Below are 219,620 nucleotides of genomic sequence, written 5' to 3' on the forward strand. Positions count from 1 at the left end.
ACACCCTGCTCCTTTCTCTGATCATAAATTAATCACGTTAAGCCTTTCACTCTTGACGTCTGGCATTCCTAGAGCTGTCTAGGAATGCTAGACGGCTCTAGTAGTCTGTCTAGCAGATAAGGTCTTCTCTGAAGATTGAACAACGGTCTTCTCTCTTAAGAGGATGTTACTGAAACGAAGAGATCCCTCATTAAGTCCTGTTGGGAGGAAGCCTGTAGACAAAACTCCTTTAGTCCTTTTTGGGAACTGTTAAAATATGACATAGGAAAATTCATGAGATCCTTCAGTAGTAACCTTGCAAAAAAGAAACGGCAAAAGGAAGAAAGTCTTTGTTCTCAGATAGCTTCTTTATCCAGGATTAGCCATGATAACCTTAATGAGGATGACCCATCTCCAATTAGTGAATGTCAAACTAAACTTGATTAAATATATAAACAGAAGGCTAAAGGCACGTTTGTCAGGTCTAGAGCGAGATGGTTGGAGGAAGGGGAGCAGTGTTCTTCCTACTTTTTTGGTTTAGAAAAATCTAAACTTCATAATGCTTTAGACACACTTAAAGTTAATGACAAGATTGTATCAAACCATAAAACCCTCGGATCATTTTGTTCCAATTTTTACAACAACCTCTACTCTGAATACTCAGATGAAAAAGCTTCTTTACTGATTGATTCTATTAAACATTGTAAAGTTATATCTGAGACTGATAACAAAATGTGTGATGCTAACCTCACTCTACAGGAAGCAGAAGAGGCTATTTTAAGTCTTAAAAACAACAAATCACCAGGTACTGATGGGCTGTCAAGTGAGCTTTATAAGAAATTTGTAAAAGAACCCTTTATTCTCAGCATTTTTTCAGAAAGTATTGGTTGTGGAGAATTGCCTCCTACTTTAACACCAGGCCTTATTACTTTGATCCCAAAGTCTGGCAAAGACAAGTTACTCATTGACAACTGGAGACCTATTTGTTTACTGAACAACGACTATAAAGTTTTTGCTGTTATTTTGGCCAAAAGAATTAAACAAACCCTCAGTTCTATTATTGATGAATCTCAATTAGGCTTCATGTCCCACAGACACATCACAAACAACCTAAGGCTTATGCTGGATCTATTAATAAATATCAGCTTTATTTTGTTTTTAGACTTCTATAAGGCTTTTGACTCTCTAGAGCAGTGGTTCTCAAATGGGGGTACGCGTACCCCTGGGGGTACGTGGAGGTACTGCAGGGGGTACGTGAAGCTTTTCAAAATATCTTTAAAAAATCAGTAGGCTCCTCATAATAAGTCTTGGGGAAAATTATTTTGTAAAAAGTTCGATAAAATATAAATGTGTGTTCATGCACTGAATTTTATATTCAGTATTTACAGGGTATTTACAGCACTGTACCTCTTTTTATTCCAAAAATGTTTTGCCCGTGTCAGGGGGTACTTGACTAAAAATATATTTTTAAGGGGGTACATCACTGAAAAAAGTTTGAGAACCACTGCTCTAGAGCATGGTTTTATGTATTGGGCCAAATTAAATTTGGTTTAAGGCAATATTTTATCAAATCTATTCAGACTCTTTACAAGAAAGGTAAGTGCTGTATTAAGCTGAAGCATGGCACCTGTCCCAGATTTCCAGTACCCAGAGGAGTGAGACAGGGCTGCCCTGTTTCCCCTTATTTATTCCTGATCGCAGCCCAACTTCTTGCAACATTTATTCTGGAAAACAATATCCGTGGTATCTCAGTTGCTGATAGAGAAATTTGTATTAGTCAAATTGCTGATGACACGACACTGTTTCTGAGAGATGCTGACCAAATTCCTGTTATTAAGCTCATCCAAACTTTCTCTGATGTTTCAGGCCACATACTTAATTTAAACAAATGTGAATTGCTTCCCATATCATCTTGTAGCAAATCCCATCTTTACAACATTTCTGTTAAAACACAAGTTTCATATATTGGTGTAATTATCACAAAAGATGCCAAAGAAAGATGCAAGGTTAACTTTGACCCTACAATTGATCAAACCAAAAAGAAATTAAACCACTGGCTTCAAAGAGATTTATATTTACAAGGAAGAATACTGTTATCTAAAGCTGGAGGAATATCCAGGTTAACTTATGATGCACTAAATGCATTAAATGTCAATACTGCTACCTGTAAAACTATTGGTAAAAAAATAAAACACATTACATCAAAGACTCTGTGCTCCGAAACCCTGTAGACTCAGGTGGTTTAAACTTTTTAGATTTCTCATCTTTAAATCACATATTTAAAATCAATTGGATCCGAATTTTTTTATTGAACCCTGACTCTTTGTGGAATTTTATCCCTAATTATATTTTCTCCAAACTTGGTGGCCTTTCATTTTTACTTAAGTCTAACTATAACATAGAAAAACTTCCCCTAAAACTAGCCAATTATCACAAACAGATGCTCCTTGCTTGGTCCCTAATTTATAAACATCCTTTCTCCCCTCACACGTCTCATCTGGAATAACCGGAATATTCTTTACAAAAATCAATCTCTGTTTTTCCCTAACTGGTTTAATAATAATATTAGTTTTGTAAAACAATTATTTAACTCTGACGGGTACCTAAAGTCTTACTCTGAATTTTTATCCCAGTTCCCCCCAGAGAATTTGCTATTGTTATGGACGCTGTTCCTAAAGAAGTTCTCATGCTCTTTAAGGGCCATCTTCATTCTGGGGAGGACAGAGCTGCAGACGTACATTGTTCTGTTTTTGAATCTGCTGTGGGTAAAATTTGTTTCTCCTTTAAACCTTCTACTACAAAAAGGAATATAAGATCCTTATTTCAGATGGACATTGCAACTACACCTTATGTGACCCACTACTGGAGACAGTTTGTTTCTGATATTAAATGGACAACGGTTTGGACTCTGCCCTTCAAATACTTCATTATGAACAAACCTCGTGATGTGTGCTTCAAACTTCTCCACCGGTGCTACCCTGCAAAACAAAACCTGCACCAGGATATAGATTGTAGCTGGACAATAAGACAACAGTCCGCTTATTCTGGAAATACCCCTTCACTGTCTCTTTCTGGAAAGACTTTGCTTGTTTATTATACTCAATCTCATAATTTTTCACTTATATACACAGATGTACTTTTTGGTTTCTACAATGTCTGTCTTGCTAATAAGAATCAATTCTATGTAATTCCGCTATTGTTAAGTCTAGTTAAATTTCATATTCATACATGCAAATTTTCTGGCAAAAAGCCTCTATTTTATCTGTTTTTATCTGAATTATAACACTATGTAGTAACTATATAGACCTCTACCGACTCTTGAAGCCCTAAAATTCTTTAACTGTGTTCCCTGTGTCAAGAAAATCCGAGCTCATCCCACTTCCCCATGCTGGAGATTTTAGTTTAACAGTAATAATAAATAAAGTTATCTTTAAAATGAATCACTCAAGTGACATCAAGGCCCAACAGTAGACTTAAGTGTCAATAAAGTTAGTTTAACAGTAATAATAAATAAAGTTATCTTTAAAATGAATCACTCAAGTGATATCTAGGCCCAACAGTAGACTTAAGTGTCAATAAAATAAATCTGGTTGTGTGTGTTGTTTTTGTCTCATGCAAACTTTGCTTTAATTTTACTTTTTTCTATCTAATCATAAGAAATCATAGTCAGACAGAGAGAGTCATGAAACAGGAAAAGCAGGTTTCCTGGAAAAAGAGGAAGTTTCCAGCCTGCAGATTCATAAAAATAGATGAGACTATTTCTTATTTTAAAGCATGAAAGTTTTAAAGAATGAAATCTAAAACATTTTGAGTAATTTGATAAGATTCAAAGTAAAATACTTATATTAATATTGGTTTACTTGTAATAATATTTACACGAACATTTGTGGGAACAGTTACAAGAAAAACAAGTAACTGTAACTTTGGCATCAAATAATTAGAATCATGTATTATTCTTGGTTTCTTTTCAGAAAAACATCTGTAATAACTCACATTAGGATTATAATAAGTATAATTAATAAGTTATGGTTATAAAATCATAAATGAATGATAAATCAGAGAAGCTGAAGAAAATAAATGTGATATAAGTTATGGTTATAAAATTATAAATGAATGCTAGATCAGAGAAGCTAAAGAAAATAAATGTGATATAAATGTGATTTTGACATTGAACTTGAAATGGTGTAAAAGGTGTAACTGCAATTAAACATCACTGATATGTTGGAGGTAGAGAGTAGGTGAAAGGTGAAAGGCAAGGAACTAACAGGAGAGCAGAGATGATCAACGCCTTATTTAGAGAGTAGGTGAAAGGTTGTGCAGGCAATGGACATAGGAGGTTGAGCAACCCTGAGACATTAGCACAGACATCAGGAAATGTCTGTAAGACAGTGATGGATATGAGATCATCTGTCTAAGCAGTCAGAAACCCTATAAAAGGTGAGTGCAAAAGAGGAACCGTTCGTTGGATCCTCCGGGCAGCTTCGAGCCAAGAGATGGACAAAGAACTCTGCAGCTGAAGAAGAGCCGGGGCCACGGAGCCGAAGACTGTCCGGCCATGGGGACCAACCCGTCAGCCCTGCAACCTGTGGCTTCAAATCGCACTTCTCTCATCGGCTGGGTTCAGACCCCAAAGACAAAGATGAAGACAAAGGCAAAGACAAAGAAGAAGAACTGGTGCCTTTTTTCCTGCCAGCACCAAGTCCTGTGTGACCTCACCATCCATGCGGAGAAGAAGCTCATCAGACCTACAGAGATTCCTGCCTTCGCCGATCAACATCTTCCTCCTGCTGCAACACCTTCTTCATCATCAGACCTGCGGAGATCCTGGCCTTCATCGATCGGCGTCTTCCTCCTGCTGCAGCACCTTCTTCATCATCGTGCCAGGTCTGGGGTTCGAAACACCAAACTCCGTCCGTCTCTCTCAAAGGTTTCCTTTTTTAGTTTTCAGTGTCAGCAGTAGGGAAAGATAGACTAGATGATTGATTTTACTTATTTGATTATTTCTGCTACTGAATTAAGCTGTACTGACCCTTGCAAAAATGCCTTACTAATAAAATATTTAGCATAAAGAAAATCTAAAAGATGTTGTGGACATTCAGTTAATGAGTCACCTTAAAGTTCTTTGATGGTTGTAAAATAGCTGTGATGTTTGATTCTGGAGAGGAAGAGGGGGAAAATGTTTTATAGGTTGCTGGTAGCCCAAATTTAAAACAACATCCTTGGGACTCGCCCGAGTCACTAAAACCTACCTGGTTCAATAACAAATGCAAGTTGTAAAATAGAGAACGAGCGACCGTTAACAGGTGTGCTCTGTGAAACTAGTTGGCTGTAGGCTGCTCAGTCTGGCTAATTCACAGAGGGAAGAAGGGTGGGACACCTGGATGTAGGCCGTTAAAAATCAGGTGAATCGTTTCTCGAAACCAGCTTAAACAGAGTTTACTTCAGTTCTGGACAGGGTAAATCCCGGCAGATTTAGGAAACTCAATTAACCCGTTAGATGGAGAGCTGGTAGCACATCTCCCCTCTCAGAAGAGGAAGTACGAGAGTGAGAGAGTAGAGACAGAAAGGAGGGGGGGGGTGTTGCGCAACAACACCTGAAACACTGTCTTGTCTCCGTTTGTGATCCTTTTATTATACTTTCTATTGTTTTTATTCCTTGTAACTTCTGGCATCTTTTTTTCTTTTTTTTAGTTTCCCCCCGTTCTATACATTGCATTTTATTGTATTCTATTCCATTCTATGTATTGTATATGCCAAAGAAATGCATATTGTATATGCAGATCTAACTGCTAGCCGCCGTCGTCAGCTAGCACCTCTGCCTGCTAGCCAGTGGCCCTACATGCTAGCTGTCATCTCCGCTTGGTAACACCATCTCAGTTTGTTACATTGTAAAATTTCCTGAACTCTAAGAAGAAGTGAAGGCAGGACATGACATTTGGTCAGATAAGTATAATAATGAGACTCTTTCTGATATTGTTCTTAGGTGTTTACACCTTTGAAAATGCGCCAAAGTCTTCTGTGGACTTGTATAATAACTCAGCCCACTCCTTCAAGAATTATTCCTGGTCCATGACCCTCGATCAGACAATTTGGACTCCTTCAGATTTTATTACTCACTGGTACTACTTTAATCAAATGCCAATAGATAACCTAGTTCATCTAATGTGCTTGTCTGTCTTAAGAAACTGTTTTATGTTAAATGAATCTTCTCTTATACATCTTACTCAGAACAGGAGTAATGACTTGGTATCAAATGTAAATGGTCAATGGAAAAGACTTATTCTACTTTTACTCTTACTATCGGGTAATGTGCAACCAAATCCAGGTCCAATTTTCAATACCTTTGATACACCAGCAGAATTCAAAACCAGATCAGGGCTTGGTATATTACATATTAACTCTCGCAGTCTATTGCCTAAGATAGACCTGGTTAAAATCTGGATTGAAACAACCAATATGGATATTTTAGTTTTGACGGAAACATGGTTAAATAAATCCATTACAAATAAAGATATTTCCTTAGAAGGTTACAATGTTTTTTGTTGTGATCGCCTCAAGAAAGGTGGCGGTGTTGCCATCTATGTAAAAAACAATTTTCATGTCACTCTGCTATCTTCTCTATCCATTCCAAAACAATTTGAGTTTCTAGCCTTGAAAACTGAATTCACTAAGGCTCAGAATATCACAGTTATAGGGTGTTATCGACCACCTTCTGCAGGCTGTGACGCACTTCCTAATTTGTACAAATATTTAGCTGACCTAAATAACAATGAATTTGTTTTATTAGGAGATCTAAATCTAGATTGGTTGACAGCATCTTCAGATAGCTTAAAAACTATCTGTGATTCTTTAAATATCACCCAGTTAATTAACTACCCCACCTGACCTAATAACAAATGTCCTCTAAAATCATCTCTCCTAGACTTAATTATGACAAACGCTCCGCATAAATATACGGGGATAGGAGTATTTGCAAATGACCTTAGTGATCATTGTGCAGTAGGTACAGTTAGAAATCTTAAGTTACTAAAACCCAAGCCACGTATCTTGTTCAAAAGAGATCTAAAACACTTAAATGAACAAGCTTTTGTTCATGATTTGCTACTTTTCAACTGGAATAGGGTTTCTCTTTTTGATAATGTAAACCTTGCCTGGCAGTATTTCTAAGAGTTTTCAAGACTAATAAATAAACATGCTCCTAAACGTAAAATTAGGGTGAAGGGGAGAAATAATCCTTGGTTTTTACCAGCTATTGGGACTCTGCTTAAACAAAGAGATGCAGCCTGGGCAAGAAAAAACAATGCTGAGGAGAGCTGGCTTTGGTTTAGGAAATTGAGGAATAAATGTACCTCATTAATCAAGAAAGCTAAGTCAGACTATTTCCTTGCCGAAATGACAAAAGATTTAAATGATCCAAAGAAATTTTGGAAATCAGTTAAATCAGCTACTGAGCAAGCACCACTGAGTGACTTTCCAAATTTTGTTTGGAAAAAAAGTAAAATGGTGTCTGATAAATTTGAAATTTTAAATTATTTTAAAATTATTTCTGTAGGATCTCTATTTGATGATTTAAATTCATTTACCCAAAATGTAAATACTGATGAACTGTTTTTGAATAATGAGTGTAACTCCACCATTTTTAACTTTTCCCCTATTTGTACAGCTGAGGTTCTCAGAGAACTGAAAAACATAGACACCAGAAAATCAGCGGGGCCAGATAATCTGGATCCTTTTTTTCTAAAGTTGGCTGCAGAGTTTATAGCAGAGCCATTATCTCATATTTTTAATCTAAGTCTAATCTCTAATAAAATCCCTAGTGTATGGAAATCAGCATTTGTTTTGCCTCTATTCAAAGGTGGGGAATCATCACAGGTAAACAATTACAGACCAATCTCTAAACTATGTATCGTAGCAAAATTTTTTAAATAATTAGTTACAAATCAATTGAAGAATTTTTTAGATTCTAATTGTGTTTTACAAAATGTTCAGTCTGGTTTTAGAAAAAAACATAGCACTGTTACTGCCACGTTAAAGGTTTGTAATGATCTTATCCAGGCTCTTGATAACAAAAAACATTGTGTTGCTTTGTTTATTGATTTATCAAAGGCATTTGACACAGTAAATCACAAGCTTTTAATTGAAATTCTACACAGGATTGGGCTCTCACATCAAGCTACCATGTGGGTAGCTGATTATTTGTCAAACAGAACCCAGAGAGTTCAATTGGCTGGTGTCACTTCTTCTATTCTCACTATTTTAAATGGCGTACCTCAAGGCTCAGTTCTGGGTCCGCTTTTATTCTCTATTTATATAAATAACTTGCGTGACAATCTGTCAAATGCTTTTTACCATTTTTATGCTGACGATTTAATAATATACTGCTATTCTGCATCACTATCGCAGGCAATACAGTATTTGCAGTCTGCTTTTAATGTAGTTCAAACACGTTACAAACTCTGAAGTTGGTTTTGAATGTGGACAAGACAAAAGCAATGATTTTCTCACATGCTAGAAAACTACCAGAAACTTCCCTATTGCTTACCACTGCTGTAGGAGCACAAATCGAGTTTGTCAGTAATTATAAATATCTTGGTTTTATTCTAGATAATGAACTCTCTTTTAAAAATCACATAGCAAATCTACTAGGGACATTGAAAATGAAAATTGGGTTTTATTATTGAAATGGATCTTGTTTTACACTCAAAGCTAGAAGAAAATTGGTAGCAGCGACATTCCTGCCACTTTTGGATTATGGAGATGTTTTATATATGAATGCTTCGACCAAATGTCTTCAATCATTAAATACTGTGTATCATTGCGCTTTAAGATTTATAACCAGTAGTAGATGTTTGACACATCATTGTGATTTGTACGCAAAAGCTGATTGGCTCCTTTAAGTGAACGGAGAAACAATCATTTAATGATCCTGATGTATAAATCTTTACTCAGTCTAACCCCAGCATATTTATCCACTCTCCTACATAGAACTGTCAGTTTTCGTTCTCTTCGCTCCAATAACATTATTCTTCTGCATGTCCCACACTTTCAAACTGAAAAAGGGAAGCAGGCATTCAGTGTTTTGCCCCCACAACGTGGAATCAGTTGCAGTCTGAACTTAAGATGTCGGAAATGATTTCACTGGACTTATTTCGAGCAGTTCTTAAAGATAGGCAATAACATTCTATGAATCAGTGTCATTGTTTTTAAATTGTTTTTATTGTTTTATACTTGTGCATATGTATTAATTGTTTTTAAATGTTAGGTATATATTTTTCTTCCCCCAATAGCCCTATTATGAAAAAAATAAAATAAAATTCACACAAGTATCAGAGAACAATAAGGAAAAAAGAGAACAAGAAAAGAAGCTTTGTTATAACAAGAACTCAAAGAAATAAGGGATTGGAAGAAATGTATTCCCTTGGTATTTTTTTTTTTCATATTTCTTTTGTTTTACTTCTTTTAATATGTTTTTTCAAAATAGCTCTATTTTATTTGGAGAATTGTTTAGTTCATCATTGAAGTAGTTATCTGATATCTGTATGTTTTTGTCTTGTTTTATTGTAATAAACCTGTCAGATTACTGCAAACCATTCAATTTCAATCTATGGTTCTCAGGAGTAACCTGAGAACTTAAGGTCTTACCTGAGGTCTTATTTATCAATCACAATATTTAGAACAAGCTCAACATAAAATTTTTCAAGCTGCTGTTGACCTTCTACCACTCATCCATAGAGCGTGCTGACATACAGCATCACAGTACGGTATAGCAGCTGTTCTGTTACAGACAGAATGAGGCTCCAGAGGACCGTAAAGGCAGCTTAGAGGATCATTGGCTGTCCTCTTCCTTCTTTGGTGGACATTTAAATTGAACTACTTAGAGAATTCTCAAAGTGTTGGAAAATGAACACTCATGATTTATGTAACTGATATAGATATAGTACCAAATTGTCTCTCTCTCTCTGGAAAGAGTGAAGCCCTAGTTAAATTGTTGTAATTATTCTATAAGTACTGCAATAATTATGCTTGCTTTTAGCAGCCAAACAGCACTAATGTCCATAAGATAACATCTGTTTTGTATTATATGAAGTTCCTCATGTTTTGGTCTTTAAGGATGGGGAAACATAGAAGCAAAAAATCAGACAACTTATTTGAGTTCCATGCTATTTTTAAATGAACATCTCTTTGCTACATACAGTTGAAAAATTCTTGAGAGGAATGAAAAAGGAGACAACAGAAGTCACATTATTCTGTTGTCTCTAAATCTAAAGATTTAGATTCAGACAACCTAATTTGCATCTCTAAGATCACTCTGTCAAACGTCATGGAAAAAATGCAAAACCTTATCTTCTGCAGGCACGAAATCTACAGTTTCTACAAATCCAATGTTTTATCTTCACATATAAGCAACAGGTAGAGGTTCATTTGCTTGACAATCACACAAATTCATGTTCCTGTGCACAAAGTTGTAAAGGTTAAGCAGAAGTGCTGATGGTTCACTTCTGGAAAACTTCATCCCACTGGGGTTCTGAAACAAAAAACACAGCTCTGTCATTGAAATTATTTAACACCAACATCTTTTTTTAAACTTAACTTATCTTCAACAATAGATGCAGAAATATAAATTTCAAAATCTTCAAACTACAGCCATCTACAGTAGTTACAGTAGTATAATCTGAAAATCCAACCATAAATGTGTGAAGGCGACAAAAAAACCCATGTTAAGAAATAATTTCAGAAGCGCTATGGGGACATAGGGCAAAGCATGACCCACATATGGAGGCCTTAGTCCTCGTGGCAGAAGTCATAGGTTAGAATCCCGGCCTGGGATATATATATATATATGTATATATATATATAGACGAGATTGACGAGATACAACACAAATGCTACGGCAAAAAGGAGGAACCTGGATGTCAGAACTGTGGGGACTTAACTACAAGTCCCCACCCAGTCAGGGGATACACGGCCCCATTGAGCGAATCAGAGCTGAACGAGACAGCTGCTGACCTGAGAGAGAAAATCATGACCCGAATGACAACCAGACCTCCTTGGCGCCAATTACAACGGCTGAGTGAAGTACCATCAGAAAGCCTCATTGAGAATGTGAATACAGCATTGAGAACAATCCCTACCAACACCATAACAGAAACCAATGAGCTGATCTACAACTCAGCATCAGTGATCCTTGAGATACTTGGCTATAAGAGCAGCCATGAGACCCAATACCCACCGTGGAAAAGATGGTTAGAGGCTAAAATCAAGGTAACAAGGAGGGAAGTGAGCCAACTGTCAGAGCTCCATAAGGGTACAATGAAAAGACCAGTACCCAGAAAGTACAGGCAGATGTCCATACCTGAAGCACTCGAAACTGCCAAACAGAGGCTCCAAGCCTTGGCCAGCCGCCTAAAGAGACACACAAGGGAGAATGAATCCAGAAGGATTAACCGGCTCTTCTCCACTCAACCAGCTAAGGTGTACTCTCAATGGCAGGGTAATAACAACAGAGTAGACCCACCAAGGCTGGAGACTGAACAATACTGGAAAGGCAATGGGAAAGGGAGGCGTCTCACAACAGCAATGCACAGTGGTTGATCTCTCTACGAGAGGACCATAGTAACCTCCCTGAGCAAGCCTTGGTAACCATCACTGTGACAGATGTCCAAGAAAGAGTCTCAGGTATGAAAAACTGGACAGCACCAGGGCCTGACATGATCCATGCCTACTGGCTAAAGAAACTCACTGCCCTCCATGAGCGACTGGCGGGCCAAATGAACCAGCTGCTACAAAGTGGGACGCACCCTGAATGGTTAACTGAAGGGCGGACAATCCTAATCCAGAAGGATCCATCAAAGGGTCCAGTCCCACCCAACTACCGACCAATAACCTGCCTCTCCACAACATGGAAGCTCATGTCAGGCATCATAGCGGCCAAGATAAGCAAACACATGGATAAACACATGAGCACAGCACAGAAAGGTATCGGTGTAAATAACAGAGGAGCCAAACACCAACTCCTCGTAGACCGCACAGTTGCCCGAGACTGCAAAACCCGACACACCAACCTGTGCATGGCTTGGATTGATTACAAGAAAGCCTATGACTCAATGCCGCATACTTGGATCATTGAATGCTTAGAGATGTATAACATCAACAGGACTCTGAGAGCCTTCATTGCAAACTCGATGAGGCTGTGGAAAACCACCCTTGAAGCCAACTGCAAACCACTTGCACAAGTGTCCATCAAATGTGGCATATACCAAGGAGATGCTCTGTCCCCGCTACTGTTCTGCATAGGCCTGAACCCCCTGAGCCAAATTATCAACAAGACTGGCTACGGATACCGACTCAAAAATGGGGCCAACATCAGTCACCTTCTCTACATGGATGACATCAAGCTGTATGTCAAGAGTGAGCGAGACATCAACTCACTGACCCACACCACCAGGATCTACAGCACGGACATTGGGATGTCATTCGGACTAGAGAAGTGTGGTCGGCTGATCACCAAGAGGGGGAAGGTCATCCGCACAGAAGGGGTCTCACTCCCAGAAGGAACAATAGCAGACATAGAGGACAGCTACAAGTACCTAGGTATACCACAAGCAAATGGCAACCTCGATGAGGTCACAAGGAAAGGAGCCACAGCTAAATACCTCCAACGAATAAGGCAAGTCCTGAGAAGCCAGCTCAACGGCAAGAACAAAATCCGTGCGATAAACAGCTAGTAATCAGATACCCTGCTGGAATAATTAGCTGGCCAAAGGAGGAGATAAAAGCCACGGATATTAAGACTAGAAAACTACTAACAATGCATGGAGGGTTCCATCCCAAATCCAGCACCCTGAGACTGTACACGAGCTGCAAGGAAGGAGGCAGAGGACTAGTGAGTGTGAGAACCACAGTCCAGGACGAAACAACTAAGATCCATAAATACATCAGGGACAAAGCCTCAACAGACAATGTGCTCAGTGAATGTCTCAGACAACAGGGAACGGAGGTTTAGGTGCCAGAGATACCATCATGGGAGGAGAAGCCCCTACATGGGATGTACCACCAGCAAATAACCCAAGTGGCTGATATCAGTAAATCCTACCAATGGCTGGAAAAAGCTGGACTCAAGGACAGCACAGAGGCCCTCATCCTGGCCGCCCAGGAACAGGCCCTAAACACCAGAGCAATAGAGGCCCAGATCTACCACACCAGACAAGACCCAAGGTGTAGGTTGTGCAAGGAGGCCCCTGAGACAGTCCAGCACATAACAGCAGGGTGCAAGATACTGGCAGGGAAAGCGTACATGGAACGACATAACCAAGTTGCAGGCATAGTGTACAGAAACATCTGTGCAGAATATGGACTGGAAACCCCGAGATCAAAGTGGGAAACACCCCCAAAGGTGGCGGAGAACGCCAGAGCTAAGATCCTGTGGGACTTTCAGATCCAGACAGACAAAATGGTAATGGCGAACCAACCAGACATTGTCATAGTGGATAAACAACAGAGGAAAGCCGTTGTGGTAGATGTAGCAATACCAAGCGACTGCAATATCAGGAAAAAGGAGCACGAGAAACTAGAGAAATACCAGGGCGTCAGGGAGGAACTGGAGAGGGCCTGGAAGGTGAAGACCACAGTGGTGCCTGTGGTCATCGGGGCCCTCGGGGCAGTCACCCCCAAACTGGACCAATGGCTACAACAGATCCCAGGAACAACATGAGACATCTCAGTACAAAAATGTGCAGTCCTTGGCACAGCCAAGATACTGCGCAGAACCCTCAAACTCCCAGGCCTCTGGTAGAGGACCCGAGCTCAGAGGATAAGAACCACCCGCAGTGGGTGAGAAGGGAATTTTTTAATTTTTTTTTATATATATAGTATATGTGTGTGTGTGTGTACATACAGTGTATCACAAAAGTGACTACACCCATCACATTTCTGCAGATATTCAAGTATATCTTTTCATGGGACAATACTGACAAAATGACACTTTAACACAGTGAAAAGTAATCTGTGTGCAGCTTCTATAACAGTATAAATTAATTCTTCCATCAAAATAACTGGCGACATTTCCCGTATTCTCAAAACCAAAGCTTGACAGGTATGGGGCAAGGTGATAATTCATCAATTAAACTGACTGAAGATGAATACATAAACTAAAAGCTGGATCATAGACAATTTTTATAAGCATATTTGTGAGCCTGCCTCTTTATTATTAATTGGAATAGAATTTCAGATCTTTGTATAACTTTTCTTCAGGTTAACTTAGAAAGTGAGCTATTATTGTTACAGGTTAATTTCCTAAACTACAAAACTAACTGTTAGGGATGCTCAAAAATGAAAAATTGGACTGCTATTGATATCCGATAGTAACACTAGTGTTCTGCCACATTTACCAATATTTTATTTTATTTATCCAATTACTCGATTAATTGTAAGAATAATTGATAGATTATTCGATTACTAAAATATTTGTTTACAACAGCCCTACATCTCACACATGCTCACTCAATCCAAGCACTGGCTCTGTGTTTGTGCTTTCAACTTGACAAAGTTTATGCCCACAAGTCATTTTTATTCAATCTGAAATCTGTTTCTTGAAAATACTGCATTTGCTTGAATAAATAAATAATCACAACCACAAAATCAAGAGACTGCATCTTGTGGTAGGATTTAGGAAAATAAAAGGCTTAATAAAATGCCAGAATTGTGCATTCTAAGAATATTTAAGCATAGATACGCTTATAATTTTCCATTTAAGGTGATAATTCTTTATAATGTTTGTTTTAAGATCCTCTGGCTGGTTACTTCATTAGGATTTGACGGGAGTGCACATAATTGATATTTTAATTGTATTATTTTGTGTTTTCCTTTTTTAAGACTGTTTAATTCATGTCTACGTATTATCAATATTGTCTTGCAATAACATAATTGCCAAGTAATATCTTTCAAATTTTCTGTCAAATTATAACACTTCTTAAAACAAAAACACGGTGGGCTGCTGGTGGACTGCCCTAGCGTCTCTACCACTGGGCTTAGCAAGTTTTCTAGGGGAAACCCTGTGTCAGTAAACTGATAATGGGTCATCACTGGGTTTTGCAGCAGGCAAGTGATCCAAACTGTAAAAGGGACCTCAACCTTCTTTCATGGCTATCTGAGTTTAAGAGTGAAGAGCATACCAAGGACTTACTTCTAAGACCTAGTGAGATTCTACAAAGGGAAAAGTGTCAAAGATTTCTCTGCATGCTCCAAACTGATGAAATGTCATATAAGTTTAAGTGCTCTCTGGCTGGTATAAGAGGGTTGGAAAAATATGAATAACAGCAGTCCTAATAAATGTGCCACATAAGGTTGCTTCCCGTCCTGTAAAATACGGAATCGTCTCGTATTTGGCTGTTAAATGTTGCGTCCCATACTGAACTGATATGGCACGTGATTTGTTCTGTATTTCTATAAATGTCCAATAGACATGCCTATCACATACATATCAACACTAAGTGTAACAATTAATTAAAGTCTCCAACGGCCCTCGTAGCTCAGCGCCTCTCTGACCTTATTGTGACTGCGGGTGGTCCAGAAACGCCACCCGCTCACCACTGTCGACACTCTTGCTCAGTTCCTGCACCAGTCTGCTAGGCAATATGCATTGCTGTGTTCGGCAGTGCTCCCTGATGATGCACAAAAAATCTGGGGCAGATCGGCTGATTTAGAATAGAATAGAATAGAATAGAATAGAATAGAATAGAATAGAATAGAATAGAATAGAATAGAATAGAATAGAATAGAATTACTTTATTCATCCCAGCAGGGAAATTACCTCACAGTCAGTGAGGAGATATAGCTGGATTAACCTAGCTGTTAACCTAGTGGAGTCAAATTACAATTTAATGCTATTAGGCTCTTTAGAGATTTACAAAAGTTAATCATAAGTTTGGTGCAAATCGGATTTGTTTATGATTTAGAGACAACTGTTTGCTTAGGACCAGGGATTGAAATTTGCCATTTGGCCACGCCCACACAGTTCAGTCAGCAGCAGCCAGCCAGTGTTGACAGAATTCATCATCATGTCATTTATGTCACTTGGCACAGGATGAAACCTATACAAGTCAAAGAGTAAAAGTAAGACATCCAGAAAAAAATACAGGTGACTTCCTGTTCAAAGTGAGCAAGCTAAGGTGATGTGTAAATGTAATGAGGGCCGGTCTGTAATGAGACAGAGAAAGTCTGATCCAGCTATGACCTTGTATGTGGAAGTTATTGCACCATGATGTTTCATGGTGAATAGTCAGATTTTGACACTAAGCCACACCCACATGCTTTGATGTACAAAAAATCCTTTGATAAGGTTTGACCTTCAATGTCTCAAGACTGCTGAGTGATTCTGAAGTCTGTATCTCAATAGCTGTAGGACAAGTTCGATCAATAAAAAAGAAAAAGTGGCAGCTTTTGGATCAAAGTGGCAACAGGAAGCACCAAATCTAACTTCCTATTGGATTTGGAGCATAGCTCCAAGAGACTTTTTTGTTGGACCTGACAAGATTCAGAAGTGTATCAAATTTTATAATTATGGGTTAAAGCATGGCTCGGAGCTGATCATTTAAAATATTTGAGGAGGCACTGTAGAGAAATTAGGCCACGCATGCCAAAGATGGTTGTGGATTTCTGTAAAGGGATAGATAAGGATCGAACCCAGTGAGTTTAGTGCAGCTCAGCTCAAATCCCTGGAATTTAGAGCCAAACATATGGCAACGGCGTCACAGATAACTTCGCCACGCCCACCTGCTCCACCAAAACCAGTCAGTGTTGTAAAACATCTTACAACAACATGTCTTCTGTCTCTGGACACAGTTTCATGTTGATTAAGTCAAAGGGGTCAGATAGAGACTGTTCAGAGTAAAGAGTTCAGAGCTGTTGAACCGTTTCTTGTGCAAATTTTGCGACGACCTTAAAAAACGTAATTTTTACGCAGACTTGATGCGTCAGCCAAGTTTTTTGAGTTTTTGAATATATCAAGACTTCCAAAAAGCCAATTCATTTTGGTGGAAGAATCATAATAATAAACAGTACGATTACAATAGGCCTTCGCAATGCTTTCGCTGTTTGGGCCTACTGACCAAAACAAAACACATGATATATTAAGGTCAGCTAAATTCTAGTGGCAGGAGCTACAATGGACCCCCAGAATGCTAAGGACAGATGGTGTTGTCATGGTTGCCTAGAGACAGACACTATGCAGTCGTGGTGAGCTGCTATCAACCCATGTCTTTTTAAAACATCCTCTACCTGATTCCATGTTCTTAGAAGCAAAAATGCTTTCAAAAATACATACGCACATTCCAGATATGGTACAGAACATTTTGCTATGATTGATTAAGTTTCTTATTGTGCTTTTCGTAGACTGTTATGGTTTGATTATTTGGCAAGGATGTTGAGTTTGGATGATAGTTTATTTAATATATAACAGTATCAGACAAAGTAATATGAATGGCAATTTCAAGAACAAATCATTCTAATAGATTAACAGTAAATACATAAATATTTCATACTTTAAAATGGTTTGTTAGGTCTTTCTGTGTGTTTTATTAAGAAATTTATATATTTTATGAATTCAGTTTTCAGTGGTCAGTAAGAACTGACCACTGGCAGTGAGTAACAGGGAAATATTATTTCACTATTATTTTATTAATGTGATTTACTATTATTTTATTAACCTGACAGACAAAATGCACCAAACACAGACCTGCAGCCCATGGGCGGTTCGAGACAGGGGCCAACAGGGGAACCGAAGAAATTATACTACCGTATTTTCTGCACTATAAGGCACACCTAAAAACCTTCAATTTTCTCAAAAGCCGAGAGTGCGCCTTATAATCCGGTGCGCCTTATATATGGACAAATATTGAGCTACAACAGGTCTCGCAACTACGGTAAGCAGCCGCCGACTTCATTTTCCCCCGTAGAAGAAGAAGCGCGCGGTGCACGCTGGGTTTTGTGTAAAGACCCCAAAATGGCTCCTATTAAGAGACACGCTTACGACGCAGAGTTTAAGCTCAAGGCTATCAGTCACGCAATAGAACACGGGAATAGAGCAGCAGCGAGAGAATTTAACATGAACGAATCAATGGTGCAGAAGTGGATATATTGTGATTGCACTAAGGTTTGATTTACCGTAACAGTATCAGACTGTTTTTTACGTGTTTATTGAATTGAGGAAAAGTTCCCCTCCACTATATGTTATACCTTGCTGTTGTTAAAAGATGAACTGTGTCACGAAAATACCACGACACTTACTTTACCTCGGGGAAAATAATAAAACAGTTGTTTATTCATTTTGGGAATGAAAGGAGTTTTCAGAATGCTGGTTTATAATCTATTAATAAAGTTTGACTGACCTATCTGACTGTTTTGTTGACATTCCCTTTAGCGCAGTTCCATCTAATGGATGCATAACGTAACCCCAGCCTCTACTGGAGCGTCTATTCTATGTGCCTATAATGTGGTGCGCCTTATATATGAAAAAAAGTTTTAAAATAGGCCATTCATTGAAGGTGCGCCTTATAATGTGGTGCGCCTTATAGTGTGGAAAATACAGTAAATAAATGTCTCTTTTAATATTCAGTGGTATATTCTTTTAATCTTCACAACTTTACCTGAACAATTATCAGTAATAAAAAATTATAGTGCTGCACTTTTAGCTGGTGTATCGAGATAGCATCACACTTTCCATCTGCTTGATCAGGATCTGCAACCTGGATCTCTGGATACGCAAGTAGCTCTTTGGCTAACAATATTAAATGATGAAATATATTGCTCTGTTTTTGTTTCATTCTTTTATAAGCACCCATGAAAAAACACTGACTACCCTGACCTCCATGGTAAATTTAGTCTAGAAACAGCCTAAAAACCAAATTCCTTTTTTGTACAAATATTTTGTCAATACTCTTTAAAATACCAGAATGTTCACATAACTTTTATATTTCCGACTGTCTGAGGACACATTTTGAATATTAAATCAGGCTTTATGATCAGTTACTTGAGTTAACTTTTACCAAATACTTTTACACCTACTCAATAAAAGTTTAAGTAAATCTACTTAAGTAAAAATGTGTTGCAGGTATGTTACTCTGATTGGAGTACAATTCTGGGGTATTGTAACCAACCTCTATGTACGTATAAACTATTGTTCTGTGAATCACTGTTTTTTTTAACAAACACTGCCATAAAATATTGTCTATCACTTCAGCGGCCTTCCCACCCCATGAGAAGGGGTGGGAAGGCCGCTGTAGTACTCTACTACTACTAGTAGAGTGGCCAACTCTACTACATGAAAGTAGGGTGACACGGGCTATGGTGGGTGTCACATATTTTAATTTCTGAAAGGTGGCAACCCTGGTAGCACAGGCTGATTCTGGAATGTTGTTTTATAAATGGGGCTTCTTTCTCCACTGCACTAATGTACTTGATAATATATTGTGTTTTTCAAAATGAGTCTTTAGTGTGAGGTTATACTACTGCAATAAATGACAAATTCATTTAAAGGATTTTCACATATTTTCACTGGGATTGTCAAAAACTTTCCATCTGTACTAAATACCAAATACCCAATTGTTAACTTACCTGTAAATTTGAAATTAGGAAAACTGGTTAGGTCTCCACCACCATAAAGTCTCTGTAGCTTTGCTATCTCCTCTTCCAAAACTTTTTGATACTGTGAGCCAGCATCAACCAGACCACCAGCTGCTCTGTTTTAGAACAGGTGAAAAACCAATTAGTCAGCACCTCATTAGATCTTTTGCACAAAAGAGTATCATAACACAGAAATGTTGATGCTTACTGGGAATTTGTTGAATATTCTCGTATAGAGTCCAAGAATAGCCTCTGCACTGGGTCCATATGAGCTGAATGTCACAAAAAGACAACAAATTAAATATTACTCACATAATATTTTAGGTACAGCAAAAAAGGCAGTTTTGTAGACTTTTATCCAATACTTGATAATGCATTTTGATTTATTGAATCCATTATGCATTATGCAGCTTATTTGAAGATTAGATGGTAGCTAGCTGAAGAAGAGAGACTTTAGAAAAGTGCATAAAAACAGATGTTTATAGGCCCAATTCATGTCGCAGAGAACTACCTTCTTGCCACTTTTAGATGCATCCCTTCTCCAAAACACTTGAATCAAATGACTAAATGCATTCATCAGCAGTCATTCAGGCCTTCAAACACCTACTGGAGGATTGTAGTAATGGCAACATCTGAAAGATGCACACGTCATATTAAAAAAAAAGAAAGAAAACTGAACAAAAGCTCTGCAGCTTTTGTTAGCACAACTGTACAGACCTTAAATAGGTTTTAAATGCTGCAAAAAGGAGGACTTTGAAAATCACATTAGCAAATATTTAAATTTATATTTAAACATACAGTACAGACCAAAAGTTTGGACACACCTTTTAATTCAATGAGTTTCCTTTAATTTCATGACTATTGACATTGTAGATTCACACTGAAGGCATCAAATCTATGAATAACACATGTGGAAATATGCACTAAGCAAAAAAGTGTAAAACAACTGAAAATACCCCTTATATTCTAGTTTCTTCAAAGTAGCAACCTTTTGCTGTGATTACTGCTTTGCACACACTCTGCATTTTCTTGATGAGTGTGAGGGACCAGACTCAAACGAGGACAAAAAAATTTTCAAAGTAGCAAAAATTCAATTTAATTATTCCAAAATAGCAAACAAAACATAAAGATTTAATGCAAAAATAAGTCAAAGAATAAATAACAATCTTGGGCCCAATTTAACTGAGGTTAACTGAATTCTACGGTGGCCGACAGGTGCAAATGCGCAGCAAAAGAGAAAACATGCAAACAAAAAAGAAGACACCCCCGAATGAAATGCAGCAAATAAAAAGAGAGACGCAAACACCCCCGAATGAAATGCAGCAAATAAAAAGAGAGACGCAAACACCCCCGAATGAAATGCAGCAAACAAAAAGTGTTGAAAACGGAAGTGCTCCAGACCACTAGGGGGAGTCAAAGAAAATAGTATTCATTTCTATGGGACCAGATGCAAGATTCTTCTTCTTCTTCTTCTTGGTATTTATTGGCGGTTGGCAACAAACTTACAGTAGCATTACCGCCACTTACCAGTATGGAGTGTGGTTCGAGATGGTCTATAAACTTTCACTTTCTACCTTTTCCCTCCATTAACTCCTGATTAAACATACCCCCACACATACACACCTGCTTATATTATCCAACTTGCTTATAACTTTATATACCCCTCTTTGATATTCTTTACACATTCACACCCAACTTGCTCTACTCATATCCTATGAAATAGCTTTGTTTTTTTAAGATACCGAATAATTATTTGAATATGTCTACTCCCGAAATCTCTCCTCAAAAATTCTATTAAATTAAACCTTTCTTTAATACCTACACACTCTCTCAGCATGCATCTTCTCTCTTCTTCATACTTACAACACTCTAAAATAACATGCTCTATTGTTTCAGACTTCTCACAATAATCACACTTTCCAGATGCAAGATTCAGAGAGATACCTTTACTTTCTTTCAAATTTCTTTCTCTGAATCTTGCATCTGGTCCCATAGAAATGAATACTATTTTCTTTGACTCCCCCTAGTGGTCTGGAGCACTTCCGTTTTCAACACTTTTTGTTTGCTGCATTTCATTCGGGGGTGTTTGCGTCTCTCTTTTTATTTGCTGCATTTCATTCGGGGGTGTTTGCGTCTCTCTTTTTATTTGCTGCATTTCATTCGGGGGTGTTTGCGTCTCTCTTTTTGTTTGCTGCATTTCATTCGGGGGTGTTTGCGTCTCTCTTTTTATTTGCTGCATTTCATTCGGGGGTGTCTTCTTTTTTGTTTGCATGTTTTCTCTTTTGCTGCGCATTTGCACCTGTCGGCCACCGTAGAATTCTAACTGAACACAAACAAAACTGACCTGCCAACAAAGAACAAAAGGATTAAATAGGGGTGGAGTAACCTAAATCTACCACATGAGGGAGGCACGACATAACAAAAGAACAAATAAATACAAAATTAACTAAAGCATTCTATGAAATAAATAAAGCAAAACTAACTCTTACTTAGCAGAAACAATAAGTGAATATTTAAGTGACAAAATTAACTAAATAAAAACAACTTGAAACAAGTCTTCCCCCTTCAGTCTTTCAAAAACAAATGGTATGCTCCAGGTTTCCTCCTCCAGCTGGTTTATCTCAGCAACACCTCAAACAAAAGAGAAGTGTAAATAAACCATTCAGACAGACATTAAATAAAGTGTGCACCCATTAGAAAATATATGTCTAAATGAAATAACTAACTTAAACGTATAAACTGTAATGTAATATAAAGAAAAAATACTAACACGATGTGGTGGTGGGAGGAGCATCCACCACAATGAACTTCAAGAGGTCGTCACCTGAAATGGTTTTCACTTCATAGGTTAACCTGCCCTGTCAGGTTAATAAGTGGGATTTCTTGTCTTATAAATAGTCATGAAAATAAAGAAAACCCATTGAATTAGAAGGTGTGTCCAAACATTTGGTCTGTACTGTATGTGCTAGCCGTCGCCAAGGTTTCGCTCCAGTTTTCCAGAAATTAAAGCGTTAAGAAATGACGCGGTCATCAGTGGCTGTTATAAATTAAAAAACAAAAAAAAAACAGTTGACTGGAGAAACTGTGCAGTTTTTCTCTTTTGTGGAAACTCGCTGCGCTCACGCGGTGCAAACATGTCAGCATTTCATTTGATTCAGGTGTTGGAGAAGGGGCACATTTAAAAGCTGCAAGATGAAAGCTCTTGAGGATTGGACTTGGGCTCCTCTGATATATAGGTTATGGAAGATTTCAATTTACATTAGCATTGATTTTAACTGTACAGATAGGTGACAAATATTGCAAAATCTGGATAGAATTTCTGAAAAGCAGTTGCCAATGGATCTCTGCATTTTCAGAGCTAGAGAACATGGAGAAAGGTACTTTCTTTTCTTATTTAGGAATTAAAGGAGCAGTTCCGTATACTTGAGCAAAGTTCATGCCACATTAATATGTGGCATGATTGTGTTGTGCGCACAAGTTGGTACGCACAACATACCAACTTGTGCGTAAAATATGGTGCTGCACATTTTTTTGCGACCAAGCCTTGTATAAAGCAGCCCTTTGTACTACACAATGCTTCGTACAGAGGGTCTGGACTTATGTGAAAGGAGTTGAAGAAAAAAATCACATTTAAATTTACATGTAAATAAAGTGCATAAGTCAGACATGTCAGGGCTATTATACCATATTTCCATGCAATTTGCAAATAAGACATAAAAAGCAACAGGTGAGTATATTTAGTAAAGTCTGAAGTACTGAAAGGTGTAAACGGCTGGAAAACAATGACTTTCATATTCTCAATTGTTAGTTTAAATTAACAACATTTTTGACCGGGGATGAAACTATGAATCTTTACATCAAAGTTTTTATATAAATATAAATATTTGCATATCTTTTAGGAACATAAAAATGTTTTAATAATTTTCTAAAGGAAGAATATAAATTTAGAAGCACAAACCAAAGTAACACATTTTCTAAGGGCACAGAAATTAATAACATAAAATTGACACTTTTCATTAGTGCAAACCAATGCATCACAAGAGACTCTCAACTGTGTAAAACATGTGACAACAAAGTGAATTAATGCTGCATTTCATTTGAACTCAGATGGGTCTGACTTCTGATTCATTAAATCAACTTCCAGAGTATCCAAATTTGCAGTGTTGTATAGTAACGAAGTAAAAATACTTCACTACTTTACTTAAGTATATTTTGGAGTACTTCATACTTTCCTCGAGTATAAAATTTTTTGATGACTTTCACTTTTACTTCACTATATTTCCGAACTTAATTGCGTACTTTTACTCCGACACATTTTCAATGTGTGGTTTAGTTACTCGTTACAAAAAAGCGAGAGAGAAACGCAAGTGTTTTGACCCCACCTACTGATTGACTGCAACAAAGTCGGTAGCCTACTTGCCTGGGCTTGTTCATCACCACCAATAGGATACACCTGTTTCGCTTCTCCCATTAAACACAAAGCAAGTCTCGCAATCAGCAGCAGCCACATGGAGGAGGAGACGGAGACCACAACGACTGCAACTACGTCGGACACGGCTCCAGGGGAACCACCAGCTGGTGATGAGAGCCCATGGTCTTATTTAAACACAATATACTCTTTCGTGGGTGTTAAAGATTCGTCGTACTGCATGCAGTTTATGTTATTCCTGCCCGAAGATGTGGAAATTCTATCTTACAAAAACTCCCCATCCAACTTGAAGAAACACATCGAGGTAACTAATTATGAAATGGTTATAATCCTCCTGTTTCAGTAACTATAGCTTGGTCACTAGACACTACTGTATTGTGAAATCTTGACCATAAATGAACTTTGTTTGGCATTGTTTCAGTTCCACACGTGGTGTATTTAGCTGAGGCCTAATGTTGACTGTAGCAGGCTACCTAGACTCCTCTGTTCAAGGGGGGGACAGAAGCCATAGCGATAGCAATTTAGACTAAATTTAACGAATATAAGAAAGGCATGCAAGTTCAAAACCAGGTTTACAGATGCCAATAAGCTGCATTTCCCTCCCAATTCTTTTTTTCTTTTGCATAATGACCAGTTGTGTGCACCACCTACTGACTGTAGCATTGACTGATTCACTGATTTGTGAAGTAGAGTAATCGTAACAGCTCTTTTTCTTCATGTTGGCCGCATTTTCTGTACTATTTATTTTTCTCATTTTCAGCACTGACCTTACTTGAAGGGAAAACTTAAGGCTTACAAAAACTTTGTATTTTCTGTCCTGGAGGGTTTACTAAGAAGCTGGTTCAGTTGTAAAGCAGGTTAAGTTAACCTTGTGCTATAGGTAAAGCACCTAATTTTCTTAACTAAATGATGCCTGTGTAACCCACGTGACCGCCACGCCCCAACCACCTTCCCTTTAAGCCGTCCCTTTAACAGCTGGGACCCTCATGTGTATTTCCGGGTTTTCACTGTGCTGCTGCTCACTGTTGGTTGTGGCGTTGGTTGTTAATAAAACAATCTCAAATCTCCAACTCGACTCATCGCTGAACGAATTCATCTCTAAAACTCGAGGATCTGCGGTGAGTTAAGTACCATCTGAACTTGACGTTGTATCAGCAATACTAGCGCCGCTAATATATCCGCTGCAATACTCACCAGGTTGGGCTTTGTTGATGCCTGGTTTACCACCTGAGTGAAGTTGGCCCCCCCACCTTCTTCAAATTAGACAAAATTGGTGTCAATCAACTCGGCTACGTTTGTGCTGGTTTGTGCAGCAAAAATTTTCGTTTGTGCCGCTATCATTTTAAAGATATAAAGAAATGTTTTAGAGGTCATCAAAAGTCAACCAGCCCTCTTAATATCTTTAAAATGATAGCTGCACAAATGAAAATCTTTGCTGCACAATCCAGCACAAATGTAGCCGAGTTGATTGACACCCATTTCGTCTGATTTGAAGAAGGTGGGGGGGCTGGTTGACCTTTTGACCTTTACCCTTTCCTGAATATCTTCAAAACCAAAGCAGCACAAACAAAAATTTTTGCTGCACAAACCAGCACAAACGTAGCCGAGTTGATTGACACCCATTTCGTCTGATTTGAAGAAGGTGGGGGGCTGGTTGACCTTTGATGACCTCTAAAAACATTTCTTTATATCTTTAAAATGATAGCGGCACAAACGAAAATTTTTGCTGCACAAACCAGCACAAACGTAGCCGAGTTGATTGACACCAATTTTGTCTAATTTGAAGAAGGTGGGGGGGCCAACTTCACTCAGGTTGGTTTACCTTCTGATGAGAACAAGTAACATCCACTTCCTCAGACAATCCGTTACTCGACGGTGAGTAAATATTCATCCATATATGATGGGGCGTTATTTCCGCTGTGCGCCGCCAGTTAGCATTAGCTACCAACTCGACAATCAGTTGCCACATCAGCTCAGTCCACTTACTAATAACTTACTTAATAAAAAGTCACACTGTTAAAGCCGAATTAAAGGCCACACCTTTAATATTTAAAGGCTTCTCTTTCAACTTTAGATTTGATTATTTTTCATGATTTCTTTGTTTATTGTTGTATTCCATGCTGGTGCATCAATGAGGTCTGGTACCTAATATGATTTTGTTTATAGCTACTTTGATCAATCACATTCTTAAAGTTGATTGATTTGATTTATTATTAGCTGTTCGTAGCGACTGCTAATTACCTTGAGAAATTTTGAACTTGAATTATGAAGTGCACTTTTCTTTTTAAAAGGATTTTTTGTTTTTTCTCATTTTTATAATATATGAAGTGGTTGTCAATACATAGCAGTATGTATTTGTTTTTTTCCCCATTTAGCTTATATAAATATAACATTTATATATGAACTTAATGTATGTTTTCTGGCCTTTTAGGTCAGGTTTCCCCCCCCCTTCATCGACTCGCTTGCTGAAGGAGGATGGCGAGCTACCCACACACCACCTGGTGGTAGGAAAAAGAAAGACACTCTCCACACAGGAAAACCAAACAACACTTTCCATACAGGAAACAAAATAAACTCTAAGGGAGTATCTAAAGGAAAAGAACAATTCTCCCGTTGCTCTTGGACTTTTGAACTACATTTGGTTTTGAAGTATTATTGATTATTTCATTTTTGGTTTGTTCTTTTTCCCCGTCCTTGTTTCTTTTGAACAATTTCTCTTTGTTTAGTTTTTGCTGTTAGTATTATTATTATTATTGTCATTATTATCATCATTACTATTTCCACTGCAATAAATGGCAATATAAACAAAGCTCTTTGCATCAGTTGCATCAATTATCCACCCAATCATGACTCCATGCCGTACCTATTTCTGATTTTATAGAGTGGTTAACACTAAGCCCTGCAGTCAGACCTGCGCATTTAAGAAGAGCGTTACACCTGCAGGTATATCTATTAGCAGGTTTCATTTTGCCTGCACTTGGTTGTGTACATTATTTTAAGTGTATTTGACAAGTTTACCAAAATATAAAAAATGTCATTCAAACTGCATTTGCTTTGTTTTACTTTTTACTTGTACTTTTCATTACATTACTTGAGTACATCCATTTTTACAGTAATTTCCATACTTAAGTACAAGAAGTTTCAGATACTTTAAGACTTTAACTCAAGTAACATTTCAGTCAGTGACTTGGACTTTTACCAAAGTCATATTTTGGAGAGGTACTTGTACTTTTACTTGACTCTGAGATTTCAGTACTTTATACAACACTGCAAATTTGGGATTTGACTTGGAAAATACTAAAGCTTCACTTAAATCCTAATCCATCATGACTGCATCACACATAGTTCCAGCAGTAAAGCATTTATTTGCACTTCTGTCAGTCATCTCATTAAATCGCTTTCATAAACTATATAGAAGTGATTTCTATAAACTATATAGAAATCACTTGGCTAAATGTTTGGATGGAATAAGCACACGTCAGTTGTTAATCTGGGTAACAGTAATTACATTTTTTTTCCCCACCCAACTTGCAACATGTTGGGAGTGACATCATTCCCCAGTGAAGATAAATGAAAAGCAGCATGGAAGAAGATTTGGGTAAAATAAGACAGACAACAGGGTAAGATATGAGAAGGAGCAGAACTAAAAGCAATAGTTACTTGTTGCAGGAATTCACCAAGTAACACTTAGAAAGACCATTAGGACACATTCTCTGAGAGGCTAAGAAGAAAAAGGTGCCTGGTCATATAGCATTTTTCTGTAGAAATACAGGTTCCACAGAGGAAAACAGAAGGATTGTAGGGGAGGGGGAAGTTGTAGTGTGTACCCTGTGATGGTCCAACTGCTTCAGCAGGGGAATCCATCTGTAGCTCTTCTTCAGCAGCCTTGGAAAGGACCCAGGCAGGGTTCACAAGATCCTCAGAGCCAGGAACTACATCTGTAGCATCAGTAATTTCTGCCACAGGCTCCAGCACCACCTCTGCTTCAGGCCCTGGCATGGACTCTGCAGGGTCCGGTTCTGAAGGAGTTGCTTCTGCCACAGGCTCAGGGACTGCTTTTGCCACGGGCTCCAGGGATGCTTGAAGGTCTGCAGTTAGAGTTTCAGGGACCCCACCTGACACAGTTGTCAGTGTCACTTCCATTGCAAGTTTTGGAGATGGCTCTGTGGGAGCTGCTTCCACCACAGGCTCCAGGGATGCCTCCTCGGGGGCTGCTTCCACCACATGTTCCAGTGAGACCTCCACAGGAGCCACTTTCACCACAGGCTCCAGTGACACCTCCTCGGGGGGTGCTTCTGTCAAAGGCTCCAGTAATGCCTCCGCATGAGCCCCTTCCACCACAGACTTTAGTGACCCTTCTGCAGGAAGTGTTTCTTCCACAGGCTCCATGGATCCCTTATTTGGCACAGCTTCATGAACTAGGTTCAGGGCCCCATCTACCAGCACAAATGGATCAGGAGCCGATTCTACAGAGGCAGGAGCAGGATGCATAGGGTCTTGTGGCACATCAGCTGCAGGCTCAGCAGCCACTTTGGAGGCCTCTAAAATTAGTGCATCTTCTCCTGGAAAATCTTCAGGAAAAACTTCAACAATAGATTCAGCAGTTGTTATTTTGGAGGGTACTTTTTTAACAAAGGATGTTGTCACTGGTTGAATTGTTATGTCATAAGTGGTTGCAATAGTTTCAGCTGAAGCAGCAGGGGACATGCGCTTTGTTGCTACAGAAGCTATGGCTTCCTGTGCAGCTTCAGTTACTGCAGAGGCAGTTGGAGAAACTTCTTTCTTAGGGAAGTTGCATGGCTTGTGTTGAACAAGTTTTTCTATGTCGAAGTATGTTTTAGGCTTGTTTTTGTCTAGAATGAGGGACGTTGAGCAAACAAAATACATTATTTTTTGCATATGATTGGTCATCAAAACGTCTAATACAAGTATGGAATGTAAAAAATATTATACTAGCATATGGGAAAGAGAGGTTTAAAGAAAACATAGCCCTTTTAGTCTTATAGGATGTATGAATGAATTTGTGCACTGGTCATCATCAAAAAATGTTCAGTGGAAACCACACAAACAGATCAAGGAAAAACAAATAATATGAACTGTGGCACAATGATCACTGACATAATAATAATAACACTTATAATAACAATAAGTGTTATTAATATACTAATTAATAACAATTAATTATTATTATTATTATTATTATCACCTTCACTAAAGAAAAATTTCAAAGTCTTTACCAGAATTGAGACATTTCTTCAAGCTAGTACCACAACCTGCTGAGTTGGAGGTATCACAAACAGTGTGGGGCAAGTTAGTTTTAAAAAGTAATTAATAATAGTTACTTTTTCAAAAAAGTGGCCTCATTTCAGGGTTTCCTCTAGAAAACTTGCTAAACCCAGTGATTGGGGTGCTAAGCCAGTCCACCGTGCTTTTGTATTAAAAGATGTGAAGTTGACAGGAAATGTAAAATATTACTGGAATGTCAATACATTGCCAATGAAATGCTATTTAAGCCCACAACTATAGAGTCCTAAAAACAATAAATAAAAAAAATACAGTTAAAATTAATATCAATTACGTTTAATCCAAATTACTGTATGTCAGCAGCTCCAGAAGGCCCCCAAAGCTTTGAGGGCCCTCCATAAATGCAAATATTTTTACACAGACCACATTTATATAAATGTTGTAGAAGCCTAAATTCAGTTTTAGTTCATTCAGACATTTAGGATAAATTATGTTTATATTTCTTATAAGAATTTGTTTGTTAGGATAAAAATTATTAATCGTTAAATCTCTAATGCATACAAATTTGTTATATTAAAATATACTAAGACCTTCTAGGAAATTTGCATATCTAATTGCAGTTAAGGATTTAAGGGTGTGGCTAAAGAGAGTTAGTTGGGCAAATGGAGTGGAGCCAGTTTTTTGACCTCTCTTTTGTTTATTCTTTATTCTTTTTGTGGAAAAGTAACATTTATAATATACACTTCTTCTACACAGTTTTTTTTTCCAATTCAACTTCAATTCTAATTCAAAACCACTTTATTAATCCCAAAGGGAAACTAAATGTTGGTGTAACTCATTAATTCTTCAAAGAGTTATTGTAGATGGTGATGGCTGTTGGAAGGAAAGATCTTCTGCAGCGGTCTGTTAAGTGAAGTGAAGTTTCACAAATCAAATAAAGGTTTCACAAATCCCAAACATGGATTAAAATATTCTACGATAAGAACAGAATAAACTAGTTTGGGTTTGAAGTGTCTAGGAGTTGTAATTTAGGAACTGGAGCAGTCCTAGTGTGATACTGATGCAAAAAAGTGGTGAAATCAACCTTTATTGAAGTTTCACAAATCAGAAAAAGTTTTCACAAATCACAAACATGGTTCTAAATATTCTGCTATTGGGAATAATCCAGTACATGTTTGAAGTGTCATGGTGTTGTGGTTTTGGAATTAAAGCAGTTCTAATATAATCTAGATGCAAAAAAGAATAAAAACTGCACTTTATTGAAGTTTCACAAATCACAAAATGGTTATAAATATTCTGCTATTAGTTGAGAATAATCCAGTCCAGATTTGAAGAGTCTAGGTGTTGTAGTTTTGGAATTAGAGCAATTCTAGTCTGACCAAGATAGAAAAAAAGGACAAAAATGGTCTTTTATTGAAGTTTCATAAATCGAAAAAAAAATTCACATATCCCAAACATGGTTCTGAATATTCTGCTATTAGAGCAAAATAATCCAATCCAAGTTAGAAGTGTGTAGTTTTTTTTAACTAGAGTTGATTAAAGATGCAGAAGGTAGTGAATAATTAGTTGAAATCGCCCTTTAGCCATTTCCCGAATCGGAAGCTGGAATTGGAAACCAACTTCAGCTTTGTGCTATTGACCGCCTGTCCATCTGATCCTGGGATCTGGAATCGCTTGACCTGGATTTGGATTCCCTGGTTCTGACCCTGGCCTGTCTGACTGTGAAAAAGCCGATCCCTCAATAAACACCAGTTCTGAATTCACTGCTCAGTTCCTCCGCCCATCAGTGCTTGAATCAGGCTTTAGCCTGGGCGCTAGTGTTTGATTCTGCTACACATTTAACTTCCCTTACCTTTAAAGAGTTCTGTTCAGAATTAAGCACAGTGTTTGATCACCCGGATCATGTTGGGGACGCCTCTGAATGTCTGCTTGAACTTCGCCAAGGCTCTTGTAGTGCAGCCAAGTTCTTGGTGGAGTTTCGCACATTGGTTACCGACAATAAATGGAACAACGAGGAGCTCAAAGGAGTGTATTATCAAGCCTTATAGGATGGCCTGTCCGTCAGTGAAGATGCCAAGGACTTGAACTCACTAATCACAATCTCTATCCGGTCTTGATAGCAGACTTCGTGAGCGGCCCAGCCAGTCTGCTACAGCTCTTCCTTGGCTGTTCCTGCCTGTCATGGATCGAGCCCTCTCACTACCCCCGCACCGACTGTACGACTGTGCGATAGAGCTCCTGCCAGATGCACTGCTGCCTAACAGCTGATTGTTCAGCTTGTCTAAGCAGGAACATGAGGCCATGGAGACCTAAATTAATGACTCTGTGGCAGCTGACATTATCCGCCGCTCGTCATCCCCACTAGGTGCCAGTTTCTTTTGTTGGAAAGAAAGAATGGTAAATGGACTGAACTTATATAGCGCTTTTCCAGTCATTTTGACCACTCAAAGCGCTTTACACTAGAGTCACATTCACCCAGTCGCACTCACAAACACACACACATTTATACACCGATACGCAGATCGTTAGGCAATTTGGGGTTAAGTGCCTTGCCCAGAGGCACATCGACATGTGGCAGGAGGAAGCTGGAATCGAACCTACAACCTTCCGATCGCAAGACGACTACTCTACTAAAGAGCCACAGTCGCCCACAAGAAGGCACATTATGCCCATGCGTTGACTATAGGGGGTTAAACAGGATCCCTATAAGGAATAAATACCCACTACCAGATATCAAAAGGCATTTGAACTTCTGCATGGGGCAACCATCTTCTCCAAATTGGATTTACAAAATGCCTATCATCTAGTCAGGATATGTGAGGGAGATGAATGGAAAGTGGCCTTTAAGACACCTGTAGGCCATTTTGCCTTTTATCCTAACTAATGCCCCTGCTGTCTTACAGGCATAGTTAATGACGTTTTGAGAGATTTCCTAAATCATTCTGTGTTCGTTTACCTTGATGACATACTCCTCTTCTCACAGACCAAGGAGGAGCATGTCGGTCATATTCTCCAGAGGCTGCTGGAGAACAAATTGTCTGTTAAGGCTGAGAAATGCAGTTTCCCTCTCTCCACAGTCAACTTCCTGGGGTTTGTCGTTGAGGATGAACAGATCAGAGCTGATCCTGACAAGACCAAAACAGTGGTGGAATGGCCCAGTACATGTAAGCAACTCCAGCGTTTTCTAGGTTTTGCAAACTTTTATCGTAAGTTTATAAAGAGCTACAGCGTTGTTGCCCCGCCACTAACTTGACTCACTTCAATCAAGCAGCTCTTTAAATGGCCACTGAAGGCAGCAGTGGCCTTCAAAGAACTTAAACAACTGTTTTCTTCCCCACCAGTCAAGGCCGTCCCAAGGCAAAGCAAACTAAGCAGCCGGTTAGGACCCCAGGGCGACTAACTGGCCTCCTCACTAGAGATGATTTTGGGTTTTTTTAGTAATAATTTCTATGTCACTATAATATCAAAAATACACAATTTCACTATGAAGTGATTTGTTTTTAAAATAATATATATTTGATAACGTATGAATGGATGTAGAAATTATTAATTTATTGATTAAAAAAATTAAAAATTGCTCCTGGGGGCCTCTGGTGGCCGCGGTAGGTACCGCACTCTTCGCTGGTAACATGAGCTGCCGTGCAACGTGCAGAGCATCCAAACGTCCAAAGCTTCGGTCAGAAGATAAATAAACAAAACAATGTCTCAAAAAAGGACTTGTGCTTCAGGGAGGGAGAAAAGAAAGGGAAAGAATAGAAAAAAGCCAAGATAAAAATTTGTTTTAATATGTCTTGGTAATGTAATGTAAAACATGTGTAAAGCTGCTAATAGAAAATTAGCTTGAACAGTTCAGTTCAACAGCCAAACATTTATGCTAGGGTGTTTGTGTGAAGCTGAGTTTTATCTTTAAATGAGTTGATTCTCATGGTTGGCTCTGCATATTTCTGAGGTATTTTGGCTTCAAAACGCCGTGTTTGATAACATTTGATAACAATAATTAAAACTTCTCAATGAAGTTGAGAAGTACCAGCACAGTACAGGTGAGGATAATGAGGAAGTAGAGGGATGGCGAGTAAACAGAGCTGAAATTATGACATTTGTATTTCGGTATGTGGGGTGAAGCTGTGGAATGAGATAAGAATGGAAATCAAGCTATGTCCAAACATCAGTTTTAAAAACAACATTTAAGAAAATGGTCACCAATATGAGAAATAACTTTTGTTGTTACTATTAATGAAGTTGTCAAATATTACTGTATTATAGTATATTTATTTAGTAATATATTTTTTTAACATTTTAAAAATTATGCTTGTTTATACAGGCATGCAATTATAAATGCACTGTACTAGTTATAGATATGGATATAGAAAATAATAAGGAAAACTATTAAAACCAAGTTAAGAGTAAGAGGGGTGGGTGTACTTTTACCCATTCCTTTGAACGTGTAAATATACTTTACTACTGTTCTTTTGTTTTGTTTGATTTTGTTTTAAATTTATTTGGTTTGTATATAACTTTGTTTATTACAGTACATTCAATAAAGCCAAATCAAACCAATTCCATAAGTTCAATCACTATGTTCCATGCGTCAGTGGCAATGGTGATAGGAATTAATCCTGTAATCATGGGGCTGTTGCTACTATCCAGTAGCTCAGTGGTGCTCAAAGTGGGTCCTGGAAGGCCGGCATCCTGCATGCTTTAGTTCTCTCCCTGGTTTAACACCACTGGATCCAATGATGGCTCATTAGAGGCCTTGACTTGCTGAAAAGGTTATTACCACCAAGGAGAGAACTAAAACGTATAGGATGCTGGCCCTCCAGGACCAACTCTGGTCATCCCTGCAGTAGCTTGTACCATTACCGTGTGTATGTGTGCAAATATTGGGTGAATGTAGTTTGCAAGTTTACTTGTTTTTTTTTTTTTGTTTTTTTTTTACCCAAAATTCAACTGCTTAAAGTTTTTCTTTCAAAAGTTATTGTCTGTGCAATGCACTGGATAATACAGCTTCCCCCTTCTCAACAACGATACCCGAAGTTAACTCCAAGCCTCTCGAAGTAGAACATCCTCCTCGTCTGAATGTATGGGACAAAGGAAAACATCACTCAGTGCTTGAAGCTGTTCTTCACTGAGTTTGTCTTTCCATTAGTCGAATGGACTGGGTCTCTGGTCCTGTTTTCATGATCAATTCCTTGAAGGACTTTCTGAGGCTCGCTACTATTTACATGCTTATCAAAAGCTGATTGACTGAAGTATTTAGTATCCACAAAATGAGGATGTCGTTTCCTGACAAACCCACTGGATTGATTGACAGGTGGTATCATGTCAATTGTTTCAGAAACTCCTGAGAACTCATGTAGGTTATTTGGGAAAATACATCTTTAGAAATGCAAACAGTACACAAAACAGTAAATTTAGCACTATTTCTTCCACTGAAATAGTGGAAGCAACAAAAAAAAAGCAACAAGGGTTGTCTTTACATTTGCAGTAAACAGAAATGAAAATGCCATTTGTAATACAGACAATAGAACTATGCATAAAATATTGCCTTTAAAGTTACATTAGGTAATTTTTATTAATCTGTGTTTTTTACATATTTAAAACTGTCACTATGCCCTGACAGTACAATATGAGACAGAATCTGTAAAGAAAAGTAAATAAATAAATAAATCAAGCTCTTCAGCCACCTCCTAGTGCTATCTCCAGAAATACCCAGAACAGGTCAGAAATAACCCATCAGAGCCAATTACTTTAATAATATTTATCTTTTATGAGAAACAATTTAAACACAGGATGTTTCAGGGCTTCCAATGACCAGGTAACTTTCAATAACATGGAGATAAAGATAATAGAAGGTGAAAAGTTATTTGCATGTACCAGGATAACAAAAGCTGTTCAACAAAAGTATGCAGTCATTTGGTAAACAGCACTAACAGTCTAACTGTGGTTGTTAAACTCAAGGGGTGCCCAAAAACTCCCTGAGCTGTTGGGCCCCATTTTCTGTGGGGTCACCAGGTTCAAGGTTTCCAAAATAACATTGAACCTGATCAAACTGCAGAAAGACCTTGGGTTTCAGTTCACCCCTCTTTATTATTTCTTTTTCTATCTGGTCCAATTGTAGGATTTCTGTACCACTCAATGAAAATTATTAGATCAATGATTTTTGTGCCCCAGTTCAAATTTCATTTAAAAGATTAGAAAAGTAAAACATAACCTAACAGCAGAATTTGTTTTCTAAAACTTACCTTTGCTGGTCTTTTTTGATGAATTTTTGGATCCTGATGATTTTGTGCTAAAAGTCAAAGCTGTAGGTGCTCTGCTCAGTATATTCCAACTCTGAGTCTGCAAGCACTGGCAGCACAACACGAAAACAAGAGAAATGGTACAGAGTTTACTGCAATTGCAAATGGTTACAAAACTACAGGAATGCTTTTCTACACGCTTCCACTTGTTTAAATCAAAGCAACATTAGTTTTGGTTTTGATTATGGAATAATAACATGATATAAAGCTCAAAAAGTAGATTTTACATAATACCATCCTATAACAGAGAAAAGACATGAAAACCTGAGACTGAGTGTAATTAACCTACATTTGAGGTCAAAATTAGTAGACCTATGAAATGTACATTTTTTGTCAAAAAAAAAGCAAAACTCAGTGATTCTTCAATACAGCTTTTCCAAACATCCTAGTTTTTATTTTAGATGGTTGGTTTACTTTGCATACAGAAACTCAATTCTTTCACAAAAACCAAAAACTACCAGGGTCAAAATTATTAGTCCCTTATTAACTGTCAATTGTGTACCGTTTTGGTTGGATAACAACATGCAATAAGGGCAGGACTACTTATATGATTGAAGGAATTCATGTCTGCAGGAATAGTTTTCACTTCACTGGGTTAAGTTCAAGAACTTGTTTTTAGAACACTATTTCAATATATAGCATGCCACTGGCAAACAGATCTAGGTCCGTACTACTGCGGCTGTGCGGAGTACAATATAATGGTGAAAAGGCAGCGAACAGTCCTGCACCCATGCTGACTAACAGCATGTCGTACAGGGGTGGGCAACTAGCAGGACGCTGGAGAACTTAGGAGGTGATTCAGCTATTGGATTGAAGTGTATTGGACCAGGAAGACATCTAAGAGTTGCAGGACACTGGGATTGCCCACCCCTGATCTAGTAGCTTTAACACCAAGATAAAATAATTACATATATTGGGCTTTCTTTTGGCTGAAAGAAAACATTGACTAACATGTTACATTATTAGTTTTCTTTTGCTTATTTTAGGGACTCCCAAGCTGTTACACAGCCAGCTGAAAAACCCTCCAGCATGTTTTAGGCGTGGTTTAATTCCACAAGAGCTCAAGGCTCACAGTTGACTCCACAACACAGCCTTGTCTTCAGAGTTCCAGAGCACCAATGGACCAGCAGTGATTTGAAGTACACTGATAAAAATATTCTGCTCTACTTTAAAAAAATAAGTTAAATTGAGGAAATGCTTAACATTCAGGATATCCCCAGATGTTACTTCATTTCTGCTCAAGCAAACCTGCAAACCGGAGAAAAAGTTTTGAACATTTGTATAGCTGATTTCTGTGTTGGAAAAACAAAATATACACTGATGATACCATGGCTTATTAATGTATGTAAAACAATGCTGATGTAGGCAGAAAAAGTAAATTTGAGAATAACACTTAAGTTTCAGAATATTGTTTACCATGGAAAAGTCTAGAGACCAAATACCTTAAAACTTACCTACTTAAATCACACAACATAACTTCACTTGTTTGCCATATAAAAACATTTATTTCTTTTTTAGGACATTGATTTATATGTGACAGCAGGAATTGGCCAGCAAGACATTGCACGATGCATTGTGCCACCAGCAGCGGTAACTAATTAAACCACTCTTTTATTTGTCACAAACATTTGTTTTAAGATGTTTAAGGTAAAAACGCAGACTCCAGAGCTTTGTCTATGCAGTCAGTTCATCAAGAATGAAGCTACTTTCAGAGCAGTAGAGCGCTTATTAGCTAGTTTTTAGACATTAAACTGCATCATAAGTGAGTTGTGTGCTCATTTTCATGACCGACAGGCTCTGACTGATGATGTGACCTTGCAAATAATTGTGTTTGTTTTACCGAAAAAAGTTAAACTATCACTGCTTTCCATGCCTGGTGAAAACCAGGCCTTGTTCTATGCTATTTGCTTTGTACAGTCTGGATTCTTGATTGTTGAGAAAAGATTGCTTCCTTGAGCCATGGCTTCTATTGAAGTTTTAAATTTTATACAATCACTAACATTTGTCCATGTTGTATGTAATGTGCCAGTTCAATGTTATGAAGCTTGCCAGAACTTTCCTGCACTATTAACAACCATGCTCCAGCAGTGGAGCATGCTGTCTTAGCTTGCTCCACTGCTAAGACAGGAGTACCAATATTTGCTTGCATGGTCAGTATGGACTGAACGGCTTTGTTCAACTCCTCAGCTGAAATTGCTGCAACTAAAGGGAGAGTATGCTAACACAGAAAAGAAAATCAATGTCCTTGTTCACAATTTCTCCTTCTGTTCGCTGATTGGCCTGGTAGAAATGATGGAAGCCAATTCAGTGGGAGAAAGGCAAGCCCAGATGGAGTTGCAAAGAGAGATTTGAATAGAGTGGAATTTTATAGGAAGGCAATGGCCAGGCTATCCCTTTTTCTATGTGATGATTTTCTGCTCTCTGGTGCTGTCATTCATTTTTGTTTGTTCATATCATGCCACAATATTAAAGTTTAAACATAGTGTTTTTTGTTTTTAGAGAAAAACTACCCTGGTGAAAAATGTATATACAAAGTATGTTAAATTTTAACATACATACATAGCATACTTTAAGTCAGATTAATCATGAGTATACTTCAAGTTCACTTAGAATTAGTTAACTTAAAGTGTGACATTTTGGAACAACTAATTTTGGGCTTAGTGTATTTTAGTAGTATTTAAATTGTACTAAAGCACAATTTAAAGTGTACTAAGTGTACTTCAACAAACGTTTTTGGACAACTTAAGCTAAACTTAGTGTACTTTAAGTGTATTGCTTTTTATGTAATATAAACATGCATGTTTAGTATATTTTGAGTGTACTATTTTGTTATTCAATTACATTTAAAATATACTTAGAATGTATTTTAAGTATATCGGCATTACATATTTTATGCATTAGTAATGTGATTACAGTATGCTACAATTACACTTTTGTTTTATTATAATTGCTGATGAAGTACACTTTTTAGTTACTTAATGTATTTTATTATTCTGCTTTGCCACTTTGTACATTACATGCTTCATACACACTGCAGCACTGCAAACACATCAGGATCAATTACAACACACTTTACAGGTGAAACTAATTACATTGTGCTTTCAATATATTACCATTTTGGTCACACTTTGTTTGATGAGGTGTGCATAGGTCTGACATAACACTGTCATCCAACTTTTAAAGCAACTTCTCATTAGAAGTGTCATTATTTACCGAATAACACTTCATAACACCTATTAGTATGTTCCTCACAGGTGTTATGTTTATGACAGTATCATGTCAGTCTTATGCACACCCTGTCAAATAAAGTCTTCCTCACATTTTTCAAGAATACATTGCCAATATGCTATCACAGAATTGTACAAATTGTCAATACATTTAAAGTTTACAGACAACATGCTTATGAAAATCAGCACAATAAAACAATAGATACACTTTAGAGGAAATGTGAAATATATTTCACCAAGGATAGAGTATTATTTTAATACAATGTCACAGTATTCCAGTATTATTCCAGACAAACTGACATTTCTCCGTCCTAAGAACAGTGAGGATCAACAACAGAAGATTCCTATTCACTGGACCACTGCGCTTTACAGAAACCTACGAAAAAGAACAGTAGAGCAGTTAAACAGAGAAAGTTCTTGTATTTTAAACAGTACAGAAAAACGGCAAAGAAAAAAGTAAGACTTACAATTTTAAGCCGTTGTGGATTCGCTTATGTATGTGACATCATCAGAACTGATGATGATTGAGACCTGCTGCCTGGGGTGAAAAAACATTTCTGGGTGTCTTCTTTGCCTGTTTATGTTAGAAGTAGAAAAAAAACAGTCAGCAATCTCATAGAATCAGTTGATGTTGGCTTTAACTATGAAGCCGTTTTAAATGTGGACTTAGGGGAGATAAACTACCTTAAAAGCTTCTCATCCATGATCTGAACACGCTGATCCTTGCAGGATCAGTGTGGCTGGTCCTGCACACTGATCCCTCAGGACCCTCAACCTGAGGACCCTCAGCCACGATGAGGGGGGCTGGTGGTGCCCGTCTCCAGCAGTCATCAGATGAGAGGCGGGGTTCACCTTGGACCGGTCACCAGTCCATCACAGGGCCCTGAAAGTTAACAATGAACAAAATGTATGAAAGAGAAATGGTAGATTAACAAGAGGAATAAATTCTGTCCAATTATTTTAAAATCAAATCATGTTTATTAAGCACTTAGTGTTGGAAACACACCAGTTTTGCTGTTAAAATGTAACCAGCTGCTCAGTAGAAAAAAAACAAAAATCCTTCCACCATGAAGACGATGTGGAGCTTCATCCTCAGAACTGGTTGGTGATCTGGTGGAGCCAGAGCCTCTTCTGAGACAGGAAAGTCTTTAGGCTTTCTAATTCCGACTTACATTAATTCTGACTTTTGACTGTTGTGTGAACTCCCAGCATTGTGATAAGTCTTAACTTAACTGGATGGGAGTCTGCTTGTAATTTGTTAATCAATTCTTCACTAACAAATGTGTTGTCACTTTGTGTGTCCAATAAAGTGTAAACTACCCGTTTTTTAGATGGACTCTCCGCAGTAGAAACCCATACAGGAACAATCATGGAGGTACTACCTGACTGACCCACCTCTGTGACACTCAGAGCTGTGGCTGCTGTAGAATCACTTTCTCTCAGGTATTTCATTTGCCTTGTGATTCTCATTATACAGACAGGTGGGGTGTCGTCCCTAAAGCTTCGGCACTTTGACAACTGATGCCTTTCATCTTTACAGAACATACAAGTGACCTTTAACCTTGTGCCATTTAACATTGTTTCATCTGCATGTACTGTAGCATGTGTTGTTAAGACTTGAGTTGTAGATCGGCTTGATTTAATCTCCTTTGCGTATCTATTTTCTGAAGAAGAGCTGCATGAATGGAGGGCATATGAAGAAGTCACAGGATTGTATGCTACTTCCGCCTCAAGTGCCATAAACTCAGCAAAATCTTTGAAGGAGGGAAAATCTTTACCTTCCAAGAGAGCAACTGTGACTTAACGATTCCACCGTGTTGCAAACCATTCTGGAACCTATTGCAGCAACTTTTGGTTTTCCTCACAGTCATTTAAAATCTCCAAGCTCTTTACCTATGATGTTGCTTAGAGACAGGTTGTGAGAAAATCAGAAAATGCTCATAAACCTTCTGCATCTTTTGAATGAATTATTGGCCATTTTGACAGTTTGTCTCTAAATGCCTTCTGAACAATAAAAGGCTGACTGTAGCGCTAGTCAAGCCTCTTCATTGCATCTCTGTATGCATCTTCATCACTGTGATAAAATATGCCCTCAAGACATTCAAGAGCAGGACCAGTTATGTACCTTTTAAGTAGATGCAGATTATCAGGAGGAGATATACTTTTGCAGTCCACCAGTGAGACAAATGAAGCCTTCCATTCAATATAGGTGATGGGATCTCCGCTCAACACCATGGGCACAGGCACTGGGATTCTGTTTACAGCTATGCTGTATTGGATAGCTTTAGCCAGCTGGGATATGTCTGTGAGAAGCGATGGAGCAACAACTTGAGGGTGTGATTGTTGTAGAGGATTGTTTGCAGGAACTGATGCACATTGTTGCCAGAGTGGTTGATATGGACCTGTAGAATCCACTGGAACTGGTTGTGCAAAGCTCTGGTTTATAACAGAAGTCCTATTGTTCTGTATCAACTGATTTTCCATGTCAACTTTTAATTCCTTGTCATAAATCTCTAATCTTGCACGTGCAGCTTCCCTTTCCTTTTCTGCTCGTAAGCGCTCTAGTTCAGACCTTTGTTCATCCAGTTCCCTCCTGTGTTTCTCCTCCATTTCTCTTATCCTTTTCCTTTGATTGATTTTCTCTTGAGTGATTTTATAATCACGGTAAAACAGGTATTCTGTAGACCAAGATGGCGGAGCGTGAACAACGCGAGGCTCAGCGTCTCTCCAGAATCTGCTGTTTAGTGGTTTTTTATCTATTCATTACTGGACTTTTTTTTTCAGAATTGCACAGTGTTGCTGCGCTACAGCAGACATGAACTTCTGGACATTTGGAGCTACAATTTTGACTCTATGATTGCCGATCTCCGACTCATCCCAGAGATCTCCAGAACACCGGAGGCTGCTCACTTCTCCCGGCTGGGTGGATGAGAACGTAAACAAAGGCGGGGCAAGCGTGGAGAGGTGCGAGCTAGGCTAAAGCTAACACCACACCGGCTCCCTTTACCCAGCATTTTCCTCGCCAATGTCCGTTCTCTGGCTAATAAAATGGACGAGTTACGACTATCCATCACGAGTGACAGACGAATTATGGACTCAAATGTCATGTTTTTCACCGAAACATGGCTAAACAACAGCTGCCCAGACAATGCTATCCAGCTAAGTGGACGCCACACACACCGAGCCGACAGGACAGCAGATGACTCCGGCAAGACCAGAGGCGGAGGTTTCTGCATTTATATTAACAAAGCTTGGTGCACAGACTATGCTACTACCGAGAGTCACTGCTCACAGAATGTGGAGTTTTTAATGGTCAAATGCAGACCTTATTACCTCCCAAGGGAATTCATCTCGATCATCCTCACTGCCGTGTACACCCCCCCGGATGCTAATGCCGTGGTGTGCTGGGGAGGCAGCATATCCAAGAAGGACACGTCCAGACTGGACAAACTGACCAGGCGTGCCGGCTCTGTGGTCGGCATGAAGCTGGACTCTCTGGTGACGGTGGCAGAGGCGAGGACACTGAACAAACTGCTGGACATCATGGCATAGCAGCCACCCTCTACACACCGTCATCAGCAGCCAGAGGAGCCTGTTCAGTGACAGACTGCTGCTTCCCAAGTGCCAGACCAATAGATTTAAGAACTCTTTTGTCCCCCATGCCTTCAGACTGTACAATTCCTCATTGGGGGAGGGGGGGTGACACAGGACAGAGGGTAGAAGGAGTAGTGACCCCTTGTATTTTTCTCCATACTTATCAGGTCAAACCACATAGTGCAATACGATATCACTGGTCAATCTATCCGCCAAATTCTTCTTTTTTTGTGTGTTGTATTTATATTTATTTATATTCTTATATTCTATATTCTTATTCCTTGTTTCTTGCATAATTTAAGGTTTTTCTTGCATAATTTAAGGTTTTGGTTACTCACATTTAGTGTGTACCTTAGTATTTAATTTGTATTTTTGTATTCTTTTGCACTTTTGCTTACTGTGTGTTATCTTTGTTTTTTGCCTGGGAGCTGCTGGTAACTTCAATTTCCTGAAGGAGTCTTCCCAAGGGATCAATAAAGTACAAGTCTAAGTCTAAGTCAAGCTAGCCATGAAAGAACTCTATGCAGCTATTAGCAAACACCAAACCAAATACCCCGAGGCTGCTTTTATTGTTGCGGGTGATTTCAATCACTCCAACTTGAAGACAGTTCTTCCCAGATTCCACCAACATGTCTCCTGCCACACCAGAGGAGACAAGACCCTGGATCATGTCTACTCCAATCTGGCTGGAGCCTACAATGTGACACCCCTCCCCAACATCGGACAATCAGACCATCTCTCCCTGTTCCTCACACCTCGGTACTTATCACTCATCCAACGTGTGAAACCTACCGTGAGGACAGTAAAGGTGTGGCCAGAGGGCTCAGACGCTGTGCTCCAGGACTGGTTCAGGAATACAGATTGGACTACTTTCCACCATACAGACTTGGATCAGTACGACTCATCTGTACTGAACCATATTTCCACCACCATAGAACGTGTCACCACCTGCAAACGCATTACCATGTACCCCAACCAGAAACCCTGGATGAACTGAGACGTACGTCTCCTGCTGAAGGCCTGCAACATCGCCTTCAGGTCAGGGGATGCACAGACTTACAGTGCAGCCAGGGCTGAGTTGAAGAAGGGAATCAAGAAGGCCAAACACCACTACAAAAGGAAGGTGGAGGATCATTTTTCTAACGCCAACCCCCGACGTATGTGGCAAGGCCTTCAGATTCTCACAGACTACAAGAACCCCAATACCACTCCCGCTTCTACTGATGTCTCCTTCCTCAACGAACTTAACAACTTCTATGCTCGTTTTGAGAGAGGGAATACCACAACTGCAACCAAAGCAGCTACCACCCCAGGCCAACAGCCACTGACTTTCCTCCCCACTGACGTAGGAGCGGCTCTGAGCAGGATTAAATCCCACAAGGCTGCAGGTCCTGATGGCATACCTGGACGTGTCCTCAGAACGTGCTCTGGGGAGCTGGCAGGAGTGCTGACGGACATCTTCAACCTGTCCTTGGCCCACGCTGTGGTACCGACCTGCTTCAAGTCTACCTCCATCGTCCCAATCCGCAAAAATCCCAACCCAACCAGACTCAATGACTACCGCCCGGTAGCCCTTACCCCCATCATTACCAAGTGCTTGGAGCGGCTGGTCCTAGCACACCTCAGATCCTGTCTCTCCCCCACACTAGACCCCCACCAATTTGCATACAGGCAGAACAGGAGCACAGAGGATGCAGTCTCTATAGCGCTGCACTCTGTCCTTTCTTACCTGGACAGTAAGAACACTTACGCCAGACTGCTGTTTCTAGATTTTAGTTCAGCATTCAACACTGTCATCCCATCACAACTCATTACCAAACTCACAGACCTCGGCATCAGTCCACTCATGTGTAACTGGTTGCTTGACTTCCTGACCAGTCGACCTCAACATGTCCGGCTGGACAACCACTTCTCATACACCATCATCATAAACACCGGAGTGCCACAAGGCTGTGTGATGAGTCCCTTCCTCTACTCCCTCTTCACCTACGACTGCAGACCTGTCCACGGCTCTAATGCCATCATCAAGTTTGCAGACGACACCACGTTAATCGGCCTCATCAGAGATAATGACGAGGCCGCTTACAAGGAGGAGGTAGACCGTCTGGCTGAGTGGTGCGACAAAAACAACCTGCAGCTGAACACCGAGAAGACCAAGGAGCTTATCGTGGACTTCAGGAGGAACGCTGACCCACATCCACCCATCCACATTAAGGGGACAGTGGTGGAGCGTGTGGACACCTTTAAGTTCCTGGGAGTCCACATCTCCGAGGACCTGACTTGGACGACCAGCTGCTCCAAACTCATTAAGAAGGCGCATCAGCGCCTCTTCTTCATGAGGACCCTGAGGAAGAACCACCTGTCCTCAGAGATCCTCACGAACTTCTTCCACTGCACCATTGAGAGCATCCTCACCAACTGTATCACAGCTTGGTACGGGAACTGCTCTGTGTCCGACCGGCAGGCGCTGCAGAGGGTGGTGAAAACTGCCCAGTATATCGCCAGGGCACCGCTCCCTGCCATCAAGGACATCTACAGGAAGCAGTGTTTGAAAAGGGCCGGGAAAATCACAAAGGACTCCACTCACCCAGCACACACACTCTTTTCCCTCCTGCCCTCTGGGAGGCGTTACAGAAGCCTACGGACCAGAACCACCAGGCACCGGAACAGCTTCTTTCCCACAGCTGTCACCCGTTTGAACGCCCCCTGACATAAAACATAAACTATAAGGACTGTACTCCCCTATCCTCTCATACAACAATAACACATGGACTATCCTCACACACACACACACACACATCACGGACTGTTTTCTTCACACACACACATACAACCTGTAAATTTTATCTGCCATTATTTATCTTGTATTATATTATATACATATATAATCCATTCCCTAACATTCTTGTATATTCTGTATAATCTGTGCATACAGCTCCCATATTTATATTTATACACAATATCTATATCTCTTTGCTATAACCCCTTATAGTCCATACATAGACTTGTACATCTGTAAATAAATATTTATATCTCGTAGAGCACTTCTGGATAGATGCAAACTACATCTCGTTGCTTGTACTTGTGACAGTGCAATGACAATAAAGTTGAATTCAATTCAATTCAATTATACTGAACTTCCATTGCAGCTAATTCTGCAGCTGCATCAATTCTTTTGGCTATGATGCTTGCTTCAGTATGGTAACTTGTCTGTGATGCAGTACCAAATATGGATTTGGCATGTTCATAGGTTAAGAACTGATGGAGGCGCTGCCTTTTTCTATCTGCATCAAATTCATCTATCGTTTTTAAATGCTCAGAAATTATTTTCATAATGTTCTTTGTCACTGATTCGCATGAATCCATTTTGCGCCTTATGACTTGGGGAGGTGCTTTACGCTCTCTCAGCTCGTTGTAGATTTTTGTCATGTCGTTTACAGTCTTTTCAATATTAGCCATTTCTGCTAGCTGTAAATCCGATAAATCACGTTTTAGATCTTCTCTGTACATCTGACCTGGCCTTTCCAATGTTCATAAATGGTTAGCAGCAGCTTCTTTTATTTTGTTCATCCGTTTGAAGTAAGAGCATTTTTTCCGTGGGTACACTAAGCCATTCCGTTCGTCTCAGTAATGTTTTATTAATTATTTCGTCCGTTTCTTGTTCCTTTTCAATTTGTTTTTCCATATATTTTCCATTATGTTAATAAACGTTACCGACCGTTGCTGCAGCTCGTTGCTCCGTGCCGTTTCCTTACCGTTCATTGAGCTCGTTCCTAATGCCGAAGGCGAAACTCTTCTCCCGGAAGTAAAGCTCTTACTCCTGGAGGTCTAAGCTCTTACTAGAGCAGACGCCCCTTCAAATGAAGGATTTGGCTTTACTGATGAACAGGTTTATTGGGAGTAAACCCTTAGTTTCACCGTAAGAGCTGTAGCACAAACACAAACACAAAAAGATAAGACACAAAACACGCTCTTAGAACCATAATGTTTGAAAACTGAAAACAACGTTCACTACTATCAATATCAATAGATTCAAAAACTATATCGTATTTGATTACAATAAACCAAAAATCCCAATCCCAATTGATCAATTAGAAATATCCTATTTACAAAATAAACGTAACTTGTGCCTTCATAAAAGGGTCCGCTAATAAGATACATTTATAACACTATTGCAACTTATCTTCCGTTCTTTCTGTTGCCAAGCAGCCGCTGCACAACATAAACAGCGGTAGTTCTCTCATCAATATAAAAGCATTAATTCAAAAGTCAACTAACAAAAAGGCAATAAGCGCAAAAAGGGGCATATAACAAATAAGTTGGGGCTATTTACAGTAATAATCATAAAAGTCACAATAAAATTTATAAATTATTTCTGAAACCAACGTAAGTCTGTTTATATATGTACTGCACTATTTATAACTAATCGAAGATAATTAGCATTTTGAAGCAAACTTACCACCAACTAGCAACACGTTAGCAGCCTTCGTCCCTTCGGGCTCCTTTGGTGACACATATTTCACTTCCATCCGGTTCTTGTCTAGTTGTGTTGTCGTCTAACTCGGAGTATGATGTCACCAGCTTGAATTTACCAAAACTACTTATCATCAAGGCCCTCTCTACTTTTAAGGCAATATTATGCGAGTAAAAATGGCAAATTTGAACAGCGTCTGTTATCTTCTCTGGCTTCATGGCTTTTCTTCTCCTTATGGCGTTTTTCAAAAAAACTGAAAGTGTGCAATACCTCCACCATCTGGTCTGGAGTGTGAACAGGAGCTAATGCCGTTCAATAACAGATCTTACATCACACATCTGTACATGTGTGATCTGTACATGTGTGATGTACAGATGTGTACATCTGTACATCACAGATTCCGTCAGCTTCCGTGTTTTAGTTAAAAAACTGAAAACAACAGATTATATTTGGAGAGATGTAAAACTGAAGATAACTCCTTACATTTAGTGTTAAGGACTAACACATATATTTTTTTAAAATAGCTAAAAAGCCTTATTTTATTTTTTACTTTTGAGTGTTCTGAGCTTGATTCATATTGAAGTATTATTTTTGTTGTGGCACCTCAAAACTGTCAATGTTTGATATTTTGAGGTATGAACATATTATTTACTTTGTTAAACAACATTACATCAAATTCCCCTATAAGGACTGTTATGTTTTTATATTCTTTTCCATTTTAACAAAATAGTAAAAGATTATTAAGCCACCTAAAAAGGCATACTTTATTAGCCTAAAGTATACACTGAGATGTAATTTTAAACATACTGAAATTAATCATTTAAATTAAGCGTTAAGTGAATTTTAAAAAATTCTATTTTGAGCATATATTTTAAAATATACACAAAATATCTTTAAAAAATATTTGAAAGATATTTAAAATATCTTTTAAATATAGACTTGAGCAAAGGTATATTTACTCTTGGGAAAATACATATTTTGTTCACTTAAAGTATACTTTTATTTATATTTATTTCTTAAGTGTATTTTGGTACAATTATATTTAAGTATGTTTAAAGTTATAATGTCAAAATTGGTACAAGCATACTTTTAGTATACTTCGTATATATTTATAGGTAGTACACTTAATAATTAGTATACTTAAAATATACTTAAACAAATGTAAGTATATTTGAAATACACTAAAGTATATATTTCTTTCACTAGGATACTCCTAAAGGTACATAAAAATGATATTGTATGTGAGAAATTACTACACACCTCTGTTAGTAGTATGTAGAATGGAAATATTTTGTGCAAAACAGTGTTGTCAAACAAAGAACTATCCATTGATCTCTGAATTCATGTCGATGCAGGCCTAATAACCATAAACAAACAACATTATTTTCTGAAATGAATGGAGTATGTGTTTTTGAAGCAAAGCACACTAGATTGGCTTGCATAGGCACACAGAAAGACATTGGTTTGTAGTTTTAGAATGTAGCCACATAAGCAAAAAAAAAAAGCCCTGAGGCTGCAACGTGAGCTTTTAAGTCAGGAGGAAGAATTACCTTATTGACACATCGCAGGTGTCCGATCCTTAACAGGGAGGTCGACATGTTTTAACAACCTGCATTAAAAAACAAACATCAACATTTATTTTAAAAATATAGTGACAATATCAAATTAATCTTCATGCCATTATCAAACCTGCACTTTATCTACTATTAAACTGGTTAGAAGAGGAATACCACAGTGCTTCCACGACGGTAGAGGTAAAATGCAGTCTTTTTATCTTTACCTTGTGAAGAAAGACGAGGAATGTGAACAGTTTGTTCCACTAAATCAACGCAGCTCGCTCAGCGCTCCTTTATGTAACAAAACACACCACGCCCCTTAAAGCCCTCACTCTGCTCCAGAAGAGACTGGTGCAGCCAACTAGAAAACACTCTGTATTATGTCTATAGAAAACACTACAGACTACGCCCCCTACAGTCTACTCCTCCCCGCTCCACTATGTATCTTTTATTTTCCACTCTAAATCTTTTAACCATGCTTTTAACGGCTGTGCATATTTGAGAAACTCTTCCCCTGGCCACCGCAGCACAAGAGGGCGTTTTGCGTAGTGTGATGAGGCGGGGATTGTGTGTTTTTGACAGGCCCAAAGCGGACGTGACATTGCAAGTAGCCGTGACGTACTTCCTGTGGAGATCATCCCCGCATTCTCCACGTGGAAGACAAGAACTAAGAGCATTCAGTTCGGTACCGTGAGCAATGGCTTGTTTGGGTTTCTGTGGGGAATGGTTTCTGTCAACCTGCAGCAGCAAACTCATAGCGATCCATACCAAAGAGCCCAGGTTGGAATTTATTTATTTATTTTTTTACTTTTTGTTCTATTAGCTCTTTCTATTTCCCAGTTCTTTTTGTTGGACAGCCCAAGGAAAGGAGCTGGAATCAGTATCAGTTTCCATAGAAAGAGGTCTAATTTATTCTTGACCAAATATAAAATTGTGCAGCGCTGGACTCCTTCATGCAATGTACCACAGGAAGGGTAAAGTAATCAATGCGCATTACAAATATCTTCTTGGGCACGCACACCTTTGACAATAGGCTGGATTTACGCACGCACCATTTAATTGACCATATGTTAACATCATGGGCAGGCCAGCCTCTATTATGTTATTGTTAATAACATCATATTCAGCAAATATGGCATCGATAATCAAACCTAAGCAGCACAGGCTGCTTCCAAACATTTGGAAGCGACAAAAAAGTAATCTAATAACCAAAATAGGTAAATAAAAGAAAAAGAAATAATAACTAGGCATTTTCTGGTAGTTTCAGATTGTTTGATACACACTGAAAAAAGAAAATAGTTGATCCAACTTAATTGAATTGCTTCAATTGGTAACAAGTAATTCAATTAATTTTATCCAACCTAATTTATTAAGTTTGGTTAACTTGACAAATTTAAGTCAGTCTTACTCAATTCATTTACTTTATTCCAAATAAAATATTTAAATCCATCTTACTTAATTTTATAGAAAGTCAACTCAAAATTTTAAGTTGTTCCAACTTAAAAAACTAAACTACCCCAAATTAAATTATCACTCACATTTTACTTAAAATATAGCTTGCATTTAAATCATTTTAAAAGTGTTTTTTTGCATGTTATTTTAGTTTTTCAAATAGGAGTAAAATACCTTTATGCTACTTCTTTATGTTCTTTCAATCCCTCTCCCTCCTTCCGAATCACAAACACGGCCATGGTGAGTTGTTTGAGTTCCATCTGGGCATCATCTCCGCTGCTGCTCTGTAGTGAGTTAAACAATATGTTAAAACTTGAACACTGTAACTAATCTCTCACTACAGAATTTGGAAGATAAAAGCCTTGTAAATGCAAACACCAAGTATAAGATGTACAGCTTGTGAATTGAAGAGTGGTTTACGGCATTTGAAATATCCTTGATAAATTTTCCAAGTTTGAAGTTGCATTACAAATTGAATAACTCAAAGGGTGATTTTTTAATGTTTTTGAAAAGATAATGCATGTATATAGCTTTATATATGTTCCATCATATTACAGGCTTTAGCTTAAAAACCAATTTCTTAGATTTTATATCAAAGCAGAATACTGATCCAGCCGATGGTCATCTTAGGGTGGAACTCAATACAAAATGCATATTTGTGTTGCTTGTCAGATATTTTGGAGCTGGTATCAAAATACCATGACTCTAAAACATATTCTTATTAACTTGTTTGGCATATTGGTAAACAAGAAATGAAGTTGATGCACTCTGCTGAACAGCAAAGCACACCATTTCTGGATTTAAGCAGGACACAGCCATGTTAAATTTCTGACATCAAATCTGCCCCACTTTTTCAAACAGATGTTCACATTTAGAAAAGCCAGTCCATAAATCATTTAAGAAGGTAAAAACAACTGACATTGAATTTGTCCATTTGCTTGAATGGGATGAGATGCAACTTTAAACCTTTAAAAACTTACACAGTATTCCTTAATAAGGTCTTTTGCATCCTCTCCAAGAAAGGTGATGAGCCCTTTCAGAACACATTCCCTTCGAATCCCAATGTCTTCAACCTGGAGAAAAGTTATCATTTCAATATTTCATATCTGGAGAGATTCATGATATAACTAATATATTTGGACTGTTCACAACAGCAAAGGCCTATCAGATGCCATAATGTACAGCCCACATGTCCAATGGGTTTTAATGCTGCACTTCAAAATTATTCATATTCCACCTCTGCCACATTTTATCCTTCACATCTCAATTTGTGAAACTAGACTGTATTGTTAAGGTTAAGGCTTTTTCTTAGCACAATCTACCAGAGCTAGTGAATATCATTTTCCATTAAAGAAATCTCTTACAGCATAGAATTGATACAATTTTAACATTTAAAAATTTTAAAATTTAGAAGCAACAGAAGCTCAAAAATTTGGCTAAATTGCACCGGTTTCTGGCAAGTTGGATAGAAAGGTGTATTTTATTGAATTCATGAATAAACCACAACACAGACTTACTATAACAACTAAATGCAGCAGAAATACATGACAGGCAAACTTGCTTTTCTTCAAATGATATCAGCTTTGCACAGAAAGTGTATCAAGTATTATAATTAAAGCAAAGTCTGAAAGTAACTAATCACTTTAAGTTCTTTGTTTTAAATGGAAAAAAGTAAATGGCCATGGCTTAGTTCACTCAGTGTCCCTATTGATGATATCCATACCTCATCATAAGTTCTCATGATGCCAGCCATTTTTGCACGTGTTGTTCCTCCTTTGGCCTGGATGACTTTAATCAGCTGACTTGAGTGCCTGTCCAACTGGGCCAAGAAAGTCTGCTCAAGGGGAAGAGCCATGAGCCTCTGGAACTCCGCATTAATCTGTGAAACACAAAATAAAACTTACTATGTTAAAAAAAAAATTACTTAAAGTAAATACTCAATCATTCCCAAAGTCTAAGTTCAAAACCCTTGACATTTAATTACAATCTGCATTACTACCTCTTTCTGTTGGAACAGAGCAGGCCATCTGTCCTTGAAATCCTCTATACCAGGTTCTTCATTCACCACCTCCTGACGCCTGTAGGCAAAGGTACGAGCCATTTTGTCCGCAATGACCCTGTCATTGTTCCTCCTTTTGATTGCTGTCAAGAGTTCAATTCTCTCTTTTTCCATGCTTTCTTGTGTTTCTCCCAATGGAAAGGATGGATAAAAGTTGGCTTCAGCTCGTCTTGGCTTCTTTATTTTTGGAGCGGGAAAAACAGAAATAGTAGCTTTGGATTTAAGTGAGATTACAGAGAACTCTGGACATCCTTGTGATTTGAGTAGAGTCCTGTAGTTTCCCATTTTGTACTTCAGCCTTTGCTTCCAACCGTAGCAACCATTGAATGAACCGGGCTCTTTTAAACACGGATGTTTTTTAACCAAGGCCTCTGCAACTACACAGAACTGTGCATCCTCTGGGTAGGCTCTGTATCTGTAGATCTCTTCTACTAATCTATTTAGGATGTCAGTCTTCATTCGGGAGGCGACTGTCAACATTTTGTTGTTTGCTTGATACTCAGAATTTCCCTTCTCTAGCTGACGTTCAGTGTCATATGAAAACATGGGAATGGGAAAGTTGGCTGGCCATTGTTGTGTTCGTGATGACAAGGATTCAGGGGAGGAGAGGATTATAGTGTCATTTGAGGCTAAAGAACTGCTGTCGTCAGAGTGAACTGTAGAAGAAGATGGAGCTGTTTCAATGACATCAACAAAAGTTTGAATGGCTTTTTCTTGAATCACCTTGACTGTTCCCAAGTCCTCAAGGTCAGAAGTTGAGCTGAGGTTGAAGAAGTCATTACCAAAGTCTTTGTCCATATATTGCAATCTGACATTGGTCTTTAAACCAAAGGTATCCTTCACCTTGCTGAGAAGCTCATCCAGAGAGTCTGGTATGCCATTTGGAAGAGTCAGTTTTTCAGTGTTGCTCTCTCCTAGAATCACCTTCAGTCTTGCAGGTTTTGAACTTGCCATGACAATCTGAGAAAAGGGCACATACAGAGTTAAGCAATGCTGGTCGCTATTTAAAGTCATTACAAAATATTTTATATACATTATTAGTCAAATGTTTGGACATTTGCTTGTAGAGGGCCAAAAAAATATTAAGGTAGTTATTAAAATATTACTGTATTTTAAGTTCAGCCATACAAACACAAAAATCTTTTGTACCATGCATTTAATTTTTTGTACAATCTTGTATTACCTCACCCTTAAACGTAGATATACAGTATATAATGTATGTAGGCCGATGCAGAACAACCGCTAGTGCTAATGACAGCCCCCCCCCCAGCAAACTGTGGTTATAGTGATGGTTCTGGTGGATACAGCTGACGTAAAGAAAAACATAACAGCTGACATTCTCTGCACAGCGAACAAAATGTAGGCGCGCAGCCACACACGCACAGTGGAGGCGTGGAAAAATTTGTCAGTGATGATCCACTCCTGTTAAATTATGCCTGAAATTTTCATTTGATCTTAATTTTTCCTCTTTCTTCTCCTCGCGTTCATGCCGGTTGTCATTTCGATTTCTGCAGCCGGTGAAATCAAGGGCGCGGGCGACCATAGGGAGATCAAACTTGCACATTGTGAACTGTCCGTGCGCTGTGGTAGATTGCAAATTGCAGAGAAATAATACAGGGCAAGAAGCGATCTAGCCGGGGCGGAGTCTGTGGGGCAGGATACTAAATACAGTGACAGCAGAGCTCCGAAAGCGAAGCTGTGAAATCCTCAGCCCAGCCCGAGGGCGTCTCAGCCCGGCCCAGTGCCTGGCGATCAACCGCTAGCTAGAACACCGCGCAATGTTCCTACAGACACAAATTGTTTTTTAAGAGAAATGACACCTGATGGATTCTTAGCGCTGTCAGGATATTATGCATTTTATATTATGTCGCCAGTAAGCAGCATGAGAAAACTGGAAAAAATGGCTTCACCGGCTGCAGCTCACAGTGATTAGCACAGTGGAGTTGCATCACATTAAATTAGTTTTGCATAGAACAAACCCACCTCTGTAATTTCAAGTTACGTTTTTTAGCGTAAAAGTACACACACAAAATAAACATTCAGTCTAACTCAGAGTAGTTATGTTAAAACATGCTGAGATTTGAACCCCGCCGAACAGCGCGGCTAATTACTACTAGCAAATGTGCTAAGAGCAAATAGCTGATGACACTTCGACGTTAAACACAGTTCACTGTTTCAAATTTAAGGTAGAAAGAATTTTAAATATTTTTACACCGTTTATTTAATGTTTGGTAATGGTGGGGCAGCATACTTACTGTTTTATCTGAAGCTTGTCGATACTCAGAAGAAATGGCGGTCGCACATGTAGTCGGTACCAGAGATGCAGGATCTGTCCCGGGCAAAGCTTACGTAATGATGTCAGACGTAAAGCTGCATTAAACTTAATTGTTTCACTTAGACTCAAAGTAAAAAGTTCGTTTGAGATAAAATGCGTGACTGTTAAGTTAATTGAACTCATGAAAGTAAGTTGTCATAACTAAAGGAAAAGAATTAAGTGAGGTTAATGTAAATAAGTCCATAACATGAACTACAGCCCAAATACTCTTTTTAGAGTGCAGATGATACAGATCCACATATCATTGTTTGTCCATGAATTTTATAGATGAGAAGTGGTAGAGTTCCTTGTGAAAAGTGTGGGAACAACACAAATAATATATTATTTGTGAATAATATATTTGCCCATGACAATTATTACATTCAATAACCTTTCAAGTTTCTTTTCTTTTCTCAGGGTCCCAAAAATAATGTAATTCTTACAAAATTCAAGTAGGTTTGGAATTTTAGGTGAAAGCAGCACACATCATGCCACAAAGCTTTATGTTTGCTTCATTCATAGAAGTGGTGTTCTGTTGATTCATTGTCACCCTCACAGAACATGGGATATAATTATGTTTACATATTAATCTCCAGCATAATAACACATGCTGGTGAAAGAAGGAAAGTTTCATAAGCAGTTTTTTAATATTGAAGTCACATCAATAGCCACATTCCTAATTGTTAGAGAATGTCATGAATTTTGTCTTGGTAAAATTTAGTATTCATATCATATTCATATCAACCCAGCTTTTAATTTGAATGAATTCTGAGGTAATAATATCCAAATGTTATTGTAGATTTTCACCAGAAGCTAAAATATTTGTTTCATCAACAAATAAAATAAATCTTAGAATTGATGATGTCATTAATGTAATTTTGGATCTAACACTGACCCTTGAGAAACACCACACACAATATCCACACACAATATCTGAATGTCAAACATTCAGACTGACATTCTCCCATCTTCACAAATTGTTTCCTGTTTTTTTAAGTAACTTTTCACTCAATTTAGTGCAATCCATCTGATCCCAAACTGTTCCAATTTACTGATTAAAATGTCATGATTTATAGTATCTAGTGCTTTTTTGAGATCTCTTTTCATTAATAAAGTTAATGACATTCTCAAGTTCAATTAGTGCATGTGACACTGATTGTTTACTTCGGAAGCCATATCGACTATTCACAAGTAGTTGATATTTTTTTTCAATAAAATTGCCTAGCGATGTTGAATAGCTATTCCAGGATTTTGGAAAATTGTGGAAGAAGATAAACAGAACGGTCATTTGCTAAGTGTTGTTTATCTCCAGATTTATACAGTGGAATAATTTTAGCAATTTTCATACTATTGGGAAACTGACCGGATAATTAAGATAAATTAATCAATAAATTCATCTGTCTATTCTATGAGTTTTACATGTTTAAAGTTTCTCCCAAATATTAAAACTTATCTTTATTTATATGCACACCCAGATATTTGACGTTGGATTTTACAGGAATATTAAAAGCGGTAGATATAGGACAGTCCTTTAGAGGCAAAATTTCTCATTTGTTGAAATTTAATTTAAGCTTTTGAAAATTTTTCAATTAATTAGAAAGTTTGGGAATTTCATTCAGGTTGTTTAGGAAGTTGGTTGTGTCATCAACTGTCTGATTGAAAACCCCTGGCCTGGCACAGATGATTTACCAAACTGAGCATTTTTAATTCTCAATAAATAGAAAGGAGCAAAAACAGAAAGGAGGTTGCACATCCTTGTTTTTGTTACCGGCCCCAGACCTAGGGGGAATCTGGGCCGGCACAAGCGATGCACAGGCAGGATGCGCTGTGGATCTGTGAATGATGAGGAACAGACACGTTAATACGTTGTGCCTTGCTCTGCTGGCAGCGGTTTATTATTAACTCTAACAGTCTTAAACATTCAGTCATTCCATTTAAACACAAATATCAAACTATCCTTGCTTTGACAATATCACAAAACACCATAACATTGGGATAGTATTCATGTCACAATACACTGTCCTAGTCTTTCACTTCGAAACAGCTCAAACCTCTTGGTTTGCAATATTGTTAATAACCTGAGTAAGACAAACAAATACTCTTTTGTAAAAGAAAATAAAGTGCAACATAATAACCCATTACGTGTGTCTGTCTCTGAGTGTATATGTCGTTCATTGCAAAATAAACTTAATGTTCATCAAAATAATAACTTCCCATCACCAAAGACAGTAATAACTCTAATGCCCATTCATACCTTCAGCCATTGGCTCAGATACAAAAAGTAAACGTAAACGAATACGATGTTCTCTTTCACACGCACATCTGTACATCCCATGTGCTCTCTGTAATCAAGTCGTTGAAGAACTACTAACGGTAGCCATTATTCGACTCGACAAAACAAAACAAATACTTATCAGAACCCGGATCAAGTTCTCTCAAAATGTTACTATAATGTCACAGACAGTTCACATTGCTTTCAACATCTTTAAGAATGTTTCGGAATAGTTATAAATAGTACCTGTGAATGATGAGGAACAGACACGTTAATACATTGTGCCTTGCTCTGCTGGCAGCGGTTTATTATTAACTACGCATGCGCGGGCAGAGACTATAGAAGTTTCCTCGTTTGTTCATTCACTCACAGTAGCGCCCTCTACTGACTAGGTAGGCTTTGACATGAGTCAATTAATGTTAGACAGTTGTTCTAATCATCTTAAAATAATCTTTTCAAAAATGGGGGTGTCTGTTTTAGTATAACATAAATTTCTAGATCCACTTCACTCACCCCCACTTCAAGAGATGTCTCCGGACATCTAGAACTACACCAACAAGAAATAACCTAGACAGGTAATAGTCTAGGAGAAGTCATCTGTCTAATGAGTCCACACAGTCGGAGGAGGGTAGTAGTCTGTTCCGGGTAAGACGGGGTATGGAGTCATGGGGTAAGGAACAAAGGAGAACATAGCATTCACTCCGTGTCGCCAGGGCTGGTATGACGGCTGCCCAAATTGGTCATAAGTGAATCTCTCTCTGGGTTGTACCCTGCGGGTGGACCTCCTTAGGAGCTCTCCACCTTGTGACTCTCTATCAGGCTCAACCATCCTCTCTGGCATTCCTTGACCTGGATCATCTGCTCCATCAACTGTTCCAGTTTGTTCATGGACATTCTCAGCTGACGGTGTGTCATCCTGTAGTTGTGCTGGTGCTGATGCTGGTACGACAATGGGAGCAGATTCCATTTGCCGGTACTCAGCTGATGCACGTCTTTGAGGTTGGAATTCTTGTGCCCCTACTCTGAGCTTGCTGAGTGTATCAGATGGAGGCTTCTGATGTCTGATTGTTCTCCTTGTATACACAGGCAGCCGCCGGGGATTGTACACATATCCCTCCTCTTCAACAGGACCATCAGAATCTTGCTCATCTACTTCTCTGCTGCTCATCTGTTTGTGTCTCTGCTTTATTTGTTGCCGTTGTGCATGACAAGATTGCTCATCTTGTTCAAATGGCAAGTCATTAACAGATAAGAGAAGGTTACGATGGAGTACACGGATAGCTTTGTCTCCCTTTTCAGCTTGAACTTTGTACACAGGGCTGTCCCCCATCCTTTCAATAACTCTGTGCACTGTCTTCTCCCAATAAGCACGGAGTTTGCCAGGGCCACCTCTCTCTGAGAGGTTCCTGATAAGCACGCGGTCTCCTGGCTGAAGTGCAATTCCTTTAACACCACGGTCGTAGTATTTTTTTCCTTTAACTGAGCTGTTACGACTATTCTCTGAGGCTATCCTATAAGCCTCTTGCATTCGAGTAGCCCATTTCTGTGCATATTCCTCGCGACTTGGCACTTCTTCCTCTGTCCCCAGGTCAAAGACTAAGTCGATGGGCAGGCGTGGGGCTCTTCCATAGAGGAGAAAGAATGGCGAATAGCCGGTGGCTTCATGTTTCGTACAATTGTACGCATGGACTATATGGGGCAAATAATCTTTCCACTCAGTTTTCCTTTCCTCTTGGAGAGTGCGCAGCATCTGTAACAGCGTTCTATTCAGCCGTTCGACCGGATTCCCCTGCGGGTGGTGTGGGGTAGTACGAGAGTGAGCAATGCCAGACAGCTGTTGGAGCCGCTGGAATAGATTATTCTCAAACTCCCATCCCTGGTCATGGTGCAAAATCTGAGGGTAAGAGAAACGGGGAATAAAATCACTGAAGATTTTCTCAGCTGCCGTCTTGCCTGACTTGTTCTTAGTTGGGTACGCTTGCGCGAAGCGTGTAAAATGATCGACCAAGACTAATACATACTCAAATCCTCCCTTACTTGGCTCCAGATGCAGGTAGTCAATAGAAACGAGCTCAAACGGAGCACTAGTTGTAAGTGACCCCATTGGCGCTTTTTCTGGGACAGTGGGTTTTTTCTGCTTAATACAGGAGCACCGGCGGATGACATGATCTTCTATTTCCCGCTGCATGAATGGCCAATAGAACCTTTGCCTTGCTAGGTGGATGACTTTGTCAGCTCCGACATGTCCCATGTCATCATGCAGATGTTTGAGCACAGTCGCCTTTAGCTTACTTGGAAGAAAGAGCTGTTTCCATTTTCCTGTATGTCTGTAAAGAATTCCTTTGTCCAGTTTGAGTTTGGTCCATTCATGTACAAGTCTCCTTGTCTCTTGTCCCATCCGTCTTTTATCTTTACCATTGGGGTTCCATCCACTCCTCTTCAGTGTCATCACCTCATTGATCGCTTCATCCTCCATTTGAGCAACTCGGATGTCTTCTGGGGTGATGATGGGGACCGTCACAGAGGAGTCGTCTTCATCACCAGAATGGAGATGTAGTGCAGCCATCCATGGCACATCCTTCTCAGCTACAGCCTTGCTCCCCTGCCATATAGTGGAAACAACTTCAGGGGGCAGGGTTTCAGTGTACTCTGATACATGACCCTTCAGCTGTACTGGATAACGTGACAGGGTGTCGGCGTCAGCGTTCGCCTTGCCTGGCCTGTATTTTATGGTGAAGTGAAAATCTGCCAACTCACCCACCCAGCGATGTCCAACCGCATTGAGCTTGGCTGTACTTATGACGTAAGTAAGGGGGTTATTATCTGTATACACGGTGAATGTAGGTATATAATAGAGATAATCCCGAAACCTGTCACAGATTGCCCACTTCAAGGCCAAAAACTCCAGCTTACCAGAATGGAGGTGGTAATTTTTTTCAGCTGGTGTAAGTGTTCTGGATCCGTAAGCAATCACACGAAGTTTGCCTCCCTGTTGTTGATAAAGCACAGCCCCCAGCCCTTCATTGGATGCGTCGGTGTTCAGTACAAAGGGTAAATTATAGTCGGGGTAAGCCAAAACAGGTGGATTGGTTAGCATGTCCACAAGGCGAGTGACAACAGCAGTGTGTCCAGAAGTCCACTGGACAGGTGTATTGGAGAGAAGCGGCCCAGACTTCAACACCTTTTGTTTGGCTGGGGTGCTTTTACCTGTGACAGGTTTCTGGCTTGGCTGCCTGGCACCCTCTATGAGTTGAAACAGAGGTCGTGCAATTCTTGAGAAGTCTTGTATGAACGATCTATAATAGCTAAGGAAGCCTAACAGACCCCTGACTTCCCCCACATTCTTCGGCTCTCTCTCTTTAAGTTGCAACACTGCTTCCAGGTCTTTAGGGTCTATCTGGATACCTTCACTTGTCACTAGGCGCCCAATGTATCGCACTTGTCGTCTGAACAGTTCGCATTTCTTTGGGCGTAGCTTAATGCCGTGTTCCCGTAGCCGACGGAGCACCCGCCTCAAGTCCTCCACGTGGTCATTGAATGATTTGGAAAAACAAAGTACATCATCCAGATACGGGGAGCAGCATTCGTCCCTCATACCATCAAGTACGCCCTCCATACATCTTTGAAAAGCCGCCGGGGCGTTGGTAAGGCCAAAAGGGAGGCGAAGCCACTCATATAATCCCCAAGGGGTACTGAAGGCGGTCAGGTGCCTGGAACTCTCATCGACAAAACCCTGGTGGTAAGCACTGCCCTGGTCGAGTATGGAGAACCAGGAGTAGCCCCCCAGGTTGTCCAGCAGGTCCTGAATGCGCGGCAGCGGATGACGGTCTGGGACAGTTTTATGATTTAACGCCCTATAGTCGACACACAGACGTAGGCTCTTATCTTTTTTTCGTACGCAGACCACGGGAGATGAGTACGGTGAGGTGGACTTTCTTATCCAGCCATGGTCAAGTAATTTCTGCACATATTCTTTTACTTCTCCGTACAGGGGTTTGGGGATCGCATTATAGCGCTTTTGAACAGGGGTCTCATCATTAAGCTGGATTTTGAGTTTCAAATTTGGGATGCAACCGATGTCAGCATCATCCTTGGCAAAGACATCTGATTCCTCATATAACATCTCTCTGGCAATGTTTTGTTCATCCTCTTCGAGGTGTGACAATTCAATAGGTGGATGCCATTTTTCTCTAATCAGAGCAGAGCAGGTTTGAACAGTGAAACTGTTTGTCTGCTTCGGATTGCTGGGAGAATGGGTAATAGGTTTTACCTCACTAATTCCCTCAATTGTGCCCAATATGGTTCTCTGTGGCAGATAGATGTCATGCTTGGTGAAGTTCTGAAGGGGGATTTTTGCAGTTTTTGATGCGCCTGAGGGGACGTTGACTAAAGTAGGAAGGGGGTCTAAACCCTCAGGACAGTTGTTCTCTAGGCTGGGCTCAAATAGCATTGTTCCACCCTGTGGCCATGCTCTGACTCTGCACCTCACCTCACAGATTTGACCAGCAGGGATTGTTAGTCCTTTCTTTCCGACTCGCACAGGGCAAGGGGAAGGTGTTTCATCAGGGGACAATATCTGGAGGATGGAGATCAGAGTTTCCACTGTTTGTTCACTGAGACTCATGGCTTCCTTCAGTATGGCAGCAATATCTACCTGTTCTTTGTTTTCCTCGATCATCTCTGCAATGACATTGCTACCTAAAAGGGGACCATTAACACAACTCTGACTTATTAATATGGGTACTTGAATGTCAACGTGTCCATGGCTCTTACTGCGTATCTGTAAGTCAACATAAGCCCATCCATCGAACGGAACCGTGGTGCCATTAGCTGCAGATACTTCAAGCGGTTGGTCTGGGAATAAGGATGAGAGTGGCTGTATATTAACAGTGGGTAGCGCTTCATCTACCCATGCTCTCCCCACCATGGTCACCTGAGCCCCTGAGTCAAGCAGCATTTGAAGTGGGACTCCATTCACTGCGCATGAGACCATACATCGCTTGCCAATTAATTGTGCTACACGGTTTCTAGATGTTGGCTGGGACAACAGTGTAGTTGGGTCTACTGGGTTTGCGGTTTCAACTGAGTTAACCTGTGCTGGAGGCTTGTTACTGGCGACGGTCACAGGCAGCCTCATTCCTGTGACCTCCTCTCGTTTACCGACACCTTTCTTTGCAGACATCCAACTGCTCTATGACCTTCTTGGCCACAAACAAAACAGTGTGGGCAGCTCCTAATGTTCTTTTGCACACACTCCTGACATCTGCCTCTGTTCTCAGCTGATATCTGGGATCAATTTGAGGGCCGGGTGAAGGGGGAACAAGGACTCCCATTGGTCACAGGCTCTAAAGGTTTGACAACACGGGCAACTTGTTGAGCGATCGAGTTCACCTGTGCAGTCAGTTCTAGAATAGCAACACGGTTAGCCTGTAATTCAGCATCAACGGCGGTCGGTTTAGTCTGGTCAGTTTGAGCCACATTTACAGACACTGGTCGGGTTTTAGTCACTGTACCAAGGCGTTTCAACCTATCCGTCTCCTCACCAGTGGACTTAGTGATCTGTTCTAAGAGAAGGTCATCAGTAACCTGTAAGTTTGTGAGAAAAGGTTTCAGGTCACATCTTACATGGCTATTTTTCTCATTTAACCCTTGGTAAAGAGTGTGAAGAAATGTACCTTGGACGAGTTTTTTATCGCAACAAAAATCTGCACCTGGCTGTTGTGACTCAAAAATAATCCTCTGTTTTAGACCCATGATACGATAAAAGAATTGCTGTGGGGCCTCTTTGTCTTGCTGTCTAGCAGTACTAAGCTCCTGAAAAAGTACGGTCCCATTTTTGTCTCTAATATGAGAGCGGAGAAACCTTTTTAACTCACTCATAGTAAGATCATCTTTGCTAGTCAACATCTCCCTGAACGTACCAGGTTTAGTTATCTTAAATACAGTGCGAATAACTTCTGTCTCACTAAACCCTTCCAGTAAACCTTGATCCATCTGTTTACAGAGGCTGCTGTAGGACACTTCAGACCCGGTGTCAGAAATCTGACCACCATAAATCTTAAACTCTCTACGTGGAAACAGAGCAGCTACATCAGCGAGTTTTACAACCTGCTCACCAACACTGGAAGACAGGCTGGCACGGCCAGGAAGGGCGGCGCCTGCGCTGTTGGCGGTGGACTCAACTGGCGATGTGGTGGAAAGGTTCCTGGGGGGTCCATTATCGTCTCTGGCTGTGGTCGGTTGAGGGCTGGGAAAGTCTCTTTCTCCAGGTGATGGTAGCAGGTGGTAGCCCATTGATACAGTAGTCGGACTGATCCGTCGGCGAATGTCTGTATCCTCCCCCTGGGGGGGTGCAGCCTCACTGACTTCTCTCGCTCCCTCCACCGTATCTTCTTCAGTCGTGTCTTGTAACAGGTGATCGAGCATGTCGTCAAGGTGAAGAATCTGAGACATGCCTTCATCTTCCATGCCGCTTAGCTTCTCGCTTCTTAAGAAATCGTCAATCAGATCAAACAGTTCTGGTTCACTCAGTGCCATAAGGCCCTCAGCGTCCGGCCCCGATCCGTCATCAATTGCACTGGCGATGACCTGTAGTTGACTGATACTCAATGCAAGCAGTCTCTTTCGGATTTTGAAAACCAGCATCCTTCGCGGGGTTGTGGTAGCCATCTTTAACCTCTGTAACCTCTACTCTCTGGATGACGCACAGCACTGCAGCCTTCCTTGAAGCTTTGGACACAGGTTTTCTCTGTAGCAGTTCCCACTCTCCCCACTAGGTGGCACTGGTGATCCCGGACGAGCCCCCAATTGTTACCGGCCCCAGACCTAGGGGGAATCTGGGCCGGCACAAGCGATGCACAGGCAGGATGCGCTGTGGATCTGTGAATGATGAGGAACAGACACGTTAATACGTTGTGCCTTGCTCTGCTGGCAGCGGTTTATTATTAACTCTAACAGTCTTAAACATTCAGTCATTCCATTTAAACACAAATATCAAACTATCCTTGCTTTGACAATATCACAAAACACCATAACATTGGGATAGTATTCATGTCACAATACACTGTCCTAGTCTTTCACTTCGAAACAGCTCAAACCTCTTGGTTTGCAATATTGTTAATAACCTGAGTAAGACAAACAAATACTCTTTTGTAAAAGAAAATAAAGTGCAACATAATAACCCATTACGTGTGTCTGTCTCTGAGTGTATATGTCGTTCATTGCAAAATAAACTTAATGTTCATCAAAATAATAACTTCCCATCACCAAAGACAGTAATAACTCTAATGCCCATTCATACCTTCAGCCATTGGCTCAGATACAAAAAGTAAACGTAAACGAATACGATGTTCTCTTTCACACGCACATCTGTACATCCCATGTGCTCTCTGTAATCAAGTCGTTGAAGAACTACTAACGGTAGCCATTATTCGACTCGACAAAACAAAACAAATACTTATCAGAACCCGGATCAAGTTCTCTCAAAATGTTACTATAATGTCACAGACAGTTCACATTGCTTTCAACATCTTTAAGAATGTTTCGGAATAGTTATAAATAGTACCTGTGAATGATGAGGAACAGACACGTTAATACGTTGTGCCTTGCTCTGCTGGCAGCGGTTTATTATTAACTACGCATGCGCGGGCAGAGACTATAGAAGTTTCCTCGTTTGTTCATTCACTCACAGTAGCGCCCTCTACTGACTAGGTAGGCTTTGACATGAGTCAATTAATGTTAGACAGTTGTTCTAATCATCTTAAAATAATCTTTTCAAAAATGGGGGTGTCTGTTTTAGTAAAACATAAATTTCTAGATCCACTACATTTTGTACCTTTGTTAATTCTAAATTTTGTGAAGTACTATGTGGAAGACACACTGAAATGTTTGTTTTTTTGTAAAATGTTTTAATTGCATTAATAAATTTCTTTCCAAGCCCAAATAAATCTAAAACTTTGAACATAAATTCATGTTCTATTATATCAAAGACTTTATAAAAGTCTAAAAATATAAAACTTTGTTGTTTTTTTAAATAGTGTTATAGGTCTTAAATTATCATGAAGACTTGGATATTTTCCGGGTTTAGAAATGAGTGTGACAATACCTTGTTTCATAGATTGGGCATAATTTGTGTTAGACAGTGATTTCCAATATTTCTGTGAACATTCCAAACACAAGGTTATATAAACCCAAAATTGTTTATAAAAGTCACTTGTCAGGCCATCGCATCCTGCTTTGGATATAGCACCTAATGCTTTATCCAATTCTTCTGGTAATGTCTACCTCACATATCTGCTTATAATTGTCATGTAGTGGTTTGCAGGCAGGGAAGAAACACCAGCATGAGCAGGTAAAGGCGTTTTAATACGCCAAAACAGGTAGTAAGCAGCTGTGCATCAAAACGTGCTTGGCGTCATCGAGGTTCACAAAGCACCAACAAAGAATCCACCCTGATAAGGGACACACAGATAACTTAAATACAGGCGGGAGATAATCAACAAACTGAAAACAGCTGATGGTGATCAAGGAAAATCACACAGAAACAAAGGGTAAAGAAGAAAAAACTAGCTGTCAAGGAGCAGATCACTACAATAATTGTCATCAATTTCAGGAATCAAATGTTGAATAGAATGTTGGTCCACCCTTTGCAGCTAGAACAGCTTTAGCTCTTCTGGGAAGGCTGTCCACAAGGTTTAAGAGTGTGTTTATCGGGATTTTTGACCATTCTTCCAGCAACACATTTGTGAGGTCACATACTGATGTTGGACAAGAAGGTCTGGCTCCTAGTCTCTGCTCTAATTCATCCCGAAAGTGTTCTATCGGGTTGAGGTCAGGACTCTGTCCTGGCCAGTCAAGTTCATCCACACCAGACTCTGCCATCCATGTCTTTATGAACCTTGTTTTGTTTACTGGTGCAAAGTCATGTCAGAAGAGGAAGGGGCCAGCTCCAAACTGTTGCCACAAAGTTGGGAGCATAGAATTGTCCAAAATGTCTTGGCATGCTGAAGCATTCAGAGTTCCTTTCATTGGCACTAAGGGGCCAGGCCCAGCTCCTGACAAACAACCCTCCACCAAACTTTACATTTGGCACAAGTGTAAAGACAATACTTTACTAAATACTTGTAAAGACAAGTATCATTCTCCTGGCAACCACCAAACCCAAACTTGTATGGGGAATGAGCACACATGTTCAGCACACATGTTCAGTCTGACAACAGGATTTCATGTCTTTTGTTCTCAAAACTTTTAATACTTTTGCTTACATTTTCATTTTGAAAGCAGGACTTTATGCCTTTCTTCTCAAAACTTGTAACGCTTTTATTCAAAACTTCTCCTAGCGCACACACTTAGTCTCTGCTCAGACTCTGCTCGTTTACGAAACATGGAACTACCTTTTTGGCACAGTCATCTAGCAACCTCTTAGCTATTATAATGAAAGTGTTGTGCTTGGGTGCGTTTGTGTTGCTACTATCGATTGTAGCAGAAGCCTCAGCACTGCTGGATATTTTTGTTCATATCAACTGACTATTGACGTGAGATCTCGGGGGATAACGCTTCACAAGTAAGATGGATATATTGCCGTTTATATTTTGTGAATAGAATTACAGTATATTATACTGTAATTATGTCCACGGGGAAGATGCCAGTTAATATTAGCTATAGTGGTGGGTGTGATACCAGGGTTCAGCCCTCGCTATGAAGGCTAACTGAGATTTTGTAAATCTTAAAAAGTTTTAATTAATCCTTAACATTGATTTAGAGTATGAGACACAAGGTGGCAAAGACTGTTATTTATATGTAATTCTTTCACTCTGTCAAAGTAAGAACTTGTTTTTGTTTTGAATGTTTCATAAGGACACGATGTGAGGAAGGAAGAAGTGGGAAATGTTTTTAAGGAGAGACAGATTCACTGAACAGGATGAATCTCAGCTGCTGAATCTCTCTTAAGAGACCCATTGGCAAGCCCTGGATTTTCAAATTCCAGCAGTGTTTATAGAGTTCTAGTTCTATCAATTTTTATTAATCTCCGCATTTTCTTTGATGAGTGCAGGAACATCTTTTTCCAGGCCGGAGAGTTTAGTTTCACAGTCTTTTATATCAGCTGCGTTCAATTCGGCTAACTTAGGGATGTTGGCCACCATTATCATGTTGTCACGTTGCTGCACACTGACGTCATCCATCTTGTTTGTCAGCTTGTTAATGGGTTCCACGGTTGAGTTGTTGTTTTCCTAATTGCGGAACACAATTACCCTGCTGGGTGGTGTCGATGTTTTGATGGGCATTGGAGGAGATTTTTCTTTTGGTTAACGACGGCAATGAAGTCTCCATTGCATATCCCTGGTCGACAGTTGCAGAGCACACCTTAGAGCCATTAGCTTGGCTACAGTATCAGTTTGGCCACATTATCAGCTTTTTCCACTTTCATATTTTGCGTCGTTCGAAAGTTGAAAAATAGAGTTAATATAAGGATTTCCGTTTTAATGATTTATAGGAAATATTAGTAATCTTTTTGGTGCTCAAAAACAGAGGTCTAAACTGTTATATCGGAATTAGTGCATAACTTCTTAAAGGAAGCCATCTGCCCAGAACTCCATCTTTACCAGACTCTTATTCACAAGTCAAGTTGGTGGAATGTGATGAGGTGTGTGTGTTATCTCAGGCTTGTAGCTAGTTGCTTCAGACCTACTGATAGTAGAACACCTTGAAGAACTACAGTGATCTGTTCTTAGCTCCAAGAAGATTGTATTAAAAACAAAAATTTGATTTGATTTATATATTTCAGAAAGGGTTTTATAAACAAGAAAAAAAACCAATCAGTAGGACAGAGAAAACGTGCATACATAACCAAGAAGAAAATATTTTGTTTACCACTACTTTTTGTTTGAAAAGGGATAGGAATAAGTGAACACTTATTTAATCCTACTCCTTATCTCAATTTAATGGAATATATTACTTACTTGTTCAATAATTATCAAAGCTTTTTAATTAAAACTATGTTATAATATTCATGTGCCTGTTGAATATACTGGGCTAAAGAGCCAACAAATAAATTATATGACATAGACAAAGTGGTTGCAAACTAACTCATAACAAGACAATAATACTAGTATGATAACAATTGTAAATAACAACCGGACATACAGCATCAGAATAATTACCAACTGCTTGCCAGTGTACACCTATAAATTATTCTTAATCTGTGTTATACAACAATAAGTAAAATGTAAAAAAACAGAGAGAGAAGATAAACAAATGATAATAATAATAGTAAGCTAACAATAATAAGCTACAAATAGTGGTAACGGTAACACAGAAGAAACGAAGGAAAAACTCATATTTGTGTCAATTCCCTTCTTACCTGTACAATGTGATGATCATAGCTTTGCATTTATTTTTAAACTGGTTGATGTATGGACATTGTTTTAGTTCCATATTCAGTTCGCTCCATTGTTTGACCCCAGTTACAATGATACAAAATCTTTTCATAGTTGTTCAGATGCTACATATTTTGAAATTCAGTGTTCCCCTTAAGTTGTACCCACCTTTCCTTTCAAAAAACATTTCCTGAAGATGTTTAGGTAACTGATCATAACAGATTTTATACATATAGTACAAAATCTGAACTATAGACAGTACTAATACTACGGAAGAGGATTAGGGCCACTGAAAAAAAAAAAGAATTCTGATTAAAGTCAGAATTCTGACTTTAATCTCAGGATTCTGACTTTAGTCTCAGAATTCTGACATTAAACTCAGAATTTTTTTTTCTTTTCGGTGGCCCTAATTCTCTTCCATATAATACCAATGTCCTGAACTGCAAGACATTGATGTTTCACAATTTCCTGCAATTTTCATAAAATAGACTTAACAAATAAAGGATTTGTGTGTGTAAGAAAACTAGCATTGTGTATTACTCTGACGGCTCTTTTTTGCAATACTGTACTGTTAGTAGTTGTAATGTTGATTTATATATATTGCCCTACACTTCTGCACAAAAATTTAGATATGGCTGAATCATTGAACAATGCAAGATGTGTAGTGACTTACTATTCAGATAATATCTTGCTTTGGCCGTATTTGAAATACTTCTTGATACTTTATTACAGATGTATTTAATGTTGGGTATCAAGCTAATTTTATCATCTATAATTTTCACTTGAAATTTTGTTTTAAACACTGTTTCTATGTTAAATTATGAAAATAAATTACATATATGTTATAAGATTTTCCTCACATAAACCAACTGGATTATTGATAGCATCAGAATCAATGGGCAGTGAATGACGAATATAAGTTTGAAATAGGTGATCTCAAATAAGCCAATTCTAACAATTCCCAGAGTTGTTAGAATTCCCAGAACAATTCTTGTTCTGGGAATTCTGGTTTTCACCAAACTGTGGAGATACTGATTACGCTTTTTCCCCCCAAGAACTTTATGTTTTGTTAGAATCGCAAATTTAGACACAAACTGACATCAGCATGGACTAAAAAATATTCTTCATAGAAAATGTGGCAAGTGAAACAGTAACTTAAAGCACGTTGTGATTCTTGTCTTTCAGAATGAGTCAAGATTAAACTTTGTTCTGCTTTCTAAAGTACTGAAATATGAATCTACTAAGAAAACAGAAGTTTGGCAGGGATCTGGAGGACCTTGTCTTACATTTCCTTAACAGGAGCGTTAGGTTATATGAACACCAAGTTGGTGGCGTGCAGCTATGAACTTCTTGATCCAGAAGTTTTGAAGCTTGTCTGGCCCTGGTGCTTTCCAGTTCTGGATGCCGCTGATGATAGCTCCAACTTCTTCTGCTGAAATATTAATCACTGTTTTGTAGACTTGCTGCGACCGGGATGGTAGGAAATTTATTTTCTGGTAAGTGTAAGTTACAGCAGCTCACAGTGTTCAGTCTATATCATTCATGAGTCTCTGCTCCACCACACATTTCGCCGCAGTATTGATATACCCAGATTATATCTTTGTATTCTCCAGTTTATGTTTGGGATCTGCCAGGTGAGTTGGAAGGGTTTGACTGTTGTGCTTTTGTTGACCTTCACATCAAACCTCAGCAAGCACATAGTGATAGTGGCGAGAAATAGCTTCCTTTTAACAGGGAGGTTTGATTTAATTTATCACACCAACAATCTACGTAAGTCTAAATTATTTATTTATTTCTGCCTGAAGTTTTCCAATGTGGATAGAAGAAATCATGGAGTTGGTGCTAAACTGTACTGTTTTCTCCTGCCAATTCTTTTAAGTAATCATCATTTCATGTGTCACTATCACAGCAATGATTCAAATGTAATACATTAACATTTCTGTGCTATTTTGCAGAGAACTGTTTGTGTTTGACTGCAGCCATGCTGAAAAGAGGCTAAAAATAGCAAAGGATGTAAATAGCAGGTAAAGAGAGTGCATTGGATAACCATTTGTATTAATATCAAAGGTGGTGCTAATTTTATAGCCTTGTCTTTTCCGTCTTTAGTGATGCATCAGAGGACACCGGAAGTGACACGGTCCTTGCTTTTGCAGTGTCTTCATCTGGCAAATTGATGGCGATAACTGATGACACCAAACGACTGATCCTGTTTCAGTGTGAACCTTCATGGCACTGCATTAGCATCAGGTAAACATTAGATGTTTCTGTGTTAGTTAGGTCTGTGGACAGTCATGATCTACTCCTCTGTAAGCAGCATTCACTGCAGCTGCTTATGTGATTCTTCTGTCCAGCTGTATACCAGCCATAGTGAATGGCTGCATACCAGCTTTTCCATCTTTGAGCATCAGAAGAGTGACTTCTGTAAAAAGGAGATTTCAAAATTTGCTCATTCAACTGCTACTCAACTTTGAATTTAATCATAGCCCTCCCTCCATGTTTTCAGCTGACTTTTCTGAAACTGCTCAGTGAGAATAAGCATAAGTATTCAGTCCATGCACAAAGTATTCACAGCACTTCACTGTTTCCACATTTTGCTATATATAGCCCTCTTCCAAATTGTATTGAATTAATCTCTTTCCTCACAATTCTACATACAAACACCTCAATTTGACAATGTGGCAAACATTTTTATACTTTTGCAAATTTATTAAAAAAACAACAACAAACAAATCACTTTTGCATATGTTTTCACAGCCTTTGCTTGATACTTTGTTGATTCACCTTTGGCAGCAATTACAGCCTCAAGTGTTTTTGAATATGATGCCACAAGCTTAGCATACCTATCTTTAGGCAGTTTGGCCCATTCTTCTTTGCTTTACTTCTCAAGCTCCATCAGGTAGGATGAGAGACGTGTAAACGTCAAGTGAATTATTGATATTGACATGACATTGACAAGTTATCAATATTTTGTCCTTAGCTATAATTTTACTTTGTAAAATTACTAATGACAATGACAAACATTTTGTAAAAAAAAAAATTGTCTGGATCAATACCCTGTTCTATATGTAATGTGTTGCACTCAGTTCCAGTTGTTCATTTTCCTGAATACATTGTGTTATGTATTTGTTGTTGCTTAGCTGAGCCCCATCACTGAACATTATACTGTGATACTACCTCTAACCAGTTCCAAGTCCGGTCCTGCTATTTCACTGTATGAGGATAGTCATTCCAACTTTTCCAATTTTTTGATGCATTTCACCATCAATACTTTGGCCTCTTCTGGTCATCAATTAAGCTTAATAAATATTCTATAGTTTCTAGTCTATGTGCTTTGGATTTTCTTCATTCTTCTCAGATAACGTGCTTTCTTTGCAATGTCAGCATTGGTCTTTGTCAGATGTTCATTCATATAAACATCCGTACTTTGGGGCATCTCATCCTGTTTTAGGAAAGGAATCTTGTGTTGGTGAATGTCAATATGTTAACTGACTTATCCTTTCTGTTACTTCTGGGTATCAGATGGCAGGCTTTCACATGATTATGATCCAGCTCAATGCCTTTTGTCTTAATAAATACTGCCACCTGTTGTTCCCCTTCGTTGCATGCATTCAGTGCTTTTGGATACGACCTGGGATTAATGGAAAGTCCAGTGGTGACAATGTCATTTGTTCTTATATACTGTTCAAGGTCCGCTACCAGACTTTCAAGGTAGTTAAACTGCTTGTCCTTCTCTGCTCTGCATTCTGCAAACGAAGCATCTTCACCTCATCAATCAGTGCCTAGATATGTTTCTGCTGTACTTTCACATCTGAGACTTCTTCCAATAGGAAGTCAAGGGAGTTTTTTTATTTGATTGGCCAAAATCAGTGTCAAGGTTTTTTTTGTTGTTTTTTTTCTTCCGAAAATCATCCTGACGTTGTTATCCACTGCGTATTGACGAGGCTTATTAAGCAGGCTGTTCACCGAGAACATTTAAATTCCAACTCGGTGTTGTGGTGACCTCCTGGTTTGGCAAGTTGGCTCCTTTTTACAGGCCCCAGCATTTGCTTAACAAATAAAAGTACTGTATAAACGTTTTTTTGTTTGTTTTTGTTTTTACAAATAACTGTACTGTAAAATAATAATTTTAAGCATCAATACGAACTGAAGGCTTCAAATTGCAGAGATTTGCACCGACCTGAGTCATTGGATTAGAACGGGAGAAAATGAAAAATGATTATGAAAAAAAATACAAAGTACAGTAGGACAAATAGTGACTCACGTGTATTTCACTGCTCTTCTGACTGAACCGCTGCATCTTGACTGCAGCGTTTTTTGTCTTCTAAAGCCCGCGGTGCAGGTGTGTTTTTTCGAGAGAAGAACATAGTTATAGGTAGTTGTTGTCGCTCTTTTTTCTTCTGGCAAAAAGATTCTTGAAATTGGCAAGCTGTTTTACGTACGTGTACATATTAATCCGCAACGTTATTGACACACAGGTAGAGAAGAAGCGGAGAGACTGTTTAGCCAATCAGAATGCAGAACACAATGCATGATTCAAATCCGTGAAGCAGCAAGACTGTGAAAGGTGTACCACGATATAGCGAGGGTTCACTGTACATGCAAAAGCTTGGTCTCTTTATGAAGATGACGAGATAAACTTTCTATTTTAGCAGTCAAAAATACTTTAATTGTAAGTAGTTTGTAGCTATTACGTTTGTAACGCAAAAGAAATTGAAAATTTTGCTTCAACCAGATTTTTCATTTTTATTTCTTGTAAATGCACATTGAGTGTTGAATGTATGGACCGGAAAATACAATAAATCTGTAGAATAAAGTATTCTGCTCGTGGATTTCAAGATACATCAAAATAGCCCCAAAAAGAAATGTCATTTTGGACATGTTTATTTTAGAGGATGTACATGTGTTGTACATCCTCCAAATTTAGTGTCCAAATGGCACACTTGGACAACACATGATGTTCACACTTCAAATGACTGTAACTCCTCAGTGCTTCAACATACAGTCATCAATGAGGCTCTAATGAAAGAGGCTCTAATGAATCTTTCAACATTACTGATAGTGGAAATTACTTATAATTATATAAATAAAATAGCATATCTGGGGGGGCAGAAGGGGTTAGCATACAGTCAGACCTCCTCCCTCTTCTTGCAATACGCTGTCCATCCCTGCCCCCATCCGTCCGCTAGCCCCGGCCCCCCTTCGACCCACCTCCCCCCTCTAGCGGTACGCTAACCCTCCTAAAGTAGGCTGGTTCTGTTCTGGGGACGACTGTGGAACCTCTGGAGGTGATGTTGCAAAGACAAATTCTTCATAAAATTAAGAAAATTATGGACAACCCTGACCATCCTCTTCATGAGAATGTCTTGGGAAAACAGAGTGTCTTTAGTCAAAGGCTTCCTCAGATTTGCTGTAAAACAGGCCGCTACAGGAGATCTGGAATTAATATGTTAAAACAAGATGTCATTTCCCTTTGGGATCAATAAAGTATTTTAAAATTTGAATGTGTTTGAATCACCCACAGGTGGGTGATTAGGAGGTGCACATCACTAGTGTTCAGCCCGGCTGAAGATGAACTGCTGGTGGCTGACAAGTCTGGAGATGTTTACTCCTTTTCTGTGGTTGAACCAGAGAAGGACGGTGAGCTGAAGATGGGTCACCTTTCGATGTTGCTTGCTGTGGTAAGGATCAAGTATTATGGATGATGAGGGATTAAGATAAGTGTTTAACTTTCAACCAATCTCCAAATATGTCCACCTATCTCCCATCTTGTATGAACAGTTGTGTTAAATTAATTGTTTTTTGGTGGTGACAAAACAATTAGGTAGCTTATCATGAAAAAATTTTAATGCTGACTTATTTCTACGTCTACAATAATTGTACAATATGGGATTGTTATTTGTGTGTTTTTGTACCACAGCTACTGATTTTATATCTTTAAAAGAAACTGTATAAATTAGTATGAAATCATACAATTACAGATTGATAGAGCAGCATATTTTATATTTTTTGTATTATTTAATTTTTTTAACAAAGCACAGATTAACTTTTGATTTACTTTGAGCTAAGTATTACAGAACCAATATTGTGAAACAAAGTAGCAAAACTTGGTTCTCTCTATTATTTGTATGAATATTATAAATAGATTAGAATGAAAGTGAATTGAATTATGTAAATTTTGAGTGAAGTTTCATAAACATTGCCATTAAATAGAATTGTTCTTTTTGTGTGTTTCTAAAGTTTAACTTGCATCTGGTCCTCCCCAGAGACATTAAGATGTCTTTAAAAATGTCTCAAGCAAATTGGTATGCTAAATAAAGACAGAATTAAATTTGATGTCAACGTTCTTAAGGTTGAAACTTGCCTCGGCCAGTTGATTTTTATCTGCTCTTGTCAGTTTTACTTTTAGGGTTAGTGGTTAAGTTTGAATGGGTTAAACATAAGGGGTTGTGACTAACTGCTCTATTCCCTGTCATTTAGACCATATCTGCAGATGACCAATACATCATTACAGCTGACCGTGATGAGAAGATCAGAGTGAGCCATCGCAGGTCCCCTTATAATATCCAGTCTTACTGCTTAGGGCATCACCAGTGAGTATACCTACATTAAAAAAAAGTATAACTAGCTGTACTCACTAGGATAACTAACAAAACTATTTGACTTTGTAATTTCATATAAGATTTACAGTTGTGTAGGTGGATTTTTTTTTTTTAATTTAGAAAGACAGATTTCCATCACATTCATTAATTACAGCTTTACCCATTTCAGGTCGTATATGAGGATAGAAGCAGAGAATCCAAATGATTTTGTCCATACGGCCTTTCTGGTATTTTCTTTTACAGACTATTACTAATTTTAGTTTTGAACGACAACAGAAATAAACAAAATTGAACAGAAATGGGGATTGCACCACCTCGAGCAATAAAAACCACAAGAACATAAAAGGGCAGGACACATAATTCACAAGTACAAGCAAATGAAGACAGATCTAATTGGTTTTACATACTCAGTCCATTTGGTCCAGATCTTATAAAATTTTCCTTTTTCAACTTGGAGGGAAAAAGAAATCTTTTCCATAACATAATCTGGTAAACAATTTCAAGCCATTCATTGATAGTGGGTGGATCTGGTTTTAGCATTCCTTGTGATGGATTTCTTACTGGCTGCCAGTATACTCAGCGGTTTTTAGTCTTTATTGGTCCATGTGTCCAAATGTAAGTTGCCCAAGTACAATGTTTCACATTTGAATGGAATGCTTACATTAATTATGTTTTCAATGTTTTGTGGAACTCTTCCCAATATGGTCTTATTACCTGGCAGTCCCAAAAATCATGGAAGGGAGTGGATGACTCCCTTAGACCCACCAAGTCTCCAGCAGGCGTCCCCGTTTCTTTGATATCGTCTCTGAATGCGTGGAACAAAAGATTGTGCAATGTTTTTCAGCAAAACTCCCGCCATGTGTTTGATCCAGTCAAGGCCCACTGCAGTTGACATATTTCCTCCCAGCCTTCTTGTGAGATTATTACCTTCATTTCCTTTTCCCATTTCCTCTTTATGTATTCTGTATTCTCATGTTTAGATAGCTGTATGGCATTATATAATTTAGAGAAAATTCTGCTGTCTGATCTGGGCTTAAATAGTGATAGAAATACCCCCATGAAACTTGAATCACTTTTTCTCAACACCTCTTTAAAATGTCTATTAAAATAATGTCTCACCTGCAGGTATCTAAAAAAATCATCTTTTTCCAGTCCATGATCCTTCTGTAAGGTTTCAAAACTCTGAAATATCCCTGTGTGGACAAATGAATAATAGGTAGTTAATCCTTTTGAGATCCATATCTTGAATCTATTATCCATCCATCCATCCATCCATCCATCTATCTATCTATCTATCTATCTATCTATCTTCCGCTTATCTGGGGTCGGGTCGCGGGGGTAGCAGCTTCAGAAGGGAGGCCCAGACTTCCCTCTCCCCGGCCACTTCTTCCAGCTCTTCCGGGGGAATCCCGAGGCGTTCCCAGGCCAGCCGAGAGACATAGTCCCTCCAGCGTTTCCTGGGTCTTCCCTGGGGCCTCCTCCCGGTGGGACGTGCCCGGAACACCTCACCAGGGAGGGGTCCAGGAGGCATCCTGACCAGATGCCCGAGCCACCTCAACTGGCTCCTCTCGATGTGAAGGAGCAGCGGCTCTACTCTGAGTCCCTCCCGGATGACTGAGCTTCTCACCCTATCTCTAAGGGCCACCCTACGTAGCCACCCTACGGAGAAAACCCATTTCAGCCGCTTGTATCCGCGATCTTGTTCTTTTGGTCATGACCCAAAGCTCATGACCATAGATGAGGGTGGGAACGTAGATCGACCGGTAAATCGAGAGCCTCGCTTTTTGCCTCAGCTCTCTCTTCACCATGACGGACCGGTACAGCGCCCGCTTGACGGCAGATGCTGCGCCAATCCGCCTGTCGATCTCCCGCTCCCTTCTTCCCCGATTCGTGAACAAGATCCCGAGATACTTGAACTCCTCCACTTGGAGCAGGACACCCCCCCGACCCGGAGAAGGCACTCTACCCTTTTCCGGCTCAAGACCATGTCCTAGGATTTGGAGGCACTGACCCTCATCCCGGCCGCTTCACACTCGGCTGTGAAACCGCTCCAGCGAGAGCTGCAGATCACGACCTGATGAAGCCAAAAGGACCACATCGCCTGCAAAAAGCAGAGATGAGATCCTAAGGCCACCAAATCGGATCCCCTCAACACCTTGGCTGCGCCTAGAAATTCTGTCCATGAAAGTGATGAACAGAATCGGTGACAAAGGGCAGCCCTGGCAGAGTCCAACTCTCACCGGAAACGAGCCCGACTTACTACCGGCAATGCAGACCAGACTCTGACACCTTTCTTACAGGGACCTGACAGCCCGTATCAAAGGGCCCGGTACCCCATACTCCCGGAGGACCCCCCACAGGGCTCCCCGAGGGACACGGTCGAATGCCTTCTCCAAGTCCACAAAACACATGTAGACTGGTTGGGCGAACTCCCATGCACCCTCCAGAACCCTGCCGAGGGTGTAGAGCTGGTCCAGTGTTCCACGACCAGGACGAAAACCACACTGCTCTTTCTGAATCCGAGGTTCGACTATCCGATGGACCCTCCTCTCCAGGACCCCTGAATAGACCTTGCCAGGGAGGCTTAAGAGTGTGACCCCTCTATAATTGGAGCACACCCTCCGGTCCCCCGTTTTGAACAGGGGGACCAGCACCCCAGTCTGCCAGTCCAGGGGAACTGCCCCCGATGTAAATGCGATACTGCAGAGTCGCGTCAGCCAACACAACCCTACAACATCCAGAGCCTTAAAGGAACTCCGGGCGGATCTCATCCACCCCCGGAGCCTTGCCACCGAGGAGCTTCTCAACCACCTCGGCGACCTCGTCCCTAGAGATTGGAGAGCCCAACCCAGAGTCCCCAGGCTCAGCTTCTTCAATAGAAGGCATGTTGGTGGGATTGAGGAGGTCTTCGAAGTACTCTGCCCACCGGCCCACAACGTCCCGAGTAGAGGTCAGCAGCACACCATCCCCACTATAAACAGTGTTGGTGCCGTACTGCTTCCCCCCCATGAGACGCCGGATGGTGGACCAGAATCGCTTCAAAGCCGTACGGAAGTCTTTCTCCATGGCCTCTCCAAACTCCTCCCACGCCAGTGTTTTTGCCTCAGCAACCACCTGAGCCGTATGCCGCTTCGCCTGCCGGTACCCATCAGCTGCTTCCGGAGTCCCACAGGCCAAAAAGGCCCGGTAGGACTCTTTCTTCAGCCTGACGGCATCCCTCACCGAAGGTGTCCACCAACGGGTACGAGGGTTGCCGCCTCGACAGGCACCGACAACCTTGCGGCCACAGCTCCAACCGGCCGCCTCGACAATGGAGGCACGGAACACAGTCCACTCAGACTCCATGTCCCCCACCTCCCCCGGGACGTGTTCAAAGTTTTGCCGGAGATGGGAGTTAAAGCTCCGTCTCACAGGGGATTCCGCCAGACGTTCCCAGCAGACCCTCACAACACGTTTGGGCCTGCCAGGTCTGACCGGCTTCCTCCCCCACCACCGGAGCCAACTCACCACCAGGTAGTGGTCAGTGGACAGCTCCGCACCTCTCTTCACCCGAGTGTCCAAGACATACGGCCGCAGATCCGATGAAACGACGACAAAGTCGATCATCGAACTGCGGCCTAGGGTGTCCTGGTGCCAAGTGCACATATGGACACCCTTATGCCTGAACATGGTGTTCGATATGGACAATCCATGACGAGCACAGAAGTCCAACAACAGAACACCATTCGAGTTCAGATCGGGGGGGCTGTTCCTCCCAACCACGCCCCTCCAGGTCTCACTGTCAATGCCCACGTGAGCGTTGAAGTCCCCCAGTAGAACAAGGGAGTCCCCAGGAGGAGCACTCTCCAGTACCCCCTCTAAGGACTCCAAAAAGAGTGGGTAATCTGAACTGTCGTTCGGCCCGTAAGTACAAACTACAGTCAGGACCCGTCCCCCCACCCGTAGGCGGAGGGAGGCTACCCTCTCGTTCACCGGAGTAAACCTCAACGTACAGGCGCCGAGATGGGGAGCAACAAGTATGCCCACTCCTGCCCGACGCCTCTCACCTTGGGCAACTCCAGAGTGGAAGTATGTCCAGCCCCTCTCAAGGAGGCTGGTTCCAGAACCAGAGCCGTGCGTCGAGGTGAGACCGACTATTTCTAGCCGGAACCTCTCGACCTCACACACTAGCTCCGGCTCCTTCCCCACCAGAGAGGTGACATTCCACGTCCCAAGAGCCAGCTTCTGCAACCGAGGATCGGATCGCCAGGGTCCCCTCCCTCTGCCGCCACCCATCCCACACTGCACCCGACCCCTTTGGCCCCTCTCACAGGTGGTGGGCCCATGGGAGGGGGGACCCATGTTTCCTCTTCGGGCTGAGCCCGGCCGGGCTCCATGGGTTAAAGCCCGGCCACCAGACGCTCGCCATCGTACCCCCCCTCCAGGCCTGGCTCCAGAGTGGGGCCCCGGTGACCCGCGTCCGGGCGAGGGAACGCCAAATCCAATGTTTTTATCCGTCATTGGGGTCTTCGGGCTGCGCTTTGTCTGGTCCCTCACCTAGGATCTGTCTGCTTGGGTGACCCTACCAGGGGCATGAAGCCCCAGACAGCATAGCTCCTAGGATCATTGGAGCACTCAAACCCCTCCACCACGATAAGGTGGCAGCCCATGGAGAGGGCTGCCACCAATATATTGTCATTATCAATATATTTTCGCCTTAACACTGCGGTGGTTGATTAGCTGATTTAAACACCTGCTCTACTGATGACTTGGTGTGCAGGTTGTCCTCTTTTAGTGCTAATGGAACCAAAACACACCGAACTGCGCAGCACATGTTAAAGTTATCAGAGTCAATAGCAGGCTAGCTATAGTTAGGCTAGCATAACTACCTCACTGCTCACTTTTTCAATATTTTCTCTAAATAAAAATTTTTTCCTCACATGTTAAATGTGAAACACTTCAACCTTGTTATCTAAACATTGCGTCCTTTTGTCAGATTCTATGGGTGATTGTGGTATTTTCCTGACCACCGATATTTCTGACTTAATGGACAGCAATGGCACGTGTGTGGCGCACAATAAGCCACGTCATGTCCAGCCAAGTAATATACATCCATCCATATATGTAAATGCTGCTGCCTCGCGCTCTGTTCTTCTTTGCACATTCTGCTACTGTCAGGTTACATTGTGTTGCATTCAATGTTGTCGGAAAAAAGAGATTAATGCGCGTAATGTCAGATTTGCTATAACTATTTATTGAATTCATTGTCGCCAGCTGGGGTGGCAACAGGGGTGGCAAGGCTCTCAGTTGGGGTGGCAATTGCCACCCCATGCCACCCCAGTAGATCCGCCCCTGCCCCCACCAAATGAGACTATTCTTTTTCATGCCGTTCATAGCCGTGCTGCAACAGCAGAACTATAACGTTAAAGTGAAACCTGGAGATGTAGGTATGATTCATTTAGTGCTATGCAATGGTAAAAATAACTCAAAGCTACTCATTCTTTTTTTCTCTCTCTGTCAGCTTTGCGATACACGCAGACTCGTTGCCATAGCAGCTGACAACAACGCAACTTTATGTATCAGGATTCAGCACCAAAAACACTCAAACATTTTATTTCTGTAATGACTGAAGGTAACATATGTACTTTACTGTGATGTAAAATGATATTATATGGATGGAAAATACTGGATACTGCTTGAACGTCATTGTTTTAGCTGTGTTGTTAGCATCTATTTTTATAAAAGCCCACAATAATTGCTACTTTGCATCAGATTTACAACAACTTTTGAAATTTAAATAATTCAATGAATGTTATCATCAAATTTGTTTGAGCTTGGACATGAATGGAAGCATTTACAGAGTTAAGTGAAACTTAACTCTGTAAATCTGATTAAATTTGACATGTTTGCTCTTTGGTGGTGAGTGGAGGTGCTGTGTTAATAAAATAAAGTTGTAACGTTTTTTCTATCAGGTTTGTCAGCACGCTAGAGATCCCAAAAGGACATCCACACTGGCTGCTGTCCGGATCAGGGGTATGCATGTGTGTGTGTGTTTCCCTTTGTTAGGCTATGCACTTAGGTAAATATCTCTTTTTGCAGCACTGATACTAAATTTGGTTTTATAGACATGCACCACCTTTCAAATGAGAGTTGCAGGAGTTATAAAAATTTAGGGTGTAAAATGCATTCGTCACTTGTTTTGGATGCTTTCGTTTGTTTTTTTAAACCTGTAAAAATCTGAGACCATGGGTTTAATGCTGATTTTTATCATAAAGAGCTGTAATGATGAACCTGTCGAATCTTATATTTGTCAGGATGGAACAGTGAAGCTGTGGGAGTTTGAGTCTGGTCGCAAACTGCAAAGCTGGGACCTTGGACAGCTTGAAGACAAGCTATGCTCTGATACTGCCAAAGGAAATGTAAGATGATCAAATATTGTCTGCAAAAAAAAAAAGTAAAATACTTTTGCTCGTTCAATATTTTAAATCAAATACAATAGATTATAGTTTATTAAAAAATTTTAAGATACAAAGAATAGGTACATTTTTATTTGCTAAATAATAGTTAAATAATTGTCTAATATTTTAAATCTCTACATTCTGTCTTTTAGTTTATTTGGAAATTTCTTTTTGAATCATATATAATTTTCTTTCTGCTTCACAATTGTGTACCACTTTTTGTTGGTCTTTCACATTTAAATTCCACTACTTTTATCTAGGGCTGGGCAATATGAGGAAAATCTAACATCCTGATATACTGCATTTTTGCTATATCATGATACATGATATATTTTGTGATATTTTTAAATAAGCTCCAGTGTTATTTTAAACTATAGACCCCTTGCAGCAGGATGTCACCCACGCAATTTCCCTGCTAGACTTAAATGTAAGCTCTGTATATGAAAGAAAAAGGGATGCAGTACTTGAATTGCCTACACTATGACTAGATAACAAAGTCAGAAAAAAGTTTTAATTAAGAAAAACAAATAATGATTGACAGGGAAGTATGTCAGTTGCTTGCTTGGCTTTGACAAACTTAAAATATAGTTGTGCTGTTGAATAAGGTGTGTTTTGGTTCAGCTTAAAAATAAAAAATGCAACCTACAGACAAACTGACGGATCATCTCAGTAAAGCAGGTGTTTAAATTAGCTAATCAACCACCGCTGTATTAGCTTGGCTAATAATAGCAGTGGTAGCTAATCTACCACAGCTACCATTTATTAATAATCGCAAAATACACATCAAGCCTAAAAACATAAAACTGTAACGAACTGAATGTTCTGTTTTACGTTCTGTTCTATCCTGAAACTTAAAGTGGCGTTGTTGTCAATTGCTAGGGCAACAAGTCTGTGTGTAACATAAAGCCGACACAGAGAGCGAGAAAAAAGAATCAGTGGTTTTGAGTTATTTTTCCCGTTGCCAATGGAGGAAATCCCATTTTATTATTGGGGAGGACAATAAACAGGGAAAATTTTAAAGAGCAGTGTTGGGTGGAGGGGGGTGTCAGCAAAGTTACAGTGAAATGTAACATAAAATGTGGTTTAAAAAGTGTTTCATGTGTTCAAGCTGCAAGACCAAAAACGACTAGTAGACATTAAGAGTGTGTTTTTCTCAGTATACAAACTGTTGAGACCCATAGAAGTCAAACTAAAATTTAAATGTTTAGATATGAGATTGGCTCAGTGTCACTGATCTAATAACTGCTATACCTTTACAAAAATAAAGGCTCTATGTTGGAGATGGTAAGAAGTAAAGACATAATTTTCTGTCTTTCTATGTGCTCTGTCTCTCTGCTCTCAGCTCCCACACTCTGAGCTGTTGGCTGGTTGTAGCGATCAGCCCTTCCTGTTTCAAATTTTCTCATTAACATAAGAGTTAGAGAGCTAAATATGACTGAAATATTTGCTGCCTTTGAGAAAAACAAAGCTAAGTCTATCAAAGAAATGCAGCCAGTTTTGATTTCCAAGGCATAACGAGGCAGTTTATCATAATTCAGCCAAAGTAATTAAACAAACAGCAGTCTGGTGTTTATTGTTAATGTGTTTCACCCTATTGAGCAGTGGAAGTAAATAAAAGGTTTACATGTCTCTTGCTTTAAGTATTTACTTACGGGAAGGTTTTTTGTTTGTCCTGCAGAGACACAGCTAGCTCCTCACTTCAACGGCTCTAACAGAGCCTGTGTCATTCTGCAGTGCTGCTGTTGCTCCTCCTAAATATTGGACTGAACCATTGTTCTAACTGGTGGGGGGGAAACTAAGAATTTATTCTTATGTTTTTCTTAGATAAATGGCAGATATATTTCATTCTTTGTTTCTTTTGCCTTTTCACATTGATACTGTTTAAATACAAAGATTTCTTTTATGATTTGTTGGGGGGGGACAATTATAGACTTTTCCAAGATTGGGCCCCCCCCCCCCCTCCCTCCGTCCCTCCAACCCCTGGCACTTCCACCCATGCCCACTCCACACATTAATGTACATACTGTAGTTTGTATGGCATCAAGGTCCTAATACAATCCTCCCAAAAATGTGAGGACCTTTAGACAGAGTGAAATAACATTGTATTGTTTGTACATTACACGTGATATAACAACATTATATGTGTATTTCATTGACACTTGATATGGTAGATTTCCAGTAAAGGCGTCTAAAAGTGAGCACATTATTCAGCAAACCAAACATTTTGACATTACTGTCGGGGTTGCTATTAACAAGAACCAAAAATACAAGTTGTTTGTTAATTTCTACTTTGTACAACATAATTCTATCCACTCACTGTTTAGCTGTCTTCTTGGAAAATATTCAATGTAGGAAAGTCAGAAAATGTTTCCAAAACTTGTAACCTTAATTAAGCTTACAAGTTTTACAAGGTTCACAAGGTTTTACAAGGTTACAAATTATCTGATGTTCAATATAAATTGAGTATCAGATGAATCATAATTAAACATTTGAGAAATTAAAAACAGACAGATTAATGCATTTAAACTCTGTGAGAACACTAGCCATATTTTGTAAATTAGCAAATGTTTTATCAGCACATTGAGCTCATCTGATTCCTGCTCCAGAAAGGTGAAGGTCTCTGGACATCCTGAAGGTAAACACCGACTGACAGTCAGGAAGACAGACACTGATGAAACATCCTGCAACTCAGAGGCTGCAGAAAGAACCACGATGGTCTGTGGCAATAGTTTACAAACATCTGAAAATAGATTGGAATATTATGAATGTGCAGCACCAGCATGCAATTCTGTCACTAAGTTATTTGCAACACCACCCTGGCTAAAATTGCCACATGTATATTCGGCACTACAAGTTTTATGGTAGTTGGAAAACATAAATCTGCGTTATCTTACCCTGCAACGTCTGGGTCACCTGCTTTCCTCCAGCTACAAGGTAGAAATCAGCTGTCCTTCTCACCACATTTACAGCATTCCTCCTGTTGCGCCTTTTCTTGAAATCTAAGAAAAATCACAATCAGGCAACAAAGCGATAGCTCAGCTCTCTCTTCTTCTTTTGACTCGGAAAAACAACAACACGCCTTATGCTGCATAGTAAGGAAACACAGCACATGGTGTTCACCTGGAGGCGGGGCGCTATACCCCCTACCGCCAGCAGGTGTCACCCTGCTACAGATCTAGCTGGGTCAGTGGAATTTCGTAGAGTGGAGTGAGGCCGGGCAGAGTAGAGCGGGACTACCGAAGTAGAACCAGTGGAAAAGGGGCATATGATTGATCCTAGTCCACACCCCAACAAGACTGCAATCCAATATGTGGGCATGGCCCAATTTATCCATAGCCCCCCCTAAAAATCTTTTTTTAAAAATCAGGCCCAAGCTATTCTTTGACCAACAATCATAAAATTCGGTACACATGTATCTTGACAGGACCTAAAAAAAGTTTCTTGGAGACGTGGCCCAAACCCAACAGGAAGTCGGCCATTTTGGGTCAAAGCAGTTATTCTGTATTTTTTGTATACATTGTATCTGAGCGAACTCCTCCTACAAGTTATAAGATGCAGATTTCAGAATTACTCACACATGCACACTCCAGTGTGTCTTTCAGTCTTGAGGCATTGAAGGTCAATAGTTATCAAAATCTTTTTCGTATATGAAAGCATGTGGGCGTGGCCAAGTCCCAAAATCTGCCAATTCACCATGTAAACACCAATAATTTCCACACACAAGGTCACAGGTTTATCACACTTTTATCTCTCATTACTGACCAACACTGATGGCATCACCTTGGCCCTGCCTCTTTTGAACAGGCAGGGCCTGTTTTCTTGCAAGTTCTCTTCCTTTTACTCTATGATTCATATAGATTTGGACATGTATTTAATGACAGAACAACATAAAACTAAATTCTTCTGTCAACACTGGCTGGTAGCTGATTTTTTTGGGCATCATCAGGGAGCACATAAATGGCATCACTAAACACTGCCCACTCTGAGAAAATACTGAAGATTGTTGGGTCATTCATCCTGCTTCTCCCTCTATGTGATGCAATATTAAAACCATATCCACTAAGCATAGATAACCGTGGCACTGAGCTGTGATGGCCGCCAATGCTGCTTGCAGCTTTAATTTCTATTGATATTGATATCATTATTGTTTTGCCTAGCCATATAAGAGTGGCCATAAAATGGAAAATAAATAACAACATGCATACATTGCCCTTTTAAAGTTTCTGAAATATTTGCTTTTAATGAAAGATTGCTGTTTCTTTTCCTGTCAGTATACTATCAGTTAAATCTTTAAATCTGTCTTTATTTTCCAGAACACAGCTGTGTTTCGTATCTGCAGTTCCCCAGGTGGCCGTGATGTAGCTGTGTTGTGCGACGGGTGAGTGCAGAGTGTCTGGAAATTTGTTTTCTACTCAACCATGCACACTCCGGTGTGTCATTCTATCTTCATAGAGACTTTGCATTGACTTTAACTCATATTTCATTCATTTCTACAGGCTGAACCTTACGCTAAACCTAACCGTTAACATGTTTAAAAGCTGTCTGTCATTGTCATATCCTACTCAGCCAAGCTGCAGTAATGCTGGGCAGGTCTGGTGCAGGGTGCAGTGGCGTAGACATAAGCTTAGGATGGACAAGCCTATCCAATCCACCATATTATGCTGGAACACATTTCACAAAGAATTATTTAGTGCTATGAATTCTAATCATGCTCTACAAATAATAAACGTTCATAAACAAACCCTATGAGAAATGTAAATGCGGTTCTGGCGTATATTATTATTCAATCATATTTTTATGGAGAATGTAGTCATCTCCAAAGTAAGGCCTGTATGCATGTGAGGTTAAAGATTTCTTTATTCTTATGTACGGCCCCTCTTTCTTCTCCTAAAGAATTGTCGCATGTTGTATAGAAATTCTGGAGGAAGTTTGCAGCTGACATGTCAGTGTCCAAAATGGAAAATTCTTTTTTCTTGTAGCATTTACAGTCAAAGTTATGGATCTTGTTGTGGTGGTGATAAGTAACCAAGCGTTTCTTTCAAATCTGCAGCTTATTGCCCAAAATCAATAATAAAAGTGTGTGAATAGCAAAACAAAGCCTGGTAAATTAACAAACTCTGGGTTACCTCCGCCCCCTGAAAGGGCTCAGATGTATGCTGTAAACTAGCTGAATTCAAATACAAAATTTACTATTTGCCATATTCGTCACTATTCAATTGTACCCAAAATTACATTATCTTTGTTACATTGTGTGAACTCTACATCAATTTTCTTTACATTCCTTCACAGTCTTGTACACCAGAAGCTGAAAAATGATTTTTTTAACAGCACAAAGCCAATTCTGGAACTTCCAGGATATACAGTCATGGCCAAAAGTATTGAGAATGACACAAATATTATATTTTCACATGATCTGCTGCCCTCTGGTTTTCATGTGTGTATGTCAGATGTTGTCATCACATACAGAAATACAATTGCAATCATATTATGAGTAACAAAAGCTTTTAATGACAGAATGAGTTAATGCAGCAAGTCAATATTTGCAGTGTTGACCCCTCTTCTTCAGGACCTCTGCAATTCTCCCTGGCATGCTCTCAATCACTTTCTGGACCAAATCCTGACTGATAGCAGTCCATTCTTGCACAATCAATGCTTGCATTTTATCAGAATTCGTAGGTTTTCGTTTGTCCACCCGTCTCTTGATGATTGACCACAAGTTTTCAATGGGATTAAGATCAGGGGAGTTTCCAGGCCATGGACCCAAAATCTCTATGTTTTGTTCCCTGAGCCAGTTAGATATCACCTTTGCTTTATGGCAAAGTGCTCCATCATGCTGGAAAAGGCATTGTTCATCACCAAACTGCTCTTGGACAGTTGGGAGAAGTTGCTCTCGGAGGACATTCTGGTGCCATTCTTTATTCATGGCTGTGTTTTTAGGTAAGACTGTGAGAGAGCCGACTCCCTTGGCTGAGAAGCAACCCCACACATGAATGGTTTCAGGATGCTTTACAGTTGGCATGAGACAAGACTGGTGGTAGCGCTCACCTTGTCTTCTCCGAACAAGCTGTTTTACAGATGTCCCAAACAATTGGAAAGGGGATTCATCAGAGAAAATGACTTTACCCCAGTCCTCAGCAGTCCACTCCCTGTACCTTTTGCAGAATATCAGTCTGTCCCTGATGTTTTTCCTGGAGAGAAATGGCTTCTTTGCTGCCCTCCTTGAGACCAGGCCTTGCTCCAAGAGTCTCCGCCTCATAGTGCGTGCAGATGCACTCACACCTGCCTGCTGCCATTCCTGAGCAAACTCTGCACTGCTGGTAGCCCGATCCCACAGCTGAAACACTTTTAAGAGACGGTCCTGGTGCTTGCTGGTCTTTCTTGGGCGCCCTGAAGCCTTTTTGGCAACAATGGAACCTCTCTCTTTGAAGTTCTTGATGATGCGATAGATTGTTGACTGAGGTGCAATCTTTCTAGCTGCGATTCTCTTTCCTGTTAGGCCATTTTTGTGCAGTGCAATGATGACTGCACGTGTTTCTTTCGAGGTAACCATGGTTCACAGAAGGGAAACAATGATGCCAAGCACCAGCCTCTTTTTAAAGTGTCCAGTGGTGTCATTCTTACTTAATCATGACAGATTGATCTCCAGCCCTGTCCTCATCACCACCCACACCTGTGTTAATGGAGCAATCACTGAAACAATGTTAGTTGGTCCTTTTAAGGCAGGGCTGCAATGAAGTTGAAATGTGTTTTGGGGGATAAAGTTCATTTTCTAGGCAAATATTGACTTTGCAATTAATTGCTGTTACGCTGATCACTCTTTATAACATTCTGGAGTATATGCAAACTGCCGTTATAAAAACTGAAGCAGCACACTTTGTAAATATTAACATTTGAATCATTCTCAAAACATTTGGCCATGACTGTAGACTAGAAGTTCTGTATCTTGCAAAAAGTGTCCCACCAGGGACACAAGCAAAGGACCCCTACCACACTGTTCCTGAAGTACCATTAGGATTGTCTGAACACTGCTTGCATCCTTTTATTCAACCCACTGGTGGAAATTTTAAACTTCTAAAGCTGTGGTTAGGGTTGTATGAAAGTGGACAGGGCTTTCAAAGCAGAAGTCACAGGGTTGATTAGTTGCAGCCACTGACCTGCAGCTTCAAATGTCACATTACAAATCAGTTTTTTTAGAACATGTCTGTAGAGACCAAGACAGACAACAATGACAGAGTTTAGGCGATGAACTGTTTCTTGCAAAAGCACATATTGCCCAATTAGTAAGAGTCTTTTATGCTTTTGACTTTTGGTATGTGTTCTCAGACTGATGAACGTTTACATTTTCACCTTGGAGCAAACCAATGATGAGAAGCTGAGGCTTCACAGTAAACTCCACCTTTTCCACCGTCCCATGGACATAGGCTTTGACATGAAAGGACAGCTTTGGGTGCTATTGGACTCCAGCGATGTTCCACTCCAAATCCACACATACAGAAAAAACTCCTGGGAGGTATGGTTGGACTCAAATTTACACACATCTAGATACAAATTAATAATCTTATTTTTAACATCTATTCTTCTTCTGATTATTTATTTTTATTTTATTTTATTGTTATAATAGCAGTTAATTATGGAGTGAGGTTGTAAACCAGTCAAAGGATTGGTATTTATTTCTTGTTTTGTCCAGTCCGAGTTGTTGCATCGTTGGGAAAGGTATGAATTGATGCTTTACCTTGAGTGGTGTTCTGTTAATTTTTTTTTTTAAAGAAAACAAGGCAAGTGGAAATTCTTGCATTTAAGCTTGAGTTACTGATAGCGGTGTTGGGATCCACTCTTTGTGCCACTTTGACTAAGGGGAGCTGAACAGTCAGTCATTTTTCTTGACTCAAATGAGTAAAAGGCTCATACTATTTGAAAACAACAGTTGATCCAGATTTTGCTAGCTCTGGGTGTTGCTACATTACTAATTAGTTCTTTCTCATTATTCTCCTGCTTTAGTTCCACTCTCATTGGGCCACTTTGACTAAATTAATACTATGCAAAAGTATTTGGCCCTTTGAACTTTTCAACCTTTTGCCCCTTTTCAGGCTTCAAAGATAAAGATCTAAAAAAAAGGGACAGGGAAGACGTTAAAATTGATGGGAAGATGGATGGAGCCGAATACAGAACCATTCTGGAAGAAAACCTGTTGGAGTCTGTGAAAGACCTGAGACTGGGATGAAGATTTGTCTTCCAACAAGACAATGATCCCAAACATAAAGCAAAATCTACAATGAAATGGTTTACAAATAAATGTATCCAGGTGTTAGAATTTCCAAGTCAACGTCCAGATCTGAATCCAATGGAGAATCTGTGGAAAGAGCTGAAAACTGCTGTTCACAAGCACTCTCCAACCAACCTCACTGGATGTTCTGCAGGGAAGAATCGGCAAAAATTTTAGTCTCTCCATGAACAAAACTGATAGAGACAATCTTTCTGCATGGAGTTTGCATGTTCTCCCCGTGCATCTCGGTACTCCCACAGTGAAAAACATGACTGTCAGGTAAATTGGTCTCTCTAAATTCTCCCTAGGTGTGAGCCCTGCGACAGACTGGTGACCTGTCCTAGAGTGTACCCCGCCTCTCGCCCGAAACTTTCGCTAAGGATGGGCTCCAGCAGCCTTCCCGACCCTACTAGGGACAAGGTTGTACAGAAAATGGATGGAGTAGTGTTTTGGCCGCTGTAGCTCCCGTGCCGTACAGCTCAGCTCTGCCTCTCCTCAGCTCTCCTTTCCACATGGAAAGAATGAATGAATCAGCCCCACGAAAAATCTTCATGAAACAACGACGTCTTCCCAGAAGATTAATAAATAACTCGAAGGTTCAGGGCCACCGAGATACATGACACAGGAGAAATATTTCCTCACCATTTTACCAGCAACCGGTTGTCTGGAGGCGCAAGGGTATAAGGCTACTCAGAAACATACTCAGAAAGCAGCTAGTGATGTCTGCAAACTCACAAACATGTTTTTGTAGTTCACCCATTTTCCCCTCTGTGCACCACCCAGGTCCTTTTTACCAGTTTCAGGACTCGACCAAAACCCCTCGGGGGCCTTACCTTGAGAAATAATGAGATTTGGTTAAATATAAAACAGGCTTGGGGCATGCCATGGTGGCGTAGGGGTTAGCGCGACCCGCTGTTGCGGATTCGACTCCCGGACCCTGCGACGTTTACTGCATGTCTCCCCCCCTCTCCTTCCCCCTTTCCTGTCAGCCTACTTCACAAAAAGGGACTCTAGAGCCCACAAAAAGACCCCTTGGAGGGGTTATAAAAAAAAAAAACAGGCTTTAATGCTGAAAAGTGATCAAATGTTACAAGCCATGCAAGTCATACAAATGGAACCAAGGGCGTAGAAAAGAGTTTATCATTGGGGGGGACACATATCGGAAACCTAACAGATTCGTAAATAGTTTGAGCAGAAATGTCATAAATGATGATGTCATCAACACGTTACTGAGTGACACGTTACTCTAATTTGACCCTTTGTTTCATTAGTGAAACAAGGGGTACTATTTACAATCCTATAATCAAATTAAAAATACATGTTCAAGTCACTGATTACTATATTTTTCATATTTTAAAGTATGAACATATATTGTTGCTTTCCTCTTTTTTCTTGAATAGCTACGTCACATGCCAGCAACACAAACATAAACAACGGAGGGAATAGAGATGCACATTTTCTAGCTGATGGATGGATTTTTCATTGAGTAATCAACTTACTTTTTCAAAGTAACACTGCCATCCCTGTTAATAAATTCACATATTGTGTGTATATGTTTTGTCATCTCTAGGTGGCACACTGTAAAGTGAGACTTAGCAGTTTTAAGTTCAATACAGCAGTTTGACAACAAATATAGTCTAAAAAACACATTTTGTTCTTGAACAACTCTTAGTGCAACAGTTTGCCCTACAAAAATAAATAAAATGATACTTTTCACATCTAACAGACACACTGATTACTCAGTGTCTTATCACTTTCCAGCGCTTCATTTAAGAACTTTCCAAACCTGAACCATGGCTCTTGAAAGGTTGAAAAACAGTCTGAGGCAAAAGAGCCAAAATGTTTTTTTCTTATGTCATTTTCAGCCACAAACATTTAATTAAAATATCTACTGTTATGTGTTACCTGCTTGGCTGCTCCTGTCTCTTCTCATTCTGACTCTCTGCATCCTCATGTCCCTGCATGGCATTCATGCACTACAGTAACAAGCACTACAGTAATGTACAATATCAGAACGTGAACTAATTAAATATAAAAAAGTATGTTTTATCATACAGAATCAGAATTTTGTAGTGGCCATTGTTTGTCAAGCCAAACATCCAATAAAAGTTCAATCAATGAGCGACTACTGCTGCACTGGGATGAAGTTTATACCCAAGCAAAAGAAGTCCAATGTCCAAGCTTGAAGATTGCTCTGTATGATTTATTTTCACCAGTTTGGCAAGCAAATAACAAAATTCAAACTTTTCATTGTTTTCCTGCTGCCTCTCCTGCTCTGGTAACAAACCATAGGCCCCAAACCCAATGCATGCTGGTCCTATGCCAATCTCTATACTGCTAGAAAAAATGGACCCGCAGCTCTTCCTGTCTTACTTAGAAAAACAAATAACAAAAATAATGAAACAAAAAATAAATAAAATTGTGACGGGGTTCTATTATGATTTAGTCAAACATAATGACTGGTCCAAGTCGGAGATTGTTTTAGAGGAATTTATTAAGCTCGCACAAAGATGGCAGGTGCAGACCACACACGAAGGATATCCAGAACAGGTTAGAAATCAAATAATCATCAGTACCTTCACTGCAACAGTCCATCACCTCCAGCGTGACTTCTTCAGGAGTCTAACCACAGACTGACCTCCTGTGGAGTAGAGCCCTGCTTTTAAAGCCACAGGCTCCGCCCACAGACAATCCAAACAAGCAAAAATACTAAGCAATTACTTTTAACTCAAATCAACTCTTAAAGTATACATAATAATAATAATAATAATAATAATAATAATAATAATAAAAGAAAAACAATAAAATAAACTTGTAAACGAAATACAATACTCAATTTAATAAACAACACCCAGTGCGCTCTGATGACATCACCACCTCATGTGACTCCCTCCCTGCACGCCACAATCCGGAAGCACCCTACTTGAAATCAGAACCGGGAAAAAGTTTAATACTGAAAACAGGTTAGAATGAATGTTTAACTGAAGCAGGAACACCGCGTGTGCACCCACAACGAACCGCATCAGGTTAAACTGCAACAAAAAGTAAGTTAGTGATTGTGTACGTGATTGTGTGCATGTGTGTGCGGGTGTGCGCGCACTCTGACTCTATAATTAGGTCTTAGTTCATGACGGCTCCTCCGTCACAAAAATCAACAATTATTAACCTACAAATAAACTCTGTAAATAATACAAAATATATAAGGTAAACCAAGAACAAACTGGCAAAATTCAAATTGATAAAGAAGTAACGGATAAATAGCTCCAACACTACGGCCCCTAATTGTGAATACTGTCACAATTACTTTAACAAGGAAAAGAGGCTATTTCCTCAAACATGTTCTTAATTCTTCAGGAGGATGCTTCCAGTAGCAAAAGAAGTTTGGTCACAGGTCGTTCCAAAACACTGGTCTTTGTTTGTATCGTACAGAACGCACCAAGCCCTTTGCATCCTGGTTTACACTCAAGACTTTGGCCATCATCCATGATCCTCTTGGAGCTGTGGAGTCTGTAATTAAGACAATATCTCCAGGAATAAGACATTTGTTAGTCCTTTATGCCCATTTTTGTCTTTCCTGCATCAGAGGTAAGTACTCAGAAAGCCATCTTTTCCAGAAAAGCTCTTCCATGTATTGCACTTGTTTCCACCTTTTCCTGACATAAAGATCCTTTTGGTTGAACAATCCTGGTGGCAAAACTGGTTTGTTTTTCAGCAACAACAAATGTTTGGGTGTGAGTACCTCACAATCATTTGAGTCATCTGAAACTTTGGTAATGGGTCTGTCGTTTAATATGGCTTCAACTTCACAAAAGATAGTTTGAAGTCCTTTAGCATCCAAAACTTGCTCTTTAAGAAGTGAGACTAAAATACTTCTTATGGAATGAATCAGACACTACCAAACTCCACCTTGGTGAGAGGCTGCTGGGATGTTAAAGTTCCATTTGAATCTGTCCTGGACAAAAGCATTTTGAATTTTAGCATGGCTCAGTTCAGCCAAATTCTCGTTCAACTCTCGATTTGCAGCAACAAAATTTGTGGTATAATCAGATCTGATAGTGGAAACTGGGCCTCTTCTACAGATGAACCTCAGGACTGCATTTATAAAAGAGTCTATATCGAGGGTTTAGGCAGTTTCCAGATGTACCGCACGGCTAGTGGAACAAGTAAAAAGGAGACTTCGTCCTCTTTTAACACTTACAGGACCAAAGTAACCCACTCCAACATTTGTGAAGGGAGCGGTGGCTGGCAGGACTTTTTCTTTTGGCAGATCTGCCATCTTTTGCTCAACAAACTTTCATCTGTTACGTCTGCAAATACAGCGAGAGATGATTTTTCTTTCAGCTGAATTTGCATTTCTTATCCAGTATTTTTGTCTTAATCTTGACAGCATATGAGCTCTTCCTGCATGTCCCAACTGCTTTGCTTTGGCATGGTTGTTTTATTCAACCCGCCACCCACTTTAAGGACCCCAGCATCCGGAACTGGGTCAAGTTTGTACAAAGGACTTCTCCTGGAGACTGCTTTAAGGCCACTGGTTTCAGTTGTAAATTTCTGTTGTTGTGCAAACTGAATAATAGCTTGTTCTGCCTTGGCCAAGTCTTAAGGAGTCAGATTTTCTTTCTTCAGAGTGCTCTTGAATCCTTCCATCCGCTTTTCCAATTCTTTTTTTTTGATTTTCTGGATCATTTTTATTCAGGTCTGCAGTAGCAAAGTCTTTCCTTGTCTGTTGCAGCAACATCAGGATATTTTTCAGCTTTAAAAACCAGGCAACAGAGGTTTTAAATGAATCAGAAGTAAAGGTAATGAATCGGAGAGCTTGTAGCATTTTGTGATTCCTTCACAATAACACTCACTGTTGGGTCTTTTTTGACCTCATAGTGATCCATATTCAGCTTCCATTCCTCTTCTAACCTGTGGAGAAATTCTGGTCCATTTGCCCATCTCCTGCATTTGAGGAACTCCTCAGCTCTCGTGCCTCTGGATGCGTCATCTGCAGGATTCTCTTTGGAGGAAACATATCTCCACTGATTCACATCTGTTGTTTCTCGGATGACAGAAATTCTGTTTGCAACAAAGAGGTGAAATCTTCTGGATTCATCAGAGATGTATTTTAGCACTGTTGTACTATCAGTCCAGAAAACAGGATTTTTAAACTTTACTTGCAACTCTTTTTGCAGCAGTTCAGCAGCTGTTAGTTCCAGCATGGGAATTGTAGTTTGCTTCAGAGGATTGTAGGAATCTCTCTTTTCCTACAATGAAAGCAACAACAAATGTTTGTTGAGATGTTATTCTTTTAAATGCGACGCTGTTCCATAGCCATCTTGACTTGCATCAGAGAAATGATGAAATTGTGCTTTGTCTGATGCAGCTTGGTTTGATGCAACGGCCCACTTTAAAGCTTGAAATCAGCAGGAGATCCTCCAGCCAATCAAGCCATTTCCTAGAGAGGGAATGGAGAATAATGTCATCACATTTCAAATTTTGTCCATAAAGTTCTTGTAGCAACAGTTTAGCTGGCATGCTGAAGCTAGCCAGGATTCCCAAAGGATCACACAGTAAACTAATGACACTTCTGGTCTGTGGGCAGTCCTGCACAGAGGTTCTGAACTTGAACTCGCCTGTTTCGATGCACCACTGTAAACCCGGTACTCTTCTTAACTGGAAGTTAATCTGTGTCCAAATCCAGATTCTTGATTTTTTTTTTTTTGCCCTCCTTTCCTCAGGGATTGACATGAGCACTGTGTGACTGTTGCTGACCCATTGACCGTTGCTAAAAGCAGGAACCCTCCTTAGAACAGGGTTCTGTCAGCCTCTTCACCATATGCACTGCATCTTCTTCTGTAAGGACGTATTTTAAACAGTCATCCACATTAAAGTTATTTTTGACTGTGTTAACCACTTCAGCTGGAAAGTGTTGTGCATCATCAGCAGTTCTTTGCAGAGCATATTTTGCACAGCTTGGTGAAGACACTGCTACAAGCAAATGACCTTTCATCCTGGACTCTTGTGCAGGTTTTGAAGTGTCACCATGATGCCACCACAGGAAACGGAGAAAGTTGGCATGTTTTTCAGAGACATAAACCTGGTGAAACATGGCATCAATGTCGGCCATTAGTGCAACAGGCTCTTTTCTAAATCTGATGAGGACTCCAACCAGAAAGTTTGTGAGATCATGTCTCTGTCAAAGCTGGCTGTTCAGTGATGTTCCTTTATAGTTGATCAACAATCAAGTACAACTCTCAACTTGCCTTTGTGGGATGATGATTCCTCATCATGCACTCCATGATGAGGAATGTACCACAGTTGTCCATCACCTTTCTGTAGCTCATCTGCTAGTACAGCTTCAGCATATCCTTGTTGCAGCATGCTGTTTACACATGCAGTGTATTCCTCCTTGTAGTGAGCATTAGGGGTTGAACCAATTAGTCGACTAGTCGACTCTAGGACGTCTCGCGAGTTTTTACATTTCATGTCGACTAGTTGCAGTCATGTGATTGCCGGTCGTGACAGCCTGTGCTGATCTGACAGCACAGTATACGTCACAAGACACAAGAAAAATAAGTTAATACATTAGTTTAAATGATATGTAGATGGATGCATATTTGTGGTTTTACAGTGTTTTTAAAAGGAGATGGAGTTGCAGCTGCAGCCCACTACAAAACACCAGCCGTCTAAAACTCGCCCCCTTCCCGCTAAGGATGTCACTTAGCCGGCTCGCGAGTGTCTTTGTCACGACGATCTAACTAATACATTATGATGTTATGTTGCTGATTAAATAAAGATCTGTGGTAATGACAGCTGCTGATTAAATAAAAGCCTGTAGTTGGTAATGACAGTGTATACTTGTCTGACATATATATAGCCGTGAGTTCGTGCTAAGAATGACACTTCGTGCTTAGAAGTGTCATCAGATCAGCTGTCAGAAGTGTATGACACTCTGACAGCAGATCTGACAGAACACTGGCTACAAAATGGCGTCTTCAAAACAGATCGAGGACAAGCCCACATCTTGTCAAACAGGTAGAAATTCGTCAACAATGTGGAAATATTTCACTAAAGATGACTCTTCTGGTTTAACTGTTCTGTGTAAATGCCGTATTTTTCCGTGAAAACGGGTAATAAAGCCTGTACGTTACTCCAAAGCTTTGCGTCTTGCGTTGCTATGACGTCACAACGACTAGTCAACTCGACATCGATTCGACTTTTATCATGTTGACTAGAAAATATCTTAAATCGTTCAATCTGCTGAGTCAGCAGAGCTTCCTGCCGCGCATCAGGCGGAGGAGAAGCAGGTGGTTTCGTTGAATTCAGCTGTAACCAAACGGGATCCGTTCATAACAAGTTTGGCTTGTGATGTTCCAAAAGCACCATGTAGTCAGTGTGATAATTTGACTCCTATAGTAACTATCCAGAGATCATCAGCCAGTGTTTAGAAAAAAAAAGTCACACCCGACTTTGTGCAACAAACTTTTCCCCGCTGCTCACGAAGAATCTCCATAATAGACTTAGTAAAAGCAGGAGAAGGGGAGAGCGTGTGTGTGTGGGGGGGGGTCAATATTTGCCGTGAAAATAGCTAATAAAGCCTCCAAGTAGTTGTGAAGGGTTTTTGCGCTTACGTCACTATGACGTCACCGCGACTAGTCGACATCGACTCGACTATTATCATGATGTAGTCGACCTTAAAAAATATGTAGTCGTTCAACCCCTAGTGAGCATCCTTTTCAAATCTCTTCCTGATGCTCTGGAGGCACTGCTCTGCAACACAGATGCTATTTGGCAAGCTTGGGCTTTCACTCCTGAAAGGTAAGTCATTAATAATAATGACTTCCAACAAGTTTTGTTGAGCTATTAACAATGTGTATGAAATCAGATCCTCTCTGAAAATTTCAGTTTTCTCATCTTATGATCTTTCATTAAAGTCATGATTGTACTGTTTTACCAGCATTTCTTTAAGATGCTCAACAGAGACCCTGTTGGCTGTTACAGCAGTGCACACATCTTTATTTCTGCTGTTGCTTCCAGTGTGCTGAGGACCATTTATGACCCAGCTAACTTTGCTTTTCACAGCATAAGGCCCACCATCCACACTGTTTATTATCTCCCAGGGCTCTAAAACATTTGAAGCATCAGTTCCTATCAGTAGTTCCACATTTGCATTGATGTTATAAAGCTTAACAGGTCTAAGATGAGGCCACTGATCAATGTCTTTTTGCCGGGGAATATTCAGTGTAGAAACCGGCATGGTACTTTGAGTCAAAACATCTGGCAGCTCTATGAAGTCATTTGTTCCCAAACCAGACAAAACTTCTACATTAACAATCTTATTTTGACTCATTGTTCTCAGCAGAAAATTTGTCATTTTGCCCTTTAAGTTCAGGCTTTTTGCCAGGGTTTCTGTACAGAATGTACCTGAACTTCCTGGATCAAGAAATGCACAAGTTTGTACAACTTTATTGCTCTTTTTGATTTTTAACTTTAACTGCAACAATAGAAAAAATAGCATCATCATCATGACCAGCCCCAATGTCCCCACATGTCTGAGTGGTTGCAGTTGAGAAGTTGACATGAGACCTTGTTGTCTGTTGGGTTTGTTCTGAAGAGGCTCTTGGCTCCTTTTCCTCTATCTGAAGAAGCCCTTGGTGCTTTTGGTGACACACATTGTAATCCAAACAACTCCTGCAGTCTTTGCTTGACCAACTTTCAGGCAACCAAAACAAATCCCCTTTTGTTTAATGAACGTCAACTTTTTTTTTTAAAGGAAGATTTTCTTTTAAAAATATAAAAAAAGAATTTTAGTTTTGCACATAATGTTTGCTTCTTTTTTTAAAACATTAGATGAGTGGGTTATTAATTGTTTCACTGACCACCTTCCAGTTTTTATTTTATATGACAATAATTGACTAATGTATATATGGGTATATATACCCAAAACAAAAGCGTATTAGGAGAGGAAGGAATAATTGTTTTTAAAAATGAATTAATGGCATTAAGAATGGTATGAAATTTATAATGAAAAAAATGTAAATAAGGCATAAAATAAATGGACATATTTAATTCATTATACAACAAGCACTGTCCTATTAAAGAATATAAAAAGACACAGGTATATAAAAATACTCCATAGTTAACCAAAGGTCTGAGAAATGCCTTTAAAAATAAAGACCTACTGTACAGGAAATTAAAACTAAAACAGAGAACAGAACATGCACAAGATATTTTATTCTTGTATCTTTTATAATTAACTAATATAAGATTACAATAAAAGGATTACTATAAAAATAAGTTAGAGAATAAAAACAATAACAAGGGAATCTGGAATGTATTAAACATCATTCCAGACATACTTTACCAAAATATTTCCTCATATGATATTGAAAACTATATTGGCAAATAAGTTTAATCAGTTTTTTGTAGAGACTGACTTTAGAGGTCGGTCTTGAGTTAGTGAAAAATATCTCACACCCAGGGTTGAATGAAGAGTATGAAGTAGTAGAATCACCACTCAATGTTGATTAATGCTTTCAATTCAACTTGGTACATTTCCCAATCTGATGAAAATGGCAAAAGTCATCCCAATACACAAAACTGTGAGCAAACACAGCTTTGCAAACTATAGACCTGTCTCACTTTTGCTGCAATTTCCAAAACAGTTTAGAAAAACTCTACAATAACCAAGTACTATCCAAGAGTCAATAAGGCTTTCAGGCAAATAGAACAACGTCACAAGCAACAATAGAATCGGTTGAAGGAATCACTGATGCAGTAGACAATATTGCATATACTATCAGTCATATATTATTCAATAAACTAGAAAAATATGGTATAAGGGGACTGGTATTAGATTGTGTAAAGAGTTATTTAACAGTTTCTATAGCTGGGCAATCACTGTTGAGTGATCCTGGTTGGATGCCTTTTCTTATGTGGTCATAGTTTGATGTCAGCTAAGCACTGCCCCCAGAGAACAGGAAGTGACTGTTTTTACTTGAAAAGTTCCACCTCCCATAACACCCTTAACCTAATCAATATAATCTTGTGTCAGATGGCAGAAAACTAGTTGGTGTCACTTGCTTTAAAGCACAAAAATTTTTTGGTGGAGGGCGTGGCCACAGGTGATGCCGGTGCCATACGTTTGGCTCCAAATTCCAGACATTTCATCTGAGCTGCACCAAACTCGCTGTGATCGATCCTTGCCCACCCCCCAAGGATGGTCCAGTATTGCAGTCCAATATTTGGTGGCCGTGGCTTAATTCCTTTAAAATTCCTTTTAAAGAAATCTTTAAAAAAATTTCCCAAAAGCCATGCCTTTACGGTCAAACATGAAATTTGGTGCACTTGTACATCTTCAAAGGCCATAAAAAACATCTCTGGGAGTCATGGTCTAAACCCAACAGGAAGTTGGCCATTTTGGATCGTCCTATAGCTTTTGAGATTAAAATCAGTCAGCACAGTCTTGAGGCATTGAAGGTTAAAAGTTATCAAATATTTTTTTAACATCAAAGCGTGTGGGTGTGGCCAAACCTCAAATCTGACCATTCCCTATGAAGTATCCAGGTTTACTGATATGAATGAATTAAAGTTCTTGGGCGCTCGGGCCCCCAGCAGAAGACTTGAGCTGTGAATTGCAATAAACTCAGGTGAGCATCCCCGATGCTGATTAGGGATGTCTTCCCCCCAGGGCCTGTACGCAGGTGGTGGAGGTTGGAGAAAGGATGGCAGCCTGGAGAGCCGGGAGAATGCAGGTGGAGAAGGGGTGGAGGTGGGTTGAGCGCAGCTGGAAAGCGAATGATGTCATGGATGGATAAGGATCCTTATAAGCAGGAGCTTGATTGGTGATTGGACGAGGCGGGTCATTTTCAGGTGCTGAGGTTGGTGGCGGTGAGCGTGACGCGGCAATTGAATGATGCAGGTGAGACTGAACAGTCTTTCAGTTTGAATTTGCGCCAAGGCTTCATTTCCACAGGTCACCATCATCCCTGTGCTACCCCAGTGTTTTTCTGACTGCCTGCTAGCCTGGTGTTGGCTTCCCCTACTCGAACTCACACACACCTGAATCGCTAATTCCCCCTCTTTGTCCACTGCTGAATCTGCTCCAGTGGTCAAAATTTGTGTGGTAATTATTATATCGGTTAGTTTGACATGTTTCTGAATGGGTTTATGTGCTTTTTAGCTTTTGTTTTCATAGTTTTTTTGACCCACCCCGTCTCGAATCCGCTCACTTTTCTTGGACTCCGGTTAGCTGAAATGGCGCTATTTATAATCTTGGAGGGGAGGGGAGGGCCAAGGAGGACTGAGGAATTTCATTAGATAAGCCCAATTTCCATCAATAAAATCAACCAATTGGCTGTTGCAGTTGATACAAATTATATTTAATATACTTTTTTTTTAGGGCCGCCAGACATGAACAATATGTGCCTCAGTCTGTACTCCAGACAGTCAGTCCTCCCCTGGACAGAAGTTCAAACTGAATTTAGTTTTTTTTTTCTGTTCAAATTGTCAACCCGCCACGGTGGCAGGTGCATTGCTCCAATTTACACACCACTTCATACTTTTACTCGCATTTGGCCAGTGGTGGGTGCTAATTTCCACCCCTGAGTACAGTTATTGTACTATGTGTATACCTCTGAATTTAACTAAGCTAAAAAAATATTTTCCATTTCACCTGTTTAGAAAAATATAAATGTTGGTAATGCCATCTATTTCAAAACAGGCAGCTTACAAATTTGTTCTTCTTCTAGTGTGACACTGAGAACGACAACCTCAGAAGAGTAACTGATATCCTCAGAACGCAATGGAGCACAACTGACAGTAAGTCCACTGTCCTTAAGTGTAGATGTCATGAAAAAAAACACTTTAACAATAGTGTGGGTAAGAAGAAGAAACAAATTTATTAACACCATGGGAGGCTAAAACAAACATATAGAGTCTGTCAAATCTGCTTTTAGTGATTCTGGCTGTCTGGTTCTGGTCATAGCTCTTGTGACAGCAGGTTGTCACTGTATGTGTGAAATTGTGGCTTGCTATAAACCAATGATGTTGTAGAGATCAACACAGATGGTCTTGTCATTTGCCTTTGCTAAGAAAAGAGAATAGTTTGTTTGATGTTAAAGAGGACAGTTTTGATTCTAATAAGTTCTTGGTTGGGAAAGTTAAACGAAAGCCCCTTTTGCACTGCAGGGCCAGGCCAGGCCAACCTGGGTTCAAACCTGGTTTCTGTGTTTGAAAATTAAAATACATAATTTTACAACTTTCTGGTCTGCATGAACCTGAATATACACCCATTGATGCTTAATCAGATTTCTTGGTTTTAATGTTGATCTGACTGCTACACTGCAGACTGGATTTACAAGCGCCACTTCAGACAAAGTTTTGGTACCAGGGAGCATATAAATTATCAAAAGGGGCCAAGACTCTCTGAACGAGGGGTTTTCCTTATCTTGCTTTGTTCCAAGCGGGGGGATTTATGAAAGATGGTTCAGGTGCACCAAGCGCGAGTCTAGGTCAGAGGTGATACATAGATAATTTAGGCTGCGTTCACACTGCAGCCTGAAGTGACCCAATTCCGATTTTTTGTCAAATCCGATTTTTTTGCCAGGGCCGTTCACACTGCCACACATATGCAACTTGTATGTGTTCTGCAGTCTGAACGGGCAAACAACCTGAAAGTGTCCTGCATGCACAGTAGCGTCAGCGTTTTCAGTGTTCTGCCAACCACCATAAAAGGAAGAAGTGCTCAGTGTTTGCAGAAGTAAACATGGTGCTAATGGTGGAGCATAGCTTACATATTTGAAGTTGTTGTCCAACCGGAGCAGCATATTAACAATTTAATCCTCATTATAGTCCGTCATGGTTGTAGTTTTTCTACCCGCTTGCGCGTATCAGGATGCAGAATAGTGACGTTTGTTGAGTATCAGTGATGTTCAGTTCGGATGAATGTGACCTGAATGTTGGATTGCATTTGAATCGGATACGTATCGGATATGGAAATGGCCTGGGTTGCATTCGAAAAGAATCTGACCTGTTCTGTTCAGACTGTCATGAAAAGATCAGATACAGGTTGCATTACGTCAAAACAATTGGAATTGGGTCACTTCAGCCTCCAGTGTGAACGCAGGCTTTGTTAATTTAGTTAGTCAGTGTAAAGCTGAGATATTTTTTTTTCTTTGCTGATTAGCGGGTGCAGAAGGAGTCTGCCTGCCTGCCTGGGCCGGGGTCTTGCAGTGCTAAAAGGCCTAAAGATTAGACCCGAGCCTCAAGGATCCATCACCAGCTGTTTTATGGCTGTAGAGTAATGTCTGTTTGAGACTAGATGATCAATTTTATGACAAGATTATTCAGGTAATATAAAGGAGGGTGATGACGCTTTATAAAATTTTCCATATCAACCTGCAAATAACTAAATTTGAATCTTTGTTTTTTGTATGATTATAGGTGTTGCTTAAAGAAAAGGTTTAAAATCTTTGTAGCTCCTCATTACCAGCTGTGTCCTATGTGATATCTTGAGATGCTTTTCCACTAGAGCTCCTCTAATCGGTCCGCCTCGCCAAATTCATTTTCCATTAGCAGATCCAGCATGGCTCTGCCTGACTGTTTTCAGATTTTCTTACCTACTTCAGGATTAGAACTTGCAGACCCAAGCCAGATACAGCACCAAAGTGACTTGACAGCTAACCGCATTCACTGATTGACTCGTGATTTACGTCATTGAAAACTCCAAACATATACCGTAATTTAACTGTGGACTGCGGTTTAACATGCTGTCTGCTACCAGAGAGCTGCTCAGTGTAGAGGAGTGTAATTATGAGTTTAATCACACTCAGCACCAGGAACACTTTAAATTTTGGAGCAGAATGACTGATTTAGCTGCACAGCTAGCAGCTCATCTCTCTGAAGAACTGACAGTAATAAAAAGAGAAACGGTTCAGTTGTGGTCAGCTTTCTGTCAGAGCTGCAGTTTAGTGGAGACAGTGGGAAACACCTGAACTAAATAATATTAGCTTGTGATGTGAATTTTATTTTTTCTACTAATTTTTTTTTTTAAAGTTCAGGTGTGGATATTTGTGTATATCTTTTGACTGCATTACCTGAATCTAAAAGGTTGCACATTTGAAAAAAAATAAAGTACCAGAATGTGATTATATTTATGTACGACGAAATAATCAGCAGTCTTTATCATTATGTTTGGGCTAGCAATTAATTTCTATAAGACAAAATGAAATATCTGGGTTTATTTGAGTCCATCAGAACCAGAACCTGGAGGTTTCTCCATTGCTGAGTGTTGCTGCAAACATCAGCAGAGAGTTGAGCACAGCTGCTGCTGCTGCTCACATCCCATCAACAATAGTGAGGAACAGAGAATCATGGAAAAGCTCACTACCTGGGTTAGAACCGAACCGCACATTAACTGGTTAGGGAGCGAATTGCTACTGGAAAAGCAGCTTTAGTTTGTTTTCAAAGCCTGGTCCTTACGGCTCACTGCCTCAATGTTTCCCTGCTCTAACACACCTGTTTCAGATGATTGCAGTTCAGCAAAAGCTCGTTAATCAGCCATCAATTGAAATTATGTGCTTTGAAGCAGGAAAATACATAAAATATGCAGTGCAGGTTGCCTTGAGGAGCAGGGTTGGAAAAACAACTCTTAAAAAGCCAAGCTTGCATGAATCATGATCAGACTTTTCAAGTCATTTGTGGAAATAGCTGTAATGACACTGGGGTTTAGTTTAAAATTGCATTTCACCTACTCATGCTTTATTTTTCATGACAGATTTCACAAGTGTCACAAACCACTTTGAGCACCTGTATAAAGTGAGCTTTGACAACGTGTCAGTGTATCTGCAGAAAAAGCAGCAGCGGATTGAAGAGCATCAGCTGAAGAGGACAAAAGGCCAGAAAACAAAATGCACCAAGAAGTCAAAGAAGAAACCTGATGAAGTTTTGACTCAGCCTTCTACTTAAGTGAAAAGTAAAGAGAATCATTCAGGTTTTGTACTTTGAATGTGTGCGCCTTGCCAGTTTTATTCAGTGGTTTATTTTTCATATTTAAGATGAAACAAAATTAAACCTTTTTTCTGTTTGGCATAGTCATTGAAAGAAACCTGTTTGCCAGTATGAGCCACATACATTCTGTTGAATCATTATTGTATGTTCGGTGCATTTAATTACATTTAATTTTACTCTGGGAATAATAAAGCATATTTTATTTTAAAAATTCCTATGTCAAACCTCAATTCTGTAATGATGCCACATTTTAAAAATTAAAAGTTCACATATTCATTGGAACCTAACCAGAGTTCAGGTCAACAAGGTTTGTAGGTGGACCAGAATAAGCTTCGCATTCACACCTCCCCAAGCGAATCTAGTCAAATGATCTAGAACAAAATACGTTCAGGATGGGACCAAAAAAACTCAGGCCATGCAGGATTTGGATGACATTGAAAAATTACTAGACTTCCTGTCAGAGGAAATTTCTGCTTTCAGGTCCCATCAGAAAATGATCTTGGACTTGGTTGAGGAGGTTAGATCTTTGAAACACCAGAAGGCCAAAAAGGACAAGAGGATAACACCCCTGGATGGGAATGGGAGCAGTTCACGCAGAAGAATAACGTGTTCATCACCGGTCTGTTTGTTAAACCTTGCTCGTACACTTGGACGGTTACAGCGGAGTTATACTGGACCACAGATGATAATTTATGGAATTCCATCGAGCAACAGGTGGCTTCTTTTCTCCTAGCCAGAGGAACAGAGGTTGACAGAAACTGTAGAAGCCTGTCATCCACTGCCCTACGAGGAATAGCAGCAACATACCAGCTATCCCCATCAATCAAATTTTATTTGTATAGCACATTTCAGCAGCAAGGCATTTCAAAGTGCTTTACATCATATCAAACACAGAAACACACTGCAACATAGAATCAACAATCAAAACACGACGTTAAGTCAAGTTCCATCAATAAATTTGTAATTGATTACGTTTCAAATACAATCCTAAACAGGTGGGTTTTTAGTCGACTTTGCATCCATAAAAGATTTACCTGTTACACTCCTACTGTGTTATATGGAACAAAATACCTATTGCTATTTTTATTCCCACTCACGCTCACAATCACACAGTTTAAAACAATGTAGACAGCATTTTAATGGGCTTCTGGCACGAGGCTCCGTACACCTACACTATGAGGTTTATCAGCAGTAAGTATAAAATGGACTTGTTAATGTAAGGGAAGAAGTTGAGAGGTTCAAATGTTTCATGAACTGCTGGTCCTTTTTGTCCGCGTTCCGTTTGGTCGGAACCCAGACAAAAAGGACAAAATGAACATTACTAGGAAAGCTGGATTCCTGAAGAAACAAGGGAAGAGCCAGGCTTCGTGGACCTCCAGTTGCAAGATCTTCCTCAAGCTGAATGGCTCACCAGAGGAGGCAAAGGTACTAGTTGTCAGAGACATCAAGGAGCTGGAGATATTTAATTGATTACTAGCCCTACTGGAGGTGAAATAGACAGTATGAACTCTGTACTGTCTGAATTACATTTAGCACTAATAATTATTCATCATCTGCATTGATAGATAATCTTTTACGATGGTGAATTATGATCAAATAGAATTGAAATCACTTAAGACGGAGTACAAATGTCGGGAAAAGGAGGATGAAATTGATCTGGGCAACAACTTCTACTATGAGATCATCAACAACAGCCGCTATTACTCAGAGGATCAGTACAATATGACATTTTAACCCTAACCCAAACTTCAACAAAATCAAGTATTATCTGAACCAGATCAATCAAACATTTAGTGTTATTGCCATCTCTGAAACGTGGATATGTACCAAAAAGGGAGCTGACTTTGTTCTAGACGGATATGAGTTTAACTATGTAAATAGTTAAACTCATATAACTATGAGTTATATGATAGTTACATGATATAACTATCATATAACTGATGGAGGGGTAGCCATATATGTGAACAAGAATTTAGAGTATAGAATGGTTGAAAAAATGATGAGTGATGAATGATATATTTGATAACAGTATGTATAACAGTGGAACTTTATATGGAAAAGAAAAAGAAAGTAATTATAAGTTGTATTTATAGAACATCAGGGTTCAATTTAATTACCTTTAAGGAGTGATTTGAGGAATGCAGCTTTCACTCAAAGGGTAGTATTTGTTTGTGGGGATTTTAATATCGATTTGTTTAACCCAAATAATCACAAACCAACAAATGAGTTTATTTACGTATGTAATGCACAGCTTGAGTTTGTATCCTAAAATTACTAGACCTAGTAGAATTACTTCTCACAATGCTACATTAATAGGTAACATATTTACAAACCTGATTAAAAACAACATAATAAGTGGACTATTGAGTGATGTCAGCAATCATTTACCAGTTTTTATATGACCGTTGTTGAGCAGGATATTGAAGGTGAAGAGTGAAGACAGAAGACACAATTAATGCATTTAAAGAAGAACATATATTTAAACGAAAAAAAAATCCTTTTTACATGTCCTATTATGTTTTGGGAGACCCCAGTCAATTCTATGAAAAACAATCTTAGTTGAATTAAACTGACTTCAAAACACAATTGATGAGGGGTTTGAATGATTTTGGGCTTAACTAAGTAATAAACACTTGCACAAGCTGTAGCATGCAAAAATTGTGCATTTACTAATTATGCACATTTGTATTCAGCTTCATTAAATGAGATCATTAAATGAAACTGCTTTCATGAATCACCTGCCTGTAGTTCTTTTTTGGTATAAATCCAACCGTTTTGTGTAGGCTCTGAGATTTTAGACCATTAGTTAAAAACAAAAACTGCTTCACGAAGACCAAAAAAAAAAACAACGGACAGGTCAGGTATAAAACTATGGAGAAGTTCAGAACAAGGAAGATTATAAAACAATATTGAAAGTTTTGAGCATCTCACTGAGCATTAATCAGAGGAGCAGCCAAGAGGTAATTTTTGAGAAGCTGCAAAGATTCACAGCTCAGATGGATACATTGACATTCACACTGTAGTGGACTATGCAGCCACCACACACATGGTGGTGGCTGCATAGTGATGAGAACTACTGGGAAGATAGATGATACTAAGAAAGAAAAATACTGGAATAAAGATTGGAACAGTTGTTTATTCTCCAGTAGCACACTGACCTTAAACTTACAACCAATTGCAAAAATGGTTTACATCAAAGAACATGTTATTACAACAAAAGGTGTTTCTGCATTGTATTGACTTAGCAGATAGTGGGTAATATCATTATCCACTACTTGGCAGCATTAAGGACCAGAAGCACTCACAAATCACTGAAATCTTTAAATTCTTGAGATCCCTTTAAAAACTCTAACTTCTAATTTTAATTGCACAGACAGAAAATACACCATAATGTGAAGGACAGTAACAAAACTTAGTTATATTTAGGAGAGTAAAACAACGTTGATTAGGTTATTGTTGTGTTTATAAGTAAGAGCAGAATGGCCTAAGTCAAGGCAAATTCTGCCTAAATCACTTTTATGTTTGCTATACAATCAATGTTGTTTTACTTTATTTGAAAACTTGTTCACACAACTAGTTGAAGTTTCTGTTACAATACAAAATACCAATGTATTTGCTTAAAAAATTGTTTTCTTGATTTCCGAAAACATTCAATATGACCTAGTCTGCCGCAAGGATTTGAAGGTTATGCAGTAGTATTTAAAATGAAGACAAAAATAGTCACCTACCCCAATTGATAAAATAGCACAGTTATGCCCTTTATTTATTTATTTTGTTAACAAAATATTTAATTTGAAACTTATTTCAATTAATTTATTTTATGAGAAAATAATTTTATTCATCTAATTTCCCAATTTTTTACGTTTTGAGCCATTAATTTTAGTCTTGTGGAAGTTAAGTTTGTTCCATGAATTTTTTGCCTATTCAGAATTTTGTATGTGCATGTTTACATATGATAAATAAATGCTTATTAAACATATAAATTGTACATTAATCCATTCAGAAATTGAATATAAATCAAACCAGATAGAGACCAATTAAGTAAACTATTAGACTGTTAACGGAAATTGGAACTTGAAGCTGGGATTGACGTCATGTCCGAGTTCCAGTTAGCATAGTCAGAGAAGTCGTTATAAAATGGGAATTCCCAATTAGCCATTGTTCATAAAGCAATCACTTTTCACATGTACACCAACATCTCTTTTAATTTGTTCATATTAGAGTTGCAGGTGATACATGTAACATTGATTCCAGACACACTCTTGCAAGTGTTTCTCGCTATATTAACATGTTTCCACCACAGCTATTATTCATGGAGCTGCCTTATTGGATCTCAAAGTCGGAGTTTGAAAAATTCCCCGACTTTCAGAGTGAGACTGTCTGAATTCGTTACAATTCGTTACAATGTTACAATTGAATTTTCTGGCTCAGAAAACAGAATTTCCTATTCTCACCACAAATGGAATGCAGCAGTATTGTCAAAACGGGCAACTTTTTGGACTCAAAAAGTTGGGGCCAATAGTCAAAAAGGTTAAGAACCCCTGGCCAATTGTGATAAAAATGAGCAGTTTGGGTTATGGTTTTTTGTTGTTGTTGTTTTTTTAAAGTATAAAATTTAGTCTAAAATGTTATTAATTATATATTAACTATATATATAATATTAGAATTATTAGAACTAATATATAATTATATAATTATTCGCGTAACCGTCTAGAGGGAATTACTTAAAGAAGGGACAGCGTGACATCATGTCTTTATGGAAATTAGTGCCAGTGAAGCCACTCCCTGCTCAGGTGACGTCAGACGAAGCTCGGCAGCTTTCCTCTTGAAGCCTCCGGGGGTGAAGCAGTACACACAGAGACACACGCATCCAACACAACCACCAGGAGGGAGCTCGAGAATTGCGACTGCTCGGCTGTTTTCGCTTTTCGTCTTGGTTTTATTTTATGAGAAATAAAACCAAGAACTCCTCTCAGGCAGGTAAGATTTCAGCTTCTGTAATTTCTCATTTTCCTCCATGTTTGTTGGAGAGGCTTTTTTGTCACGGAGTGCAGAATGTTACTGTCACCTGGGAGCGACTGTAACTTTTCACTGTGGGAAAGGCAGCGCGAGTAGGGAAGAAAGCGGGAGTGAACAGACATCTATTGGATTTCAATCTTTTTAAATCCTCATTGTACTCATACTTTTACACAGAAGCTCTACGTGGCTTCTTTTTCTCGTCTGTCTCTGAGTGGAACCGCTCTAGCCTCTCTAGATCGTAGCGGTGTAAAACTACAGTTTTGCTCGAAAGCAAGGATTCTTATCTTATACTTTTAATCCATCCTTAATTTCAAATGCGCTTCTAAACCATCTTAGGCTCCGGTAAGCTGTAATAAACATACGTAGGGGTGTCACAACCTGATGGTCTCTCTGTATACTAATGGTCTGTCTTTAGCTCAAGTGGGGGTGTGGAGGGGTGCAAGATTGCCATGGCATCCAGAGAAACACAAGACCAATTTTAAGTGATTCAACATCATCATCATCATCATCATCATCATCATCATCATCATCATCTCCGCTATTGTTTGCAACATCTACAACATCCATAACCCACACTCATTTTGGCTCAAAAAGCCCCTCATCATCATCTACGTCCTTGTAGGATTTAGTCCAACATGTGAAATCTCATGAAGTTATTTTGGTTTTACATTCTATAATGTAGTCACCTATGCAAAAATAATGCAATTTTTACTCAGTTTATTCTTTGCTTGGGGAACAAAATGCTTCATTACATTAAAATGCCAGTTGCTCTAAGATTAAAAAAATAATTAAGAATCACAACAATAACTTAAATTCTTGAGCACTTGAGACAACCTCTAAAAACACATGTAACTGCCCATTTTAAACAAGTTAACATCTAATGTCTTCAGCTCTTAGTTGTTACAGGTGGTCACCATAAAGGAAAATAAATGGCAGGTCTGGATTGGCTGTTTTCTAAATGTCAAGTAGCACTGCAATTGTATTTCACATTTCCCAGCTGCATTTTCTTTAAAATATTTTAAAAACACTCTAGTAAAAATCTGAAAATAGTCAATTTTCCCACAAACATTCAACAGTTATTTTTCACAGAAAAATCAACAAATACTGAACCCTGAGTAGACAGGGGTCCACTATAATATTGTTGTAAAAATATTTGCCAAAAAATGCATTTGGTAAAAAAAAAAAAAAAGGAAAGTGATTTGTTTTTTCATTAATACTAGAGGTGCACAAATTAATTACCGAGAGACTGGAATTGACTAATTACTCCTTGATTAGCCTTGATTGGTGATTGACAGATCAAATATTGACCATTCAGAATTATTTTCTTATTTATTAAAACTAGGTACTCCAACCATTTTTGTCTACAACTGACAGCATATAACTTGATTCATTTTTATAGTAATATTTGAATAAATATTTGATACAATGTGCAACCTTACACCAATTTATCAATATATTGTTACTGCAAAATCAGCATTCATAGTATGGCAAGGGACTGTTTAGAATAAAGTAATTGTTGACTGTTGTACTCTTGGTGTCATGTGTTCACATGCTGCAAGCCATTTTAATATTTGACCTTTGAGAGCCAGGTGATGGACATCCACATCTGACTTGGACCACAGTCTACCTAATATGCTAAACTTTTAATTGTCTCTCTGCATCATTACTCAAATATCAGCTCATTAGCAAAGCTCTGTACAGCTGGACTGCATGGTAGAGATGCAGTTTCACAATTTAATGCCAGTATGTAAGACAAGGGACACATCTAAAAGTTGCATAACTTTGGCCTTCAAGGGCAGTTTAAGACCACTGCCAAAGATCGTAGGAAGTAGAAGAGAAAACATTTACAGCATCCTTCTCAGCTCTCTCCTTAACAACTACAACTTTAACAGCAATCTGTCAAGGATGATTATTGCCCTTCATCTTTTATTATAAATAGGACTAAATGAATCAAATGTAAACAATTTACCAGATTTTGTAGCCATTAGCCATGTTTCCATTAATGCGACTCTGCTTATGTTTCCAGATATATCCACAATAGGTGTTTGTGCGTAACATGGATCTGTGAGCTAAACTTGGAATCTAGTCTGAAAGAGAAGATAAGACAGACACTGGTTTGTTTCTTGAATATTCACACTATTATTTAATCTTCCCAAAAATCTGCACCAGCATGATCCTTTGGCTTATTTCCAAAAAACATGCAAATAAGGAAACAAAAAATACTTTTGTGTATGGTTATGAGTCGCCCCAATGAGACCATTGTACCTAAGATCTGCAGTACAGCTTTTTTTCTCTCGTTTTCAACCTCCGGCTCAAAAAACATCTTTGTCCAAGCTTATCATATTTTCACCTTCCTAAAATAATGGCCAAACTGATTTTGGCAAAAAATAATAATGTGGATATAAATACATAATAAGAATCTTGTTTGAATATAAAAGAAAACCTTACTTATAAAAAAATACTCAACACCAAAATATATCTAATAGAAACATAATTTTCCCACATCTGCAACCCCCCACTTCCTGTTTGCATGGCTTTACAAACAATGAATGAAGTATTTAATTTTTTTTCCCTAAAGGAATATCTGGTTCGGGACACATATAACTCTCGCTTACACTGATCTAAATGTTCAAAATTTTGCAGATGTGACTGACTGCAGCTAACTAGTTTCTGTAGCTATAGCTAACTTCTTCTCTGTGTTTCTGAGTAGTCTTCCTTTCCTTGTGTCTAAAATCATCTGGGTTCTGAGTGACAAAACGGACAGAAAATGTTTGTCTTGTTTCATATCCTCCTGAGACCTGGCCCATACACTTACCATACCATTATAGTGGACATTTAGTTGAAGCTTATTTTTTTGTTCCTACTTTGAATTACCCTTTCTAGAGTACTTTTTAGAGCAGTGGTTCTCAAATGGGGGTACGCGTACCCCTGGGGGTACGTGGAGGTACTGCAGGGGGTATGTGAAACTTTCCAAAATATCTTTAAAAAATCAGTAGGCTCCTCGTAATAAAGTCTTGGGAAAAATTATTTTGTAAAAAGTTTGATAAAATATAAATGTGTGTTCATGCACTGAATTTTATATTCAGTATTTAGTTTCAATATCCTTTAAAATAAAACGGACCCCTCCACCAAGTTAGTTTGACCCACGGACCCAGGGCACTCGTCAACGACCTGTCGTTATCATGATTACACTGTAACTATGGAGACATGGCTAAAGCGTAGCAGCAATGCTGCTGAAAGTACAGATAAAGTGAAAAAGAAGGCAAAACCAGAGCCGACGAAGTACAGAACGTACATGGAAAAGTATGTTTTAATGGGATTTACGTCCACGATCTCTGACCCCCCGTCCCCAGGCACTGTGTTTTTTTTGCGGGGAGAAATTAGCCAATGCTAGCATGAAGCCGGCACACCTCCAGCGGCATCTCACCACAAAACATGGATGTCACGTTGGTAAGCCACCAGAGTTCTTCAGGAGAAAACTTTCTGAGTTCAAGTCATCCCAAGCCACACAATGCGAAAACCCTCCACTACATCAGCCAAAGCCCTGGAGGCTTCTTACGCGGTGTCTTTGCTCGTTGCTAAAGCCAAAAAACCGTTCACCATAGCGGAAGACCTACTTCTCCCCGCTGCTGTTGTATTGGCCGAAACTATGCTGGACAAAAAAATCAGCGGATACATTAAAAACTGTGCCTCTGTCTAATGACACCGTTTGCCGCAGAATAGATAACATGGGCACAGACATTGTCGAACAAGTTGTGGGGAAACTTGGCGACTCATTTTCACTGCAGCTGGATGAATCCACAGATGTGAGTGGAAATGCGCAACTTGTTGCATTTGTAAGATACATTGACACGGACAACATCTGTGAACACATCCTATTCTGCAAAGAAATGGAGGGGCGAACAACCGGAGAGGACATTTTTAATGTCGTTAACATGTTTTTCACTGAAAACGCTATCAGCTGGAAATCCTGCAGCAGCGTCTGCACAGATGCCTGTGGTGATGGAGGGCATCACCACAGGTTTATCGTGGTGATGGTTTATCGTCAAACCACTTTGTGACAGTCAGCTAAGATGCTCCCTTCTGTTCACAGTGGCCCATCTTCTGGTAGCTGGCGTGGCTTTGGTATTTTTTGGTTCACCATAATGGTTCCAGATGCTGGAAGACCCTTTGAGAAGTTTGCAGAACTTATTCCTCATCATTTTCTGTCAGGATCTGTGTTTTTCTATGTATTTATTTTGAGTTTCCGTGTCTTCTGAGTTTCCATGTTGTCCTGTCTTCCCCTTGATTGTTCCCAGGTGTGTCTCATTGTGTATTTAATGTCACCTGTGTCTCTGTGTCTTCGTCGGGTCCTTGTCGTTACTTGCCGCCCTTGGCGTTTGTCGTTCCGTTCCTGTGTGCCCAGTCTGTTTTTCGTCCCTCGTTTACCGGTTGCTACTGGCGTCGAGCCCTGGCTTCAGCTCAGCCGTGCTGCCCGGCTTTGGGACTCTGGGAAAGCCAAGATAAGCCATGTGTGCTGATATTCTGAAGAAAGTTCTTGTTCATGTGTGATTTTATACTTTTATCATGTTTGAAATAAATAAAAAAATATAAACAATTAAATAAGTAAAAATAAATAAAGTCTTCATTTCTTTGGCAATAGAGTCTAGGGACACCCCTGCAGTTTACAGCCATTTTTGGTTTTCATTCCATGTAGCAAGCAATAGACTTCAATCAGAAATGGATAACTTCTGGTTATTAAATTTATTTTTCAAATTTGACCTCTTCTTGGGCTAATGTGATTCATTAATCACTAATCTGTACATTTTTCTATTTTTTGAATGCGTCATAATTTAAACTGAAATCGTCCTGATGTCCACTACAATGGACATGCGGTGAAATTTAAATGTAAATTTTTTTTTTTTAATAAAATGGTAAGGTGTTCATTTTGGCCTAAATAGGTAGAAAATCACATAAATACAAAAATTGGAAGACACCTTTTTTCTTCGGTTCTCCGGAGGATATAAATCACTGGCCATGAACTTTGAGCTAAGCTTCCAGTTATTTATTGATTTTTTGGGAAGACATCATTCTTTGCCAACTACCATTAAAACAAGAAGAAGCTCGTCAGCTGATCCACAGTAGTACCTAAGCGAAACTCTTCCATACTCAGCTCTGCGTCAGCACGGCTCTCCTTTATGCATACAAAATACTCCCGCCTGGTAAAAAGTGTGGACTAGATAGTGCCTCGCGATGCACATTACGTCATCATTTCATAATATAAAATCCACTGCTTTACCATAAACGAGACAGTATGGCACACCCATTATTGAGCATTCTCTTGTGTTTGTGCAGAGAGTTGGGACGTTTTTGCTGGCGGTTACTATTTGAGCATATTGATTACAGCGCAATAAGTATTTTTTCATTTATTTTCAAATAAAAACAACTTCGCAAAACCAGCAAGTTACTGTTCTTAACTTCTGTTTGTGTCATAACTCTAAACACTGACTTTAATCACTTTAAAGTTTGTATAAACTTTAACATATTTTATCAGGATATTATGAAAGAGCAGCACAAAGAGTAATGATGAAAACTAAATACAGTTTTCAACATTTCTCATATAGAAAAGAAAATCCAATAAGTGTGTCACTCATATGTACTTACCCCACATGCCCAGTCAAAAATAGAGACAAAAACCATTGCAGTTGCAGATGTTTAGGAGTATGTTTCAACCAGCTTTATACAATAATAGACTGAAAATGTGTCTAGTTTTTTCTGAAACAGCCACAGCTCAATCAGATTGGATGGATACCTTTAGAACCCCAGACTGTGAATAGGCTATAGATCAGGTCTTTAACTGGACTCAGAAAACAATGTAAACCGTTCCAATGTGTCTCTGGGTGTATGCTAAGTATCACTGTCTGCTAGAAGCTGTTCAACCTTATGACTTGAATACCAGTTCAAGTCATAAGCAGCTTCTAACGTATATTTTCTTCTGGACTGCCCTAAGTTTAGCTGAACCCATCATCCTGTCAGCTTTAACAAACTTCCCTGCCCCAGCTGAAGAAAAACATCCCCACATCATGATGGTGCCACCACCACTATGTTTCACAGTATAGCTTTTCTCATTGGATGACTTCTGAAGGCTGCACTGAATTTTAATTAGGGGTGTCAGAGTAAAATGCAAACCACACTTTGCAGATTTGTATTAGTGAGACTGTGTGGTTTTACTCAAATAGGAGGAAATGCTTTGTTTGTTGGGAATTGTTTTCTGTGTAATTATAATATTTCTTTTGTCCTCGAATAAGAAGATTTGCGCAGTAAATGTGTTTCAGTTCAGTTAGTTGACAAAGCTACAATAGTTAAAATATGCATGACCTCATCAGATTATAGCAAAATATCCTAATGCACAAACTTCTCAAGGAATAAATTAAAGAAATTACCTTCTTTTACTATCAACTATAGTGATTAAGCTCAGTTATTGTGAAGATTATATTTAATGTGTTTATGATCTGCATATTTGTTGCTTGCTTTGGTAGTTCTGTCTGAGTCCAGTAACCACTCACTAAGGTTTTCAATAACATTCCCACCCTTGATTGTAATGTCAATTTGATCAGTGTATGTCTCTGCCAGGACCGAGTTGCACCTGCATTCTATACTGGGAATATTCCTCAGAGAGTCGGGTTCATATTGACATGATGGCATCACATCCATGAAGTGAATCTCGCAATTGAGATCTGGTGAGTGTGGAGGCCATTTGAGTACATTGAACTCATTGTTGTGTTCAAGAAACCAGTCTGAGATGATTCGCGCATTATGACATGGTGCGTTATCCTGCTGGAAGTAACCATCAGAAGATCTTACACTGTGGTCATAAAGGGGTGGACATGGTCAGCAACAATACTCAAGTAGGATGTGGCGTTGACAAGATGCTCAGTTGGTACTAATGGACCCAAAGTATGCCAGGAAAATATCCCCCACATCATTGCACCACCAAAATCAGCCAGAACCATTGATACAACGCAGGATGGATCCGTGCTCTCATGTTGTTGACACCAAATTCTGACCCTACCATCTGAATGTCGCAGCAGAAATCGAGAGTCATCAGACCAGGCAATGTTTTTCCAATCTTCTGTTGTCTCAATTTTGGTAAGCCTGTGCAAACTGTAGCCTCAGTTTCCTGTTCTTAGCTGACAGGAGTGGCACCCGGTGTGGTCTTCTGCTGCTGTAGCCCATCCGCCTCGAGGTTCGACGTGTTGTGCATTCAAGTTGCTCTTCTGCATATCTCGGTTGTAACAAGTGGTTATTTGAGTTACTGTTCCCGTTCTATCAGCTCCAACCAATCTGGCCATTCTCCTCTGAGCTCTGACATCAACAAGGCAACAAGGCCCCACAGAACTGCCGCTTACTGGATATTTTCTCTTTTTCGGCCCCTTCTTGTAATCCCTAGAGATGGTTGTGTGTGACAATCCCAGTAGATCAGCAGTTTCTGAAACACTCAGATCTGCCCATCTGCCACCAACATCCATGCCATGTTCAAAGTCTCTTAAATCACCTTTGTTCCTCATTCTGATGCTCAGTTTGAACTACAGCAGATCATCTTGGCCATGTCTACGTGCCTAAATGCATTGAGTTGCTGCCATGTGATTATCTGATTCAACATCTGCATTAATGAGCAGTTGGACAGGTGTACCTAATAAAGTGGCCTCTGAGTGTATTTTTAGCATGTAATGCTCTGGCTCCAGGATTGGTTACATGGAATGTGCAGAGTTTTTGATATACCCTTACCGAAAGATAAACCAAAGGAGTACTAAAGAGATTTCTTGGTTGTTTTGGTCTAAGCTGGTGAAACAGGCAAAAGAATAAAATGCTTTTTGGATTATTGGCTCTCCCCGATTTAAACCACATATCGGAACATTGTACTGACACAGTAACACAATAGAAGATTAATGCATGACACTTCATGACTATGTGGAGTCTCACCTAGAACACAGACCACAAAACAGGAAAGGTGAAACAAGTTTTAACAATAGAAACCCTAGGCAGGATCCTAGGATCCTAAAACAGCGCATGCATGTTTTAGGTGTTTCACTTGTGCCACACCTAACTTGAATAAGTGGGTAATTAACAGGCTTTCTGCAGTACTTGATGGCACGCAGAGAAGGTCATGTAATCATTTGAATCAGGTGTTTTGGAACAGAGACAGTTCTGTTGATCAGAAACATTCAGTCACCATTTACTGTGTATTTCTGTGTTGTATTGGAATGATTGTATGTTTATCAGCACCCCAAATCACGCTAGAATGTAAAGCAGTAAAACAACACATAACACCATACCAGAATATTTCTAGTGCTACACATTTCTCCCTGCTCAAGCGTTCTGTTTTACAATAGAATTTAAATGCCTTGCATAGTATTAATACACAAATTACTGCTTAATGTGTAAGTGAGGCTTGTCTAGACGGTCTTGTCAGAAACTTAGTGTCAGGACTCTGCGTTTTTGTGTTTATTTTTCATCTTATTTTGCGTTATGTTTTAGTTTAGCCCTCCATTTTAACATGGTCATTTTAGTTGTATTATTTTGATATAATTTGTTTTGTTAGATTGGTTTTGTTCTTCCTTTAATCTTTTCAGCCCCCTTGTAATATTTCTTGCTATGTTTATTTCTTAGTTATTTTATCTTCCTAGTTTAGGTTATTCTTAGAAGTCTGAGTTTATGTATATCTTTAACAGGGTTTCCCCCAGTGTATTACAAGCCTGGCGGCCTGCCATGTTTTTCTAGCTTCCCACAGGCTAAGCGTTGATTGTTTTTGTTTTTAGGAAAATTATAATTTTAAAAAAAGTCTTATTGATGGGTTGTGAATAAGACTGTCATGACACCATCAGAAACATGACATAACACCTGTCATGAGCATGAGTAAGTCTTCATAAATATTTATGACCGTTGTCAGAAAGTGTCATTCGGTAAATCATAACACTTTTAACACAAAGTTGACATTATTCAAAATGTCTTCGTTATGACAGCTTGACATTAACTAAGAAATCATGATCTGACATAAATTTGTTATAAAAGTATTACTGATTTAACTTTAAAAATGATGTATCTTGATGTTATTAAAGCTAAAGTTTAATCAGTAATACTTTTATAACAAATTTATGTCAGATTATGATTTCTTAGTTAATGTCAAGTTGTCATAACAAAGACATTTTGAATAATGTCAACTTTGTATTAAAAATGTCATGATTTACCGAATGACACTTTATGACAACAGTCATAAATATTCATGAAGACTTACTCATGTTTATAACAGGTGTTATGTCAAGTTTATGACAGTGTCAGGACTCTGTGTTTTATTCACAGCCCATCAAATAAAGTGTTACCAAGAAAAATCACTTAATTTTTAATTGGTTTTTTTAAGTCGGGATGCAAGCTTCTCTGTTACTCTGAACATTTCACTGGCGGAGCAGATTTATTCCTAAAATATAGGTTTATAGAAGATAAGTTTATAGTTTATGCATTTAAAGCCAGAAGCGCGCAGACCAATCACACAGCTGGCGTCTCTCTGCGTTGCCTCCCGCGTTGCTGCTGCTTATTTCTGACGTTTGCCTCAGTGCAGATAGAGCACGCCTCCATTCACTCAAACTGGACACATTCTGACCTGTATGGATATTTACATCAACCCCCTGTGAGGAATTATTTCTCTTTGGAAAACTCCGCATGAAGAAACAATTGTGCAGCGTTTACATCTCAACACGCTTCTCAGCAGCGTGTGGCTCTGTCTTCTGTGTAAAGTTTATTTATGTGGTCCCGGTTGGCCGGAGCATTATTGTTTAACGAACCAGCGCTAACCACTCATCATGCATGTTCAGCCCGGTGAGGAGCTTTCGCGCTCTCCTCGTAGTCACGCATCTCGCTGGTTTTATATCATTTTATTATTATTTCTATTATTATTTTCCGGTTACGCATAGCATCAAACCATACCAAATGCTTTGTCTGCTTAGTCAGCATGGAGAGGTCTGAAAAACTTGTCCATTAAAATGCGAGCAACCAGAACAGTTTCTGTGACTCTTATTAAAAACTCAACAGACACAAAATGGAAGAGCTACAAAGCCACATTAGCAGCATTACATTAAATCTCTTGTTTGTTGCACATCTCTGCGTGCAGTGCAGCGGATTTAACTCATCATGCAGGGCTGGCCGAAGGCTGTATGAGCAGACTTTGACTTAGGGCCCCCTCTTCCTGCTAAAAACATCAGCTTCAGGGTTAGATTTAGTGAAATGTTGGAGAGTGGGAGAGGTTTAATTGGCCAACTTAAAAATAATCAGTTATAATTGCAGTTTACTAATTTGTATTTGTGAACAAACTCAAAGATTAAACTCAGAGCATCAGATTGTAGCTGTGGTAACAAAACAATCTAACTATGAATACTGTTCTTTGAACTTTTATCAAGTAAACTTGCCAGCTCCTTAAAATCTTACATTTAATATTAAACAATTTGCAATCTTTTAACTTATGTATGCTGAAACCATTAAATCAAATTTAGCAGCATTGATAATCTCAATAAACAAATGTTACATTTATCTATCTGTGGTCTTTGGTAAAATATTAGCATTTATTGGGCCCCTGAATCCCTGGGGGATCTAATGAAGCCACTGATGTAATTTGGATTAAACAGAAGTGCAAATAATGGATATTCATTTTAATTGTATTTTTTTGGTTTGTTGTTTTTAAGATTCTATAGTGGTGGGTTTAAATAGCATTTCACTAGCGATGTTTTCCCATTACACCTAATTAGGTGTACTGGGTGTACCCAATAATATTTTTACATTTCTTGTCTACTTAACATCTTTTAATACAAAAACACGGTGCACCGCCTCGGCGCCCCAGCCAAATTTTCTGGGGGAAACCCTGTCTTTATTTATTGATTCTTGCTAAGTTGTTTCTTTAGTCCTTCTAGTCATTCCTTATTTCAACTCCCTCATAGTATGTCTAGTTTTCCTGTCTCACAACCTTAGGTTTAGTTTAGTTATGTCTTCATCCATGCCCATCTTCCTTTAGTAATCCTAATTAGATTATTCATCATGTCCTTCAAGCTCCTCCCATAGAGTTTCTACTTTTTTTTCATTTTGTCACTTTATGTTTAGTTAGTCCTTTTGCCTGAATCTATGTCCATCTCTCTTTAGTGATTTAGTTTAGTTAGGTTATTTCTTTGCTTAGTCTTTTTAGTTGCTCTAGCTCTGTGTTCCTTATTCTTATCTTTAGATCATCCTTATTTCTATTTTTGGTTTCCTCATAGTTTCCCCCTCATATCCTTTTCACTTCCTAGTTATCTTATTGTCTCTATCTTAGTGTCTCAGTAGTAGAATTATTCCTAGATCACTTATGTTACCTCAATCAATCTTTTGTGTTCCCTTGTAGATCCTTGTTGTTTCTCTGTGCCATTTTCTCCCTGCTCCTCAGTCTGGCTCTTGCTTACACCTGCTGTCAATTAAGCTCATCAGTCCTGGTTTTGTCTAGCTCTCTACCTCCCAGTATTTAGGCGTCTCTTCCGCTTCCATTCCTCATCAGATCCTCTTGTACACTTACCCTCAGTCTACTCTGCGTACCTGTTCCTCCCCCCGAGATTCCCGGTTTGATGTACTTTTCATGTTTTGCTGCTACCTTGGATCTTCTAATACCATTTCATTAAATCATCAAACTCAACTGCTGCCTCTGCTTCTCTGCATTTGGGTCCATCTTTCAACAGCCTACATCATGACATTAGTATGACTGTAGTGAGCTTCCTTTGTTAAACAGTTCATTAAGCTGATTGTATGTTGTTTTTACTCCTATGCAAATATGAAAGATTACTGTTGCTATGGCAACTGGTATTTGGTTGAGTTTGGAACATGCTTTGGCGTTTTCAGTGAGACATGGTTTCAAAGTGGATTTTTGTATCTACTTTATTCCTGCATCGCATGATGACACATTGCTGTTGGTAACTTTTGGAGCAACATTTTTACATTTAAACAAACTGACAGAGCAAGTACCAGTAAAAACAAACTTTTATGTCTTAAATGGGATTAATATTGCTGGCTCTGCCTCACCCCATAGTGATCGACTCATTGCAGCTGCGCAGCGCCACCGCATAACTCTGGTTTCACTTGGCCTATTAACACAATTTAAAAACTGGTGTGTAGTTTATAATGTGCACTTTAAGCACAAGTGGAAAGTGACGGCAGAGTCATGCTGCTACGCCGTCACAAACCAGACATGTTAAAAAGACGGTATAAGCCTACGTACCCCTATGGTTTAACGTATCGATACTTGCTGATGAAAAATCGACACCTTGCGAGGGTGGAAAAAATCGATAAATATTGTAGAATCGATATAATTATACAGCCCTAATTATTAACATATTTACTTGCCGTTTTCTTCTAATTTAAATTACTCAGAGGATAATAGTTATGTGTTTAACTATAGTCATTTGTGCTGTAGGTTAAGAATATGGTCAGGAAGAGAAAGACGGTTATAAAAGTATGCAACTAAAATCCTACTTCGTATACTCTTTTCAGAAGCCAAGGATTTCTCTTTTGTCCTTTGTTCTATTCAGTTCAATTTGAGTTTATTTATATATCATCATTTTACAACAAATATAGCCCAATCAATGGTGTAAGGATTGTTTTACATGGGACTGAACTAGACTTTTATTGTTCATCATTTTTACTGACAAGATTAAAAAAAATTCCAGGCTGTTTTTGTTTCATTTAACTTTTTTCTGTTTTGTTTTTTTAACAGAGACTCTTAAAAAAATTTAAACCAAAACAGAGCAATATTTCCTCATTTAATATTGTGAACCAAAGAGACGCTTGTGTCTCTAAAGATTCAGGTTGCAGATCCCTGATCTAGCAGATGGAAAGTGTGATCCTATCTCGATACAGCAGCTAAAACATTTAAGTGCAGTATTATAATTTTTAATTCATTGTTAAAATAAAATTGTGAAGATTTAAAAAATATCTACCATTGAATATTTAAAAAAGACATTTATTTAGTATAATTTCTTCAGAATCCCTCTTGGCCCCCCGTCTAGAACCGTTCCTGAGCTGCAGGCTTGGTGCATTTTTACTTGTCATGTTTTTTCTTCATTGATAGGAAGTCAGATTAATCAAACTGGTAAACCACATTAATACAATATTTGTGAAATAATACATTAAGTGACCGCTGAACAATTATTCATAAAATATATCAACATTTCTGAATAAAACACAGAAAATAATGTAATGTAGGAAATATTTATGTATATACTGTTAATCTATTCATATGATTTGTTCTTTAAATGGCCACTTATTTTGGTTAATGCTATTATTTATTAAATATCATCCAAACTCGACATCCTAAGCAAATAATCAAACCACAATAGTCAGCTAAAATCACAATAATAAACTTAATCAATCATAATAAAATGTTCTGTACCATATCAGCATCAGGAGATGACTGAGGACTCTGATGTCTGGTTCTTTAGGTTCTGCAGAATGGATCTCCTGATCCATTCTGTCTGATATACAGCGGCACACTGCGCCAAGATGGACACATTTTTTTTTGTCTTTTGATATACACAGCATCCATCCTCACTGAAATTGTTCAGCTTATAATGTGCGTCTTTTCACTCGCGTCTGTATTTTTAAAAGCGTCTTTGCTTCTAAGGACATGGAATCAGGTAGAGAACATTTAAAAAAATGCTGATTGATGGCAGCTCACCACGGTTGCGTAGTGTCCATCTCTAGGCAGTGATATTCACTGCCTAGAATATTCAGTGATATTCAACGTCGGTCCATAGCGTTCAGGGGTCCTTTAGCTCCCGCCACGACAATTTAGCTGACCTTAATATTTCCTGAGTTTTATTTTGGTCATTACTGTTAAACTTAGTGTTGATGTGTGTATGATAGGCGTTTCTATCGGACAGTTATCGGTTCAATACGAGACGCACATTCAATGGCCAAATATGGGACGACTCCGTATTTTACGGGATGGATGGCAACCCTATTCAAGGGTGCTGAGGTACAGTTTTAGGGGTGCTAAAACCCCCTAAAACAGGGCTAGAATCGCCACTGGTTGGAAGAGTAAAAAACATGTTCAAAACCCATTTAGTTCCATTTAACATGCTCAATATTAACTACATGTGCTTCCTCCAATAAAATATTTTGGGGTTTGTCTCTTTTAAATTTAGATAAGACTTTTCACCTTTTTACTGGACCATGTAAACCATTGATGTTGTTTGACACCAATTTTATCAACCTGCTACTCATCTAAATTATATTCCTTAGTTATAACACAGTTAATGGGCTCCCCACTCGCTCTTGTAACACTGAACATATGAAAAATCAACATGACGAACAAACAAAACTCAAACTGAACTCCTAATTTCCAAGGTGAGGGTCTCAGTGTGGACTCTGCTTCACCACCAACGGCAGCTTCCTCATCGGTTAGGGAAGGAGGCCCTTGCTGGCCGTAAGTATCGCGAGAAACCTTGCTTATTTATTTATTATGTACCATAAACCAAATACAAGTCTTAATTATTAATAACAGAGTGGATAAACCATTTCATTGGCATATTTCACCCTCTGACAAGCTGGAAAGAAAGTCTGAAAAGAGATCTCAGGGCCTCATACAGCCTTGGACTCGCACTGCATAATGAGTTAAATCTGCTGCACTGCACGCGGAGATGCGCAACTAACAGAGATTTAATTCATTGCTGCTAATGTGGCTTTAGTAGCTCTTACATTTCATGTCTGTTGAGTTTTAAACAAGGGGACACAGAAACGGGGATGAGTTTCTCAAATCTCCGTGCAGACACGCACATTAACTCTGTCTACGTGCACAAAGCATTTGATATGGTTTATGGCATCGTGTAACCAGAAAAATAATACTAAAATAATATAAAACCAGCATGATGCGTGACTGTGAGGCGAGTGCGAAAGGTCCTCACCGGGCTGAACCTGCATGATGAGGTTAGTGCTGGGTCATTAACCACTAACACTCCGGCTAATAGGGGACATACACTCTATCAGCACACACAGAGCCAGGCGCTGAGCAGCGTGTTGATTTATCTTTATCATGATAAAGATAAATCATTCTCACTACTCCTCAAAGCGTATCTCTGAAAGCGTGAGTACAAACTGCGCAACCAGAGCTAACGGTTAAACTCCTACCTTGATCAAAAACTCTGGAAAGAAACATAATTTCTCACAGGGGGTTGATGTAAATATTCATACAGGTCAGCCTGTGTCCAGTTTGAGTGAAAGAAGGCGCGCGCTATCCGCGCTGAGGTAAACTTAAGACATCCAACTGCTGCAGCGCACGAGGCAACGCGCAGAGACGCCAGCGGTGTGATTAGTGCATAAACTATCTTATCTTTTAGGAATAAATCTGCTCCTTGAGTAAAACGTTCAGAGCAACAGAGACACCTTTTTTTTTCTTTATTATTTTCCTGAAAACATAAACAAGAAAGGCTTAGACTGAGGTTGGGGCTAGTAAAGCATGGCAGGCCGCCAGGCCTATAATACACTGGGGGAAACCCTGGATCTGCTTTTCTTTCAGGATCTTGCGCACGTCTGCGTATTCTTTTAATTTTTTCAAATTGCTTGCTATTTTCTGCAGGTTTACAGACATGTTTTCACTGAGACGTTTGTTTGCACTCTGTGGTGCAACTTTGTTTCGGACACATGATTCTGGATTCCTCTTTGTCTCTGGGCACCCGAGGCCTCGTCAGTGTTGACTCAGCAACAGATGCTTTCTGTTTCTCACCAGATCCATAGTCTCTTACTAGTGTACAGATCCCAGATCAAATTAGTAGTCTGTTTGATCAGCATATGCTTGATGGTCAAGTCCAGGTCAGGCTCTGACTACTGTCCATCCATCCATCCATCCATCCATTCATCCATCCATTTTCTTCCGCTTATCCGGGGTTGGATCACACCTTAAGAAGGAAGGCCCCAACTTCCCTCTCCCCAGCCACTTCTTTCAGCTCCTCCGGGGGAATTCCAAGGTGTTCCCAGGCCAACCGAGAAACATAGTCCCTCCTCTCGACGTGAAGGAGTAGCAGCTCTACTCTGAGTCCCTCCCGGATGACCAAGCTTCTCACTGTTAGCTCACCCTATCTCTAGGGAGAGCCCAGACACCCTACGGAGAAAACCCATCTCAGCCGCTTGTATCCGATAACCTCGTTCTTTCAGACTTCTGTGTTACGTTTAATAAGCCTACAAAACATACAGAATAGAGAAAACCAAACGAGACTGTGCAATATAAAATAGTGTTGTGCTAATTATATGGCAAATAGAGGAATAGATAACTTAACCTGGTGATGATCTGTTGATAAAGTGGGGTGCAAAATGTAATCAGACTAACAAGTGTAATCCACTGCATGCACATGCAGCCCTGTTCTGCTCAAGCAGCAGCAAAAATAGAACCCTATCAAGCATACTGTCACAACAAGTGACGAGATGGAGCTGGAAGACTTTAAGCAAAACCTAAAAATGGGAGAAGTTACAGTGATTACTTAGATGGTGGTTTAAAAAAAGGAATCAGTAAAATCAGAATTAAAATAATATGTGGGCTTTACATTGGGCTCAGGCTTATAATTATTGTGTTGGATCAGGCTCGGATACAACGCCTATTTTGTGTTTGTAGGCTTCATCTAAACTCTATGACTGAGCAGGCAAGAACAATATGTTAGGGGTGGTGCTTTGAAAGAAATCAAGCAGGCAGGGAGAGTCAGCAGAGATCTAGCAGCCTCTCATCACAAAGGCATTTCCTCCACAGTCTCTGAAGGAAGACTTGTCTTTAAGCAGAGACCCGGCCTGCTCTCAGGGCTAATATGGAGCCAGTTATTTGGTCTTTTATTCCTGTGGGCTATGCACTGGACTGTTTTACTGCTGAGGGTTCATTCCTGTTATCCACTACTATCTTCTCTGAAGATGTTCCCCTTGTTTAAGTATGCAGCAGTTCAAACTGAGCATAGAGTAGAGGCAGGAAGGGGCCATACTGATTTATGATGTGTGAGAAATGCCATGAAAAGAAATTTAATGAGTGGCACACAGCACTAAACTAGTCTTAATTTATTGATATGCTCAGAAGTTGGTAAGACATGTCATTTTATGACTCAATATAAAACCTGATTCCATGCACATAAAACAATTCACAAAGCACTAGCTTAGCATAAATGGGATCATTGATGAGAAAAAAAATAAAATTATCTTAATTTGAACTGATTCAAATTAAGAATTAGGTTCAGTGGTGCTGCTATGTTTAGTTGATAATCTAATCTAATGATCAAATCGAAATGATCCAAATTGGTCCAAACATAATTTCCATCAAGCCAGTTGTGTTTCGATAATACAAATTAGTTTAAAATGTCATTAAAGAAACCAGCAAACTGCATTAAGTTATTGCTTCAATTCTCTTTCCTGATATGTACTCCTTTTTTACAAGAAACAAACACTTTCACCTAAATCAAAGTCAGGAAGTGCAGGTTGTGGGGGATGTGCGTGTCAAAAGACTGGATAATGGCATAAACAAAGATAAAGCAGTAGCAGGAACACATGCACTGAACTCCACAGGACTGAAAAAAAGAAAATGGCGACTTTTTTCCCCTTTTGTAGCTGCAGTCAATGGAACATTGTAGCAGACTAGGATTGCTACACCAAAGTTTGTTTACAAGCTTTTTTTTGTATTATTTAATAGAATAGAATAGAATTAATTTATTCATCCCAGCAGGGAAATTATTTCGCAGTTACAGCAGCATAGAGACAAGACACACAACAACCACCACTGGGTAGCAATTGTAGACAAGATAAAATAAAAATAAAATATAACATGCTGTCAATATAAAAAGCAGCTTAGAGCAGTCCTTGCAAAGATTCAAAAATGCAGAAACAGTATGTATATGTAAATATATGTACAGCAAGTGTGCCACAGTGCAGTTGTGTGAAATTAGACTGATTTGTGCAGAACAATGATTTAGCTTTTATTGTACAGTGAGATAGCATGTGGCAGGAAGGATTTCCTGTATCTGTCCCTATGACAGCGGAGCTGGAGCAGCCTATGTGAGAAGGTGCTCCGCTGTCTGTCCACTATGTGGTGGAGAGGGTGCTGTTTATTGTCCATAATAGACAGAACCTTCTGCAGTGCCCTCCTCTCCACCACAGTTTCCAGGGACTCCAGCCTTAGTCCCAGTACAGAGCCAGCTTTCCTGATGATTTTGTCTAGTCTATTAGAGTCACTGGCTCTGATGCTGCTTCCCCAACACACAGCAGCAAAGAAGATGGCACCGGCAACAACACTGTGATAGAAGGTCTCCAACATCTTGCTGCACACATTGAAGGATCTCAGCTTCCTTAAAAAATAGAGTCTGCTCATCCCCTTCCTGCACACAGCGTCAGTGTTAGATGCCCAGTCCAGTCTGTTGCCGATTACAACTCCCAGGTATTTGTAATCCTCCACCACTTCCCCTTTGATCTTTAGTGGCCGTGAAGGTATCTTCTTCCTTCTGAAGTCAATCACCATCTCTCTGGTCTTACTAATGTTGAAGGAGAGGTGGTGTGCTGGAGAATGCCGGTAGGTGGATTGAACGACTTGGGGCAGTGTGGATGTGTGGGGGGATGGTGGTGGTATGGGAGTAGCAGGAGGTGAGCTGAACCTGTTGAAAAACTGGTTGAACTGGTTTACTCTATCCCGGCCCCCAGATATCTGTGTGTCCTTCCCCTTCATTCCAGCGATGTTCTTCATTCCTTTCCACACATCTCTCACACTGTTCTGCTCGAGTTTGGACTCAAGCTTCCTCCTGTAGTTGTCCTTGCATGTCCTCAGTGTCTCTCTGAGTTCACGCTGGACTCTCCTCTGCTTCTCCTTATCTCCAGACCTGAAAGCCATCTTCTTTTTGTTTAAAAGTGCCTTCAGGTCACTGGTAATCCAGGGTTTATTGTTGGAGAAGCAGCGCACGGTCCGGGCTGGCATGACAGTGTCCTCACAGAATCTGATGTATTCTGTGATGCAGTCAGACATGTTGTCGATGTCCTCCCCATGAGGCCCACAGAGCACATCCCAGTCTGTCAACCCAAAGCAGTCCTGCAGTGCCTCAGCTGCCTCCTGTGTCCACCTCCTCACCGTCCTGATGCGCACAGGCTGCCTGCTCACTAAGGGGACATACTTGGGAGTCATCCTTATCAAGATGTGGTCCGACCTGCCAAGAGGGGGCAGGGCTGTGGCGCTGTATGCATCTTTGGCATTAGCATACAGGAGATCCAGCATTTTGTTTTCCTGGTGGGACAGTCAACATACTGCTGGAAGTTGTGTAGAGTTTTGTCCAATGAGGCATGGTTAAAGTCACCTGTGATGACCATGAAGGCGTCCGGGTGTTGAGTCTGTAGTTTGGCTGCGGTAGCGCTGATGATGTCGCAGACCACCACTGCATCAGCTGATGGGGGAATGTAAACAGCAATCAAAATGGCGGACGTAAACTCCCTCGGTAAATAATACGGCCGCATTCCCACAGCCAGAAGTTCAATGTCCGGGCTACAAATCTGTTCCTTCACGTTAACATGACCGGGATTACACCACCTCTCACTCACATAAAGTGCAATCCCGCCGCCCTTCTTCTTCTGACTCTTGGAAAGGTCCCTATCCCCCCGCACCAAGGAAAATCCAGGAACTTCCACGCTGCAGTCTGGAATAAGCGAGTGTAGCCAGGTTTCCGTGAAGCAGAAGATACTGCACTCCCTGTAATCCTTCTGGGTCCTAACCAGCGCCGTGATTTCGTCTGTCTTATTCCCCAAAGACCTCACGTTCCCCACAATAATCGCCGGTATCGCTGGTTTGTGCCGTCTCCTCTTCACCCTCCGTTTAGCTCCAGACCTGCAGCCCCGTCGTCTCCTCAATAGCTCCTTTGGGACCCCCGGCCTGTCTCTGGGCCGCAGCAGAGGCTTACACAGTGCAATCAGCTGTTCACGCGTGTAAACAATGCCCCTGCTCCGTTCGGCGAGGTTCTCTGTAACAATCATGCCTCTACTCCGTAAAGAACAGCGACAGAACTAACAGAACCACATCCAGCCATTGTGGAAGCTTAACTGATGATCTATGGGTTCTTTAAGCACGGATCCTTAATCGGTTACAGCAAATATACACAGATTAACACACACACGACGGGAGCTGCGTCTGCAGGCAGCCAGCTAAACCGGCGCCATTTTGAAAACCATTGAAACTCATCTGTTGTCCAAAAATGTGGCACGTAGACAAATGTTTAAACACAAATTCTAAAGTAATCCGTTTGCAATTTATGTGATCTGTGAGGGTTAGCTAATGTAATGGACATCAGTTATTTGGAAGTCAGATTTTAAAAATGAGACTCAAACATAAGGAGAAATTTTGCGTTATATAGTGAAAGATTTGAGGAAACAGTTCATCAATACTTACCATACATCTACAACTCTGTGTCATGTTCTGTGTTGTCTGTGTATTTATTTATTGTTTTCTGTGTCCTTGAGTCTCTTCATTGTCCTGTCCTCCCCTTGATTGTTCCCAGGTGTGTCTCGTTTCTGTGATTACCCTCCCGTGTATTTAATGCCACCTGTGTGTCTGCGTCGCGGTCGGATCCTTTGTTCGCGTCATACTGTCTAGCTGTCGTCTCATTGTGGCGTCTAGTCCCTTCATGTAACCGGTTGCTACCGGCGTCGAGCCCTGGCTTCAGCTCGGCCGTGCTGCCCGGTGTTTGTGGACTGTTTGGATTTTATGTTCATTAAATCATCATTCATCTACCTGGTTCCATCTGCGTCTGCCTCACCACCAACACCGCACCAATTCGTGACACCCTGAGCAACTTCAAATGATTAGTTATTGTCAAATTAGTTCTGACACTTAGAATGTTTCCATTATCGCCACTTAAGGGGTGAGTTTTACAAAAAAATTAAGCGCACCCATCCCTTTCACTGCTGAATCTCAGCAGCAAAATCTATAAGGTTACCCTGCTCACCTGTTCTTATATAGTGATCTCTCTACAAAGAACTTCAGCTGAAAGCTTCCTCAAAGACCCCACTGATAGGAAATGGACATTATTAAAAGTTTACATGATTCATGTTTGACTCAGAAAACCAAAGCAGATTTATTGATTGTTTCTCATGTTTTAATACATATTAGGATGCACTGTTTTTGAATTTGAATTCACTATTAAGTTAAAAGTGAATTATTAAAATACTATTTATGAAACTAGTTAAATATTAAGTTTTTCTTCAGATGTTTGTTTCTCTCATCTGTAGGTTATCAAACTACTTATGTTGGCTACTCATGTACTGTTGAGATTCATCTAGAAAGAAAAGATGAATAAAGAAATGTCACTGAGTTAAGTTGTTCATGTGTCTCTTGGGAGAATGCAAGCGTTGGCAAGTTTGGGCAGTACCTGAAGTGGATTAAAGAGTAAAAAAAAAGGACAATCAAAGTGGACCTCTGGTTTTAACAGGGATTAAGGAAAACAAATTAAACCAGCGCAAAATCTCCTTCACGGGCTGACCCACCGGTCCAGTAACGCAAAGTCTAACGGCTGAGCACATCCTTAACCTTTATCAGCACAGACACAGAGTCAGCGTGTTGAGATGCAAATGCACACAACGCATATAATGCTTTGTTCACAAAGATATAACTCTCACTGCACGCTCAACTAGGCCTGACGATAAACAATAAGTCAATTAATCGCACGATAAATTAAAACTGTCAACCTCATTTTAATTATTGGCTTTATCATTTTCTTAGGACCTTTTTCTCTTTCTGTTGATGACACTGAATGAAAAAAGGCTTAACTCCAGTGCTCTCCACTGACTCCTCCCTTTCTCATTTCCTTAGTGTAATGTCCAGCGTACACTACACGATCTTAGAGTTGTTGGCCGATTGTCGGCCCATTTGCAAAACCTAAGAGACCACACATTAGCCAACAAAAATTCTAGGTGTAACGGTTCAATCGGGTTCGATTGTGCCATGTGGTGTCCAACAATGGGCACAAAATAATGGCTACAAGTCCAGTGAACTAATTTTAAAATCAGGCATTAATCAATGCTTTATTACAATCTACCTGCAATGCATGTGGCTAGTCCTGACTGAATGAAAATCTTTATAACCTATTTATGTCACGTTAACAAAGAACAGCTGAAAAGTTTCTGGGTTTATGAACTGCTGTAGCAATTTCGCTCCAACTCCTTCCCTTGTCATTCTATGGATATTCCTCTCACGAAATGTTGAATAAACATTAATGTTGTTTCCATATATTGTCTCCAATGTCCACTGGACTTCGGGTTGCACCGTGTCAGCTGTTTGGGATTCCGCTCCGTAATTTCCCCTCAGAAAGCACAGAGGGGAATCTGCGCTTTCTGATTGGCTGCCTGTCACATTCAGCAGTCTGCCTTAACGCTCCCAGTCGGGGAAAACCTCTAATTTAGATGAGAGCGGCCACGACGATCTACCGTAACACACCACACACTACAGGATGATCGGTTACGGAATCGCAAGTGACAAACTTAGAACGGCTAACGTTCTAAGTTTGTCGTAAGGGGAAAATAGGGGTAAAAAATCGTGTAGTGTGAACTATTGCATCAGGTAGTCGAATGTACCCGTCTTCTTTATTTAAATCTAATGATTACTGAAGGGTAATATAGTATACAGACTTCATAATCTGCACTCTTTTGGTTGAATGCAGTATTTATTTCCACTTTGGCTTTATGTTTAGTTATTATTCAAGTACATATTTTGTTAATGGAGACTGAGAATCCATTTCATTTTTGTTTTTGGTTGTTTTGTTTACTTTGTTTATCAGTTGTCGTTGCGCAAATTCCCCCCCCCCCCCGTTTCTCTCTACTCTCTCACTCTACTTCCTCTTCTGAGAGGGGAGATGTGCTACCAGCTCTCCGTCTAACGGGTGAATTGAGTTTCTTAAATCTTCTGGGATTTACCCTGTACAGAACTGAAGTAAACTCTGTTTAAACTGGCATCGAGAAAAGATTCGCCTGGTTTCTGACAGCCTCCATCCAGGTGTCCCACCCTTCTTCCCCCTCTGAATTAGCCAGACTGAGCAGCCTGCAGTCAACTAGTTTCACAGAGCACACCTGTTAACGGTCACTCCTTCTCTTTATTACAACTTGCACTGTTACTGAACCAGGTTGGTTTTAGTGACTCGGGCGAGTCCCGAGGATGTTGTTGTACATATGGGCTACTAGCAACCTATAAAACATTTTCCAGATCTTCCTCTCCAGAATCAAACATCATAACTATTTTACAACCATCAAAAAACTTTGAGGTGACTCATTAACTGAATGTCCACAACATCTTTTAGATTTTCTTTATGCTAAATATTTTATTAGTAAGGCATTTTCACAGCTTAATTCAGTAGCAGAAATAATCAAATAAGTAAAATCAGTCATCTAGTCTATCTTTCCCTAATGGTGACACTGAGAACTAAAAAGGGAACCTTTGAGAGAGACGAACGGAGTATGGTGTTTCGAACCGCAGAATTGGCCTGATGATGGAGAAGGTGTTGGAGCAGAAGGAGGATGTTGATCAATGAAGGCAGGGATCTCTTTAGGTCTGATGAGCTTCTGTCTCTGCATGGATGGTGAGGTCACAGAGGACTTGGGTGCTGGCAGGAAGGAAGGCACCAGTTCTTCTTCTTTGCCTTTGTTCTTTGCCTTTATCATTGCCTTGGTATTTGTCTGTGCCTTTATTTTCATCTTTGTCTTTGGGGTCTGAACCCAGCTGATGAGAGAAGTGCGATTTGAAGCCACAGGTTGTGGGGCTAATGGGTTGGTCCACATGCGCTGGACAGTCTTCGGCTCTGTGGCCCCGGCTCTTCTTCAGCTGCAGAGTTCTTTGTCCATCTCGATCTTGGCTCGAAGCTGACTGGAGGATCCAACCAAAGGTTCCTCTTTTGCACTCACCTTTTGTAGGGTTTATTCACCCTTTTGGTGCATTTGCATTGGCTAGCACTGTTGCTGTGCTTGTTTCATTGGCTGTCTGCTTAGACAGATGATCTCATATCCATCTTTGTCTTAGAGACATTATGTTTTGATGTCTGTGCTAATGTTTCAGGATTGCTCAATGGTCCTCCTATGACCATTGCCTGCACAACCTTTTCTTTGCAATGTTTACGTTGTTCAACAATCTGTCTCCAAATAAGGCATTGATCATCTCTGCTCTCCTGTTAGCTTTTTCTTCCACCTACCATCTACCTCCAACATATCAGTGATCTTTAATTGCAGTTACACGTTTTACACCATCTCAAGTTCAATGTCAAAATCACATTTATACATTTTTTAGCTTCTCTGATTTATCATTCATTTATAATTTTATGATAGCCATAACTTATTATTTACTCTTATTATAATCTTAATGTGTTATTACAGATGTTCTCTGAAAAGAAACCAGTGTTAAGTGTTCTTTTGAAAGTAAAGTCTATATCTCTTTGGCAGTAAATTGCATGCATTATTACATCATTTCCATTAAATCAGTGTAAAAAGGTCTTCAAACAATATCATTTACCGCAATAATTTTTGAGACAATTAATTGCTCAGCAAAATTTGTTATCGTGACAGGCCTATGCTCAACGCACACCTTTAAAAGTATCCATATTTGCGGTTCACATTGAGCTTTGGAAAAAGAGCAAATATGGTAGCTTTTAAACTTGACTCATACCATGATGAATTCTCCCAAAAAGCTTGACTCCTCACAGGGGGTTGATATAAATGTCCATACTCAATCCGTGCTGAGATAAACTTCAGAGATCAAGCCCCAAGAGCGCATGAGGCGGCCAACATTGGTGCGCGTTCCCTGTTCAGTGCGTCAACTATAAGATTAATAAACCCATCTTTCAGGAATAATTCTGTTCTGCCAGTAGAATGCTCAGTGCAGCAGAGAGCTTGTAGTCCGACTTTAAAAAAAAAAAAGATATTGGTTTTTTTTTTTTGGATCAAATGAAAAACAAACAATTGGTGGGGGAGCAAATAAAGCATGACTTATAATACACGGGGGAAAACCCTGGGATCTGTTTTAATAACAGCTTGTCACAATGTTTTGGGCTTCTCCTGGGATATCCACCCTACAGGAAGTGAACTGATGAAAATAAGGAGCCTCATAGAACACTCTGCAGGGACCATGAAGGAAAAGAAGAGGAGAATTGAGGAGAGAAAATAATTTCCTGTCCTTATTTATGGTTAACTTTGTGCCGGTCATGCTGCCAATTGACAAGCCCCATCTCCCAAACACATAATGTCATTTAAATGATTTATTTTTTTTATTCAAAGCTACAGTCTAGCATAGGAGAGTCTCATCAATCTGATAGATCAAATAACTGAGCAGCAGCTCTCTTTTTTTTTTTTTTTATCTCTTCCTGTTCTGTCCTGTAGGCAGCGTCAGCATTATTGAACTTAAGAGTGTGACATGAATAAACAAAGCAATTTAGCATTGTAGATGAACACCTGCAGGAGCAAATAAATGCCTCTGAGTATTAGGGTTCACTTCCAGATTTGTTGGTTGGGTGCAATAATATTACAGTGCAGCAATAATTCTTGTGAAACTGTCACTTGTCTTGTAAAGCTCTATCTACTGTAGGTACTGTCAGATTTACTTTTTTTTTCAAGTGGTGTAAGCTATTATTATGATCCCAGGAGATGAAAGTGTTTGCTTCAGGCTTGACAATCTTTATGTTTGAGATTTAAAGAAAAAAAAAGAACGAAAGAAATTTTTGAATTGCTCAGTTGTGTTGACAAAGAGTGTGTTCAAATTCAGGGACTGAATCATTTGAAGGACCCGATCTACATGGTCGACTGCATTGAGGAATAATTGGCAATTGTATTTTCAGATTTATTCCTGCCGTTACCTCGGCTTGTATCCTGTTGTCTAGAGGCAGTTTATTCCAGAGCAATGGAGCCACAACTGAGAGGTTACAGTCTCCTCTAAGTGACCGCCATGATTTCCTAACTGAGGGCTGAAGCAGATCCAGTAATGTGATATGTGATAGGGTTCTCTAATTAACCATTGCCAAAAAAAGCGAATTGCAGTAATCCAAGAACAAAGTTATAAATAACTGTTTCAAAGTCCTCCATAGAAAGAAAGGTCTTTGCATTTAACAAATGTCTGGGATGGAAAAAAGTTAAGATTTTACTATCCATACACATGGTTATCAAAACTAAGAGCAGCATCTATTTTCACACATTGATTATTGACACAACTCATGAGTTATCAGGGCAGCAAAATCAATACCTTTGTCACAAGAAAAACAGATAGAACCAAATACAATAGTGTCTTTATTTGTGTTAAAAATAATGCCATCCACAACTTAACTTGACCTACTGTAGATAATCAAGGAGATGTTTAACTGAGGATGTCTGAGTATTTTAAAGGAAAACAAAGCTGAAAACCATAAGCATATAAGTGAAAGGAAATGTACAGTTTTATTTTAGAGTCACAGTTTTATTCTAGAGAGGAAATACACATGAAATCTATGGTGAAAGGTCAGCTACACTAAAACTACTTTGTCTTCTTCTAGGGCACGGGTAACTTATCCATCCATTGAGTTTCTCTAAAGGCCTAGTCCATACATAACAACATAATGTTGTGTGGGATGCATTTGATTAGTTGCCTCGTTCCAGATAGTGATGGAGAGACTTTTCCTTTTCCTGCAGTAGCACTGGGAGGTTGGCAGCAGACGCTTTAGGACTTGCAGAGATGTGGCTGTTGTTGTTGGACTTGTTCCAGCTTGTCCCGTACAAATCTGATCAGATCAGGAGATGAAAGAAGCTTCTGAAGCTGTAGTGTTTCTTCATGTTTCTGAGCATTTTATGCAGTATGCAGGGCAATATGTGGTTTCAGTTCTGATTATAATCTTTTGTTGTACTGCACTAACGATAGACATTTTTGCGAAAAAGCCACCAGTGCCAAGTGAGCACATAAGTTAAAATAAAAACCAGCATTTCTCACATGATGAATTCAGCTGAAAACAGGATTCACACACACTGCTTTGAGCTGTTTGAAGCTTAACTTTTATTGTTCATCTTTAAATAAGGCTCCTTGTCTGTGCTCATTTCTTAGCAGAAAACTAAGAAGACTATCTACTTGATTTCCATTCTCATGTCTACAGCTCCAGATGTAAGCAAAAAGTCTAGAACTATGTGGTTGCAGTAAAACCAGATACTTGTGCGCATTACCATAAGGTAGGACGGATTTACGGGTACCACAGATAAACAGAACACTGGCACTCCGGATCCATCTGCCGGCACTCCTGGCTCTAATGCTCGTCGGCAGCCTCCACCTTGTCGAGGGTCCGTGCAGCTATCTGACCGCTCACCTCCGCCTCTCCGTGGGTTCTTCTTACGCCATTCCCGGCCTCTGGATCCACCTTGATGGGTCGGCATCCTGCGCCGTTCCCAGGCCCCGCCCTGACCGTTTTTGTTTATTTATGGACTGCGTTTTTCTGTTTTATTTCCTGGACTCTGGCCCTCCTTCCTGCGCCCCGCCGCCTACCCTGGATTGGTTGTTTTTTGTTTGTGGACTTATTTTTTCTTCTTTTTTTGGACGTCTTGAAGCCGCCCTTGGGGGTGAGGGAGTACTGTAGGGATTTCAGTTTTCTTTGTGTTAATTTTAGGTTTCTGTGTCTATTGAGTCTCCGTGTTGTCCTGTCTACCCCTTGATTGTTCTCAGCTGTGTCCCGTTCCTTGATTACCCTCTGTATTTAATCCCACCTGTCTTCCTTATTCCTCGTAGGGTCCTTGTCTAATTTGTCGTGTCAAGCTGTCTTGCAGTCTAGTCTTGTTTAGCCATCTTATTCATCTTATCTTAGTCGTTCTTGTCTTCCAATGACTGCTGCTGAAAACGTCACCATCAAGCGCTCCCAAGCAGGAACGAACCATTTCAGGGGGGTTCAGTGCAAATATGGATGTCTGCTTTTTGGTCTGGGAGGGGGAACATTTGATTTTTAGTGCTAAAAACTATTTTAGAAAACACAATATGAATATTTTTTTTATTGACTGCATCTAAATTTTTTTTTATTTCTATGAAGAAAAAAAAATATATATATATACTGTATATATAAAAAATTTGCTTGAGAGTTGCATTCTTGTTGTCAAAGTCTTTGAACAATATTTCTGCTGAAAGCAATCTTTTACTATTTGAGTCTGAGAAAAGTTGTTTTGTTTTTTTTGCCCGTGCTAAGATCCATGCAATCTCAAAAGATGCCTCTATTAAACATTCTGCTGTTGATGAGACGTTACTGCTACCAAAGTGAAGCAATGAGCTGAGCAGTTTTTTTCTTTCTGCGGTCACTGCTAAGTGGGTAATTTTCATTGAATTTGGATATGCAGTTTTGAAATGACTATCCAAGTTGCCTCAACTGAAGCCTGAGTGGGTTTTGCTTCCATATTAAGCAGAGGATTTGTGCCATGAAGAACATCACAATCATGTTCAGCCTTGCCTACAGTCGTCCTATGTCTGTCATGCTTTTAAAGCTGCATGTAACTTTTATAAAAAATATTTTTTTACATATCTGTTAAAACTGTCACTATGTCGTGACAGTATAGTATGAGATCAATAATCTGTGAAAAGATTAAACTCGTCTGCATGCTCCCAGGCTAACTAGAAGCAACCAATCAGAGCCAGGGAGAGGGTCTTAGGTAGTAGAGGGTCCGGCAACACCAATGCATCGGCGAGCTCACCCTGTGTCAGTTTGCGTTTCGCTATAAGAATGTCACGTGACTGATACAGAAACTGTTTCAAACAGACACGCGCCAAACTGTGTCAATAAGGAAGCATATCTGCCCACGGGATGCATCTGCCCAAAGAATCTCTTATGCTTTGTGGTTCCAAATGGATGGGGATCCTATGAGATACTGGGACAACCAGAAGAATATATGAAATAATACAATGCAAATGTGATAGCATCAGTAGCTCAGAAAGCAGGTGAAGGAGCTCGATTTTTTCACAGATCACAATATCATTATACTGACATAACATAGTGACAGTTTTAAAAAAATATGTAAAACATATTTTTCATAAAAGTTGCATGCTGCAACTTTAAAGAATGCCAGTGCCAGTTCTCTGGTCACAATAGTCTGGTCTGACATTAAACTGTGCTAATTGTAAATTCCACGGTTTATGAAAGTCTGTGGTGACAGCCGAGTGATTAGACTGAGCAGGAATGTTATTAGAGAAGTCAGGAGGGAGAGGTCCTGGCATACCTTCAGCAGGGAAGCACACTGAGCTTCATTATGGCCTTCCCCAGCAACATATTACCAGAAAATACATGGTTATTTACCTCAGAGAGTTTTCCTGTTGTGCTTTCTTCAGTTTACAGGGACCCCACCCACTATTGTTTTGCATTGCATTGCATTGTTTTGGGAGTTTGTTAAGCTGAGCAGGGTGGTCAGGCTGAAGTCTGGATATCTACTCCTGGAGACTACCCAGAGTTTACATCTGACCTCTCCTTACCCTGTACAACCCCATCACTTTCCTACAAGTGTGCCGAACATTTGGATGGAATTAACAGTGTAACAGCGATAAAGCAGCTTCCTGAGTTAACTTTCCTGATAGTGCCTTGCAAAAGTATACAAACCTCTTGAACTTTTTCACATTTTCTCTTGTTACAATCACACACGTCTGTTTATTTGACTGGGATCTTGTGATAGAGCAACAGAAAGTTTGTAGCAAATCGGATTACTGAAGGCCTTTTTCCAGCTATTGCTTTCTTATGCCACTCTTTCCTAAAGTTTATGCTGTGCACAATTAATTTCTGCAGGACTGTATGGTTCTCAGAAGAAGGCCAAATTGGGATATTATTGATGAATACTGCTGTGGCTTCATGGTTTCTAGTTATCAAATGTTTTCACCAGTAAGTTCAGTCCATTTACCATTTTGCATCTATCAAGCAAAATAGATTTTGACATAGACACTAATGATAAAGAGGCAGATGATTCTACTCCTTGGGAGTCATCTGCCCAAGGATTCTCCTACAACCTGTTCTGTTTTGTTGACCTACAATGACCTCTGGAAACATTTTTATTATCTTCTTTAAAATGATAGCTGCAAAAACAAAAGGTTTTGGTGCACAAACCAGCACAAATGTAGCCGAATTGATTGTCATCAATTTTGTCTGATTTGGGGAAGGTGGGGCGGTGCTGGTTGACCTTTAGTAACCTCTGGAAGCATATATTAATATCTTTAAAATAATAGTGGCTAGGGATGTGCAAAATGGCACAAAATTCATATCACAATATACAGTATATTGTGACGGATGGCGGTAACAATATATCAAGACATAATTTGTATAAAACTTAACGAATAAAATGACATACTTACTGAGTGGAATGTATATATTTGTAATTTTTAAAACTTGTTTAATACTCGTTTTTGTGGATATTATTTGTACGTAATATGTAACTGTTTTGTTTTATGTTGCTGCCCATCATTGCCAGGTCTTCCTAAAAAAAATCAAAATTTAAGGTAGTAGTAGGACGAGGTAGTCTCAGTGGTGACTACCTTGTTAAATCAAAGTTAAATAAATAAATGAAAATTTATCTCTATATAGAAACATAATAACTTTAATTTAATGGATGCAAATTCTGCTGTTTCTTTTTATGCTTTTTGGAGCATGTTGTCAGCTGCCTTGCTTGGCATTGCTAGTATTCAAGCACATGCTTTGTTTTAATTGGGTAAAACAAATTGCTTGTATCTCCTATCTTCCACACACTTTGTAGATTACAGTTTTCTTCTCTCCCACTGTCTAAAGAGACAGGGTCATTAAAAAACCCCACATTTTTTTTTACTCTGTGCACTGTGCACTTTTAAGAACTTTTAAAACATGTTTCGGTGTGGTTTTGTACAGATCGTCACCCCGCCCCACGGCACTTCCCTGGTGTCCGACCGTGACATTTTACCCCTTGTTTTAAACTTTGCGCATCCTGGCAGTGGTGACCGATCCTGAATGCTCTTTTACCCCACTCTTTCCCGTTGTCCCGAGGGTGGCAAATGTGACATCTGCCACCCTCCTTCTAACAGTCGCGCTAAGACTGAGAGAGGTTATACCCAAACCAGGTCGAAATTATTTACTTTCTTTGAACCTACATTTTTAACAAACTCTTCCCTTGCACTCTTAGCCACGCTGCTTCCCACTTGCTCCGTATTAATTCAGGCTGGTTATGTCATCTACAAGCATTACTGCAATTAGCCGGTAGACTTCAGATCTCTATCGCATGCCAAATTTCTACTGTTTCTACCATATGCTGTATATATTGCGCTTTCCTAATGGCACAAAAAAAAATATTCTCCACAAATACTACAAATGTAGCATTTATAGCATTTGTGCTACAAATGTTTGTAGCACAAACATTTGACACCAATTTTATTAGATATGGGTTTTATGGGGGGCTGGTTGACCTTTAAACTTCACTTAATATCAATAACCAAAGCAGCACAAACAAAAGGTTTTACTGCACAAACCAGCACAATCGTAGCACAAATGTTTGACACCAATTTTGTTAGATTGGAAGAAAGTGAGAGATTTTTCTAATTGGTTGTTTTACAGACACCATCAAAACATTTACTTATTACCAATAAACAGTTGGGTGTTTTGGTTTTTTTTGCTCTTGGACTGTTTCAAGCAGCACGAAATACCCAGGACAAAAACATGCAAAAGAATTAATTTTGCACCATAGTGGAGCTTTAAAATATCCACACTGTACTCCGCCAGGTCATTAGAAACAAACACTTTTGTAAAGATATAGTCGTGATAGGGAAGAAGTACATCCCAGACTGAACAGTATTAGTGAGGATGAATACAGGCAATTTCTAATGTATTGGCTATATGGTGGTACATGATGGACTGTATTATATGAGACATAATGGATCAGGAGAGAAACACTGCGGACCTGTCAGAACCTATGCTGTATACAATTATCACCCAAGTTGTAGTTTTGAGGATTCATGTTATTGTTGAACAACCACAGCCCTCTTGTCAATCCATAATGTTAATAACCTCTGAAACCTGAATATTTAAGAAAGTAAAAGTGAGATTTTGGCTTTCTTAGGACATTATTTATGTGTGCACAATTATTGGGCAACTATTAGTGTGCAGAATTATTATGCAACTGAATTAAAACTGAAAATTTTCCCATCTCACTTGTTTATTATCACCCATTAAAGTTGAAGGTGAAAACTGAAAATTGACAATTAAAAGTAAATTTAAGATGACAATCGTCTCATATTCAGTGTGAACAAATCAAAGGAGATTTTTGTTGATTACAGGAGGCACAGGGTAAGGTCAAACCCTATTTCCATCATGGAAGAAGTGGAGGTGGTTGAGGAATATAAATACCTCAATGTTCATCTGGACAACAGACTGGACTGGAGATGGAACAGTGAAGCATCTATAAGAAGGAACAAACCAGACTGTACTTCTTCAGGAAGCTAAGATCCTTCAAGGTTTGCACCAAGACACTGCCAATCTTCTATAAGTCTGTAGTTGAGAGCGCAATCTCTTCTGCCATCATCTGTTGGGGCAGCAGCATCAGAGCCAGTGACCTAAAAAGGCTGAACAGCCTGATATAAAAGGCTGGTTGTGTTCTGGTTCTGTTCTGGGGATGACTGTGGAACCTCTGGAGATTATTATTTTTTTATTATAAATTTTATTTTACGTTTTCAAAGTTTAGAACATATAGATAAAGAAACAGATAAACAGGGCCCAGGTCAAAGCATGAAACATTGCAGTTGACATATGGTGTACACACACAACACATACGTATATACAGTACATAGCCACATACAAGAGTATACATACACACACTAGGGTGACCAAGGGGAGAGTCCATGGAAGAGTTTGTTCAGCTTAGTCTGGTCTTTGTAGAGTGTTCCAGGAAGGGATTCCAGTAACACGAAAAAGTGTCTTTAGAGCCTGTATGAAGTCTCTCCAGCTGTAGTATGGACATCATGTTCGTCACCCACAAGTGGAAGGAAGGAGGAACAGAGGACCTCCAGTCTCTCAAGATTAGTCTCTTGGCACCAATCACTCCCAGTTCCAGTGGCTGCTGCATTGCAGCGGGTATAATCCCCGGCACTTGAGGGCATCCAAAGATTATAAATCCTCGTTCAGGTTGTAAGGAAGTCTTATATGCCTTGGAGTACCAATCAAATATTGTCGACCAAAGACCAGTTAGTGAAAGGCAAGACCAAAAAGCATGAGACAGTGTGCCTTCTGATATGTTAAACCTGTCAGACATTGGGGAGGCAGAGGGGTAAATCCTGTGCAATCTGACCTTTGAATAGTGTAATTGATGTGTCATTTTAAACTGAATTAACTGATACCTGCTGTTTATTGAGCAAGAATGGATTTTAGAAAGGCACCTTTTCCACAAAGGTCCAGGGATTGTTATCCCCAGCTCGTTTCCCCAGGCCTCCCTGATTTTTGTGGTGTGTGCCACAGTGCAGTCACCTGCAGATATTGAAAAAAGTGTGAATGGGGCAAATTGTATTTTTCTTTTAATAGGCTAAATGATGCAAACTTGTTGCCAGTATACATGTCCTTAATTGTCACCAATCCCCTTTCCCTCCAGTCGTGATAAGCTTTGTCCTGCCAAGGAGGTAAAAAACTGTGGTTAAAACATAATGGCATCTGTGCTGATGTATTTGGTACTCCTGATTTGATTTAGGATTCTTACTTTGTGTTTTAACACAAAGTTCAGATCTCGATAGGCTTCTGGTTTTTCAAGGCAGGCAAAAAACATACCTGGTAGGGAGGAATTATTCACCAGTTTGGATTCCATCTTGAGCCACAAAGGAGTATCAGTCGCTGGGTTACCCAGGAACCCCTGTTGCCAGAACATTAGTGCTCTGATGTTGGCAGCCCAATAATAGTGTTTAAATACAGGTAGGCCCAGCCCTTCCTCCTCCCTCGGCTTCTGTAAATGCACTCTAGAAATCGTAGCATTTTTCCCATTCCATATGTAGGATTGAATGATCGAGTTTAAGTCTTTAAAAAATGGCTGCTGTAAGATAAATAGGAATATTTTGACATAACTACAAGAACCTAGGCAGGGAGATCATTTTAACTGAATTAATGTGAATCATTGACAGGGGCAAAGTTTTCCAGTACTCGATGTTTTTGCTTTAATCCTGACGTAAACTATGGAAAGTTTAGTTTTGTATATAAGTTTTGAGTCTTTGGATATAGTAAGTAGGTAAGATGGCTCTCAACCACTTTGAATGGTACTTTTGGTAAAAATCCAGATGGGTACATGTTGGAAAGACGCATCAACTCACTCTTTGACCAATTGATTGTATACCCGGAAATTTTACTAAAAGATGTAATCAAGCTGAGGAGGAAGGGGACAGATTTTACTGTGTCATATAAATATAATATTACATCATTGGCATATAAACTAATGAGTGTGTCAACACCACCGGCTCGAAGGCCTTTAATGTGCGGGTGCTCCTTTATCGCCACAGCAAGTGGCTCCAGTGCAATCGCAAAGAGCGCTTGTGACAGCAGGCAACCCTGAACTGAGCACTGCAGGCGAAATGGAGCTGACCGATCATAATTTGTCAAGACGGAGCACATGGGTTCTTGATATATCAGTTTCACCCAGGAGATGAAAGTCTCACCGAGCCCAAACCTGCGCAATGATTCAAACATATACGGCCATTTGACCTGGTCAAAGGCTTTATGTGCATCAAGGGCCAGAGTAGACTCATTGGTATTTTTATGATCAAGGTATACAGTATTAAGTAATCGTCTTACATTGAAAAAAGACAATCTGCCAGGGATAAACCCTGTTTAATGAGGATGGATAATAGATGCTAAGCATTCATTCAGTCTATTGGCCAAAGTTTTTGTGATTATCTTGTGATCAACATTTTGCAGTGCCTAAAAGCTAGCAGGATTTTTATCCCTTCCCTTTTTAGGAAGAAGACAAATGTTAGCCACAATGACAGATTCTCATATTGTTGTGCTGGTGCTTAGTAAGTCTATATTGAAGAACTCATAAACAGATCAGCTAATGGCTGTGGAGGGCATCTGGTAGATGACCCTCGCTTGTACTCCCTTGAAGAAGCCTTGCAGGCCGCCCAGCCTGAAACCATCCTGAAGGCGTGGACCAGACCTGAGATGTGTCTGTGGGCTCCCTGGCTTTTGGCTGGCAGAGCTGAGGGTGTGAGACTCCTGAGTGTTTGAGCAGGGTCTTGCAGACGTCCAGAGGCGTGGTGGCTGCCGCTGCGAAAGAATTTTGGGCTGTTTTCCATCTTTTCTTGAATCAGACATTATTCTAAGTAAGAATGGTGCAAGAGGGTCATAAAATTTCTTATAGAAATCCGAGCCAAAGTTGTCAGGCCCGGTCACTTTACCAGATGGAAAGGACTTTATAGTGTCTCTGACTTCTTGAAGCGTCAAGTCAGACTCAAGATAGACCCTGTCAGATTTATTCAGTTTACTCAGCGAGAGGGAATCTAAGAAATCGTTAAAATCAGATTGTGTTGTATTATTCTCGGAAGAATACAGCTTGGCGTAGAACTCTCTGAATCTGCGATTTACAGTACAGACCAAAAGTTTGGACACAACTGTGTGTCCAAACTTTTGGTCTGTACTCAGGTCAGACCAAAGGTTTGGACACACCTTCTCATTGAATTCAATGAGAAAGTGTGTCCAAACTTTCGGTCTGTACTGAGAGTTACTGGTTTCGAGTTTATAGTGCCAGTTACCATCACGTACCTACAGATAGGGTCACTGACAACAATGTCTGAAATGGGATATTCTTTCTCAATAACATGACCACACCGCAAGCATGTGAGGTGAATGGCGACTGGTATATTTGAGACACCCAGCTACACATGTCTTGCATCTTTTTTAATATGGGTCTCTTGCAGAAAAATAATGTCTGCAGCTAAGTACTAAAGAGGGGGAAAGTGTTTAAAAACTTTCCCCCTCTTTATTGCACTACCAAGACCTTTTACATTCCACAAGATCAGTTGCAGATTTCTCCCATCTGTCCGCCCACCACCGCCAACATCAGTCATTGAACAAGTATATTGTCAGAACTAGCAGTTTTGATGCCTTGTGATACAAACAAATAAAACATGTGCATCTGGGTAAAACATAACAGACACCCCCCCGAATTCCTCCCCTCCCACCTCCCGGCATCTCCTGAACACGACGCATATCTTCCCACTTTAAACAAAGCAGGAGCTGCAGGACAGATAGCGGACTGAACTCAGTGAAGTCACGGAACTTGATTCCATCCCCTCTCAAGGCTTGCATCACGTTCCGAAATTAGCGGCGCTGGTTCATTACTTTGCTGGTGTAATCTGGGAATATCAGAACTTTGTTCCCCTTGTATTCCATCGGCTGCGTCCTGGCAAGGCGTAGAATTTGCTCTTTCGTCTGAAAGTGATGCATTAGGGCTATGATGGTATGTGGTTTCTCACCCGCCGCCGGCTTGGGCCACAGAGATCAGTGTGCACCGGTCAGTGGATGCGGGAAATGTTGCTTGCCTAGTAGTTTGGAGATGAGCTTAGAGACAAACTCCGTTGGTCTCCCTTCTTCTGAGTTTTCTTTTATGCCAACAATTTTGATGTTATGTCTTCGGGAGCAAGCCTCCAGGTCCAGTAACTTAGTTTGCTGCTGGGTTACAAGCTTTGTGAGCTCCACACATTTCGTTTCAAGTTCTCCTAGATGCTCCTTGTGTGCGTTGGTTTCTAATTCTTGGCCGACCATGCAGTTCTGCAAGTCAGTCTGTTCAGCAAGGAGAGATTGGAACTTAGCTTCAAAGATGTTGAAGCGCTCATCCAATTTCTCAAGAATTGACTCTGACATAGTTTTACATATTTCCTGGCACATCTCGAGCATCTGGGTCTTGTCGCCCAGAGCACAGTCTCTGCGGCCCGCTGGTATGGCCACTAGTAACATTAGCCTTATTAGCATTAGCACCGCCAATGTATCCGTCCATAAGCTTGTTTGGAATTTGTGTCTTTCTTCGACAGCGACATGATGCCTGGTAACTAACCAAGGATGCAACGTCGACAATGCCAGGTCCTAGGTACTTTTATCGTGGTATTTAGTGATTTACTTAAAGATGTGGTGGAGAGCGCATACCAACATGTCTACATCTTACAGCTGTGCACTAGTGCCCCCAACATCTGGAGATGATTATGCAAAGAATGATTCTTTATAGGATCAATGAAATTATGGACAACCCTGACCATCCTCTTCACAATGTTATCTTGGGAAGGCAGAGCAGCTTCAGTCAGAGACTTATTCAGATTCAGTGCAGTACAGACCGCTGCAGAAGATCTTTCCTGCCGATAGCCATCACCATCTTCAATAACTCTTTGAAGAATTTTAGGATTCAAGGATTTTTTTTATTGTTATACCACCTTGCTTGTTGGTGGTACAAAATTTTACTCAGGACCCAAATTAAGAAATTTACTACACAAACACACACAAAAAATGATAAATAAATAATAAAGTAAGGGATGTACATCTGTGTGTGTGTAAATCATTTATGAAATGAAGCTGTATTAGGTGCAGCTTGAGTTCAGGAGTTTGACAGCTGAAGTGGAAAAACTGTTCCTCAGCCTGTTGGTCTAGCTTCGGATGCTCCTCACCCTTCTGCCTGAGGGGAGAGGCTAGAACAGAATGTGTGCTGGATGGGAGGAGTCCTTTATGATGAGGAGCGCCCTCCTGCTGCATTGTGCTGTATAGAGGTCCGAGGTGGAGGGAAGGCTGCTCCCCACAGTCTTCTGTGCAGCCCCACCCTCTAGAAAGCCATCTTCTCAGCAGCAGTGCAACTGTTGTGGCACACAGTGATGCAGGTGCAGAGAATCCTCTCCACCACACAGTGATAAAAGCTCCTCAGGACTGAGTTCCCAAGTCTAACTCCACAGCTTCGTGAAGACGTAGAGACGCTAGTGGGCCTTCCTGGCCAGACGGGAGATATTGGCACTCCAGGTGAGGTCGCTGGATATATGCACACCCAGGTACCTGTAGCTGGAGACCGCCTCCACAGCTGCTCCTCTGATATACAGGGGATGAGGAGGATCCTTGTTACTTCTGAAATCCACCACCATCTCCTTGGTCTTCTTCACATTGATGCAGAGGTTATTGTCTCTGCACCATTGTGCCAGGTGTTCGACCTCCTCTTGTATTTGGACTCATCACTGTTTGTGATGCATCCCACTACTACTGTGTCGCCTGCAAACTTCACTGTATAACAGCAAGAGTGTCTTGCCAAGCAGTCATATGTCAGCAGAGTGATGAGGAGGGGCTGAGCATGCTGCCCTGCAGCAAGCCAGTGCTGGGGGTCATGGAGGAAGAGACTTTGTTGTGTACTGCCGCGGTAGAATAATTCTGTTAACTCAATGAAACTTCGAAATGTAGATATTATTAATTTAGTGCTATGCGCCACAGCAAAGGGAAAACTCGAAGTAAAACTCAGAATCACTTCTATCTCACCCTCTGTGTCACGCAGACTCGTTGCCACAGCAACTGACCACAATGCCATTTTGTTTTAGGATTCAAGACCAAAAAAATAGCACTCTAATATTTTTTACTAAAAACAGAACATTCAGTCTGTTGCAGTAGTATGTTTTTGGGCTTAATGTTTTATTAATAAGTTATCGCTGTGGTAGATTATAGCTACCATTGCTATTAGCTAATCCAACACAGCAGTTTGTGCGTTGTTTCTTTTCTAAATTCTTTACACATACAAACTGTAGCTCACAACATGCACATTTCATTAAAAATCTAAACAAAAAAAAATGTATTGCCATCTTATTTTTACTTATAAATGAAGTTGGTGCACCGCTCAGTCTGCACAAAAATATTCATTCATCTAAAGCCAAGTCTATCCTTGACATCCCAAGCAGTTTTAGAGTAATCTGGCTTTGATATGAGTGATCGACCACTAATGCTTGGTTTAAGTTACAAAATCCCATCTGAATCCATACAGTGCCATACGTTGCTAAAAGAAGGCAAGGAAAGCAGAAAAGGAAGTTTCTAGCAGGACATCCACAAAGCCAGTCTTTTCTTTCTGTTTGAAAAGAGCGAGCGGATACCCTTCTGTCTCGTAGTTTGAAGCAAACCTTTCAGCTCCGGTGTTGGTCTTCCTTTAGCTATTATTTACTGCTTCAATTGAAAATCCACTTCAGAATTGAAAATACACTGTTTAAGTGTAGAAATGTAGTCATCCATGTTGACGTCGGAAGAGAGGAGAAAACAATAAATATATTGCTGCACTTCACTTATTTATTGTATGGCTAGCTCGCTGGCTCTTACTCTGCAATATCACAAGACCAATGTCTGGGATCATGAGTGCCCCCTGCCATGAGGCAAGAAAACTGCCTACCTCACCTTGAATCTGTTTGCTGTCGTTTATGATCGCTCCTCAGCACACAAATCACGTTACACATACAATTGGCAACAAAAAATACAGTACATTATATATATAAGCTAAATTATGGATAATCAGTTCATATATTAAATGTTTTTTAACCATTTTATTGGCAATGTACAGACAGGAGGAACATGCTCTCAGAATGGCAGCCAGCGCAGTTAGTGAGAGGTTGCACAATCCAAGGTGAGGCTCAGCTCGCTGCTGCCTCACCAGCTTTGCTTCTGAGTATTTGAATGGGAAATTGCGAAAATTCAGCGATTTTGAGGAAAAAATGATCAGAATTGGTTATGGTAAATGAAAAATAAATACTTTATAGTACAAACCACAGGGTGAATATAGCAATATAAATTATTTTATCATTATGTTATTTAAATCTGGAGAAACTCACACAGAGAAAAGCAGCAGTTAGAAAGTTTTATTGACCCGAAGTTCTTTGGCGCTCGGACACCGGCAGAAGTCATGCGTGCTGAGAATCGCCGTGAGCTTGGATGATCGGCTCGGGGCAAAGCTCAGGGTAGTCTTCCCCCCGGTTGGACACTGGTGGTGGAGTGGAACCTGGAGATAAAGGAGCCTGGAGGGAGTCTGGAAGATGCCCTGGAGGATGAGGGTGGAGACGGGGAGGAGGTGGGTCGAAGCGCGGCTTAAGCAGGTGGACCTGTGCTTGTTTGGCAGGAGCTCTTGCGTGGTGATTGGCTGGAGCGGCGCGACAGTCTGGTGCTGGTTGGCTGAGGCGGAGGCGTGGTAATTAATGCTGCCAGTAGGTTGAAGAGAGTCTCCCAGCTTGAATTTATGTCTATAGACTACATCACTCATATAATAGTATTAGCCAATATAATATAAATAGCCATTTAAAGAATAAATCATACTAATAAATTAACATTAACAGTAAAAAAAATTGTGAAAGGAAACCATTTATTTTTCTTATATTAAAAAAAGTTTCTTAGGGTTTTCTGTGTGTTTTATATAAATACTACAAACACAGTGTCCTGTTTTGTAGTTCTGAAACAGGAACTTCTTAGTAGAGAAATATAAAAAAATTAGTAGATGAATCGGCACATCCACACTAAATCCAGTACCAGTGCTATGCCCAAACATAACATGCAGAGAAAAGACTCAACTACTTAACTATTAAAGCCTAGAAGAAATTATAAATCAATTAAGCTCCTCTTCCTGCTGTCTCGATATAACCACAACTTTTCTTTAGAAAATTCTGCCTGCCGTTGCAAATGATCTGATCCAAATAGTAAATTCATCACTTCCATCAGGTGTTTTTCCTCAGGCTTTAAAAACAACAGGATTAAACCACTGATTAAAAAGAACAATCTGGACAAATCACTATTGAAGAATTACAGGCCAAACTCTAAAGTGCCATTCATCAGCAAAGTTATTGAAAAATCGGTTTTAATAGTATAACCAACTGCTTTAATGTCTATCAGTCTAGTTTCCATAGTACTGAGACAGCCTTTATCAAAGTGTTCAGTGACATCCATCTAAATACAGACTGTGGAAGAACCACAGTGCTGGTTCTGTTGGACCTCAGTGCAGCTTTTGACACTGTTGATCATGACATATTACTGAATCGACTGGTGAGTTGTGTATGACTCTCCGGTCCAATCCCCAACTGATTCAAATCTTACATAAAGAACAGAGATTTCTTTGTTTCAATAAGTAACTTCTCATCGAAGCGGACAGAAGTCACATGTAGTGTAACCCAAGGTTTATTCCTAGGAAAATTAGCGCAATAATATTGCTTGTGTGTTTTTTTGTCATGTCTGTCTCTCTTTCTACCAAAGAGATTGGATGACAAAAAGCTTAGTTACTCATGTTCAGATAATGGGAGGAGAGCTAAATACCAACAAAAATTAAAGGGAACTTTCAACACATGAATTCCTATTTTGCAAGTTGAAACACTTTAAAAAGGGGAAGTCTGAACTCCTGTTTGTTTTACTCTCATCACTCTGCATGAGGCATGTATTTTATTTACACCGGTGGACATATCTCTCAACAGTAATGTGACTCCATAAGCACATAGTTCTCTTTTTCTTCAGTGGAACAAAGTGATTTAGTTGGTGTCACAAGATATACCTTGAAGGTTTTATTCAGCTCCAAACAAGAAGAATCAACATATACATCAGCATCAGGACCAGTGTAGGGGACCCTATTGGCTATACTTAGTCAATAGGGTTGCTGCTGCGGGTCCTCCACTCTGACCATCCCACCACCTGTGGGCTGTCACAGTTATTAGTTATGAATTAAAGTTAAACATTTAAGGTATGTCAGGCTGCTTTGTTTCATTGACCCATATCTGCTTGGTAAATTTTTATTCAACCATGTAAGCTTTCTTTACTTATACTATCGAAATATTCATCCCCTGATGTTGCTGTGGTCAAGAGAAAGAGCTGGAGATCATCTAGAGCCTTGCAGGATCCATGGGAATTAACAGGAGTTATGATTATGTTTATACTAACCCCATCTCAAGGATTACATATTAAGTAAAAGTTAGATTTATCGGAGCAAATAAACAACTCTTGACAAAAAAGCACGCCCCTAATATGTTCAAAACTGGCATAAATTTTTAAATCTGTTTACTTGTTTATATCCCAGTTCTGTACACATGCATCTGAACTCCTGAAAAAGAAGCACATGCTTGTAGGCCTTTAAGCTCCCTACTGAACACGACGTACAGAATGAGCTGACAATTTCCAAAGTGGGTTGAAATGCTCTGCAAAATAATTCAAACATCAGTACTTACTTTCAAACTAAACACTCACTGATAATGTAAATTGCTATCATTTTGAGCTTTGTGTTTTTCACAGATCATGGACAGCTGCTGACATCCATTATTACCTGGAGATAAAAAGTGCCCCAGAGTTGTCGAAGTCACTGCATTGTGCTCGGTGAAGGGCCTCATCATGGCCGCTCATCGGATCAGAGCCAACAACAATACTTCTCTTCCTCGCTGCAAATCGGAGGGGACACTCATCGATCTCAGTGAGGGAGTGTCAGAGGCTAGTCTGACAGATGTCAAAGGTCAGCATTCCACATCATAAAATTGTGTTATTGTTGAACTTCTTTTAATTGAACTACAGATTGGAACAATTTCTATATTTTAGAATAAATTATGATGTTAAAAACATTAAATATGTTAATATGCTCTAAAAATCCATTTAAGTAAGAATTAGTTCTACATCGATAATAAACACTAAGGACTTTGATCTTGCAACTGTTCAAATATAGTTTAGGTGTACATTGCCTAGTAAAGACATTCATATTAACTAAAATGTCATGATGTAGGTTGGTGTAGTGTTGGACACAAACACAGAGAGGTGAAGGCCTCTCTGTGTTTGGGATAGGGTTAGGGTTGATGATATAAGCTTAGTTTATATCATCAAACTAAGCTTATATCATCAAGCTTAGTTTGATGATATAATGAAAGAAGATTAAAATAAATACTGAAAACTACAAAAATGCACAAACCAGGGTGAAGACAAAAATAAATCCAAAACAGTTCCAGCCAGGAGACACAAGTCAAACGCAAGAAAGGGTTTGACACGAGCAGACGTGAGGATCTGATAAGTAGTGAAAGAGAATGAGAGGATTAAGTACCAGGAGGTTGAGAGCTGGACAAAGACCAGGGCTACAGGAACACAAAAATGAGACAGATCTAAGTATCATCAAATAATGAAATTAGGAAACACAAGGCTGAAACAAAAATGACATAACTGATGAACGAAGAAAAACAGAAAACAAAATGATAACCCAAAACCCAATATAAAACTGTTCACATTTTGTAAATTTACAACATAAAAACTTCAGGGGGATTTTATCTCATAGATAACTAAGAAGAACATGTTTTCTACAAATAAAAATCTAAAAGTATTTTAAAAGTAAAAGTAAGCAAATGTGTTCAGTCCCCTTTACTTTGATAACCCTGTGCACAATTCAGTGCAACCAACTGCCTTCAGAAATTACTTAATTTGTAAATCTAGACCAACCATGTGAAATCTAATCTCAGTATGAATACAACTGTTCTGTTTCCAGTCTCAGAGGTTTGCTAGAGAACATGAGTGACCAAACAGCATCACAAAGACCAAGAAACACACCTTTGGTTTGAAATGTGAAGAGATAGTAAAAGCAGAGTAAGGTTGTAAAACAATATCCAAGCTTATTCTGTTTACTCAGTCCAAGGCATGGTGCACCTAAAATCCTATCATGACAAGATTATCTATTTTCGTCAAATAAAGTTTTTATTTTTATTTTTTGCATCTATACTGAGTGACCGGAGACGAGGCATTAATCACTCAGGAGGCCAATGGTAGCTCAAAACTCTACAACTCAGTTTGGAGAATCTGTCAATATGACAACTGTTAGCATCCACTCTAGTAGGCATGGGCTAGTATTTAAGTGACTCAGTTGTTCCTGTCACAACTTTTTTGGAATGTGTTGCAGACATCAAATTCCAAATGAGTGAATATTTAGCAAAAAAAATAAACAAATAAATAAATAAATAAAAAAACAGCAAAGTTTATCCATTTGAAGATTACATATCTTGTCTCTGTAGTGAACTCAACTGAATATAGATTTCAATTAGGGTTGTAAATCCAAATGAGAATCCTTGATAAGAATAGATTTTTACGGATGCTATCTGTGTAATTAGATAAGTATGAGTAAGAATGCCCAAACATTTCACTTGCAATGTTCAAAGCTGGTAGAGACATACTCCAAATAACTTGCAGCTGTAACTGTAGTACACGTTGGGTCTACAAAGTATTTACTCTTGGGGGCTGAACATAAAAAAACATGTTGCACTCAAAGAACATTGATCTTGCTCCAATTAAATGCATTGAAATTTGTGGTTGCAATGTGAAAAAGAAATCTGAAAGTTCAAGGGGTGTGAATACTTTTTAAACCCTTTGTATGTGAAACAACTTATTGTTTTATTCACTGATTGTATACATCACAACAGCGTGGGAAAAGAAAACCAATCTTTTTTTGCTGTCTTTTTTAGTGCCTTCTCCTAGTGCCTTACGACTGGATACCACTGCTTCATTTGGTGCTGCCAGGGAAGTTGTTGCCATAAAGGACTACTGCCCATCCAGCTTCACCACTCTCAAGTTCTCCAAGGGCGACCTCCTCTACGTTCTTGACTCATCTGGGGGAGAGTGGTGGTATGCTCACAACAATACAGAGATGGGTTACATCCCCGCAGCCTATGTGGAACCCATCAACTACAGAGACTCATCCTTCAGCGACAGCGGGATGATAGACACAATATCAGACTGTAACGAGGAGGGAGCTAAAGAAATGGACCTGTTAGGAGAGTGGACAGGAGAAATTCTAAAACCGACCACTTTTCAAAATGGAAATCCTTTTGCAGCAACCCATAGCTCTACAAATCCTTTTCTAAACAGGGGTGCTCAGAGTTCCTTTGATCAGACAATAAAAGAGAAATCAGTTGACCTTCTTCTGTTTGATACAGTCTCTTCTTCTGGCCCTAATTCTACCAGAAACACTGGAGACCATGGTTTTTCCAGCTACGTCTTTAGTTTGAACACTCTTAGTCCCACTGTGGTTGTGGGGCAAACATTTCAAAGAGACAACCCGTTTTTTAGAAGCAAGCGTTCCTACAGTCTGTCTGAACTGTCCATCCTTCAGGCTCAGACAGAAATTCCTCAAGCCTCCAACAGTTTCTTCAGAGGTCTCACAGCGCCTGCACCCGAGCAGTTCCAGACCAGGGAGGACTTCCGTGCAGCGTGGCTCACCCATCGCAAGTTGGCCAGGTCCTGCCATGACCTGGATTCACTGGGTCAGAACCCAGGCTGGGGTCAAACACAGCCAGTAGAAACCAACATTGTCTGTCGCCTGGACAGCTCAGGAGGAGCAGTGCAGCTTCCAGACACCAACATTAGCGTCCTTGTACCTGAGGGCCATGTGGCAGCAGGGGACACACAACAAATCTCAATCAAAGCTCTGCTCGACTCACCACTTGAACTGAACAGTGATCGCTGTACCACTGTCAGCCCTGTGGTAGAGATCAAACTCAGCAACATGGAGACAAAAACCACCATCACCCTGGAGATGAAAGTGTCCGTTGTTGTAAAAATGGAAAACAGACAGACGACAGCAGTCTTATGTGTGAGGAGTGATTGTAAAGAGGGGCCATATACCCCCATCCCTCAGGCCTACATCTATGGGGACACAGTTCAGGTGGGCCTGGATAACCTTGAGCCATGCATGTATGTATGTGTGGTTACCCAGGCCCTGTTTGTACTACCTGAAACCACAGTCTGGGAGCATGTTGTTAAAAAGATTACCTTAGGAGTTTATGGACCAAAACACATCCACCCATCCTTCAAAACTGTGGTGGCCATGTTTGGCCATGAATGTGCTCCAAAGACCCTGTTGGTGAACGAGGTGGGTAAACAGGCACAGTCTGCACCACCAGTTGCTCTGCAGCTTTGGGGCAAACATCAATTTGTCCTGTCGAAACCTCAAGACCTCCATGTTGAGGTTTACTCCAACATGGCTAACTATGAGGTAAAAGCCAGTGAGCAGGCCAGAGTGGTCCGGGGCTTCCAGGTTAGATTAGGCAAAGTCAGCAGGCTGATCTACATGATTTCCACTCGGAATGCTGAAGATGTTTCAGATTTCACTCTAAGAATCCAAGTGAAAGATGACCAAGATTGTATCCTTGCTCAGTTTTGTGTCCAAACACCAACACCGCCACCTAAAGCAGGTCCAAAGACATCAGTGCAGCGGCGATTCCTGAAGAAGAAGGAGTTAGGGAAAATAGTTTTGTCTCCTCTTGCTGTTGCAACCAAATACCCTGTTTTCCAGGACAGGAAAATAAACAACCTAAGGTTTGGGAAATTAATCAAAACTGTAATCAGGCAAATGAAAAACCAGTACTTGCTTGAATACAAAAAAGGAGACTTTGTAGCCCTTCTGAGTGAGGAGATGATCAAGCTGAAGGGCCAGTTGTGGACAAAAGAGTGGTACATTGGGTATTATCAGGGCAAAATAGGGCTTGTTCATGCTAAGAATGTTCTGATAGTTGGCAAGATAAAGCCCACTAATATCAGCGGGCCTGAACTTACAACCTCATTGTTACTGGAGCAAATACTGAAGCCCTGCAAGTTCCTCACATACATCTATGCCTCAGTAAGAACTATACTGATGGAGAACATCGGCAACTGGCGAGTTTTTGCGGATGCTCTTGGATACGTCAACCTGCCCCTGACGCATTTCTGCCGCACAGAGCTAGACAGTGAGCCAGAGAGGGTGGCGTCGGTCCTGGAGAGGCTAAAGGAAGACTGCAACAATGCAGAAAGCAAAGAGAGGAAGTCCTTCCAGAAAGAACTCCTGACTGTAAGTTACAGCTTTGGCATGTTCCTCTGTGGCAGTTGTTTAGTACGAAAATAAAGAACACTAATTGCTTGCTCTTGTTTTAAGCATTGGGTCTCAATTGGATACCCTTTATTCCTTCGTGGGTCCAATTAAACAGCCATATGTTTGGGAGATTTTGCTCAAACAACATCCTTTCCTCAATTTTATAATCTCTTTGCAGCTGCTTAAGGCCTCAAGCTTCAGGTGGTGATCCAATTGTACTAATTCTGCTGGGAGTGGAGTTGATAACTGCTGTGTTGGCACCAAGGTGTAATAGGACAGGAATAGGGGCCCGAGGAGCTGTGGAAAACAACAGAGTGCTTTGTTCCCCCTACCGATGTCTGTTGCTGGAGTTTCACAGTGTGCAGTTTGCATATAACATGCTGATCTGATAAATCCAGTTCATCTTATATAGACATATAAATCAACCTGGGGGGGCAGATAAACAAGCCCCAGGTTGATTTGAAAGTCTATTTCCTTCAGCCTCTCATGAGGCTGAAGGAAATAGCCTTATGTCCTGATACTTTTAAATATTAAAGAGATAGTAAGAGCTGGTATCTGCAGGCTTTGATACGTCTTGTAGGTTGGCAGTCCTTTTTGTCTATTTGATACTTTGAAAGTGCGGAGCTGACGTGGAAATGTGGATTTTTCAGTACAGCCTAAGGGATTCTCCTCCACAAATGCCTTCCACACAGTCACAGTCTGGGCTTTCTCTCCTTGACTCAGATTGTCTCCGATCGACTTTTGACCAGACCAATCAGCAAACAGAAGAAGGAGAAATCGTGAATGATGACATGAATTTTCGGTACTGTTTTAGAATTGTAGTCTGCCTGTATTTTTAACAATGGTAGCAGAGGAAGTGAACAAAGCTGTCTGTGTTTGCGACACTTCCAAATATTGAGTTAATATTAACAGCCACCTTGTTCGGCTTTGCACTTCTCTATTTGCAGTGGAGGATAGTTGTTTACAATGCAGGCCATTTCCAGTCTGCGGCACTTTCATAACGTCGCACTGGTGCACTACATACATCTCGGATGTAAAATTTAAAACTTCAACACGGTCCACATCTTCAGGAAGCAATTGTTTCTCAATAGCCAAGAGCCTTGATCCTTTGGACAAAGCAAAAAGCATAAGACCAAGACTAGTTAGAAAGCATTCCCCACTTGTAGTTTTCTCCTGTTTTTGCTTTTTTGTCAAACCCAACAAATTTCATCATCAAAGATAGCATGAGTAAACACACATTTCAATTTTATAATTACAGACTAATAATTTTATTTATTACATTTTTAAAACCATCTATATGTGGAAAAGTAGTAAACCCCTAGAGCCAATAATTGTTTTTGCCACTCTTAGCTGCTAAGCAGCAACAACTGACATCAAGCATCTGGGATCAGTGCAAAGAAGTTCTTGACATCACTGTGGATGAATCTTGGTCCACCCTTTTCTGCAGAATAGTTTTAATCAAACCACATTAGAAAGAGTTTGAATATGAATTGCTTGTTTTAAGGTAGCTCAAATCAAGTTAACTCAAATCTCAGTCAGATTTGAGTTGACAATCAGTTGTCAAGAGGTTGACTAGGTCACTCCAAAATGTTAATTTTGTTTTTTTCTTAGCCATTCAGGGGTGGATCTTGTGCTTTGGAACCTCCTTCCTGATCATGGGCTAACCCCTAATCCTAACCCATTATTTGAAAAACAATTCATGGTGCAAATAATGACCAGTGATTCACATCCTGGCACAGCAAAGCAACCACAAATCAGCACTGTAACGTCACCATGTTTGAATCTGTTCGTCTATGCTTCTGTAATGCTCTTAATTTTCACCTGTCATGGCATGCAGTTTCCAAATTGTTCCCTTTTGTCTTTTCAACCAACAGAATATTTTGTTTGACTATTTTCCTTTTCTTTGAATCATCTAAATGATCATTTAAAGAAAATGAAATGCATTTATAAAGGGGAAAATAGTTCCCATGGCATATGACTACTGTGCTGTAAAACTTGGCATCTTTTGCTTATTTTATTTAGTGTATTCCAATCTAAAACTTTAAAATCATCAGGAGAGCGTTTGTCACAATTTTACAATGTTTCACAGTCAGTGTATAATCGTCCTGAGAGTCTCTGACAGAGGTCAGATTTGTACTACAGTTGAAGTTACACAGAACAGGAACACTGTAATTTACCTAAAGTTGTAAACACTAGTTAGAACCATTTATAGACAGAGAAGCTGTGGTACGGAAGAGAACATAATAAAAGATAGTTGAAAAAAATATGCCGTCTATGAAAGGCTTTTTTCTGACATGCAACAATCCGTCCATTTTAAAATAAAAAAATCCTTTTTTCTTTTGAGAACTTTTCTGTTTTCTGGAAAAGATAAAATAAGAAGAAAATTAAAGTGAGCTTTAGTGTGCAGGCTGCAGTATAAATAGGTGCAGATGCTGTTGCATGGAATCATCTTCTCCCTTCAAATGAATGGGAATCTCTGACAGTGAAAATACACTCTCATAGTTTGCCCATGAGTGTTTTGTGGTATATTTGTAGAAAAAAGAGAAGTAGATCAAAAGCAACGTGGCTGCTCTGAGGAGTCGCTTGTGTTGCAGTGTCTGAACCGCTTTGTCTGTTGGGAAAAATGGAACATTAGTGCTGTGTGCAAACAGAGTTTAACATTTGATCAGTTAGATAAACAACCCAGTCAAAATGTGTGTTAAAATTTGATAATGTTATACATGCTAATTTACTTAAATAACATTTACGGCAGGTAAAATAATCATTGAACACATAAAATATTTTTTATAGTAAAAATATTTCTAAAGATGCTATTAACATAAAATTTCCACCAACTAATCCATACATAGAAAGAAACCAAAACAAGGTCAAAAATTAATTCATGTGACAATGTCAAATAAGAGAAACTACTGAACATGCTTACTGGTATTTATTTAATACTTCTTACAAAAGTATCTGTTGGTAATGACAATTCAAGATTCCTTCTGTATGGAGGAAAAGACAAAAGTGATTTTGAACCATTCTTCACACAAGCAGTTGTTAAATCTTCAAGGTTTCATGGGCCTCTTCTATGAACTCTGATGTTGAAAGCACTCTGTTATGCTCATACTGCATGCTACATCATGTACGATAATTAATCTGATAAATAAAGATTGATATATTTTAACCCTCCATGGTTTTAACTCCTTCAGACCCCTCGTCCACTGGAATGGACATGATATTTTTCTGGGATTAAACCAATAAAAAAAATAAGGAAATTGTTATTTGCATGGCGGATCTTACAGGTTGGTTTCTTATTAAACAAAAACACTGAAGTTTAGACTTTTAACTTGATATTAGTGAGTTTCAGGCATCAGACAAGATGAGCTTGTGTATGAAGCGAGAGTTGGGGAAGAGTAAGCATCTGTTTTCCATCAAAAATATTAATTTATGTTCATAACAGCTTAAAAAAATGACTCTCAGTATAATTTTAAGTATTTCCAGTCATAGTATTTGAAGGTATTTTGAATGTTTTTTCTATCATGAAATTGCAGGACTTTTTAAAAGTTGAGTGTCCATCCCAGTGGACATCAGGAGTTTGTGTATGTTGTACAATGCCTAATTATTCAGTGTTACCGTGCAAAGAGAGAAGCATGTATGAGGATTTTATAGCCGGTTTGTGATTTCTAAATGTTTTTATGTCATTTTATTTTTTTCAATGATGAAGTATAAACTCCCAGACTATCTTGAACTGACTGTACATCGAAAGATATCTGATCTTTAGTGCTTGGATAAATTAAAGAAGCCATACGAGAATAGGAATTAGATGGTAAATTGAGAAGTAAAGCAGTCCCAGTTTTTCAAAGTGTCTCATCCAGAGGTGTTCAAGCCATACAGTGAATCAGTGGGTGGTGTTGTCCTGCTAGATGAAATTGTTCTGTACTACACAAATATCTGGGAAAAAAGTCAGTGCCCACCAAATGCAAGTGGCCATAATACACAGGAAAAATGCACTTCTGCTGTAACACATGTAAAATCCAGCTGTGGTTTGTGCCACACTGAAACTGCTTTGAGGGTGTTCATCAAAAATGAGAGATAACATGAAAATACCCAGCAAGCTGATGCTTTATCAATGGTTTGGTAACTGTGTAATCCGTTTGCATACAAATAATATACTACAAATAATAATATGCCAATGCATTTGAAAGTTCAATGACACATTACTAAAGTCAAAACTACATTTTGTATTATATATTCTCTATTCAGACATGCACACTGATAAACAAAAACTGGTAAACATGAAACTCTATGGGAAAAGTATAGATGTTTTCAAGATTCCCAACTCATTTAGTTGAGATGTCCATTACAATGGACATTAAAAAAACATATTAAAACATGAGATAAGAAAAATGTCTCTTTTCCCCTTTATTTCTAAGCTTAAGTGGAGTAAAAATCAGCTTAGTAAAAATTTTTTGGTCCACTAGAAAAAAATTCAGGTCTGAAGGGGTTAAGAGATGAGGTCATTTAGACCCCCCCAAGTCCGAGCGTCATAAACGTGGGAGGGTTAAGTCAGTTTGAAATGTCAATCTAAAAATGGATGACTAAGTAGACATCAACTTACAACCATTGTTTGGATCCTTAAATTGTCTCCTTCAACTTCTTCCCTTAATATCAGTGCTGTCACACTGAATGCAGGCTTTGTCTTGAAATTTCACAATCTTATAGATTGTGGATATTCTTTGCAGCACAGAACTGCAAAGAATATAGTTATTGTAGTTATTGAGAAGTAGGCGCAGGAGCAGAGACAAAATATCTGTTTCTACACTGATCTGCCACTTTATTTTACACATCTTGCTCATTCTGTATTGGACCCCCTTTTGCCTTTAGAGCTGCTTTAATTTTTCAATTCAAAATTTTCCTCAGATTTTGGCCCATATTGACATGACTTAGTGCAATTCCTGCAGATTTGTCAGCTACCCATCCACAATGAGACCATCCTTGTGCAACACACCTCAAAGCTTCTACTGTAGGTTGAGAGCTTGTGAACATGGAAGACATTGGAGTTCAGTGAACTCATTGTTGTGTTTGACATTATTAGAGGTTTTTGACATGGTTTATTACCCTGCTGTAACTAGTTGTCAGAAGATGAGTACAGTGTGGTTACATAGGTCCCTCTTGAAAATGAGATCTAGATCTCAATGGATCTCAACGGAAATAAAAAAGGGGGCGCTGCACATGGTCAGCAACAATACTCGGGCAGGTTGTGGTGTTGCTTCTGAAATAAAGAGGCAATGATTTTCAGTCTGCTATTGTCCACTTTTGATTTGTCTATGGAATGCCAGTTTCTTCTGCCCATCTGTTTTAAAGTTCTACACATTTTGTATTCAGAGATGATATTCCACATAGCATTGCCTTTCTATTAACTGGAACTAGTTTTACCATTCTTTCCTGACCTTTGTTATCATCATCATAAAAGTTTATCCTCACAACTGTTGCTTACTGGATGCTTTCTCTTTTTCAGATCATCTGGACCATTGGGACCAGAAACAATAATTATCAGCCTTGAAAATATTTTTTGGATGCATAGAGGATCTCACACACAGTGTGTGAAAGCAGTTGAAGAAATGCACAATAAGTGCTTCGGTGAAATTTCATACTGACTTAAGAATCTTAGCTTTACTAAGTAAACATCAGACTCTGTGCGTTTTCCTTTGAGAATGTAGATCCTTACCTTTACTGAGATTTTAAAGGATGTCCAACAAAAGTACACTGGACATAGTAGCCATACAGAAGAAAGAAAAATGTGTAACCTGTAGCCTCATATTTAGTACAATTGTATGCATGAACTATGTGTGGTAGGCTCTTCGTCCTGTCTGCTATTTGGTACTGGCACCAGATCTTGGGGAATCGGAGCCAGCAGCTGGCGCTCATGCCACCCTGGGCGGTTGCCCATATCAGAAATCACCACTGCTTTCAGTCTTTTTTAGTTTTTATACTCCAGTTTTTTAATTAATAGATTAGAAAATTACACTCTAGAAGGTGTTTTTGGCTGTAGTTCATTTTATGGACTTATTTACATTAATTTTTCACTTAGTTCATTTGATTTTTTGATGACAACTTACTTTTTTGCGTTCAATTAACTTAAAAGTTACAAATCTAACTAACTTAAATTACCTTAAGGAACTTTTTACTTTGACATTACTTGAAACAATTGAGTACAATGACAGTACCCTATGTCTAACCAACTCAGTTTATTATGATCATCCAATTCATTAAGTTTATCCAACTCAGTTTACAAAGTTTTTAGAATTTAATTCTGTAAATGTGTCAAGGACTAAGGTCTTCTTATGTGAGTTATGCTCTACCCCCACGCTACCACATCGTGTACAGCATCTGTCCCTGGTCAAGCTTATGTCAGACATCAGAAGCTTATGTAGAAACAGCATTGAACTTAATTGTTTCAAATACTCTTCTCAGAGTGCACTCTCAAAAGTGTATTTGAAACAATTAAGTTCAATGCCACGTTTGTGTATGACGTCTGATGTCAGGACTCACCAGGGTGCTGTGGTGGTGCAAGAGTAGAGCACAACCCACATAAGGAGACCTTAGTCCTCAGTACGGGTGTCCTGAGTTCGATTCCAGCCTGATGACCTTTGCTGCATGTCTTTCCTCTCTGTCATTACCCACTTTCCTGTCTAAATACTCTCAAACAAAGGTTGCCTCAGCCAAAAAATCCTGGTAAAAAAAGAGATTATTTGTTTCCTTATTTATTTGAGTAAGACTGATTTAAATTTGTCATTTTAAACACACTTAATAAATTCAGTTAAAAAAACGTAATAAATTGAGTTGGATAAACTTAATGAATTGACTTAGATAATCATAATAAATTGAATTGAATAGACAGCTTGAGTTTGTTAAACTTAATGAATTAAGTTGAGTAAACTTAATTGAATGACTTGCTACCAACTGAAGCAATTCAATTAAACTGGTTCAACAAATTTCCTTTTACCTTGTAGTTGATAATTATTTCAATAATCATGTATAATGCTGCAGTATGTGACTTTTATAAAGAATATATTTTTACATATTTGTTATGAGACAATCAGTGAAAAGATGGATCTCCTTCACCTTCACAGAAAGACCATTTTTCAGCCGTCATCTGTGGCTATGCTAACTAGCTTAAGCATTCACAACAATTTGTCAGATGCTGCCATATATGCTATACAATCATAATCCAAGGAAGATCTCATAAGTGCCTGATAAACTTCCAACAATGCACTTTTTGAAGAGACCAGACAGACATCTTAGCAAATTAACTCGTTTCTGTATTTATCATCAAAAATAATTTCCCGGGCGTGCCGTGGTGGTGTAGCGGTTAGCGCGACTCGTATTTGGAGGCCTTGAGTCCTCGACGCGGCCGTTGCGGGTTCGACTCCCGGACCCGACGACATTTGCCGCATGTCTTCCCCCCTAACCTCCTTATTACTGTTATCGTCTGTGAGATATATTTCTTCTTGCTACCAACTGAACAAACATTTGACACTTCAACAGTATTATTTTGTCTTTTATCTGAAAACAGTGTCTGTTTGAGCAGGATTACTATTGCAACAACACTACATCAGTAGGGTAAAACTAACCTGTCTCACGATGGTCTAATCCCAGCTCACGTTCCCTATTAGTGGGTGAACAATCCAACGCAATTAATTATTGCTCAAAAGGTCTTGCCATACAAGTTTATTCCTATGTATTTACTTTAGTTTCTTAGTTCTTGCATTTTGCTCTTCATTCATTTCCATTTAGTTTTCTTTGATTAGTATTATCCTGTCTTGGTTTATTGTTATGTCATCTTTAGTTTCTTTCCTGTTGCTAGTTTTATTTTATCGTTTGTATTGACGCTCACCACCAGTAATTTTTACTCCTTATGCCATTCACCTGCTGCGCCGCCTCATCATTATGAGTTTCACTTGATCTGCCACTATAAGCTCTTGATTTTTCACTGTTCACTGCCGGATTCTCTGATCCTGATTCACAGTTCGTTTCTTGCTCCATTCTATGTCCCGGTCTTGTGCGCAATTCTGTTTCCCTGCGAAAATCTGTACCCCCTGTGTCCGGAGCGCGCATTACAGCCAGAGAGGCAGATCTGACATCAAAACATTTGATGTCAGAATTCTTTCACACAACTCCAGATGATTTTCTCTTGATATCCAACTGGAGTCTCATACTTTTAAAAGCTTAACCCAGAAGTTATCAGCAGTGTGGTAAAATTGTAGTGATTCATTCAACTGAAACTCCCCTTTTTTACAATCAAATCAATCAAATTTTATTTGTATAGCACATTTCAGCAGCAAGGCATTTCAAAGTGCTTTACATCATTACAAACACAGAAACACAATGCAAGATAGAATCAATCATTAAGTCAAGTTCCATCAATAAATTTGTAATTGATTACATTTCAAATACAATTCCAAACAGGTGGGTTTTTAGTTGAGATTTAAAAGAAGTCAGTGTTTCAGCTGTTTTACAGTTTTCTGGGAGTTTGTTCCAAATTTGTGGTGCATTACATCAGTCATGGCCATGAATGTCATATTAATTTTGAACTAGAAAGGATTGGTTTGAACTTATGTTTTTTCATGGTGGACCAACAATCCAACAAAGTTGGGAAATAAATTTAAAAAAATAAGTTTTGGGGGTATTAAGTTTTAGAGTCCAGACTCAGTTTCTGTCTTTTTTTTTTTTTTTTTTTTTTTTAAGATTTTTGAGCTCAAAGCAGCTATTATTTGGGAGTGATTAGACAGGAAATTAGGTAATGAAAGACGGAGAATTGAGTTAAAGGTCACCGGGCCGGGACTGGAACCTGTGACATCCACATCAAGGGCTGAGTCAGTAACATAAAAAAATGAGCCAGTCAATGAATGCTGTCAGCTGTCAATCTAATGGTTTCAGTGCTGTACCTCAATCGGTCTTGATGATACTACCCCTGAAGGAGGTACTAAAATGTCAGAACAGCTGGGCTGAGCCGCGCCAGACCGCGACTGTACCGGTTAGAGGCGGGCAAGTGGAAAAGCGCCTTAGGTGTCTTGTTCTCACATGATTTGAGGATAAAGTAGGACATAGACCGATTGAGTTTTTTTTCTGTTATGCAGAGGTACAGCTCAAAGTAGAGATGCTCCTTCATAACCTTCAAAAGAGTCTGTTAAGCTAGTCCAGGCATCTAATCAGGTTACTCCATGGGCACCTGCTTTTGGAGGTTTTCCAGGCATGTTGCAATGGGAGGAGACTCCAGAAAAACCCAGAATTCGTTGGAAGCTCTCTGTTTCTCTTTTGGCCTTGGAACGCATAGGAATGTTGTAAGATATCCCAATGCAACATTCCTTCCTGCCAAGAATGTTTGAGGTTCTCTCCTGGCCTTTTTGCCTTTGTGATCTCATTTAAGGTAAGCAGAAGACAATAGAGAGATGGAGATATCAGGTGCACAAAAGTAAGAAATATGCTAAAAACTAGAATCCTCAATATACTTGGTTGTTCTGCATTCAAGCTTCAGGCTTCTGACTGGATATTCCTGAAAAAAATGGTAGTATTTCTTTTTATTAATGCTATGGTTCCTGATCTGAAGCTTACTTCTTAAATACCCAATAAATTAGAGGTAAGGCTTTTCCAAAAGCTTAATGGTAGTTCACTTCATTTATCACTTATTATTAATGCTGCTAAATGTGATTTAATGGTTTCAGCATACATAAATTAAAAGATTGTAAAATGAAATGTAAGATTTTAAGGAGCTGGCAAGTTTATTTTGTAAGAGTTCAAAGAACAGTATTCATAGTTAGATTGTTTTGTTACCACATCTACAATCTGATGCTCTGAGTTTAATCTTTAAGTTTGTTCACAAATACAAATTAGTAAACTGCAATTATAACTGATTGTTTTTAGGTTGGCCAATTAAGATTTCACTAAATTTAACACAGAATAACAACCATAAGGAAGATCGTGAAGCACCGCCTCACAGGGCGGGCATCAAAAAGCTAACATACCAATCAGGCACAAGTTGGGCGGGTTAAAGTAAAGGAAACCAGATACAACATTCAAAGCATGATGAAGAACAGCAAGCAAAACATTCAGAGTGTATGTAGTAGAATATCAGAGTACAGGAGATACAGTATGGAAGATCGGACTGAATCAAGACATTGTCCACAAGATTTCTGCAAAATAAATATTTTCATAGTATATTTCAATCATTCCGTTCATACAGTTTAGGCTCCCTGAAAAGGAGAAATTACCTGTTAGAGAAAGTATAAATATTTTTGATTGCTTTGAGTATGATGATATTTTACTTAATCTGACTGATATGATCTTTTTTAATGCATATGACTGCTTTGCATTTATCATTTGTAAGATTTAGTAATGGAACCCTTATCAGCAACTAGAAGTGTATTGTATTTTTTTTTAGGTAAAGTGTACCAATAGCAAACTTAGTCAATATTCTTATAAGTTGGACTAGTTGTCAGAAGATGTAAGTAAGTCTTCATGAGAGAGGGTATTTAAGAAAAAAAACAGATTCACTGATTGAACTGTTGGTTGATATGGAGCATATATTTGAATTTGTGCAAGAAACATCAATAGCCTGAATGGTCATTCAATTTGATAAATATTTACACAGGCCATCATTCAATAAATCTATAAAAATCCAAATGCACACATCAAAACATCAAATTTAAATAAATAATAATAATTGTATGAAATATTTTAATACATACTGCCGGTATAAACTAAGTACTAACTCTGCTTTTATATTTTAGAGTACATCTAAAGTTAGACTTTTATGTTTGATTCTTAAGTTTAAAGTTAAATCTAAAATTACAATTTAAAATATCTCCAGATAAGATTGAAATAACTCTGCAAATAAAACCTTGTCCTTCTGGCTAAGTTCAAACAATCAGAGCTAAGGTAGCAACTCGTTTTACATCACTAAAAAGCAGGAGAGGAAGCAGATTGTTTATCCCGCAAAGGAACAGTAGGGGGTGTCTTCCAGACTCACCAAGAACAATTCAGGGCAGTGATAAAGAATTACAATAAGTCGTTAACATCTGCTCATGACATCAATAGCTATTACCCGCTGCGATTAACATATAAACCCTCCCTAAGCCCCACTTCCACATTTTCATATTCATATTCATAACCTGTCATAAATTTTGATTGAAGGGTGTATCTAATCTCTCTGGCACTCTTAAATCATGGTGTAAACATTCACATGGAATAGGATTTTGCAATCATTATCAATAACAACATTAGATTTTTTCTGAGATAAATCCAGATGCCGCTGGATGCCATTGTGCTTTCAATTTGCTGTGCTTCTGTTGGTGAAGATTGAGGGGAGTTAAATTTTCGTAATTTTGACAAAAGCTATAGAGTCTTGAATTGGCCTTGTCTCAGTTTGTTAAACGAGACTGAAACTGAGCCAACAATTAAAGACCGGGAAAAAAACGAGTAGAGACTGGTCAGCCACCAATATGTCTTCTGTCAGTTTCTAGTCACTAGCTCATTTCTTGGTGCAAATATTGTAAATAGAAGACACTACTTTAAAGCTTTTACTTAAACAATGAGCAAATAACCAACTGTCAATTTGTGTGAATCTTGTCTAACTCCTTCAGTTATTCTTCCTCCAGTTGTTGCAAAGATACAGTTGTACTGACAGCAATACCAAAGTCTCAAACTGGAAACTACAACATTCGTTGTATCGTTTTTTTTTCACTATTTCTCAGCGCTGCAGCAGAATCTTTGACCCCTGTGGAGTACTTGCAGTGAAATCAGATAGAACTGGGGAGTAATAAAAACTTCCTATTCCATGAAAGGATTCTGAAGACTCATTAGCCGTGATTAGCTCTCAGTTCTATCATCTGGCCTCCATTTTGTCTACAATTTTTTCTCCTCTTCTTTGGCCTTCTTCACTTGCTGCGCCTCCTTCTTCTGAGGCTGGGTGGGAGCATTTGCTGCTTTTACAATAATTGACAAAATTATTGTAAAAGCCTGCAACTCTCAGGAGATGCAGGCTGATTTCAGGAGGTGGTCCAGGGCTGGTTTACAATACCCAAGAAGAGTTTAAATGGATTCTCGATCTTTAATTTTTTCAAGGTTTTGGTTCCAACGTTGCTTTTCACAAAACAAAAGAGATCAGGAAAATGGTTAAGTGCAGAAGTGGGGAAGGAACACAATTTCAAAAGCCACGTTATAGTTTAGATGGAGGGGTTGGTAAGAGGACAAGTCAGGTGGAAAATGAAGATGGAATGGAAACACAATAAAGAGGAGTCTGGAGTGAGAAGATTGGGTGTCAGTATAGTAGCAGAGGAGTAAAATGGAAGCCAGATGACAGACAAAATAAGTTATTTATCAAAAAGTGTCTCTGCATGTCAGAGGCAGGGTTCGCAGACATACAGGGGGTGTTAGTGTGTGTGTATTTGTGTATGTGGCCACCTCTGATTGAAACACCCGCTTTGCTCATTTCCACTCCAGCATAATTTCTGAAAACATGTCTGGAGGAATTCTCAAGTTGTTGCGACAAGTGATGATTTATATGTTTGGGAGCTGCACTGATGCCGAGCTGGTGGAAGAAATCTGTGGCATTTAACTACACATTCACACATGCTCTGTTAGCCACATAACACTGAGACCAGTTGACATTTTGGAAAAATACAGCACAGTGTTTTAATTCTTCCACAACAGTGAAGTCTTGAGTTTCTAGAGTTGTTTGCTTTTTTTGTTTGCAACATCAAGTGATTCCAGCTCAGAATTATTCAGTGCTTAATACTTTACAAGAAACCATTAAAGTTGACACCAGATCTTTTTTAAACTTGAAGATGGACCTTAGTTTTGCACTAATCAATTTTGTGCTGGACTGAGATTGTAAAATGTCTATTAGACAGCAGCCCCACATGTTGTTTTAGTTGGTGTCAGACTGCATGAAATCCAGAATGCCCTTTGTAGCACATTGGTAGAAGGTAAAAGATGCTGCACTTCAAAGAAGGGGGGGTGGGGGGGGGAGTGGTGCTATTGTCAGATTTGTAGAATTCTACTCCAACATAGTACTCACATGTTCCATTACATTAGTTCTGATTTGTTCTTTTTCTAGACTCTTTTTCAGAATTCTTCAGTTGAGGCATTGTATGTTTGGTTTCTACTCTGGTTTTGGATGCTGTGGAACTAGTAGGATTTTTGATCTTATTTTTTCACTTTCAGGCAGTTGTTATAGATGACCAAAGCTAACCTAACTAAAACGAAAAGCAGAAATATATATATTTTGTTTAGCCTTTCCCTTACTCATGTGTTTTCATCAAGAAATGTATATACAGTATATTTTTCAAGAAATTTATATATTTTGTATTTCCTTTTCTTTATACATGGATATTTGTTTTTACATGTCCTTATGTCCTCTTTTTAGATTGTCATATGCATTTCTGCCTCATTATGCAAATGAGGAGCGGAGGTGTTTTAAGGCCTCGACTATTGGTTGCTCACCATCACACTATGCAAAGCTCAAATCTGCTTTACTGGCTTCAACAACATTGGCAAACTACGACCAGTTTATCAGTGAGCTGAAGCTTAGCAACTTTATTAGAAAATAATGTTATAATTCTTTATTATTACTATTTTTATTATTATTGTTTGTCCCCCATTTTACTGTCTTCTGTTATTTTTTAACAATTTTTGCTATTTCTACTTATACTTATTTTGCTATTGAACTTATACAATATTCTGCTACTTCTGCTGTTGGTAGCTATTATTTTTTTGGTATTGTTATCTTCAACAATTGATAAAATATTAAGCTTATATTACATATTTTGGCTACATTGAAATCAATGGAATATAGCCAAAATTCTACAAAATCTGCTCTTTTCACAATTAACTACTTCCACATACTTTCACCCAGAAACACCATTCAAATGTTAAAATGTTGTGGTATCCTTTGGCTACCACCGTATAATTCAACTTTTTAACATTTTCTTTTTACTAATTTTATATAATCCCTCCTTTTTTTGGCATTATGCTCATAATTCATCTTTATGATGGATTCCAATGATACCATAGTCCCAAAGTGTACCACTCTAAATTTTGGGAAATTCTGCTACTTCCCAAACAGCTGTGGTTCATGCACTCAATTTTCACGTTTTCTACACATATTATACATTATTGTACATCAAAACGTTGGAATCTATGTCTGGATTCAGCATGGACTCGATGCAACACTCATCAATTCTGGACTCTAGCAAATCAATCCACAGGTCCGAGGTCTCACCAAATTATGAGTAGGATACTATATTGAGAGACAAAGAAATCACAAGAACGCAGTTGTATTCTGATATGTTTCCATAATGTCATATGTCCTAAACGATGCAATGTAGACATAAGCTTTGTATGAGTTTCTCTTCAGACCTTCCTGATGCTCATGATACGGTCATTATTTTGATACTTGCTGCAGTTTTTCCATGAAATTAGTCTCTTCCAGTGCACCAAATAAGCTTTTCACTAAAACTGATGAAAGCCCAAATTTCCAAAGTCATACACATTTTTACATCGTCACAGCCCATAGGCCGATTGTGATACACACATAAAACAAATCATGATTATTCACAGAACTGTTCTAATACCTACGGTGCAAGTATTATATCAATAGCCCTTATTAGAGGTCGACCGATACATCAGCCGACATATATTTTTGGCCTATACTTGTGTTGTTTTTTGGGGGGGAGTTTGTATTGGCATTGGCCGGTATGCGCATTAATTTGCAGATCTATTCACACATTAAGCAGCCATGCCGTGAGATCACATGCCCCATGGATACATTGAGCTGTTATTGTTGTAAGACTCAGTGCCAACAACAGCAAGAGTACATTTTCCACTTTCCATGTATTTTTAACTGCTTAATTTAGCTGTTAAAGCCACTGTCTCACTGTGAACGAGAGGGAACAGCAGTGTGTATCTGTTTCCCTCTAGCTCAGACCCTGAAATTCACTGCGGGATTGCAGGCATTGCACATTTTCTAATCGATTTTCTCAGGTCTACAGTAGTTTTTATAATGTGGGAAACTAGAACTAGAAACCAGTAATGTCTGTAACAACCTAAATCCTTGTTTCCTCCGGCAGGTAGTGTCATGGTAACATTGAAAAGCAGCCTGAAGTGTCAGGCTAACTGGCCCAGAATATTTCTGTGGCTTAGCAGTGGTGAAATCTGCAGCTCCATTTAGAAAAACTAGCCGACAATACAAAATATCAACTTCCTTAAACCCCTCTTCCTGCAGTTACAACCAGTGTTAACAAAGAGGATATATTGATTGAATAGTTAGTCCAACACGCAGTTCAAAATAAGACCATTAATATAAATGATTAGTTACTTGAAGAATTCTTCACAGTCAACAACCTAAGTTTACAAAACAGCCAAGTAAAGTAGTGCTTTTGAATTTATTCTGAAAAATTAATATAGGAGAAGCTAAATGCAGTAAATGTCTTCAAATGCAGAAAACCGGTCAGGACATTCTCTATTGCCCACTGACTTTAACCCACCCACTCACCCATCCATCCATCCATCCATCTTCTTTACATCCTTGTCTCTAATGGGGTCGGGAGAGGTGCTGGTGCCTATCTCCAGCGAGACATTTTGGGCAAGAAGCAGAGTACAGGTCGCCAGTCTGTCGCAGTGACTTTAATCTGTTAGCTTTATTGTTGGATTAAATAAAATACAGGGACAAAATACATCAGGGACAGCTCACAAAATTGACTTGCGCAGCAATCATCTGCATTGACTGTGTGCACATTTAGTGGTGGATTTATAATCCTTTTAAGATGACTGCCATGACGCCCCTGTTTGCAACAGAAGTTATACAAGTATCAGCCAATAAATTAGAGCTTACCTTTCCTGGAGGAATTTTGTGCACGCCATTTATTTCAGAGAAGAAGAAAAAAAACACCTGTTAGTTGTTTAGAGTCAATTGTGTTGAATATTGGAGGTCCCAGCTCCGTAAACTTTGTTGAGTGAAAAAGAAATGAAAGAGAATCAATATGTAAAAGGACAGGAAAGGTGGTCACAGTTGTTAGGAATTTAGCTAAAAATAAAGGAAAATTCTGGAAGAAAACCTGCAGACATTGAAAATTTATGTTCACATATGCTTCATGCATTCTGACTGAGCTTGAGCTGTTTTGCAAACAGGAATAAGCACTGTCTCAGTCTCCAGATTTGCAAAGCTATTTGTTTTTAGATTTGTCAAGAGTGTCTGTTCTTGGCAGATAAATTTTACTAGAACTACTCAGTAGCACTTAATGTAGGAGCAGGAAATGTTCACTTTACTTTTGGCAGAATTTTGCTATTTAGTTATCCAGTAACGAAGCAAAGTTCTTCTTCCCCTTCAATGTTCATAGATCCAGAGGCAAACAAACAATCTTTGACTCCACAGTGTTCTACTAGTGAAACTGATAGACTTTTGTCTGAACTGCTCTTCATTTTGTTTCTCTTAGCTCGGCATTCCTGCAGAGCAGAAATTATTATGCAATTGGCTCACAGCTGACACGATCTCATTCTCTGGTCTTGTCTCATCTCAAGAACAAGTGAGACTTTTGGAGCATGGAGTTTACATTCCTCACTCACCCCTTTTCCTCCCCACCTCCCTCATCCTGTCTCTTAATATCCTGTCATTCCACACATTCCTACACATTGAGTCAAGGCCCAAATTAGAACATTAAAGTCACCTTTGCTCTGTTGAATTGAAGCATAATGATTATGTGACAGAATCTCTTTGAGACCTGTCTGTGTTGAGGCCAGAGGAAGTACTTTTAGGAAAGAGGGGCACTTTTGAGAAGTGTGGATTTGTGAGAAGCTGAAAAAGCTTATTTGAAAGGAATACTTGAGTTTATATATTTTGATAAAGGTGAAATGTTACTCCTTTCAAGAACAAGATATGAGCAATAAGAAATTACTAAATTTACTTCCATTAAACCTACTTGATTCAGTTTTTTTTGTCTGAAGCTGTTTGTTTCTTTGCAGGCTTTGCTGAAGATGGATTGTCAGGGTCTTGTGGCCAGAATTGTCATGGACTTTGTCCTCCTGACCACTGCCGTGGAGGTGGCCGGACGATGGAGGGACCTAGCCGAGAAGCTGACCAAGATTTCCCGCCAACAGATGGACGCCTATGAGGCACCGCACCGTGACAAGCATGGCGTAATGGACAGTGAAGTAGGCCTGTTGGAACCTGTTCATTGCTAAAGTATCCATTTAATGTTTTCACATTCAATTCAGTTCCAAAACAAAAGGGATTAATCAGCTCACAGACACAAATTTTGATGTATTCTATTGAAGGTTTGTGACAAACCGACACACAACAGAGTTTAAAAAGATACACTTGATGTGGTAGTTGATGAGGTATAATATTTTAAGTGTCATCTATTTCGTCTATTTGCTGGCTAATAAATGTTTGGCCAATTAAAAGACATTAGCATTTCAATGAGTTAAAGTCAGATTTATTCCCCAAGATTTTGTTGATAATAGTTTGCTTAACTCAAGCATTTGTGCTTAATGTACAGTAAAAGTTAAAAGGAACAGTATATAATATGTAAAAAAAAGTAATCTTTTATGATAACATAGAAAGACAGGAAGAGATAAGATAAGATAAGATTTATTGTCATTGTCATCAACAGATTACGAGATTGAGATTTGCTCGACTCGAGTTAAGATGCAGGTTATGTGTATATACATAATATACAAAGATAAAGAAATACATAGTACAAAATGAGAAATAAATAGACATCAGAAGATGGTTGCAGCGCCTGGAGGTGTCGCAACAGAATTTACATTTTTAACAAGTGGTGTCAAGAGCAGAAGTTCTTATGCCTTTGAATTTAGTGCCATGATTGCCATCGGGTAAAAACTGTTTTTTAGGCGATTTGTCCTGATTTTTATTGCTCTGTATCTCTTGCCTGATGGCAGCAGCTGGAAGAGACCATGGCCAGGGTGTGAAGAGTCATTTAAAATGTCCAAAACTTTCTTGTGGAGCCTGGAAGTGTAAATCTGTTCCATAGTGGGGAGGGGGCAGCCTATGGTTCTCTCTGCTGCCCTAACAACCCTCTGGAGCGCCTTCTTGTCCGCGGATGTGCTGCTGCCGTACCAGACACACAGACTGTACGTGAGCAGACTCTCTATGGAGCAGTGATAGAAGGCCTGCAGCAGGTCTGAGGGGAGACGGTTTTTCTTGAGTATTCTCAGAAAGTACAGTCTCTGCTGTGCCTTCTTCAACAGCTCCTTGGTGTTGGTGCTCCAGGTTAGCTTGTCCTCCAACTTCATGAACAGAAACCTGAACACTGGGACCCTCTCCACACAGGTCCCACAGATGGTGAGAGGCTGGATGTCCGTTTTGTTTTTCCTGAAGTCGATCACCAGCTCCTTTGTTTTGGAGGTGTTGAGGAGCAGGTTATTGACTTTGCACCACTCTGACAGCCGCTTCACCTCATCCCTGTACTCCAGCTCCCCCTTCCCGCCTGAGATGAGACCAACAACAGTCGTGTCATCTGCAAACTTTATGATCTTGTTGCTGAGGTCTGCACCCTCTACACACAGTCATGAGTGTAGAGGGTGTAGAGAAGTGGGCTGAGCACGCAACCCTGTGGCGATCCGGTGTTCAGGCTCAGAGCAGTGGAGGTGTGGGGGCCCAGTCTGACCCTCTGGGAGCGACCTGTTAGGAAGTCCAGGATCCAACTGCAGGTGGATGATGGGAGCCCAAGGTTTACTAGCTTGGACACCAGACGTTGGGGAAGTATGGTATTAAATGCTGAGCTGAAGTCCATGAAGAGCATTCTGACGTAGCTCCCCTGCTTCTCTAAGTGGGTCAGGGCAGCATAATAATTGCAATTAATATTATCATTACAATAATATCACAGATTTCATGTGTTTTTAATGTTATGCAGGTCTATTTAAAGGAAAAACATAAAGAAGTCGGCTCTTCAGTTGTCCTCAAGCCACTTAGTGAACAGAGCAAACCTGTGGTAAAAGGTCAGATATGACCAAAATTACATTTTTTTCCTCATGCACATGGTGAAACATGGTAATGGCAGCATTATGTTGTGGCAACAACAACATGAACAAGAAAGCAGGTCAGTTAAAAGATGGATGAAGTTATATACAGGACGATACTAAAGGGAGAACCTAGTTCAGTCTAGATTAACTTCTAAAACTTCTTAATTAAGTTTCCAAATATCCTCCATACAAAAAATATGCAAGAATTTTGACTGTATGTGTGAAGTTGGGAGAGACAAAACGCAAAAGACTTTCAGTAGTGCTTCTACAAACTTGATTGATTTACTTGATTTAATCGGGACAAAATGTGGAAATGTACAATGGGTATGAAAACTTTCTTAGTCATTGCCAGCAGGAGTCATGGTTAACAGATCATGTAATATTTGCATTTCATGTCCACAGGCCATGTGGAAGCCAGCGTATGACTTCCTGGTCACGTGGGCTGCTCAGATCGGTGACAGCTATAGGGACGTGATCCAGGAGCTCCACATGGGCCTGGACAAGATGAAGAGCCCCGTCACCAAACGCTGGAAGCACCCTACCGGCACGCTAATCCTGGTCAACTGCCTGGACATCCTGCGGAGCTCCGCCTTCAGCCCCGCTTCTCAGGATGACAATCCCTTCTGAGTTTGAGCTGCACATCAACTGACTGCTCCTGAATGCCTGTATTTTCTGTTCATTGCCTGGTGGAACCCAAACAGACTTCTCCTAAGGCCTCCCTAGGACACACATGGAGCTCACTTGAACTATAGAAAATAATATGTTGCACATGTAAGTATTTTTCTACTCTAGTTTTTAGCACAGTCTTTTTGTAGAGCAACACTTTAAAACCTTTGATTAAGAACAGTGTATCAAACTGAAGGATTACTTTTTCAAACTAAAAGACTTTTTGTTAGATCTGTGTTACAGTCTCACTCTGTTTTTTATATGTACATGAAACCATAATGAACTTTTTCTACCATGGTCCTTCTTACTTCAGACCTCCAGATATTCAGCATCACTCTGTCTTGTTGGCATTGAAGACGAAAAGATATTAAATCAAGGTTAATAAATGATTTATTCATTCATCACAAGGTTTGACCCTGTTTAAGGACTTTGCTCAAGGTTTTTGACATGGTTTGTTTTTGTGACTGTGAGTGCACTGAAATTATTTTTAACACCTTTTGCAGTTTTCTGTCTTTGTTTGATTAACTTTGTAAGTTAATGACTTCTCTTTGTTTGAAGGAGTTGGTATGGTGGTTGAGGAAGCTCTATTTTGAGAATTCAAATACGTGCTTTAAAAATGTCCTTTTTTTGTTTAATTTAATTCAACAGTTTTATAGGATGCTTTTTGAGCATGTACTAACTATTTTATGGGTCAATCAGATTTCAGTCCAGAGTTTGACCAGGATATGAAGGAAGGGTGAGATTTATCTTTCTGCAGTTCTGTATTAGATTTTGACCAGATGATACAGGATGTACAACTTACAAAATGTTTCACCACTGTTTTTAGTGTTTACTGGAGAGATCCTTTTTTTTTTTAGCAAATGTATGGCACAGGTTTGTGGCATCTTTGTTTAGAAACCTGGAAGGTCACAGGAACTCTGAGGTAAGCAAGGTCTGCAGTGTTTTAGATTTTGTTCTTTTGTAACTTTGATGCTCTCAGCATACTTTTCGTTGGCTGGCCATGGGCAAACTTTGGTGTAGTGGAGTTTCCTGAGTGACTATGTCAGTCACCTTAATCAAAATTAATTTATATATTTTTTAAAAAGGACAGATTAAATTTTAGCTTTTAATGAGACATTGATGCGACTAAAACCAAATTTCACTGTGTTAGGGTTAGGGGTTAGGGTTAGGGTTTTAAATGAACAAGAACATAACATATCTCAGCCTACTACAGCAGTGGTGCTGAATAAGACTTTATCCAAAGATGCAGCTTAATCACTGTTCTGCACAGTGTGTTTAGTATTGTTCATAATTATTGTACAACATTCTTGTACATTCAGTCGCAACATTCTTTATCCATTGATTTACTTTCTTTGAATCTTTGCATCTGTTCAGCTGACAAATAGACGCAAACATTCAATGCTACAGCCTGCTATCCACCCTAACAATTATTTTGTAAACTAGCTGTTGGCATTTTCTCCTCTCCTTTACAAGCAGACATTGTTTTTGGTGAAAATTAAGACTTTCAAAAACATGGAAGGTGATACAAAAACCTGCTAGCCAAAAAATGTTGCCATGTGTTGGGAAGTTAAAAAATTAATGTTACATAAAAAACATGTCTTAGCCATAATCAGAATGCTTTCATGAATGTTTTACCTTTTGGGTAATGTTGCCTTTGTTACCAATTGCTGGCCCTTTATTTCTTATATTTTGTTCTTAAAGTGTGTATTTTTTTCAATAACAAATGTAATAAAGATTTCAAAAATACAACATTTTTCAGAAGCACACTAAAGGGAAATGAATCTACTTTATGCATATTTGGATTGGTCCATCTGTCATTAACACTTGCTGCCACAGTTGTACACAATACATGATGTAAATAACTTTGTTATTTTGCAAACAAACAACGAGGAAGAATAAACTGCAGAGGAACAATATCAGAAATGTGTGGTCAGGGATGACGAAGATTACAGCAAAAGGAGGATCAGATAGATGGAACTCTGGACAGAGCAAATGAGCTGAAGACATTCTTCAACAGGTTCAGTTCAGGAACAAACTCATTATCATCATCATACTCTCCTGCCCTCTACCATACAAACACCCCACCTTTCTGTGATCTACAGATTTCCTATCAAACTACAAATGTCCTACCTTCCACCTCAGTCATGGACTCCTGTTTCCTTAAGTTTGTCTTCAACCAAATCAGAAGATTTGGTTGACTCCCTCTCCCACTTTTCTGTACCTAGAAGTCAAGTGAAGAGGCAGTTGGAGAGACTGAACCAGAACAAGGCTGCAGGTCCAGATGGTGTCAGCGCCAGAGTCCTGAAGGCCTGACATATTTTTAGGCCAAAGCAGCAAATAACTTGTTCTTCATCTTTTTATTATTATTATCCACCCAAAATTGCAAATTTAGAAGCCAAAACATATTCAAAAACTCACCAAACCTTGCCCAAAATTGTCCCCAGCATGTAATTAAATGACTTTAATGCATTTGCAAGTGGGCAAGGCAAAGATGCTCTACAGCGTCCCTATTGTGAGATAAGACAAACAGTGTACCATAGAAATCGGAAACTTGGTAAGTATGCAGATCCTGCAAATCAAAAAAAAGTCTCCTTGAGGTATGCCGTAAAATGTTCAGGGAGGCAGCCATTTTGGGTCAAAGGGATAATTTTGGTAAATTTTCACGTTTACACACTTCGAACTTTAATAAACATAATATAAATCTATTGGCTTTATATTTGGTCAACACGAAGTTAAGGCAAGGAGGCATTAAATGTTACCAAAATCATGAGTGTTTGAGCATGTTTAGGGGCATGGCCAGTATGTGAACTTTAGTACTTGCCGAGGCAAACGGCATGCCATAACTTTCACATACAAAGGCCGAGTTGCACCAAATTTGGTATGAATGATCCAGGTTTGGAAGCTCGACAATCCTCTGCTGATCCCCCTCAATAAAGGAAGTGACTTTTTTTTTCTTGGAAGTCTCCATCTCTGACCCCCTTGAGGTAATCAAGATGATCTTGTGTCGTCAAGTTGGTCTGACTTACTTTAAAGTGCCAAGAGTTTTCGGTGGAGGGTGTGGCCGTGGCAGCACAACGAAGTCAGAGGTGACGCTGTTGACAAACTTTTGGTCTGTACTGTCCATGTTATATACATACATATCCAAGTATGTATACATTACATATTGTGCTGCTCAGGGTGGCATGTTGAAAAATATGAGTGAATCAACATTGAAATATAGTTAGATATTGACATTCAATCTAGGGTGAAGACTGATATTGAAATGATACTGAAAGTGGTTGGTGACTCACATGTTGAATCAACGATAGGGTTTCAACCGTAACTGATGCTATATCAATGTTGGTTCAACCATCATCTATATTTCGATCTACATGCACATATGTGTTGATTTTATAAAGCTTTGGGTCAAGCTGCCAAACAGCAGCTCACATACAAAAACAAGTGTGAGGTAGGCACAGAAACCACAGGCTTCCACCTGTACACTGAAATTAATAAGGACACACAAATAATTATTCATGAATATTTATCTTACAGACCATTGGATCATTCATCCTGCTTCACCCTGTTTTTGACATAAGATTGAAACTCTTATCCATTAGTTGATAACCACATGACAAGTGTCATGCCTGCAGGAAGTCCTTGCCTATCATTCGCCACAAAACAGGAAGTAACAATAACTCCTTTTCAGTGGAGAAGTGCAGGAATGGCGCAAGAGCAGTGATTATGGTGGAGTGATGGTGCCAGAGCTCCTGTGGTCAACAACAGGCCAGAGCAGTCCTGAGCTGCGCAGGCCTTACACGGCTGCATGCAGCTTTAATTTTGTTGCTATTGGTGCCTTGCAGCAAAATTTCTGTCATGTTCAGTGCTAGTCTGCTGATCCACATGCAGAACAAAACTCAAGAGACAGAATCAATTAAAGTTTATTGTACAAAAAAAGTAATTTTTGTCCAGTTATCATTGAATCTGGGTTGACAGGATCACTGAAGACGGGGAAAATAACACTGGTGAGAGAGGCACTTTGAGAAACTGGGTGTGAATGTGAATAGACTTGTTACTGGTTTGGTGAGAGCAATCAACCAGGGGGTGGGGAGTTGACTAAATGATCTCCAGGGCTTTTTTTCTAGTAGGGTCTGATACAGGAAGAAGTTTGGTATGTAATGCAGATTCAGAGAGAGCACGTGGCTGAGATAGCTGAGGGCTGGTTGTCGTGGAGGACAGACAGGTAGCAACACAGTCCTTCAGGGAACGGTTGTGGTGACTTCCACAACTGTTAAGTTGTGGAACTTGAACCAGGATACTTGACTGAGCTTTGATGTCAACAGAAGGAATCCAGAGTATCAGAGTGTAACACCGAGATAACCTGAAAGGAAATCAAAGGTGAGTAGCAAAAACAAAAAGCTACTGGAAACTAGCATAGAGAGGCTTGGAGTACAACGGAAGGGAAACACTCAGGCACCAAAGAACTGGCAACAGCTTCCTTTTAACTCTGGCTGATGAGATAATGATCCGCAGGTGTGAGTGATCAGCACCTGGGACAACGCCCTCCAACTGGAGACGGTCTCCTGGCTCCCTCTGGTGGATAACTGAAAAAAGTGCAAACAAATCCCACAGAGACCAAAACCCCAGAATCCCAACAATTTCACCCCATATATAGATTTTAAATGTACAATTGAATGACAATAAAATCTGTGTATGTATATTATTATTTACAAATTAACCAGTGTTATTTTGGTAGGTGTTTACATTCCACCCTCAGCTGCTGACAGTAATGCATGTGATGAGATGTTTGTGACGACCCCCGCTGGTGCATTATGGTCGTTTAACTGTACTTCCATTAAGGTCCTGGATATGACAGGCGCTTGATGTCATGTGTTCACCTGGATCATGTATATAAGGAGTGCTTGCTCCATTTATGGTAGATGCGCAGAGATGCCAGAGATCCACAGGCGGTGTGGAGCATGTCGGTCGCTTGACACGGTGAGGGGCACAGTTGTGTGGGAGCCAGTTCGAAGGTTTGGATGGACCTCCTAAGCAGGCAGCGTTTGACCTGATGACACCTGGGAGCAGAAGCTTGGACCTGTGGGGGCCAGCTAGTCCATGTCTGAACAAGACATGCAACTGAAGGATGATCAAACTGATGGGTGCACACGCTGGTGCAGCCATTCCTGGGCAGTATGCCAGTGGCCTGGGCTGCCACCTATTACCCATAGACTTCATTTTAATAATAAATGCTTTTACAGGGCTTAATAGTGATTTCTGGTATTCATGTTCTTGTTGCAGACTTCTGAGTTGGGTCATATCATCTTTTCGATTATTGCTAGAACAGAGACATCCAGCTGCATTTGTGACATATCTGGTGACTTTAATCAAGCCTCACTCTCTTCTACACTCTAAAAAGAGTATTTGGGCTGTAGTTCATGTTATGGACTTATTTACATTAACCTCACTTAATTCTTTTCCTTTAGTTATGACAACTTACATTCATGAGTTCAGTTAACTTAACAGTCACGCATTTTATCTCAAACGAACTTTTTACTTTGAGTCTAAGTGAAACAATTAAGTTTAATGCAGCTTTACGTCTGACGTCATTACGTAAGCTTTGCCTGGGACAGATCCTGCATCTCTGGTACCGACCACACTTGCGACCGCCATTTCTTCTGAGTATCGACTGTCGACGAGCTTCAGATAAAACAGTAAGTATGCTGCCCCACCATAACCAAACATTAAATAAACGGTGTGAAAATATTTAAAACTCTTTCTACCTTAAATTTGAAATAGTGAACTGTGTTTAACGTCGAAGTGTCATCAGCTATTTGCTCTTAGCACATTTGCTAGTAGTAATTAGCCGCGCTGTTCGGCGGGGTTCAAATCTCAACATGTTTTAACATAACTACTCTGAGTTAGACTGAATGTTTATTTTGTGTGTGTACTTTTACGCTAAAAAAACTAAACTTGAAATTACACAGGTGGGGGTGTTCTATGCAAACCTAATTTAATGTGATGCAACTCCACTGTGCTAATCATTGTGAGCTGCAGCCGGTGAAGCCATTTTTTCCAGTTTTCTCATGCTGCTTACTGGCGACATAATATAAAACTCATAATATCCTGACAGCGCTAAGAATCCATCAGGTGTCATTTCTCTTAAACAATTTGTGTCTGTAGGAACATTGCGCCGGTGTTCTAGCTAGCGGTTGATCGCCAGGCACTGGGCCGGGCTGAGACGCCCTCGGGCTGGGCTGAGGATTTCACAGCTTCACTTTCGGAGCTCTGCTGTCACTGCATTTAGTAGCCTGCCCCACAGACTCAGCCCCGGCTAGATCGCTTCTTGCCCTGTATTATTTCTCTGCAATTTGCAATCTACCACAGCGCACGGACAGTTCACAATGTGCAAGTTTGATCTCCCTATGGTCGTCTGCGCCTTGATTTCACCGGCTGCAGAAATCAAAATGACAACCGGCATGAACGTGAGGAGAAGAAAGAGGAAAAATTAAGATCAAATGAAAATTTCAGGCATAATTTAACAGGAGTGGATCGTCACTGACAAGTTTTTCCACGCCTCCACTGTTCTGTGCTGTGAGTGTGCGTGTGTGGCTGCGCGCCTACATTTTGTTCGCTGTGCAGAGAATGTCAGCTGTTGTTTTTTTCTTTACCTCAGCTGTATCCACCAGAACCATCACTATAACCAGTTTGCTAGCAGGGGTCTGTCATTAGCACTAGCGGTCGTTCTGCATCGGGCCTACATACATTAACGAAAATCCTCACTAATGCTACCCTGCACCCGAGAAATGTAACTACATGTTCACAAGGACTGTGATTACTGCCTAGGCTTCAGAGGTGCTTTCTGGTTACTTATGTAGGCACTGCCACTCAATTAACAAGTGGGAGCAGCTTTTAGCGGTTAGCATTCGTTTGCTAATTAGCATTAGCATTTCTGGCAAGAACCCTGTTGTGTTAACTTCTCTTACCCACTTCTCTTTCCAGGCCTAGAACCAAGAATCATCAAACCAAATAAGGTGAGCCATATTTTCTTCATAAAGGATTTGCGTAATATCTGATAGGCCTTTGCTGTTGTGAACAGCCCAAATATATTAGTTATATCATGAATCTCTTCAGATATGTAATATTGAAATGATAACTTTTCTCCAGGTTGAAGACATTGGGATTGGAAGGGAATGTGTTCTGAAAGGGCTCATCACCTTTCTTGGAGAGGATGCAAAAGACCTTACTAAGGAATACTGTGTAAGTTTTTAAAGGTTTAAAGTTGCATCTCATCCCATTCAAGCAAATGAACAAATTCAATGTCAGTTGTTTTTACCTTCTTAAATGATTTATGGACTGGCTTTTCTAAATGTGAACATCTGTTTGAAAAAGTGGGGCAGATTTGGTGTCAGAAATGTAAATTTAACATGGCTGTGTCCTGCTTAAATCCAGAAATGGTGTGCTTTGCTGTTCAGCAGAGTGCATCAACTTCATTTCTTGTTTACCAATATGCCAAACAAGTTAATAAGAATATGTTTTAGAGTCATGGTATTTTGATACCAGCTCCAAAATATCTGACAAGCAACACAAATATGCATTTTGTATTGAGTTCCACCCTAAGATGACCATCGGCTGGATCAGTATTCTGCTTTGATATAAAATCTAAGAAATTGGTTTTTAAGCTAAAGCCTGTAATATGATGGCGCCAAAATCGATGATACAGATTCTGTTTTACAAAGTGACCAGGAGGCAGAGCGCACTCTGATCTCAGCAGAAGCAAGTCATTGGGAGTCAAAGGTTGACCATGTCTTGGGGTCATCTGACAACTTTGTTAGTGGTCTCCCATTGATGATGTTTTCAATGATACAGAAAAGTGTCATTAATCCTTCATCATCCAAAGTCTGTTGTCCTGCAACGCTCATGAGAATTGAGCGCACAGAACGAATCTGTCTCTCCCATACATTCTTCCATTCTTCCAAAGCCTTCCGCAATTCGTGACGAGCACCAACAAAGTTCGTCCCGTTGTCCGAGCGTATCAGTTGAGGTGTCCCACGACGAGCCAAAAATCGTTGAAGAGCATTTATGAATGAATCTGTGTCCAAGCTGTGCGCCACCTCCAAGTGGATGGCTCTGGTAGTTAGACAAGTGAATAGACAGCCATATCTCTTCACCTCACTCCATTCTCTTTTGATGGTAATGGGCCCAAAATAATCAATTCCAACGTGAGTGAAAGGCGGCTTACATGGAGTCACATGATCAATGGGCAAGTCGGCCATGTACTGAGTATTGATTGGAGCCCTTTGTCTTTTGCAAGGTACACACTGTGCTAGGATTTGCTTCACAGCCTCTGACAATCCAAAAGAATTGTCTAATCTCATCAAGTACCCTTTCAAATCCAGAATGACCTGTGAGTTTGTGAAAATGCCATATGATAATATGGTTAATATGGTGGTTTCGAGGCAAAATTGCAGGGTGTTTCGCCGCTTCGGCTATTGGTGCATTGGTGAGCCTTCCTCCAACGCGGAGTAATCCATCACTGAGTCGTACTGGAGTTAACTTCCTGATGCCTTCTCCTTTTATTGGACAGGTAAAGTGGGTGTGTTGAATGTAGTCAATGATGGTAATCTCTGCCAGTTTCATTTCGTTTGGTGTTATTGGACCTCATAGTCTGGGTTCAGACTTCTTCTATATTCTTAGCATGTAGGATCAATATAATAGCTCGTTTGAGTATGTACCAGGAGGAATACCTCTGAATGAAACAGTCAATTGCTGGTTGAATGGTGAGCTTAGAAGACACTGCATATGTCTGACTTGACTTCTTTACCTCTGCTTCCGGAGGTAAGCTTCCTAGTTCAGGCTGGCAAGGCCATAACTCCTCTTCCTGCCACAGGAAGGCAGGGCTTTTGAGCCAGCGCTCACTGTTTATGAGTTCTTCAGCAGACAGTCCCCTTGAAACATCATCCGCAGGGTTTAGTTCTGTGCAGACATGTTTTCATTGTGAGGCTTGTGAGACTTCACGGATCTGTGAAACTCTATTTGCAACAAAGGTTTGGAACCGTTTCTCTTAATTCCTGATGTAGGACAATGTAGGACAATAGTGCTGTCTGTCCAGAAGACAGAATCCAGGAGGGGTAGCTCGAAGCTTTGACGGATCTTCTGATCAAACTGTACCGCTACTACAGTGGCTGCCAGTTCTAGTCGTGAAATAGTGCTTGGTTTGACAGGAGCCAGCCTATTCCTAGAGAGAACAATATTACAGTAGATGTTATTGTTGCTTACAACCCTAAGATAGCTAACAGCACCATAACCCAATTCAGAAGCATCACAGAAGTGATGAATTTGTATGGTGACTGAAGCTGCAGTAAAACCTTCAGGTTTGAGACATCGAGGCACCTGTAGTCTGCAGAGTTTTGGTAGGTCGTCTAACAACCAGCCCCATTGCTCAGCAATGTCACTTGGGATAGTTTCATCCCAACCTGGCTTCAGGCGACATAGTGCCTGAAACAGTGCCTTTCCCTGTAAAATGAACGGGCCAACTAACCCCAAGGGGTCATAAACTGAACTTATTGTGCTAAGCATGACTCTTTTTGTGCTGGGTTAGTTCTTAACCTTGATGATGAAGGTGATGCAGTCATCTGTTATGTCCCAGAACACCCCCAGAGCTCTTTCCAAAGATGGATCTCCATCTTGGTCCAACAATGGTATTTGATTTGTATGTTCCTCCTCTGGGATAGACTGTAGGACCTCAGTTGAATTGCTTGTCCATTTAGTCAAGCAAAATCCTCCGTGCATGAGTAGGTCGATCAGCTGTGCTGCTAGACGGATGGCCTGTTGGTGGTGAGTCTGAGGATTTCAGGCAATCATCCACAAAGAAGTTTCTTTCTACAGTGGAGATGGTATCTGCATCATATTGATGTGCATGATCTAAAGCACACCTCCTCAATGCAATACTCTTCAGCTATGAGAAGACGGGGAGCATCTTGTCCAATGACAAGGTGCACATCATGGACCTTACCAAGCTCCGCCCACAACCGACCCATATGACCGCAAGTCTCACAAGCAAAGCCTCACAGCGCGTTGTTTCTATGTAAACATGACTCGATTAGTGCATCATTTCTACTGGATTTTCACAATATATTAGCTACTACAATGGACAGAGGAACTAACAAGTTCATGTGATCATCTGGGAGGAGGTTACTGGTTTCTCAGTCACAAGCTGGTTGCAAACCTGAGGCCAGCAAGTGTCAGTCAGTTATGGTAGATCTGAAATTTGGTTTGATGACCTCAATATGACAAGCTACAGACTGATAGGAGGAACCAAAGAGCTCTGTAAAGGTAAAGGCAAATCTTCTGAAGTTAGGATATAATTCATTTAATTTCAAATAATTACCACGGTAGAAGCCATTTGTTTGTTAAAATTTTATGAAATATATTTGTTCTATTTGATGTTTGTTGTGAATGACGTATACTCACAAACGAACGAGGTAATTAGTCCAACGTTTAGAAACTACAGCGAGTAATGCGCCACAGCAAAGGTAAACAAAGGTAAAATAACCTGAACAGGTGATCAACTCAAAACCACTCGTACCTTTTACTCTCTCTCTCTCTCTCTCTCTCTCTCTCTCTTTGTAGTTTAAGCACACCTGTTACCGTGGCAACCACCTGCGCCCCACAAGATGAGCAAAGATTACATTAAAAACATACCATTCAGTCCGTTACGATATCAAGTTTCCAGGCTTGATATTTATTTCTCGTTTATTAATCAGTGCTTCCCTGAACACAGCGATGGTTGATTGACTAGCTGTACTTGGTGCTAGAGTGGCTAACACGAGTAACAGTTTAGTCCAAAGCCTTTTCTGCTAAAATAAAATCTTTAGTGTATGTCAGATACAGTACACATTGCATATTGATCTGTTTAGACTGTGTAGACGTACAACTGTGTAGCAGACAGGCTTCAAGGTGTAGAAGTTGTATCAGTACTGCCATTATGCTGTACTTAGCTAACGGGAAGCTAAGTGTGTTTGTGAGATGGCCGCACACGTGACATGGGCATCAGCCAATGAAAAGCGGCCCCTGTGGTAAGGTCCATTGGACTTGATGCTGGGAATAGGGATGTCTGCTAGGTGATCCCATCTGGCTGCCTCGTCAGGTGTCTCGAGACAGCTAAGTCCTATGTTTAACTTTTTAAGTGTTCTTACACCATTAAGTGTGTAGATGCTGCCATCATGCAGAGAGTAAATCTCAAGATCCACACTTTGAGTAAATAAGCCTTCTTGGCTTCCTCCTACTGTATCAAGGTATAACCTTGCTGGCTTGCCTTTGACCGCTAGCTTCTTGGTCAGTTCTTCTGAAACCAAACTGGTGTTGGCTCCAGCATCGAGTAATGCGTATGTAACAGAACTGATGTTTGTAGCTTTGCCCCTCATTAAGAAGGCACATCAGCGCCTCTTCTTCATGAGGACCCTGAGGAAGAACCACCTGTCCTCAGAGATCCTCACAAACTTCTACCGCTGCACCATTGAGAGCATCCTCACCAACTGTATTACAGCTTGGTACAGGAACTGCTCTGTCTCCGACCGGCAGGCGTTGCAGAGGGTGGTGAAAACTGCCCAGTATATCGCCGGGGCACCGCTGCCTGCCATCAAGGACATCTACAGGAAGCGGTGTTTGAAAAGGGCCGGGAAAATCACAAAGGACTCCACTCACCCAGCACATACACTCTTTTCCCTCCTCCCCTCTGGGAGGCGTTACAGAAGCCTACGGACCAGAACCACCAGGCACCGGAACAGCTTCTTTCCCACAGCTGTCACGCTTTTGAACGCCTCCTGACATAAAACATAAACTATAAGGACTGTACTCCCCATCCTCTCATACAACAATAACACATGGACTATCCTCACACACACACACATCACGGACTGTTTTCTTCACACACACATACAACCTGTAAATTTTATCTGCCATTATTTATCTATAATCCATTCCCTAACATTCTTGTATATTCTGTATAATTTGTGCATATAGCTCCCATATTTATATTTATACACAATATCTATATCTCTTGCTATAACCCCTTATAGTCCATACACACATAGTCTTGTACATCTGTAAATTAATATTTATATCTCGTAGAGCACTTCTGGATAGATGCAAACTACATCTTGTTGCTTGTACTTGTGACAGTGCAATGACAATAAAGTTGAATTCTATTCTATTCTACATTTTAGCCTAAGGACACATGGTGGAGAGTGGAATGGACAAAGTTGGCTAATGAAGACATGCTACAGGTGTGGAGGATCATAATAAGGACCAGCCACCGGAGAAAGAAGTTCCACAGTCAGAAAATACAGGAGTTCTTCCACGACACCAGCAACACCAGGAGTATGTGGCAAGGCATATGGGCGATCACAGATTACAATCCATCCTCCCCCCCAGTGGGCGAAGTTGATGCTGACTTTCTCAATGGACTCAATAACTTCTTTGGGAGATTAGAGGCACTGAACAGTAGTCCGGCAAAGAAAACTGTTCCCCACCAGGAAGAGGAGACACTCTGCCTGGACACAGCCGATATGTTGGAGACTCTGAAAAGAGTCAACCCACGGAAGGCCCCAGGCCCTGACAACATACCTGGGCGGGTGTTCAGGGAATGCGCAGGTCAGCTGGCTGGTGTCCTAACAGACATTTTTAAAACCTCACTGGACCAAGCCACAGTGCCAGCCTGTCTCAAAACTGCCTCCATCATTCCGGTGCCAAAGAAACCTCAAGTCACCTCTTTCAACGATTACCGGCCTGTGGCACTGACTCCCATCATGATGAAGTGCTTTGAAAGGCTGGTAAAAGAACACATCGTCTCCAGACTCCCCTCCACATTCGACCTGTTCCAGTTTGCCTACTGCCGAAACCGCTCCACTGAGGACGCCATCTCCTCCGCCCTACACCTGAGCCTGGCTCACCTGGAGGAGAAGAACACTCATGTGCGGATGTTGTTCCTGGACTTCAGCTCAGCGTTCAACACAATCATCCCACAGTATCTGGCAGGAAAACTGGGACACCTGGGCTTCAGCACCCCCCTGCGCAACTGGCTGCTAGACTTCCTCACCGACAGACCTCAGTCAGTCCGGATCGGACAACACACCTCCGATGTCATCACTCTCAGCACAGGCTCCCCTCAGGGCTGCGTCCTGAGCCCTCTGCTGTTCACTCTGATGACACATAACTGTGCCCCCAGGTTTGCCACCAATCACATCGTGAAGTTTGCGGACGACACAACGGTGGTGGGCCTCATCAGAGACGACAACGACCTGGACTACAGAGAGGAGGTGGAGCAGCTGGTGGACTGGTGCAGAGACAACAGCCTGATCCTGAACGTTGACAAGACGAAGGAGATGATCGTCGACCTCAGGAAGAACCGGCCCAGCCACGCTCCACTGCTCATCAACAGCTTGGCTGTGGAGGTGGTCAGCAGCACCAAATTCCTGGGGGTGCACATCACTAACGACCTGACCTGGACTGTGAACACCACGTCTCTGGTCAAGAGGGCACAGAAACGCTTGTATTTCCTGTGGAGGATGAGAAGAGCACACCTGCCCCCGCCCATCCTCAAGACGTTCTACAGAAGCACCATAGAGAGCATTCTGACCAGCTGCCTCTCTGTGTGGTGTGGAGGCTGCAGCGCCTCCGACTGGAAGAACGTGAGGAGAGTGGTGTGGACAGCAGAGAGGATCATCGGGGCCCCCCTTCCCTCCATTCAGGACATTTCATCCCAGCGCTGCGTGTCCCGAGGCCGAAACATCGTCAGTGACCCCTCATCCCCACCATGGACTGTTCTCCCTGCTGCCCTCTGGAAAGAGGTTCCGCAGCATCCGGTGCAGGTCCACCAGGTTCCGAAACAGCTTTTTCCCACTTGCCATCAGACTGCTGAAATCTTAACTGGACTGCACTCAAAAAACTGGTCTCCACTTCATACCTTGCACATGTACTGTACATAGCTAAATAACTTCTATTTTACTGTCATTCCTGCACTTTATATTTTATATTTATATTTACATTTATATTTTATATTGTATTTTATTTTATTCTGGAGTAACCTCATAACATTGGAACCTCAAACATTGTTCTGAGCCGTATGCAACGAAATTTCATTCTGTATGCACCCTGTGCATGCAAAATGACAATAAAGTCAGTCTAAGTTTGACCAAAGAGAAAGAAGCAGATGAAATATTCTCCAAGAAAATTAGGTAAGTCATTTTTGTGTTGCTATTTTCTTCAGGTGAAGGGGGAGTGTGAGAGGACAGGTAAGTGGGGAAGGGGGAGCAGGAATCAACATCCATCATCTAAGTTAACAAGTTACGTTTTAGACAACTAATTGTTATCAAATGTAAAACTAGTGTTTAATCTATTTATCTATTAATAAACTTATTGTGCCTAATATTATACATTAAATGATGCATTCTGAATAACAATAGGCTGTATGAATTTCTGCCAAACAAATATTTGATCAGAATAATTTTGTTCAGTTATAGTCATTATGCTCCTTGTATTAAGAAATAATTGTATTGCACTTTATGGCAACCAGTCAAGTTAACTACTGTAGACTTTGTCTGCCAGTCTAGTATTCTGACAGTGAGCAGCAAGGGACATTATTGGAATGATATTTAAATAAATGCTGAAAAAAGATCACATTGCATTTTTGTTTATTTGTTTTTTTTCCTTTTTTGAAGTGACCATAGTGGATTGAGTCATCACCCACTATAAAAATGTCCAGAAGAGATTCACCAAGTTTGAGACAGCACAGTTGCACTAAATGTGCTAAAAATCTTATTACTAATTGTGTTGTAATATTTAGTTGTAGCACTTCCTGTGATTAATACCTAATTAATGGTTAGGAAAAAAAAATAACAGTCCACAGCGACATAAATCCAACCTCGTTCATGGCCGGCCGACTGCCAGTACGTAGCAGCGGGCACGTACACCTCTAGTACCGTTCTAGCCCCAGTCCATCACAGCCAATCAAATTGCTTAAACTTGATTTTGCCCTTGACTGAAAAGTAAAGTAGAGACAAGTAAAATTGATGCATTTACTGGTGGTAGTAAATAACAGTTATTAACAAAACGCTACATTTACTGCGTAAATGTACCTGTGTGTACAATATAGTACACACAGGTATAGTACATACCCGTGTGTACTATGTTGTTATGGACTTTTACAGTGTATAAAACCTCCAATATGTGAGTGTAAAACATTAACAAGGTTAAGTAAAAGGTGATTATTACTGTTTAAGGTGAAAGGTCTACGATGCATTGTATTTAAGAAAATGTTTAAGGGGTGTAGGAGAAAAGATATATATATATATATATATATATATATATATATATATATATATACATATATATATAACCTGAGGGGTTACAATAAGTAATTCTGTTTTAGTTTTTCAATCAGTATTTCAGAGTTACATTATACTGACCAGAAGTTAAACCCTCTGTTTGAAGAACAAGTAATGCTTTGTGTAAATGCCCATTCCATTATTTATGCTGTTTGTAGGTTGCTACCCATAGTACCCACTAGGGGTGCTGTAGTTTGGTTCACTTTAAGTTAGTACCTTCATTTAAAGTGAAAAATAAGAGGAAGTGTTGTTAGTTTCCTGTCAATCAGAACTTTGGGCGAAAATATCGAGAAGGACCTGAAAATATTCCACGGACAAGAGGAAGAGGAGGATATTCTTCATCTTTATGACTCTGGGTTAGCGCACATTCTTCAGAAAAGGCTAAAAGCAGCACTACACGGACTTTACCGCCATAAACTTTGCATCCCTTGGATAGCGGAGTGAGGTACATGTTTAGAACAGCATTAGTTTGTGAAGTTAGCGTTTTTATGTAATGTATTCATGTTTTGTGTCAAACAAAGGCACTTAAGCAAATGTATTTTGTTTTCTTTTAGTTTTCACGATGTATTTGGAGCACGGTGTATTCAGTGCTATTCAGCAAACTTGGTTTGGAAAGAAGTAAATACAAATCTATTGCACCCGTCGAAGCTCTCTGTGTTTTCTTGGGTCTGAGGGACTGCTACAGTGAAAACTCTTCGCTGAGTGAAAGACGGTTCCATGTTAGACGAGTGCAACCCACGTGTCAGTCGAGCGAGGCCTGCACCAGCCTAAAGAGATTCTACTCCTGTCAAGAATCATTGAGACTTCATCACAGCTCTTCATATTGGACTCTGACTCGGTTATTCATAAAGGTTCAGGTATTTTACTCAAAAAGGACTTTGAAAAAAGGAGATCAAATTACCTGCACAGTAATTAAGAGTTTAAAGTCTTAACTGCAGTCGTAGTTTAATGTCTTAAAGCTGCGGTGGGTGTGCATTAAGTAAATGCTATTTCTTAAATTGCATGGTTTGGTTTTCCTCTAAATAATTTGCAGTACATCAGCAGTATTTACTGTCATATTTGTTATATGTGTGGATGTTAAATTGTTTACCTCCATGGTTCAAATATCTGATCTGAGTGTTGTTTCTCCACATAGTCTTAAAGTTAAAGCAACACTTATTCAAATTTAAGTCCAGACATTACTACAAAGCGCAAACACACACATTAAAGGAACAAAATGTTGTACCCTGCTGAAGAACCCGACAACTTAGAACAGTAAGAGGTGAGATCCAGCAATCGTGAAAGACGCCTAACTGAAAAGGGCAAAGAAATGCATGAACAGGATGCAAAGAAACATGAACGAGCATTTAACAGAGTATATGATTCTTGGAAGGAGTCAGCTATAGAAATTAGAACAAAACTGATGGCTTTCTGCTCACCTGAAGATTTAAACAGTGCCAGCCATGACATAAGGGACAAGCATGCGGCTGTACAACATTATGAACCCATTCGCTGCAACCAAAACATGACCCCAAACGTAGTAAAAAGGATGGATGCCTGTACTGTGCTTACAACTGACATTTGTGAGATTATTGCTAAACGACAAGAAAATATTGATCAGCCTTTTAATGATCGTCTTGAAAAGGAAAGTGTAAGGTTGATGCTAAACAAAATGACTATAGGTCTGTGTTTGGAGATACATAAACTGAAACATCGTTCCCAGACGATTCAGTTGCACGGTCAAGGACAGATTCTTCAAGCAGTTGTGAGGCAGAAGCTGAATTTGCATCTAAAGTAGAACAAGCAAAGGCTACGCAAGAAATACTTGCACAGCAAGCTAAGGTCAACCAAATGGAGAATGAATGGAAGTTGAAGGAAAATGAAGCACTGGCAAAGTTAAAACAAGAAGAAGTGGAAACAAAGGGAAGGCTTGAGCAAGAAAAAATCAAACTACAGCATTTAAAGGCAGAAAGTGAAGTAAAAATAGCAGCAGCACGTGTAAGAGCCTTAAGCACTTTAAATGATGTTGAAAGCTGTGACCTAGCATCCTACCACAACTTTGAGAATGCAAAAACACAATTCCTATTTGCTAACATATATTATTCTGAAGATTTGATTATTTTTGTCAAAGTTTGTTTGTGTGTATGTATTTTGTTTTACCCTGTTTTCTTTGTGGGTTTGTTAATTGGAGCAGCCGCGGACTGCATGTTGGCCGCATTGCAGGGTGGTTGCTGCTGAGACCCCTAGGCCATTGTGAAGCAGGGTTGTCTGTTTGTTGAATGTTGGTGAATAAACACCAACATTTCAGCACCGTTTCTCTGCCTCAAGACTCCTACTTAATCCAGCCGCTAAGGGCCATTCTAGCATATTCCAATGTACAAAGGGTTTGTTCTACAGCTATGATAAATAGTCCAGTGTTTTCCACTTCACTTGAGGTAAGACTTAACATTAATGATTGTTAATATAGCATTTGACACTGTAATGACAATTAATGACATCTTTATAACTGTTGCTACCTGTTTTACTTTACTTGAGGTGAGAATTAATATTAATGACACTGTAATAACACTTGATGACATCATTGCTACTTGTTTCACTTGATATAAGAGGAATTGTTAATGACTCTGTTATTAAATCATTTGACAGTGTAATAAAGCTTAATGAAATCTTTGTTGGTCCTACTTGTTCTGCTTTATTTCAGGTAGGGGGAAATATTATTACTGTTTTGTTAAAGTTTTTGACAGTGTAATAACACTTAATGACATTATTATGACTACTGTTATGACATACAGGGGTTGGACAATGAAACTGAAACACCTGGTTTTAGACCACAATAACTTATTAGTATGGTGTAGGGCCTCCTTTTGCGGCCAATACAGCGTCAATTCGTCTTGGGAATGACATATACAAGTCCTGCACAGTGGTCAGAGGGATTTTAAGCCATTCTTCTTGCAGGATAGTGGCCAGGTCACGACGTGATGCTGGTGGAGGAAAATGTTTCCTGACTCGCTCCTCCAAAACAGCCCAAAGTGGCTCAATAATATTTAGATCTGGTGACTGTGCAGGCCATGGGAGATGTTCAACTTCACTTTCATGTTCATCAAACCAATCTTTCACCAGTCTTGCTGTGTGTATTGGTGCATTGTCATCCTGATACACGGCACCGCCTTCAGGATGCAATGTTTGAACCATTGGATGCACATGGTCCTCCAGAATGGTTCGGTAATCCTTGGCAGCCCATCTAGCACAAGTATAGGGCCAAGGGAATGGCATGATATGGCAGCCCAAACCATCACTGATCCACCCCCATGCATCACTCTGGGCATGCAACAGTCTGGGTGGTACGCTTCTTTGGGGCTTCTCCACACCGTAACTCTCCCGGATGTGGGGAAACAGTAAAGGTGGACTCATCAGAGAACAATACCTATTTCACATTGTCCACAGCCCAGGATTTGCGCTCCTTGCACCATTGAAACCGATGTTTGGCATTGGCACGAGTGACCAAAGGTTTGGCTATAGCAGCCCGGCCGTGTATATTGACCATGTGGAGCTCCCGACGGACAGTTTTGGTGGAAACAGGAGAGTTGAGGTGCACATTTAATTCTGCCATGATTTGGGCAGCCGTGGTTTTATGTTTTTTGGATACAATCCGGGTTAGAACCCGAACATTCCCTTTCAGACAGCTTCCTCTTGCGTCCACAGTTAATCCTGTTGGATATGGTTCGTCCTTCTTGGTGGTATGCTGACAGGCGTTATGTCATGTTTATGACAGTGTCATGTCAGTCTTATTCACACCTTGCCAAGTAAAGTGTTACCGACATATTCAACGGCACTGTATTTTCTTTCAGTTGAAATAATATCCAAGCTGAACTTGAATTTGATTGATAACCCGCCCAACTTTGAAGTTGCTCAATGCAAAACAACCAGGGCCGGAGTACATTAGGACCGAAACGGAGTTGGGCCAGGCCAGGCACTGCAGTGACAAAAGATCCAAAGTCTGCCATATCACTTTAGGCCATTTTGCACAATGCAGTGGATCTTGCTTGTCATGCAGGGCCGGTCCAATGTTGTATGGGACCTCGAGCAGAATTTGAGGGCTCCTCTTCCTGCTAAGAACATCAGGTAAATCTATTTTAGAAGTATATTTTATGTGAAATAACTATATTTTTGTCAGGATCTGTGTTTTCTGTGTTCATTTAGAGTTTTTTGTGTCCTTGAGTCTCTTCGTTGTCCTGTCCTCCCTTGATTGTTCCCTGGTGTGTCTCGTTCTGTCATTACCCTCCCATGTATTTAACTCCACCTGTGTTCCTTGTTCCTCGTCGGGTCCTCGTCAATGTCTAGTCTGTTCGTGATCAGTGTGTCCATGTGCCTGCTGCTCGTTGTTTGGACTGTGTTCCCGTCATTAAATACACCATTTACCTTACCTGGGTCTGCTGCGTCTGCCTCACCATCACCTACACCCCACCGTTCCATGACAGAAGGACCCGACCAGACCGATTGGTGAGGCTCGCTAATTATGGACCCAGCTGTATTAAGGAGGTTCCCTCCAAAGGGGCAGAGCGGCCCGAGGCGGAGATCCGGCAGGGAGGAGAGGACACTGGCTGAAGCTCTCTCTGACCTGCAGCGGGAGCTTTTCCGGGGAACAAGGCTGGTGTTGGCACCCCCCGGATTCGGCCCCCGTCGATACCTCCATCCGGGAAGTCAGCGACGTGAGCCGCCGGCAGACCCGGCCTCTCGTCGCTTTCCTGAGCCGTCGCCTCCGCAGCCGGTCCCGAGGCTGCACTCTGGACTTCCTCCAGAGACTCCCTGTGTTCCTCCAGAGACTCCCTGTGTTCCTCCAGAGACTCCCTGCGTTCCTCCCGAGACCCAGACCCTCTGAGTTCCTCCCGAGACCCAGACCCTCAGCGTTCCTCCCGAGACCTGACCCTCTGCGTTCCTCCCGAGACCCTGACCCCCTGCGTTCCGACTGAGACCCCCTGTGCCCCGACCGAGACCCTGACTCTCTGTGCTCCACCAGAGACACTGCCTCGGGGGGCTCGTCGTCGCCGTCTGTGGGCGGCCCCCGGGACTCCTCATCGCCACCTCCAGCGCCGCGGACGGCCGCCGGACCGCCTCCGGGGTTCCCGCCTCCAGCGCCGCGGACGGCTGCTGGACCGCCTCCGGGGTTCCCACCTCCGGGGTTCCCACCTCCGGGATTCCCACCTCCGGGGTTCCCGCCTCCAGGGTTCCCGCCTCCGGGGTTCCCGCCTCCAGCGCCGCGGACGGCCGCCGGACCGCCTCCGGGGTTCCCGCCTCTGGGGGTCCAGCCTCCGTGGTTCCCGCCTCCAGCGCCTCGGACGGCCGCCGGACCGCCTCCGTGGTTCCCGCCGCCGCGGACGACCGCCGGACCACCTCCGTGGTTCCCGCCGCCGCGGATGACCGCCAGACCACCTCCGTGGTTCCCACCTCTTTTGCCTCCGCCCACCATGTGGGTAGTTTTTTGTTTATTTTTGGACTCTTGGCCCTTCCTGTGTTTCCGCCCACGTTGGTGGGTTGTTTTTTGTTTTTTCTGGACTCTGGCCCCCCGTCCAGCGCCCCTCCGCCCACCCTCGTTGTGTTTTTTTGTGGGCGTCTGGTAGCCGCCCTTGAGGGGGGCGTACTGTCAGGATCTGTGTTTTCTGTGTTCATTTAGAGTTTTTTGTGTCCTTGAGTCTCTTCGTTGTCCTGTCCTCCCCTTGATTGTTCCCTGGTGTGTCTCGTTCTGTCATTACCCTCCCATGTATTTAGCTCCACCTGTGTTCCTTGTTCCTCGTCGGGTCCTCGTCAATGTCTAGTCTGTTCGTGATCAGTGTGTCCATGTGCCTGCTGCTCGTTGTTTGGACTGTGTTCCCGTCATTAAATACACCATTTACCAGTGTTGTATAAAGTACTGAAATCTCAGAGTCAAGTAAAAGTACAAGTACCTCTCCAAAATATGACTTTGGTAAAAGTCGAAGTCACTGACTGAAATGTTACTTGAGTTAAAGTCTTAAAGTATCTGAAACTTCTTGTACTTAAGTATGGAAATTACTGTAAAAATGGATGTACTCAAGTAATGTAATGAAAAGTACAAGTAAAAAGTAAAACAAAGCAAATGCAGTTTGAATGACATTTTTTATATTTTGGTAAACTTGTCAAATACACTTAAAATAATGTACCCAACCAAGTGCAGGCAAAATGAAACCTGCTAATAGATATACCTGCAGGCATCATTTAGTTAAGAAAATTAGGTGCTTTACCTATAGCACAAGGTTAACTATACCTGCTTTACAACTGAACCAGCTTCTTAGTATACCTTCCAGGACAGAAAATACAAAGTTTTTGTAAGCCTTAAGTTTTCCCTTCAAGAAAGGTCAGTGCTGAAAATGAGAAAAATAAATAGTACAGAAAATGCGGCCAACATGAAGAAAAAGAGCTGTTACGATTACTCTACTTCACAAATCAGTGAATCAGTCAATGCTACAGTCAGTAGGTGGTGCACACAACTGGTCATTATGCAAAAGAAAAAAGAATTGGGAGGGAAATGCAGCTTATTGGCATCTGTAAACCTGGTTTTGAACTTGCATGCCTTTCCTATATTCGTTAAATTTAGTCTAAATTGCTATCGCTATGGCTTCTGACCCCCCTTGAACAGAGGAGTCTAGGTAGCCTGCTACAGTCAACATTAGGCCTCAGCTAAATACACCACGTGTGGAACTGAAACAATGCCAAACAAAGTTCATTTATGGTCAACGTTTCACAATACAGTAGTGTCTAGTGACCAAGCTATAGTTACTGAAACAGGAGGATTATAACCATTTCATAAGACGTTACCTCGATGTGTTTCTTCAAGTTGGACGGGGAGTTTTTGTAAGATAGAATTTCCACATCTTCACGCAGGAATAACATAAACTGCATGCGGTACGACGAATCTTTAACACCCACGAAAGAGTATATTGTGTTTAAATAAGACCATGGGCTCTCATCACCAGCTGGTGGTTCCCCTGGAGCCGTGTCCGACGTAGTTGCAGTCGTTGTGGTCTCCGTCTCCTCCTCCATGTGACTGCTGCTGATTGCGAGACTTGCTTTGTGTTTAATGGGAGAAGCGAAACAGGTGTATCCTATTGGTGGTGATGAACAAGCCCAGGCAAGCAGGCTACCGACTTTGTTCGGTAGCCTGCTTGCTACTTGCTAATCAGTAGGTGGGGTCAAAACACTTTGTTTCTCTCTCTCGCTTTTTTGTAACGAGTAACTAAACCACACATTGAAAATGTAGCAGAATAAAAGTACGCAATTAAGTTCGGAAATATAGTGAAGTAAAAGTGAAAGTCATCAAAAATTTTCATACTCGAGGAAAGTATGAAGTACTCCAAAATATACTTAAGTAAAGTAGTGAAGTATTTTTACTTCGTTACTATACAACACTGCCATTTACCTTACCTGGGTCTGCTGCGTCTGCCTCACCATCACCTACACCCCACCGTTCCATGACAATTTTATGTGAAACCTATTTTATAACTATATTTTAAAATGCCAAATTGTGTAGGAAAAATGATTGGCACATCCAGTAAAAATGGTGAATGCACATATTATTTATATTTGAAAGCAATATATCTTAATTTTAAAAGCAATCTTATTAGGTTTAAAAGCTTAAAATTCCTGATAGTTACAAACGATAAAGAACTAGACTGAAATGAGTGACACATAACTTTATATACAATCCCAATTCCAATTAAATTGGGCCTCTGCATAAAACAAACAGAGTTGATATGTAACTTAGAGGTGTGCCAACCGATCATAATCGTTCGATTTCCATGAAAAAGTGTATGAACTGTGATCGCTGATCACTCTCTCTTGTTGCGAATCAGCAAAGGCAATCACATTTATCTCACTTCGCAGCTGCTTGTTACAGCGTAAATCCTCTTTCCTTCACACTGCGTAAGCACACGGCAACAAATCCTAAGTAATGTTGTGTGAAACTATAATGCTCAGTGAATGGGGACGTTTGTGTATTGTGGGGGCGGCCGAAAATTACCTTGGGGTGAAATATGTCAAAATGCATCAACACAACAAATCTAATATGGCATTTAAAAAACAAGCACAATGATGGAGTTTGGCTATATCGAGGCTCAATGCAGGAAAAAAAGACATCTGCTTTACCAGATAGCAGGTAAAGCAGCGCACAACTACCAACACTCACCCGGATTTCAATCTATATTCAATTCATTTCACTGCAAAGACAAGCTATGTAATTTTCAAATGGATGAACTTTATTTTTTTTCAAATATTTATTTAGAAATGTATGCCTTGTAACACATTCCAAAAAAAAAAAAGCCACGATGTTGTAACACGTGCAAAACATATCTCGGCATTGTCTTGCTGGAATTATCAGGGATGTCTCTGAAAAAGGCATTACCAATGCCATGGGCACCAACCTTGAGCATCACAGGACCAGGGTTGGGAAACACTGATCGAGAAATGAGGCATGCTTAAGGGAGATTTTACTGTGGGTTACATTACATACAGCTCTGGAAAAAAAAATTAGACTGCTGCATTGAAAACCTCCACCAAATATTGATTTCTGAACTCTAGAGTTAAAACATTAATACTGTTGTGCCATGGTGGGTTCATGTCTTTTAACCATCATGCAGAACACAATCAGTAAAACAGGAAATCAGATAAATAAGGTTTATTTTAACAATGATGAAACATCAGATTGTGTGGTTGTTCTTGTCCTGTGGATGGGAAGATGGGGTCGTCAGAACTCTGAAGGCAGTGGGAAAGATGATGAATTGATGGCAAATTGGACAGGTTGAATTCTGAGGAAATTGAATGATCTTACATGGTGTGAGGAGGTGAGTTCCCGCCAGGGTGAGAAGTACTGTGGTCTCTCAGGTTGTGGTCTCTTTGCAGGGGGTTCTTGAGATGATCCAGGTTCCAGTGAAATATTGACAGAGCGTTCTTTGGAGGTAGATGGAAGAGACATAAATGTTGTCAGTAGTTCATAGAATAAAAGAACAATATTCATTTTACTCAAACATAGACCTATAAAAGGTAAAATCAGAAAAACTGAGAATTTTAAGTGATCTCTTAATTTTTTCCATATGTAATGTTAAAGCAAAATCAGCCAGAACCCAAAACAAGTGGACAGTTCACCAAACGTTTTATTACAAAAGCTGTGTGGTCACACTGGTTGGACAGGAATGGGGGATCCACAGGGGTCGGGAATCCAGCCTGTGGAGGGGACAGTGGGAAGCCTTGGGGACTCAGGGGACAAACAGACATGGACAAAATCCACCAACCAGAGGCTGAGTCGTTGAATCGATCCAGGGTCATGCACGCGAAGGTCTCAGGCAATGAAAATCAGTAATCAGAAGACTGGAGGCAGGGTCAGAGGCAGGCAGGGTTCAGAACTGACAGGAGGTCAGAACTGTTCCTACAGCAGAAGGACTAGGCAAAAATCTGTGGTCAAAAAACAGGCAGGATCAGAAAACTCTTTTGAACACGAAACAAGGCATGAAAGCTGTGACGGGGGCAACGGACGATCTCCCATTGAGTTGGTGACAGCAGCTGTTTAAATAGGGAGCAGCACAGTGCAGGTGAGGGGTAATGAGTAATCAGCACAGTCAAGGTAGAGCTGAAGGGCTGAAATCATGACACCATACCTGTATATAAAATATTTTTCTGAGATATTTACTATAAAGTTACTTTCCTCAACGTACATTGAATCATATGCTGGGCTGCACAGTGTCCTGCTCTGTTAGTAGTACTGTTGCCTTGCAGGAATAAGTTCCTGAGTTTGATTCCTGGCCCAGGAAACTTGGGAAACAGGAAACTGGCCCATGCAAACTTCATAGAATTTGCATGTTCTCCCTTTGCACATGCTTGTTCTCTCCTGGTACTCTGGCTTAATCCCAGTCCAAAAACATGACTGTGAAGTTGATTGGTTTGTCTAAATTCTCCTTAGGTGTGAGTGTGTGCAAGCATAATTGTTTGTCTCTGTGTTGTGATGGATTTTGACCCCGCCTCTTACCTGTTGACCGCTGGAGCTAGGCACTAACATGGCTTCTAACCCCACCAGGGAAATGGGTGTAGCATAATGCATGGATCCTTCTCTGCTACCTTCTGGTGGACGATCTAAGAATTACACATGATCTGTTACATTTAAATGGAATATTTCAAAGTAAAACAAAATAATTTCGTTTTTCGAAATTAATTTTTTTTACCTTTAATACAGACGCAGAATGTAAAAACCTGTGGTTATCATTTATTTAAGACACTGCAAGTGTTTAGGAATATTTTGACAATCAGTTTTTTAAATGGATATCCTGATGTCATTTTTTCCATAAAAATAAAATTGATAATTAAGTTAAACATAAATTCACCAAGATAAATTATTTGTTGATCACATGTCACACATAATATGTCTAAATTATAACAAAAAAGATGGGAGACAGTTTGCATATAGTAACAGATGATAATGACAACAAAAGTCACATGGAATATAAGGGTTGGGGAATGAAGAAACCTCTGATAGCAATGAGTAAAGGTACAAGGTAAGGTAAAGGTAATTTTATTTATATAGCACATTTTCAGTAACAAGGCAATACAAAGTGCTTTACATGAATTAAAAGGAAATACAAACAAAAATAACAAACCTAAGGAAAGAGCAAATGAAGAAAAAAATCTAATAATGTTGATCCAAAGTAAATAAACTAGATACTCCTATTCAGGGTTGCTAGATAAGTGTAAATAAGTATCCTCTGGTCTAATTCCATTTCTGAGTTGGAAGAATAGGAGTCTAAAAAGTAGTTGCTAAGGTAGTTTTTCTGGATTTAGGTTCTAATCCCTGTTCTGGGTTGCTAAATAAGTGTAAGTAAGTATCCTCTGGGTTACTGGGTTGCTAGATACGTATAAGTAAGTATTCTCTGGACTTTCTAAGTGTGCTCTAAATTTCTAGAAGTAATGAGTAATGAGTAGTACAAGTCATGGGAAATGACTTTTACAGAGGTGGAGCAGCAGTCTTGAGACAATGAACCTAAAGAAGAATCAGCCAAAATTCTTCAAATTGGACTGAAAAAGTCCACTAGGACCTACCTGTGAGTTAAATTTATGGGAGGTATATGTTGTCTAAACTTTCTAACTTCAACTTTCCTGAATGCGGCACATCAGTTGGTTCACTGTCACGGTAGAAGCAATCAATGCATTGATTCTTTACAGAGGAGACCCAACATGGGAAACCCAGTATGTGTTAGATCAGGGGTCCCCAATGTCGGTCCTCGAGGGCCAGCATCTTGCATATTTTAGTTCTCTCCCTGGTGGCACCAACAACCTTTTCAGCATGTCGGTGTTCTTCTTAGGCCTCTAATGAGCCATCATTTGATGCAGGTGCGTTAAACCAGGGAGAGAATTAAAACATCCAGGAGGCCGGCCCTCAAGGACCCACTTTAGGGACCCCTGTATTAGATAATAACCATTACAACTAAAAAAAAAAAAATCTACCCAGTGTAGAAAGTCACTTTCATGGCATGAAAAATAGTAAAAAAATAGGGTAAATATTAAATAACCCATTAAAATAATTTTCTATATTAGGAAACTATTAGGAAATATGTTGATGTTGAAAATACATCTACAACAATGTCTTTGTAGAAGAAAATCAAAAATAGAGTGGGACAAAATAATAGAATTGATGCTGAGTCAGCGGATGGATGGATGGATGGATTCTTTTTTTAGTCATACCACATAAAGAGCTTTAAACTAGAGTGACATTCACCCAGTCACACTTAAAAACGTTAACTCGTGGTCAGGTCAGTATGTGTGTTAAGTATGTTGCTGAGGAGCACATTGACATTTGGCAAGAGGAATCAAATCCACAACTTTCTGATTGCAAGGAAATAACTCAAGCCATACACACTTGATTTGGTTGAAATAACTTGACATTTTCTTCTACCAGTTTATGAAATCTGTCTGAAGAAATTCTGCTCCACTCTTTACTTTCAGCTGTGGGATGTGAGTCAATTTCTGCATGTGCATCCAGTGTAAAGTCACCTCACGTGATCTTAGTGAGATAAAGATATGGACTTTGAACTTAGCCTGTAATTCGGAGCCAGTTCTTGTTAGATTTTGCTTTTACTTGATATGATATATAATATCCATCCATCTTCTTCAGCTTATCTGGAGTCGGGTCATGGGGGTAGCAGCCTAAGTAAAAAGGCCCAGACTTCCCTCTCCACAGACATTTAAGCCAGCTCCTCCGGGGAATCCCAAGGCATTCCCAGGCCAGACGAGAAACATAGTCCCTCCAGTGTGTCCTGGGTCTTCCTCTGAGTCTACATACCACTAAATGCCAGAGCCACCTCAACTGGCTCCTCTCGATGTGAAGGACCAGTGGCTCTACTCTGAGTCACTCCCAAGTGACTGAGCTTATCTCCCTATCTCTAAGGGAGAGCCCAGACACCCTACGGAGAAAACAAATTTTTTTAGGGCGTTTCTATCCATGACCTTGTTCTTTCGGTCATGACCCAAAGCTCATGACCATAGATGAGGGTAGGAATGTAGATCATCTGGTAAATTGAGAGCTTTGCTTTTTTACTCAGCTCTCTTTTCACCATGACAGACCAGTTCAGGGCCCGGTCTGAGCCAGTCAGCCTGTCGATGTCCCGCTCCATTTTTCCCTCTTTTTCGTGAACAAGATCTCGAGATACTTAAATTAATTGGTACAAATGAACCAGATGACTCAAAGAAGACATGTACCTCCAAAGTATTTTACATTTAAAATAATTCAAAACCTAACAACAAACAATATTGATATTTTTATAGAGATTGACTAAACTGGCATAAGGAATAGGATAAATAAAAATATCTGTGTTTGAGAATTTTCTTGTAAATATTTATGGTGGACAGAATGGCCAAAATGAAACTCAAGTAACAGAAGCAATACTTCATAATATTAATCAAGTAGAAGTAAAAATTATGGTGCAGTAAAACTACTCCTAAAAGTTTTTTTTTTCTAAAATGCTACTTAAGTACTTAAATGCTACTTACTAAAATGTTACTTAAGTAGTATTTTAGTACTTAGTAGCAACCACCTCTGCTTATTTTGACCATCTATTTTTTATGTTTCTGCTAAGTTTGCATTTTTTTAAATCAAACTGCGAAAATCCTATAAATTAAAGCTGTTTGGAGAATTTTACCTTCTTCAGTCGGGTTCTAGCAATCACTTAGACGTGAGACGTTTGGGGAGTTCTGTGCGTTAAACGGATCGCCGCATAGGCTCGTGAGGGCGCTCGTATGCTGCCTTATTGGCACATGTCCCGTCCTGCAGGGGTGGAGCGTATCGAGGGCTGTCTCTGATGTTCTGTCAGCCTCACATCAGAACGGCTGCAGCGAGCGACAGGAGAGGAGGGGTTGTCTGACACGGAGCCGACGAAGGAAGAGGCAGCTGGGAATTTTGTTGCTATTGGACTGCTGGATCTGTGTGCTTTCCCCATGCTTAATAACGCTCACTTCTGGCTGGGAAATGTTATTTGACTTCTGGAGAATCACAGATATATTTTGTGCTTGTCTGTCAAAGCTGTGACATTTTAAAGGAGTGTTCGAACTGTGGTGTTTTCCTCGTCATCAAATGGATGCAAGTGCGTGAGGGGAATACTTATAAACGGCGCGTTGCGTCCTGCGGAGGCACACCGCTTCCCTTTCCATTGCTGCTCCCAAGGGCCAAGCAGAGCCCATCAATCACCCCACTGTTTGCCGACCTGCGGAATTTTACTGCCTCAACCCGGGAATTAACGAGTCTGAGCTGTGGAACCGTCATTTCCAGTTTTGGGGGAGGGTGGATCCAATCCTCCTGCGTGGGAGGCGGTGGAGGGTACATCAAAATGGGGAACAGCTTCTCCAACATCTCTGCCTTCCAGTCACTTCACATCGTCATGCTGGGTTTGGACTCTGCCGGTAAGACCACAGTTCTTTATAGATTGAAATTCAACGAATTCGTCAACACCGTCCCCACAATCGGTTTCAACACGGAGAAAATCAGGCTGAGTAACGGCACAGCGAAGGGCATCAGCTGTCACTTTTGGGACGTGGGGGGACAGGAGAAGCTGCGGCCCCTCTGGAAGTCCTACAGCCGCTGCACAGATGGCATCATCTACGTGGTGGATTCGGTGGACGTGGACCGGCTGGAGGAGGCTAAGACCGAGCTGCATAAGGTCACCAAGTTCGCGGAGAACCAGGGCACACCACTGCTGGTCATCGCCAACAAGCAGGACCTGCCTAAGTCCCTGCCAGTGGCTGACATCGAGAAGCAGCTGGCCCTGCAAGAGCTCGCGCCCTCCACGACGTACCACGTTCAACCCGCATGCGCCATCATAGGAGAGGGGCTTCACGAGGGCATGGACAAGCTGTACGAGATGATCGTGAAGAGGAGGAAGTCTCTGAAGCAGAAGAAGAAGCAGCGGTAACAGTGGCTGGAGCTGGACTCTGTTTCTGCCTGACTTACTGTGAGAAATCCGGGGTTCTGCCATTTGCGGCACCCAGGCGGGTTGATTTCTGTTTTCTTCCATCCTGTTTTTCGAATTAAACCTGTTAAGCCCTTCTGAGTGATGCTTTTGCACACAGAAGGCTGCAGGGTTGTCAACAGAACATTAAACAAAAAAAAAAGACCTATGATCTAGAAACTTTGTGAGAGAAACGGGCTGGCCTGTTTTATCTGCTGCTTTGTCTACAACTTTAAAGGAACAGTTTGGATGTTTTGAATTTAGATTCTGTTAAGTTATTTCACCTCTAGTAGACAGATGTCATATTGCAAAGAGTTGGTTAAAAGTAATGAAATTGTAAGAGTGATGAAAGGCTAACAGCTTTTTAATATTTTCTTTGGTCAAAGTTTCATTATGTATTTAGAATAAAAATGGATCAAATTTTAAACTAGTCAGATAGATCTGTAACTATTTAGAGCAACTGAAACTAGAAATTTTTATATTTGTGGGATTAAACAACTACATTTTCCTGCAAGAGGCCTGTTAAGTTTGCTTTTTAACAATCAAAGAAAGTTAAATTTTTTTAGCTAAAGTTGTGGGTTGAGGCTGTTGTCTGGCACAAGCTGGTTAAGCATAGTCAGTCATAGATTGATAACCAAAAAATACACCTGGTATCAATTTTTCCCACCTTTGTCCTAAATCTTTTTGTTGGTAGCATGTATAATAAAACTGTGTTAGTTTTACACAATATTATACTCCCCTGTTTTTGTGATTAAAAAACACAAAATGCATAAATGCATAAATACTGTGTTATGCAAACACAGTATTTTATAGGTTCCACCCTTCACAAAACAATAAATAAATAAAAAAAACTATAGATGATAAGAATGTTTTCATCTGTAGTTGTAGGATTATAGGATTTTTTGGTATACATATAATCAACACAAAATTGGAAAACAAAGATGTCATAAACCTAACATTCTTTTCAAATATTCCAAATCAAGGCCTATCACAGTTAAAGTAACTCTTTGGGTTTTGGAAAAGGCTGTCTATAGTGTTTAAGCATCAACTATGTTTTTTTTTCAATTGAAATTTTTTTTCAATATCTTGATGTATTTATTCACTATCAGCTAACTGTGCGGATTCATACAACAGACAGCCTCAATCAAACTTTAGCCTACTAATGTGAGCGATTTTTGGAGAGAAGTTAGAAAGTGTCCTAAAGGTGCAGTTACATAACTTTTATGAAAAATATACTTTTTACATATTTATTAAAACTGTCACCATATCGTAACAGTATGTTATGACACAGATAATTTGTGAATAAACTGATCTCCTCCACCTCCTCACTATGCACAATGCACCACTCCAGACCAAAACGAATGAGTCAGACCTACGATGAGTTAGGGCTGTTGCTATAAATAATAAATCAAATAATCGCATGATAAATGAAAATGATTGACATCATTTTAATTTATCGGCTTTATCGTTTCTTCCTGCCCTTTTCTCTTTCTATTGATGACACTGAATAAAAAAAGGCGCAACTCCGGTGCTCTCCACTGACCGATCCCTTCCTCATTTTCTTATCGTAAAGGAGGAGTGAACTATTGCACCAGGTAGTCTGATATAGCCATCTTCTCTATCTAAATCCAATGATTATTGAAGGGCAATATGTTATACAGACTTTATAGTCTGTACTCTTTTGGTTCAATGTAGATTTTATTTTATGTTGTGTTTAGTTTTTATTCAAGTGCATTTTTTTATTAACGGAGACTTGGAGTCCATTTTATTTTTGTTTTCGGTTGTTTTGTTTATTTAATTTACCATTTCCAGTGTTAAGTGTTCCTTTGAAAATAAAGTGTATTTATTTTTGGCAGGATGTGCTAGCATTATTATGTCATTACCATTACATCAGTTTAAAATGGTTTTCAAAAAATATTATTGTTTATCGCAATAATTTTTGAGACAATGCAAAATTTATTATCATGACATTTCACAAATTATCTGTATCATGCCATACTGTCACAACATAGTGACAGTTTCAACAAATACGTACAAAAATATTTTTATAAAAGTTACATACTGCAGCTTTAAAGTATGGGACAGTTCATTTCTGCCAATGAGGAGTGTATGACCAGTTTCAGTTTATTTTAGGGATTATAAAAACCTGTGAAAACAAGGTTTTTAAAATATAATAGGAATTTTTTTCTCTGTTTAGTGGTTAGACTTCCCCCTCTTTGAGGATTTCATCACTTTTCATTAAGCTCGCTGTAATATGTTGTGGAAAAATTTCGTATAAAGCAATTTTTATCAGCATCTGGAATGCAGACATGACTTCTGCACTCCACATAAAACATCTGGACTAACCCTTCAATGCTGAAGAAGCTGTGGCTCATTGGGACTTCATTAACTGACTCAGATATTGGATTATTTCCATCCACAGGTGATAGTCGGTGTCACAGGTGACTTTTTGCTTTTTATGTTTCCTCACAAACATCTACAGTATCAGTTAAACACTGTGGGTGTCACACAGGCTGTTCTTGTTTTCGTTTTACTATTTGGAGCAATGAAGTAGCCTTTCCTCTTATTGGTGGACTGAGGACATCATCTACTACTTTGCACTTTTCAGTTACTAACAAACCAATAGGAAACTACACTGTTTGAATATAGCAGCAGATCAAAGTTGTTTATGTACCAAGAAGCCAAAATTTAAGTATTTTTTAATATTAAACAATTTTAAGCCTGGAATTTGGATACAATTCAGTTTGTCTTTATGTATTGTGATGTGGAAGGCTGTGATTGGTAACAAAGAGGTCAGGTTAGTGACTTCTCTGATTTATTTAAATAATAAATGTAGTATAGTTCAGGTTGAAATACCTGAACTACCGGTGAAATACCATTACTTTTATCGTTTTTTCACTTACCCGGTGAGGCGAGCCTGTAGTGGGCTCTTGAACCGCCTTAGGGAGGTCCTAAGGCGAGCTCAGGGAGGACAGAAACCTCCAGTGGAGCAGAAGGGCAAAAGCTCGTTTGATCTTGATTTTCAGTATGAATACAGACTGTGAATGCGGGGCCTCACAATCCTTCTTACTTTTTTTGGTTTAAGCAGGTGGTGTCAGAAAAGTTACCACAGGGATAGCTGGCCATGATTTATTTAAATAATAAATCAGATTGTCCCAGGTGAGAATCAAAGGTTACACTGTTCAAAGTTAAGTATAAATTGGTGTGTGGGAGAAAAAAAAAATGAGCCAGCTTTGAAATCAGAGCATGCAAAGGAGCTTCAGAGCAAACTGCAGGCTGTTGGTTAAATTTATAGATCTGCATTGCGGCAGCCAGGCCTCAGACTGTGCGAGCACCCTTCTGGATGATACAGCTTTCTGCCTAAATTACTTTTTATTCTCATTTGATTGTTATTATTTAATGTGAATAAGGTTTCACATATACACTCACCACCCATTTTATGAGCTACACCAGTGCAACTGCTCATGAACACAAATATTGAATCAGTCAATTACATGGCAACAACTCAATGCATTTAGGCACATAGACATGGCCAAGACAATCTGCTGCAGTTCAAACCGAGCATCAGAATGAGGAAGAAAGGTAATTTAAGAGACTTTGAACGTGGCATGGTTGTTGGTGCCAGCCGGGCTGGTCTGAGTATTTCAGAAACTGTTGATCTACCGGGATTTTCACAAATAACCATTTCTAGGGTTTACAGAGAATAGTCCGAAAAAGAGAAAACATCCATTTGCGCCCAGAATGTGGGCTCAAATGCCTCATTGATGTCAGAGGTCAGAGAAGAATGGCCAGACTGGTTTGATCTGTTAGAACGGCAACATTAATTCAAATAACCACTCATTACAACAGAGAAGAGCATCTCTGAACGCACAACACATCAAACCTTGAGGTGGATGAGCTACAGCAGAAGACCATACCGGGTGCCACTTCTGTCAGCTAAGAACAGGAAACTGAGGCAACAGTTCACACAGGCTCACCAAATTTGGACAAGAGAAGATTGAAAAAACGTTGCCTGGTCTGATGAGCCTCGACTTCTGCTGCAACATTCAGATAGTAGGGTCGGAATTTGGCATCAACAACATGAAAGCAGGGATCCATCCTGCTTTGTATCAATGGTTCAGGCTGGTGGTGGGGCAATGGGAGAGGAGGCAGAGGAATGCAGCACATACATTGATTCAAAATTGATTACCAGTTTTTCCCAACCCTGGTCCTCAAGGTGCTCTGTCCTGCGTGTTTTAGATGTTCCTCTGCTTCAACACACCCCATTCAGACTATTGCAATTCAGCAAAATTCTGTTATTCAGAAATCAATTGAAATCATGTGTACTGAAGAACACAAGTTTGATCCACCGTCAATTGTGAACTTTAATCATAATTTCAACCTTTTCGAACATAATTCCACATTGCATTAACGTCTTTTGCAATTTGCAAACAACCCAACAGCGAAAGGGCTGTATGGTTGGGACATACCACTCATGTATATGGGGGTGCTGGACAGCTCCACTCCTTGTAGTGACTTGTGTATGTTTTTGTGTCTTCACATTATGCACAATCAGTAATAATGTTTATGGATAATTAAGAAAATGTACAGAAAGGAATCAAGGGGTGTGACAAACAGCATACATTAATTCAACAATGATCAGTTGTTGATCAGACTTTGGCATTTCAATCATTAGAATTCAATCACAAAACAGCATTGATTCAATGACATCTCTTCAACACTGGTTACTTAGCTAGAATTGGATGGTTGTTTGATGGTTGATCCATCATTAATTATTGACCTCACCCAAAAATCAAACTTTTCTACCAGAATTCAATTCAAGTAACAACTTTACCATCCCTTGCTCTCTGGGCAGAGACTTGGTATGTCTATGAGACTAATCTCAAAGCTTCTGGCCCTGGTAGATCAGCTCCCTGTTGCTGTTTCAGATATTACAGTGAATAAGAGGGATGATAAGCTGCTCTTTGTTCATGTGTCTCTGTCATATATAGGTCATGCTCTTATTGTTCTGCCTCCCCCTCACTGTGTACGGACTGCTTGTGTGGGTATGTGTCACTATTGTCCAAACAATGCACAACAGCACTATGAGATTGCCTCAAGCTGAGAATGAAGCTCATCACCCAATAAAGGCTTCTAGCATCTCAAACCGTGGGGAAAAACATGATGCTAAGTAGAGCATTTCCAACACTGAAGTCAATGTGATAAGTAATAGTTTTAATTCTCTGTTACATGTCAATGTAAAATGCCTAACCATCTGTCAGGTCTAAATACCTAATTAAACAAAACAGAAGAAAGACAAGAGAGTTAGATTCTTTGTTTCTCGCGAGGAGAGCAGACAGAGATGTGCTTCCAGTTACAAATCTCCAACCGCTCTGGAAAACACATCTCCCGCTCCTCTATTTTATTGATTTCAGGAAACCCTGTCACACGGGGCGCTGCAACCCTATGGGGTGGGGTCAAAGCATTCATCATATGGTCGCAGCGCTAAATAACATTCACTAGTCTAGACACACGTTATCTATACTCTAAATCTTTCTTGCTCCAGGCCCGGTGTGGAACAAGACACATTGCCTAGCTTCAAAGCAACGGCTTTGTATCACAAAGCAGCACAGAGCAGAGTTTATTGTCAGGCCTGTAAAACTCTGCTGGGAGCAATTAACACCTCCGTCTTGTAGGAAGTCCTGCAGGACAACAGCTGCTGAGAGTAGCTGTCACCCCTATTTCCCAGGGAAGTCTCAGGATAGAATCAAAGTTATTTAACACACAGAAACATTATCTAAAATGTAACTACAAGGCTACATGATACAACAAATATTTGATAATTACTAATAATACAATTTATCCAACACCATCCTATCAGTTTCTCTGTTTTGTATTTGGTTAATCCTGAAAATGTGAGAATTGCCTGTCTATTAGATTGGAAACATGAGCCAAATGAGATAAACTGTCATGAGTTGCAGTTAGAGGTGTTGAGGGACTGTAAAGACATGACCAGGAACTGACAGGGAACAAGAGACACACGTGGGACTAAATACACAGGGAAGGTAATCAGGGAATACGAAACACAGATGGGTGTCTTGTAGCTGCCTCTTTTGGGTGGCTACAAGATGCCCAAAAAAGTCCAAAACCAAAACAACCCAACCAGGGTGGGTGGAGGGGTGCTGGATGGAGGGTCAGAGTGCAAAGAAACATAAGGAAAACAAACTTAGAAACTTAGAAATAAACAAAAAAAAAAAAAAAACAAAGGTGGACGAAGGAGCACTGGATGGGAAAACAGGGAAAACAAACTCAGTCCCAAAATAAACAAAATGGTCAGGGCAGGACGGAGCACAGAGAGACTTACTGGAGGGCTCGGACGGAGCGCTGAGACGCTTGGACGGAGGCAGGGAGGCCAGTTCGGTGCACTGGGGAACTTGGAAGGAGCACTGGGGATTTATAGCTGTGGAGGAGGACAGAGATCGGAGAACGGAACGCTGAGATGTCTGGCATAGGTGGCGGTGGGTCCCCGATCAATATAGCCAGAGCAGCCCAACTGTGCCACTCCGCCTCCTCTATTAACTCAGTCAAGGCCATCCACGGAAGAACTGGAGTCCAGTCCCGCAGGGCAATGACAGTCTTTAATAGTGTCTTTAATAATTGTCACTTTGACCGGTGGAGGCTCAGGAAAAGGAAGCATGACAGCAAAATTAGTTGAAGTGGATTTATTCAGAGCTGCATGTTAATTTTGCTCCAACACCCATTTTCACAGTAAGACAAACTTTTCTACCTGGAGCAATTTCACAGCTCATACCCAGTAAAGGGGTAATCAAAACAAAACAAGAAATAAGCATTATTTACACAAACGCAATACACAAAACAATGAATAGTACCAATAAATATTCATATGCCCACAAATCATTAGAACTAAACTAATCTATGGTTAATCAAAGAATAAACTTAATTTAATATAACTCCTCAGATTGCCCTCTGATGGACTGGCGATATTTTCCAGGGTAACCTCGCCTCTCGCCTGTTGCTGGAGATAGATACTCTTCTGCTCTGATTGGATAAGAGTGTAAGAAAATGAATGGATGGATGGATAATTTCTCAGAGAATTACCCCTCCTATCTGACATGCTCCAGGAGCTTTTCAGCAACACGTGGAGCATTTGTTTCCCTTTCTCAACTAAATGTCCCAATGCAACTGAAATAAAGAGCTGAAACATGAAAAAATTGGTCGGAAAATAAATTAAGCACAACATAATATCAATAATCCTTTATTCGTAATGGAACCGCTGGTCTCCATCACAATAATCCTTAGTTGAAAGCTTTTAGTCTGTTGGAGGAGCCGGGGGACTCCTTGTTTTAACAATAGAATGTTTTGTCTACCACTTCCAGCTACTTTTTGCTTTGTTTTTGCAATAATACTTTAAAAAAGCTTATTTTCAAACACTTTGCTTGTTTTAATGAAGTTTATTTTAAAACAGGTTACAAGGGAAAACATACCCAAGTAATTTCTCAGGGACACATGTAGGCATCCCTGAGGAGGAAGCTGGAACCACAACCTTCTTCCACTGAACCAAAACCACCCTAGGATAGTCTATTGTTAAATACTTTTATTTTGCAGCTTTTTCAAGTAATTCGGTCATTGTTCCTATTTAGGAACAATGATATATACTGTATTTAGTCTATGCAATAAATATAGACTAAATATAACCTAAAAATTAGGTTATATTTATTTACATATTTTTTACATAGTTAATTTTTGGTAAACCAAAGACAAATATTTTTGGTTGAAGCTTTTCAAAAATGTCTGTTAGTCATACAGCAATTTATTTTTGCCTAAGATATGCATAGTATTTAGTCTAATTATATCTAGCTTAGTATTGTTAAGCCTCACACATTCACCACATTGTGTCAGTAAGGTGACATTCCATGTCTCTAAAGCCCGATTAAGATGAGGCACACCCAGTCCTCTGCCCTTTCCTGGCATTTGACTCCAATAGCACCTAACCTTAAAATACTGTATCACTCAAGGGGTTTCCTAGAGCTTTACTAAACTAGGCTTGACCAAATTCCAGGATTCAAGGCTCTTAATGATAAACTTCCACACTACTGCACCCCCCAAGCCTTTCGCCTGGTGACATATTAGGTAGTATCTACCTGCTATGGCTAATGTTTGACTTCTACTGTTGGGGCATTAACACAGATATTTAACTTGTACTGTGTTTAACCCTTCCCTTGGGCCCGTTTGCCATAAGACAACCTACCACTGGCCAAAGTGCCAGATAACATAACTTCTCCAATCATGGGATCCTTGAACCCACCACCAGTATCTGAGGATGCTCCCTTTTCTGACCACTCCTTCTCTTGAGGCCACTACTACAGACCCAGTTATGATACAGTCAACTTCATTTTTTTTTCACCCAGAAAACTTTTCACCAATAGGAACTTAGTTTGTCCATGTAAGCTGGAAATTTTAGTCAACTATAAAGGTGTCTGTTTCTGAATTGGTCAGCACAGTCTCTGTCTATTTTGATGTTATATTTATATGACTGTGAACTGGATGTTCCAGTATTTTCCAGTTAACGTTTAATGTTAGTCTTGTTTTTTTTTTGGTTACTAATAAAAGGCCCAAAAAATTAGTTTACATTTCTGAGGTCAATGTTTTGGTCAGATGAGTTAAACATACTGCGGTTTACTGTTGTAGAAAAATTCCAGACTATAAAACTGATTTTGGAAGGATGAAAGTAGTCAAGCACTAAACTCTGGACTAGCAAGTTAGCTAAGAGTAGTCAAATACCCAGAGAAGAAAATTTTGCCAAACCAAAGTGTGTAGTTTTTCCTCAAACTAGCTCAAGAATATTTATCCTATCATGAGTGGAGGTATGAATATGTAATTAATCCTGTATGTACATAAACTTGCCTCTATATGGAGTAAAAAAAATTTTACAATAAGTTAACCTCTATGTACTCAAGCTGTTCTTATGTTTATTTGATCATCATTCCACCCTGGAAAATAGCAGTTCAAATGTGTCTTTTAAAGTCCAAAATTGTTTAATATTTATTTTTATGAATAAACTCATCCATCCATCCATCCATCCATCCATCCATCCATCCATCCATCACACCTTTGTCCCAAGTGGAGTCGAGAAGGGTGCTGGTGCCTATCTCCAGCGGTCAACGGGCGAGAGGCGGGGTCACCTGGACAGGCAGTCCATCACACCATGAGTAAATCTCTCATTAGAATTGTGTAAAATTCCATATCAATTTTTGCTCCAATATTTTCTATTAACTTTTGACAGCATAAAATACCCTATTTATATTGAACAATGAAACTGTATCTGTAGTTAGTGTGTGGCACTTTGCTTTTAATCCCTCATGTGTCATGTGAGAGTAAATGCAGGTGGTGAGTGATATTCTAGAGGTTCTTACAATTTATGCTGTGTTGTGTAGCTTTTATTCCCTTAGGAGGCTCTCCCCCAGTGTATTATTGGACTAGCGGCCCGCCATGCTTTACTAACCACCGCCAGGCTAAGCCTTTCTTGTTTATGTTTTTAAGAAAATATTAATTTAAAAAAAAATCCCTTTTTTTTGGTAAAACCAGATTGCAAGCGCCTCTGATTGGGGAATGAGCGTTTTATTGGCGGAGCAGATTTATTCTTAAAAGATAGGTTTATAGAAGATAGGTTTATAATTGCTGCATTTATAGCCGGACCAATCACACCACTGGCACCTTTGCGCGTTGCCACGCACGCTGTAGCAGCTGAATGCCTCAGCGCGTATTGCGCGCGCCTCTTTTCACTCAAACTGGACACAGGTTGACGTGTATGGATATTTACATCAACCTCCTGTGAGGAATTATGCTTCTTTCCAGAGTTTTTGATCAAGGTAAGAGTTTAAACCCCACCGCAAGGTACGTCCGGGGGGGAGGGGGCTTGAGCCCCTGCCCTTTTTATCCTTGATGCCCCTAGTGCCCTTTTAGAGTTTTTATTTTTTCAAAAATTATTTTTTATTTTTAATCTGTATGTCAGAAGGCCATCAGAACGAGACCGCGGATACAAGCAGCCGAAATGGGATTTCTCCGTAGGGTGTCTGCTCTCAGAGATAGGGTGAGAATCTCAGTTATCCGGGAGGGACTCAGAGTAGAGCCGCTGCTCCTTCACATCGAGAGGAGCCAGTTGAGGTGGCTCGAGCATCTGGTGAGGATACCTCCTGGACGCCTCCCTGATGAGGTATTCCGGGCATGTCCCACCAGAAGGAGACCCTGGGGAAGAACCACGACACGCTGGAGGGACTATGTCTCTCGGCTGGACTGGGAAAGCCTTCGGATTGCCCCAGAAGAGCTGGAAGAAGCGGTGGGGGAGAGGGAAGTCTGGGCTTCCTTTCTGAAGCTGCTACATCCGCGACCCGAACCCGGATAAGCGGAAGAAGATTGATGGATGGATGGATGAAAAAAAAACGTTATCTCAGCGAGAGAAGTGAAAAAGTGACAATATGTGAATTTTCAGCTGTACACACAATTTTCAGCCTTATTAGCTGTGGAACAGCATAGAAATGCTGAGATGCAGTAGTTCTGGTGGTTTGAAGCTGGAAACAAGTCTAAATTTTGAGTTTCATGAGTTTTGAATGTTAGAGACCAAAAAAGCGTTTTCTCAGCGAGAGAAGCGAAAAAGTGACAATATGTGAATTTTCAGCGCTGCGATCAATTTTCAGCCTTATTAGCTGTGGAACAGCATAGAAATGCTGAGATGCAGTAGTTCTGGTGATTTGAAGCTGGAAACAAGTCTAAATTTTGAGTTTCATGAGTTTTGAATGTTAGAGACCAAAAAAGCGTTTTCTCAGCGAGAGAAGTGAAAAAGTGACAATATGTGAATTTTCAGCACTGCGTTCAATTTTCAGCCTTATTAGCTGTGGAACAGCATAGAAATGCTGAGATGCAGTAGTTCTGGTGGTTTGAAGCTGGAAACAAGTCTAAATTTTGAGTTTCATGAGTTTTGAATGTTAGAGACCAAAAAAGCGTTTTCTCAGCGAGAGAAGCGAAAAAGTGACAATATGTGAATTTTCAGCACTGCGTTCAATTTTCAGCCTTATTAGCTGTGGAACAGCATAGAAATGCTGAGATGCAGTAGTTCTGGTGGTTTGAAGCTGGAAACAAGTCTAAATTTTGAGTTTCATGAGTTTTGAATGTTAGAGACCAAAAAAGCGTTTTCTCAGCGAGAGAAGCGAAAAAGTGACAATATGTGAATTTTCAGCACTGCGATCAATTTTCAGCCTTATTAGCTGTGGAACAGCATAGAAATGCTGAGATGCAGTAGTTCTGGTGGTTTGAAGCTGGAAACAAGTCTAAATTTTGAGTTTCATGAGTTTTGAATGTTAGAGACCAAAAAAGCGTTTTCTCAGCGAGAGAAGCGAAAAAGTGACAATATGTGAATTTTCAGCACTGCGTTCAATTTTCAGCCTTATTAGCTGTGGAACAGCATAGAAATGCTGAGATGCAGTAGTTCTGGTGGTTTGAAGCTGGAAACAAGTCTAAATTTTGAGTTTCATGAGTTTTGAATGTTAGAGACCAAAAAAGCGTTTTCTCAGCGAGAGAAGCGAAAAAGTGACAATATGTGAATTTTCAGCACTGCGTTCAATTTTCAGCCTTATTAGCTGTGGAACAGCATAGAAATGCTGAGATGCAGTAGTTCTGGTGGTTTGAAGCTGGAAACAAGTCTAAATTTTGAGTTTCATGAGTTTTGAATGTTAGAGACCAAAAAAGCGTTTTCTCAGCGAGAGAAGCGAAAAAGTGACAATATGTGAATTTTCAGCACTGCGTTCAATTTTCAGCCTTATTAGCTGTGGAACAGCATAGAAATGCTGAGATGCAGTAGTTCTGGTGGTTTGAAGCTGGAAACAAGTCTAAATTTTGAGTTTCATGAGTTTTGAATGTTAGAGACCAAAAAAGCGTTTTCTCAGCGAGAGAAGCGAAAAAGTGACAATATGTGAATTTTCAGCACTGCGTTCAATTTTCAGCCTTATTAGCTGTGGAACAGCATAGAAATGCTGAGATGCAGTAGTTCTGGTGGTTTGAAGCTGGAAACAAGTCTAAATTTTGAGTTTCATGAGTTTTGAATGTTAGAGACCAAAAAAGCGTTTTCTCAGCGAGAGAAGCGAAAAAGTGACAATATGTGAATTTTCAGCACTGCGTTCAATTTTCAGCCTTATTAGCTGTGGAACAGCATAGAAATGCTGAGATGCAGTAGTTCTGGTGGTTTGAAGCTGGAAACAAGTCTAAATTTTGAGTTTCATGAGTTTTGAATGTTAGAGACCAAAAAAGCGTTTTCTCAGCGAGAGAAGCGAAAAAGTGACAATATGTGAATTTTCAGCACTGCGTTCAATTTTCAGCCTTATTAGCTGTGGAACAGCATAGAAATGCTGAGATGCAGTAGTTCTGGTGGTTTGAAGCTGGAAACAAGTCTAAATTTTGAGTTTCATGAGTTTTGAATGTTAGAGACCAAAAAAGCGTTTTCTCAGCGAGAGAAGCGAAAAAGTGACAATATGTGAATTTTCAGCACTGCGTTCAATTTTCAGCCTTATTAGCTGTGGAACAGCATAGAAATGCTGAGATGCAGTAGTTCTGGTGGTTTGAAGCTGGAAACAAGTCTAAATTTTGAGTTTCATGAGTTTTGAATGTTAGAGACCAAAAAAGCGTTTTCTCAGCGAGAGAAGCGAAAAAGTGACAATATGTGAATTTTCAGCACTGCGTTCAATTTTCAGCCTTATTAGCTGTGGAACAGCATAGAAATGCTGAGATGCAGTAGTTCTGGTGGTTTGAAGCTGGAAACAAGTCTAAATTTTGAGTTTCATGAGTTTTGAATGTTAGAGACCAAAAAAGCGTTTTCTCAGCGAGAGAAGCGAAAAAGTGACAATATGTGAATTTTCAGCACTGCGTTCAATTTTCAGCCTTATTAGCTGTGGAACAGCATAGAAATGCTGAGATGCAGTAGTTCTGGTGGTTTGAAGCTGGAAACAAGTCTAAATTTTGAGTTTCATGAGTTTTGAATGTTAGAGACCAAAAAAGCGTTTTCTCAGCGAGAGAAGCGAAAAAGTGACAATATGTGAATTTTCAGCACTGCGTTCAATTTTCAGCCTTATTAGCTGTGGAACAGCATAGAAATGCTGAGATGCAGTAGTTCTGGTGGTTTGAAGCTGGAAACAAGTCTAAATTTTGAGTTTCATGAGTTTTGAATGTTAGAGACCAAAAAAGCGTTTTCTCAGCGAGAGAAGCGAAAAAGTGACAATATGTGAATTTTCAGCACTGCGTTCAATTTTCAGCCTTATTAGCTGTGGAACAGCATAGAAATGCTGAGATGCAGTAGTTCTGGTGGTTTGAAGCTGGAAACAAGTCTAAATTTTGAGTTTCATGAGTTTTGAATGTTAGAGACCAAAAAAGCGTTTTCTCAGCGAGAGAAGCGAAAAAGTGACAATATGTGAATTTTCAGCACTGCGTTCAATTTTCAGCCTTATTAGCTGTGGAACAGCATAGAAATGCTGAGATGCAGTAGTTCTGGTGGTTTGAAGCTGGAAACAAGTCTAAATTTTGAGTTTCATGAGTTTTGAATGTTAGAGACCAAAAAAGCGTTTTCTCAGCGAGAGAAGCGAAAAAGTGACAATATGTGAATTTTCAGCACTGCGTTCAATTTTCAGCCTTATTAGCTTTGGAACAGCATAGAAATGCTGAGATGCAGTAGTTCTGGTGGTTTGAAGCTGGAAACAAGTCTAAATTTTGAGTTTCATGAGTTTTGAATGTTAGAGACCAAAAAAGCGTTTTCTCAGCGAGAGAAGCGAAAAAGTGACAATATGTGAATTTTCAGCACTGCGTTCAATTTTCAGCCTTATTAGCTGTGGAACAGCATAGAAATGCTGAGATGCAGTAGTTCTGGTGGTTTGAAGCTGGAAACAAGTCTAAATTTTGAGTTTCATGAGTTTTGAATGTTAGAGACCAAAAAAGCGTTTTCTCAGCGAGAGAAGCGAAAAAGTGACAATATGTGAATTTTCAGCACTGCGTTCAATTTTCAGCCTTATTAGCTGTGGAACAGCATAGAAATGCTGAGATGCAGTAGTTCTGGTGG

General features: G+C 39.9%; 4 protein-coding genes and 2 long non-coding RNA genes across 10 annotated transcripts; 3 read left to right on the forward strand and 3 right to left on the reverse strand.

Moving 5' to 3' along the window:
* Positions 1 to 9,293: 9,293 nt before the first annotated feature.
* On the reverse strand, positions 9,294 to 48,966 carry LOC111609369 (tropomyosin-1, isoforms 33/34-like). 2 transcript variants are annotated; one of them, XM_023337510.1, is made up of 7 exons: positions 48,644 to 48,966; positions 48,414 to 48,472; positions 35,512 to 35,617; positions 27,853 to 28,878; positions 19,805 to 19,868; positions 19,588 to 19,712; positions 9,294 to 10,504 (listed from the first exon to the last, which is right to left on the reverse strand). In XM_023337510.1, exons 2-7 carry the CDS (start codon positions 48,459 to 48,461, stop codon positions 10,473 to 10,475), a joined length of 1,401 nt encoding a protein of 466 aa, XP_023193278.1. In that variant the 5' UTR covers positions 48,462 to 48,472; positions 48,644 to 48,966; the 3' UTR covers positions 9,294 to 10,472. The 2 variants fall into 2 exon arrangements, with proteins under 2 accessions (XP_023193278.1, XP_023193279.1); XM_023337511.1 differs by having other exon boundaries at positions 27,853 to 28,608; positions 48,644 to 48,965.
* Positions 36,490 to 47,688, reverse strand: LOC111609370. The gene is made up of 5 exons (XR_002753093.1): positions 46,849 to 47,688; positions 46,145 to 46,315; positions 39,480 to 39,678; positions 39,263 to 39,369; positions 36,490 to 39,171 (listed from the first exon to the last, which is right to left on the reverse strand). It is a non-coding gene; the product is annotated as an uncharacterized LOC111609370 (long non-coding RNA).
* Positions 48,967 to 49,033: 67 nt separating the features above from the next.
* Positions 49,034 to 104,411, forward strand: wdr4 (WD repeat domain 4). Of its 3 annotated transcripts, XM_023336261.1 has the most exons (12): positions 49,035 to 49,199; positions 69,847 to 69,915; positions 69,998 to 70,138; positions 73,413 to 73,569; positions 74,369 to 74,481; positions 80,442 to 80,502; positions 80,784 to 80,888; positions 85,241 to 85,305; positions 88,251 to 88,437; positions 99,866 to 99,946; positions 100,926 to 100,995; positions 103,952 to 104,411. In XM_023336261.1, exons 1-12 carry the CDS (start codon positions 49,117 to 49,119, stop codon positions 104,140 to 104,142), a joined length of 1,323 nt encoding a protein of 440 aa, XP_023192029.1. In that variant the 5' UTR covers positions 49,035 to 49,116; the 3' UTR covers positions 104,143 to 104,411. The 3 variants fall into 3 exon arrangements, with proteins under 3 accessions (XP_023192030.1, XP_023192029.1, XP_005813710.1); XM_005813653.2 differs by lacking the exon at positions 99,866 to 99,946 and having other exon boundaries at positions 49,036 to 49,199; positions 103,952 to 104,410; XM_023336262.1 differs by lacking the exons at positions 99,866 to 99,946; positions 100,926 to 100,995; positions 103,952 to 104,411 and adding an exon at positions 89,015 to 89,610 and having other exon boundaries at positions 49,034 to 49,199.
* Positions 50,065 to 51,638, reverse strand: LOC111609205. The gene is made up of 3 exons (XR_002752981.1): positions 51,595 to 51,638; positions 50,852 to 50,944; positions 50,065 to 50,155 (listed from the first exon to the last, which is right to left on the reverse strand). It is a non-coding gene; the product is annotated as an uncharacterized LOC111609205 (long non-coding RNA).
* A 4,593-nt stretch (positions 104,412 to 109,004) lies between the features above and the next one.
* Positions 109,005 to 177,568, forward strand: LOC102227822 (SH3 domain-binding protein 4). Of its 2 annotated transcripts, XM_023336904.1 has the most exons (6): positions 109,005 to 109,164; positions 141,479 to 141,655; positions 151,428 to 151,641; positions 153,620 to 155,979; positions 173,002 to 173,190; positions 175,426 to 177,568. In XM_023336904.1, the coding sequence occupies exons 3-6, from the start codon at positions 151,524 to 151,526 to the stop codon at positions 175,648 to 175,650; spliced, it is 2,892 nt and encodes a 963-aa protein (XP_023192672.1). In that variant the 5' UTR covers positions 109,005 to 109,164; positions 141,479 to 141,655; positions 151,428 to 151,523; the 3' UTR covers positions 175,651 to 177,568. The 2 variants fall into 2 exon arrangements, with proteins under 2 accessions (XP_023192672.1, XP_023192671.1); XM_023336903.1 differs by lacking the exon at positions 141,479 to 141,655.
* Positions 177,569 to 204,369: 26,801 nt separating this feature from the next.
* LOC102228943 (ADP-ribosylation factor-like protein 4C) lies at positions 204,370 to 206,995 on the forward strand. The gene has a single exon (XM_023336909.1). The coding sequence runs from the start codon at positions 204,659 to 204,661 to the stop codon at positions 205,487 to 205,489; it is 831 nt and encodes a 276-aa protein (XP_023192677.1). The 5' UTR covers positions 204,370 to 204,658; the 3' UTR covers positions 205,490 to 206,995.
* Positions 206,996 to 219,620: the final 12,625 nt, after the last annotated feature.

This window comes from Xiphophorus maculatus, chromosome 7 (genome assembly GCF_002775205.1).
Source record: "Xiphophorus maculatus strain JP 163 A chromosome 7, X_maculatus-5.0-male, whole genome shotgun sequence".
Lineage (NCBI taxonomy): Eukaryota > Metazoa > Chordata > Actinopteri > Cyprinodontiformes > Poeciliidae > Xiphophorus > Xiphophorus maculatus.

What these genes read in the sequence shown, in the direction of transcription:
- LOC111609369 (XM_023337510.1), bottom strand. Translation starts at nt 48,461, where the DNA reads ATGTCGACCTCCCTGTTAAGGATCGGACACCTGCGATGTGTCAATAAG. An exon ending in ACCTGCGATGTGTCAATAAG is followed by an intron (nt 35,618 to 48,413) that starts GTAATTCTTCCT and finishes TTGTGCTGCCAG; the next exon opens with TGCTTGCAGACTCAGAGTTG. An exon ending in AGCAGTTGGACCATCACAGG is followed by an intron (nt 19,869 to 27,852) that starts GTACACACTACA and finishes TGTGACATTCAG; the next exon opens with CTCATATGGACCCAGTGCAG.
- wdr4 (XM_023336261.1), top strand. Translation starts at nt 49,117, where the DNA reads ATGGCTTGTTTGGGTTTCTGTGGGGAATGGTTTCTGTCAACCTGCAGC. An exon ending in ATCCATACCAAAGAGCCCAG is followed by an intron (nt 49,200 to 69,846) that starts GTTGGAATTTAT and finishes GCTATTTTGCAG; the next exon opens with AGAACTGTTTGTGTTTGACT. An exon ending in GCAATGGAGCACAACTGACA is followed by an intron (nt 100,996 to 103,951) that starts GTAAGTCCACTG and finishes TTTTCATGACAG; the next exon opens with ATTTCACAAGTGTCACAAAC.
- LOC102227822 (XM_023336904.1), top strand. Translation starts at nt 151,524, where the DNA reads ATGGCCGCTCATCGGATCAGAGCCAACAACAATACTTCTCTTCCTCGC. An exon ending in TAGTCTGACAGATGTCAAAG is followed by an intron (nt 151,642 to 153,619) that starts GTCAGCATTCCA and finishes TGTCTTTTTTAG; the next exon opens with TGCCTTCTCCTAGTGCCTTA. An exon ending in TCCAGAAAGAACTCCTGACT is followed by an intron (nt 155,980 to 173,001) that starts GTAAGTTACAGC and finishes GTTTCTTTGCAG; the next exon opens with GCTTTGCTGAAGATGGATTG.
- LOC102228943 (XM_023336909.1), top strand. Translation starts at nt 204,659, where the DNA reads ATGCAAGTGCGTGAGGGGAATACTTATAAACGGCGCGTTGCGTCCTGC.